This window comes from Lemur catta, chromosome 1 (assembly GCF_020740605.2).
Source record: "Lemur catta isolate mLemCat1 chromosome 1, mLemCat1.pri, whole genome shotgun sequence".
In the NCBI taxonomy this organism is placed as follows: Eukaryota; Metazoa; Chordata; class Mammalia; order Primates; family Lemuridae; genus Lemur; species Lemur catta.
The window spans coordinates 52869761-53158118 of NC_059128.1; the positions used below are offsets into that span (position 1 = coordinate 52869761).

At 37.9% G+C, this 288358-nt stretch overlaps 5 protein-coding genes and 2 non-coding genes across 22 annotated transcripts in view; 3 read left to right on the top strand and 4 right to left on the bottom strand.

Annotated features, from left to right (window-relative positions):
- The window catches only part of MIA2 (MIA SH3 domain ER export factor 2), a 100776-nt gene extending 66674 nt beyond the window's left edge, over positions 1-34102 (bottom strand). For 4 of the 12 annotated variants that reach the window (XM_045568174.1, XM_045568145.1, XM_045568164.1 and 1 more), the window contains exons 1-4: positions 10966-11334; positions 3353-3484; positions 99-120; position 1 (exon numbers count right to left, since the gene is read on the bottom strand). The exon at position 1 is cut by the window's left edge and continues 88 nt beyond it. In XM_045568174.1, coding sequence (XP_045424130.1) covers position 1; positions 99-120; positions 3353-3484; positions 10966-11028 — 218 coding nt within the window. In that variant the 5' untranslated portion in view covers positions 11029-11334. Of the gene's footprint in view, positions 2-98; positions 121-3352; positions 3485-10965; positions 11335-13116; positions 13295-16803; positions 16905-17008; positions 17228-21863; positions 23089-27294; positions 27382-30477; positions 30507-31088; positions 31223-33786 lie in introns of those variants that run through there. The other 8 variants (XM_045568117.1, XM_045568106.1, XM_045568088.1 and 5 more) reach the window with 5 other exon arrangements.
- A 22419-nt stretch (positions 34103-56521) lies between these two features.
- PNN (pinin, desmosome associated protein) lies at positions 56522-62897 on the bottom strand. The gene is made up of 9 exons (XM_045568193.1): positions 62683-62897; positions 61982-62053; positions 61523-61591; positions 60783-60855; positions 60579-60673; positions 60341-60416; positions 59109-59264; positions 58897-59035; positions 56522-58181 (listed from the first exon to the last, which is right to left on the bottom strand). Exons 1-9 carry the CDS (start codon positions 62793-62795, stop codon positions 56776-56778), a joined length of 2199 nt encoding a protein of 732 aa, XP_045424149.1. The 5' UTR covers positions 62796-62897; the 3' UTR covers positions 56522-56775.
- Positions 62898-63063: 166 nt separating this feature from the next.
- Positions 63064-78618, top strand: TRAPPC6B (trafficking protein particle complex subunit 6B). Of its 2 annotated transcripts, none has more exons than XM_045568206.1 (7): positions 63064-63155; positions 65941-66458; positions 70482-70549; positions 71311-71428; positions 73175-73258; positions 76710-76803; positions 77947-78618. In XM_045568206.1, the coding sequence occupies exons 2-7, from the start codon at positions 66378-66380 to the stop codon at positions 77976-77978; spliced, it is 477 nt and encodes a 158-aa protein (XP_045424162.1). In that variant the 5' UTR covers positions 63064-63155; positions 65941-66377; the 3' UTR covers positions 77979-78618. The 2 variants fall into 2 exon arrangements, with proteins under 2 accessions (XP_045424162.1, XP_045424168.1); XM_045568212.1 differs by having other exon boundaries at positions 63126-63160.
- Positions 77032-77135, top strand: LOC123630952. Its single transcript, XR_006732879.1, has one exon. It is a non-coding gene; the product is annotated as a small nucleolar RNA U13 (small nucleolar RNA).
- A 9385-nt stretch (positions 78619-88003) lies between the features above and the next one.
- GEMIN2 (gem nuclear organelle associated protein 2) lies at positions 88004-109748 on the bottom strand. Of its 2 annotated transcripts, XM_045568224.1 has the most exons (10): positions 109500-109748; positions 109033-109117; positions 107334-107423; positions 107017-107076; positions 104093-104206; positions 101983-102027; positions 100622-100690; positions 94193-94303; positions 92360-92418; positions 88004-88562 (listed from the first exon to the last, which is right to left on the bottom strand). In XM_045568224.1, exons 1-10 carry the CDS (start codon positions 109667-109669, stop codon positions 88523-88525), a joined length of 843 nt encoding a protein of 280 aa, XP_045424180.1. In that variant the 5' UTR covers positions 109670-109748; the 3' UTR covers positions 88004-88522. The 2 variants fall into 2 exon arrangements, with proteins under 2 accessions (XP_045424180.1, XP_045424188.1); XM_045568232.1 differs by lacking the exon at positions 107334-107423 and having other exon boundaries at positions 109500-109669.
- Positions 109749-121827: 12079 nt separating this feature from the next.
- Positions 121828-180800, top strand: SEC23A (SEC23 homolog A, COPII coat complex component). Of its 3 annotated transcripts, XM_045568242.1 has the most exons (20): positions 121828-121999; positions 128767-129008; positions 130491-130548; positions 130761-130847; positions 132099-132335; positions 135673-135752; positions 136896-137040; positions 139408-139566; positions 141023-141138; positions 146614-146737; positions 148860-148940; positions 149985-150074; positions 151491-151597; positions 156694-156847; positions 162651-162728; positions 165262-165423; positions 167877-167963; positions 169658-169813; positions 172138-172203; positions 179377-180800. In XM_045568242.1, exons 2-20 carry the CDS (start codon positions 128788-128790, stop codon positions 179464-179466), a joined length of 2298 nt encoding a protein of 765 aa, XP_045424198.1. In that variant the 5' UTR covers positions 121828-121999; positions 128767-128787; the 3' UTR covers positions 179467-180800. The 3 variants fall into 3 exon arrangements, with proteins under 3 accessions (XP_045424198.1, XP_045424215.1, XP_045424207.1); XM_045568259.1 differs by lacking the exon at positions 132099-132335; XM_045568251.1 differs by lacking the exon at positions 121828-121999 and having other exon boundaries at positions 128764-129008.
- Positions 128250-128388, bottom strand: LOC123631037. Its single transcript, XR_006732921.1, has one exon. It is a non-coding gene; the product is annotated as a U4 spliceosomal RNA (small nuclear RNA).
- Positions 180801-288358: the final 107558 nt, after the last annotated feature.

Consider the following 288358-nt stretch of genomic DNA (forward strand, 5'->3'; position numbering starts at 1 on the left):
CCTAAAAATATAAATCATTATTATCATGAGTTAATTATTTATTATATATTTTAAGATTATATACAACAATGAGATCTATAGTAGAAAAAGGAACTTACCCACATAAAGCCGGCTTCTAACCTGAAACAAATTTTTAACAAAAATTACATTAAAACAAACACACATTCAAGTAAACTAATTTATTTAACATTTACTGCCAACTTAAAAACAATGGGTTTCTCACGGCCTTAGTATAAATATAAGTTAGCCAAAAGTGTTCTATTTCCAACAAGAAAAACATTATGCATTAAAAATCTCCCTATTGAAGACTGGAATTGTGTATTAGTACATTGAAAGCTCTGAAATAAGTTTACTGTAAAGACACCTGTTTAATTTCATTTAACCCATTGTTCCCCAAACATATTTGACCCTAAAACAGTTTCAAGAAACCCATTATCATCTCCCCATAATGCTAATATCCAAAATAAAACATTCTGAGAAATGTTACCACAAGGCCATAGATCTGAATTGACTATTGAAGAAACAGTAAACCAAATCTTTTTCTTCTTTAACCTCTCTTTCTCAAATAATGAAGGTGGAAAAAAAACCATTTGTAAGAGGATCAGTTTTAGAGCTGCAATAACATAACCAAGTAGAAAATAAATGAGGACTTAAATCATCTACAGAATATGTATAGAGATAAAATTTAAAAAATTAAAACACAAAGTATAGTAGAATGGGTAGAGGTGAAGAATAAATCAATGAACTAAAACAACAGAAAACCACAAAGAAATTGAAAAATATAAGTTAAGAGATAAGAGAAGTCAAAAGTAGAAGGGTCAACATCTGAAAACTGATACTCCTAACTAGAAAAAGAAAATTAAATAGAAGAAATTTCCTAGAATAGATGGAGCCAGGTGCAGTGGCACAGGCCTGTAGTCTCAGCTACTCAGGAGGCTGAGACAGGAAAATCACTTGAGCCCAGGAGTTCAAGGTTGTAGCACGCTATGATTCAGCCTGTGAATAGCCACTACACTCCAGCCAGCACGGGCAACATAGCAAGACCTTGTTTCAAAAAAAAAAAAAAGAGAGAACGAAAGATCTCTTAGTAAAAGATTCCAAGAGAATTCTAAACGAGAAATGGAGGTTGGGAGGTAGTTTATACCTACACATATTATATTGAAATAAGAATATCAAATTAAAAGATTCTAAAAAGCTTCCACAGAGAACTGATCACTTATAAATGAATAAGAATCACACTGACATTAGACTTTACAATAAATACACTGGATACAAAAAGACAAGGGAGTAAGGTTTTCAGATTATTAAAAAGACAGAACTTTGGACTTTGAATGCTTATATCTGAACAAATTACCACTCTAGTAAGGACTTAACTCAAATATCCTCAAGAATTCAAAATAAAATCTCAGAAGGTTTGTCAATTAAGGGTGATCAAACATCTTGTTAATATTTGTTGCTGCTAACAATAATCAAAGGAATAGAATACAGTGCAGAAAAGGCTGAAAAGTATAAAGATGAAAAAAGACATCAACTATCACTATGACAGTAAAGTACAGCCCACTTTTCTTCATTCTTGACAGATGAAGGAAACAAAAGAATAAGAATATATAATACATGACCAATTAGTCAATTAGCAAGTTTGATCTAATGGATGGCTATATAATGATATACATATATTCGTTAACAATAATCAATGGACTAGAATACAGTATAGAAAAGGCCATCATGTATGCGAAACTCTACTATGTAGCATGGCAGATGAGGGGAAACAAAGGACTATTCAATAAATGGAGCAGGGGAAAAAACAGTTATTCATCAGGAAAAATATTACTGAATTGCTACCCCACACAAAACAAAAAATTCAAGATGGATCAAGGACTTCATTATTAAAAGGAAATTTTTAAATTAAGAATTTATGGCTATCAGTGGCTGAGCGAGGTGGCTCATGCCTATAATCCTAGCACTCTGGGAGGCCGAGGCGAGCAGATCGCTCGAGGTCAGGAGTTCGAGACCAGCCTGAGCAAGAGTGAGACCCTGTCTCTACTAAAAATAGAAAGAAATGATCTGGACAGCTAAAAATATATATAGAAAAAAATTAGCTGGGCATGGTGGCGCATGCCTGTAGTCCCAGCTACTCAGGAAGCTGAGGCAGAAGGATTGCTTGAACCCAGGAGTTTGAGGTTGCTGTGAGCTAGGCTGACGCCATGGTACTCTAGCCAGGGTGACAGAGTGGGACTCTGCCTCAAAAAAAAAAAAAAAAAGAATTTATGGCTATCAGTAAAAATTCCAAAGAAAATGAAAAGATATTTTATACTAGGATATCTGCAATGCACATAACTAGGATATCCATGTACAGCAGGATAATAAAGACTATAAGATATAATTTTATATACATTCAAACAACAAAAATTAAGAACTTCAACAAGACTGGAGAGCACATGGATCAAATGGATCTCTACGATCTCTTATACACAGCTAGTAGGAGTGCAAATTGGTACAGACAATTTGGAAGAGTGTGGCATTACCTTTTAAAAGCTGAACCTCCACATACCCTGTAACCTAGTAATCTCACACCTACATATATTCCCAAGAGGAACTCTTACAAATATACCACAGGAAACATGTATAAGTATGTACACAGTAGCACTGTTTGAAAGAGAAAAAGCCTGGAAACAATTCAAATCCCCAAAGCCATAAAATGTATAAGTACACTATTGTATATTCTTATAACGTAATATTCTAGAGCAGTCAAAATGGAGGAAATTATAGTCTCTTTCAAAAATATGAATTTTAACAATATAGAATGGAGTAAAAAAAGTTCCAAAGGATGATAGATGGCATGATTCCAAGTAAAATAATATACTACAGTATTGAAGGATAAATGTAGATATGACCCCAAAAAAAATTTTTTTTGAGGCACGGGAATAATCAACACAGGATCCGGACCAGGGTTACCTTTAGTCCAGAGAGGCAGAGGGATGAAATGAGGGAGGATCTACCTAAATGTAAGTGACAGTGACAGTCAATGTTTTTGATTCTAAGTTGGGTGATACATTCACAGATGTTTAATATATTGTTAAAAACACAGACCAAAAGAAAAGAAGATGAAAAAGGAATAAAGGAAGAGTTTTAGTATCAGTGTAGAATATGTCTACAAAGCAATTTTTTAAAATTTTTATTTAAAAGAATTCCTCTGAATCCATACTTAATTTCTAGTAGTCACACATGAACCTGAATAACCTACATCACTACAACCTACCTTGTTTCCTTAAAATAACAACTATGTTTCTCATATACTTCTTCAACCCAAAGACAGAATGAACATTCTCTTATTACAGAGGTGGTTACTTACCGATTGAAAACTTCTCCACACAACAAAAAGAACAGCAAAAAAACCAACAACAGCCGCACATATCACCAATTCCCATGGAAAACCAAAAGGATTAGGACCTGGTTTCATATCTTCAGGCAATGCTGCCACAACCTTCAAGGCAAAGAAACGTAAGTCCTTAAAAATGCACTATAGATAAAAAGTGTTAATTAGAGTATATTTTGGTGGCAACATTCAACCACTATCACCAACTGAAGAAGAACAGCAGTATGTTGAAATGTAATGATTTTCAAACTGCAGTTTTACACAGGTGCCTCAGAGCTTACCAGGGTGAGAATGAGAAGACAAGGCCAAAGAAAGAAGCTGAATGACCAGGGGTTGAGGTGCTCTTACCCTGATTTCAACCAGTTTAGGTTTTATCTACAGAGTATATTGGGTCCCCAATATAAAGTTTCCTTACAGAAAAAAAATCAAATCAACGTGCAGCTTTAAAAAAAAAAGTTTGAAAACCACTGACAGAGCTTTGGATTTGGAGTTTGAATCCCTCCACTCTACCTCTGGGGGGCCCTTCTCTTATCTGTAACAGGATTAATGGTGTTTGAACATTCAGGACAGGTACTCAACAAAGGGTAACTATTTATATTACTTCTCCTTCAAAGACCCTGATCCTATAACCATGGCCTTTCCACATTACTTCTCTCCACAGCAGGTCTTCAGCACAACACAGCTTAAGGCTTTTGCAGTTGCTTTTATATTTCTCTGGGTCAGCTCATTACTCATCCTGACCCAATGGGGTTATTCTGCTCTTTATTGCCAGGTCCCAGATATTACTCAATCACAAAGAAAGAAGAAAGGTGAGGGAAAAAAGAAAAGTGTCCTTTTAAAAACAACCTACACTCTGGGAGGCCAAGGCGGGTGGATCGTTTGAGCTCAGGAGTTCAAGACCAGCCTGAGCAAGAGCGAGACCCCGTCTCTACTAAAAATATAAAGAAATGATCTGGACAGCTAAAAATATATAGAAAAAATTAGCTGTGCATGGTGGCGCATGCCTGTAGTCCCAGCTACTTGGGAGGCTGAGGCAGGAGGATTGCTTGAGCCCAGAAGTTTGAGGTTGCTGTGAGCTAGGCTGACGCCACAGCACTCTAGCCTGGGCAATAAAGTGAGACTTTGTCTCAAAAAAAATAAAAATAAAAAAAAAATAAAAACAACCTAAAGTATGATCAGGTTTGATTCTTTCCAGGCTTCAACCCAAAACCTCTGTAGCAAATCTTCCTTTCTAGGCCTTTTCTGCCTAGAAAAAACAGCCTTTAATAGTTATTCTCCTCTCCAAAATCTTTTCTATAACTTTAATCCATATATGTACTCCTTCTAAGTTGCTATCTATAGTTTATTAACCTGTATCAAAAACACATGATTTTGTATCTTCTAAACAATATCCCTTAACCCTGACCTCTGCCTCTGCCTCTCCCTACCTTACCCCAATTACCGGGTCATAGAAATGTAACATCACTACAGTCAACTGATGATAAAAGTATTTATTTTTGCCACAGGGAAAAAGAGGCATTCACTAAACAATACTGGGGTGAAAAGATAGTTTAAATATTCTCTAAGCATCTTACTTGCAGCTAACTTATTCAACATGTCAGATACACACTACCTCAAAAATCTAATAATCAATGTGATTTCTTTATGATACTATAATACTTTAAACTAGAACAATTCTAAAAGCATCTCTCAAATCAAACATGTAATTATCTTTAATACAGTGATATTTCTTAGACTCAATAGCATTTTAACAACTCTATCCTTTATTCTAAAAGGATATGGTAAATTCCAGTCTAAAGCTTTGAGCTGGTTGGATCTGGTAGACTGGTAGACTGAGCAAAAGCAAAGAATCTGAGTCTAAAGGACTTATCTCAAACCTTGTCTAAATTATTCTGGCTTTTTTTTTTTATTTCAGCTTATTATGGGGGTACAAAAGTTCAGGCTACATATTTTTCTGGCTTTTTCATGGGGACTTTTCACCATTAAGTTTTAACTACAATGTAATATCCTATCTCACAAAAGCAAAGAAGGAATAACCAAATTTACCAAACATCAACAAATATAATGCAATACAGAATTACATGTGATGTGGTAAACTGGTCCTAAGTTTTAGGAATGATAGGTAACCCTCCAGGAGCAACCCTCCATAAAATATGGCAGTGATTAATCATTAGAATACTTAAAATTTATTCCATTCCCAAAACATAAGTACTACAGGATTTTGAGACCATGTAGCCTTAAAAAAATTAACTAATCCAAAAAAATTGTTTAAAATAAAAACAGATAAATTAAAAAGCCAGGCTCAGTGGTGCATGCCTATAGTCCCAGCTACACGAGAGGCTGAGGTGCGAGGATCACTTGAGGCCAGGACTTGGAGGCTGCCATAGGCTATGATAGTGCCTGTGAGTAGTCACTGCACTCTACCCTGGGCAACACAGTGAGACCTTGTAACTAAAAAATTAATTAGCTAACTAATTAATTAAAAATCAACTAACTGAGTTAACAATATACTAAGATTATATTAAAATTATTTTTCATCTAAATTCAACATGATATATATCAGCAAACAAAACGTAATAGACTGTCAAGGTACAGGTCGTGAGAATAGATGATTATAATGCAATGTTCCACAAAGGTACACCTTGCCAAGACATAAAATTAACACCAGTCATTCTCAAACTCTTCCCAAAAATAGAAGAGGAGGGAACACTTCCTAACTCATTCTATGAAGCCAGTATTTACAATGGAAACCAAACAAATACATTACAAGAAAAGAAAACCACACATCAATATATCTTATGACTACAGATGCAAAAATCCTCAACAAAATATTAGTAACATATAAAAAGGATTATATACCTGGACCAAGTGGGTTTATCCCAGGAATACAAGATTGGTTTAACATAAAAAAATAAATCAGTGTTATACATCATATTACGAAGAAGGGAAAAAACACAAGATCATCTTAATAGGTACAGAAAAACATCTGACAAAATCTAACACCCTTCCATGGTCTAAACACTCAACGAACTAGGATTGAAAGGAATTTCCTCAACCTGACAAGGCAAAACTCACAGCTAATATCATATTTAATGGTGCAAGAAAGAAAGCTTTCCCTCTAAGATCAGGAGCAAGGATGTCCACTACTATCCACACTTATTCAACATTGTACTGAAGGTTCTAGCCAGGGCGATTAGGCAAGGAGAAGAAATAAAAGGAATCCAGGCTGGAAACAAAGAAGAAAAACTCTGCTTGAAGGTAACATACTTGTATTATTAACGTATATATAGAAAATCCTAAAGAACCCACAAGAAACCTATCAAGCTAACAAACAAGTTCAGCAAAATTGCAGGATACAAAATCAATATAAAAAATCAATTGCATTTCTATACAACAGCAATGAGCAACCTGAAAATGAAATTAAGAAAATACTTCTATTTATAATAGCATCAAAAAATAAGATCTTAGGAATAAATTTAACAAAAGAAGTCTGCACTGAAAATGACAAAACACTGTAGAAAGAAATTAAAGAAAATCTAAATAAATGTAAAGATACCCTGTGTTTGCCAGGCATGGTGGCTCACACCTGTAATCCTAGCACTCTGGGAGGCTGAGGAGGGAGGACAGTTTGAGCTCAGGAGTTCGAGACCAGCCTGAGCAAGAGCAAGACCCCTGTCTCTACTAAAAATAGAAAGAAATGAGCTGGACAACTAAAAAAATATATGGAAAAAATTAGCCGCGCATGGTGGTGCATGCCTGTAGTCCCAGTTACTCGGGAGGCTGAGGCAGGAGGATTGCTTGAGCCCAGGAGTTTGAGGTTGCTGTGAGCTAGGCTGATGCCCCGGCACTCTAGCCCGGGCAACAGAGTGAGACATTGTCTCAAAAAAAAAAAAAAAAAAGGAAAAGAAAAATAAGACAATGTGTTACCTGTCAAGCTTCCCTACCAGGAAAAAAAGAAAAAAAGAAAAATAAGACAATGTGGTAACGGCATAAGGACAGACATATAGACCAACACAATAGAAATGAGAGTCCAGAAATAAACCCTTAAATTTGTGGTCAATTATTTTCAACAGCAGTACCAAGACAAAGCAATGGGGAAAGAATAGCTTTTGGCTGGGTGCAGTGGCTCACGCCTGTAATCTTAACACTCTGGGAGGCCAAGATGGGAAGGTCGCTTGAACTTAGAACTTGGAGACTAGCCTGAGCAAGAGTGAGACCCTATCTCTACTAAAAATAGAAAATAATAGCTGGGCATGGAGGCGCATGCCTGTGGTCCCAGCTACTCCGGAGGCTGAGGCAGGAGGATGGCTTGAGCTCAGGAGTTTGAGGTTGCTGTTTAGACGGCACAGCACTCTAGCTTCAGCAACAGAGCGAGACTCTGTCTCAAAAAAAAAAAAAAAAGAAGAAGAAGAAGAAAAACAGTCCTTTCAACAAGTCATACCAGGATAAATATCCACATGCCAAGTAATGTTACAACCACAAACAAAAGTGAATTAGTTCAAAATGGATCAAAGATCTTAACATAAGAGCTAAAACTATTAGAAGGAAGCATAGGTGAAAATCTGTAACTTTGTTATAAACCATGATTTCATAGATATGCTAAAAGTACAAGTAAAGCAAATAGATAAACTGGATTAATCAAAACTGAAAATCTTTGTGCTTCAAAGCACACGATGAAAAAAGTGAAAAGACAGTGCACAGAATGAGAGAAAATACTTGCAAATCATATATCTGATAAGGGTCTAGTATTCTGAATATGTTTAAAGAACTCTTGTGACTTGAAAATAAAAAACAATCCATTTTTTAATAAGCAAAAGGAATTGAATAGACATTTCTCCAAAGATATACAAATAACCAATAAGCAAAAAATAACAAGTGTTGTAAAGGATGTGAAAAATTAGAACCCTCTTAAACTGCTGGTAGGGATGTAAAATTGTGTGGTCTCTGTGGAAACTAATTTGACAGTTCCTCAAAAAGTTAAACATATAGTAAATATGACCCACCAATTCCACTCCTGGGTATATATCCAAGAGAACTTAAAACATATACTCCTATAAAAACTTATACACATAACAGCATTATTCATAATAGCCAAAAAGTCTCAACAACCCAAACGTCCATCATCTATGGCATAAATGTAGTATATCCATACAATAGAATATTTTTCAGCCATAAAAAGAAACGAATCACTCTTACATGCTACAACATGGATGAACCTTAAAAACATGCTAAGCAAAAGAAGCCATACACAAAAGGCCACATATGGTATTACCATTTATATTAAATTTCTAGAATAGATATATTCATAAACACAGAAAATAGATAAAGGAAAAAATTAGGCCACTAATAAGTACAAGGTTTCCTTTTTGGGATTGCTAATAGGTATGGGGTTTTTTATGAGGTGATAAAACTGTTCTGGAATTATGCTGATAGTTGTACAACATAACAAATACACAAAAACACCACTGAATTGGACACGATAAAAGGGTCACTTAGACTGGGCATGGTGGCTCATGCCTGTAATCCTAGCACTCTGGAGGCTGATGTGGGAGGATTGCTTGAGCTCAGAAGTTCAAAACCAGCCTAACCAAGAGCAAGATCCCGTCTCTACTACAAAAAAGAAAAATTAGCCAGGCATCATGGCACACACCTGCAGCTACTCTGGAGGCTGAGGTAGGAGGATGGTTTGAGCCCAGGAGTTTGAGGTTGCAGGGAGCTACAATGACGCCACTGAACTCTACCCTGGGCAACAGAGTAAGACTCTGTCTCCCCCCCCCCAAAAAAAGGTTAATTTTATGTTATGTGAGTATATCTCAATAAAAATAATTTTTAAAATGAAAAATAAGTAGAATAATATTGTGCCATCTTAGTCCCCAGGCCAGTATGGTAAGAGTAGCGGCATTTAGCAAAAAAATTGTCCAGGTGAAAATGTTCACCCGACTAGAGAAAATTTTGCAAAATCTGTCTGCCCCTCTCCAATTCTCTCTCCATTGGCAGTTCTATACATACTAAGTTTTGATTATTATTGTTTTCAGGGAAGAAAAAGATATGTGCAATCTGAAATTCTCTCTCATCCCACAATATGCTTCTCTTCCTATAACCCCTACTTCAGTGAATGACTAAGTTGCCATAACCAGAAACCTGGGAGTTATTCTAGATACTTTCTCTCTCCTTCTGTCTTTCTCTCTCTCTCTCTCTCTCTTCCCTTCCTTCATATCCAATCAATAAAGTCATACCAATTTTAGCTCTTAGCTCCTAAATATTTCCCCATTCAATACCCTCTTCTCTATCGCTACTGCTCTGTTTCCTCTCCCTTAAGTCCTGTTTCGAGTTTTGTTTCCCTGACATCTAACCTACATGCTACTATCAGGAAGATCTTTCTAAAGCAAAAGTCTAACCACTGAAAAGCCTTCAACAGCTCTTGGAACCTACTTATGTCTCCAGCAAGCATCATTGCACATCACCCCCTGAGCCCAAGTCACACACTAAGTAACACAGCTCCTACTACCCTGCACGTACCATGCTGTTTCATGCCTCTCTGCTTAAGCTATTTGCTCAGACTGGAAAGTCAAGAAAACATAATCTCTCCTACCCCTCAATTTCCTTAGTACTTTGTGTACATGCTTCAGTAAGCACTTCATCAGTTTCTACTTTGTACTATTTTTTTGTCTTCTTAACAGACAGCTTGATGCTACCAGCCAAAACTATGTCTTAATCCATTTAGAATCTCCATAAAGCTGTCCCTTTCATACACACACACATGTACTAGACAAACTATGGTTGAATAAATGAATGAATAGCATGGCAACAGTACTTTTTAATGCACATAACGAGAAAGCAATCATAACTGTCTCAAATTTTAAATGGTCTTTTTCAAGATTTAATGCAGATGTTAAAAACACGGCGACATAAATTCCCCTAAACATGTCAACAAAGACACTTATAAACACTTAATGAGAAAACTCTCCACAACCTTATTATAAATTCGACCTGAAAAAAGCAAATTTGAATACTGGGAGCTTAATATCGTTAAACTTTACATAAATAAGACACAGACAGAAGCAAAGAACAATCTCACTTATGTTAGAGCATCGCCAAGGGGCATTTTTTATTGTAAGAAAATTCAGAATCAGAATCCCAACTCCCCGCCCAAGCTTAGGTGTCCTTTCAAGACAACAAGAAGTTTCATCACGAAATAGAACTCATTTCAGCGAACTGGTCTTCAAGTTTCTCACGGTAAGAGAAACCACGTGTCACTGACACCTGCTCAAAATAAATAACATAGCAGAAAGACTAATTCGTCTTAGGAATGGGGAAACATTTTACCATACCTTTGCAAAGTCCAACTAAACAAATGCTTTCTTCACCTTCCTGATCTCAAGGTTTTCTTCCACCACACAAAAACCACTGAAGCACCTATGAACCTGGCTACTGCCTTGAACACAGGACAGACCCCGGCAGCAGGTGAAGACTGGCTTCAGGACCTCCGACCACTGCGGCTCAGACCCCCAAAGCCAGTCTGCTGCTTCCTTGCCCCGGCGGCTCCCGCGACCCCTGCGCCACGTAACCCTGATCGCGCCCGGACTCACCCTGCGCAGCTCTTCCAGGACCAGCCCCAAGTACTGCTGAGGGGCAGCCCTGGGCCCTTCCATGGCGACAAGGCTGCTTTAGCTGTCACAGCCACGGCCACGGCCTGGCCGGGCCACAACAAGAGGCAAAGAACACGCAGCGTTTGGTCCGGAACCCGAATCCGCACCCGGCGACCGGAGCAGACCACACCGGAGCCGGCTGCAGGGGGAGGCGGGGGTCGCGGGCGCCGACGGGCCTCAAAGGCCCACGCTGCTGACCCGGGCTCTCTGCTACGCTTTACATCTGGGGCGGCACAGGTCCGAGCCCGTACCGCGCGCGCCTGCGGAGCACCCTCTTCCCGCGGGCCCACCCCTCGGTTTGGTCTCGGCCAGGCCGCCGCGGGGAGGCGGGGAGAGCCGGAGGCGGGGAGGCGCGGGCCGCGGTAAACTTCTCCGCCCAATTCGCGCGAGGTTCGTAGACGTGTCCTGGCTGTTCGCTCTTAAAGGGGCCGGAACGCTACCTTGCGAAGCCACCCAACCCCGACAGTGGAGAGGCTTGGAGCTGGAGAATGGCCTCCGCCTCATCTTCTGCGCTGCGGTGTGGGCCGCACGGGGCCGAAGACCAGGGCCATGGCCCACGTCTCCCCCGCCTCGGGTGCCGCGGGGGCGGCGAGGCTTCTCCCCGAGGCCCCTTAGCGCAGCCCCGCGGCGTGAGCGCGCGCAGCCGCTCGGCCCGGGCTGGCGCCAGGCCCAAACCCAGCTACCCCCAAGAGCTCCCTCACAGCCCCCTGGAGCCTTTCCTCTGCACCCCACAGAAGCCCCGGCCGCGTCGTACCGGGAAACCCCACCGCCCAGGGGAGCTGGCAGCCTACATTCGTTTGAGAAATACGGCCTGTGGGGCACGCGCCAGTGCGTGCTGCCAACCGTCTCCGGACTTTGGACAAGAAAGCGTCTCGCGTCTCGGGTCAGCCGTGGTCTGGTCAAAGTTTAACCTCTTCCACACAAGAGGACATGGATCCGGCCGCCTCTGTCGAACGGAGAGTTCCAGGGGTCCACTCACCCGAGTTACCTGAGCAGTTACTAGGCAGAGCTGTCTGAAACTCCACGAGCTCCTACTTACCTAAATACTAAATCAGACCTGAGTGGACCTTGGCCCAGCGTGTGCTGTTTCCCTTTGAGAAGAGGAGCTAAAAGTAGAGACTCGCCCTCTAAATTTAGGACCCTATTTTTAGGGCCCTTGAACAAAGTGCTGAGGGCTGGATTTGTTCGTAGGAGACCAGGTTAGCTGACCTAAGTGTAAAGGATAACCCATCTCTTTATATATGTCTTCCTTACCAGCATAATCATTCTCATCTAATTCTGCCTTCTAACTCAAGTCTTAAATGAAGCAACTCAAAAAGCAGCAGGTACTTCTTCCTAAACAAATCACCCAAGAGAACTTAATAGATGAACAAATTCTTAAATCCTTAGAGTTTCCTAATGTAAGCTCTTGTAGCAACAGAACTAATACTCCATAAAAAAATCAACTACTGGCCCAAGTTCACAGCAAGTGATTTTCAGGACTAAAATGCGGCCTAGTTTTGCAGAACTCAAATTGCTCTCCCTTTCTTTTTTGCCACATCAGCTTAAGGAGTTTCAGGAACTGCCGGTATCAGGGAGTATCCGAAATCACTTCATAATTCTCCATTTTTTAGGTACAAGGTATTACACAACCTTCTTATATATACAGTGCGTATTGCAATTAGATTCAAATAGTTTATTAAAGTCAAAACTGTTTTGATTTTAATTTTGAAGCATAATCAAAATTTTATCTTTAGAATTTCAAAGACTCTTAGAACAAAATGCCTCAATTAGAACATTGTATTACTTGATAAAAATTCTTCCATATGTCTGAACATTTTCAGGGGACTCCAGAATCATTTTCAGCTGTCAGGATTTATAAAAAAAAAATCTCTTTGCCCTCTCTCCATCACTCTGTGCCCCATTCCAATTTTGAAGAATTACCATTCAAAATATTAAAAACATAGATTAGGGACAAAAGAATCAATGATATAAAAAAAGAAAAATCTAAGTTTCCCCCATTGCAAAAACACAATAATGCTTAACAAACTCAGTACAAAAGTCCAAACCTAATTTCTTTTCTATACGCTTAATAGTCATATAGAAACTTACCTCTTCCTCCAGATCTTTCAATTCCATTTCTTAAAAAGGACATATTAAGATAATATTAATTTCATATTAAAATATCCTAACATGTAAATAAAGTTCTACTAACCACCTCATATCCTTGAGAAGGATTTCAGGTTCTAATACATCCTGCACTCTTCTGTTTCCACACCACTGTGATCCTGTTTTGACACTTGTGTGGTAAAGGGGTGCTATAAGTGGAGTTGTGACTACCAACCCATAATCTGATTTCATGGACCTCACTCCTTATTAAATGTATCCACACACACATATATATATACATGTATATATGTTTTCTTAAATATCATACATATCACTACCCTCTCAAAATCTACAATTGGAAAAAAAAATCCTGAATTTGATAACTAACAAAAAACTGAATGTTTTATACTCTATTAATATAGAGTACACTATTTCTGTCATATAAAAAATATTCCAAGATTGATCTCCATAAGCAGCATGGGATTTTACAGTCTTATATAGGGCTGCTTTAAAGCAAATGGAGAACATATAATGTTGGTGTCTGTGACAGCTACTAGAAAGTATCCAAGAACACTGGACATATGCTAACCAGAACGGTTGGTCTACAACCTAGAAACTGATTTCCCCTTATTAAGGGGCCCCATTGCAAAGCTGAAAATACTAGTTACTCCCATTTAATTAAATAGGCAGTGTCATGGCCTTTAAGATCAAGTCCTTTGGAAGAAAATCAAACAATTGTTGAGCCACATCTTCAGTCCCTGTATTAGTGGTGTAAGACTTGTTCTCAGAACATATTGAATCAGGAGCTACCTGTTGAACAAGAGCTGGGTAATTTCCATTGTTTATTCCACGAATAAATGAAGCATTCTAATTAAGAGTATATAAATATTAGAAGTCAAAGAGTCTCCTCAATTGTAAAATAGATAAAAAGTAGCATTGATTCCTATTACTTGAACAGTACAAAGAAAGTACATTCTGTACAAAATCTACCTGAAATTACCAGTAAGTTGAAACAATTTCCTTAAACACTTAGGCAGAAGAAAAGAAAACTCTTTCACCTAAATATGCCTGGAAAATTGCTCAAATTTTCTATTTACTGCATCTATCCAAATCTATATTATAGGTGCTTAATAGACGCACTCAGATTGTTAAAATTCTAGATTTGGCAGGAACTCTTCAGAGAAAAAATCAAGAATCCCATTTACAATAGCTACCAAAAAATAAAATAAAATATGTAGGAGTAAATTTAATCAAGGAGGTAAAATATTTCTACAAGGAAAACTACCAAACACTTATGAAAGAAATTGTAGATGACACAAACAAATGGAAAAACATCCTATGCTTATGGGTTGAAAGAATTAATAGTAAAATGACCATACTACCCAACGCAATCCAAAGAGTCAATGTAATCCTTATCAAAATACCAGCCATTTTTCTACAGAATTAGGAAAAAATCCTAAAATTCTTATAGAACCAAAAAGGAGCCTGAATAGCCAAAGCAATCTTAAGCAAAAAGAACAAAACTAGAGGCATCACATTACCTGACTTCCAATTATATTACAAGGCTATAGTAGCAAAACTGCATGGTACTGGTCTAAAAATAGACACATAGATCAATAGAACAGAATAGAGAACTCAGAAATAAAACCATATGCCTGCAATCAACTGGTCTTTGACAAAGGAGACAAGAGCATACACTGGGAAAAAACATCCTTTTCAATAAATGGTGCTAGGAAAATTGGATAGCCATATGCAAAAGAACAAAACTGGACCTCTAACTCTCACCATGCATAAAAATCAACACAAGATGGATTAAAGACTTAAATGTACGACCTGAAATTATAAAAATCCTAGAAAAAAACATAGGGAAAACTTTTCCAGACATTGGTCTAGGCAAAGAACATATGACTAACACCTCAAAAACACAGGCAAAAAAAAGAAGAAGAAGAAGACAAATGGGACTTAATTAAACTAAAAAGCTTCTGCACAGCAAAAGAAATAGTCAACAGAGTAAATAGACCCTGTAGGTTGGGAGAAAATATTTGCAAACTATTCTTCCAGCAGGGGACTAATACCCAGAATATACAAGGAACTCAAACAACTCAACAACAACAATAAATAATCCCATTAAAAAGTGGGCAAAAGACATGAATCGATACTTTTCAAAAGAAGATGTGCAAATGGCAAACAGGCATATGAAGACAAAAAATATTGGGACTGCAAACTAGTGCAACCTCTATGGAAAATAATATGAAGATTCCTCAAAGAAACAAAAGTAGATCTACCGTTTGATCCAGCAATCCCACTAGTGGGTATTTACCCAAAGGAAAAAAAGTCATTTTATCAAAAAGACACTTGCTACTAGAATGTTTATTGCAGCACAATTCACAATCACAAAGAAGTGGAATCAACCCAAGTGCCCATCAATTCATGAGCGGATTAATAAAATGTAATATATGTACACCATGGAGTACTATTCAGCCATAAAAAATGAATTAATTAATACCTTTTGCAACAATCTGGATGGAACTGGAAGCTATCCTCCTAAGTGAAGTATCGCAAGATTGGAAAAACAAACACCACACAAATTGGAACTAACCGATCAGCACTCATGTGCACAGATGGAAGCAAAACTCAATGGAAATCATGCAGGTGAGAGGGGGAGGAGGGGATGGGTGAAATCATAGGTTACAGGTACAATGTACACTATCTGGGTGATGGGCACACATAACTTTTACTCAAGCAGTACAAAAGCAATCCATGTAACCAAAATTTTGTACCCTCATAATATCCTGAAATTTTTTTTAAAAGTGCTTCCTAAATTATTAGAATGGTAACAGTAGATGAGAAAAGGAACTAATATTTGTAAAAGGCTTCCCATGTGCCAAGTGCCATAGCTGGTTCCTTTTGCAATACCTCACTTAATAAGATTTACAAGAAATGGCTGGGCATGGTGACTCAAGCCTGTAATCCTAGCACTTTGGGAGGCCAAGGCAGGAGGATTCTTTGAGGTCAGCAGTTCAAAACCAAGAACGAAACCGCATCTGTTCTAAAAATAGAAAAACTTAGCTGGGCGTTGTGGCACGTGGTGGCATGCGCCCATAGTCCCTGCTGCTTAGGAGACTGAGACAGGAGGATCACTTGAGCCCAGGAGTTGGAGGTTGCAGTAAGCTATGATGACAACACTGCATTCTAGCTAGGGTGAGAAAGTGAGACTCTGTCTCAAAAAATGTATATATATATATTTACAAGAAATAAAAAAATGAATAGAATTTGGAATTTTAGTTACAGCTTGGTTAAATTTTTAGATATTAGTTGCTTTTGTATTCTCAAACGTTACACCTTTTTGAGGTCACAGCTTCATTCAAATAATAATAATTTGCTTAAGAGTCATTTTTAGTTCATATTATTTCTGAATTAACTTATTTAGTATAATTTTCCTTAATTTTAAAAAGGGGGGACCATTGCTCAAGATCAACAAAGGTTAAGGAAATATTTTAAAAATTCCTTAAGAACATCCATGCAACAAAACATTAACGTAAAGAGAAGTCTTACATGTAAGATTTCACGGAAAGAGAAACATGATATAAATTTTATATAGAGAGGAGTCACTCAAACATATTTTACAGTCACTCATATATTTAGTAAAATAGGTAAAATTAGTACAAAAGATTAAAAAGGCCAACTCACCCTTTCTGTAAGAACTGCAATTGGTGAAAATGCAGAATTCATGAAATCGTAAACATCCATTTGAAATAAATATTTCATAATCTGAAACTCGGAAGCATCTTCTGTTGATTTATAAATAAAAATATGTTAACATCATATTTTATAGGTTCTGAATCTAATTTCTTCCTTAATTGATGCATTAAAGAACAAATAACCAGTTTCTTACCTTTTTGAGGAATGTAATTTCGAGTAGACAGTGGGTTATCAGGTGAAACCATGTGACTGTTTAGCAGGGTATTTTCCAAATTTCTATCTATTTCCACCTGAGCAGGACCTTCAGTATCTACTGATGGTATTGATTTTTCATAATTATTTTTAGAAGATGGAGTTTTGAAATGTACTGCTTCATGAATTCTCACAGGTGACTCTATTTTAGAGACCATATCTGCAAATAAATAAAGAGAAATGTAATTTTTTAAAAAATACTTGCTTTGTTGTGGGCTTCCTGTTTGTTTTCTAGGCAGGTCAGTCTTTGAACCTTCGTGGTCATTGTGACACTTCGTTAGAGAAAGAATGCATTAAAACATAAATTGTAGCCTGTATTAGTTTCTATCGTTGGTGTAATAAATTACCACAAATTTAGCGGCTTAAACAATACAAATGTATCCTCTTAGAGTTCTGGAGGTCAGAAATCCTAAAACCAAGGTATTGGCAGGACTACATTCATTCTGGAGGCTCTAGGGGAGAATCTATTTCCTTGCTTTTTCTACTTTGTGGAGGCCTCCTGCATTCCTTGGTTCATGGCCCCATCCTCCATTTTCAAAGCCTGCAGTGCAGCATCTCTAATCTCTCAAACTCTCTCTCTCTCTCTTACTCTGATCCTCCTACCTTCCCCTTAAAAAGAACTTTGTAATTATATTGGATCCACAACAATAATGTAAAATAACATACTTACATGGTCTGGGGGTTAAGACACGGACATCTTTCAGAGGGCTTTATTCAGCCTACCACATAGTCTTTACTTTACTCTTTGTCCAAGGAAGAATTTAAACAAAAAAACTGTACACAATTCTATTCTCTACATTGCCTTTTTGTCCTAAAAATTATTAAAAATAAAAAACTAACATAACTGTCAACAGCTCTGTTGCACTATGTAAGCTTATAAGAATAAGACAATAAATAGATCCCCTTAAGATTTCATTCCTGTCAGATACATTTATTATCCAAGAAGGTATAATATCTAAAGAAGTATCAGTGTTGTCCTGAAAAGCAATATTAAGTGAATTATTCAATGTCTAATTTTGCTCTTTAAATATATGATTCTTAACATAGCACTTTAACAATGTCACTTATTTAGCATTGTTTAAAAGATGAATGTTCCAACTGAACAAACACATACAGTAATTTAATAATACTACCTGTGGAGTTAATATTTAAAAGAACAATCAAATCAGGAGTCTGAGTACAATGGGATTATTGTAAATACAGGACTCAAATAGTGATCTACAATAATGTTTAATGCTATTAGGAAAAAAGGCAATAATTATACTCAAATTTATATGTTGCTATATTGATTCTTCTAAAATATTGTTTTAAACTGCATTTGAAATAAATATAAGAAAAATGAAAATTCCTTATAGAAGTTTCCTGTTTATAGTTTTAGGTATTATTTTCACATGACTTAAACCTAAGCTTAAGATTTACATTATGTTAATCAGTGACAAGCCAAAAACAAAAAAAAAAGAAAGAAAAAAGATTTACATTACATACAAATATAACTTTCTTTGAAATTGTTTATTAGCAGAATTTTAAGTCAAATAAAATAATTATTTTTAACATTTAACTGTACTTCAGAAACTCATTAATTATATAAGCACAACTGGAGTCCTTTTGTAAAATAGTTATTAATATTGTAATATAAATAACTGTTCCCCAATTTATCTGTTTTGTAAATTCCTATATCAGCATATTAATTTTTCTGTAAATGTGGTTATCTCAAGTTCCAGCCTTTCACAAACAAGTAAGTCAAGATCAGTGATTCATCTTTCCTATGCATTCTTTCTAATTAAGGCAAGTTTTCATTTGTTATTCCCTGAAAGGGTTGTTGAAATTATCTGAAAAGATTGACTGTTTTAGCCATTTCTCTAATATCCAGAAAATAGGTCCTGTGGCTTTATATAAATCCCTCTTTTATGATTCCTTTTTTAAAACAAATTTATGCATGATTTCAGGTTGCTTTTCATTTCATTCATGAAAAGGTCTCTAACAGTCTAGGTCTCCAATGTTTTTAGTAATGGTAATGTTTTGGGATAGCCCACTTTATTTATATACGACATATCTTCTTTTCTGAAACTTAAATTATTTTATCTCTGAATATTTTCATAAAAGTTCCTCCTACCTAGATATAATTGCATGAATGCCTTATTGTCATTTAGCTATTTACCAAGTTTGGAAATTCTCCCAGTATCATTATATGATTTTTTTTTTTTTTGAAGACAGGGTCTCACTATGTCACTATCTTGCCCAGGCTGGCGGGCAGTGGCTATTCACGGGTGTGATCATAGCACACTACAACCTCAAACTCCTGGGCTCAAGAAATCCTCCCCCCTCAGCCTCCCAAGTAGGTGAGACTACTGTACTGACATGCACCACTGTGCACAGCTAAATAAAATTTACTAAAATGATTTTCAGGATGCCTACAAGTTTCTATAATTATGCTATAAAATATTTTTATATATCAAGCTTTTGAATCTTCTGTATTTTTGGACCTGATATTGTTTCATTTTGTTTTGTTGTAGTCTCTCATCTTCTTTGCAATTACTGTGATCTGCTTTGTCACAAATATTCCTTTAGGACCTAACAAGTTTAGAATAAGAGAATTTTTCTTTTAATTAGCCCTGGACAGTCTAGGTCTCTAATGTTTTTAGTTATTAAAAGCATCATACCTGCACCTTTCTTATTTGGAAAAGGATTAGAATCTGAATATCTATATGCTGGTTGAGGATGTTGATCGAGTAGAGAGCTCATAATTTGGGGAATGTTAAACTATGACATATATTTCTGGAAGTTCAGGAAAATTGGCTGGTTCTAATGGAAATGTATTTCCTCCTGAGTTGCAACCTTGTTGGCTTCTTCCTATGAAGGTTTTCTGTCATTCTAGGGTTTAATTACTTCTGTATTATTGGTCAATGTTTGCTGAGTTTCTAATCTGTTCTTCATAGAGACATCAGGATAGAGACGTGGGAAAGTCATATTACATAATTCTTTTTATTTAAAATACAATCCACATGTTTTTTAATGATGGGAGTTGCTAGATACTTGGACATCTACAAGTATCCTCTTGTACTGCTCTATTCTGTTGTCCTCTGTTGAACTCCCAGAATTGAGAGCCTTAAGGGAGAAAATTGAAAACTTTTTACCTTATTTTTGCTTGAGTTTCCTTATTACTTTGTACAGTTAAAGAAAACCCACATTACCATTGCTCTCCCTAGGAAAAACAAAACAAATCAAAACTACAGACCTAGAACAAACTGTAATTTAAGAATCAAGACTATTTTGAATTATTGAAGATTCCCTTAATTTAGGTTTCTAAGAAAACCATTCAAATATAGTTGTATTAGAAAAGTGTAAATGAGATAAAAAATGAGTGTGAATCTACCAGCATAGGAAGTCAATAGACATTATTTAAAATAGAAGAATCAAAGCAGAACAATATAAAAATTCTATTTCAAAAACTAGAGGTAAATACTAAAAAGATTTACTTTAGAAGCAAAAAAAGGAAATTATTGTTTCTGGGACAGAGGTGGGCGTAGAGGTAGACAGAAGGAACAGAAATTGCTTTTGAAAAAAAAATGCCTTAGCGCACTATTTAAATTTAACCCTATTTACAATAATAGTTTGATTAAAATTAAAATTTATTGTAAAATACCTTAATGTCTTCTTAGAACATCAATAGATTGCCAATCATTCTTTTTTTGTTGATATTTTGTTTTATAATATTAAGATCTAAGTTCCAGCGTAACAACCCAAGTGCCTGTCAATTCATGAGTGAATTACTAAAATTTGGTATATGTATACAATGGAATATTACTAAATTATAAGAAATGACAGTGATCTAGCACCTCTTATATTTTCCTGGATTGAGCTTGAGCCCATTATCCGCAGTGAGGTATCACAAGATCGGAGGAATAGTCTACACATATACTCACCATCAAATTGGTACTAACTGATCAACACTGTGGTGCTTATAGGGTAGTAATATTCTCTAGGAATTAGGGGGTTGGGGGGGACAAACTTACAACTAAGGGTCACAGACACAGTGACCATTGTAGAGGGGAAAGGCATGCCTCTAAACCTCGCTTGGGTGAGGCAAAGACATAAAATGTAACCAGAAGATATTTGCACTTCAGTGTTTATTGCAGCCTAATTCACAATGGCTAGAATATGGAATCAGCTTAAGGGTTTATCAAGGAACAAATGGATAAAAAAGATGTGGTGTATGTACACAATGGAATATTATTTAGCCATAAAAAAGAAGGAAATTTTGTCATTTGCAGAAACATGGATAGATCTGGAGGACATTATTTTAAGTGAAATAAACCAGGCACAAAAAGACAAATATTTCATTTTCACACTCATATATGGGACCTAAAAAAAATTGATCTCAAGGAAGTAGTGAACAGAATGATGGCCACTAGAGATTGGTAAGTGTGGTGGGAAGGGATAATGAAGAGGTATTGGTGAAGGGGTAATTCTGATTAATAGAAGGAAGAAGTTCTGATGTTCAGTGGTACAATGGGGCAACTATAGTTGACAATAGTTTATTGTATTTCAGAACAGCTAGAAGTTTTCAAATGCTCCCAACATAAAGCAATGATGAATGTTTCAGGTGAATCATGTCCCAGTTACCCTGATTTGATCATTATATGTTGTGTGCTTGTATCAAGATGTAATATGTACTCCATGAATATGTACACTTATTATGTATCAATAAAAATATATTAAAAAATAAAGAACACTTAAAAAATAAATAAATTGTTAAAAAATAAGATCAATTATATCATAGATATTTTCATACCAACCTGACTCACTGTATCTGCTTTCCAACATCATAACTTTCATGTTATCTATGGGATAATTTTCAGTTGAAAACTCTTCTGTTTCATCATTTTCAACTACATTATTTTGATCCAATGTCTGTTTGGGAAATGACAATTCTGTTTCCTTTGGAATGTTCTGAAAGCTCCAAGGGTTATACAAGAACTTTTTCAAATATGGCAAGGTATCAGAATCATCTGTTTTCTCTAAAACTCTTTTCTTATCTATTTGATCTTCTGTTTCCATAATCTTTATCATTTGTATTTTTTGTTCCTTATAAGGGTCAAATTCACTTGCTGTAGGATGTTCATGTTTATCTCCTCTACCATCTTCTTCATTTTTTCCATCATCTGATATAATTTTATCTTCATTGGCATAGGCAAAGCCCAGTATACCAAAACCAAAATCAAACCAACTTGGCTTGAGAATTGAGCTGTCATTTATGATTATATCTTCTTTTTCTGTTAATATTCCTATACATGGAACTGTGGCTTCTTCATCAGATAATATGGAATTGGGAACATCTTGTAGTGATGGATTGCTTTCTTTGGACAATAATTCAAGCTCTGTATCCTCATCTCCAAATCCTAAATACCTTTTAAATCCACCACCAAACCAACCAGTGGCTTGAGGTTTAAGAATGTGCTCTGACTCAGAGGCTAGTTCAGACTGTTGCTTTGGCACTGCATCAAGTTCTGATCCAGGTTCCTTCTTTTGTTCTGTTTGGTGCACACCATTATTTAATTCCTCTAGGTCATTCTTATCTTCCACTGCTATTTTTCTGCTGTGAAATGAGCTTTCTTGTACAGGTTCAATGACTGATTCAAAAGCCTTCTCTTCAGTTTGTTCACTTCCCAATCCAAACCATCCTGTTACTTCAGGCATAGCTGAAGATAGTGGGACATGATCCTCTTCTGGAATATGATCCTGTTCCACTCTTTCAGCTTCTACTTCTTCCCAGTCTTTTGATTCACTAGTACTCCTGATATCTTCAGGAGCCTCTGATGCTGGGAATTGGTCTTCAAATAAAGTACTTTCAGAAGTTGCATAAAATCCAGATTCTATCTGAAAATCATTTTCATATTTACTAAATTTTTGGTCTTTATCTTCTTCATATGTATATATATTTTCACCATTATCACTGTTTAACTCACTATCTTCATTTTCAAATGTGTAGCTTGCTCCAAGAAGACAAAGAAAATCAGATTCCTAAAAGGAAAAAAAATATGAGTGACATAAATGCACTAAAGTTCCTTGTTTCTCCCTGAGTCATTTAAAATGAATTACTATGATTTTCCCAAGACTATACAACTACCTCCACAGCAGATCAAAAACTGAAATCAAATCTTCTAATCTCAAACACTTGTATCACAGCTGACTTCTAGAGGTTAATGATCTAAACCTAAATGAAAATAAAACTCCTTTTACATTATGGTATATTTGTTATTAAATAGTTGAAAAATCTGAGAAGCAGAAACAATCAATGCTTTGAGTATATATTGCAAATAAACTCTGATGAAAAGGCATGCATATCTACAAAATCTTATACCTCCTGAGAGTATGCTGACTTGGCACATGCATGTGTGTAGTGATTTGAGGAAGAGTGCTACGGCTTGAATATGTCCTCACAAACTATGTGTTGGAAACTGAATACCCAATGCAACAGTATTGGGAAGTGAGGCCTAATGAGAGCTGATTAGGCCATAAGGGCAGAGTGAATGGATTAATTCCATTATTGCAGAAGTGGGCTCACTATCACAGGAGTGGGTTCCTTATTAAAGGATCAGTTCAGCCCCCTCCTGCTCTTTCTCTATCTTGCCCTCTCGCCTTCTACCATGGGATAAGACAGCAAGAAGACCCTCATCAGATGCTAGCACCTTGATACTGGACTTCTCAGCTTTCAGAACTGTGAGAAATAAATTCTTTTCTTTATGAGTTAGCCAGTCTCTGGTATTCTGTTATGGCAGCACAAATGGACTAAGGCAGAGGGAAATTGCACAGCATATGATTACAGTTCAAACAGACCACAGGCTCTAAACCATGAAGACCTGATTAAAGATTGCACTAAAACATTAAGACTTATTTTATTGAGATGTTGCATACAGCCAATGGAAGCAGGGATCTTCCTGCTCTTCTCACAGAACAACCAAATTATTAGGAAGAAAAATGATGAAGATACTTTTTTTTAATCTAAAGGTTAGAAATAGTGATATGTGCTGCTTTTTGGATATTACCATTATGAAATGAGAATAAAGTTCAGGGTTTTAAAAACTAAACTTCAGAATTGTAATTTTATAATATGTGTTTGGCACTGCAATCTAGTGAGTGATTAATAACAGACTCTGGAGTCAAACCCTTGGGTTCAACTCCTGACCTTGCCATCTACTAACTTTGTGACCTTCAGTAAATTATACAACCTTTCTATGCCTCAGTCTTCTCATCTGTAAAATGGGGATAATGACAGAGCCTACTTTATAGAGGTGTTCTGAGGATTAAATGAGACAAATACTTAGACTATTAACTGTCTCTAGTAAACATTAACTTAGCCCAGCCCAAAGTTACACTACTCCAGAGGCAGCCAGTATTATAGGGGTAAAAGGCTCAACCCTCTTGCCTTAGGACAACTTTGAAGGGCCATCCTAACTTCAGGGCTTCTTATAGAATCAACTGAGACTTTGTAGCAACTGAATCACAATTCAACTTCTCAGTCTGCCCAGTTGTGCTTTCTTTTGTTTCCTCACAAGTATTATTCCCAAGAGTACTTCTCAGTAAACTTCTTGGATGCAAAGATTCATCTTGGTGTCTCTTTCCCAGGGAACTTATTATGTATTTATTTTTATGACAGCTGAGGGCTAAGGGATCAGGGAACTAGACATAAGAATATGAGGCATCTGTGTGCTTACTATGTGCCTGTGCTGCACTAGGTGCTGGAATTCTACAGTAATCAACAGAAAAAACTAATTGTAGGCTGGGCGAGGAGGCTCACGCCTATAATCCCAGCACTTTGGGAGCCTGAGGTGGGAGGATCACTTAAACCGAGGAGTTTGAGGCTGCAGTGAGCTCTGATGATGTGACTACACTCTAGCCTGGGCAACAGAGCAAGACACTGTCTCAAAAAAAAAAAAAAGAAAGATTTACGGATGGTGAAACTGAGGCAAAAAAGAAAAAAAATAGAAAAAAAAGAAAAAAATAATTGTAAATTACAGTAAGTGCTACAGAGGAAATAAACAAGAAGCAGTGATTAAGAAGCAATAATTTCTTTAGAGTCATCATGTAAGGCCTTTCAGAGGCACTGATTTTTATTTTTAATTTGCAAATCAGCATACTTTTTTCTGCTTTCTTGATGTATAATTGGTATGCAAAAAAACTGCACAGGCAGAGCATGGTGGTTCATGCCTATAATCTTAGCACTTTGGGAGGCTGAGGTGGGAGGATCACCTGAGGCCAGGAGTTTGACAACAGCCTGAGCAAGAGCAAGACACTGTCTCTACAAAAATATAGAAAAATTAGTTGAGCATGGTGGCACATGTCTATAGTCTCAGCTGCTCGGGAGGCTGAGGTGGGAGGATCGCTTGAGCCCAGAAGTTTGAGGTTGCAGTGAGCTATGATGATGCCACTGCACTCTAGCCAGGGCAACAGAAGAAGATCCTGTCTCAAAAAAAAAAAAAAAAAACACAAAAAAACTGCACATAATTAATGTGTATAATTTGTTGAGTTTGGACAAATGTATACAGTGGTGTTACCATCACCACAATCCAGGTGATAAATAAATCCAGTCCTTCTGAAAGTTTTCTAGGAGGCATTGACATTTAAGCTGTGGCCTACAGCATTAAAACATAAGAATGAACTAGCCCAAGTGAAGAATTTGGGGAAAACATTCCAACCAGAAGAAATAGTCTGTTTGGATCCCTGGGCTGGGAAAGAGCTCTGCCTATTCTAAGAACGGTCCAAAGGCCAGTTTGGCCAGGAGCACGTGAATGAGGGGAGAGTGGCAGGAGACAGGGTTAGCAAGGGGGCAGAAGCAGATCATGTGGGCCTGTGAGGCCAGGGTAAGGAGTCTGGGCTTTATTCCAGGTCCAGTGAAAACCCATTAAAAGTTTTTAACCAAAGCAATGGCATGATCTAATTTTTTGTTTTTATTTAAGCTTTCATAAGATCCATTGCTATTTGGAGAAAGGATTAGAAGAGGGCAAAAGGGCCGGGCGCAGTGGCTCACGCCTGTAATCCTAGCACTCTGGGAGGCCGAGGCGGGTGGATCGCTCCAGGTCAGGAGTTCGAGACCAGCCTGAGCAAGAGCGAGACCCCGTCTCTACTAAAAATAGAAACAAATTATCTGGCCAACTAAAAATATATACAGAAAAAAATTAGCCGGGCATGGTGGCGCATGCCTGTAGTCCCAGCTACTTGGGAGGCTGAGGCAGCAGGATCACTTAAGCCCGGGAGTTTGAGGTTGCTGTGAGCTAGGCTGATGCCACGGCACTCACTCTAGCCTGGGCAACAGAGCAAGACTCTCCCTCAAAAAAAAAAAAAAAGAAGAGGGCAAAAGTAGAGCCACAGAGAACAGTTAGAAGGCTATTGTACTGTTCTATCAAGAGACAATGGTGCTTTGGTTTAGGGCTATGGTGAGAGTGGAGATGAAGAGAAGAAAATATACTCCAGCTATATCTTAGAGATAGAACTGACAGTACCAATTATTATACAGTAAATGGACAGCTAATCCCATAGTTTGTGCTGGGAAAGAGCCAGAATATAGACAGTTTGTTTAACTAGACAGACTCGCTTCACACTGACCTCATTTAAGGTAAATTGGCTTAACCTGGAATTTGAATTAAATAGACTATTCAAATTTATATATGGAAAAGTCCCCTTCTGATTCCCTTTCTTATTATCAAGCTCATTAAAAACTCCAAAAGCAAAAGAGGTTGTACAGATATGAGACCTAGGGAAACTAGGGGAAATAAACTTTGGTCCTGTAGGACAATAACATTAATTAGTAATAATATCTAACACACAGCACTTACTGAGTGCTGTTCTATCTACATCATATATTCTCATTTATTCCTCAATAAATTTGAGGTAGCACTATCTTACATTCAACACCCCCATTTTACAGATAAGGAAATTGAGTCATACCAGGCTAGTAAATGGCCGAGTCTGGCTTTGAACTCAATCTCCAGAATCCATGCTCTTAACCACTAGACTCTACTGATAGTCTGTTAATTGTTCAGAAAGCATCAGTTTTGTCTTACCTAATTTTATTCACATACTCAAACTATTCCTAGTGTAAATTCTCAGACCAACTATTTTATGAATTTACTATGCAAGGTACATAACCAATGGACATTTACAGGGAGGAAAATAGTTTTAGCCAATACATTTTAAACTCAATTAATAACTGAGAATGAATTTACTCACTTTAGTCGATATTTGAACTTCCTCAGATATGAATACCTCTTCAATCTGGACTGCATCTCTGGGAAAATATCCAAAGTCCTTCCCTTTCTATCAGAATGATGAACAAAGATTATGAAGGAAGAGTGATCAAAGCAATAATAACTCTTGAGCCTAATTTTTCCCTCTGTCCTTGGTTTTTACTTACTCTAAATCACAAGCTTTAATTGACTATCAATTGCCATCTAAAAGAAAGTGAGTGAAATCACGTTCTTTTGTTATTCAAAAGAACAGCATTAGGCAGGGCACAGTGGCTCACACCTGTAATCCTAGCACTCTGGGAGGCCGAAGTGGGTGGATCCTTTGAGCTCAGGAGTTCAAGACCAGCCTGAGCAAGAGCAAGATCCCCATCTCTACTAAAACTAGAAAGAAATTATATGGACAACTAAAAATATATACAGAAAAAATTAGCCGGGCATGGTGGCACATGCCTGTAGTCCCAGCTACTCAGGAGGCTGAGGCAGGAGGATTGCTTGAGCCCAGGAGTTAGGTTGCTGTGAGTGAGGCTGACGCCACGGCACTCTAGCCCGGGCAACAGAGTGAGACTCTGTCTCAAAAAAAAAAAAAAAAAAAACACCAACAAAAGAACAGCATTAATTTAAGGGAACAAAGAGCCAAACTGTGAAATGCTACTGTTTCAAAGTTCAGAAAGAAAATCAGTCCACCTATTCATTTTCTTCTTTTTACTGTTCTTTATGGTCTTCCTTGTCCAGGTGGACCACAGATTACACCAGTTGAACAGGAATATCAAAAGGCCAGGCAATGGCAGCAGTCGCTAAGCTAGATGGAACTGTGACATATTCAATGGCTTCAAGATGTTAAAATCAGATAAGAGATTTAAACTCTAAAAGGCCACAGATGGATTCATCAAGATAGTAAAGGTCCACGGGTACTCTAGGGAGGATTTGGTTCCATTCTACTTTTCTGGGGCTACCTTAATAACAAAAATCCTCTTTTTTTTTTTTGAAACAGAATCTCACTCTGTCACCCAGGCTAGAGTGCCATGGAGTCAGCCTAGGTCACAGCAACTTCCAACTCCTGTGTTTAAGTGATCCTCCTGTCTCAGCCTCCCGAGTAGCTGGGACTACAGGTATGAGCCACAACACACGGCTAATTTTTTGTTTCTATTTTTAGTTGCCAGGCTAATGTTTTTCTATTTTTAGTAGAGATGGGGTCCTGCTCTTACTCAGGCTGGTCTCGAACTCCTGACCTCAAGTAATCCATCCGCCTTGGCCTCCCAGAGTGCTAGGATTACAGGCATGAGCCACCGAACCTGGCCACAAATGTCCTCTTAAACCAGTTCAAACACATGCAGGATGTCTCCCGAGAGTGAAGGCTTCACATAACCACCTCAGTTTCCTATCCCTCTTAACATTTTTATCATAGCTCACTGTAACCTCAAACTATTGGGCTCAAGCAATCCTTCCGCCTCAGCCTCCCAAGTAGCTGGAACTCTAGGCACGTGCCACCACACTCAGCTAATTTTTAAAATTTTTTGTAGAGAGCAGGGTCTCTGTGCATTGTCCAGGCTGGTCTCAAACTTCTGGCCTAAAGCAATCCTCCCACCTTGGCCTCCCAAAGTGCTGGGATTACAGGCATAAGCCACCACCCCGGCCGCTTGTTAAAGTTTAAAGAACATTTTAGTCCTCTGATCCAGCACCATTACACCTCAACTGTAATTCTTCCAACTCCCCAGTTGCTACAACTATTTGGAAACTGACAGTCTGTCAAGGAAACTTAAACAGCTATCCGCATGAACTTAAACATCAAATGCACAAAGCTAAGGGTGCCTGAAACTTCACCCGGGCTCCACACATTAAACACTGCCTGCTTTTGTGTGAAACTATTATTTTACACATAGCAAACAAGAAAGAATCCTTTCTTTGTGTCTTATGATATCTACTGTGTCATTTTTCTTACAGCTGAATCGGATGCCTCCAATGCATTCAAGACAGAGACTGGCATTATTTGTAAAGCACCCTAAGCAGTAAGGAACCTCGGTAGTTGCAGAGACCAGGCAAACAATTATGACCAGTGACAATCAGAAGTTCAGTCATACAGTCCCTGACGGGAAAAGCAGGATTTCATACAGAATCTGCTCCTTCAAATAGTGACCACAGAGGCTACACAAGGGAGATCTGATGCGTAGCAATATGGGAATGATGTGTGTATCAGGTTGCTCATACTTGTTCAGCTTGGAACTAAATTACTTATCATAACATCTTTTCATTATAAACAAATAATGATATAATCCAATATATAAACCTTTTCTAACTGCAAACATTAATCATTAATTTTCCTATGTTATATATGCAGAGATGATTCAAGCTTCTAGGAATCTCAGTGCACTAGGACTTTGGGCCAAATAAAGTTTCTCCCAGTTGTTTTTTTTTTCCATGAAGAATTCATATACCTAGCTTCCCTAGGCTAGCAACCCTTCTAAGGGTCTCTTCAATAATAACTCAGCCTTTTACTTGCTCAGGAAAACATGTCTTTTAATCTGATTAACTAAAACATCCCAGTCTCTCCAAAACTTGACCATTTGCAGCACCAAAAGATGGCTGGGGCTGCCTAGCCATCCCATAATCTCCATCAGCACCCCTAAAGTCTCTCCAAATATATTTTAAAAATCTAAATTTAAAAACTATGCATGCTGGGCTGGGTGCGGTGGCTTATGTCTGTAATCCTAGCACTCTGGGAGGCGGAGACGGGAGAATCAGGAGAATCACTTGAGCTGGGGAGTTTGAGGTGGCAGTGAGCCACGATGACACCACTGCACTCCAGCCTGGGTGACAGATCAAAACCCGGTCTCAAAAAAACAGATTCAAGTAGACCTACCATTCGATCCAGCAATCCCATTATTAGGCATATACCCAGAAGAACAAAAGTCATTCTATAACAAAGACACCTGTACCCGAATGTTTATAGCAGCACAATTCACAATCGCAAAGATGTGGAAACAACCCAAGTGCCCATCAATCCACGAGTGGATTAGTAAACTGTGGTATATGTATACCATGGAGTATTACTCAGCTATAAGAAATAATGGTGATACGACATCTCTTTGGTTCTCCTGAAGAAAGTTGGAACCCATTATATTAAGTGAAGTATCCCAAGAATGGAAAAACAAGCATCACATGTACTCACCAGAAAATCGGTTTCCCTGATCATCACCTAAATGCACATGGGAAAAGGATACCAATTGGATATCAGACTGAGACGGCGGGGTGGGGGGAGGGGATGGGTGTATGCCTACATGATGAGTGCGTTGCATACCGTCTGGGGAATGGTCATGCTTGAAGGTGGAGGTGGGGGGTGGGGGGAGGGAATGGAGGTATGACTACATGGTGAGTGCCAGGCGCACTGTCTGGAGAATGGACACGCTTGAGGCTCTGACTCAGGGCGATGGGCGGGACATGGACAATGTATACAACCTGAGCTTTTGTACCCCCATGAAGAGCTGAAATAAAAAAAATAAAATAAAATAAAAAAAAACAACAACAAAAATGCACGCTATGTAAAAATAATTTCAAGGCATTCTCTTAGCCCAACCAGACTACCTTCCCAAAAGCCTCCTTTACAGAAATTTTGGAACCATCACTGAACCTAACCATTTTTTGTTTGTTTGAATATGGTAAGGGTTTTTAATATTTATACAGTGCATTGAAATTCTTAAAGTTCCTTTAAAGATGATAAGCTGGTATCCTTGTGCAAGTTGGCCATTTTTTTGCATTCGATTTTTAAAACTAGATACTTACACTTCCTGCCCACAAATCTTCCCTTTCTCCTGCAAGTTTAACATAAACAGATATCTCTTCTCCTTTAGTGAAGTTCAGGTATCGGCAGTCAGGTCCTCTGTAATCTCTCGTGGCTGAGACTCTGCTCATTAAAGCTATGTAAACATGTAAAGAAATACTTACACACTTTAAATTAAAATATTATTTCTGCTCCTTCTATCTTGCCCTTCTCCAATCCATCCTACATATTAATATTTCCAAATTCTAATTTATTTATATCATTTATGGCCTCAAAAACCTACATACACTTCCCACTGCATGCAGAATTCTAAGTCTGAGCTTTTACGCTTGGTATCCAAGGCTGTCCATAACCTGGTCCCCTTCCCCTATTTAAAAGGATCACCTTGCTGGGTTTGCACCTATAATCCTAGCACTTTGGGAGGCCAAGGCAAGAGGATAGCGTGAGGCCAGGAGTTTGAGACCAGCCCAGGCAACACAGTAAGACTCTGTATCCACAAAAAATTTAAAAATTAGCTGGGCATGATGGCTCATGCCTGTAGTCCTACTTACTTGAGAGGCTGAGGTGGAAGGATTCCTTGAGCCCAGAAGTTTAAGGTTGCAGTGAGCTATGATGATGCCACTGCACTCTAGCTGGGGCAACAGAGTGAGACTCTGTCTTTAAAATAAAATAAAATAAAATAACCTTCTTCTATTCCTATTCCTACTCCTATTCCTTTACACAGACTCAGGGATATAATCAAGCTTGTTTATCAATTGTCCCTGGAATATGTCATTATCATCCTCTAGTCTATAGAGAAGGAAAAGATAATCAGTTTTCTTCCTGCCACCTACTATATTCTAGGCATTATGATAAGCATGTTCATATTTTTATTTTATTAAATCCTCAAAACAGATCTATGAGATGAATAATTTCATCTCAGGCTAACAAATGAGCTTTCAGCTAAGGCTCACAGGGTTGGTCACACACTTCTGGTGGAGCCCAATTTACACTGAGGTTCTTTTCACTGCAACATCCCCTTCCTTATTCTGAGATTTTCTTCTGTTCTTTCCTCAGTCTAGAAATCCTTCTGTCTCTCTTCATACTTAACTCATGTCCTACTTCCTCTATGAGGCATCCTAATCATTTCAGCCTACTCTGATTGCCACTTCTCTCAACTTCAATATTATCTATTATCCTTACTACACTGTATGACTGTTTACTGCTTAATATTTACCTGTCTTATCATCATTTACTAGAACAAAAATTCCTGGAGGGCAAGAAACTTATCTCACATTTCATTTTATTCCCTTAGATGCACAGCACACACCCACCCACCAGACTCAGCCCACAGTAGGCCAATAACTAAGAATGAATCATATCCACATGTGCCAGATTCAGCTCTTCAACACACAAAGTAATATACACACCATATTAACTATTATAGTTATACTAACATGTAAAATAAAATGTTTTTATTAAGCCATGCAATTAAAGTTAAAATAACATTATAAATTACTATAAATTTGAATGTTCCTTTTCATGTTCTGCATCTGGCTCTAAGGATACTAAAATGAGGTTGAAATGTAGAGAAAAAGATTATTGTTATTATGAAATATCATCTAGTAAACTTCTCCCCATATTAAATTACATATCCAAAATATTACAGAAAGCGTTTACTCATAAAACTGTTACATATAAATTATTTATGCTTACACTAATAATATTTTGCATTTTTAATTTTCATGTTACAAATTAGAAATAATTTTCACATAATGGAATGACAGAATTTATTTAAAGCAACTCTAACATATTGGGATGCAATTTATTTTGCACCATAATGCTAATAACAGAAAATAAATTAAGTTCTTAAAGGGTAGAATGGAAGGGTGGGTATGGTAGCTCACGCCTGTAATCCTAGCACTTTGGCAGGCCAAGGTGGGAGGATCGCTTGAGTCTAGGAGTTCGAGACCAGCCTGAGCAAGAGTAAGACTCCCGTCTCTACTGAAAATAGAAAAAATTAGCCAGGCGCAGTGGCACGAGCCTGTAGTCCCAGCTACTTGGGAGGCTGAGGCAGGAGAATTGCTTGAGCCCAGGAGTCTGAGATTACAGTAAACTATGATGATACCACTGCACTCTACCCAGGGTGACAGATAGAAACTCTGTCTCGAAAAAAAAACAAACAAAAAAAACCCACAATAGAATGAAAATTAATTTTTCTTTATAGTGGATAAAGGGAGATTTACATTTGCTAAAATTTAGACAGAATAAATCATGATGGTTTGAAATAAAAACATTTTTTAGAAAACCCATGAAAATCAGAAAGTTCTGATTATGAAATGGAAACTAAAAGTAGGACTTCATAAATAAAGAACTATCAAATGGCTTGATGTCTTTTGTTACATGAATCAATTATATTTATGTTTAAAAGATAGTGAAAAGGGGTTGATTAATGTTTTTGAGGTATGGATTGATATTATTATAACTTCTGATATATTTCTTTCTATACTGGGCTGGTCTTTGCCTTTTATATTTTTATATTAAATACTATTGCAAAATGCTTTACTTCCAGCATTTCTTTTTTATACAAGCTACACTTTATAATTCTAATATTTCTCCATGATATTAATGATCATTTTTATCACACATGTCCATAACAACATTTTATGTTATTCAGAACCTCAATTTAAAAGGAGAAGAAGGGGAAAAAAGCAAACTTACTTTCACATTCCAAGTCACCACATTTTTTAAGGTCTGCCAGCAGTTTTGTACCCTCCAGACACTTTGTCAGGGAAATAACCAAAAGAAGGATTCTGTGAACTCCAAGCTCCGCCATGCTAAAACAAGTGACCGGGAATCCCAAACGAAGTTTAAACCAATTGTCCAGGTTGTAGATATGCCAGCCAAAACAGGAGATATTCTAATCTCTTCATTAAATATAAGACAAAAAGGTTTGAGGTTTTCTAAATCCCTTGATAACTACATTTTTCCATTGGCATACAGGCTTAATTTGAGGGACAAACACCCTCTGTTCTCGATCTGCAGTGTCAGGAATCCACATAATACATAAGAGTTTAATAATTAACAAGGATTTTTAGTTGGACTAATGTCCCATGAAGATAGCCCATGTAAAACTGTCTCACTTAAAGGCAGCTTGCATTTCACAGGATAGATCTGAAACAGGCCTCCACAAAAAGGTAGTTAATTTCTGTTAAAGTCTTCAGATAGATTAGTCAACAAGTACAAACCAAGTATTTGCTGCATACAAATACCAGCTTCAATGGAGAAAGTATATAGTTATATGTAGAAATAGTAATAATTTATATTAAAAGTATGGTTTTGAAATATCATGATGAAAATTTTTTGAAAAAACATTCCACTTTCATATTTAAAAACTTTTTTTTTTTGAGACAGAGTCTTGCTCTGTTGCCTGGGCTACAGTGCTGTGGCGTCAGCCTAGCTCCCAGCAACCTCAAACTCCTGGGTTCAAGCAATTCTTCTGCCTCAGCCTCCCGAGTAGCTGGGACTACAGGCATGTGCCACCATGCCCGGCTAATTGTTTTCTATATATATTTTTAGCTGTCCAGATCATTTCTTTTTTTTTTCTTTCTTTTTTTTTTTTTTTTGAGACAGAGTCTCACTTTGTTGCCCGGGCTAGAGTGAGTGCCGTGGCGTCAGCCTAGCTCACAGCAACCTCAGACTCCTGGGCTTAAGCGATCCTACTGCCTCAGCCTCCCGAGTAGCTGGGACTACAGGCATGAGCCACCATGCCCGGCTAATTTTTTTGTATATATATTTTTAGTTGGCCAGATAATTTCTTTCTATTTTTAGTAGAGACGGGGTCTCACTCTTGCTCAGGCTGGTCTCGAACTCCTGACCTCGAGCGATCCACCCGCCTCGGCCTCCCAGAGCTAGGATTACAGGCGTGAGCCACAAAAACTCTTTATTGTTACTATGAAGTTAAAACTTATTGTATTTAGTTAGGAATAATCATTAAAATGTAATGAGTACTTACTATGTTCCAGGTATTGTCTTAAGTACTTAAATATATGATCTGATTTAATCCTTACCCCAACTCTCCATGGTAGGTAACATTATTCCTTGCTTCTCAGCTGGTCTTGAACTTCTGGCTTTAAGCCCTCCTTCCTCCTTGGCCTCCTAAAGTGCTAGGATAACAGGTATGGGCCACCACACCCAGCCTGATTTTTTAAAAAAGTAAGACAGAAAATATAGAAACTACAAAGAAGAAAGTGAATACCATATACACTCCCACAGTATGGGGGAGCATTTTTATTTTTTCAGACATCTCTCTCCTCTCTCTCTCTCTCTCTCTCTCTCTCTCTCTCTCTCTCTCACACACACACACACACACACACACACACACACACACTCTTCTTTGCATATGAGGCAACTGAGGCACATAAAAGTGGTTTAAATCACTTACCCAATGTCACATGGTAAGAGAAGAAATCTAAACATAGGCACTGTGACACCCCACACTTGTAGCCACCGTGATTTACCACCAAAAATCAAGTCATCTGCCAAGGAAAGATACCTACCCTGACTGCACTAATACTACTCCAGAAACAGCAGATAGAGTATTACTCCATGTATTAAAAATTGTAGCCCAGGCTCGGTGGCTCACGCCTGTAATCCTAGCACTCTGGGAGGCCAAGGTGGGCGGATCGTTTGAGCTCAGGAGTTTGAGACCACCCTGAGCAAGAGTGAGACCCCCGTCTCTACTAAAATAATAGAAAAAAAGTTAGCTGGACAACTAGAAATATATATAGGAAAAAAAAAAATAGCTGGGCATGGTGGCACATGCCTGTAGTCCCAGCTACATGGGAGGCTGAGGCAGTAAGATTACTTGAGCCTGGGAGTTTGAGATTGCTGTGAGCTAGGCTGATTTGGCACTCTAGCCTGGGCAACAGAGTGAGACTCTGTCTCAAAAAAACATAATAAAAAATAATAAAGAAAAATTGTATGCCTATTCCTATAAATGGAGAGAGAATATGTGTGTGTGTGTGTGTGTGTGTGTGTATGAGAGAGAGAGAGAGAGGGAGAGAGATGTCTGAAAAAATAAAAATGCTCCCCCATACAGTGGGAGTATATAATGTAATTTCAGGTGGTATTCACTTTCTCCTTTGTAGTTTTCTATATTGTCTGTCTTACTTTTTAAAAAAATCAGGCTGGCTGCAGTGACCCATACCTGTTATCCTAGCACTTTGGGAGGCCGAGGAGGAAGGAAGGCTTGAAGCCAGGAGTTAGAGACCAGTCTGAGTAACTTAACAAGATCCTGTCACTACAAAAAAAAAAAAAAAGAAAAGAAAAATCAGACTCACATGGTGGTACACGGCTCTAGTCCCAGCTATTTGGAAGGCTGAGGCAGGAGGATGGCTTGAGCCCAGGAGTTTGAGGTTGCCATGAGCTATGATGACACCATTGCACTCTAGCCAGGGTGACAGAGCAAGACTGTGTCTCAAAAGATATAAAATAAAAAATAAAATTAAATAATAAATAAATAAATAGTTATGAAAATCAAGTCATTTGAACATTGCCATTGCTCAAAAAAGATCAAAGCCCCATATTGGGAATTTTTTTGTAAAACACTAGATCTCAGTAGATTTTCAGGAACTACAGTTGTCCTGTTTCAGTCTTGGAAGATATTTTTCTAAGCTCTTCTTTGCTGTGCCTTTTCACTGTATTGGGGCATGCCAGGGTTCATGCAATGTATAGGTTCAGAACCCAGCACTTGTATGACACCACACTCCCCTCTAGTGCCTGACACAATAAGACAAATACTCAGCACCTGAGCAAGCTAAAGTGAAGGACTTTTGCTCTCATGGTCCTAAATAAAGGATGTTTTATGTGCTTGTTTTCCAAAAACTGTAACAGTAGGAAGCCTGCTCTCTCATAGCTACGATTTTTATGAAAGAATGTGATAGAGCATGCACTTGAGGATCATTTGGCTTGCAACAGAGCACTGCATAGTTGTATGTATACACACACAAATAGGTGTAGCTTAGTTTCTTGAATGCCTTTACAAATCCATAAGCTATGTTTTCAAAGACATTCAAAGAAGGATCTGCTCTTCAGCTTCAAAATTTGGTGCAGGGTTATTTTTATAATTTATATCATTATATCCAATATTAAATCAAGAACATTTAGTAATTAATGGAGTTTAACAATCCATGTGTTGTATTCAATATTAATTACATTATGGATAAATTCAGAAGTGATTAATTTAATCATTTTTTAAGTTAAGTGCAACAAGAGCCTAGCAAACTTTAAATTTGTCTATTGATTGACCTGAAGGTGATTTGAATCAAGAAAAATTCTTGCCTAAGATATCAGCCTGGAGAGATTTGCTCCCACTAGAAATGCTCCCACACTCTTACTACTTAATGCACTCAGATGATCTCCTTTTATGTTCAGATCATTATTTAAATATGATTTAACAAGATATCTGAAAATGGGGCAGCACAATGTTGATTAACTGTCCCTAACAGAGCCAGGTGAAGAGATGGTACATATGAAAGGGACATGAGCATTTAGTGAAAAGAAACCGAAGTATGATTTTTCATTATAAAAAACAGTCATTAACTAAGGCAGATATTATCTAATTGCAGATGCATTTTGCAGGTTAAATATATCAATAGTCATCAAATATAATGCTAATACTGAGGAAGGTGTCATGGTAACATAAATCAGCCAGCAATACTAATTTGGAAGGCCTACGGCATTCTTTATAAACCTTACAGGAGGTAAGAGTACCTACTGTGTAAAGCTGAAGGATGAATCATCAAAGCCATACATGTTCAGTATCTTAGAGATAAAATCACAGAGCAACCCTTTCCATGAGAATATAAAGACAGAATCATGAATGCTGAATTTCTGCCTGAAGCTGTTATTTCTGATACTATATGGTATTCTCTTTTAGCACCTCAGATTTTCTAAAGTGTGAACATATTTCCTTTAACCATCTAGCTGTTACTCTGGCAACTTATAGGACAGAGAAATTTGTTGGAAGGTGACTCACACCTGCAATCCCAGCACTTTGGGAGGCTGAGGCAGGAGAACCACTTGAGGCCATGAGTTCAAGACCAGCCTGGGCAATACAGAGAGACCCCCATCTCTACCCCCACCCCCCAAAAAAAAATTAGCAGGGCATGGTGGTGCATACCTGTAATCCCAGTTACTCGGGAGATTGAAGTGGGAGGATGACTTGAGGCTAGAAGTTCAAGGTTGCAGTGTGCTACCATCGCACCACTGCACTCCAGCCTGGGTGACAGAGTGAGACCCTGTCTCAAATAAATAAATAAATAAGAAGAAAGAAAGAGAAATGTTATTCAAAGTTACTTGGGATAAGCAAAACTGATTAAGCTAGGGTAGAGCCTTTGGAAACAGTTCCCGTGGTAGACTGGCATAAAGTAAGAGAAGGCCCAGGAGAGACTGAGATTCAAACTTGTGTGGAAGACGTGGAGACGGCCCCCACTTCCCCTCTCCAAGGAAGCACTTTCTGCCCAGCTACAGGGAATGCAGCAGTGGGCAGACAGCCTCTGCTGGTAGATATGTCAGAGTCTGCCTCAGCTGCAGAAATCCACTTTACCCAAGATCACCCCAACCTGAGTGATCTAGTGAGTCTAGTGAATAAACAAGAGAGTACAAAAGAAGGATCATTTTAGCCTAATGTGCAGCAACCACATTTCTCATCCAGAGCTTCCTGTTGGGTTGACTGAGGCTTTGTAGGGAATTGCATTGTAGTTTGACTTCCCCCTCGGCCCAATCCTGCTATCGCCCCTTTCCTTTCACAGGTGTTGATCACTCATCATCTGTTTCTAGAGGACCCAACCTCAGAAGCTGGTGATCCATAGGCACAAAAAGAGGAGATGGTGGAACATGCACATTTTGATCCACCATTTGTGCTAGTCATGCCATGCTACTCTTATGTTTGTTGTTTTTGTGTTGCTGAAGGCCATGTCGTAATTCTACCCACTTCTCATTCTGTCTAAATCAGTGAGTTCTGCCAGGAAACAGATGGACATTCAATTTTGAGGGGATGGCACTTCTTAATGATTGAGGAGAATTTAATGAAAAGACTATTTACAAAAGTGTGGACAGGGTTAAGGGAAACCAACAAGGGATGTAACATCCCCAGGTGTGAAGGAATGGTGACTGCCGCTTGGAGAGAACTATAGGAGAGGGCTGCCCAACAGGAACTTGAAGCCTTCAGTAAAGGAACTCAGTCAACAGTACCTCATTCTGCTTCCACCTTCTGATCTGATGTTGCTTCCCACTGACCAAACCCAGCAAAAGGCTAGCAAATAAGGGATCGCTTTGAAGATGTTTTCAAGATCTATGTTTCTTGGACACAGAGTAGAATGGCAAAAAGTGAAGAGTGGATTAGGAGAAGCAAAAAAAGAATACCCCACAACATGTCATTATTCCTTCACTGGGTGTTTTAGGTAATAGTAATTATGCAACATTCTCTACATCCAAGATAGTATGTATGTGATATTTGCAAACTGGGGAAATTGATTAGTCTATTAGATCAATAGCTAGGAAAGGAAATTAATGTTTGTTGAGTACCAACTTTGAACCAGTGAGCTTAATATTTCACATACACATCTCACCTTCCAGGATAGGTTTTATTTTTTGAATGCCCATGATGTGTCAGGCTCTCTGCTAGGGACTGGAGATACAGGAGTAAACAAGGACAAAGTCCTTGCTTTCATGAACCTTGCATGCTAATGAAGAGACAGACAAGAACAAATAAACAAGTGAACAAGATAACTTCAAGTGGTGATAAGTTATTATGGAGAAAATTGTCTGCTTAGGTCAGGTTGTCAGGGAAGGCATCTCTGAAGGGTGACATTTGACTTAAGATGAGGGGATGGGGAGACAGAATATTCTATGTAGAGGGAAGAATTAATGAGGAGGCCATCCTTGATTGTTTGAAGCTTCATTACCCCAGATTTAATGAAAATATGGAGGTGGCATACAGGTGCATTCCAGTATGTCAGAAATATGGCCTTATGGTGGAAACTAACTTGGCCTGTGTATTCAAGACACATAAAGGCAAGTGGAGGGTAACAGAAGATGAAGTAGGAGAAGCAGACAAGAACTCAATCATACAGGTACTTTTGGCTGTGGAAGGGTGGAGCGAGAGTTTTATTCTACGTGCAGTGGGAAGCCATAGGAAGTTTTAAGGAAGCGAATGATATGATTTGTGTTTTTATCATATAATTTCACTTTTACACTTTGCTAACTCCTACTTATTCTTCAGGTTTCTTAGGGTTAAATCACGTAATAAATATTATCCATCAATAACTTCTTTTTTTGGACACAGGGTCTCACTCTATTGCTGGGGTTAGAGAGCAGTGGTGTCACCAGAGCTCACTGCAACCTCAAACTCTTGGGCTCGAGAGATCCTCTTACCTCAGTCTCTCAAAGTAGTTGGGACTGCAGGTGTGCACCACCATGCCTGGCCAATTTTGCTTCTTCTTTGTTTTTTTTTTTTTTGCTTCCCTCCATCCTAATTTTTTCTTTTTGGTAGAGATGAGATCTTACTTGTTGCTCAGGCTCATCTCTAACTCCTGGCCTCAAGCAATCCTCCTGACTTGGCCTCCCAACATGCTAGGATTACAGGTGTGAGCCACCACACCTGGCCTCACTCAATAACTTTTTACTGAATGAATGAAAAAATACATGAATAAATAAATAAATGAACTAATTTCTTTCTAAGAACAATTTATACCTCGTGACTAAATGAAATTTTATATCCAGCTCAACTGATCTCTCTTATTTCAAAAAGAAATTCAATTATTTCTTTTGAGTAAAGTTTTTTTTTCTATAAAAAAGAGTCAAATCCAGCTTTTTCCATATTTATCTTTGTCATCAGATTAATGTTAGCAGTAGGCTGGGCATGGTGACTCACGCCTGTGATCCTAGCACTCTGGGAGGCCGAGGCGGGAGAATTGCTTGAAGTCAGGATTTTGAGACCAGTCTGAGCAAGAGCAAGACCCCGTTTCTACTAAAAAAATATAGAAAGAAAATAGCTGGACAACTAAAAATATATACAAAAAAAATTAGCCGGGCATGGTGGTGCATGCCTGTAGTCCCAGCTACTCAGAAGGCTGAGGCAGAAGGATTCCTGGAGCCCAGGAGTTTGAGGTTGCTGTGAGTTAAGCTGATGTCACGGCACTCTAGCCCAGGCAACAGAATGAGATTCTGTCTCAAAAACAAAACAAAACAACAAAATGTACTCTAACCTCAAGAATAAGCATATGATACCATTTTTAAAAAATGATGTCAATAGTCTTTATCATCTTTCTTATGCTGCAATAATGCAATACTTTTCAGTTTTAATTTTTTTCCTCAAGCGTATATCATTTTATTCATTAAACTGTTAATGATTAACAACATACTACTGTTATTGTCGAAGACAACAATAAATCGTTTGAGATGGTGCTTTCCAAAGGCTTTGACCACCACCAAGAATTACTCCACTAAATCCACTATAATTACACTATTAAATACACCCATCTTTTTAGCCTCAGGAGTAACCATGACCTGACTTCACATTAGCTTCATGGAAGGCAATTGCACAGCAAATGCCTCAAGCATTTTTTTATTATTATTACCTCAGAAATTTATTTTACATTTCCTCAAGGCTCAAGATATTTTCAAACAGTGGTATAGCTTGGATGTGTAGCTCCTCCAAATCTCATGTTGAGATTTCTTCCCCAGTGTTGCAGGTGGGGCCTACTGGGAGGTGTTTGGGTCATGGGGACAGATCCCTCATGAATAGCTTGGTGCCTTCCCCTGCAGTAAGGAGTGAGTTCTGGCTCTGCTACTTCTCATGAGATCGGATTGTTAAAAAGAGCCTGGCTCCTCCTTCGCTATTGCTCCTTCTCTTGTCATGTGATACCCCTGCTCCCCCTTCATTTTCCACCTTGATTGGAAGCACCCTGAAGTCCTCACCAGCAGATGCTGGTGCCATGCTTCTAGTATAGCCTGTAGAACCATGAGAGAAATAAACCACTTTTACACAGTCTCAGGTATTCCTTTAGAGCAGCACAAACCAGACTAACACAAACACTATTTACCATTTATGATGTGTGGTATTATGATTTTATATACATATAAATGATTATAATTTTATACACACACACATACATATATTGGTTTTCATCCATGGTTCCTGGTTCATAACTTCCATATCCCTTGTTACCATCTTTTGTCATAATCTTGAGGTGTTTTAGGCCTCAGGAAACAAGAATCTCTCTCTCTAACCTTCTCCTGTCCTCCTTTCATCTGCCCAAGGCAGGACTCTAATCTGATTGTGGGTCAAACAACCTTCATTCCAGAGAGGGTCCTGCCCCATACCCTGAAGGAAGGAATGCTACATAGAGAGGCCAAAAAAAAAGTCTGAACAGGCAGGCCTTGCTGGGTTTAGATTATACTTTTTCTTCAACCACATTTCTACACAGTTGTCAATCATGCCTATCCATTAAAGTCTCCATAAAAGGCACAAAATACAGTGTATGGAGAGCTTCCAGATAGCTGAACATGGGAAGGTTCTTGGAAGGTGCAGTACCTAGAAAGGACATGGAAGCTCTGTATCCCTTTCCCTATACCTTGCCCTAAGTATCTCTTCATCTGTATTGCTTGTAATATCCTTTATAATAAACCAATAAAGTTTATTGGTTCTGTGAGCCGCTCCAGCAAATGAATTGAACCCAAAGAGGGGGTTGTGGGAACCCCAACTTGAACCCAGTCAGGCAGAAGTTCTGCACTTGTCTGAAATTGGGGGCAGTCTTGGGGACTGAGCCCTCAATCTTTGGGATCTCATACTATCTCCAGGCAGAGAGTGTTGGAATTGAATTAGAGGACACCCAGCTGGTGTCCGCTGCAAAATTGATTGCTTGCTCACTGGTTTGGAGAAATCCCCACATATCTAGGAGTCACAGAAGTGTGATGGTTGTCGTAATATGAGAACAGAGGAAAACACAGTTTGAGTTTTTCCAAACAGGTGTGTATGAGTCTACATTTTTCATTACAACAAGATTTCAAAGAACAACTTTCTTAAGTATATGTTTCCTCCATCAAGTAATATTTTACTTCATATCAAGTCATCAAGATCCAGGGCAATTTTTACTGACTTAAAAAACTTCCATGAAGCAAGATTGCTAGTTGAGATCTGTGCACTGATGTCATCCTGGCCAATCTGAGAAGTCATGTCATATGTCACAACTTGTGATTTCTTCCTGGGTCCTATGGGGTTATGCTTTGCTTATTTCTTTATCACCTACAATGTGCTGAAAGAAATATTGGGAATTCATCTTTACAAGCCACACTACTTCAGGAGCTTCTCAAATCATCTGAAGGTTGTGATTATTGTGGTTGGTTTAGGAATGAAAAATTCTCTTCCTATGCATAAAGTTTAAAAGCATGTTAATTATGTCCTTGTTGACTTCAACATTGATATTCACTTCAATATGTCTGAAAGAGACTCCAAAGGGTCTTCACTGTTATGTCAACTTTACTATTCCCAATAATTTTTTTATTCTACATGAGTTTTCCCTTTGGACTAAGCAGTCTTCTGTAACTGGAGGAATATCTAATATTAACACTCAGTTAACCTCATTAACAGTGAGAATAATTGAGTAATTGATTTGGATTTGGAACATATTATGAGATCCTGGGAAATAATTGTCATTACTTTTCTAGTAACATTTTTCTTAAACTTACATTAAAATAAATTTTTATTTCTTTGTACCTATGTGAACTGATGGCCAGCAGAACCAGCTTGAAGGTACCCTTGGGAGCAGGGGAAATAGACTGGGATTTTCAATTTCCTGCAAATAACCACAGAAGTCAAAATTCATATTACAACTATTAGGTATTATGCCTCAGCTTAACTCTATTATAGCCTCTAGTATTATTTCAAGATCTCATACTATGCCATCTCAAATATCTCATTCCCACAGGCCATACATAGTGCAGAAATTTTGTATCTTTCAGCATTAAAAGCCCTTCTGATTAGACCTCATACACTGTTAAGCATGTACATTAGTAGAAACATTACTGAAGACAATGATATTGCCACTAGTATATAGCTATGAGGTCTATGATTCTGTGACTCAACTCAGCAAGACAGAGTACAGAGGTCTCCCTCTGAAGTCTTGAGAGAGTAATTAATTACTCTACAGACATCTTCTGTTTGATTAACATTCTTCATGGCCTTTATTCCTCCTCCTATCCCCTCCCCACTTCCCTTTTCAAAAAAGTATCACTTTGGCTTTGCCTCACAAAGCACGTGAAGGTATCCTTGACATAAATCCAGGATGCTGGACCAAACGTTGTTTCTCACTTCAGTTGGGTGATAAAAATATAGAAATGGGTTTTATTTGTGAGGGAAAAGGAATTTTTAAAGACTAGCCTAATCTACTTGTCATAAGCATAAATACTACATAGACTTTAAAAGTTTCAATAATAGGGTAAGCTTTGACCTATAATTAAAATTCCTATTGGTTACAGAATATGTGAAACATGAAAACAATAAAAAAAACAAAAAAAGCAGAAGAGACTTGCTTTTATTCTTCAAAATTCCAAAATACCCAGAAATACTCTGATTTAACAATGTGAGTACCCAGAGGAGGCTGGGAGCACAGTTGAGATAATCAAAATTTAGTTGAAGCAGCACTTTCTATTTGGGAAAATGCTGATAAGACCCTGAAATTATGAATAAAAACAAGAGAACACCCAACTTGCCTATTTTTTTTTTGTTTGTAATTTGCTGAAGTATTCAGTTTCAGGTAGAGCACTAAATTACCATTTCACAGAGTCATAAATTGATCATGCTTCTTTGACATGAATTTATGAATCATCACATCAGCCCCCAAGGACACATGAGCTATTTCCAAATTTTTGCATTAGATATATTTCAAGAACTGTGTACCTGCTGGATGATGGGCATATGTACTTTGCAAATTATAGCAATAATGAGTAACTGGAAATAAGCTTACTTATGTGATTTCCAAGTTAAACAACTTCCAAAAGTCATTAATAAATAGAAATGTATTAGTTGGGGTAAGCTAAAATATGCTGTGGTAACAAATACACCACAATATCTCTGTGACTTAAAACAACAATGCTTTATTTTTCACTCACAAAGTCAGTCATGCAACTTTCCTTGCTGTCTTTCTTCCCTTCAGACTCAGGGATCCAGATTTAGTGATTTTGCTGTCTTGAACATGTGGCCTTTGAGATCATCACAGCAGTCAAAGAGGAGGTGTGGACAATCGTTCATGGACTTTTACGGTCAGGCCTAGAAGCACATTTTGTCTGCCCACTCCCGCTGGACAGAACCCAGCCACATGGCTACACCCTACCTGCAAGAAAGGCTAAAAAATGTGTGACCAGGAAGAAGAAATAACTTCTGCCACAAAATCTTTACAGTATGGTTTTGTGCAAATATCCGTTGTTAGTTCTGAAGTAGAGCTGCAGAAGGACAAGTAACATTTATCTCTGCCTCTGTAATTCCAGCAATAGTTGTGATTTATTAAACTGTGATTTTGTCCAAATTGCTAAGGACTGAGCAACTGTGAGTCTAAGGTCATGTTCCTCGACACTGTGTATGTTCTATATTGCCTGTTAAGTACTGAATCAGATGTTTTCATTCTCAGCAGAGTAGAGGTAAGACTGACATTATCTTATAAAAGATAAGGAGTTCAAGAGGTCAAATGACTAAATAGAAGGTCACCTCACAGCCCTACCCTGAAAGTAAGCCAAAGGAAGGCTTGGGGATAGCCCAAGAGTCTTCTCAAAAAGTAATTTTGAATTTTCTCCAACACACAGAATGATGAAGCCATAAAGTTCTAAATCAGCATTGTCCAATAGAAATAGAGTGAGGCCCATATGCAATTTTCTAGTAGCCACATTTTGGAAAGTAAAAAGAAACAGGTGAAATCAACTTCAATAGTATATTTTAAGTCAATATACCCAAAATAGTATTTAGTTATGTAATTGTATTCATTTCCTTCTTGCTGCCGTAACAAGTTACTGCTAACAGTTGGCTTAAAATAAAATTTTCTTGGCCAGGCACGGTGGCTCACGCCTATAATCATAGCACTCTGGGACCCCGAGGCTGGAGGATCACTCAAGGTCAGGAGTTCGAGACCAGCCTGAGCAAGAGCGAGACCCCGTCTCTACTAAAAATAGAATGAAATTATATGGACAACTAAAAATATATATAGAAAAAATTAGCCGGGCATGGTGGTGCATGTCTGTAGTCCCAGCTACTTGGGAGGCTGAGGCAGAAGGATTGCTTGAGCCCAGGAGTTAGAGGTTGCTGTGAGCTAGGCTGACGCCACGGCACTCTAGCCTGGGCAACAGAGTGAGCCTCTGTCTCAAAAATAAATAACTAAAATAAAATTTTCTTTCTTTTTTTTTTTTTTGAGACAGAGTCTCGCTCTGTTTCCTATGTTGCCCAGGCTGACTTGGAACTCCTGAGCTCAAGGGATGCTCCCACCCCAACCTGTTGGGTGTCTGGGATTACAAGCACACCTGTGTTAATGTAAATTCTTGGTAAACAACTCAGGAATTGTCTCTTCCTTTCCTTTAAAAATCCACTTGTAACTGCTACTAATTGGAGTGTATACTCAGGGTAACTTGAATCTATGCTCCTGGGTTACAATCCTCAAGCTTAGCCCAAAGAAACTCTCTACTTATATTAATTTTGCCTCAGCTTCTTCCTTTAGTTCTACAAAACTTTATTATACCTGCAACTTAATTCCCCTTTGTCATGTAACAGATATATTTACAAGTTCTCAGAATTTGGATATGGAGATCTTTGGTGGGCCAGTATTCTGCCTACCATGATCTTTTTTTTTTTTCTTTTCTTTTTTTTTGAGACAGAGTCTCACTCTGTTTCCTGGGCTAGAGTGCTGTGGCATCAGCCTACCTCACAGCAACCTCAAACTCCTGGGCTCAAGCGATTCTCCTGCCTCAACCTCCCAAGTAGCTGGGACTACAGGCATGACCCACCCGATTAATTTTTTCTATTTTTAGTAGAGACAGTGTCTCGCTCTTGCCAAGGCTGGTCTCGAACTGCTGACCTCAAGTGATCCTCTTGCCTTGCCCTCTCAGAGTGCTAGGATTATGTGTGAGCCACCGAGCCCAGCCGATTTCTTTCTTTCTTTTTTATTCTTTTCTTTTCTTTTTTTCTTTATCTTTTCTATTTTCAAACCAAAGCTGCTATTGGACCAACCGATTTCTTTTTTTTTCTTTTATTTACTTTTTGTTTTTTCTTTTTCTTGCTCTTCTGCCATCTTGCTCAGTCCAGCCGATTTCTTGATCTTTGCAGATTGCAGTGTCTATAAATAATGGTCCTAGAGACATTCTGCACATCTCTTGGTGAACAGTACTTTTCCAATAGATATACACCTAGGAATAAAATTGCGTGGACGTAGGATATGCATATATATATTTTAGCAGATATTGCTAGTTTTCTAAAGTTGTTACACCAATTTACATTCTTGCCAGCAGTATATAAGCATTTCCTTTAATCCACAACTTCACCAACACTTGGTATTGTCATTCTTTTTAGTTTTAACAAATACAGTGAGTGTCTATTTCTGGACTTTTCTGTTTCATTGGTCTATCTGACTATCCTTGCACCAATATTACACTGTCTTAGTTACTTTACCTTATAAAGAGTCTTGTTTTCTGATAGAGAAAGTCTTCACTTTGTTCTTCATCAAAGTTATTTTAGTTCTTTACCTTTTCTATTTCTATATACATTTTAGAAACAGCTTGTCAGTTTTCCCATGCCCCACCTCTCTCTTCCTACATACATTGTTAAAATCTATACTGGAATTGTATTGAACCTGTAGATCAACTTGAAGGATAGTAAGATCTTTTTTTTTTTTTAAAGAGACAGGGTCTCACTCCATCAGCCAGACTGGAAGAAGCATCAAACTCTTGGGCTCAAGTGATCCTCCCACCTCAGCCTCCAGAGTTGCTGGGATTACAGGTATGACCCACTGTGCCAGCTCAGATGTTAACATTTTTATAATAGTGAATTTTCTAATGATTGGGCCTTGTACATTCTTCTACTTATTTAATTATTTTAAAATTTCTCTTAATAATCTTTTATACCCAGGAGCGGTGGCTTGCACCTATAATTCCAGCTACTCAGGAGGCTGAGGCAAAAAGATCACTTGAGCCCAGGAATTCAAGGTTGCAGTAAGCTATGATGATGCCACTGCACTCCAGCCTGAGGGACAGAGTGAGAGTCTATCTCAATATAATAATAATATAATCTTTGATAGTTTTCTGTGTAGAGACAGTTTCCATTTTTCCCTTCCAATCTTCCTACCATGTTTTTCTTTTTCTTGCCTTATTGCACTAGGGTTGTTCATCCAGTAAAATGTTCAATAAAGGCAGAGATAGTGGACAGCTATTTTGTTCCCGGTTTCAAGGGGAAGTGTTCAATATTACATCGTTGTTTCCTTTTCATTCATTGCTGGATTTGATCTAATATTTTGTTAAAGATTTTTAAATTTGTGTGTGTAAGACTGCCCTGTGATTCTCCCTTTCTTGTGTCCTTGTGACCTATTGCTGTCAAGGTTATATAGGCCTCATTATTAAGTGAGCCCAGAAGTGTTTCCTCTTCCTCTATCTCTGTATGAGTTTATGTAAAATTGATAGAATTCACTGATGAAATCTTCTGGCCTGGATTTTTTTCCTCTGTTACTTCCTTCCCCTAAGGGAAAGGTTTGAATTACCTTCAAAATAGTCAGTGATGTGGCTTCTCAACAGAAACAATGGAATACAGCAGACAGACAATAAAACAATACTTCAAAAATGTAGGAAAAAAATATCCAACGTAGAATGACACTGAGCAAATATATCTTTCAAAAGTGAAGATGAAATAAAGAAATTTTAAGACAAAAACTTAGAGAACATCACCAGAACACCCACATCAAAGGAAATACTAAAAGATGTCCTTCAGGTTAAGAAAATGTGCTATATATACATTATGGAATACTAGTCAGCCATAAGAAAGGATAAAATCTTGTCATTTGCAACAACATGGATGAGCCTAGGGGATATTACGTTAAGTGATATAAGCCAGGCACAGAAACACAAATACCACATGACCTTACTCATCCGTAGAATCTAAACAAAACGATCTCACTAAAGTTGAGAATAGAATAGGGTTACAAGAGGCTAGTGAGAATAGGGAGGAGGGGGGAGATAAAAGGTCAGCCAATGGCTACAATGTTACAATTAGGAGGAATAAATTCTGGTATTCTGTGGTACGGTAGGCCGAGGATAGCTAACAATAATGCATTGTGTATATCAAATAGCAGGAAGAGAGGATTTTAAATGTTCTCACATTAAACGATATATGTTTAAGGTAATGGATATGCTAATTACTGAGTTAATCATTACAGAATGTATACATGTATCAAAACATCACATTGCATACCATAAATACGTACAATTATTATGTGCCAAAAAATAAAAAGGATGTTCTTCAGGCAGAATGAAAGTTTTCTCAGATAGAAGTTTGGAAATGTAGAAGGTATGAAAAGCAATGTTAAGTGTAAATGAATACTGAATGTACAAATCAATAATGTGAGGTGGATGTGGTGGTGCACGCCTATAATCCCAGCTACTTGGGAAGCTGAGACAAAAGGGGAGGATCACTTGAGCCCAGAAATTTGAGATTATAGTGAGCTATGATTGGGCCACTGTACTCCATCCTTGGTGACAGAGCAGACCCTGTATCTAAAAAAGACACATTTGAAAATTCTGAAAGGATTAATTTATAAGGAAGATGAAGCAATTTTAAATTTATATGCAGCTACTATAACAGCCTCAAAATATATAAAATATAAATTGAAAGGGGAAAGATAAATCCACAAATCATAGTGAGAAGTTTTAACATACCACCTTTGGTAACTGATAAAACAAGCCCACAGAGACTTAGTAAGGATATAAAAGATTTGAAAAATACACATAATAAATGGACATTAACAGACCATATACTAAACTGCATATAATAGCCATAGAATCAACTTTTTAAAGCCACATGCCTTAAGTTTCCAAACTTAATCATATATAGGGCCTAACAGCAACGCTCAACAAATTTTTTTTTTTTTTTTTTTTTTCGAGACAGAGTCTCACTTTGTTGCCCGGGCTAGAGTGCTGAGGCGTCAAGCTCACATCAACCACAAACTCCTGAGCTCAAGCAATCCTTCTGCCTCAGCCTCTCGAGTAGCTGGGACTACAGGCATGTGCCACCATGCCCGGCTAATTTTTTCTATATATATTTTTAGCTGTCCAGATCATTTCTTTCTATTTTTAGTAGAGACGGGGTCTCGCTATTGCTCAAGCTGGTCTCGAACTCCTGACCTCGAGTGATCCTCCCATCTTGGCCTCCCAGAGTGCTAGGATTACAGGCGTGAGCCACCGTGCCCGGCCAACAAATTTCTTCTTATTTTTTTTTGAGACAGAGTATCGCTCTGTTGCCCAAGTTAGAATGCAGTATTGTCATCATAGCTCACTGCAGCCTCAAACTTCTGGGCTCCAGCAGTCCTTCTGCCTTGGCCTCCAGAAGTGCTGCGATTACAGACATGATCCATCATGCTCAGCCTCAATAAATTTTAAATGGTTTAAATTACACAGAGTATGCTCTTTAATGATGGTGGAATTAAGCTAGAAACCAATAAAAAAAAAAGATAGCTAGAAAATTCTCCATACATTTCAGATTTCTATTTGGTTTTCAAAAGTTTTACTATGATATGCCCAAGTGTGGTTTTATAATTATCCAATTTGGGTTTCAAGACTATAGGCTTGCTGTGTTTCTTCAGTTGTGGTAAATCCTCAGCCATTATTCACTATGCTCTGAACTACTTTACTATTTTTCTCTCTTGCTTATACAATTCCAGCCACAAGGGCTCTTTGCTGTTTATTGAAATGAAGATCAGTTCTGCTTCAGGGACTTTGAACTTGTTATTCCTTTACTTGGAATCCTTTCCCTCCAGATATCCAAACGGTATACTCTTTTACCTAACGGTATACTCTTTTACCTGTCTCAGATCTGTAAATGTCACCTAGTGACCATCCAACCTAAAACTGCAAAGCCATCCTATTTCAGTATCCCCAAACTTCCTTCCCTACTTTCTCTCTATAGCATTTATCACTCATTTGCCCCTCTTCTGAATGTAAGCTCTTCAAGGGCAGAAATCTTTGTTTTTTCACTGTTGTAACTCAGTAACTAGAACAGTGCCTGGCACATAGCATATGCTCAAAAACTATTAAACAGCCTTGGCCAGGTATGGTGGCTCAGGCCTGTACTCCCAGCACTTTGGGAGGCCAAGGCAGGAGGACTGCTTGAGGCCAGGTTTGAGACCAGCCTGGGAAACATAGGAGACCCTGTCTCTAGCAAGAAAAAAAAAACAAAAACAATATTAGGGCATGGTGGCATACACCTATAGATAGTCCCAGCTACTCCAGAGGCTGAGGCTAGAGGATCACTTGAGCTAAATTCCAGTTTACAATGAGCTATCACCACACCACTGCACTCCCCCTTGGGAGACAGTCTCTAAAAAAACGAATAGCTTTCCCTCTCATCTTCCAGGTCAATTCACCTACAAAGCCTCCCTGGCAACTCAATTTATCACATCATTTGCATGAGAACAGCACTTTATATTCCTAACACAAAGGTAAACAGCCTTGAACCTACTGCTCTATGGAAATGTACCCGTAACAGAAGCATATAACAAAGGGTTATGGGAACACAGAGGCCCAACAGACACTGAATAGAAGAAGCAAACTTTAATTTGAACAGTGATTATAGGTTGTGGCCCATCCTGCCTCCCAGTTCACTCTGAAGCACCACCAGATACCGAATTCTGCAATGAGAGGTCATTCCTTTTAGTTAAGGTAGTGGTTGCTGCCAAAACACAATTTTTTGCATCAGGTTTTGTTTTGATTTTTGTTGAGACAGTGTCTCACTGTTGCCCAGGCTAGAGTGCAGTGGCATCATCCTAGCTCACTGCAGCCTCAAACTCCTGAGCTCAAGTGATCCTCCCGCCTCAGCCTCCCAAGTAACTGGGACTATTGGCATGCGCCACCACACTGGGTTAATTTTTAAAAGTTTTTTGTAGAAAAAACAGGTCTCATTATTGTCCCGTCTGGTCTCAAACTCCTGGACTTAAGTGATCCTCTGGCCTTACCCTCCCAAAGTGCTGAGATTACAGGTGTGAACCACTGCACCCAGCCAGGATATGCTGATATAGAGGCCAGAACATCAAGGTGAAAGGTCTTAATACAGAAAACTAGAGCAGAAGGATGTGGCTTGAGAGAGTGGGAGTACCTAAACAAAAAAGGGCTCTGACCGTAACAAATCAACTAAGTACACACAATTTTAAGTAAGGAATTTGAAGGGAAACAAAAGCCCTTCTTGATCTTCATTTTATAATCCTGGCTACTAGAAGACTTTTCTTCCCATCCATCACAACAGAGATGTACAACATATTTAAAGAGGTAACATAAGTTCACTAAGACAAAAGAGATTCTTCAGTGGCGGTGGGCTGTATCAGAAATCTCCCAAAAGGCCCAATATAGAGCCCCAGATGATTTTGATCCCTCCACACTCCTTTTCAGATTCACTATGTATAGGCAGCACTCTAGTCACCATTTAGTTACACGGTACACAAAATATTTACAGAGAAGTCACAGAAACTGTTGTCTCCACAATTTGGAATAAAATGCGGGTAAATTTGAGGACCTATGATTTGACTCAGCAAAGACATGATTTCAAACAAACATATTTGGATGTGCTAAAAGAGGCAAGAACTAAAGTTGGAAAGACAGAGACCAAACCAATTAAGCCATGTTATGGACTTATCATAATTCATAATACTGAATGTCCATTATGCATGAGGTCCTATTCAAGGTAGGTGAAATAGAACAATGGAAGAAAAAGAAAAATCCCTGCTCTCATGAGGCTTGCATTCTACTGGGAATCAGACAATAAACAAGTCCTATGCAACATAGCACTCAATGTTATGGAAGAACATAAAGCAGGAAAATGGCACAGTGATGTCGAGGAGCAGCAGCTGTTACAAATTTAAGGTAGTCAAGTGGCAACAGAAAGGAAAGAGTTGTAGGTATCTGAGTGTCATCACATTCCCTGAGTATCTTATTTTGTTTTTGAAAAGACCATGTCAGGTGAGACAAAGGAAAGCATAAGGAAAACATTCTCAGATAACTCAGGTTTTTTACTAATTGCAGTCTCCCCCACTGACTTACTAGAGTAGTAGTGTCCAACCACATAAACAGCTAACATATTTTTTGAGTTAAGTGCTTTAATGGCATTATCTCAAAAAGGGAAAATGGGTAAGACTTGTTCATTAGTCTGATTTCAGAATTTTTTTTAAAAAATTCATACTTGATTAGCCCTAAAAAAAAAAAAGACCAAAAAAAAAAAATAATAATCTAAGCATTAGCCATTAAAAAAAACCCAAAAAGGCCAGGCTCAAGACCTTTGTCTCTTAAAAAAAAAAAAAAAAAAAAACCAAAACAAGTTTCATGTTTAAATTCTTTAAGCCCAAAATATCTTGATGACTTACAATAGCATTGGTCCATGTAATCACAACCCACTTTGCTTTTATGTCAAGACATTGCTTTGGTGGGTTTTGCTTAGACCAAATTACCTGAGTAATCATGTGGATAGTTACCAAAAAGTTCCATGGTGTGTAGAAAGGACCTAGATTGGCATTATAGCTCATTAAAGATCAAACTATCTTCTACCTCCGGTGGTTGTCCAAACCTTCTAATCTCGGAGTAAACTAGTGATTTCCTAAACAGTCCTTTAGATGTGTTTGCTAATTAACAGAGCTCCAAAATGATGTCAGTCTTTAGTTACTAGCCCTATCCCCGCCTTTAGCTCCTAAATTTTCCATAAACACTAATTGTCATCTCTAAAAAGAAGACTCCTGAATGTCTTCTTCCCCTGGAAAACTGTCCCTACTTTTACATTCTAACTCATTCCTCGTGTCTTTGTAAGTAAACAATTCCATGGTTGTCCAAACCTAAGTTCCATAAAATTCAGGTCTAAGGATAAAACATCAATTGGAAACATAAAAAAATACAAAAACTTAATTTGAAAAATTAACCAATTAACTTAGAAACGCATACCACTTAAAAATGTTATTAAAATCAAAGTTATTAGGCTGGGCTCAGAGGCTCACTCTGAGAAGCCCAGGCATAAGGATTGCCTGAGGCCAGAAGTTCAAAATCAGCCTCAGTAACAAAATCCTGTTTCTACAAAAAAATAGAAAAATTAGCCAAGCATGGTGGTACATACCTATAGTCCTAGCTACTCAGGAGGCTGAGGCAGGAGGATCTCCTGAGCCCAAGAATTTGAGGTTGTAGTGAGCTATGGTGACACCACTGGACTTTAGCCAAGGCAATACAGTGAGACCCTGTCCTGGGGGGGAAAAAAGGTTATTAAAATTCCTTCTATATACTACAATCAGTAGAGCTTAACTGAAGTAACTGGAAATTATTCCTCTCCCCCCACCCCCGTACCTACACCTAGACCCCTGTCCCATCCCCCAAAGAGCTTTAAGCCAAAACAAGTATCTTTTCTATAAAGAAAACTGTTTAAATTATCCAGGTAAAAATGAATGAACAAAATTTGCACAAAAGATCTTAGTGCAGTGCCAGGCAAGGTGGCTCACGCCTATAATTCTAGCACTCTGGAAAGCCGACGGGGGAGGATCCCTTGAGCTCAGGAGTTTGAGGCCAAACTGAGGGAGTGAGACCCGGTCTCTACTAAAAATAGAAAAAATTCGGCGGGTGTGGTGGCCAGTGCCTGTATTCCCAGCTTCTTGGGAGGCTGAGGTAGAACTGCTTGAGCCCAGGAGTTTGAGGTTGAGGTTGCTGTGAGCTAGGCTAATGCCACAGCACTCTAGCCCAGGCAACAAAGATTCTGTCTCAAAATAAATTCATAAAAGATCTCAGTGCATACAACTGTTTTCAAATAATGTGTTTTTTAAATCAGGTTAAATTTATGATATGGGCCTTTTCCCTGTCATGGCACAAAGGGAACTAACATTTTGCTGGAGAGTACCACAAGTTGTTTGATGAAGCTACTCTTGGTGGAACAACTAGCTCAGGGATGCAGACAGCTCTGCACACTGAGGAAGTTGTGTTCATTTATTGTTTTAATAATTACTCTAAGAAAAATGTTTTCCCACTAGTCAGGTGCAGTAGTCAGAAGAGGAAAGAGTAGAAAAAGGAGTTCAATCTGTAACTGACTGTGAACAATCAATTAAAATAACTTACTACTACTGTTGGACCAGCCAGGAGTTTTGAAGAGCTATTTTAACACATTCACTTAGTTACACAAATGAGTTGTATTGATACAAAAACTAACTGGAAATGCTTGTTCACATTTTCACCGTAACCATTTACTTGTCAAGGGAAGGCATAATGAATATACAAAGTCAAGCCTAAAGCTATAATGTTAAATTATAAACTCATAAAAGGCCATTTGCAATTTAAGTGCTCTTTTGTATAAAGCATCAAAAAGTTAATACAAGTACTAGTCTTAAGCAGTCACACAAGTCTAAGCCACATTTATTTGCACAGGTAATGGGCAACAGATACTCCAAGTTCATACAAATTTATAAAACAACAGTTAATAATCACTTGGTACACTTGTGTGTTATCTTGCTTACATATTAAAGTCTAGATGAACTTCCTTCATTTTGGTAAACTTTCACACAATACTTCCTTAAACAAAATTGTTGAAAACACATATGGCATGTTTCAGTTAGAGCCAACACAAAAGTTAAGACAAGACCACAAACTCAAAAACCAAGTTTAGAAGATACTTTTCTACCTCCCTCCCCTAGATTTTCTTTAACAGATGTATATGCTGTATCACCCAAGTAACCAAGAAGACAAAAAAATGATGCTCCCATAATCAGGAAGAAAATGACAACCAGATCATACTGTTAACGTTATCTACCAAATATATGGTTTAAATATGAGAAACAGGGAAAATGCTTAGGTTAAAATAACAAAGGAGATTAGTAAATGATTTTTAAAGAGAACTGTTCCCCCTCAAAGCTGCAAAGATCTGACTCTGACAACTCAAAATAATTGCCTAAGGCAAATTAAAGTGAGGAAACCTTCAAAAACATTCTAATCATGTTCGGTATCTAGTGATAAAAGCTGAAAATATCAAGAGAATACTTATTATACAAGCGTCAACAAGGACATCCCAAAAATGAAAGAAATGCACATTTATTTCTACAAAAGCAATGTATGATACAGAATTAGAAGGGAACAGACTTAAAGATTTGCCTATTAAAATATACAGATTCTTACTGAAGAGTATAGGATATTTAAAAAAGATGACAAGGGATGTTAATCTTTTTTTATTATTATTATTTTTACATATTTTGGAACCTCACATAATTTTGATAAATAACTCTTACAAAATTATGCAAAAAGTACAAGAATGTCTGGTAAACAAACAGTCTGTATTTTCCAAAAAGATTTTTTACAACATGCAATTCTTAAGGCAGCATCCTCCTTACAAGGAAAGGTAATCCTTTTACTCATCAAGAAATCTTCTGCTGCAAAGAATAGGCTAAGAAAGCCTGGCTTCTTCCATTAACGCCTTTTGTCTTTCCTGTCTGATTTTCGGTCTCTTTCACTTCTTGAAGATCTTTTGCCTGATCGACTACTCTCTGATATAGACCTCTTTCTGTCGGACCGAGAATTCTTATCCTTTGATCCTTTTGTATCTCTACTACTACCACCACCTTTTGAAGATTTGTGACTTCTTTCTAGTCCTGAAGTATCCCTTCTCTTCCGATCCACGCTCCTTCTGTGCTTTCTGTCTCTATTATGTCCCCGGCCTCTGCTCCGACTTCTACTCTCACTACTACTACTGGTGCTGCTGCTACTGTCTCTGCTGCTGCTGCCACTTGTACTGGAACTACTACTGGAAGTACTTCGACTGCTACTACTGCCACTACTGGAACTGCTTCCACTGCTACTACTGGTAGAACTGCTACTAGAAGTACTACTGCTACTGCTTCGACTTCTGCTCTTGCTTGTTTTATTTCTAGCTCGACCTCTACTTCTGCTCCTAGTTTTGGTTTTGCTCTTGCTTTCTGCATGTACTGTCAAGACCGGCTCTACTGGCACCTCAGTGAGTTTTACAGACTCTACAGTAAACTCTTTCCTCTCAGGTAGTAAATGCCCTTGCTCCTGAATCACCTGGGGTGGTGGCTGTAAAACAGCTAATGGCAAAGCCTCAGGCTGAGAGGGAAGCTGGGACTGGAGTACTGGCTGGGACTGGGACTGAGATGGAGGATGGGACTGAGATTGAGGCTGGGGCTGAGCCTGGGGCTGAGACTGAGGTTGAGGTTGAGGCTGAGGCTGAGCCACAGGCTCAGGTTGGGGCTCAGATTCTTTTTCTTCTTTTTCCTCAGACTCCTTTTCCATGTCTAGAGCACTAACATTATCTTTCCCAGGAGACAGAGATTTACATTCTTTATCTGGCTCAATTTCAAATTCCATCTCTGGCTCCAATTCTTTGCTAGTTTCATTTTCTGAAGGTTCTATACTTTCAACTTGATTAGTTTCCATCGCCTCCTGTTCAACAATTACGTTTTGCACATTCTCAACCATCTCTAACACATCCATAACTTCTTCAGGCTGACTATCCTGTTGCTTTTCACTTTCCCTGACCTCAGTTTCCTCCTCCATCTTAACCTCCATTTCCTGCTTTTGTTCCTCCTCCTCCTGTTCTTTCTCTGCATCACTATGAACAATACCTACTTCCTTTTCCTCTTCCTCTCCTGCTTCCTCTATTTCTACATCATTGTGCTGATTACCTGTCTCCTCCAACTCTTCCTCTCGCTGAGCCACCTTACCCTCTTCTTGCTCCGCCTTCTGTTCTTCATTACGCACCACCTGATGCTCTTTTTCCTTCATTGATTGTCTTCTAGGCCTAGCCTCCATTTTATTTATTTGTTCTGCAAATTCGAGGCGTCTACCTTCAAATAAAGCTAAAGAATAAAAATTTACATGTGTAAAATGTACTATGATTAAGAAAATCCAAATCACAATTTTACACCTGGTCAAACTGTCACAAAGCTTCATCTAAAAAATATCTTTTTGTAAAGCAATGATGACAAAAGACTGATTTCGGCAAATAAGTAATCACAAACTGGCAAAATATCCACTGGAGACCTGCATACTAAAAAATTAGTGGCAGGCAAAAGTAGACATTATCTAACTGACAAAAAAACAGATCAATCTTCATGCTGGATGAAAAATAACAAAACTTATTTAAAACAGAACCAGTTTATGGCATCAAATCATAGATTAATTTTTTTGATACCAAGGACAGGAAAATATCTAATCATCATATTAACAGTGTCTATTCTTCCATGTGTCTTCCCTCTAAGAACCGTAACAACGTTCATTCACTTTATCTGGTTACTAAGAATATCAAGGAAAAAGAAATAATCTTAAACAAATGCCTAAGAAATACAGAAGCAAATAAGTTTCAGGTGAAACTCATCATGAAGTAACTATTCCTGTACTCCAAACTCCTCACCATCTAAGATTATTTAAAACAAAATACCAAAACAAAACCCCAAGGAAACCCAACAAACTAACCATTAAATCACAAGTATTTTAGGAAACAAACAAATGTGTATATATGAATATATTACCTCATGCATTAAGAAAATTTCATGCACCCCTTCATGTACTTACCATTCATTTTTCTCTGTGACTCTTCTATTAGTTTTTGGGTAGCAGGACACATCCTTCCAGGAATATAGAACAAATGGGGCTTTGTCTTAGTTCTTATATATTTAATTATCTTGGCATTATGCTCATTCCATTCTTCTTGCTAAAGAAAAGGTAAAAGGTCAGTGCTTTTGTAAACATTAAGGATTACCAATTTCAGATTTTAAAATACTCACCAGCTGCGCAAGCTCAACTTTCTGTTCCAAAAGCCGCAGTTCTGTCTGTTTAGCACGCCTCTCTTCAAACAGCTCTCTCCTCTCATTTTCAACCTGCTTTCTCTCTTCTTCTGCCTGAACTTCAAGTTTTTGCTCAATTTCCTGGCGCCTCTTTTGCTAAAAGTAAGTAACATGCTTTAATGCTTATGTGTTAAAACAGATAAAAGATCATCAAGGTATATTGGAGTTTAGTCTAATTTTAAAGTTATTACACATCTTGATTATGTGAAACATTACAATTTTATTACATACAGGTATTCGCATATATGTTTCACATTTTCAATTCAGGATATTAATTTGAAGTTAGCATTTAGCACTTGGTACTGGTTGTAATTTGTCTTTCATTAAATGGGGACTGAAGCTTTTTGACATAAATCTCAATTTCAAGGCCATTAACCATAATATCAACAACCACTCCATACCAACGTAACATTTAAGTAAGACTTTCAACAGTCAACTTAAAAAGATGGGCACTGTCTTTAAAGTGATTCTTTCCAAATCAAAGAATTTGACAAAGGTCCTAACTAAAAAAATAATCATACTTCTCTTATTTCAGAAAACTACCAATTTATTTTTCAAACATTAAAATGCTTTTAAGCCTCTTATATTCTCAAGTCGATATGTGAAAGCTAAAATTTATTAATCTCCTATAATTGAATTATCATCTCCCCCATTCCACTATAGTTCTCCCCAGAAGCAATAACCTGGGTTTGACCCCTCAGACATAATTTTGTAGATTTTATAAAAGAATAACTTCTAGAAAGATGACACAGTTAAAACTGTGGAGGGCAGGGAATGTTTATGGTTTTGCTTCTGGATGCTAAATAAGTGTACAAATAAATCCTAAAAGTTACAATTATTGGACTGTTTGCAAGATCACAGAGTTCAACTTGTTTGAGAGAAAGCATTCTGAGGCCTAAAGAAATGAAGGGACTTGCCCAAGACCACATAATGAGATTGTTATTGAGCTTAGACCAGAACCCAGGTTCTCAAGAGTTACAAACCAGAGAACTTTGTCCCAGTAACAGAGGTTCACTCAACTCACATCACTTCAAAAAAATACCAGTTCATAATAAGACAATTTGAAGTTTCTACTTTGCTTTGTTTTAGCCTTGTTTTTAAGCTCTTTTAAAAAACACTAAATCTACTATTTTAATAAACATTATGACGCAAAACAAAAATTGCATAAATACCCTTTCAGTAGCGACAGTGGATTCTTGTTTAAATTTTTGAAGGGTACCCATCAACAAGCCAAATATTCGCCGGTTCCTAAAAAACAGAAAAGGAAAATTCAATTTCAGCAGGATCCACTTCCTTTAAACCCATCATTTCCCAAGAGATACTACAGGACACATAAACTATCCTTTAGTTTTTCTTAAAATTGCATTATTTCACAGGATTTTTTCCTGCCTGGAAGGATACTAAAGATACCTTTGCTTTCCCTTTTCATCCATATTTTGATCCTGGATAAGGTCTCTCCGTGTGCGCTCTTTGGAGGTAGCTACAACTGAAGACTGCAACGCTGGCTACAAAAGAAATGAAAATCTCAGTAATTTAAGTAGTACGTGGGTGGCATACTTTTAAATGTAAAGTGAAATATTCATCCACTAAATAAAGTTCTTTTAATCTTAATACCTTTTTGACATCATCATCCTCTGGGTCGCTTTCTTGGCGTGATTCTCTTCTTGTCCGACGCTCCCCGCCCAGCCTGTCATAGGAAAAGTAATTTAAATAACTGCTGCAGAATTTGATGTAACTGCACACCAAAGACAGTACTTTTTCAAGGACTCATTTCCAGAAGCTTCTATCAGTCTTTATCTCATTTTACTCTTTCCTCCAGCAGTGAATGGATAAAATGTGTCAACTAATGCTCTAACCAAACTTTGACTGCCTAAATTATCTAAATATTTCTCAGGCTTCTCAAGTTTTTCAAGTATAAGACAGAAAGAATGGTATAAATTTACAATTTCCCCGATTTTATTCCTCCCTTGACCTTTACTTTGATAAAGTTTGAATTATCATAAGCTTGTGTGGTCGCTCACGCCTGTAATGCCAGCACTTTGGGAAGCTGAGGTGGGAGGATCACTTGAGGCCAGAAGTTCAAGACCAGCTTGGCCAACATAGTGAGACCCCATCTCTAAAAATAAAAAATAGGAAAAAAAAAAGAAGTAATAAAAAACATTAGGGTTATCATAAATGAAAAACTGATTTTGAGGAATACCGGTTGTTTCAGTTTAGTTAAATATCAAGTGAACTAGCAGGGAAGTGGTTTACTACTCAATTCTAATACAACTCAACAGTATTTATTAAATATTTCTGCACTACCTCAGAAAATAGAGATGCCTTTAGGAATCCTTTTTTTTTTTTTAACCTACCTACTGACTGCCCCTTCAAGGTCTCTCTGTTTGGCTGGGGGTCCTCCTCCACTATCTGAGAATCCACGCCTGCAATTAAAAATGTTCAACATAAAGCACTTGAAATACAAGATAAATGGTATTTCCATTTGGCAAGGGAATTAGTTCTGAAAATCCTTCTAATTAAAGTAACCTTAAATGGACATTCACTCCAAAATGCTTTTATAGTATTTTTCTAAACTACAAAAATAAATTACATTTATTAAAAACTGGTACAGTTAATATATTCAACTTCTAATTTTTTAGGGTAACTGTATTTGCAGAAAACTAGCCGATCACAGCATTAAACAAAGATAACAAACATTGTGTCACTGGGTCTATCGCTAATTTTGTTCAAAGCAATATGTTAATTTAATATAAAAAGCACTAATGGTGCTTTTTTTTTTTTTTAGCGTGAATTAAGTCCTAAAGAAATCTTACCTCAGCAATAAACTACCACGTCCTCTACCTCCACCAGGACCAGAAAGGGCCAGCAATCTGGCTTGGATGGGCCTGTAAGAGATTTACAAATCAGTAGAAAATTACATGCAGACACATCTAATGGCACCAAACACTTTCAGAGATGTGGTACATCATAAAGAGAAATACGGAAGTTCCAAAAAGACAGTTTCAAATCCACGTGTCTGAAATACGACAGGTAGTACCGTTTCATTTAACTTCCTCGTTTTTCCAAGACCACTACCACAAAAATTACATTTGCCTTGATGCCACTACACATTAAGAAGACTGGATCATATCCCGATCCTGCCATTGCGGAGGAAGCTGCACGTGGGCAGGAGCCCGGGCGAGAGGCGGCAGACAGCGTCCCGGGAGGGTGTCCGGGTGGCCGCCGGAGCGGGAAGGGGCTTTGTGCTGCAGTTCCGGGCCTGCAGGGCCAAGGGCGGGAATCCGCAGTTCGGGCCTTCTTACAGGCCGGGAAACCATCCTCTCTCTTTCCTCAAGCACAGAAGCCCAGCGGAGGCCTAGAGCCTCACCCCCTCACCAAGGTCAGGGTCCTACCGCCGCCCCGGGAACAGGCCTCGATGTTCCAGCCATCTCAGGGCCGGCCGCCCTCCCCACTCCCAATTCCCCCCGACTTGAGGGCTGCCCCTCAGAGCTCGCAGTTCCCATCAGGCCCTTACCTCACGTCATTCGGATCCCGCCCGGTGAGCTTGCGAATATTCTCATCCACGTTCTTTAGGCTCTCTTTGGCCTTTTCTAGCTGCTCCTGCAAAGTTCTCACTGCGACCGCCATCTTCTCCGTGAGGAAGGCTTCGAGACTGCTCCACAGGCCGCTCCGGACTGCGCCGCGCTGCGCCGCGCTGCGAGGCGCGAAAGGATTGACAGCCGGGCTCAGCCAATGGCGATAAGCGTTATTTTTCGGCCTCAACCACTCAGCGACCGGAAGGGGGAGAAGCTGCGGCCTTTGTGACTCTGGGCCAATGAGAAGTCGGCCAGGCAGTCACCTCCCTCCTCAGTTAGCCGCGGGTGGCCGGACTCCGCTTCTAGCGCAGAGTTGGGGCGGGTTTGCGAGTCCCTGAGTCCTGGGAGACGTGGGCTCGTGGGCCTGCAGTTCTGTCAAGGAGAGCGCGGAGTTTTCCAACCTTTTCAAACTGTAATGTAACGTGCTTTATATCGTTTTAACCGCCTTATCACATCAGGCTAGGGCGTAGGCGAGTCTACTTTTCCTTCTTCCCCTCGCCTCAGTTAATGATTTAAATAGGAGAGGGCGCGGCCATTCTTTTGGTGCGCATGCCCAGAGAGGGAGTAGAGGCATGCTTCCCTGGATTAGGTTAGAGGAGAAGGAAGCGGAAGAATGAAGAATAGGAAAAATTAATCATACCAGCTAACAAATGTTAGAGGCTGATTTTGTCCAGGACCCTGTGTGAAACACTTTATATGCCTTATTCCTCACAAACTAAAGCTTGGATAAAATGCCTCTTTTTACTGATAGGAAAATTGAGATTGCAGATGATGTAACTGTCCCTCGTCTCACCAACTGAGAATCAGCCTCTGATTCAGACCCTGTGCAAGGCTGTAGTTGAAAGAAAGCAATGATGAGACAGGGCAGGCGTGGTTGGCTTGGCCTCTTCACCTGGCATAGAGTGGTTAAGACTGAGTCTAGGGGAGCAGCCCTATTGTTAGTGGAGTGTGTGTTGTCCAGCTTCTGGCTCTGCTCTACCTGCACTGCCAACGTGGGAACTGGTCTTGTTCCAGTAATACCTATACAAATTGTAGCTCAGAAAACATTTCCCCACGGAAACAATATGAATAGTCGCAGCCAGACATCCTCTTTGGACAAATCATTAGTGGGTGTACCGTTAAACTCAAGCTACCACTTTAATTCATCCAACCACCTTTTAAAGCTTCTATGGTATTGCTGAAGATAAACCCTAGAACAAGGTAGCTGTGGTTCCTGCTTTTGTAGAGTTTGGAGGTTCCTGAAGGAGCAAAGATAATTTCTTAATTCAACAAATATTTATTGAGCACCTTCTATGTGCCAGGTGCTATTCTAGGCACTTGGGTACATCAGTGTACAGTAAAGATCTCTGAAGCTTGGAAGGAGGAAGTATGGAGACAGACCATAAACATAAATTACATAGCATGTTAGAAAATGAGACGTGCTATAAAAAAAAAGTAGCTGGGCCTGGTGGTTCTCACCTGCAGTCCCAGTCATTGAGGAGGCTGAGGCTGGAGGATCCCTTCAGCCCAGGAGTTGGAGACCAGCCTGGGAGATATAGTGAAACCCCTCCCCCCACACCCATCCCAGTCTCAAATCAATAATTTTAAAAAGAGACATTTAAAAAAAAAAAGAAAAAGTAGAGATGAGTGATAAGGCTGAGGATTGACAATTATGATTATGACCATATGTAGCCTCATTGGTCTTATTACAACACTGTACAACCTCAGGAAGTAGAGCCTGAGGCATGAAAGTATGGTGATGGTAGAGCCTGTCCACCAATTGTAACAATGTTTCCATGTGAAAATGCTTTTAGAGTTAACCAAAAAAATAGGGTCTATTCCTCCTTCCCTAGGCCTGCGCAATTTAACAGTGTGCTTTAAAAGGAGACGGATCAGTGGGATTCTGTGTTCAATATTTAGTAGGTCCTCAATATATATTACTTTCTTTTCTGTCCTCTACAAGACTAAAAAAACCCATTTTATTGTGGTTTGAGAAATCAACCTTGGTAAATTGGCCAATTGCTTACTTTTTTACCTCAGTCGTGGGCTCGGACTCCTGTTCCTTAATGGTGACAATGAGGGTGAGAATGTGATTTAGACATAAAGGGTGTGATTTCATATATAGGAAATTTTAGTGCTGGAAAAATTAAGATTATGGTGGCCAAATACTCTTCAAAATTATACTAGGTGGGGCTGGGCGCAGTGTCTCACACCTGTAATACTGGCACTCTGGGAGGCCCAGTCCAGATGATCCCTTGAGATCAGGAGCAAGAGCGAGACCCATCTCTACTAAAAATAGAAAAAATTAGCCAGACAACTAAAGATAGAAACAAAAAATTAGCTGGAGGTTGTGGCGAGCGCCTGTAGTCCCAGCTACTCAGGAGACTGAGGGAGGAGGATCCCTTGAGCCCAGGAGTTTGAGGTTGCTGTGAGGTAGGCTGACACCAAAAAAAAGGCTTAGGTGGAAATTTTATGCTTGATTTATATGAGGAATATAAATATTTATAAAGGAATAAACTGATCCAAACATGTAAAAAAAATCCCTACCATAATTACAGTTACAGAACATGATGTTAAATTACTGTCAAAGGGTATATAAGAGTTGAAAGGTTATTGTTAACAACTTGAGAAAACCCAATATATTAATTTGGGGGAAACAATGAATTTAATTGGAAAAGAAAATCTGCTTTGTAAATTAGCAAGAAAAGAACCACAGGGTAAGCAATGTGCTTAAGCCAGAGTCTAGCATATGCATTTGCACCTCTGTAGGAGTTGTCTTACAACTACCATAGACTCTTAGGAATAGCATCCCACAGTGACGTCACTTTTCTAAATTCTTTGGCATTTTTCCATTCACCTATCCTCTGATGAGTTTGTATTTTGTGGTTCACGTGAATTTTTTTGCTTACTCCACCCCCCTTGTCCCTTGCACCTCGCTCCCCGTAAAGTTCTTGGTAGCCAAAATGGCTTTACATCTTTTTGCATATCCGGGTTTAATCCAATATGGATTGGGATAACTTCTCAATATAGCAAAAACTTACGGTCTGAAAATTGATTTATTCAGTTTTTCTACAACTTTTCATAGTGAAGAACATATGCAGGAAATGGAGGCTTTAGATGAAGCCAATAGAAACTCTTGTCAATTTTTCTAACTTTTACAGCTAATTAACACGGAGATGGCAGTCGGAGATCCTTACGTCTTATTTTACCCTCCACAGCCCTGCCCCCGATGGCACGGAAGAGGAATCTTCCTCATATCTGGGCGAGGGCAGTTAGTTCACTCCCGGCCTGAGAGAGGAACTCAGCGATCATAGAGTTGGCGGAATGCCGGGGTAGAGAGGACCGGAAGTTGTTTCTTCGCCCCCCGCCCAGGGCCTGCTCGGGTCTCCACGGGCTGGGTTTGGTTCCTGCGGCTGTCAGACTCGTTCGGCCCTAGGGCTTGGTGGCCCTTGGGGTGGGCTCTCCCGGATTCCGGACTCATTCCCGTACCTGCCTCTGGGAAGCCGTGTGAATTCCTCGGTCTCCTAGCAACGAGAGACTGGGCCGCGGCTTCCGGGAGCCGCGGCGCGGGCCAAGTCGCCCGGGCGGCAGCCAGAACCGCCAGGCCTGGCCCAAACGGTTGCCGAAACACAGAGCTTGGAAGAATAAACAGGAAATGGCGGACGAGGCGTTGTTTTTGCTTCTCCATAACGAGATGGTGTCTGGAGTGTACAAGTCCGCGGAACAGGGGGAGGTGGTGAGTGCTGCCCTTGGTTCTTTTGCGATGACACTCCTTGTTTCCCTTCAGTTCTTTCCTTCAATCCCTCTCCCATCGCCGCCCAGCACCTCCCGAGGTGTAGACAAACTGGTCCACTTCCAGGTATCCTAAACCCAAGAACCTCTCGGCTGACTCCTTTGATACTTCATCTTTCATCCTTTCCTCTTCCGTATCTTCTATTTGAATCTTTTTTGTCCGTTCCCATACCTTTGTGGCCTGCACACCTCAGATTTTCTTACTTTTAGTGTTGTCCCTACCATGATTCACGGCAGAGTTAACTGCAGAGCGGATTTTGGCTCCTACTTAATTTTGCTGGCACCTCCAGCACTTCCGAGCCGTCCACTGCACAGACCTGTCCCAGCCTGAGAATCCTGTCCCTCCTTCCCCAACCAGTACAACTCCACACAACTCGAGGACCTAAGCCTAATGAGGTTTGAGGTCAAAGTAAAGGTTGCAGACGTTCGGATAATTAGGCAACACAGTTGAGAAAACATTTATTTAGTGCTTCTTATGTCAGAGCTAGTTCTAGGTGCTGGGGTTGTAGTAGTGAATGAAACAATGGCCCCATCCTCGTGGAGGTTACTTCTCATATGTGGGAGTCCTCATTCACTCGTTGATTCTTTAAGAAAACATTTATTCAGCTTGTATTGTGGGTCTGACACTGTGCTAGGTAAATGGGGACTTAATGAATAGTTAAAATTAAGTATTGGTAATTAGCTATAGAATCTTGGAGTAGAAACAGATTTTGGAAATTAGATATTCCAAAGTCATGCTCAAGTCAAGAGTCCTTTCTGTAATGCTGTTGATAAAGAGGGGTGGAGAGTGGGGGTGGGAAAGGCATAGTGGTATGAAAGCGGTGGATTTAAATATGCTTAATTATTTCATTGTAACTAGATTGAATGGGTGGAGAGTGAGAATTGAGAGCTGAAGTTAGAAAGAGCCTTGTGTGATTAACACAATAACTGCCTTATGAGTTGTATTTAACTCAGGCTAGTTTTGAGCCCTGGGCCTTGGGAAGCAAAACCTGGGCAAAATCTTGCAGTTGGTTCATGAAAATCTTCCTTGATGTTCTTGTTGTTACAATTAATATTGACAATTCAATTCTAAAAACATGAATTAAGTGAATAAAAGTTAATAACAGATTTTTCATTACATTAGAAAGGATCATTTTGTTTTCAAAGTTTTTATCCTATTTTTGTAATAAAGCGCTGTGGCCCCAAGGAAAATTTTTTTTCTAGTGTGGCAGTGAATGTGTTAAAGAATTTAAATCTTTTTTTTTTTTTTTTTTTTTTGAGACAGAGTCTCCCTTTGTTGCCCAGGCTAGAGTGAGTGCCCTGGCGTCAGCCTAGCTCACAGCAACCTCAAACTCCTGGGCTTAAGCAATCCTACTGCCTCAGCCTCCCGAGTAGCTGGGACTACAGGCATGTGCCACCATGCCCGGCTAATTTTTTCTATATATATTTTTTAGTTGGCCAGATAATTTCTTTCTATTTTTAGTAGAGACGGGGTCTCGCTCTTGCTCAGGCTGGTCTCGAACTCCTGACCTCGAGCGATCAGGCTGCCTCGGCCTCCCAGAGTGCTAGGATTACAGGCGTGAGCCACTGCACCCGGCCGAATTTAAATCTTTTGAAGGGAGGAATTTTTAGGAAGGGAATGATGTGGCCCATTTGCATTTTATAAAGACAGTCCAGTGTTTGGGCTAGAGAGGAAAGATCCTTGTAGTTAGAAGATCTATTATTGCAAGAGTCATTGTAGGAGATTATGAAGAACTGAACTAAGGGATAGTGACAAGAGGAGAGAGCATTTTGAGTGGTGGGAGGTGGAATCTATAGGCGTTGGTTAAGAATAAGAATGGCAGTTGAAAATTATCCCCAGGTTTTTAGCTTAACAGCTGGGTTGGATGGTGCTGCCATTAATCGGGAAAGGGAAGGAGAAGAAAGAGATAAGGAGATGCAGACAATGAATTATTTTGAGGCAGGTTGAACTTTTGAAGTACCTGCAGGACATCTAAGAAAAGATGCCACCAGTTTAGTTTGCAAACTACAGGAAGGATAGGCAGAATACATCTGAAGATTTCATCAGGAAGACACATCAGGAAGATTATTGGAAATGAAACAAATTCTTATTCAGATCCATCTACAACAGATTTTTTTCAAGTTACATTGACTTTGTCATCATTATCATCATTATCAACAGTGTTTTCTGTTTATGCAAAGTTGGTCTTCCCTTTCCCCCAAAGAACAATTAACAACGCACCCCTTTTACTTTTTTTTTTTTTTTTTGAGACAGAGTCTCACTCTGTTGTCCGGGCTAGAGTGCCATGGCGTCAGCCTAGCTCACAGCAACCTCAAACTCCTGGGCTCAAGCAGTCCTTTTGCCTCAGCCTCCCGAGTAGCTGGGACTACAGGCGTGCGCCACCATGCCCGGCTAATTTTTTCTATATATATTTTTAGTTGTCCAGCTAATTTCTTTGTATATTTTTTCAGTAGAGATGGGGTCTTGCTCTTGCTCAGGCTGGTCTTGAACTCCTGAGCTCAAATAATCCTCCCGCCTCGGCCTCCCAGAGTCCTAGGATTACAGGTGTGAGCCACCATGCCTGGGCCGAGAATATAGGTTTTGAAAAGCATGTAAAAGATAGGATTCACAGGACTACAGTGTGTGTGGAGAGCTTGAGGGCAAAGGGGTGAAGAAAATAGAACTTTTCTGGCTGGGGTAACTAGTTGGCTGGTGGTACCATTAATGAAGTTAGGGAATTTTGGAGGCAGAGCAGGCTGAGGACATTAAGATAATATTATTTTGAATATTCCTAGTTTGAGGGTTCTGTGGGACCTCTAGATGGCTATGTCCAATAAAGTCTGTACTAGTTTTAGTAGTGACAGAACTATAAGTGGAGTGCATGGTTCCCTGAAGAAAATTCAGCAAATAATGAGGCCTATGGTTTACTTCTTAATGGGAGACAGACAGACTTCAAAATATACAAAAATCCCAGCCTTCGTGGAGCTGTATTGTAGAAGAACTGCTGATGCAAAAACCACAAGATTGGAGCATACCTGGCATGTTTAAGGGACAAAAAAGAGATGAGTGCAGCTGGAACAGAGTGAGTCTTAAGAGAGTAGAAGGTTGAGGCTGGAGAGGTATGGGTCTGGATTGTATAGGGGAATCCATAGGTTGGTCCTCTATAGGATTTGGAAGTGGTCAACATAGAGGTAGTATTTAAAGCCTTAAGATTAGGCTGGTCTCTTCCATGACTCATGCTTGTAACCCTCGTACTTTGGGATGCTGAGGCAGGAGGATCATGTGAGGCCAAAAGTTTGAGACCAGCCTGGGCAACATAGCAAGACCCTGTCTCTACAAAGCCTAAAAAAAATTAGCCTAGCGTGGTGGCTCATGTTGTAGACCTGGCTACTTGGAAGACTGAGCCAGGAGGATCACTACGCCAGAAATTTAAGGTTGCAGTGAGCTATGATCATGCCACTGTACTCTACCCTGGGGGACTGAGGAGACCCTGTTTCAAAAAAAAAACATTAGTAGATGAGATTGTCGAAGGAAGAGCAAAGCAATCAAAAGACATAGGATGGTCACCAACTACGACACATTGAGAACTGGAAAACCTGGTGAATGACTCTTAAGATACATTTTGAAGCAAGGAACAATAGAACTTAGTGACAGCACAAAGGGAATGAATGAGGAGAAGTAAGGCAGATTTTATAACCTAGGAGAAAAGAATGATTGAAAATAGGGAAAAAGGCAAGAGGGAGAGTAACCAGGAAGATGGTATTTCCAAACAGTAATAATAAGCAATAGTTTATCTTATTGCCCTATGAAAATGATTAATGCTAAGAAAATGCAAGGATATCTTATAATTCACTTTTTCTTAAAATGTTGCAGTTAAATAAGTATAAATACTGACATTAAAATTTTTAGCTAATATTTTAAAACTAGTTTTGAATACTAGCATCTCACCATTCTAAAAGTATTCAAAACTATTATTTTTTTAAATAGGAAAATGGACGATGTATTACTAAGCTGGAAAACATGGGGTTTCGAGTGGGACAAGGATTGATAGAAAGGTGAGCAGTATGGATTTGAAAATTTTCTTCCAGGTAGGTTATGAACAAAGATGATCCATTTCAAAAGTTTTGCATAAAACTTTAGATCCAAATTTTAATTCTTCTCTTTAATTCACAGATTAAAATTCTTTTTAGGTCCAATGCAATTTTAACTCAGTTATTCAAATTTTATGTTTTAATATTTGAAGAAAATATATATTTTAGATTTTTTTCCTGAAAATGTTGGTATATTGAAACAACTATCCAAAATTGTGTTGCATTTCCTACTTAAGGCCTAGTAGGTTCTTTTACCTGAATAGAAATTTGTTTAGGTGCCTAAGGATGAAAATGCCTTAGGGTCTATGTTTGTGCATGTATCTTTCAATCTGTATTATAGATCAATTTTTTTTAGCAGAACTATAGCTTACAATAGATTAATTCTTTTTTATTTTTCCATCTTACTATCTGTGTAGTTGAATTCTGATTATATTTTATATAACAATATAATGATCATGCTCAGCGTTTTTTTTTAATGTGCTAGAATGAATTGTACCTAAAATTTTGGCTATGCTGTTAGGCTAATATACTATTAGACTAATTTTAGGCCCCATCATATAACAAAATGTGAATTCATTGACATAGGATCTACTTTGCTTGGTGCTTGCCACTTTATGACTGTCAATGAATGTTCGGTGTTTTAGCATTTGGAAATTAGTTAATAGTTTGCCCCTCTTGCTTTCTTGGGAGAAAAATGTTATATTACTTCTAGTTAATCTTTTTAGGTTTACAAAAGATACTGCAAGATTTAAGGATGAGTTAGATATCATGAAGTTCATTTGTAAAGATTTTTGGACTACAGTATTCAAGAAACAGATCGACAATCTAAGGACAAATCATCAGGTATTTAGATAAATTAAGGCCTTTCTTTTAAGTCCTTTAACTTAGTATGAATGTCCCATTTTAGTGATTTACTTATTTAAAACTTAAAATAATTTCTGGTTGAATTTGGAATGTTTCTTTTATGTTATTAATAAGTCATTAGTTTTTTTCTCTGTTAGGGTAAAGTGAATAAAGACAAAAGGACAGTTATCAGTAATGATAGCTGTTCCTTTTCTCCAATTATATAAGTTATGTTAAATTTTAAGAAGTAGTAAATGTCAGAATGATATAGGTTTCAGAATTTGGTTCCTTATTTATTATTATTTAGTTGTCTTAATATGCAGAACCACAAATCTATCATATTTATGTCTTTAATTTCTAAGGTCTAATAAATTTATAATGCATATTTTACTCTTAAATAACTTGCATTATTTATTATTGATGTTATTCTGTATTCTAATATTTTGTTACTAGAAAATTAGTAGATTGCATAGAAAACTATGTTTTTAAATAGATTGATTTTAAAAACTATGCATTTAAATAGATTGATTTTATTTTATAAACCTCGAGGAAATACTTAGAGTGGATTTGACATTTTTGGGTGGGGGTGGGCGCAGGGTCTCATTTTGTTGCCTGGGCTAGAGTGCAGTGGCGTTATCATAGGTCACTGCATCTTCAAACACTAGGGCTCAAGCAGCCTCCTGCCCCAGCTTCCCAAGTAGCTGGGATTACAGGTGTGTACCACCGCACCCTGCTGATTATTCTATTTTTTTTTGTAGAAACAGAGTCTCACTATGTTGCTCAGTTTAGTCTTGAACTACTGGTTTTAAGCAGTACCCCCTCCTTGGCCTCCCATAGTGTTAGGATTATAGGCATGAGCCACCTCACCTGGCCAGGTTTGGCATTTTGATTAAGTAAAAAATTAAAATATTTATAATGTTTCTGATACTACCAATAGAATTTATTTGTTTCATATAACAATATCAACTGTAGCTTGGAATTATTTGAAATGGTAATGATAAAAAGTGACTCTGATTATTGACTTTCTAGACATGATTTAATTATATATAACAGCTAATTTCACGTGGGCATGTATTAATGATTTTTTTGCCATAGAACGTAAGTAATTTAAGGATAGAGACTGTGTCTTATGAATCTTTGTAAAGTGTAAAGAATGTTCAGTTTTAGGTTTATTTTTCATTCCTGGGGTAAAAAAGAAAGAAGGAAAATAAAAATTTAAAAAAAAAAGAACATTCAGTAAATGGCTGGCTGCAGTGGCTCACACCCATAATCCCAGCAGTTTGAGAAGCTGAAGCAGGAGGACTGCTTGAAGCCAGGAGTTTGAGACCAGCCTGGGCAACACAGCACGTCCCTCTCTCTACAAAAAAAATGAAAAAAATTAGCTGGGGGTGGTGGCATGCACCTGTAGTCCCAGCTACTTCGGAGGCTGAAGCGGGAGGATTGCTTGAACCCTGGAGTTGGAGGGTACAGTGAGCTGTGACCGTGCCACTGGTCTCCAATCTGGGTGATAGAATGAGACCCTGTCTCTTAAAAAAAAATTCAGTAAATATTAATGTTATGAAATACTGAACTCACAACTCTAAAGTTTGAACATTGCAAACCTCTTTCATTTGAAGAAAATTTAACAAATGGAAAGGAGAATTTTAATAACTTTAAAAAACTTTTACGTTGTTTTGTAGCAATAAGGTAATTTTAAGAACTATAGACTACATTGCCTTTTGATGTTTTTTCTATTTTTTGGAATAGGGCATCTATGTACTTCAAGACAACAAATTTCGTCTGCTTACTCAAATGTCTGCAGGAAAACAATATTTAGAACATGCATCTAAGGTATTTAATGGAATAGAAGGTTGGGGTTTTCTATTAAGAGTAGAACTACAGGGAAAAGTACAATGCCAATCATAATAGACTCTTGAATTAAAAATATGTTTTAAAGTTGTTCTTTTGTATTTAAAGAGTTTTCTATGACATAGAAGACAGATGTTCATGTTATAATAACTTATACTAAACTGTAAGCTTAGTAGGCTTATAGTGACTAATTAAATACTATAACTAAATTCCAGTGAAATGTAGATTTATGGTAGATTGTTGAATATAGATAGCATAGATACATCAGTAAAGATACTCAAACTTATAAAACTGATGTTAGCTATGCAAAATTATTCACCTCAGAGTTTATAATCTCCTTTAGCAGATTAGAACATTTTAAAAAATATGTTATTAACATTTGTTTCTAAGACTACATGTTTTGTGTTAAGTGTTTCTGGGTTTCGTATAGTTTTTGTTTTTTAATCTTATGTAGGAATTAATGAATAAGTAGATGTATCAAAGAAAGCTGACTAGTTTTAATGTAAAGGTTCCTTGAAGTGATTAAAATATCTGGGCAAGTATTATATAAGCTGCCATTTGTCTGTAAAAATTTGTCCAGACCTAAATTATCTAACAGAAAGGCAGTATAGGTATAGTGGAAAATCATAGACCAATTAATTCTAGATTTTAAGCCGAGCTCTATAATTTATAGATTTGTGTGTGATATTTAGTAAGTTATATAACCCCTCTGGACCTTAGTTTCCTCATTAATTCTTTTTATTTTTTATTTATTTTTTTTTATACCTTCCACAAAGCTCTCTTAAATTCAGATCCTCATTAATAAAAAGAGTACAATCATACCTGTATTATTATAAGATTGTCTTGATACTTAAATGTATTTAAAGTACTTAACAGGGTGCTTAGCTCATAGGAGGTACTTACTAAATGATTATTATTACAGCTATAAGATGTCAATAAACTGAGCCAAAAAATGGATACGATACTTTCTTTTCATAATTTCACTGATTAAAGATTGCTTATTGTCTGTATTTTTGGGGTGACCAGGCTCTAATTACATTTTTTTATGATTGATATGTATATTTTCTCTTTTTTCCTAACTTATTTTAATATTTCTGGTTCTCATTTAACTTTTTGGGAATCTTAGTTTTTTCAATTGTGAAAAGAGTAAGTTGGGGGCAGGCACGGTGGCTCAAGCCTGTAATCCTAGCACTCTGGGAGGCCAAGGCTGGAGGATCACTTGAGGTCAAGAGTTCGAGACCAGCCTGAGCAAGAGTGAGACCCCATCTCTACTAAAAATAGAAAAATTAGCCTGGCATGGTGACGTATGCCTGTAGTCCCAGCTCCTTGGGAGGCTGAGGCAGGAGGATGGCTGGAGGCCAGGAGTTTGAGGTTGCTGTGAGCTAGGCTGATGCCATGGCACTCTGGTCCGGGCAACAGAGAGAGACTCCATCTTAACAACAACAACAGAAAAAGAGTAAGTTGGACCAGTTCAGTGATTTTTTTAATTTTTTTTTTTCTGTAGAGATGAGATCTCACTTTGTCACCCAGGCTGGAGTGCAGTGGCACTATCGTAGCTCAGTGCAGTCTCAAACTCCTGGGCTTAAGTGATCCTGCTGGCTCAGCCTCCTGAGGAGCTGGGACTACAGGTGCATAACACCATGCCCGGCTAGTTTATTTTTACTTATGTAGAGATGGGGTCTTGTTGTTGCCCAGGTTGGTCTTGAACTCCTGGCCTCAAACAGTCCTCCTGCCTTGGCTTCCCATAGTACTGGGATTCTAAGTGTACAAGCATGAACTACTCTGCCTGGTCTGACTTTTTTTTTTCTTTTTTTTTGAGACAGTATCTTGCTGTGTTGCCTGGGCTAGAGTGCAGTGGTACGATCATAGCTCACTGCATCTTCAAACTCCTGGGCTCAAGCGATCATCCTGGCTCAGCCTCTTGAGTAGCTGGTACTTAACAGGCACACACTACCATACCCGCCTAATTTTTCTTTTTTTTTCTGGTTTTTTTTTTTCTTTTTTTTTTAATACAGACGGGGTCTCATGTTGTTTAGCCTGGTTTCAAGCTCCTGGTCTCAAATTGATCTTCCCACCTAGAGTTACAGGAGTGAGCCACTGCACCCAGCCCTGATTTTTAACTATTTTGGGGTTATAGACATCTTTGAGAATTGGAACACCATTCCCCTTAAATAAGCACATATACATCGTTTTTATTTTCATGGGGGTCACAAATTACCAGATTAAGAACTCTTGAGATAATCTTTAAGATCTCTTTCTTAAAGATTTCATGCCTCAGATTTAATTACTTCATGGTACCCATTTATGTATATTAATTTTAAAATAACAATATTTTATATTATTCACAGATATGTAGTGTTATTGAACATGCAATATAGAAATTTAGATAGATAATAAAAATTCCTTGGATTATTAATTTTTTAATTCCATTCTTATCATGATTTTCCCTGCTATAGCTCAATCCTATTCTCTCTGTTTTTGTTTTTTTGTTTTTTTTTTTTTTTGAGACAGAGTCTCACTTTGTTGCCCGGGCTAGAGTGAGTGCCATAGTGTCGGCCTAGCTCACAGCAACCTCAAACTCCTGGGCTTAAGGGATCCTCCTGCCTCAGCCTCCCAAGTAGCTGGGACTACAGGCATGCGCCACCATGCCCGGCCAATTTTTTCTATATACATTTTTAGTTGTCCAGATAATTTTTTTATTTCTATTTTTAGTAGAGATGGGGTCTCGCTCAGGCTGGTCTCGAACTCCTGACCTCGAGCGATCCACCCGCCTCGGCCTCCCAGAGTGCTAGGATTACAGGCGTGAGCCACCGCGCCCGGCCTCTCTCTTTGTTTTTATATTACAAAGTTTCTCAGCATCTGTACTGTCAATATTTTGAACTGGATGATAATTATTTGTTGTGGCAGGCTGTAAGTCTTGAATAAGTCAAGCTTCTTGGTTGTAGATAGTAGAAATCAACTCTGGTTGAATGGAATGTTGCTGGTTAGTTTATAGAATTGATAGGCTCAGAAAACAGGCAAGAACCAGGGAGTGTTAAAGCAGCCAGTAAAAGAGCCAAAGCCACTCCATAGGGAGAGTCTAGTTAGAATCCTGTGAGCAGCATGAACAGTAGACACAAACTACCTTTGCTGGATCCAGAACTAATTCTGATCTGTTTCCAGCTTGTTTTTGTCATTCACTCTAGATTCATAGTCCTGGACTGGAGTACTTAAATTGTCTGAGCTTAAGACATGTGTCCATGTTTTAGTTGCCAAGGAGCTGGGAAACCTTCCAACAATTGTATTTTTCAGTAATTTGAACAGTTCTTCCACAACTCTTTTTTTAAGCAGCAATGATTTATTGATAGCATGACTTAACTAAATGCCTTATTTGTCAGTAGCTTTACTATTTTAGTAAATCCTTACTATTTTTTACATTTTTTTCCCCTTTTAGTATTTAGCATTTACATGTGGCTTAATCAGAGGTGGCTTATCAAACTTGGGGATAAAAAGTATTGTAACAGCTGAAGTGTCTTCAATGCCTGCCTGTAAGTTGAATTCACATTTCTTACTAATGTTTTTGGTAATTTTTTTTTCGGCTGTTGGTTGTTTCTTTTTTTTAACTTAGAGGAAATTACAAATACTGAAACTGTTTCATTTTAGTTTTATCAGTTTAAAATTTAAAGTAGCAATATGCGGCATACTATATTCCTATTCAGTAATTTTTGAATTAATAATGTACAATGGTTTAGAAAAATCTGCACAGTCCAAATTTGGTCCTTTTTTCTTTCATACGTGTGATTATTGGGTTTTCATGAGCATATGTGAGATGTGCCTACCTCAAGCTTTGTTACAACGTCAGCACATTACCCAACTGACATGGAAAGAAATCCAAATATATAAGACAATTTGAGGGATGATTCTTAACATTTTTTTTCTTTTGAGACAGAGTCTCACTCTGTTGCCTGGGCTAGAATGCCATGGCGTCAGCCCAGCTCACAGCAACCTCAAACTCCTGAGCTCAAGCTATTCTCTTGCCTCAGTCTCCTGAGTAGCTGGGACTACAGGCGCTCACCACCACGCCCAGCTAAGTTTTTCTGTTTTTAGTAGAGACGGGGTTTCGCTCTTGTTCTTGCTCAGACTGGTCTTGAACTCCTGAGCTCAAGCGATCCTCCCGCCTCAGTGTGAGCCACCATGTCTGGCCAATTCTTAACTTTAAAAGGAAATGTTCTGCAGTATTCTCTTAAAATAACAAATCTCCCTATAGTATTATAAATGTTATTTTTAAACAGCTGTTTAGAATATATCTATTATGTAAAGCTAAGTAAAACCAACTAATCTTTTAACACTAAACACCTCCCTAAAGATCTTTACACCAGAACTACCAGCCACGAAAAAAATTGACTTGAGCTTCAGTGTATTTCCTTTCCATTCACAGTGATATTAGTAATGAAGTACTGTATACAAAAGGTTGGAATCACTAAGAGAAACAAAGGTACCTACTCACAAACCGGATAATCATCCCATAAAAATGGAATTGACTTTATTGAAGATTGTGTAGAGTGTGAAAAGTTGTTTGACATAGCAACTGTCTTGATTAAAACTACTTCCTAATAGAATAGAAAATTGGTGTTTAGGCTTGTTTTCTGTGTACCTAAAATCAAAGAATGATTTTTATGTTTTCTCTTCAGGCAAATTTCAGGTGATGATACAGAAGCTGTAGAACATACTGAAATGGAAGGCTTCAGCAGTGTAAAGAGATAAATTATTCCTGTATAAAGTATTTTAAGTAGCAATTATTTAATTACAATGTTGGACGTTTGTATGGGAGTAAGAGTGTATTTTATCAACTCGACACAGACCAACTCAAAGCAGATAAAGGAACATTCTGCCATGACATACACTTTACTGAAACTATTTAAAATGAAAATCTGATTTCAAATAACCAGACACCAAGATGTAGCATTATTTTAAATATTTTTATTTGGTTAGAGTGATGTGTATGTAACCCCAGGTGGAGAAGCAAAGCTCAGGGTTTGTTGAATTAGCATAAAGAAAAGTATACACCAACAGAATCATTTGTGTTAAGAATGAACAAATTTTGGTAAAGTGTGAATTTGTTTTAGTTATTTAAGAAAGCAAACAATACACTAAGATTAAGCTTAATTTTTATTTTATTGCTTGTAATTTATTTTTGTTAAGAGAATTTATGCCTGTATAAGGATTTCATATATACATATGTGTATATGTGTGTAAATACATATGATTGCCTAAATTGCTTAAAAACTTAATTTCACTTTAATAGATTTCAGTCCTCAAGAACTCCATTGATATAATTTAAATAAAATATACATTAGTTTAAATGTGATTTCAGTGACTGCAGGGCCAAAGAATATTAGGTGTGTTGGGAAGGAATTTATATGCTTATTTTTGTTGTAGTCTTCATGTTCAGCTTCTCTTCACCAGGACTTACATCTTTATCTTTATTCCCTTATTTATTCTTCCACAAGGACAGATAATTGGATTAGCCACGTCTACAAGCATTGGACCATATCTTAGAGGTTTGGGGTTGTTGCTCATCTAGTGTCTTTCTCTTAACCACCTCTTCCACTTACTTTATCTTACGTACTTAAATTATGTGGCATAAGCAGGTATCTCCAGTCCAGCTTTTGTTAGAACTTTGCATATTGGAGTATCAGCACTTTGATTATTAAAACTGTACTTTGTTTCCCAATTAATTATTACCGTTTCAGATATATTTGTTGGATAGGGAACTCTGCAGAAGGGAGTGATTGGCACACCAAACAAGATGTTTCACTGGGTTCTCTGCCATAAAAATGGCTGATTAAGAAGATAGACTTCCTATAGTAAGCCAAAAATTATAATAAAAACCGAAATTAAAACTAAAAATTTACTTTAGGACATAAAAGAAGACTCAGTTAAGTTAGAGGCTTACCACTGTCCTTTCATTGAAAGGTGTGGTGTTACAAAAATAATCTGTTTAACTCAGATTAATTTATTAAACTATAGTTATATTCCACTTAATGATGTTTCAATCAACAATGGACCACATATATAACAGCGGTCCCATAGATTATAATACCAGATTTTTACTGTGCCTTTTCTATGTTTAGATACAGAAATACTTACCATTGCATTACAGTTGCCTATAGTATTCAGTACAGTAACAAGCTGTATAGGTTTGTAGCCTAGGAGCAATAGGCTATACCATCTAAGTTTGTGTAAGTATGCTTGATGATGTTTGCACAATGTCAAAATTGCCTAGTGACACATTTCTCAGAATATATCCCCTTTGTTACGTGATACGTGACAGTAATGCTAATGTTTAGATTTGAAAAAATAAATTTAGGAAAGATTATACCTAATATAAAAATTTAATATAAAGCTTAGCAATTAAAGAGTCATAATGACCCAGGAATAGCTAATGACACAGAAGTAGATCAAAGTGGAACAAAATAAGGGTCTTCAAAATAAACAAAATAGGTGCAGTATATAGAAATTGAGTGTGTGAGAAAGGTGATAGTTCAAGTAAGTGGGTCAGACACTCATTTGCCTACCCATCAGCCATTTCTCTCTTCCTTCCTTGCTAACAAAGCTCCATTTTTGTTTTGGTCTTAACTCTGTATGGCTGCCTTGTGCTGTTGAATAGGGTGATTCTTTAGTCCCAGGCGGTGAAATCTTGGTTAATGAGACAAATAGGGGAAGTGTGAAGGACTTTTGGGAAATTTTTTGTTCTTAAAAAATGGATACAAGGCCGGGTGTGGTGGCTCACGCCTGTAATCCTAGCACTCTGGGAGGCTGAGGTGGGTGGATTGCTTGAGGTCAGGAGTTCGAGACCAGCCTGAGCAAGAGCGAGACCCCTGTCTCTACTAAAAATAGAAAGAAATTATCTGGCCAACTAAAAATATATATAGAAAAAATTAGCCGGGCATGGTGGCGCATGCCTGTCCAGTTACTCGGGAGGCTGAGGCAGTAGGATTGCTTGAGCCCAGGAGTTTGAGGTTGCTGTGAGCTAGGCTGATGCCATGGCACTCTAGCCTGGGCAACAGAGCAAGACTCTGTCTCAAAAAAAAAAAAAAAAAAGGGATACAAGATAGGTATTTGCCCCCTTTCCTTTTCTGCTTCTCAGTGAAGATATGTGATGATGGATGTTCCCAGCTAATCTGTAACAGCTGTTTGCTGACTATGAAAGGACAAGCATGGAGATAAAAGCCATCACACTGAGGATAGCAGGATGCAGATAGAAAGCACCTGAACTGTGCTTCTTAGTTAACCAATCCTGGAACTGCTTTACTTTTGGATTTTTTTAATTTGATATATTAAATTCCTTATATTGTTCAGATAACTTTTGGTTGTATATTTTGTTTCTTGTAGCCAAAAAGAAATCTCTCAGTAGAAACAAGGGGAGAGTTAGGGTTTTCAACAAATCAATATGGGAGGGGAGGGGAGGGGAAAGTGGGGACAAACATAAAGATTTACATGTAAAACAATAAAATCATAAAGTACTAAAGAAAATAAGAGAATACTTTTGTGATTTTGTGGTGGTAAAGGCCTTTCCAACATACAAAGGTAGAAAATTATAAAGGAAAAGTAGAAAATCATAAAGAAAAATAGTGAAAAAACTAATAATATCTCTTTAACAAATTGTGTTGGGAAGACTGGATATCTTCATGCAAAAGAATAAAATTGGATCGTTGTCTTTACACCATACATAGAAGTCAACTTAAGGCCAGGCACAGTGGCTCACACCTGGCCGAGGCGGGTGGATCATTTGAGCTCAGGAGTTCAAGACCAGCCTGAGCAAGAGTGAGACCCTGTCTCTACTAAAAGTAGAAAGAAATTAGCTGTACAACTAAAAATATATAGAAAAAATTAGCCGGGCATGATGGCATATGCCTGTAGTTCCAGCTACTCGGGAGGCTGAGGCAGAAGGATTGCTTGAGCCCAGGGGTTTGAGGTTGCTGTGAGCTAGGCTGACGCCATGGCACCCTAGCCTGGGCAACAAAGTGAGACTGGGGGGGGGGGGGAGTCAAAATTGATTGAAGATTTCAGTAAAATCTGAAACTAAAATTCCTAGCAGAAAACATGGGGAAAAGCTTCATAACACTAGTGTTGGCAATGATCTCTTGGATACCAAAAGCACAGGCAGCCAAAGCAAAAATAGACAAATGGGACTACCAACAGCTAAAAAGTTACACAGCAAAGGAGACAACAGAGTGAAAAGGCAACTTGTGGAATGGAAGAAAATATTTTCAAACCATGTACGGTTGGCCCTTCATATGTAAGGATTCCTCATTCAAGGATTCAGCCAAGTGTGGATCAAAAATAATGGGGGAAAAACCCCAAAATTAAAATACAATAAAAAAATGCTAGTTAAGAAACTACAGTATAACAACTATTTACATAGCACTGACAGTGTATTAGGTATGGATAATCTAGAGATGATTATATGGGAAGGATGTGTGTAGGTTATATGCAAATGGTATCCCATTTTATATCTGGGACTTGAGCATTTTCAGATTTTGATATGGAGGGATGATTCTGGAACCAATCCCCCATGGATATTGAGAGACCACTGTATCTTATAAATGGTTAATCTCCAAATATAACTCCCATAACTCAATAGCAAAAAACATATAACCTGATTAAAAAATGGGAAAAGGACTTTAATAAACATTACTCCAAAGAAGGCATACAAATTCACCAACAGGTATATGAAAAGATGCTCAATATCACTAAGGGATGCAAATCAAAACCCCAATGACACACTAACAGTCTTGACTTAAGCATTATACAAGGTATCCATGTAGCAAAAACATTTGTATCCCTTTAATATTTTGAAATAAAAACACTCATGATGTGGCAAAATAAACATACCCTGTTATGCTAAAAAAGAACCCAAAAACCAATGGAGCCATCACCTCACAGCTCTTATGATGGACATTATCAAAAGGAAAAAGAAAAGTAACAAGTGTTGGTTAGGGTGTGGAGAAATTTGAACCCTAGTGCACTGGTAGTAGGAATGTAAAAGGGCAGATTTCATGTTTTTTACTACAAAAAAGTTTGCATGGCAGAAAGTATAATAAAAATGTTAAAATTAGGAAAAATATTTACAATGCATACCAGAGATAAGTGAATATTTGCATTTAAAAAGAGCACTTGTAAATTTAAAAACAAATACACCCTTTAACTCAGCAATTCTATTTCTACAAAGTTAACCTAAGAAAATAAGCATGAACCCGGGCAATACTGAGACTGCCATCTCTATAAGAAATAAAAATATTAGCTGGGCGTGGTGGCACAGTCGTATAGTCCCAGGTACTTGGCTAGCCAGAGGCAGGAGGATCACTTGAGCCCAGGAGTTTGAGGTTGCAGTGAGCTATGATGATGCCACTGCACTCTACCCAGGGCTACAGAGCAGGACGCTGTCTCAAAAAAAAAAAAAGCATGCAATTTTTTTTTTTTTTTAGTTTTTTTTTTTTTTGAGACAGTGTCGCTTTGTTGCCCTGGCTAGACTGAATGCCGTGACGTCAGCCTAGCTCTCAGCAACCTCAAACTCCTGGGCTTCAGCGATCCTACTGCCTCAGCCTCCCGAGTAGCTGGGACTACAGGCATGCGCTACCACGCCCGGCTAATTTTTTCCATATATATTTTAGTTGGCTAGATAATTTCTTTCTATTTTTAGTAGAGACGGGGTCTCGCTCTTGCTCAGGCTGGTCTCGAACTCCTGACCTCAAGCGATCCACCGGCCTCGGCCTCCCAGAGTGCTGGGATTACAGGCGTGAGCCACCTCGCCCAGCCAAAAAAGTATGCAATTTTTATGTGTAAGAATTTTTGTCAGATTTTACTATGAAACTGTCAGTTGTTGGCACGCTCATGGCGGAACAATGACCGGATATGCCAAAATTAGGCAAGCAAGAAAATGAGGTTTGTTGAGGAGAGAAAGACAGGTTATAGGGCAAGAGCAAGATATAGGTTTACAGAGCATGATACATACACCACAGATGACAACCAGACACTGTTGCAGCAAAGTGAGAGCCAAAGGAAGGACGCAAAGAGAGAAATTGGTTGTGGTCTGTGTCTTATTTTATAGTGCCTGGATAGGGCCCTCCTTCGTGGTTCAGAAGTCACCATGGAACCACTTTGATTGGACAGTTGGGAGTCACATGACCTGAGCCTTAACTACCCATGTGGGTTCTAGGTCACTTTCCGGACTTTGTGGTACCCATGCTGCTTGGCCTGTGGGCTAGAGAGTCCTCTGCATTCTTTTGCAAATGGTGTGCCAAGTTCTGATTCACAGATCTGTAGGGTATTCCCTCCTCCCCTAGATATGGAGAATTAGGGTGGGGCAGGACCAAGATGGGGGCAACAGCACCCACTTTCGTCTCTAGGAGACCCGGAATCCTTCACTGTCTACCTTTTCCACTATTTGGTTAAGTGTTCATTGATGCCACTTAATTAAATTATGATGCTGGCATACAAAGAAATTCTGTGCAGCTGTTAAAAAGGATGAAATAGATTTATATGTTTTTACTACCAGGTTGGCAGTCTGTTCTCCACCGATAGCAAGGCCAGCAGAGTGAGACAAAGTTTATTGAGGAAAAGCAAGATACATTCGCCACAGAAAATGAGTGGTTACCCTGTCAAGGAACAGACCCCCTGCTGTAACAGGAGGCCCTGATTATGGTCTGGCGTACAGTTTTATATTGTCTGGATTGGGCCCTCCTCGTGGTTCAAAGGTCACCATTGAACCACTTTGATGGACAGTTAATGACATGATAATTTGCCTTAGGTTACTCTTGGTTATTTTCCATACCCTGTTGTGCCTGGGCTGTCTGGCCCGAAGACTGGAGAACTCCCTGCATTCTTTTTTTTTTTTTTTTTTTTTGAGACAGAGTCTCACTCTATATTGCCCTGGCTAGAGTGCCGTGGTGTCAGCCTAGCTCACCGCGACCTCAGACTCCTGGGCTTAAGCGATCCTACTGCCTCAGCCTCCCAAGTAGCTGGGACTACAGGCATGTGCCACCATGCCCAGCTAATTTTATATATATATATATTTTTTTTTAGTTGGCCAGATCATTTCTTTCTATTTTTAGTAGAGCCTTGGGGGGGGGTCTCGCTCAGGCTGGTCTCGAACTCCTGACCTCGAGCAATCCACCTGCCTCGGCCTCCCAGAGTGCTAAGATTACAGGCGTGAGCCACCGCGCCTGGCCCTCCCTGCATTCTTTTGCAGATTGGCACGGTGTTCCTCCTTCCCCCAGGTGTGGCAATTGCGAGGGGCAGTATCAAGGTAGGGCAGCACCAAGACAGGGCCCCCTTTTTTGACCCTAGGAGAGCCAGGCCAGAGGTCCCTTTACCTAACATTTACAAGGAAAGATGTTAATTGGTCTAAGAGAAAAAAGTTTGTTACAGAATACTGCACACGCAATATATAAGTATACGTTATGAATAAATATGTACATATATAAATGTATCAAAGAGACTGGAAAGTTACAAGTAAATTGTACAGTTCTCTGAAATTTTTGAACTGCTTTTATATTTGTGTAAGGTTTTTTGGAGTGGCCAGTGCCAGAGAAAGAAAGACGAGCACAGTTGAAAGGGATAAGTAGAGGCTTTATTGGAGTGCTCCTGGGTGCGGGTAACGAGTCCGAAGAGAGGGACCCGGGCGATCTTCATAGTCCCAAGGAGTGGGAACAGAGAAGTCACCCCGCCCAGAAGTCTGAGTGGGCTTATATATGTTTTTAGGGCTGGGAGTGGGGGTTTCTTTGGCAGAAAGCTTTATGGCGAGGAGAGCAAAGAATTTACCGTTGCAGTTTTAGGGCAGATGTGGAGAAATAGGAGGGGCTGGTGGTATGGGTGGACTCCAGGAGCTGAGACCCTTGTCATGGTAACCACCAGGGGTGGTTATTCTTTTAACAACTCAGCTGGGCCTAGCAGGCATTGTTTTCGGCACGTCTCATGGGCTTTTTCTTTTTTCATTAGGGAGGGGAGGGGTGCCCGCCACCAGCCTTACAATTTGAGTTTTTAAAATAACCCCCAAATAAAGATATTTCTATCTGGAGTGAGAAAATACAATAAAACAGTGATTTTTAAACTGTTTTTTTGGAGTCTTAGAATTCCACCGGGTGATGTAGGTGGGGAGCTGAGTAGGGGCAGGAGTACAGCCCTCAAGCTAGAGTAAGTAAGCAAAAGCACTTGGTAGTGGCCTTTTGGTTGATGTCTGCCTTTGTGGTTTAAACTGTTTACTTCTATTTCTCTGTCTCTACACTCCTGAAAAATATCCTTATGCCAAGTTGAGCCATTATAAAACTGGATTCCTAGTTAACTTATTAGAGATCTTCCAGCTTGCTAGTAAATAGAGGTGTAACTCCATTAAAATAATTTTTACACCTGTCTATTGCACGTGCAAAATTGCCTTCTTTTTAATGTTATCTCCTTCTCAGGAATTTTACTCTTCTGTGTGAATAGCCTGCATAATATATATTCAGACACTAGTTATGGAAGAAACGTGAAACAATTGACATTTTACCTTTATTAAATCAATCCTCAAGCCACCCCCACTTCTCCACCCCAGGCATCAAATCAGCAAAAAATGAGAGGTTATAACAGCTAGCCATGGTACAGCTTGATGATCTAAACCCTTTTTAAGTAGACACTACTGGCTGCCTACCCAATATCTACTTGTAAGGCTGGTGGCGGGCACCCCTCCTCTCCCTAATGAAAAAGAGAAGAAGGCCGGGCGCGGTGGCTCACGCCTGTAATCCTAGCTCTGGGAGGCCGAGGCGGGTGGATCGCTCGAGGTCAGGAGTTCGAGACCAGCCTGAGCAAGAGTGAGACCCCGTCTCTACCAAAAATAGAAAGAAATTATCTGGCCAACTAAAAATATATATACAAAAAATTAGCCGGGCATGGTGGCTCATGCCTGTAGTCCCAGCTACTCGGGAGGCTGAGGCAGTAGGATCGCTTAAGCCCGGGAGTCTGAGGTTGCTGTGAGCTAGGCTGATGCCACGGCACTCACTCTAGCCCGGGCAACAAAGTGAGACTCTGTCTCAAAAAAAAAAAAAAAAAAAAAGAAAAAGAGAAGAAGCCCAGGAGACCTGCCAAAAACAATGCCTGCAGGGCCCAGCTAAGTTAAAGGATGACCACACCTGGATGGTTACCATGGAAAGGGTCTCGGTTCCTGGAATCCATACATACCACCAGCCCCTCCTAGTTCTCAATACTCACCCTAAAACTGTAACGGAACCAGACACCCCCATCCCCCAGCCCTAAAAACATATATAAGCCCACTCAAAACTTCTGAGCAGTGCGACTTCTCGGGCCCCATGAACCTTGCCCGGGGCCCCTCTCTTGGGACCCATTACCCTCACCCGGGAGCGCTCAAATAAAGCTTCGTTGGTTACCCCTTTCTACTCTGCTCGTCTTTCTTTCTCTGGCACCGACCATCCAAAAACCTTACAATACTCTCCCTTTCTTTTTAATAAAACTTCACTTTTGTTAAGAGTGGCAATGTGCTCAGTTATATTTTTCAACTTTCTTTATGATTATGGCCAGTCATGTGGCATAACTCTTACAACTGAGATGTAAGTTGAAGGTTTCCTATAAAGCTTTGCTCCCTTAATATAAGCAACAAGGATGGTGCCTTTGTTTTTTTCTGCCTGGAGTGTGGATGGGAGGCAAGAGATAAAGCAACCAAATTATAACCAAAAAGATAAAAACTGCATACTAAAAATGATGAAAGGGAAATCTAGATGGAACCGAGGGCATTTAAGACATTGTAGAGCTGGCTGCACCGTCCTGAACTACTCACACCAGCATTAGTATATGAGAAACAAAAATAATTTTAGAAACCTCAGTTTAGCCAAGTTTTCAAATATGCTATTAACTGATAGACTCTTATGACTTGCAAACCCTCCTTTTGGAAACTTCTGATCAAAGGAAAAATGTTTGAAAAAGGAAAAAGTTATGACCTGAAAACATCACTGTTGCATTTTTTTGTATTAGATTAGCACTGAAAAAAAATTAGATATGCAACAATGAAGGAATGTTTAAGTACTTATGGTACCTGGACTATTAGGCTGCCATTTTAAAATGAGCTTTATAAAGACATAACAGAAAAAATTCAAATATAAAATTACATCTGCTCTAATTATAACTAGTGGCAAAACTATTGGTTGCCTGATCTATGGTTATTCCCAGTCCTCTTTTCCTTTTCCATCTCCCATTACAGACTGAAAAGGCTTACAACTTCATTTTCCACCTTTCTGGGAGCTAGAGGTGATTACATTTGTGGCCAGTAGATTTGTGAATTTCTGGGAAAGGTTTGCTTTTATGAGAACAGGGTCAGATGTGGAAGGCTTTGCCTCTTTCCCTGCTTTGTGTGTCTGGAATACAGACACACTGCATCTTGTTGCTATTATGGAAAAGCTAAATGAATCTCAGAGACAGTGGCATCATTGAGTAACTGAACCACTGTCAGTGGCCAGCTCCTCTATGCTTCTTGTTATGTGAGAAAAATAAACCCCTATTTGAATAACCATTGCTAGTTGGATCTTCTGTACTTAAAGAAGAAAACATCCCTATCTGATACAGAAATAAATTATAAGTGGTATAAATAAAAGATTTAACAGAAAAATTAAAACTGTTGACCTATTAGGATATTATTGGAAAATGGTTTGTTAGAAAAAGTTTTGTTTGTGCAGTAAGGCATTGAAAAAAGTATTGAGCTTAAAGAGGAAATATCAGATTAATTTTATTGCTGACTATGAACACATTAGCTATTTAACCTACATTATATTAATTCTAATACTAAGGATATCCATCATCTTTTGTTTTGTTCAAAAGTCAGAATTTTAGTAACCAAAACACATTTTCAATAAAATTTTATACACATATGTAAATAAACAATAAAACAGCACCAAGGACCTCTGTAAAATTTCATCATACAGTTTCTATGCTGGCTGCTTCACCAATAAATGGCACTCAATTTGTTTTAAATGCATGTGATTGCAGAAAACTGTTCAAATTGTTTATCAAAAGCTGGGGGTGATTTTCCATGGATATTTCAGACATTCAAATCAATACAAATATATTCTGAATATCAACTTGAGTTGCACAGGCTAAGATGAGGACCCTTCATATAGTGCTGAAGATGTGATGCAATCTGTACTTAAATTGGCATTGCATTTCTTCAGACTTAGGCTGCCTTCATCAGAAATATCTTCTATTCCTGTGAGATCAGCTGCATCAAGATGGTTCATCAGCTAAATCACGCTGGTCAAAATACCTAGTAAAAGAATTTATGCATAAAGATATTAATTGAAGCACTACCTGCAAAAGACCACAAACAACCCAAATGTCCATCAATAAGAGGACCGGTTAAATAAACTGTAGTATATCTGTATGGTAGAAGATTATGAAGCTACAAAAAAGGAATGAAGAAAATGTCTATACAGCTACGGTATGATTTCTAGGACTTATTAAGTAGAAAAAAGGTAAAGAACAGATTGTTCAGTGAGTATGTGTAGGATTGCAAATATATTTATACATATTTGCTTATACTTCTAAAAAGAAACAATGAATGAAAGGATAAACCAAAAATTAATAATAAATGGTTAACTATAAGAGAAGGGAGAAAAGAAGCTAATAAGGATAAAGGTAAATGCCAAAAATACTCCAAATGTACCTTGAATTATAATTTTGACTTTGGAACAATATAACTATTTTATGTAATTATAAAACAAGATTAAATAAAAAGGAAAACCACTAATCAAATTCTACCAAATGAATCTTACAATGTATCAAGTTGGTGCCATAACCAAACAGAAAATAACTTCAAGTGACCTTAAACACTGCATTTTGACTGTATGTCCCGAGTGAGATATTATCACAACCAAAAAAACCTGCAAGGAATTCTTAAACTTATTTCAATAGTTATCTGTCAGTAACATTACTATTATTATTCTGTAACTATTATGTGCATATTGTAGGATATAGCCAATAATTATGTTAATATCAAAAGCCAGAATTTGCAGCACAGGAAAAAATAAATATAACATTAACAGAAAAATCATGTAATCTAAATTAGAACTAAGATATCAATTTGAACTCAGGATTTTATTTTTCTCTTTCTAAAAAATGCACTTTCTAGCTCTGTTAACGAAAGGCCCTAAAAGCTATGACCAACTTAACAACTAGCTTTCCTTGTGTCCAACTTGTGGTCTCTAAATACCATATTCTACTTTAAAAAGAGGAATGAGCACTCCTGGAAGAAAAGACTAGTTCTATATCTGAAGCCAGAAAAGTCTAAAGTACATTTGAATCATCTTGGCACACCAGAAAGTAAGAAACCTATAAAAGTCGACTAAGTGTCCAGCTGGGAATGGTGGCAAATCCCTGTAATTCCAGCTACCTGGGAGGCTGAGGCGGGAGGATCACTTGAGGCCAGGAGTTTGAGACCAATCTGGGCAACATAGGCAAGTCTCTGTCTCAAGCCCACTAAGAGTTGTGTCAAAGGACACAGAAACTAACCTCAAGTGGTCCCACTGGCCAAAAATGGAACAATTTGAGCATCAAGAATAATAGTGACTCCAATGGATTGAAATACATCAAATGTTGGCCAGTCACGGTGGCTCACACCTGTAATCCTAGCACTCTGGGAGGCCGAGGCAGGTGGATTGCTTGAGCTCAGGAGTTCGAGACCAGCCTGAGCAAGAGCGAGACCCCGTCTCTACTAAAAATAGAAAGAAATTATCTGGCCAACTAAAATATATATATAGAAAAAAATTAGCCGGGCATGGTGGCGCATGCTTGTAGTCCCAGCTACTCGGGAGGCTGAGGCAGTAGGATCGTTTAAGCCCAGGAGTTTGAGGTTGCTGTGAGCTAGGCCGACGCCACGGCACTCACTCTAGCCCGGGCAACAAAGCGAGACTCTGTCTCAAAAAAAAAAAAAAAAAGAAAGAAAGAAAGAAATACATCAAATGTAAAATTCCTAAATTCAAGGCCGGGTGTGGTGGCTCATGCCTCTAATCTTAGCACTTTGGGAGGCCAAGGCAGGAGGATTGCTTGAGGCCAGGAATTCAAGACCAGCCTGAACAAGAAGAGCAAGACCCCGCTCTACAAAAAATAGAAAAATTAGTCAGGTGTGGTGGCACGTACCAGTAGTCCCACCTACTGAGGCTGAGGCAGGAGGATCACTTAGCCGAGGAGTTTGAGGTTGCAGTGAGCTATGATGATGCCACTGTACTCTAGCCTGGGTGACAGAGTGAGAACCTGTCTCAAAAAATAAAAAAAAAAAAATTCCTAAATTGAAAATGATAATCCAATTAGAAACAACCTTATTGGTCATCTTTGAAAATTGCCACAGCACCTCTCACTATTTCAAAAATTAGTAAATACAGGGAAAGAATTGATCATGCATCCTGTTGGGTTTTTTTGTTGTTGCTTTTTTTGAGACAGGGTCTCACTCTGTCACCCCAGCTAGAGTACAGTGGCATCATCATAGCTAACTGAAACCTCAAACTCAAACACCTGGGCTCAAGCGATCCTCCTGCCTCAGCCTCCTGAGTAGCTGGGACTTTAGGCATGTGCCACAATACCCGGCTACTTTTTTCTATTTTTAGTAGAGATGGGTTCTTGCTCTTAGGCTGGTCTTGAACTTGTGAGCTCAAGCAATCTTCCCAGAGTGCTAGGATTACAGGTCTGAGCCACTGTACCTGGCCTGGTTTGTATAAATTATATATTTCAGGGTAGCCAAATTGTTGAGGGGAAGTTACTTTTTATAGAAAAAATTCTAGCTAATACATGAATAGGGAATAACAGAAAACCCAGCATTTCTGAACCTCTAGTGCAATAATGGACCTAAGCAACAGTCATCAATGGCTGCCCAAACCAACAGGTAATAGGTGTGGACTTTACCTGAACCCAGTGATCAACTTTATGACCACTAAAAATAGAACAACTAGCCATTATCTACCTCCTGACGTGACACAGCAGCACCCACAGAGTCTTGTCAAACACACAAAAAACACTCCATATAATCAGGCCTTTAGACCTCCCAGTTTATAGAAAATACGGGTGATAAATGAACACATTAAATACCACCATGAAGACACAGTCATTCCAGAACAGAGGAAATTTTACAAGTCAAATGACCCGGTTTTTTCAACAAATAAATGGCAAAGAAAAAAATCCAGGTGGTTGGTGGGGAGACTTAAAGATAACTGTCATTGACAAAATAATTAAGGTGACTACATATGTAACTATTTGACCCTGGATAAAAAGGATTCCATTCATCTGAGTAGGTTATTTCTCTCAATTAGCAGCTATTGACTTAAAGGTACCAAAACGAACAAACCAACAACAACAAAAAAAGAGGTTTATAACAATATCTCATGTTGAAGATGCTATTGCAAAGAGAGTCAAGACCTATGCTTTCTTCTTCTTCTTTTTTTTAACATTTTTCTTTTTGAGACAAAATCTTGTACTGTCACTCCGGCTAGAGTGGTACAGTGGCATCATCATAACTCACTGCAACCTCAAACTCCTGGCCTCAACGGATCCTCCTGCCTCAGCCTCCTGAGTAGCGGGAGTATGGGCACATGCCAAGACACCCGACTAATTTTTCTAGTTTTTTTTTTTTTTTTTTTTTTTGTAGAGAATGGGGGTCTCACTTTTGCTCAGGCTGGTCTTGAACTCCTGAGCTCAAGCGATTCTCCTGCCTCTGCCTCCCAGAGGGCTAGGATTACAACAGGTGTGAGCCACTGCACCCAGCCTACTATAAAGTTTTAAAAAAGTATTGGCTTTGGGATAAAAATCCTGACCAATGGAACAAAAATATGTCCAGGGAGAGATCTAAAATAAATGTGTTTTATTTAGAATTTAGAATGTGAAAAAGTTTACAAATAAATTCAGGGTAGAATTTCAATGTAAGAAATAAAATCAAACATGTACTAAATAAAAATATGCCCCAACTGAAAACAAAGGACATAGGAAATTTAAATAATATAAATGCAATAAAATTAAATATGTTCTACTCTCAGTGATAATCAAATAAGGAAGAAGTCAAGGATTACTTAACTATACCTGCTAACCAAGCAGATCAATAAATTCAAAGCAGGAACCCTCTCATCATCTTTGCTATCCTAAAAAAGAAAAGAAAGAAAAATTTTAAATAGTTTGTTCCTCCCTATTATTTTTGAAATAAATTTCCTCTTAAGATGTAAAACATGAAAATTGTATTAGATGATAGTAATCATCACATGGAATTAGGAACCCTCAAAAAAGAGAAAACTGTAGAGTTAATAATTCTTGAGAAACAACTAAGAGCATCTTTTAAAGAAAGATTCTGAATAGGGAAAAGAAAGAGTTGAGGGCTCTAAAGATGATAACATGGGAGAAATATTTTCCTGGTTCCTATCGGAGGAACAATAACAGCCTATGTCCTAATTGGAGAGCAATGAAAAAATTAGATATTTTAAGGAACTTACAATCAAGAAAGTGAAATCCTGGCTTCAGGATAAGACATACCAGATAATATTCCAGATCAGAGTTCTGAATTATGATGAAGGCAATTTCTGAATTATACATTTTAGGAAGTCCACTTTAAATATTTGTTAAAATGACAGGCCTAACAGACATGGAAGACAGTCTTATTTTATAAATACAAAACTTAGTTTTACAGATTTTGAGGAATAGTCACAATAACCTATTGAGTAATGTTACATCAAAAATGTCATATATTAATTCAAACTTGGGACACACTTCCATGATGGTCGTGTATTTAATTCTTCCTTGTGCCAAGCACTACATGGAACAAAGCTGAATAAAACCTTATCTGCTAATAGCACAGAAGATGAAATACTGACATATTAACTTCTGTGAAAGGAATAATGTATTAAGTGCCATAAAAAAGGATACAAAGTATGCTGGAAAAACAGGATGGAGAGATTCTTTCTAGTTAAGGGGAAGTATGTAGCACAGCAAGTGGTGGAATATACAAGCCATACAGTGAAAAATATTTAGATGCAGTTTGGAAGAGAGTGAAAGGCACTTCTGTAGAAGGAATAAAGTCTAAGAACTAAGGACGGGATATTTAGTAAACAGACAGTACATTTTGTTTGGCGCGCAAGCCATATAAATTAGCCTGGGCCACATCATGCAAGATGAATGAAAATATTTCAGAATCGTCAATGGAGAACAAGTATACATTTTGGGGAGGGGAAAGGAGGGAGGAAAGAAAAAAACAATCAGAACTGGGCTAATCTGGTATCAGTTTAATTTATATAGTAATGCTGCAAACATGAGTTAGAGGAAGGGTCCAAATGGAGAAATTCAAAACAATCACTGTGTCAGAGACTGCTAGTTGACTACTCTAGCTTGTCTCCCCCTACTACTATTATAATAATATTTAGCCACAAAAGCTCATTTTTAGCTAGGCACATGGCCACCCAGCCAAAAGGAAACATTTCTTGCAGTCTTTTATGGCCATGACTCAATTCTGGCCAAAGCTATTTAAGAAGATATGCTTGTGGAACCTCTGAGAAGGGTATTTAAAGAAGATGGCCTTTTTTTCTTCTTCTTTCTAGCTGCCTATAATGAAATATAAATGGCTGAAGCTCTACCAGCCATCTTGGATCACAAGGTGATCCTGAAGATAAAACCACATGTGGCAGAACTCAAAGGTCTGTGTTACTGCCACCTTAGATCTTATCTGACTACCTTCAGGCTTCCTTTATCTGAGAAAAACATTTCCATTTTATTTAAGCTACTATTATTTTGGGCTTTTCTGTTATGTGGCCAAATCTAATCCCACCTAATAAAATAATCCATGTGTTCTCCTATTTCATTGGAATCCTTTTTTACCATCATATAAATAGGTGAGTGCATTCAATTTGAAATAGTTAAGTTGCAACTTACCACTAAGAGCCTCACTTCAGAGCATCTTCTTGCAAGCTGCCGAATCAGTGAATGAGCCTCAGGTAATAAAGGTTTTTCAAGACAAGCCAACAAAGCATAAAGCCATCTTCCCTAAATAAAATGTTTAAAAGTGATAATTAGACAAAAATACTGAGCCATAAATTTAACTTACTTTGAAAAATGTCCATGGGTGTGATGGCTCATGCTTGTAATTCCAGCACTTTGGGATGCTGAGGCAGGAGGTTTGCTTGAGGCCAGGAGTTCAAGACCAGCCTGGCCAACATAGTGAGACCCCATCTCTACAAAAATTTTAAAAATTAGCTGGGTGTGGTGGCACATGACTGTGGTCTCAGCTGCTCAGGAAGCTGAGGCAGGAGGACTGCTTGAGTTCAAGGCTGCAGCGACTGTGCCACTGTACTCCAGCCTGGGAGAAAAAGTGGGACTCTGTCTCAAAAAAAAAAAAGTCCAATGTTTTGCCTGGTTATTTGCTATGAATAAATTCACAAAACATTTAACTGTATTATGTTTGGATATAGACAACAAAGTATCATTCAGAAAGCAAGGTGCTATTTCTTGCATCTGTAACCATAGACACAGAACACTGGATACCTCAAAATATTCCCTGACCCCCAAAGAGTTCATTTCCGATATTTTTATGACAGCTGAAGGTCTCATTCATAAGCAGAAAACTACATTGAAATATGTATAAATCCTTACAAAATTAATATACATTTTTTTCTTTGCCCTCTATGGACAGATTTACATATCATTTGATAATTTTGTCCCCTGAGTCCATACAAACTAATTATGCTATAGATGAAATAATGTTTTGGTACTTCTATAAATACCATGACAGGGTGAATTTATCCCCATTTCCTTTTAAAATGGGCTTTTCAATTACAAAACTAATATATACTTGATGGAGAAAAACTGTGAAGAATTCCACGAGCACAAAGGAAAGAACAAACCTACAGTCTCATCAATCAAATAAAATTTGTGCTAATTTGTAAAATATTCACCTTTTTCCTATTTATATGTACAACCATTTTTCAATTGTAATACCATCTTGTAGCCTCTTTTAAACTTGTTACATAACATTTCCCATGTTGTGAAGTGGGATTAACAAGGGAATGTTATTAAAAACTCTCAACATGGCACTTAACATTCTCTTGTTAATCCCACTTGACAACATAGGAAATGTTTATTTATTACAAGTAAAATGGTGGCATCAAAGGATATGTATATCCATTAAGGTTTCTGAGATGTAATACCAAATTGTATCCCAGAAAGGTTATACTAAATTATATTTCTACCAGTGGTGTACAAGACTTAGTTTATTCTGAGCAGCACATCACTTTGGGGAAAACTAAAGAATATCAGAATAAAGTTTAAATGGGAATTTATACAACACACTTAGTTCTTTAGGGAACCCCAAATCAATAAGATGACTTTTTCTTAAACAAAAAGGTTCATATCTAGGTTTCTTTTACAAATAGTGGAATTCTCTTCTATATTAAAAAAAATTATACATTTAAACTTGACTCAAATTTTAAGGCACACATTTACTATGTAAAACTAGTATTCAGGTGTTGAAATGTCCTCTAAACTTTCAAAACCTCTACTGATTGTCAAAAATGTATTCCTGCTGAAAGGTTCCTTCTCTCAAAGTCAGCACACTGTGATAATACTAAATAATAATAAGTAAAAAACCCCCAAAACCTTTCTTAATAGCTTCACACTCAGATGATAAAATAAGTCTATGTTGCTCAAAAACAACCAAGTAATACTAAGAAAAAATAAAAGGTCCTTTTTTCTTCTGCTATTTTATGATAAGCAAACTTCCTGTGACATAAGTTTTCATCTTAAACACTAATCTTCTTAGTACCAGAATTCTGATGGTATGGTTACCTATATAGAGAAACTGAATATCTTTAATGACACATTACTCAAAATAAGATTTAAAGGATTATCAGTGTGAAACCTCAGGCAGTCATAATAGTCAAGATTTGGAATCAACTTAAGTGTCTATCAACAGATAAATGGATACAGAAAATGTGGTACATATATACAACTGAATATTATTCAGCCATACGAATGAATGAAATCCTGCCACTTGCAATAACATGGATGGAACTGGAGAACATCATGTTAAGTAAAATAAGCCAACCACAGAAAGACAAATCTTGCATGTTCTTGCTCATATGTGAGAGCTAAATATTAAAACAATTGATCTCATGGAGACAGAGTGTAGAATGATGGATACCAGAGGCTGGGAAGGATAGTGGAGAGGGGAGGATAAAGTAGAGATGGTTAATGGGTACAAAAATATAGTTTGGGCCAGGCGTGGTGGCTCATGCCTATAATCCTAGCACTCTGGGAGGATGAGGCAGGAGGATGATGCCACTGCACCCTAGCCTGGGTGACAGAGTAAGACTGTCTCAAAAAAAAAAAAGCATAGATAGCTATATAGAATGGACAATATTTGATAGTACAACAAAGTGACTATATTCAACAATAAGTTATGGTATACTTTAAAATAACTAAAAGAGTAGAATTGGAATGTTCCTAACACAAAGAAATGATATATGTCTGAGGTGACAGAAACTCCAATTTTCCTTATTTGATTAATAAACACTGTATGCCTGTATCAAAACATTATATGTACTCTATAAATATATACAATTATTATGTACCCTAAATAATTAAAAATAAAAAACAATTTTTAAATGGGAAAAAAATTCAGTGAATCAGTTGTCAGTGGTTCAGAAACATTTTATTGGTTTCTCTGGCAAATACAGCTATGCTGTTTCATAATGTGCATTCACTAAGTAAAAGAAAAAGCCAAATTCATCACCCTCATAAGTGAGTAATCTTTAGAAGTTAAAAAGAAATCCAAAAAAAATCTTACAATAAGGAGTTAAAAAAAGATAAAAGGAAGAGAAAGAAAACAGGTCAGATAATATTAATAAAAGGTCACTCTCAGACATAAAGAACTGATATTGAATATTACATTCAACAGCTAGATTCCAATAAATAAGCAGCCTAAGAATAAGAACAAGGTTATCTATTGAAAATGTAACTAATATACCAAAATATGGGAAAAATATTCTATTTCACTATTATTAAAAGAAATGTTTAATTTGAAATACTACTACAAATTTGCTAAATTTGAAAAATAAATTATAAAATAATGTTAGATGGACTAATACAGAATTCTTGACAATCAAACTTTTAAAAACATTTTTTTGTAGAGACAGGGTCTCACTATGCTGCCTAGGCTGGTCTCGGAACTCCAGGCCTCAAGCGATCCTGCTGCCTCAGCCTTCCAAAGCACTGAGATTACAGGCTTGAGAAGCCATAACCAGCCTAATCAAACATTTTTTTTGAGACAGAGTCTCACTCTGTTGCCCGGGCTAGAGTGAGTGCCAGGGCGTTAGCATAGCTCACAGCAACCTCAAACTCCTGAGCTTAAGCAATCCTTCTGCCTCAGCCTCCCGAGTAGCTGGGACTACAGGCATGCACCACCATGCCCGGCTAATTTTTTCTATATATTTTTAGTTGTCCAGCTAATTTCTTTCTATTTTTAGTAGCGATGGGGGTCTCACTCTTGCTCAGCCTGGTCTCAAACTCCTGACCTTGAGCAATCCTCCCATCTTGGCCTCCCAGCGTGCTAGGATTACAGACGTGAGCTACCATGTCCAGCCTAATCAAACATTTTTAAGCTACAAAAATGGTAATTCCACATGGTTCAACTTAAAGTAGGGTTGCAGACAAGAGAAATAAATTTAAGTATCCATTGCTGATGACATTATAAACTGATTCATTTATTCTGGAGAGCAATCTGGCAAAATGTAACAAAGGCTTAGAAAATCTTGATCTAATAATTCCAATCTAGAAATATCTTGAGAAGTTAATAAAAAATTAGTGTAAATGTTTATAATTTACTGACAAATGCAAAACATGAAGAAGAACCCAAATGGTCAATAATGACAGAATCAAAGTAAATTAAGAGACAGTAAGACAATGGCAATTATGTAAATTAGATTATATAGAAATATATATATATGAAATGTGAGCTAAAAAATATATATATGCACATTGACTACAACTATGTAAAAGACATGTGTGACCACTGAAGGAATCAGAGGCAGTAATTTTAAACATAAATTTTTTCCGTATAAAAAAAAAGTATGTGGTTTAAAACAAAATACATGGTATGCTATATAGTAGAGATTTAAAATAATAAAAATATAAAAGTATAAAATTAAAATCTAGTGATAAAAGGATGGGTGCGGCGGCTCACTCCTGTAATCCTAGCACTCTGGGAGGCCTAGGCGGGTGGATCATTTGAGCTCAGGAGATTGAGATCAGCCTGAGCAAGAGCGAGACTCCATCTCTACTAAAAATAGAAAGAAATTAGCTGTACAACTAAAAATATATAGAAAAACAATTAGCAGGGCATGGTGGTGCATGCCTGTAGTCCCAGCTACTCAGGAGGCTGAGGCAGGAGGATTGCTTGAGCCCAGGAGTCTGAGGTTGCTGTGAGCTAGGCTGACACCACGGCATTCTAGTCCAGGCAACAGAGTGACACTCTGTCTCAAAAAAAAAAAAAAAAAAAATCTAGTGATAAAAAATATGGTCATTGTACTCATGGAAATGACTTACCTAAGACATTTTGCTGAGGTAGACTGAGAAACATACAGACTATAATGCAATACTGGTTTATTTCTCTCTCCCAGGAGACTAGAAACTTCTAGAGGGCAAAGATTATATCTTATGTTTTGACAGGGAGTTTTGTAGCCTCAAATATGTTTTTTTTTTTTGAGACAGAGTCTCGCTCTGTTGTCCGGGCTAGAGTGCCGTGGCGTCAGAATAGCTCACAGCAACCTCAAACTCCTGGGCTCAAGCAATCCTCCTGCCTGAGCCTCCCGAGTAGCTGGGACTACAGGCATGCGCCACCATGCCCGGCTAATTTTTTTCTATATATATTTTTAGCTGTCCAGATCATTTCTTTCTATTTTTTAGTAGAGACTGGGTCTCGTTCTTGCTCAGGCTGGTCTCGAACTCCTGACCTCAAGCGATCTTCCTGCCTCGGTCTCCAAGAGTGCTAGGATTACAGGCGTGAGCCACTGTGCCCGGCCCTCAAATATGCTCTTTGCAAATATTCTAAAAAATTAAATCTACTTCAAAGGAGGGTAAAATTTCTTTTTTTCTTCTTTTAGCCCTGGACCACGAAGAGTTTAGGTAAAAATTCTAAAATCAAATTAGGAGGATTAATATTATCATTTTATGTAATATTCACCAAATTTATTCAATTTTAAATGTGAAAAATGAGCTGTGAATATAAACTAATAAAATAAAGGAACAATGTAGTATAGGTGTTAAGATTATGGACTCTAGAGCTAGATTGCCTGGGTTTGAGTCTGAGTTCTGCCAGTTACAAGCTCTGTCACCTTGGGCAAGCTACTAAACCCCTTTGTATGTTTATTTCCTTATCTGTAAAATAAGGCTATAACAGGGAATAGGTTATCGGAGGGTTCAATGAGTTATTATATCCAAGTCCTTAGAAAAAGGCGTGGCATGTAGTACTTGCTATCATTGTTATTTCTGACATTCTTTTGTGCCTGTAGTCCCAGCTACTCAGGATGCTAAGGTGGAAAGATTGCTTGCGCCCAGGAGTGAGGCCAGGCTAGGCAACATAGCAAGACCCTATCTCTTTAAAAAAAAAGGCATTTCAAACTTTTCAAAGTGGGGTCTGCAGAGCTGCTGCCAGTCTGTGATCTGTTTGTTATTGGTCTACAACAAGGTAAGTGCTTGTACTAGTACATAAATCAACCCTTTCACTGACATTTTTTTCTCAAAGCAAAACCTTCTCAGTGAAGGCAGTAGTATGTTGATTTACATTCTGGTGTATTTTCCTTATTTTACTACAAATAAGTATAGTTTGGATTATACAGTTATACATATATGTATACATACATATATATAAATATAAGTACTATAGAGTCCCAACTCATATATAAGTCCAGTAATGAGTTGCTTAACAAAGGGGATATGTTCTGTTCTGAGAAATGCATCTGTAGGTGATTTCGTCCCTGTGCAAACACCACAGAGTATACTTACACAAATGTAGGTGGTACAGCCTATTGTATGGCTAGGCTATATGGTACAGCTGATTGCTCCTAGGCTACAAAACCTGTACACAACATTACTGTACTGAATACTGTAGGCAATCATAACACCATGGTAAGTATTTGTGTATCTAAACACATCTAAACATAAAAAAATACAGTAAAAATACAATATTATAATTTTATGGGACCACTGTTGTGTATGTAGGCCAACACTGACCAAAATGTCTTTATGTGGTGCATGACTATATAAAGAATTTTGCCTGCATTATGAAAATAAGAAGATGCAATATACTACCAATTCTGGAGTAAAGTCTCTTTCACCAAACCAATTGCTCAGATATTCCAAGACACTAGTTACTGTTGCCTAAAAGAAAACGGTAGGGCAGGGAAGAAGAGTTGTATTAGTAATAAAACATGAGTTTCATTAAGTTTACTTAAAAATAACTCTAATGTTTAAAATGGCTTATCCTCTAGACTTTCAAAGAAAACAGTTATTCTAATTAGTAATTTGATTAGACAGTTCACTCAGTGAGAAGAGGTTTTTAAAACAAGTATTTTTATACTTTCAAATATCAACTTACGTCTTGGTTTAAATCCTAGTATTTAGTTTATAAACACTTAAAAAACGTCACATGCAGTTAAAAAAAAAAGGATCAGTTGCATAAAAACCTTCAGTTTATTTCCCAATTCAAATTAAATCAAATTATAAATCTAAAGAGAAAATTAGGTAGAGAAAGATCTGTTTTGAAGCTATACAGACAGAATTTATCAAAGTCTTGAAAATATTCTCTGGTTTATTCACATACGGTTGGATGCTTACCAAAAAAAAAAAAAAATCACATTGATGGAATTTAGTATGACTGCTACAGTATCTTAATGCAAATGATTAAGTAAGTAAAACTATCAGCCTGTATGTTATTTCCAACAGAGTATTAGTCTCAAAAAAAAAAATTATCTTCCAAAGTACCCAATGCTACATGAAGGTAAAACAAAGTCTTTTATTTTTTTAATTTTTTAAGTCTCTTTCCAGAAGAACAAAACAAAGTTTTTATTTGCTTTTGAAATGGATGACGAGTCTCTACTTCAAAAAGACTGAAGAACCAAACTCCATAATTCTCCCCTTTTGATCCAAGAAATTATGTATTTCAATTTTAGTGAAATATATAGGTCATCTAGAACTAGAAATGGCATTCTAAGCTTAGTACAAATGTTCCTCGACCTATGATGAGGTTACATCCCCATAAACCCTTCATAAAGTTGAAAAATCCTAAGTCGAACCACCGTAAGTTGAGGACTATCTGTATTCAGTTCAAGCCCTGGAATCTAAACCTTATAACTGAAATGTATATAATTAAATACGCTAGTACCACGATTAAGAGTATGAGCTCCGGAGTTAAATCTACCACTCACTGAATCCCAGTGCTGCTATTTATTTGCAGAAAAATCACCTGCAAGATACTTAAACTCAAATTTTGTTTCCTTATCTATAAAGTGGGTATCTATAAAAAGTGGGTTATAGTGAGAGTTAAATAAGAACCATTAAAGAGCTTAGGACAAAGTCTTGCATACTGTAAGTATTCAGTAAACGTATTCAAATACTTTCACATAGATTGCAAACAAAAGAATGCATGTATCTTATTATTAGATGAATTGTACCTGATTCATTCTGCTAACAATACTGAGCAAGGGAGGAAAACCAATCTGAAAGAAAAAACAAGACTGAAATTTACTAAATGGTATTATAAGGAGGGACTTCTTTTTTATCAAACAGGTTAATTTCTGACCACACTGTTGTTTAGTAACAAAGAATAAATAAAAGAAAATTCTTTCATTGCACGTTCTAACAAGACATTTCAGGAACAATTATGTCGGTAATGCTGAAGAAAACAATGTCTTGAAATTTGAATATATAAATTTTAAAATAAAGTATGATTTTAGCAACTAAAATGTCAAAAGTATGAAATTTTAAAAAATGATACTACTTGAAAGTTAACTTATCAAACACATTCAATAAAACTATAACATATTGATAAGATGACATTAATATGTTATACACACCATTTCAAAATTTTCAGCTAAATCTAACATTTTTAAGAATTAGGGCAGTGCTGTGGCTTCAGCCTAGCTCATAGCAACCTCAAACTCCTGGGCTCAAGCAATTCACCTGCCTCAGCCTCCTGAGTAGCTGGGATTATAGGCATGTGCCACCATGCTCGGCCAGTTTTTCTATTTTTAGTAGAGATGAGTCTTGCTCTTGCTCAGGCTGGTCTCGAACTCCTGACCTCAACCGAACCTCCTGCCTTGGTCTTCCAGAGTGCTAGGATTACAGGTGTGAGTCAACTCGCCTGGCCTTCAAAACTTTCTTTGCCAATATGTTATCTGAAAAATAGGAGCTCAGCAGAGTTGTAAGTTATATTTCTATTACAGTGAGGTTTGGCATCTTGTCATCTAAGAACAATTTTATATTTCCTTTCTGTGAGATGTCTATGTATACTCTTTGCCTGTGGGGTTTTTTTTTTTTTTTCTTTCGGCAGGGCGGGGAGGGAGTAGTTCTTGGTCTTTTTAGTGATTCTTGGAGCTCTTTTCATTTTGGGGAAAAATTAGTTTTAAATGGGAAAAACACAATATGGCACCATATAGCAAATAATAAATACTTGTTGAACAGAACAGAATAACATGATATAAGGAGTAAATAGTAATGTAGATGTATACAGTGGGTTCTATGGGAACATCTGCAAACTCAGGGGCAAGTGAATCCAAAAGGACAAAGAATTGGCTACATAATTTATGATTAATGCCATGTGAAATTTAAATATATCCTCAACATTTCATCTTCAGATTATGCAATTTACTAAGCATTTTACAACACCTTTCTAATTGTATCTTGCTTTCCTGTTTTCCTCTGACTGCTACTAACTTGTTTGCCCAATGCCTTATCATTTCAAAAAACTGAATTCTATCTAATTCATAAAATTATTACACAGCTAAACATAAAAGATATGAAGACAACTTAAATAAGTCACAGTAAATTGTTCAGAAACTGAGCTGTCACTTTTTAAGTTAAAAAGCTAATAAACTAAGTCAGGGGCTGCCAAAAGTCAGTAAGTATTGTAGGCTTTGCATGCCATGTAGTCTTAGTTACATATTATTTATTTTTTTACAACCCTTAAAACACCTAAAAACTGGCCGGGCATGGCGGCTCATGCCTGTAATCCTAGCACTCTGGGAGGCCAAGGTGGATCACCTGAGCTCAGGAGTTCAGGAGTTTGAGACCAGCCTGAGCAAGCAACAGACCTGTCTCTACAAAAAATAGAAAAAATTAGCCAGGTGTTGTGGTGTGTGCCTATGGTCCCAGCTATCTGGGAGGCTGAAGCAGGAGGATCGTCTGAACCAGGAATTCAAGGTTGCAGTAAGCTATGATGATGCCACTGTATTCTAGCCAGGGCGACAGAGTGAAACTCTGTCTCCAAAACAAGAAAAAAGCTAAAAAATGCCAGGCATCGATGGCTTGATGCCAGGAGTTTAAGGCTACAGGGAACTATCATTGTGCCACTGCACTCCAGCCTGGGCAAAAGGAGACCCCCACTTCTTTTTGTTTTTTGGGGTGATCATGACACAGAAGAGACCTCTGCCTCTTAAAAAAACCTAAAGAAAACAGAACCTAAAAATCATTCTTAGCTCATGGGATATATTTGCTGATCTCCTAAGACAAGTAATGCACCAAAATTAGAACACTTTTTGTCTAGTTTATCCACATATTACCTACTTGTACATAATCGATACCAGGACTTTCATTTGTAGCTGGCCCAATTGCCCCTTCAGCACATAACCTTTCACCCAGACAAAATTTTTTCCAGCCTTCTTCATCTTCAGATTTTGGCTGAAAGAAAAAAATGAATTTACTTATTTCTATGTACTTATTTATATACTGAATAGTATAAAAGAAGTAAGGATCCCCCATAGTCCCATCACTTTCAAAGATACAGTGCCAGTTACAGGCAGAATTTTGTGTTCCCAAAATTCACACCTTAAAGCCCTAACCTCCAGTACCTCGGAATGTGACTATATTTGGAGACAAGGTTTTTAAAGAGGTGATTACATTAAAATGAGGCCATTAGAATGAGCCCTAATCCAATCTGACCGGTGTCCTTATAAAAGGAAATTTAGGGCCAGGCGCAGTGGCTCACGCCTGTAATCCTAGCACTCTGGGAGGCCTAGGCCGGTGGATCGTTTGAGCTCAGGAGTTAGAGACCAGCCTGAGCAAGAGCAAGACCTCATCTCTACTAAAAATAGAAAGAAATTATATGGACATCTAAAAATACATATAGAAAAAATTAGCTGGGCATGGTGGCACATGCCTGTAGTCCCAGCTACTCGGGAGGCTGAGGCAGTGGGATTGCTTGAGCTCAGGAGTTTGAGGTTGCTGTGAGCTAGGCTGACGCCATGGCACTCTAGCCCAGGCAACAGAGTGAGACTCTGTCTCAAAAAAAAAAAAAAAAGGAAATTTGGATGTATAGACACTAGGGACTCCCACACACTGAAGAAAGACCAGGTAGGGACATAAGGAGAAGGTGGCCATCTATAAGCTAAGAAGAAAAGACTCAGAAGAAATCAACTCTACTGACATCTTGGACTTACAGCCTTCAAGACGGTGAGAAAATAAATTTCTGTTAAGACACCTAGTCTGTTATGGCAGCCCTAGCAAACATAGTGCCGAAGTGGTTACACTGTATGTGGGGTATATTTAGTTTGGACCACACTTTAATGGACACTGACAAGCAAGGGTGTGTCCAAAAGAGGGTGATAAAGATGGAAATCAGTATGGAAAAAAATGCACTAAGAATGCTCATGAGAATGAAGAATGTTTATCCCAGAGAAGGAGAAATGATTACATACTTTGTATACTTGAAGGGCTGCCCAGTCAGAGAAGGAATAGATTTATTCTAAGTTGCCAGATAGTAAAAGCAAGACCAGTTAGGAGAAGCATTCAGTCCAATATAACCACCTTAACAAAACAACTTTTATTTGTACATACTGCCTTGCAAATTACTCTACATTTATAGGTGCATTTTTCCTCCCTGAGGATAAATAGCTTTCATTAGATTCTCATGATGAATGAGACTGCTAAAAGGTTTAAAACCTGTTGTCCTAGAACAAGGTAACTACCTTTTCCTATTATTTCATTAGGTCAAAGACTCCTTCTGTTTTGGTTATAATATAATGTGCTTAATAAATGATTAGATAAATCAATAAACAAATGTTTATAATATTTACATAGGTGCTATCAGTGTTTTTAAATTTTTTCATTTGATTACTTAATGTTTACATTTGCCATGATGAACATTTATAATTGCTACATACTATTCCACTATTTTGATGGACCATAGTTTATTGAATCAATTATGTTAGGTCATTTCCATTTGTGACAAAATTATATCAAGTCATCATGATACTGATGTGGCTTCTTTTTGAATTAGTGGGCACGTACCCAAAAGTCCTCACATTGAATAAGAAAAATATATACCTATATTCCCACCCCTCCCTTCTTACTAGGAAGGCACCACTGCATAGTAAAAGGAACACAGGCTTTAGAGTCAGACAAACTAGGTTTTGAATTCTAGCCATACCATTTATGAGTTAAATAGCCCTGGGCAAGTGATAAGTTAGTTTCCTTCACACTTCTCCCAGAACAAAGCTTTCAAGTGGTATGCAGAAGCATACAGAGATGCCATATACTGATCTCTCAGCTTTCAGCTGGTAGTCTCAGCAGGAGTATACAAGCAGCCATTTACCCCAATGTGTCACCATGTGAAAGAGGTTAGACAGCACTGCCTAAAGGAAACTTTTAAAATCTGAAATCTATGAACTACCTGAAACTATGTGCAAAATTTTGTACATAGGTGCATTTTGTTCCCCTTTTAAGATAAACAGCTTTCATTAGATACTCAGAAGGAATATGAGAGTTCCTAAAAGGTTAAAAACTGCTGCCCTGGGCTGGGTACAGTGGCTCAGGCCTATAACCCCAGCACTTTTGGAGGTTGAGGCAGGAGGACTGCTTGAGGCCAAGAGTTCGAGACCAGCCTGTGCAAGACCCTGTCTCTACATTAAATAACAAACAAAACAAAAAAACAACTTCCCTGGAACAATGTAGCCATGTCTTTCTCAACTCCCCTTTTTATTTGGGGTTTTAAGCATGAAGAGCTTAAAATTGTATCTAAATTGATAAAATGCAGGAAAATACTACTTCCCAGTATCCATGACAGGCTTCCCTAATATGTCACTGGTATTGGGAAGCAGAAGTGATATGCTGTAAAAGTGTAGGTTTACTGCGTGTACCACAACCTCATCTGGGAAATCCAATAAGCCTTTATTCAATTTTTTTATAAATACTGAAAATGTATTTATTTCCCAAAAAGTAATGTCTAGAAGAATCCTTAAAAATTTGTAGAGGCCTAACAATCACATATCCAAAGTCTCCCAAGATATTATGGATTAAGATTATCATGAAAATAACAATTTGCACTAATTCTATACTTTACAGGCCATTAATATAATAGAACTGTTACTATTAATGGTATATGGAAGAAAACGAAAATAACATGAACTAAGAAAATGAATCTTTAAAGAATGGAATATGTACTATTTCAAACAAGTATACATTGTACAACTTAAACTGAGAAACTTACATACCATAGTCACATTACTATCCAACTGTTGTGATTTCCAGTGACTTCTATGTTTGTTCACACTCTAAAAGAAGAAAAGTTAGACAGTGTTCTTCAGAGAATGGGTAAACAAAAGAAAGAAATCAGTTTCTGCACAAAATTCTAACTATCTAAAACTTGGAAAATATGTTTCAAACTATATTATGTTTAGTTATCATAATTTGGTAATTAATTCATGAAGATTCTGTATACTTCAGAATCATAAATCTTATTTTTCCAACTATTTTCTAAGAACAGAAATAAATGTGACAGGAGCTTCATTTGATTAAATCTGACACTTACTTGTCGAACAGTTGAAAACTGTGCTACTTGTTGTTGTTGCCACTGAAGTGTTGGGGAATAACCTTCAGGGGCAGGTTGGCATCCTGAAAGCTAGAGATCAGTTCATGAATATTAGGATCAATGTTAGTGTCATAACTAGAATCTCATGCCTCTACAGAGTAAGAGTAGAACCAAGAAGAGTGAATAATAAACTATATAATTGATTATTCAAGAAAAATAAACACTTTACTATTTATGTAAAATAGTACATAAAATCGCTAGGAAAAGATCGTTAGTCACTTTAATAAGAGAAATCTGGAATGTTTTATAGTTGAGAGTTTCTAAGAAATCTAAATGACAGGAGCCCTGAAAATATTAATATAAGCTAGTCTTATCTGTCTGTAATAGCAGAACAGAACAAAAGGAGAGATACACCCCAAATAAAGAACTTTGGTATGAAACATAGTTAAGATACAAGGAATAAGTTCTAGAGTTCAATTGCGCAATAGGGTTATAGTTAACAATAATTGGTTGTATATTTCAAAATAGCCAGAAGAGTAGATTTGAAATGTTCCCGACAAAAAGAAATGATAAATGTTGTAGGTGATGGATATCCTAATTACCCTGATTTGATCATTACATGTTGAAATGATGATCATACCTTTCATATGCAGGTATGAAAATATCACACTTTCCCAGTAAATATGTACAATTACTATGTATCAATAAAATTAAAAAAAAAAGAATTTTGGTATGGGCAAAATGTACTCAAGTAACTTAAAGATATTTTATTTATTTATTTTATTTATTTTTTTGAGACAGGATCTTCCTGTGTTGCCCAGGCTGCTCTCAAACTCCTGGTTTCAAGCGATCCTCTTGCTTCAGCCTCCTGAATCTGCTGGGGTTACAGGAACAAACCTGTAATCTAAAATGGCACATAATTCACAACTAATCACATATTGCCTTGAAATAGAATTTAGTGGGATCACTTTTTTTAAAATTTGGTAAACAGGGTACAGTGGCTCACATCTGTAATCCCAGTGACTCTGGATGCCAAGGTGGGAGGATTGCTTGAGGCCAGGAGTTCAAGACCAGCCTGGGCAACATAGCAAGACCTTATCTCTACTAAATAAATAAATAAATAAATAAATAAAATTTAAAAATTAGCCAGGCGTGGTAGCAGGTACCTGTAATGTAGTCCCAGCTATTTTAAGTTGATTGATGAGTAGCCCCCCCAAAAGTGCTAGATAAATAAATGAATGAGTGTTCCCAGTGTGCAAACAGCTAGAAAAGTATGACATTTGGGCTTCTATTCTTAAAAAAAAAGAAAAAAAAATAAAGGAAACTTGGTCAAATTCAAAACATGCAAAGTACACAAAATTAGACTAAACCCCTGTCTAATAATAATTATGAAGACAGAACCAGACGAGTTTCCTTAAAAAATAAAGGATAGCATTAAGTAACCTAAAGATATCTTTAGGTTTGGATTATGTCTCTAAGATGGGCACATCTCCGCAAATGCTAGGGTTATGGAAAGCCTCTTCATTGACAGTATGTGCCAAATGTCCTTCTGGAGGAAAAGTACAAACGAATGTATAACTTTTTGGGAGTAGTCAAATCTTACCTACACCATAATTGACACTATCGGATACTATAGGAAGAGCCTTAGTCTTTTAATTTTGGGGGAGGGGCAGGTCTCTGGACGGTTAATAAAACTCACAGAAATATTGACACTTTGCTTCCTTTTCAACTTCTTTGGGTCAATTTGAGCTACCACAACATCTGGACATTGAGCTGCTTCGATCCTACAAATAAGTAATAAATGCAAATTTAATTACTATTGTGCTTTGCTCAGGTGTAAAACAAGCAATCCATTTCTACAGTTGTGAAATCAGGAAAAAATTCAGACTTCCAATTGAAATCCTAAACAATATATTTCTGAAATTATCTGGGTTGAAAGCAAACAAATCTACAAGCACACATCTTGATACGTGCAATCAAGTTCAAAGCAAACTAGCCCACGTTAGGATGTAATCCAGGGATCTCGAGCAGATCGGAGTTCACGACAGGATGGAACAGGAATAGAGGCGGGGCTTTATCGCACACAGGGGTAGCGCAGGGCACCAGACGCTGTGCCCAGGGCCGGGGCGGGAGACCAGCCCACCCGCACAGGGCCAAATCACTCACTGGACCCGCCTCAGGTATTCCTGAGGTGTCCTCGGGGGTACCGAGGGATCGAAAGCTTCCGTCAAGTCGCAGGGTTCCACCGGCAGCAGCCGGGGCATCAACTCTTCCACTGCAGACTCTGCTGGTACCCACGCCATGCCTTTCAATCCCGCCAGTCCCTCCCAGCGCATGCGCCTGGTCAAGGTCACGGCGCAGGCGCACAAGTGGGCACCTTTGGCAAGGAGCGGAGCAAGCCGCCGGGTTTCGGGACCGTTACTGCGCATGCGCAAACTCTTGCCCAAGGTTAGGGCTCCGGTGGTGTAACGAAGCCTTGGCGAATTAAATTAGTGGCGCAAGTAGCTCTGTCTGAAGTGTTTCTCGATCTTTTACCCTCTTCTAAAGCTAGGGCAGAGATTAACTTTTATGCTTCCCTAGTAGTGAAGGATCCTTAAATGTTTTTTTAATTAATGAATAATTTTCCTGTAATTATTCTTGGAGCTCTAAATTCTTAAACTATTGGTAAACACGTTACATACATTTCCTCATTTAATTCTTAGAACAACTCTGTGAAGTGGGTGGTAATATTACAGTTTCGTAGGGGAGGAAATCGACGTAAAGAGGAAATAAGTACTAGGAATGAGACTTTCTCCCAAAAACGAAGAGCCAGTTTCAACCCAGGTTTATCTGATACCTAATGAACGAAAAATTAATTTTCCACAGGAATTTCTTGTGCGTGGGTACTTCAAAGATCACCGTATGTTTATTTGAAAAGAATATTACTTCTAGGGTAGCCAGAATTTCTCTCTCTCTCTCTCTCTTTTTTTTTTAAGAAAAATCTTTGCTTAAGTAAGAATACTGCAAAGAATAAAGCTAATGTCAACACCCAGAAATTGCCAGTGTTAATGTTAGTTTAATCCTGTGAGGTAGATAAAATTATTATCTCCATTTTACAAGTGAAGAAAGAGGCAAGAATGGGTTAAGTAACTAGGGCTAGGTCACCAAGTACAAGGAACAGTGGAAGTATTATATCTTTTTTTTCCTACACAAATAGAATTGAATACAATTGACCTTTACTTTCTAACGTTTATGTTTATTTTTAAAGCTTTTTTTTTTTTTAAAGCACTGCATTTAGCTTGCAAGGAACTGATTTCAAACCAGGATGTTTTCTCTTGAAGATAGTGAGGATAGACCTTTGCTTAAGAAGTAAGGAATTAGTGCTTAGAAGTTGTAACTGAACAGTTGGGAGACTTGGAAAGACCACCTGGCTGCAGTCAATCTGGAAAGTTACTTGGTTAAAATTTTTTCACTGATTTTGGGAAAAACAGAAGAAATATGGAGAAATTCTCTTGTCCCCCAACATTTTGGTGATAATCAAGAACAAATTTGAAAAAGTAAGCAGTGACTTCATTTCTGGATTTTCTTACAAATACTTTTTTTTTAAAACTAAATTATTAGCAATTACCCCCCATTTTTATGGAGAAAGGAACAGGTGATTATCTTGCCGACCAACCACCAATGGAACAGTGGTTAACACTGGACTCTGTAAGTACGCGTCAGGTCTACATATGAATGAAGGAAGAGGAATAGATGAATAGGAGGAAGGTTGTCCTAAGAAATAATAATAAATTATTTTCCAAAAAAAAGAGGTAAGTTATAAAGTATACAAATGATTCTGAAATTTTAATTACACAGCAATGAATATTCAGGAGAGAGGAAAGTAAATTAAGTAAAGGCTTATCAGGGTAGTTTTCTGCTACTTCAAATCTTTGTTTTTTTAGAGATAGGGGTCTCCCTTTTGCTAAAGCTGGTCTCTAACTCCTGAGCTCAAGGAGCTCAAGCGATCCTCCTGCCTCAGCCTCCCAGAGTGTTAGGATTATAGGCATGAGCCACCATGCTGGGCCTTCTGCTACTTCAAATCTAATCTGATTGAAAGGAATTACTAATGAGATTTGGAGATTTTTAATGATTATAAATCAGATATTGCACCAGGTATTTTTGAATGTTTCAGTGAGACATGGAACACCTGAGAATAAGCTATATTTGGTTGATGAAGTTATTCTGAAAAAATGCTTAATTTTTGGAAAGGTGAACTTCTAAAACTATAAAAACCTTTTCATCTAACTTCTTCCCAGGAAAAAGAACTATTCCTGGGGTACTGAACTATTTCTGGTGCCCTAGTTTATGATGGAAAAATTGTTTCAATATTTCTTACATTGGTTGTTGGCTGTAGGAGTTATATGAGGGTTGTGAGAACAAAACACTGCTGAGTGTTTATTGATGATGGGGCACATTGATGATGTGGCTGTTTATTGGTGATGGTGGCTTCTTTTAAGTCAGCCTTCTGCAGCTAACTGCAAAAGTTGTCTCTGTGTTTTCTATCCCTTTAAGCAGCTCAGTTATTCTCAAATATTAGTATGTATAAGAATCATCTGGAAGAAATTATTTAAAATTCAGAGTGCTAGGTCCTATACCTCTTTCCTCCAGAGCTTCTATTTCTGTTGATTGGGTGTGGTGTTCAGAAATTGACATTTTAAGAAGTATTCCAGGTGAGAAAGGTAGCTTAGCCCATTCATCTTATCCCTTTTCTCTCTATTTTTAAAGATCTACTACAATAGAATTTCTTCTATCTTATATCTTCTTAGTTCTTTTTTTCTTGGCCATGATCTAAAGCTTCATTAGCTTTAAACTTTAATGAATTCAGTCATCCAATTAATATTTATCAGTTTTCTACTATGTGCCAGGCACTGTGATAGGCATTGGGAGTTATAGTAGTGAGTGTCTTCTCTCAAAGTGCTTATAGTCTAGTGCACAGAGAGACATTTTAAACCTTAACTGTGATAAGTAATGTTAAGGAAAGGTTCAAGGGAGAGAAAGAGCCTTGCAGTGTAAAAATAAATGAAGGACTGAATGAGAGCAAGCAAAGTCTATTTATTCAGAACTTGCTATAAGAAGGGAGTAAGCCACCACCACTTATATTTTGGCAGAGATCAAAGGCAGGCAGAAGAGTGGGAAAGATTTATAGTGGAAAAAGAGAAGGCTTTAGATATGCCCTTATTGGAGGCTGTTGGCATGGGGGAAGCTGTAGGCAGACTAACCAGGAGGGGGACCTCTAGTAGTCATTGGTTAGGCGTACATATTTGGCTCTCTGGTTGGTCCTTAGTTGGAAGTGAGACAAAAATTAGGAAAACTGCCAGTTATTAAGTCCTGGACATTTTGTGCCAGTTGTTTCAGGGGTTATTGCATGGCTTCCTGAATTGCTTGCTAAAGATAGCAGTCTGGCTTCCTGTAGGTCTGACGTGTAGCAGGCTGGCTTCCCAGACTGGTTATTGTAGATAATAGGTTGGTTTCCTGGGCAGGTTGCTGCAGATTATGGGTCAGAGTTTATGTGTGTGTGTGTATACACATACATAAATAGATACACACACTTTTATATATATATGAACTGGCCCTTTGCGTATTTACTTTATCAGCAGATAGAGGAAAGTTTGTTCAATACCTTGTTGGAAGCAGCAGGTCTTGTTGGAAAATTGGAAGGCCAGTACAGCTAATGCATGCAGAGTAGGGAGTGAGTGTACTGGACAGGGTTGTGAGGAATGTGACTAATGTAGGGATAAGACAGAAAAGGAAGGTCAAGAGAGCCTTAAGGCAGCCATTTTGGCTGATACCAGACCCTAACCACCCTGAACAAGGAAGTCGTTAGCATGTCGCCAGCGTGGGACCACCTGAGGATGGATGAATTGCTAAGCCACATGCCTTACAAACTGTTTGCACTTACCTTTCTATGACAGCAGTTTATGATTAACCTTTATGGCTGGACTACAACACAATGCTGGTCACATACAGTTCCTAATGGAGTTTTTGAACATTTAAAAATGTTACCATTGCCCCATAAAGGGTCCCCTTCCTGCTCAGGAAAGGACCCCTAGTCTGTCTGTGGAGTAGGATCTTTTGTCTGTCTCTCTCTCAAACTTCCTGTTGATAGTTGGCTTGCTCTTGAATTCTGTCCAGCACAAAGCCAAGAACTCACTTTGCAAGTTCAGGGGGCCATCCTCCCTTCATTGGGACACTGCCTGCATTATCCCTGCATATATTCATATAGTTAATATTTATGGAGCATCCTATTACTATGTGTCAGGGGGCTATTGATGCCCTCCAACCAAAAACCACTGGAACTCTCCTGTAGTTGCATGATGGGGAACTGGGGAATGTTTTAGTAAGACAGTGTTAGAACTAACTTATTTGTTATAGGATTTAGGATTTGTTAGGTGATTTGGAGAAAGTGGAACTTTGCTTTCTGGAAATGGGGATAATTCTGAGGAGTCTAGCTCCTGGTTAAATTTTTCAGGCCTGACTATAGGCAATTATGAAGGCTTTACCTGGCAGGCCTCACCTCAGACTGGGGTCACAGCCAGTAATTGCAGTCTCTGAAGGGATTGCAGTCAGGGACTTGGTATGTCCCTCCACCCCCATGCACTTTTGCATAGCTGCATTTCTAGTCCAGGTGCCTTCATTTGGAGGTCTCCTTATCAGGAACCTTTCCCACTCTGACTTAGTACCTCACCACCATTCCGTAGAGGTAAGCGGAAGGGGGATTTGTGTATGTGTCAGTGCTATCTCCAGGTTTAGACTCCTGCTTTTACAGTCACAGTAAGTGATTGAAGTCTTCACTGTTATTCTTATTTTGGCTTCTTGTTGTTTTAGTTGGCACTTCCAGCTCAGCTCTAAATCTATCTCATCTTAGCATTTGACTAATTCTATGATTAGGTGTCTTAATTGTTATCTAGAAGGAAGAAAGGAGACTAATGCTATAATTGGTAAAGAAGCATCAGTCACTTATATTAGGAAGGATGGGGGTATTTGGCCATTTTTGGTTTGGTCAATCTTCTTGTTCTTGTCTGAATCAGACATGATCGCAGAGTGGTATTGTTTTTGTCTTGATCCTTCAGGGTCATTGAGTAGCCTTCTCTGATGTTGATATTCTGTGAAATGGTTTATGTTCAATACAAGAAAAACATGGCCTGGCTATAAATGCTAGGGCAGTGCCTAACAACAGCTAGGCCCAGGTGATAGAGGCAGGCGATGAGAAGCTTCCTTTCTTGCTTACTCCCTTAGCTCGCAGCTGGGGGTGAGGTGTGGGGACAAGGTTGGGAAGTGTGATAGCTGTTTGTGACTCTAAGGGGACCATCTGGAGATACTGGGGTCTAGGGATAGAGCCTCAAGACAATAGCAGTAGAAACAGGGTCCTTAGTGACATCATTTGAGTTGCTGAGTCAGACTTTCCCTAAAGCCAGGAGCAACCCTAAACTTACCTTTTTTTCATTCCTAAGGCATTTGTTATAGCATAACCCTAAACTTTTGTGTTTCATGAACCCATAATTCTGACCTATAAAATTCTGTGTTTAAGCTGCCCCAGTGCAAGCAGAGAATGGGATGTTGCTTAGCAGCAGCCAGTGTAAAACCCTGCTGGGTGGAACTTCTTGTTTTAATGTGAGACTATGTGACTAGAGGTTAGGTCATATTAGTTGAGGTCTAACTGGGGAGGTGACAGTCCCTATCTACCCCAAAGACTCTAGACCACAGCCTGGAGAAGAGAAGACACAGGGGTACAAGGTCATTGTCTCTAAGACTGAAGGGTGGAGGCAAGTAGCCTGTTACATTGCCCTCCAGCGTGGTTGACCAGGGTGAGACAGAAAGCAAAGATGAGAGTCAATGGTGAGCAGTTTTAGCTCACTGGGAAGAAAAAGTTTCTCACAGTGACTGCTAACCAAGAATGAAATGGGCTGCCTTGGGAGGCAATGAGCTTCTTGGCAGAGGAGGTATGTAAATAGTTAAGGGACTTCAGTCAGTGCAATTATCAATAGAGTTGGAGGTTGAACTAGATAATATCTAAATCTTTCCACTATGAGATTTTTCTTCTTTTTTCCCATAAATTATTTAAGGGCGTCAACAAGCAAAATGAGATAGAGGGACAGCTCTCACCAAGGAGCCTACTTAAAAAGTTTCCTAGCACAGGCTAGCTGGGGGAGACTGGATCCCCACACTCCACACTCCATGCCCCCCACCACAAAAAAAGAGCCAGGCTAATTTCTGCCTCTTAAGGCTTTCTCTTTCTCAGGGCTAAATCTTTTAGATTATCTCATTTAATTCTCACAATAATTATCTGAAGTGGTAGGTACTATTGTTAGCTTCATTTGCAGGTGAAGAAACTGTGGTTCAGAAATGGTTATGTGACATACCCAGATCACCCAAGTAGGAAGTAATGGAGTTGAGACTGTATCTTGGGTGCCAAACCATTACTCTAAATCACTATGCTGCACAAGATGGAATTCATAAAAATAAGCACAAAAAACCCCCAAAACCAAAACCAACAAGCCCCAGGGAAGGTTCTTAGGAGCCTCTATGACCCACTGGTCATAAATTACAGAGAGACAATGAAGATTGATTCAGAGAGATCTGGTTTGGTTCCTAGTCCTGTGGGCTTGAGTAATCTCCTTTTCTTTGTCTGAGAATGCAGTCCTCAAGCTCTGGGGTACAGATCCACAAAGAGGCTAGAAAGCTGACTTTTTGTCAGAAAATCAAAGTAAGGTCTACTTTAATAATTGAACATAAAACAAAAACTTTACTCCTCTTTTTAAAGTAAAACTACAAATTTGGTTTCTTTCTTTTAGAGTAGGATTTCCCTCCTTTGATATATGATTTTAAAATGATTATGTTCTTTACAAATTAAATAAACAATAGATAAAAGGAAAAAAAAACAACCCTGCCAGTAGATAACTGTGTTTTGTTTCTTTGGGCCACTGTAAATGGTTTAAGAGCAAATCAAAGAATTTTATTTGTTTAGTTTGATTAAATGAACTCTTACTAATCTGGGATTGGTTAGAGTGGCAGAATGAAGAGGTATTGGATTTTACTACTGTTGGGGTACTCTGGAATAGAAATGATTGCTATTTGGACAAGAGTTAGAAATTTTAATGTCTAGTCTTGTCAGTATTTAAAGAGAAAAGACAGGCATGAAATGAAAACTCAACGTTGTAGGTTTTATTTATTTTTATTTATTTATTTTTAACGTTATAGGTTTTAAATGGGTGTCTTGGGTATGACCTTGGGTATGCTGCTTAACCTTTCTTCTCCTTGTTCATTTGTCATACATAAAGATTAGACTAAATGATCACTAAGGTCTATTTGAGTTTAGAAGTCTATAATTTTCTTTCTTTATTATTATTTTTTAATAATAGAGACAGGGTCTTGCTTTGTCACCTAGGCTGAGTGCAGAGGCAGTCATAGCTCACTGCAGCTTTGATATCCTGGGCTCGGGAGATCCTCCTGCCTCAGCCTTCGGAGTTGAAGGGATTACAGATGTGAGCCACCACAACCAGCTAGAATTCTATAATTTTCTTTCCTTTTTTTTAAAATTTGTTTTTTATTTGTATATACTCATAGGGTACATGTACAATTTTGCTACATTGATATGTTGCATTGTAGTGAAGTCAGGGCCTTATTGCATCCATCACTGGAGCAATGCACATTTTCATGTGTGATTTATTTACTACCCTTATTTATTATTATATTTAATACAGTCATAGTTGACAACTCAAAATAAGTGACTGAGACAAAGCTCTCGATCAATAGATGTTTATTAAGCCAAAGTTTGTGGGTGTGCCCATGAAAATCACAAGCCACAGATGTATCTGTGATTGTTTTTTCTGACCAGGGATTTGGGAACTTCAGTAAATAAGAGGAAAAGGGCATACAGAAAGAAAAAGGAGGAGGGGCTGGGCAGTGAGGCCCAGGAAATCTACATTTTACATAAGATGAGGTGAATGTTTGAAGAGAAAAAGAGAGTAAAGGAAGAATCAACTATGCACATGTACCTGGGTAAGTGGAAGAATGATTGATATTATCCTGTCTCTGCTCTGCATCTGGGAAGATAAATTTGTAATCAACATTATTTGTGTAGAATCAAACACACTTTAGTTTTTGGAGCTAGACTTAGCGTGTAGACCTAAAGTTATAATTTGCTTGTCCTTGTTTATGGGAGGCCTGCAAGGAATTTCCTTATGAATGTGTGGGACCAGTCCTTATAGATGCCTGAGGTCTTTTACCTTTTGTAGAGATCTGGCTAATGCATAATATTAGTAACTGCTATTCATTTGGAAGAGGGTGTTGCATGACTCAGCCTCCAGGCTTGAACTTTCCTTTTGCAAAAGGAGTTGCGGAGGGATCCTGAGATTTTGAGTTTCCTTTGCATACTTGTGAGTTCAGACTAGAACACCACAGAGATGTTATCCCATATATATTAACTTGACACTGAAAATTTAAAATTAGAAGACTCTGAGTATTGCTTTTTCTAGTTACTACTCCAAAAACAGTTGGCCACTGCCTTATTCTGTCACCGTCTGAACAAATGGAAGAGAAGCCATGTTACAAAAAACTGCACGTGTTTCATTAATACTGAAAAACAGAGTAAACCTTAAAAGAAAAAGTAGAGGCTAAAGCTCCATCTTGTGGTTAACATATAAAATTACAAGTTGACATCATACTTCACCTGACTGTGTAGTACCAGAATCTCTAGTTTAGAAACATCTGTGGGTTCTGAAGTAAGAAGGAAATTACTGGCTGTTATGTATTAACTAATATTTAAGGTAATTAATGGTGGAAGACAAAGTCTTTCACAGGGTGTTTAGAATACTTGCCCCAAGATAGTCCCAGGAGAAGAAGTTCCAAGGTCTAATATCTTTGAGAAATGGTCTTAAATTCCATCTTGTCTAGAGACCTATTTTTCATAATTTAACTTGGTGTTTTCTGACTTTATTTGATCATAGAACTTTTCCCTCTCTCTCTTTTTAATGTATGGTGTTTTGAGAAATACCAGTTTGAGGAAGTAATGATATTAGGGGCATTAGCTTTACAAAAAGACTTTTGGTAGCTCATGCCTGTAATCCCAATACTTTAGAAAGCTGAGGCCAGAGGATTGCTTGAGGTTAGGAGTTGGAGACCAGCCTGGGCAACATACCAAGACCCCATCTGTACAAAAATTAAAAAAAAAAATAGCTGGGTGTGGTGGTGTGCGCCTGTAGTTCCAGATACTTGGAAGGCTGAGGCAGGAGGATCCCTTGAGCCTAGGAGTTTGAGGCTGCAGTGAGCTATTATCATGTCACTGCACTCTAGCCTGGGTGACAGAGCAAGGCCCTGGAGGCTCTGGGGCGAGGGGAAACTGAGAAAAAAGTAAAAAAGAGTTTTTTTTGAAGGGGGCTTGTGTCAGAATTTATATTTTTACAATCAATCTTTTAATACACTAACAATGATGATGGTTATATAATAAAATAATACTTAACACTTCTTAGGTTTTTTTCCTTTTTTCTTTTTTTTTTGAGACAAAAAAGCCTCTTTTGCCCAGGCTAGAGTGCAGTGGCGTCATCATAGCTCACTGCAACCTCAAACTCCTGAGCTCAAGCAAACCTCCTGCCTTGGCCTCCCAGAGTGCTGGGATTACAGGTGTCAGCCACTATGCCCACCCCACTCTTTAGGTTCTTATGCTCATTCATGAATATTTAGGGAATAATCATTTTGTGATAGGACTTTCATAAAGTGTTGTAACTGAAAGCAAACAATTATGATCACTTGTATGCTGGTAAATGTTTAACAACAAATATCCTTTACATTCACAGATTGGTCTCAAATGTATTGGTCCAGGGATGTCTATAGATTAAATTAGAAAGCAGAGAAGGTTGTTTTTGGAGATTCTCCCCTTTCTGTGATTCCTGGTATGACTTTCCTTTCACAGGCGCTCAAAAAATTTCCCATTCTCTCTATATTTTTACTCAGGTCAAAACCTTGTAACTCTCAGTATACCAGAAAAAATAGTCTTTGTCATCTTGGTCCAATGGACCCTTTTAAATTTTTATAGCTTTAAGTCATTTCATGAATAATTTACACAAATTAAAGGAATATTTAATATAACTATTTTTAGAAAAAAATAAAGGGATAGTAGGAAATAACTTTTTTTTGAAACAGAGTCCCACTCTGTCACCCTGGCTAGAGTGCCGTGGTGTCAGCCTAGCTCACAGCAACCTCAAACTCCTGGGCTCAAGCAATCCTCCTGCCTCAGCCTCCCGAGTAGCTGGGACTACAGGCATGTGCCACCATGCCTGGCTAATTTTTTCTATATATATTTTTAGTTGTCCATATAATTTCTTTCGATTTTTAGTAGAGACGGGGGTCTCGCTCTTGCTCAGGCTGGTCTCGAACTCCTGAGCTCAAATGATCCACCTGCCTCGGCCTCCCAGAGAGCTAGGAAATAACTTTATTAGAAATTTTAATAAGAATGGAAACATAGCAAACCCCAATTTTTATTCCATATTTTTTTGGTTTGGAAGATGTAATACGCAAATAGGTAATGTCCTCTGAGCACAACTAACTGCTCATTGCCTGTCATGTATAAATCTAGAGCATACTCATCTTGTAAATAGTGATTGCTGATTTCAAATACATTTCTACTAGTTCCTAACTTATTCTTATTTCTGATTTTTCCTGTACTTACATAATCAAAATATAAGACTTGGAGGTTTTTTTGTGTGTTTTTTTGAGACAGGGTCTTCCTTTGCCACCCAGGCTGGAGTGCAGAGGCACGATCATAGCTCATTGCTGCCTGGAACTCCTGGGGTCAAGCAATCCTCCCACCTCAGCGTCTCACGTAGCTGGGCCTATAGGCACAAGCCACTGTGCCTGGCTTCTCCCAAAATTCATATTCTAACCTGCAAGGTGATGGTGTTAGTAGGTAGGGACTTTGTGAGGTGATTAGGTCATGAGGGCAGAGTCCTCATGAATGGGATTAGTGCTTTTATAAAAGAGACCCCAGAGAGCTATCTAGCCACTTCCACCATGTGAGAACAAAGCTATAAATCAGCATCTGTGAACTAGAAAGTGGGTTCTCATCAGACACCAAATCTGCTGGTATCTTGATCTTTGACTTTTCATCCTCTGGAACACTAAGAAATACATTTCTGTTGTGTGTAAGCCGTCCTGTTGATGGTATTTTGTTGTAGCAGCCTCAAAGTACTAAGACATGTATCTTCTTACCCTACCCATTTGTGGTTTTTGCTTCTTTCTGTGTATTCTTATTCCACCTTTATAAGATTGCCCCTGCTGTTTACATGCTGCACTCAGTTAGGAATCCTTATCCCCCTTCCACTCCGCAGCCTGAAATTCTTGTTAAGGTAACACCCTGAACCCACTTTATTTGGAGGCCTTTACTGAATGTTGGCTTTTGATTCCTGTTCCCTTTTCAGGATTGTATTAATATTTGACAGGCAAACTCATCCTCTTCCACCTTCCAAAACAACCTTAGCATATATTAACACGTTATATTATTAATAGAAAGGAAAGTGATGTTTGGTGCTATCTTATTTTTCATGAACTTATATAAGCTTTGAAGAACACATATTTGATCTTTTTTTCTATTCCATAAATTGCTGATAGGGCAAAGTTTTGCAGGATTTTTGAGGTGTTGTCATAACGAATTAATTCCATGAGCAGCCCTCACTGAAGGATGAATTTTCCTGAGACCACCACCTCGAATGTCTTTTCAGCTGTTGCTGTTTCATTTTCTTTAGTTCTTTTCTTGGAAAGAGAAGCAAGCACATCAAGATTAACCAGCCAAAAACTGTGTGTAGTAGGTGGGGGTTGGTGGAGTTGGAGTGGCAGAAGCAATGTAGGAGGAAAACAGGTAGACTAGGAATACATAAATAGTATTTAAATTCTTTCAGGCCAGAGATTTTGGCCTGTTTTGCTTACATCATATCACCAGCATCTCAACTGTGTCTGGCACATAGTAGGTGTTCAGTAAATATTTGTTGCACCAAATGAAAGAACAAACTTCTTACTTTGTTTTTCAGAGATGTGGTTTGTGATTCTCAGAATCAACTAGGGCCCTAGAGAAGATGTCCTAGAGGACGCCTCCATTTCTCTTGGGGAGCTGAGATGTCTGAATGGCAACAATAGTTCTTCATGTTTTCTGCGGCCTGCAGGGAGTGGGACCCGCAGTGGCTCCCGGGAGACGGCCCCACCCGGCCCCACTCTCCCAGTCCAGCTCGGCCAGGAACCCGCCCCTTCCTCCCCTCCCGCCCCTTTGGCTTCGTCCCCGCCCCGTCTCCTTTATCCCCCTCGCGTCCGCCCACCGCCCCAACCAGCTCTCGGATCCTCCCTTCCTCGCCCGGGTCCGTCGCCCCGCCCCCTCTCTGTTCCCGCCCTTCTTGCCCTCACGCCCCGCCCCATCTCCCCTTCCGCTCCCCTCTCTACTATCCCCCGCCCCTTCCTCTCCTCACGCCCCGCCCCTCCCCCGCCCCTTGACGTGGCAGAGGCGGACCAGCCATGTTGGCCGCGCTGAGGGCTTTGCAGAGGCCGGGGGCGGGGCGGGGCCGGCCCTGATTTGGCTGCCACGGGCTGCTCCTGCTCGGCGGAGAAGACTGGTTTTGTACGGCGGAGGCTGCGACAGGCTCAGGTCTTGCAGGGGAGGCACTGAGGTAAGGATCGACTTCAGGGCCGCCTCCTCTCGCTCCCGGAGGGCCTGCGGGCGCTCAGCGGGCAGCCGGGGCGGGCTGGCGGGCCGGGGTCTCGGGGTGGTCCCGGCTCTGCCCCCTCGGTTCCCCGCGGCAGGCGAGGCGGTCCGGAGACTGCGGCCGGGTGCGGTCCGGCGGGGGAAGCGTTGAGCACTGAACATGTCGCCCCTTCACCGCCCTCTGCTTCGCTCTCCCGGAGCCCTGGGGACCCGGCCCCCCTCGTCCAGCTCTCCTGGATTATATGGAAAGATGGGAGTTGGGTGAAAAACAGGCAGTTCGAGCATCTCGCCCTGCACCCACCCCCGCCTCCAGGGCGACCAGTCTTCTTTACCCCAGCCCATCATCGCTTCTGGGGACTGGGGCTTCTTGATTCATTCCTTGCATAATCTGCCGTGCCCTAGACTTTGAACCGAGGTGATTTGTCACCCGTAATTCGGCCTTGGGACTTAAAGGGGTTAAAGATAAAAGTGCTAGGTAAAGCTGATTGCTTGGGCCTTGATTACAAATAGAAAGTTTTCAGACAGGACCAATCCTATCCAAGAGTTTTCCCGTTTTGGTGGGAAAGGTACTTAACTTAAGTGTTACCCGGGCTAGAGTGAGTGCCGTGGCATCAGCCCAGCTCACAGCAACCTCAAACTCCTGGGCTTAAGCGATCCTACTGCCTCAGCCTCCCGAGTAGCTGGGACTACAGGCATGAGCCACCATGCCCGGCTAATTTTTTTGTATATATATTTTTAGTTGGCCAGATAATTTCTTTCTATTTTTAGTAGAGACAAGGTCTCACTCTTGCTCAGGCTGGTCTCGAACTCCTGACCTCGAGCGATCCACTCGCCTCGGCCTCCCAGAGCTAGGATTACAGGCGTGAGCCACCGCGCCCGGCCAAACTTAAGTCTTAATATACAGGTAATCACTCGAGTGGGGGCGTTGAATTCACTTTTTCACGTGAAAATTCCTCGGCCTCTACCCTCCACCATGAATAACTAGCCACATTAATGTGGCAGAAAAAGTTTTAGATTTGAATATAAAATGCACATTGTCTTCCTTCTCTCTCTTCTCCAGTAGCGTAATTATCATCATTTCGGAAGTCCAACCATTTTTAAATTGACAAGTACAGAATTTTACAGTTAAATAGAACCTTGTAGTTTTCTGGTTCAAATCTCTGAGCTTACTGGTGAGATCGGAAAGGTAAACTGTCCAGGATCATAAAGCTAGTCGTCAGAAGTAACTGAAGAGGGTTCATCGAGGAGGATTTTACAGCTGAAAAGTAGGAGAGGCACATTTGTTGAGTAACAAATAGACCTGATTGGAAGGAACTCAAGTTTTACTTGAAATTTTGTATGCTTTTCAATTAGATAATGTATAAAAGGGCTAAAATGGGAATATTGAAAAACAGTTATACTATTGGCACGCATTTGATATACTAGGTTAAAGTGATAGAATGCTTTGCTTCTTTGCTTTTAGTTTTATCGTGAGAAATTATTTAACTAAAGTAGTTCCTTGAAAACTCCGAGGGGCCAAAAAAAAAGAGTAGTTCTCACAGATTACAAATTGTAGTGAAAAATGGGACTTTTGTTTTTTTTTTTTTTTGAGACAGAGTCTCACAGCAACCTCAAACTCCTGGGCTCAGGCAATCCTTCTGCCTTACCCTCCCGAGTAGCTGGGACTACAGGCATACGCCATCATGCCTGGCTAATTTTTTCTATATATTTTTAGTTGTCCAGATAATTTCTTTCTATTTTTTTAGTAGAGACGGGGTCTCGCTCTTGCTTAGGCTGGTCTCGAACTCCTGAGCTCAAACGATCCTCCTGCCTCGGCCTCCCAGAGTGCTAGGATTACAGGCGTGAGCCACCATGCCAGGCTGGGACATTTCTTTAGAATGGTCTTTTGTATCACTTTAAAAAAAATAAAGACTGGTATGTAAAGTCTGCATTCTAATATAGTGTGTGAATAATGTTTTTTGGTTTGATGCTTTTATGCAAACGTATGTTAAAATTAGGGGGGGAGTGCTTGTCAAATAATACCATTTTATGAAAAGCTAGTTTGTAAAAGGACTTTTTCAGATATGCAATTATTAGACATGGGACCACGCCTGGCTAATTTTGTACTCAAATTAGTGATTTTAAGATTGCACAATTCAGGCCGGGCGTGGTGGCTCACGCCTGTAATCCTAGCACTCTGGGAGGCCGAGGCGGGTGGATCGCTCGAGGTCAGGAGTTCAAGACCAGCCTGAGCAAGAGTGAGACCCCGTCTCTACTAAAAATAGAAATAAATTATCTGGCCAACTAAAATATATATAGAAAAAAAAATTAGCCGGGCATGGTGGCGCATGCCTGTAGTCCCAGCTACTCGGGAGGCTGAGGCAGTAGGATTACTTAAGCCCAGGAGTTTGAGGTTGCTGTGAGCTAGGCTAACGCCACGGCACTCACTCTAGCCAGGGCAACAAAGTGACACTCTGTCTCAAAAAAAAAAAAAAAAAAAGATTGCACAATTCCAACTTTGGAAAGGGGAAGTCAGAGAGATGTTGTCCATGGCCATGTAATTGGACCAATTTAGAAGAAACTTTCTGCTGGAAAGTGAGAATGTAAGAAATACAATGGATATGATTTAGCAAGCAAATAGGATCTTAGAGCAGAGAGATTGAGAGAAAAAAGTGTGAAGAAGAGGAGGGGAATTTTGCTGACATGTCACTCAGATGATATTTAGTATGTCTTAATAAAAAATAAAGATGTAGAGTTACAATACAGCATGTTACCTGTTGTAGAAACGTAAACCTGGCTGTTGCCTGTGTGTGAATGTTTTCCTACTAAGATTCCTTGAACCTTCTAAGTGAGGTTCCCTGATGGTCCTAAGGCAGTGGTTCTTAGAACATCTTTATAGTCTTAAACAGTGAGGATCCAAAGAAAAAAACTGGCTTAATAGAAGACAGGTAACTTTTCACATCTCCTTCTGCAGTCTATTGTTACATAATATATTGTTTTGGTTGAATTGTATGGAGGAAATCTGGCCTCATATAGATAATGTAGTTGGAAATAGAAGAACTATTTTAATAGCTTTTTCGGATACTTTTGCATATTCTTCTTTGATACTATACCAAAGTTGATAGAGTTTTAATTAAGAAATTAAAAGTTAATTGCAGTGTGGAATTGGAAGCCTTGGAAGTGGACTTTTTGTACTCTTGTAACATTAAAACCCATGGGTCCATCCTGTACTTGTTTTTTTTTGAGACAATAGTCTCGTTCTGTCGCTTGGGCTAGAGTGGCGTCAGCCTAACTCATAGCGACCTCAACCTCATGGGCTCAAGTGGTCCTTCTGCCTCAGCCTCCCAAGTAGCTGGAACTACAGGTATGCACCACCATGCCTGGCCAATTTTTTCTGTTTTTAGTAGAGACGGAATCTGGCTCTTGCTGAGGCTGGTCTCGAACTTCTGATCTCAAGCGGTCCTCCTGCCTCTGCCTCTCAGAGTGCTAGGATTATCCTGTACTTTGAATGGATCATCTACCCATGCATGATATTTTAACATTATGAATTGACCATTTGGAAAACATTGCTTCACTGAGTAATGTATTAGTATATCTTCCAAATGTTAACATGTTTCATTATACAATGCCAAAAAAAAAAATCACATTATTACAGTGATCTCATCAGAAAAATCTTTACATGTTAGGAATCTGTCAAGCTCAAAGTAGTGGATGCAAGTTTTCAAAAATTTTAATATTTGCTTGAAAGCCCCAGTTTTATCATACTGTCAATTGTTTTCCATAAAGTAAAGTGACAGGCTCATTTCATCCATTTTGAGAAAATGTCTTTGAAATGCCTACTACTAGTTATATACTATCTTGGGAGAATTGAGAAAATAATCATTCAAAACATTTTTTGTTTTATGTTTCAGATAAAGCCATGATTGGTCTAGGATGTTTGGGTATTTAATGCTTTTTGCAGTTGCATTTTAGATGCATTTTAGATCATAGGAGCAATTAAAGAATAAACAGAAAATTTTGTTTGCTTTATTTTTTGTAGAAATGAAGGGGGGGATTGCCTCCTAGAATTTGTATTCACATCTGTAGCATGGAAGCCATTGCTAAAAACTGGATCTCCCCCTTCCCTCACCTCAGGTTATTTTTTCTTTATGACTGCTTGTGTTATAACAATTTGGCATCTTCTAATTTCCTCTGACTAACCTTTGTTGGATCATTATCTTTCAAAGGGCTACCTTTCCTTGGAAGCTTATACCATCCTTCTCAAAGCTGTCTTCTATATTTATCTTCAAAATAGTCTTTTCTAAATAAGTGTAGTCTTAGGATTCCTCTTTACCCTTTATACACCTTTGAAAATCCACGATCTCTTTCTTTTGTATTTTTTTTTTTCCTCTTTTTGAGACAGAGTCTCAGTCTGTTGCCCGGGTTAGAGTGCCATGGCATCAGCCTAGCTCACAGCAACCTCAAATTCCTGGGCTCAAGCAATCCTCCTGCCTCAGCCTCCCAAGTAGCTGGTGCCACCATGCCCGGCTAACTTTATATATATATATGTATATATATATATTTTTTTTTAGTTGTCCATATAATTTCTTTCTATTTTTAGTAGAGACGGGGTCTCGCTCTTGCTCAGGCTGGTCTCGAACTCCTGAGCTCAAATGATCCTCCCGCCTGGGCCTCCCAGAGTGGTAGTATTACAGGTGTGAGCCACCGTGTCTGGCCTTTTTTTCTTTTTTCTTTTTTTTTTTTTGAGACAGAGTCTCTGTTACCTGGGCTAGAGTGTGGTGACATCATCATAGCTCATTGCAACCTCAAACTCCTGAGCTCAAGCTTTTCACCCTTCGGAGTAGCTGGGACTACAGACACCAGCCACCATGCCATGGCTAATCTTTTCTGTTTTTTGTAGATACAGGGTCGGGGGAGTAGAGGTGTGGAGGTTGGGGGTGTGCATGGCTCACTGGCTTCAAGAGATCCTCTCACCTTGGCCTCCCAAAGTGCTAGAATTATAGGCATGAGCCACCATGCCTGGCTACAGTCTCTTTTGATTAGCATAAAATTCTCTAGTTGTCACCAAGATGCTGGCATGATAGGAGAAATAGTGTTTTCTTTCATTTTTATTTTCTTACTCATTTTAAGTTCTTAGCTGCTTGGAATACGTATATTTGTTAAGCTTCACTTTCTGTAATTTGTATTATCAAAATCTGTTTGAAAACTTTTCTAAAATTAAAATTGTTATATCTAACATTTTTTTTCGAATAATACCTCTCCTTCCCTCACTTATATTTTAGAATCAATTTCTTGTCCTACTATTATCAATCTTTATATCCGTGTTGTGTTTTCTTTTTCTGCCACTGTAGGTTCATAATTCTTAAGTTCTTTTTTTTTTATTAAGAGACAAGGTCTCACTCTGTTGCCCAGGCTGGAGTGCAGTGCCATGATCATAGCTTACTAGCTCACTGCACCCTTGAACTCTGGGACTCACGCAGTTCTTCCACCTCGGCCTCCCAAGGTGCTGGGATTACAGGTGCAAGCCACCACACCTGGCCTCTTTAGTTGTTTTAACTTGATATCCTTCGTGTCTGCCACATACCACTTGAAACTCTTTATCCTTACATACCTTCGACTTCCTTCCATGACTAACCACTGTTGCAGTTTGAGACCATGAGGGAGAACTGTTGCCTAGGTAGGAATCTGGCATCTTAGGTAGACAGTAAAAATGGAGAAATGTCTAGATAGTGGACCCTCAACAGAGTGGCATCCTCTTCCCCTGGTAGTAAACTTTAAATTATTATATTGAAATTATATATCTCAAATTAGAGCGTAAAAAACTCTCATAAGCTGAAATTTTAAAAAATATTCTGAATTAAGCTTCTGCAAAAGAAGTTAAGCAGTGTATATAAATCATGAGGAAACAGCATTTATCAGGCATTTTATTAATTGTGACACAAATAACCTGTATTTGCAAAGTTAAAAAATTACCTGTCTAAAGTAGAAGTACCATGTTTTAGGAAAATCTTTTTGTTATGCATCATTAAGCATTCTCTTCTATAAAGTTTAGTGGAAACTTGTTATATTCTGGATAGAAAACCATATGTGTTTTAGAATTTTGTGATTTCGATATGTTTGTTAGACTGATGTAACTTAAAAAGCCGATGTAGAAAACTTAGGATCTAGATTTTCCCACTATTTTTGCCTTTCTTTTCTATCACCTTTATTTTTATTTTTATTTTTTTATTATTCAGTCTCCGTAGAGACTGTCAAAAATTGCCAATGCCGACTATTTCAAGTCGTCATGGCGGGGTATTGGGAAAAGTTTTCAGTTAGCAATAATCATGCCTTGGCTAAACCTCATTGGCTACAATGCTGCCACTGCGCAAAGCTCCTATCACCTTTAAATGATCAGGACACTTACTATTTGTTGCCATGGTTTTTCTAAAGAGTTAATAAAAAAGTATAAAATACCTCTTAATGGACCTAATGGGCATTGGGTTTTGTATAGCCACTAATTATTTTGTTATATAAGTGGGATTATTTTTGCTAGCTAATTTTTTTCTGAAATAAATATTTTCATTTGGTCATGATTTCTAATTAATATTGTTAATATTAATTATTATTATTATTAATAGTGTTAATATTGCTGAATGTGGGAAAAACATACTTCTTTTTTTTTTTTTTACCTCTCAGATCCGCTTAAAAACATACTTATTTTCAATCTTAAGTGAATCCTAGATTTTTAAATCTCTTTTAATTTTGGTACAGAAATAAGAATCAAGCTCCACAATGACAACCTATTTGGAATTCATTCAACAAAATGAGGAACGAGATGGAGTCCGATTTAGTTGGAATGTTTGGCCATCAAGTCGACTGGAAGCTACAAGAATGGTTGTTCCCGTGGCAGCGCTATTTACACCACTGAAGGAGAGACCTGATTTACCGCCTATTCAATATGAACCTGTTCTTTGTAGTAGGACCACTTGTCGTGCAGTTTTGAATCCTTTATGGTAATTAAAATACATGGAAAAAACTAATGTGACAAAACGATTCAAAAATGTAGTGTTTTTCTGGCTCATTTAGATAAAAATACCTTTGCTTTTGTTCATAGTTACTTTTTTCAAATTATGATGGTCAAAGAAATTAAAAAAGCTATAAAATCTTAGGATCATTCTAGCTGTAGTAAGTTGATAATATAAAGACACCAAATGTAAAAGTGTCACTGTAAAAACCATTAGATCCTATCAGTATTTTCTAGATGGTTATGCTGGCTATGATCAAGCCATCTTGTGCATTAGAAAAGTATAATTGAGTGGCATGGTATTGGAAAAATTTTATGATTTCTTGTTGCTGAAGCCAAAATCTCAGAAATCATCCATCTTTTTTTCCTCTTTCTACTCCCTCTCCCCCTATCCAATGCACTAGCAACTCTGATTGATCTCCTTTCAGCACATTATGGACTCTGTCTCTTATACTCAATCTCTGCTAGTACATCCTGCTTCAGATACCACCATCTTTTTCCTGGGCAATTTCAATATCCTTCTAACTGGTCTCCCTGTTTTCATTCTCATCTTTCAACAGTCTGTTTGCCACCCAGGAGCTAGGGTTTTATGAATGGAAATCAGATTGTTAAAATCCTCCAATAGCTGCTGATAATACTTGGAATGAAAAATCCAAACCCCTTATCACGACCTGTAAAGCCCTACATGATCTAGTCTCTGTATATATTTCTGCCTTCATTTTGTATCATCCATTTTTCTTATTCTCATCTACATAATACCTTAACTCTATTGCCCTCTTTCTGATCCTCAAACATACCAAACTTATTCCTTCCTTGGAACTTGTACAGTAGCTGTGTATTTTGCATGGATTGCTCTGTCTCCAGATTTTCCTGTTACTGGTTGCTTTTCATTGAGGTCATATTTGTCTATTTAAGAAGGCTTTCCTTTAGCCCTTCCAAATGCATTTTCACATCCTGTTTTGTCTTCTTTAATCTTTGTTATCACTATCTAAAAGTATTTTGTTATTTCTGCATCTAGTTGTCTTTTTTATGTCTTTCTCTTCTAGAATGTAAACTCCATGAGAGAGGGAACTTTTCTCTCATGCTTACTGCTGTTATCACCAGCACCTAAAATAATGGTTGGTACATACTAGGCATTCAGTAAATATATTTTTGACTTGAATAAATGTTTTCTAGGTCTGACTGTAGATGTTACTAAAGTCATTTGAAGAAAATAGGATTATCTTAATTTTTTTGATGTTTGCTATATATTAAAAGTTACTGTACATTCACCGTTTAGGTGAACTCGTATATGTTCAAAGTATGAATTAGGTATTGGCAACGTCTAAAAATACATGGCTTTTAAAGATCACTTTGAATATCAATGTGAATGCATTCATGTTTTAGAAAGATACTAATTTTATTGACACTAGAATTCTTGTAAAATTGAACTGAAACATGAGCTAATGTATGTTTTCTTTTCTTAAAACAGTCAAGTGGATTATAGAGCAAAACTCTGGGCTTGCAACTTTTGTTATCAAAGAAATCAGGTAAGAAGATCCCCATTGTAGCTGTTAATGCTATAATACTAGTCTTGTAGAAAATGCATATTTAAAAAGAAAGATAAAATAATTATTTTTCATATAATGAAAATACCTATTTTTAAAATAAATGATTAGAAAATAATTATTTTCAGTTTAAAATTTTATTACTCTTTATGGCCAATGATTTCTTAAAAGTATTTTTTTTTTTCTACCTGTAGTTTCCACCTACTTATGCCGGTATATCTGAACTGAATCAACCTGCTGAACTTTTACCTCAGTTTTCTAGCATTGAATATGTAGTTCTGGTAAGAACATAAGAACAATATTTAAGAAAGTTTTAAATATCCAGTAATTTGCTTTATACTAAAATAATTGTTAAATTGAGATGACTTAAATGGGATCATTCTTAATTCTCACATTGATTCCATGGAGCATTTCAAAGGTAAGAACTATGAAGATCAGTTTGAGCAAGGTAATTTCTCTGTTGTAGTAACTTGATTGGTGGCCAGGATACTGGGTAGGGTGGTGTGATTTGCTATATTAAGCAGATAAATAAACAATAAAATATCAGTCTTGCTTTATAGTTGGAAGTTCAGTTCATAAATACTTAGTATCATGATGTAGTCTGCTAGTGTATCCCCAAGTCTAATTATCTAATTAATGAAAATATTCTTGTATTGGTCTTTGTTAGGAAAATCATGTTTCTTCTCTTTGAACAGCTTTATATAGTTGTTTGTATATTTAAGTGTGGAAGTAATAATATCTCTTATGAATGTTTTAGAGGAAACAGAATTATGGTTCACTTGAGCTATTCAGTCATTTGTCCAGTCTGGCTAGTTTCTAGTTTTCTGAAAATCCAGTTCAATTTTAGATAATTATTTTATAAAAATCACCTCACTTTGTTTTTAAATTTTGTAGTTGTTATTTTCTTTTATACTTTTTCTTTTCTTTTCTTTTTCATTTTTTTAGAGACAGGGTCTTATCTGTCACCCAGGCTGGAGTATACTGATGTGATCATAGCTCACTGTAAATTTGAACTTCTGGGCTCAAGTGATCCTCTTGCTTTAGCCTCTCAAGTAGCTGGGACTACAGGCATACACCACCACGCCTGTGTAATTTTTCTATTTTTTGTAGAGATGAAGTCTTACTGTGTTGCTCAGGCTGGTCTTGAATTCCTGGCCTCAAGAGATCTTCCTGCCTTGGCCTCTCAAAAGTGCATGAACCACCATGCCTGGCCTATTTTCTTATTTTAAAATTAATAAATACTCATTATAAGAAATGAAGCCTTATGCAGTTAAATAAAATGGAAAGTGAAAATCCCCTCTGTGTAACTGTGCACAATGTTTTTAAACTTAATTTTTCACTCAATGATGATATGTCTTAGAAGCTCTCCATCACAGCGCATATAATCTGTTTCATTTCTGAAATGCCTTTATTAGGATTACATTGTATATATTATTTAATTAGTTCTATAGTAGCTCTTATGTATGTGTTTAAATGTTAATAACTTAAAAAATAATCTTGTTTTTTCTTATTATGGCAAATTTTTTTAAAAGCGTGGTCCTCAGATGCCTTTGATATTCCTCTACGTGGTTGATACTTGCATGGAAGATGAAGATTTACAAGCCTTAAAAGAATCTATGCAGATGTCATTAAGTCTTTTACCACCTACAGCTTTGGTTGGACTTATTACTTTTGGGAGAATGGTGCAGGTTCATGAACTTGGTTGTGAAGGCATTTCAAAAAGCTATGTCTTCAGAGGAACAAAAGATCTGTCTGCCAAACAACTGCAGGTAAACAAGAATGGTAGTTTCAACCTATCTGTTAACATCACTCTATATATGTTGATAAATGTCTCCTGGATTTATGTTTCTAGATAATATTTTTATTATGAATGACTAATGTAATTGCATTATAACAAAGGCTTTCATTTTAGTGTTGACATCAGTTTTCTTTTGTGTACCTTAAATTGTTATCATACAGATTGAAGACCCTTCACTTTTAACTATATCTTTAAAATTTAAAGTGAAACTGAAGCTATATTACTAGAGATTTAAAGGGCTTATAGAATAGTCATGGTGAAGGCTAAGAGAGAGCAACCATAGAATATTAACCTTTGTTTCTTGACATCTCACTTAGGAACTAAATACTTTTAGTATGTTTGGCAAGGGGAGATATTTTGAGACTTGAGAGTTACTAGTATATGAACTGTGGGTATAGATGTTTTTCAATGATGTTTATCACTGGGGCAAATTGAACCTTTATCTTCCAAGGCAAGTGATTATGTGTAGCATATGAGGATCATCCGGGGATATTTTTCAAAATCTTTATTCTGCCCAGAGATTTTGATAGTCTTTGAGAGAGTGAGTGAATGTGTGTTTATATTAGTGGTGGTTGGGAGGATAGGATTATTCATGTAAATATTTTGAAAAAAACTTTCTAAGTAATTCTAATACAACCCCCAGTTGAGAATAGTTACCCTAGAAGATGATAGATAAGCCTGAGATAAAATTGACAAACATAAAATCAGACTTCAGAGGCATTCAGGTAGACTAAAATGAAAAAGAAAGGAAAAGATTTTTGAGGATGACTCTAATTTGAAGCTTGGCAGACTGGGATAGTGGTGCTACAGTGAACTTAAAGAATGTACTGGAGGAATTGCAGGTTTGGATGAGGAGGATAATGAGTAGAGGATGAGTAGTGAATAAAATTTGAGGAGGTGGAGAAAATGGAAGTTTGTTCTTTGAAGAGGTTTGTTGTTGAAGGTAAGGAAGAAGTTAGTGTGGGAGTTTGAGAGAGAACTGAGCTAAAGAGAGATACTTTAGGAGGAAGGACACTTGAGTGTGTTTATACAAGGAAGGGAAAGAGACCAAAGAGGGTGAGTGAAAGCGAGAGTGGAATGAGGAGTGTGAGGTTTCAGAAGACATAGTAGAAATTCCTTCAGGAGCACAGAAAGCAGAGTACCTTGGAGAGGAGAATCATCTGTTTCCACAAGAAAGGAGAGAAAGTGGGCCAGTTTTAATCTCTGTGCCTTAGGTTTTTTCATCTGTAAAATGGACATAATAATACTATCTACCTTACAGGGTGTTCATGAGAATTAAATGAATTGTATCTTTAAGTGTTTGCTATTGTTAATGTTATTAAATTATGAATTTATTTAGAATGGTTTAATGTTATGATTGTAGAGTACGTTTTACTTAAATTATATAATATATGTAGTCTATAAAGCATCTTTTTTGCAGTAGGCAAGTGAATGCCTGCATACTAAAATTTTTTTCTTCATTAAAACGTTTTATCTGCTTTCTCTATCCATCTGGTTGAAAAAAGCCTGATATTTGCTGCCTAAATAGTCCTGGATTCACATCTTTTTGTTTTCATTTTATTTGTGACAGGGTCTCACTCTGTTGACTGGGCTAGAATGCAGTGGTGTCATCACAGCTTACTGCAACCTCAAACTCCCCAGCTCAAGTGATCCTACTGCTTTAGCCTCCCGAGTAGCTGGGACTACAGGCTCTTGTCACCACAGCCAGCTAATTTTTCTGTTTTTTTGTAGAAACATGTTCTCACTATGTTGCCCAAGCTGGTCTCGAACTCCTGGCTTCAAGCAATCCTTCCATCTAGACCTCCCAAAGTACTGGGTTACAGGCGTGAGCCACTGTGTCCAGCTTCTTAAATCCTTCTAGTTATATGATCTTGGGTTGATCTCTTTGCTAATTTTCTCATCCTTCATGGAAAGGGATGAATAATACCTATTATGCCAGATTGTTAGTACTCAAGGGAATAATGTAAGTGAGAATTCTCAATATAGAGTAAATGCTTATAGGGCTTTATAGAAAAACATGGATTAAAATCTTGCTTTGTTACTTACTAGTTGTATAACCTTAGGCAAATTGCTTCACTTTTCTGACTGTTAATTTTCATTTGTAAAGTAGAAATTAAGAAATCTACTTTATTATGGTTTTGTGAGGAAATAGTATATATAAAGAATTTAGCCCAGAATCTTGCACATAGTAAATCCTTAGTAAAAAGTTGCTATTCGTGGAAGGAACTAGGAAATACTGCAGGAATAGTTTAATAATTTTATCTTTGCAGATCTTTAGGCTGTGTGATTTTTCTATTACATATTTATACTTTATGACTTCATGATTAAGCATTTACAGATTCAAGAAAACTTTGGTACAGTAACATTATTTTTATATATCTGGAGATGAATTGTGCACATGTCTGAAATTCAACACAAAGTTGACAGTTTGGTTCAACATTAAGTTAAAAAATTAAGAAGTATACACATGTTAGGTACCTTATAACCCTATTTATGCGATTCCATGTACCTCTCCTTTATCATACTTATTAAAATTGCAGTTCTACATTTATTTAATGATTTAATTCCTTTCTGTTTCCAGATTTTAATTTCCATGAGGGCAGGGATTATTTATTTTTTCACCATTATATTCTTGACGTATAGTAGGTGCTTAAGATATACTTTGCTGAAAGGGATGAATGAATATAAATTAAGAAATATGGGGCCAGGTGCAGTGGCTTACACCTATAATCCTAGCGCTCTGGGAGGCCTAGATGGGAGGATCAATTAAGATGGGGAGTTCAAGACCAGCCTGAGCAAGAACAAGACCCCATCTCTACCAAAAATAAAAAAATTTAGACAGTCATACTGGCATACTCCTGTAGTCCCACTTACTGCGGGTTGGGAGGTGCTGAGGCAGGAGGGTCACTTGAGCCCCGGGGGTTTGAGGTTGCAGTGAGCTATGATGATGCCACTGTACTCTGCCCAGAGCAACAAGACTCTGGGGGAAAAAAAAATGTATGGGCATTTAAATTATACAATAACTTATTTTGACTATTACTGAGAGATAAAATATTTCTGAGCTAGTATTCTTCCTCTTTGCTTACATAACACCTTGTACTTTGCTCTCTCATGATGCTTATTTTACTGTATTGTTATTATTTTCCTGATAATCTTTCCACTGGACTATTTTCTTTCTGAGGAAAGAAACCTTCTGTTCTCTATTTTTGTGTTCTTAATGTCTTGTATAGCACCTTGTACATGGTAAATAGTTGATAAATCTTTGTAGAAATAATTAAATGGGTATCACCCAAATAATCTCTTTACAGGAAATGCTGGGACTCTCTAAAGTACCGGTTACTCAGGCAACACGTGGTCCTCAGGTACAGCAGCCACCTCCTTCCAATAGGTAATAATTAAATATGAGAAAGAATTTGATAATTCATGCAGATATTTTAAGCATCCCATACCCTTAACTTGAATATAGACATTCAGTGATACCATATTGTGAAATATTTTTAGGAATATAAATAAATTACATTAGTATGCTTTTTAAAGAATTGAGGAAAAATTACGACACTGCAATGGTTTGTTTTTCATCATTACAATGTAAGGAGTTACTTAATTTTGATATATTCCTGATTTTCTATTTTTAAATTCAGAAAAACTTAATTTTTTGTGGTTTGAGAGCAATCAAGCCAAATAGGGCCTTAAAAGCTTTTTGTCTTCTTACCCTTAGAGGTAGCTTTTTCCCCTAAACTCCTCCCCACAGACTTTCTAATGAGAGGAAGTGTTAAGAAAATGGAGTTAGGCCGGGCGCGGTGGCTCACGCCTGTAATCCTAGCACTCTGGGAGGCCGAGGCGGGTGGATTGCTTGAGGTCAGGAGTTCGAAACCAGCCTGAGCAAGAGCGAGATCCCGTCTCTACTAAAAATAGAAAGAAATGATCTGGTCAACTAAAAATATATAGAAAAAATTAGCCGGGCATGGCGGCACACGTCTGTTGTCCCAGCTACTTGGGAGGCTGAGGCAGTAGGATCACTTAAGCCCGGGAGTTTGAGGTTGCTGTGAGCTGGGCCGATGCCACGGCACTCACTCTAGCCTGGGCAACAGAGTGAGACTCTGTCTCAAAAAAAAAAAAAAAAAAAAGAAAATGGAGTTAATGTATCTTCTTGTAATGTTTCTGTAACCTCAAAATTTACTAGGTTAGTAAATGAATATAAAGTCCTAAAGTAATACTTAGTTTGAGTGTTTCGTTTATAGCAGTGGTAAAGTGTGTTTCCTGAACCAGCAGGATTAGTATAACCTGGGACCACGTTTGAAATGCAAATTCTTGGGGCCCAATCCCAGACCTACTGAACTAAACTCTAGAACTGGGACCCAGTGTGTTAAGCCCTCCAGCTGATTTTGATGTATGTGAATGTTTGGGAATCACTGGTTTATTGTGTATTCAAAATATTTTCCTCTATTTTTAGGAAAGTGGACAATTTGTTTCTTAAACCCTCACCTACAAACATTTATAAATGGCTTTTTTATTTAATTTTGTTTTTCAGATTCTTACAGCCAGTACAAAAAATAGACATGAATCTCACAGATCTTCTTGGAGAACTTCAGCGAGACCCTTGGCCTGTACCACAGGGAAAGAGACCTTTGCGTTCCTCTGGAGTGGCACTCTCTATAGCTGTAGGACTGCTGGAGGTAGTGATCGGACACTAGCTTCATGTCCTAGAGATAGTGACAGATCTCACAGATTGAGGGCTTAGTCCCACAAGACTGCCCTTTACTTCAGGTGCCAGTTGCAAGTAATAGGTTGTTACCAATATTCCTGACTGACTGGCTATACATCGGGGGTACCCATGACTCCCATCTTGGGTTTGATTAATGTGCTAGCATGGCTCACAGGACTCAGGGAAACACTTTACTTAAATGTATGGGTTTATTATAAAGATATTATAGAGAATACAGATGAACAACCAGATGTTCTATGGGAAGGCTTGCAGTGAGAACAGGGGAGATAAGATAGTTCACTGGGATTTAATGTTTATTTTTTTTACTTATAGGTTATTTGAAGTTTGGATGTTCTTTGTGTTCTAGTTTTGTGAAAGTGTGTGTGTAGACTTTTATTTGTTCTTGTTCTTCATTATTGTTTCAATTTTACATGACTCCTATTACCTCACATACCCAAAATGAAAAGAGTATTTGTTTGTTTGTTTTTTTTTGAGACAGAGTCTCGCTCTGTTGCCCGGCTAGAGTGAGTGCCCTGGTGTCAGCCTAGCTCACAGCAACCTCAAACTCCTGGGCTTAAGCGATCCTACTACCACAGCCTCCCGAATAGCTGGGACTACAGGCATGCACCACCATGCCCGACTAATTTTTTCTATATATGTTTTTAGTTGGCCAGATAATTTCTTTCTATTTTTAGTAGAGACGGGGTCTTGCTCTTTCTCAGACTGGTCTCGAACTCCTGACCTCGAGCGATCCACCCGCTTCGGCCTCCCAGAGTGCTAAGATTACAGGCATGAGCCACCGTGCCCAGCCAGAAAGAGTATTTATTAAACTAGTTAAGAAAGTTATAGAAGTAATAGCATATCTTGTGAAAACATTCAAACAGTATGCAAGGGTACATACAATATAAATGAAAAGTAAAAGGCAGGTTTCCTTGTTCTCCTCCAGATTTGTTAATCATATGATTTTAAAAATTATCATCAAAATTTATATCATTTATGTTCTGTTCAAAAGCTATAATGTAGCTTTGTATTTTGTCCAATAACTGCTCAATAGAAATTGGAAATAAAATAGCATTTCTAATATTACTATACAAATATTATTAATTATAGAATAAAGTAGGGTGATTATACACATGGAGAAGGATACTTTCGTGTATCAAAGTCCTTTTAAATTGTTTTTTAGATTCCCTCATTTCTTTTGGATTGTACTGTTGCCTTTTTGCTTCTTATAAATTTTCTGAGTTGTTGCGTATCTAAAAATGTTTTCTAAATTTTGCTAACTTCATTAGTAGTTTGGATGGCTACAGAATTCTAGGTTCAAAGTAATATTCACTTGGAAATTTCAGACATTTCTCTTTAGCATTCTTTTTTTTTTTTATTATTTATTTATTTTTTTGAGACAGAGTCTCACTCTGTTGCCCAGGGTAGAGTGCCATGGCGTCAGCCTAACTCATAGCAACCTCAAACTCCTGGGCTCAAGCAGTCCTCCTGCCTCAGCCTCCCGAGTAGCTAGGACTATAGGCATGCGCCACCATGCCCGGCTAACTTTTTCTATATATGTATTTTTAGTTGTCCAGATCATTTCTTTCTATTTTTAATAGAGATAGGGTCTCACTCTTCCTCAGGCTGGTCTCGAACTCCTGAGCTGAAACAATCCTCCCGCCTCGGCCTCCCAGAGTGCTAGGATTACAGGCGTGAGCCACCATGCCTGGCCTACTTATTTTTTAAACAATACATTTTGTCTTATTTCACTGGTATCTTATGAGGAAGGGGAAATAGATTGGAGTAGTTAATACATCAACTTAAACTATAAGTCATACTTATGTTTTAAACATAGAAAACAAAAGCAAAACATCAACACAAAAGAGAAGAAGAGCCAGGTGCAGTGGCATATGTCTGTGGTCCCAGCTGCTCGGGAGGCTGAGGCAGGAGGATCACTTGAGCCTGGGAGTTTGAGTACAGCCTGGACAGCACAGCAAGACCCTATCTCTAAAAAGATACTAAAAAAGAAAAAATTAACAAAGCAGAAGTAGTTGCCCTTTCTTCTTCTTTTTCTACTTCTTCCAGTTTAAGACAAGTTAAGCAGAAAAAATGTCCTTGTTTATAAGGATTAGGTTTATAGATTCTTTAAAAATTCTATTACAAATAGTAGTATATTCCTAAAAGTTGTTCAAACACCTTGCTTTTGAATTTCATTTTAAACATTTGATTATTTTATCTATTAGAAAAATTTGCTTTTCTCTTATCTAGAAAGAATGTCAAAATTTATCAGAAATGTATATCCATATGTTTTCTGTTTTTCTTTAAACTCTTGACAAGTTATTTTTTTTTTTAATAGTGTACTTTTCCCAATACTGGGGCTCGTATCATGATGTTCATTGGCGGTCCTGCTACGCAGGGGCCTGGAATGGTGGTTGGAGATGAACTGAAGACACCTATAAGATCATGGCATGACATTGAAAAAGACAATGCCAAATACGTTAAAAAGGGAACTAAGGTAATTTTGGCTTTTTAAATCTTTTTGTGTTATTAGAAATCAGATATTCATTTGATGTAAGAGGAAGAATACAAATATTTTTTGATAGAAATTTGATATTATGAAATTTGATACTATAACTGCTATTCAGAATTAGAGAAATATTCTTTTTTTCTTGATAACTTGTTACAGTTTTTCTGGTTTGAAATATTTAACAACTTCAGGGTAGGTACCAATAGGTATCTGCTTAAAGATTACTCCTGAGAGAAACCCTCTATGTGTTTTTAAATATTCATGTTAAATAATTTCTTTCTCTTCAGAAAAAGTTTCTTACATTTTACAGTTTTTCATTTTTAAGAGACAGTCCCTAATGTTTCCTCTAGATATCAGTATTCTTCATAGCGTGAATGGTTTCCATCATTTTCTTGTGAGTTGTTTTATGTTCATGTAACTTCACATTTTTTTGGGTTTATGTTAGTACATTTCACTAATGTTGATTCTTTTTTTTTTTTTTTTTTTGAGACAGAGTCTTGCTCTGTTGCCCGGGCTAGAGTGAGTGCCATGGCATCAGCCTAGCTCACAGCAACCTCAAACTCCTGGGCTTAAGTGATCCTACTGCCTCAGCCTCCTGAGTAGCTGGGACTACAGGCATGCGCCACCATGCCCGGCTAATTTTTTTTCTATGTATATTTTCAGTTGGCCAGATAATTTCTTTCTATTTTTAGTAGAGATGGGGGTCTTGCTCTTGCTCAGGCTGGTCTCGAACTCCTGAGCTCGAGCGATCCACCCGCCTCGGCCTCCCAGAGTGCTAGGATTACAGGTGTGAGCCACCGTGCCTGGCCTAATGTTGATTCTTGACTCTCTTATATTGGTTCTACCTGTTAATGTGTTTGTTAATTTTTAAAAAAATTCTCTAGAGTTCAGTTTTAGTTTAGTTTTACTGTATTATCTCATATTGTTTGGTAGTCATTATTATATTTTTAAAAGTAATTAATGACAGGTAATTTTTATCTCTGTTAATGGATGCTTTTTTTCCTGCCAACTAATTCGTTTTTAAGTGTGGAATTTTTCTAGGTTACAGTTTTAAAAAATGTTTTAGATTATGTTACTGCTTTTGTATTGTTTCACTATTTTTGGATGTTTTTGTTACTTGGGTGTGCATTTAGCCAGGAAGAAGAGTTCTCTGTTATTCTTCTACCATGTTTATATATGAGGAACAAGATGTTCAATATGCCTTTCTTTACATTTAGCTTCATTTAGGGGATTTAAGGAAAAAAATGTGAAATTGTCAGACTTACAGAAGTTATGGTATCATTTTATGAACACTATAGAGAATTAAATAAGAATAAATCATATTTAAATTATGATAGGTTATTCTTTTAGTTTTTCTTAGATCATTTTGATCTGTTAATGAAAAAAAGGTTTATAGGATGATTTTGTATATTACCTTGATTTAACTTTTAAAAATCTTTTGTAGCATTTTGAAGCATTGGCTAATCGAGCTGCTACAACTGGCCATGTTATTGATATCTATGCATGTGCATTAGATCAGACAGGTCTCCTGGAGATGAAGTGCTGTCCCAACCTTACTGGGTATGTTTTTAAATTTTTAGAGTTTTGTAATTGTGAACTAATGATGACAGTTTACAAATAGGAACCAATAATCACAGTTCAGGAAAAAAAAAAGAGTTATTATCCTACCACTTCAAGATCTGTTTACACATCTGTTAACACTTTTTGATATTTCTTTTAGTAAAGCACACTTTAAAATATTTTCTAAAATAATAGAGTTATAAAGGTGCAAGATCTGTTTAAAAGCTCACTTTGATAATCTGCATTCATTGTTTTGTTTTATTATTTTAGCAGCACTTTTGAGGTATAATTTACATACCATAAATTTACCCATTTAAAGTGTATACTTTGATGGTTTTTAATTCATTTTCTATTTTTTTAAATATTATATATTTATTTTTTGAGACAGAATTCTTGCTCTGTTTCCTGGGCTAGAGTGCTGTGGCGTCAGTCTAGCTCACAGCAACCTCAAACTCCTGGGCTCAAGCATCCTCCTGCCTCAGTTTTCTGAGTAGCTGGGACTACAGGCATGTGCCATCATACCCAGCTAATTTTTTTTTTTCTATTTTGGTTGCCTGGCTAATTTCTTTCTATTTTTAGTAGAGACGGGGTCTTGCTCTTGCTAAGGCTGGTCTCGAACTCCTGACCTCAAGCCATCCTCCCACCTTGGCCTCCCTGAATGCTAGGCTTACTGGTGTGAGCCACCACATACAGCCAATTTGATAGTTTTTAATGTATTCACAGGTTGCACAATCATCACCATAATTTGATTTTAGAACATTTGCATTACCCCAGAAAGAAACTCTGTACCCATCAGCAGTCAATCCTCATTTCTTCCTCTACCCCCTTTCCCCAACCCTCTCAGCCCTAGGCAACCACTAATTGCTATTCTGGACAATAATATAAATGGAATCATGTGGTCTTTTGTGACCAGCTTCTTTTACTCAGCGTGTTTTCAAAGTTCATCCATATTGTATGAAGTGCCAATATTTCATTTCTTTTTATTGCTGAATAAAAAGTGAAGAACGGGCCTAACTTCATTTAATAATATTCCATTGGATGGATATAACACATTTTGTTTATTAATCCATCAATTAATGAACATTTTGTTTCCACTTTTTGGCTATTATGAATAATGCCACTTTGAACATTGTGTGCAAGTTTTTGTATGGACGTGATGTTTTTGTTTCTTTAAGTATGTAACTAGGAGTGGAATTGTTGTGTCATATAGTAATCTGTGCTTTACATTTTGAAGAACCATCAAACTGTTTTCCAAAGTAACTGTACCAGTTTACATTCCTATTACCAAAGTATGAGGAGTCCAGTTTCTCCACATCCTTACCAACACTTGTTATTGTCTGTCTTTTTGATAATACCTGTCCTAGTGGGTGTGAAGTGATATCTTATTGTGGTTTTGATTTGTGTTTCCCTGAAGACTAATGATGTTGAGCATCTTTTTATGTGCTTACTGGCCATTTGTATATCTTCTTTGGAGAAATGTATATTTAGATCCTGTGCCCGTTTTTAAATTGGGCTGTTTATTTTCTTTTTACTGAGTTACGAATTGTTTGTATCTAGGTACAAGTCCCTTATCAGATATATAACTTAGAATTATTTTCTTCTATGGGTTTTAGTTTCACTTTCTTGATGGTATTGTTTGCAGCACAAAAGTTTTAATTTTTTTTGAAGACAGGGTCTCGCTCTGTTGCCGGGGCTGGAGTGCAGTGGCATCATCATAGCTCACTGCAACCTTAAACTCCTGGGCTTAAGCAATCTTTCTGCCTCAACCTCTGGAGTAGCTGGGAATACAGGAGCGTGCCACCATGCCTGGCTAATTTTTTCTATTTTTAGTAGAGATGGGGTCTAGCTGTTGCTCAGGGTGGTCTTGAACTCCTGACCTCAAGCAATCCCCCTGCCTTGGCCTCCCAAAGTGCTAGGATTACAGGTGTGAGCCACTATGCCCAGCTAAGTTTTAAATTTTAATGACGTTTGGGTCATGCTTTTTCTTCTGTCACCTGTGCTTTTGGTTTCTTATTTAAGAAACCATTGCCTAAACCAAGATCATGATTTGCTCTTGTGTTTTCTTCTAAGAATTTTCTACTTTTAGCTTTTACAGTTAGATCCTATGGTCCATTTTGCATTAATTTTTATATATGGAGTGAGAAAGAGTTTCAACTTTGTTCTTTTGAATTTGGATATCCACTTGTCTCAGCATCATTTGTTGAAAGACTCCTTTTCCCATTGAGTTGCCTTGGCACCCTTATTGAAAATCAGTCAACTCTATTTTTTTTTTCCTTTTTGCAACGGTCTGTTCCAAATGAGTCAACTTTAAATTTAAGGATTTGTTTCTGGACTCTTAATTCAATTCCACTGATCTATATGTCTATCCTTATGTCAGTGTAACAATACCTTGTTTCCTGTAGCTTTGTAGTCAGTTTTGAAATCGGAAAGTATGAGTCCTCCCTCTTTTTCTTGTTTTTCAAATTTTTTCACTATTCTGGATTGGTTTTATTTGCATATACACTTTAGAGTTGGCCTCCCAGAGTGCTAGGATTACAGGTGTGAGTCACCATGCCCGTCCTTTGTGTTTTTTCTTGATCTTAAGGGGAAATGATTTAGTCTTTTACCATTAAGTGATGTTAGCTGTGGGTTTTAGTAGATGCCTTTTATCAGGTGGAAGAAGTTCCCTTCCATTCCTGGTTTGTTGTGTTTTTTAATTTAATTTTATTTTATTTTCATGAAAGGGTGTTAGATATTGTTAAATGCTTTTTCTGCATCTATTGAGATGATATGTGATTTTTGTCCTTTAATTAATATGGTGTGTTCCATTGATTTTTGTATTTTAAACCTACCTTGTTTTCCTGGGATGAATCTCATTTGGTCTTGCTATATTATCCTTTTTATTATTGCTGGATTCAATTTGCTAGTATACTGGTGAGGATTTTTGCATGTGTCCTCACAGGGGATTGTGATCTCTAGTTTTCTTGTGATATCTTTTTTTGGTGTCGGTATGAGAATGATAACTCACTTCATAGAATGACTTGGGAAGTGTTCTTCTTCTGTTAGCAGCCATTATTTCTGAGATAATTTAATTAGTTAAAAAACTCAGTTAGGTATGTCAACTGGTTTCTCAGGTTTATTTATTTAATTCATTCATCCAGGTTCATTAATGAGAACCTACTGTGTGGCAAACTGTTTAAGGCACTGGAGATATAGCAATGAACCCAAAATAAAAATCTCTGCCCTCATGGAGCTTATCTTCTAGTGTAGGGCTTTTTAGTATAATTTTCTAATGAATATATTCTCTGTGCTGTCCCGTTGAAATGTGGCAAATGTGACTGGGGAACTGAAGTTTTAATTTTATTTAATTTTAATCAATTTACACTTACATTTAACTAGCCACATTAGACAGTACAGTTCTAAATGAGAGGAGAAGAGATAGGTACAGCAGATAGGATATCAGATGGTGATAGTGTTGGGAAGAAGAATAAGTCAGGAATGGAGGACAGGGGTTTGCAGTTTTAAATATGATGAGAAGGGAGGGATAGCCTCATTGAAGGTGATGTTTTAGCAAAGACTTAAGGAAGTGAGAGTGAGCCATGTGCATATATGAAGGAAAAGTGTTCCAAGCAGAGGGAATATCAAGTGCAAAGTTGAGGACATACCTGGGATGTGGAGAAATAGCAAGGAGGCCAATGTAGCAGGAGTGTAGTGAGTGAGGAGGGTAGATTTTAAGGGCCTTTTGACTATCTTAAGGGCTTTGGATTTTGAGTGAGATGGGAAGTCATTGGAGAGTTTTCAGTAGAGGACTGATATGATCTGATTTAATGTTTTAAAAGGATCACTGATTACACTTGTCTTCAGTAGAGTATAGGAGTGCAAGAATACCAAGGAGTGATAGCTCAGGTGGTGGGAACTGGTTGGATTTTGGATGTATTTAGAAGGTAGAGGTAGGAGTGTGGACAACTCTTTCATGGAGGTTTATGGTAAAAAGTAGCAATGAAGTGGTATGATATAAGTTGTCCTTAATCTAGATGCATTATCAGTGATAACATGGATCATCATAGATGACATGTTTGTAAATGTAGAAAATCTGAAAGAATCTACAGATAACCTATTAGAATTAATATGAAATTGGCAAAACTTCTGGTTCAGTCATTGTACAAAGTTCAGGTATATTTTTATATGTCACTAACATAAACAGAAAACAAAATTTAAAAAATACAGTTGCTAATAATTATCAGAGATAACATAAGTGGGAACTTTTAACATTATCAAAAGTGAAATTACTATTAGTTATACTACATCAGTTTTATTCTTTTGCCTGTTTTAATTTTTGATTGTATCTTTTATTGTTTTAAGAATACTTAAAATATTTAAAAAAATATGAGCAAATCTATCTAAATATTTATATGTATGTGTATATGTATACATGTGTGTGATCCTCCTTTTTATAGAAACAGCAGAATATTCTACACACCTTCTCTTACTTTGTGTTTTTCACTTATATCCTAGAAATCAGTCTGTAGCAGTGTATCACTCCATTGTATGGATGTACTGTATTTTATTCAACTAGTCTCTAATCGATGTTCATTTGGATTGTTTTCAATCTTTTGTTATTATGAATAGTGCTTCAGTGAATAACCGTGTGCATATATTTTGCATTTTGTTTTTGTTTTGCCAGAGTATATTTGGAATAGATAGTCCTAATAGTGGGGTAGCTGGATTAGGGATAAAATCTGTAGGTAATTTTTGTCAGTTACTATCAAGTTCCTCTGCGTTGGAGTTGCATCATTTTGCATTCCCACCAGCAATATGTGAGAGTGCCTTTTTTTGCCACAGCTTCACCAATAGCCTATATTGTCAAACTGTGATTTTTTGCTAATCTAGTAGAGAAGAAATGCTCGGAATAGTTTTTATTCATAAGTTTTTAAAAAACGTTTTTTAAAATAAAAAAGTAGGTACATGGTTACTAAAAAAAATTTAAAGAAACATAAGTACATAAAGTGACAATGGTCCCTTAATGTCCCTCTGTTCTTGTTCACTGGGTATAATACTCATAAGTTTCATGTGACACATTACAATGTATGCATATATTTATGTATGTCTGAATGAGAATGCTTGCTGTAAACTGTCACGTGTCTTCACCAATATGGAGAACTGGGTGAAAGGGATAGGAGAGACACATTTGTTAATATATACCCTTTGTACCTTTTGAATTTTGTAATGTGTGGATGTATTTCCTATTAAAAGAAGAATTTAAAAAGATTACTGAGGACAAATGCAGATGTTAGGGGCACTCAGATACCCTTAGAATTGAGATTATTTGTAGGGTGAGGATATTCTTATTTGAATTCTAAAAATTAATGGTAATACAGCACATTTTGGGAAATATCTTTAAGATTTGTTCATAGTCTTGAGAGTTAATTTTCTGGTTTTAATATGTTGACCTGGTAACTGTGTCATGTACATTGTTTTTTGTTCTTTTCTATGCAGAGGATACATGGTAATGGGTGATTCTTTCAACACTTCCTTATTCAAGCAAACTTTTCAAAGAGTCTTTACCAAAGATATGCATGGACAGTTTAAAATGGGCTTTGGTGGTACATTAGAAATAAAGGTAAGAACCAAAACTTGACATGTGTGATACATTATCAAGAGAGAATTGTGTAGGCTTCACCACCATAATTTAAAATATATGCTTTAAAAATAGTGCTTATTTTATATTGAAACCTGAGTTAGAAATTTTGTTCAGCAGAAAAATGTCATTATTAAGTGTGCAAGACTTCACTTGAGCATTTCTGAACAATTGTTAGAAAAGTAGAACAATATAGGTAAAATTTCCTTTAACTCTTTATTATTTTTTATATAGGGTTCTGCTTTTTAAAGTATGTTTTATCTTTTGTAATGCTAAATTTATTTATGTTAGTGCTAGTTTTTTTTTATTTTTTGGTTTTTTTTTTGAGACAGACTCGCTCTGTTGCCTAGGCTACAGTGCAGTGGCATCATCATAGCTCACTACAACCTCAAACTTCTGGGCTCAAGTGATTCTCCTGTCTCAGCCTCCTGAGTAGCTGGGACTACAGGCATGTGCCACCACATGCAGCTAATTTTTTCTATTTTTAGTAGAGATCAGGTCTCACACTTGTTCAGGCTGATCTCAAATTCTTGTCCTCAGCCTCCCAGAGTGCTAGGATTATAGGCATGAGCCTCCATGCTGGGCCCAGTGCAAGGTTTTTTTTAATGGCAGGAGTTGTTATGTAACTTAAGAGGGAACTGTTCTTTGTCCTTTGGATAATCAGTAATTGTTTTATGATTAGTTATTATTATGTAATTCTATCACTCATTTCAAATTTTGATTTAAAAAAACCTGAAGTCTTTTTTTTTTTTTTTTTTTTTTGAGACAGAGTCTTACTCTGTTGCCTGGGCTAGAGTGCTGTGGCATCAGCCTAGCTCACAGCAACCTCAAACTCATGGGCTCAAGTGATCCTCCTGCCTCAGGCTCCCAAGTAGTTGGGACTACAGGCATGCGCCACCATGCCTGGCTAATTTTTTCTATATATTTTTAGTTGTCCAGCTAATTTCTTTCTATTTTTTTAGTAGAGATGGGGTCTTGCTCTTGCTCAGGCTGGTCTCGACCTTCTGAGCTCAAATGATTCTCCCACCTTAGCCTCCAAGAGAGCTAGGATTACAGGCGTGAGCCACCATGCCCGGCCAAAATCTGAAGTTTTACTATTAGTTACAGGTGTATTTCAAGCACACTGATTTTGAATTTTCATTAAATATTTTTTATTAATCTTGTTATTTTATTGAATGCTTGCTATGTGCCCAGCATTATGCTAGGAAATTGTAGACATGTAAGAGATATCTAAGGTACACGTCTTGTTATAGAGAAACTTATTTTTGATAGAAAGGCAAGACTAACACACATGATAGAATGAAATAATAGTAGATTATAAAAGTGAGATAAAAGTTTGAAGAGGAAAATGAATGTATGTTGGACACAATTCTAGGAGAGTGTGACTTACAGTGGTGTTTGAAAGATGCCAGAAAAAAATACATTTTACTTAGGAGGCCAGTGTGAGGAGAGGCCTAGAGGTGAGAACCAGCGTGGTATGTTTGAGAAAATTACTCAGTGAGAGTGGATGGTTTGTATTGGAGTGTAAGGGAAATAGGCATAATTATGTGGGTTGGTTGTAGTTTGGAGACGCTTATGTAGGAGAAGTCATGGTAGATTAACAACGAATGTGTTTTGCTTAAGATTCATCTGACAGTGGTATTCAGGATATGTCAGGAAAAGAATCTCAAGTAAGAAAACTGAAGTAGGCTTTCTAATTTTTTTTTAGATAGAAGGTATTGTGATAGCTTAAATTTTGGTGGCAGTGGAGACAAGGCAGAGACCAATCTTGGTGACAGATTTTTTTATGGGAGGAAAAATAGAAGGTGCTGGCTAAGGTTTTAGATTAGGATGTGTGAATTTTGGGTAGATACGAGTTTGAATTCAGGATGAGGTTCCCAAATGTAGACTTCCTATGTGCTGATAGAAGATTAAAATTAAGTTAGGACTAGATTTTGAATTTGGCAGTGAGCATAGGTGTGTGCTCATTGATTATTTTTAATGTTCATATATTTTCGTTGGCATTTGAGTTATAAATATGGATATCTTATATTCTTAAGACTTATAGTTGAACATTTGAGCTTATCTTTAAGGAAACCAAACATATTATGTTCTTATTTTATAGACTTCAAGGGAAATTAAGATTTCAGGAGCTATTGGACCCTGTGTATCTCTCAATTCTAAAGGACCCTGTGTGTCTGAAAATGTAAGTCACATTCATTTTTTTTTTTTAACCCCTGTACCCTAAGGACAATAGTAAGTCACTCTTACTCTAACAAGAAAATACAGTTAATCCTCAGAGCAGCACCACCAAAGACCTAGGGTGGCAGCCTATAGCATTCTTTTCAAATTATTTGTATAGGCTGTTTTATGTGGTTCAGTTTCTACTGGTCAGCCTCTGTTTGTGTTTACTTTCTGCATACCCTTTTCCCATGCACCCCTAATTAAAACTTTTGTGCTGTCACCAGTCTTCCTTTTTATGCCTAAGTATGCTTTTTTTGCCCCAGTGTGCTTAAAAAATAATTCTCATGATTTGGAAATTTGGAGATGTCTAAAGTTAAAATTAATTCTAAATTGATTTTTATTACTAGAATTTCAAACAAAGTAACCAAATTAGCCAGATTTAAGTTTCAATTTCCTTCTTTCTCTTTATCTCATGTAACGGAGCTATCATGTACTCTACAATGGTAGAATCATATAGCTATAGAAAGGATGATGGGACAAATAACACGAAGTGTTATAGATAATCAGCTTTAAAAATGACAAAATTAAAAAATGAATATTTAAGCAATTTGCATGGTAAAGATCTATCTATATCTAAGAAGTTTTTTTGGGAGTCAAACTGCTTACAATTCTGATCCAGAAAACCTGTATTCATGTCTGCATGTATTATGTGTTAAATTACTATCTCCATATACAGATCAAATGGTTGGATAGAAGGATAATGTTGTAATTTCTTCATTATGTAGTGTGTGCTTTTAAAGACAATATGAAGAACTTGTATCAATAGTTTTGTAATTTTCTTAGCAAGAATTTGAATTGTTTTATAAGTTTATTTTGTAAAATTGTTTAATTTTATTTCATGTTATGGTTTTAAAAATCTTAAGCTCTTAACAGTCAATAGAATTAGTTTGAAACATGAAAAAATTTTTTCTTACTGCAGGTTTTTTTTTCCTTTTTCACTTTAATATATATGATACTAACAAGTGGTGTGTATAGCTTTCAGACATGCTACATTTAATTTTTACAGGAGATTGGAACAGGTGGCACTTGTCAGTGGAAGATATGTGGACTTAATCCCACTACAACCTTAGCCATATATTTTGAGGTTGTCAATCAGGTATGACTTTCTGTATTTGAATATCAAAAAGTATATTTGAACAAGTACTTACTTTAGGCCATGAATATTTCATATTTTTTTCCAATAATAAATATGACCCAGAGTTTATCATTCTGATTGGAGTATTTGTTATTTTCTGTTTTTCAAGGTTAAACTTTTTGGTGAGAGAACATATTGTAATAGAAATGCAGGGAAACCTGCAAATGCCAAATTTTGGGTAGTCCAACTTTGTTTTCTTTTTTAATATTAAATTAAAGCATAAATGAAATTATTTAATATTTCCATCTAGCTGTGCATTTTTGCATTTAGGTATATAGCTCCTTCTAGATGTCCCAAGGTATATAAGTCCTCTTACTAGAAAGTCTAATATATCAAAATTCATAGAAAAAGATTGGAAGGTAATCATATTTGGAAATTTTTTTCTGCTACAGGAGGTAATCAATTCCATTAGTAAATGATATAAATTACTGACTTATTTACTAATAGTTATTAGGCATAAAGTGAACCACAAAGTATTAATAGTCAGCCTTCCTAAGACAGTAATAAGAATTTTTTTTAAACCATTAAAATTTGTGAGAAAGATAATGCCTCTTACTGACAAAAACAAAACAACACAAAAAACAAAGCAAGAATGTTTAAGTCAAAGGGCTTGAATAAAGTTTCCCTATTGACTACTTGTTACTCCTTTCTGATGATGATTGTTATATGTTACTATTAGTCTCTTTTTATTAATAGTCTTTCATTTGTTATCTGTTCATGATGTGATTATCTTCCTAAAAGTTCTTTCATCTTCTATACCTAGGGAAGGAGGACTTAGACTTGATTTCTCTTTATCCAATTACAGGTTGAACATCCCAGATCTGAAAATCTGAATCTGAGATGCTCCAAAATCTGAAACTTTCTTAGCACCAACGTGACACTCAAAGGAAATGCTTACTGGAACATTTTGGATTTTGGATGTTTGCATTTGGAATGCTCAGTTGGTATAATGCAAATAGTCCAAAATCCCCCCCAAAATCCAAAATCCGAAATACTCTGGTCCCAATTATTTTGGATAAGGGATACTCAACCTGTACAATTAGGCTTAAATTGCTTCACTTAGGCTTTTCCTTATCTGTTAATTTCTTTATGTTTTCCTTTCACTTTGTTCTTTCATGTCCTTTTGATATATATTACTTGAAAAGTGATTCCCTAGCAGGACTCAATCCTCTCATCCTTCATTATTTTCCCCCTCCCCACAAATCCATTTCTCTTCTTCTGTATGGCACATAATGACTGTTTTGTATGCACTGGAAACAAGCATCCTTCTAATCAATTTTAGAATTAATTTTATTAGTGCTAGGATATATAATCTATGATTATAAGACAACACCACAGCAGATTTTGTTTAGTTTTTACTCCATTATTTTTACACAGCATAACGCTCCAATTCCCCAAGGAGGGCGTGGTGCAATCCAGTTTGTGACTCAGTATCAGCATTCAAGTGGGCAGAGACGCATTCGAGTGACCACGATTGCTAGGAAGTAAGTTGTATATGGTAGAGATTTAATTCTGATATTAAAACTATTCTGGGTCATGCTCCAAACTGGGTTCTTATTTTGGTGACATTTATAACGATAGCAACTGAAGATTTATGATTAATTATTTTATTTCTTTCTAATCTAGCTTATTTGCTAGAGTACTCATTGTTAAGAACTGTAAGAGCAATTTAAAAAAGGTACTCCTAAGATACACCCTTCAAAACATTCTTTTATTTACCTTATTCCCATGAAGGGAGGAGAAAAATCAAACATTTTCCTATAATAGACTGTAATAATATATATGTAAAATCCATTATATATATGTATATAATAATATGGCACAATAATCAGTAGTATTAGTTTTCAATTAATGATTCTTAGCTTTTTTTTTTTTTTTTTTTTGAGACAGAGTGTCACTTTGTTGCCCGGGCTAGAGTGAGTGCTGTGGCGTCAGCCTTGCTCACAGCAACCTCAAACTCCTGGGCTTAAGCGATCCTACTGCCTCAGCCTCCCGAGTAGCTGGGACTACAGGCATGCGCCACCATGCCCGGCTAATTTTTTCTATATATATATTTTAGTTGGCCAGATAATTTTTCTATTTCTATTTTTTAGTAGAGACGGGGTCTCGCTCAGGCTGGTCTCGAACTCCCGACCTCGAGTGATCCACCTGCCTCGGCCTCCCGGAGGGCTAGGATTACAGGCGTGAGCCACCGTGCCCGGCCGATTCTTAGCTTTTTTTTCAAGTTTTATGAGTCATTTAGTTCATTTATTAAGTCTTCATTCAGCTTCCGCTTTATGAACTAGGTACTGTTATAGGAGGGTGTGAATGCAAAAGATGTGAACATACTTAATCTGTTATGTGAGGGTGTGGTTTAGACCAGTCCTCAAACTGTCTATGGTAAAGGACCAGTTGTGCTTTTTTCCCTAATCCTTTGGGGACAGATGTTTATTAAATATAATAAAAATAAAACACTAAGAAAAAGAAATTTCAAAAAGCCATTCAAACCACAAATGCCTTTTTTTTATTATGAACTTCATTAGACATAAAATTATTTTTTCCTATTGCTCAGAAGGTTTCTAAATGTTTATTCTCAGTTTCTGCTCTTTCATCATGGCAAACTGGCACTGGTTCGCATACTACTTTGACTAGGATTTGTTGAAATCACGAAAGATAAAGTTTCTAACAGTTAAGATTATATAGGATAGTATTTTGTTTAACATAGTCATGTCCTAATTTGTTGATATAAGCAGAGTCTCCAAAAGGGAATAATTAGGCACAACAGATACTTTTTCTTATTCCTATCCGACGTATGATAGATTCTCTGAATCGGGTGTGTATTTGGTCATGTGTTCTTTGCACAGCATTTGCAGAGACAAGTTGAACTGAATTTAGTACCTCTATTTTTGTTAAGAATAAATTATTTCTCAGCCACTTTGATATCCTTCTGTATGTATTTGTGAAGTATCCTTCTGTATGTTTTTGTGAAGTATAAAACAAAGGAAAAATGGTTATGGAATGAAGTTAGGAAGAGATTCTTAGATGAGGTGAGTCTAGATGTGAACGGGCTTTTGGTCTTTATTTCTGTTTGTGTTGAACTTGATTATCTAGGTAGGGAGAGTGTTGATCAGTAAACTTACCTAATTTAGGCATGGACTAGAAAATGGACACTGAAGGCCTCTGTAGCTCTCATTTTATTTAACCGTATTTAAACTCTAGCTTCATTCCTGAAAACCAAGACTGTTTAGGTGAGTGATGGACATGAGCCCAACATTTGGACTGAATGTTTTTTGTGTTAGAGGATCTATTACTTAGCACAGGGTTGTGCATAGATTTAGCATCCTGCTCTGCTGCCTTGCTTTGACTTACCATCCTGGAACAATGTTAAGGGACTATATTACTCATTTGAAGAAAAATGTCAACTGGACATTCCCTTAGATTTGTTCTGATTTCAAATAAGGAACTTGGAAGTACTGATTCTTGACAGACTTGTCGATTTATTTATGCCCCTCAATACACACACACACACACACATACACACGTACACAATGTGTAAGTTATGTTGATTATCCAAAAAACATGTGCTTAAAGAAACAACCGGACATATTAAATGAGGGACATTTTTCATAAAGCCACTGGCTTACACTCTTCAAAAATGTCTTGGAAGGCAAAGAAAGTCTGAATAACTGGTTCAGATTAAAAGGTACTAAAGAAACATTACTACTAAAGCCAATGCGTGATCTTGGATAAAATCTTATGTCATGAAAAAATTTGCGGAAGAGGATGTTATTGAGATAATTGGGGAAATTTGAATATGGTCTATATATAGGAAAATAGCATTTTATCAGTGTTAGATTTCATGAATTTGATAATTGATTGGGGCTATATCAGAATTTTGTGTTCTTAGGAGATACACACTGAAGTATTTAGGGCAGAGGGTCATGCTGTCTCCAACTTAGTCTCGAAAAGTTCAGCAAAAGAAAAAATGTGTTTGTATAAAGGGAGAGAGAGATAAGGCAAATGTGTTAAAATGCTATTATAACAGTTGATGAATCTAGGTGATGGATATATAGGAGTTCATTCTTCTCTTACAGTGTTTAAAATATGTTTTAAATGAAAAGTTTAAAAAAGTTAGATTAATCTTTCAAGAAAAAGTGAGCTTTCTTATGAGAAATTTCATGGGTTTCTGTATTTTCAGCTTGCACAGAATTTGTGAGGCCATTTGTACAGAGATATTATTTGTGTTGAGGTACCATTTATAGCATTGTGTCTCACCAAAGCGCCCATCTTTTCAAGTGAACTTACCCTGACCATTTTCAATAATCAGGGCTTCATGTTTGTTTTATTTACTAGGAATATGACTTTCGAGGTCCAGGCAAGTGGCTTTGTTAGGTGAAAAGGCCATGTGAAAATAAGGAAGGACTCAGGCTCCTGAGAAAACAAAGTAACCTTATTTTTCATATAGAAAATAATTTTGATCTCGAAAGTTTGGTTTGAAACTAGATACAAGAGTCATAGTGAAGGGCTATTATAAATGCAGAGGGCAAATTTTACGATGTCGAGAAGCCCTTTGAATTTGGCTTTAAGGTCATACATTTTAATTTATGGCTAACCAAATTATAATTAGTAAATTTTCATGTGTTTACTTGCTCTAATGTATTGTACCATTATATTTTCAGAAGAAAAAAAATGTCACCTTTGTGGTTCAGTTTAAAGCAACTATCATGGTCATCCAAGTTGAGAAAGTACAGATTCAAACAATTTTGGTTTTAATTCTTTGATTTTTAAAAATTAAATAATTAACAGTTAAACTATTCATATAATCACTGTTTAAATTGCATTAGAAATAACTTTCAAAATTTAGTGTCCTCTTTTACTCATTCTCACTCCTTTCTGCCTCCTTACTATTTCACTAGACTGAGATAATTCACACTTGTCAGCCATCTAGAAAATATTTAAAAATTACTTGTCTGTTGAAAGAAAATTAAAAATAGAGGAAGAAGGAAGAAGAATTTTAAATATGTTACTGCTTGAATTCCCTTGGGATGATTCTTATATGTAAAAGTGGTTCAGCATTTATTTTCAGGAAGTATATAAATATTGCCAGTTATTATGTCTATGAAATATTAAACAAACAAACAAATAAAAACTGTTGCTGGGTCTACCCAGGATCAGTTTGACTGGATTGGATTTACAGAACATATGAATCTAATGAATTACTGCTGTTTTTTACATAATATCAAATTAATCTCTTAGACTGAAAATTTTACGTATTAACTTTTATTTTTATTTATTTATTTATTTATTTATTTATTTATTTATTTATTTATTTATTTATTTATTTATTTATTTATTTATTTATTTTTTGGAGACAGTGTCTCACTTTTTTGCCTGGGCTAGAGTGAGTGCCGTGGCATCAGCCTAGCTCACAGCAACCTCAAACTCCTGGGCTTAAGCGATCCTACTGCCTCAGCCTCCTGAGTAGCTGGGACTACAGGCATGCGCCACCATGCCCGGCTAATTTTTGCTATATATATTTTAGTTGGCCAGATAATTTCTTTCTATTTTTTTAGTAGAGACGGGGTCTCGCTCTTGCTCAGGCTGGTCTCGAACTCCTGACCTTGAGCGATCCACCCGCCTCGGCCTCCCAGAGTGCTAGGATTACAGGCGTGAGCCACTGCGCCCGGCCTATTTATTTATTTTTGAGACAGTCTCACTCTGTTGCCTGGGCTAGAGTGCCGTGGCGTCAGCTTAGCTCACAGCAACCTCAAACTCCTGGGCTGAAGCAATCCTCCTGTCTCAGCCTGCTGAGTAGCTGGGACTACAGGCATGTGCCACCCATGCCCAGCTAATTTTTTCTATATATTTTTAGTTCTCCAGTTAATTGCTTTCTATTTTTTTAGTAGAGATGGGGTCTTGCTCTTGCTCAGATTGGTTTCGAACTCCTGAGCTCAAACGATCCACCTGCCTCGGCCTCCCAGAGTGCTAGGATTACAGGCGTGAGCCACTGCGCTCGGCCTGTATTAACTTTTAATTGGTTTTAGTCAATGTGTTAACATGGAGAGAACTGAATACAAAGTAATTTTAATTATGTGATTTGTATCACTAATGATTGAGTTAAAGACCAACGAGGAAAAAATTCTAGCACTTTATTCATTTTCCAGTTTAACGAGAATTACTTAGTCTGAGAGAAAACCTTTATTTTTGTATTTTCATATTTCTGCTTTTACAAAATTGAAGAAATAAAATTTTAAAGTCTGACGTAGAGACTTGTGTATTTATGTGTGCACACACATATATCCTATTATTTTTACTTGTAAAAATCTTAATGTTTTAAGAAATGTGGTTAGAGATCCGCCTTTACAGTTACTTTAGAAGATTTTTTAGGTTTGGTTATATTTTTCTGAAAAACAGTGAATGCTAGACTGAAACTGATATTAATGATTGTTTTTAAAAAGCATGCTAATTTGTCTACTATTGGAAATTTGAATTATTGAAGTAGTTTTCTATATCTTTTAAATTTCAATTTGTGTGGTAGCCAATTATGATATTGTGAATATAATAATTTAGCAGCATTTCTGCACTTTCTTATTGTCTTTAGCTGGGCAGATGCTCAAACACAAATCCAAAACATTGCTGCATCTTTTGACCAGGAGGCAGCTGCTATTCTTATGGCCCGTCTGGCAATATATAGAGCAGAAACAGAGGAGGGGCCAGATGTGCTTAGGTGGCTGGACAGACAGCTCATTCGACTGGTAAGATGTAAACAATGTGCTTTGCTAAATCCGTGTTTTCATTTGTGTTAAAGGTTTGTTGTAGATCATCTCCTTCAAAGTACTTAACAGTGTACCTGAAATACTGTATGAGGGACCCCTATTCACAATTACTGAGACAGTAGCACAGTAATGAATAGTATAATAGAATTCAGTGATCTCTTCCAGTAAACTAGATTGCCTTTTTTCCTTAAAATGAAAGAGTGACAATTATGTAACCTACTATTTTTCTATTCTTATTGGCTGGTTGAGATTAGTTCCAAATTTAATTCTGAATTACTGTAACAGTTTTTATTGCTTTTTTCCTTAATTCTTTCTTCATTGTTATGGTTTTAGTTTTCTGCTTTCATTTTAATGGAAGTATTATAATGTGCAGCTTTTAAAAGAAAGAAATTGGGGTATTAAAATTACCCATATTAACATGGAAAAATATAAACAAGTCTTGATTATTTGGTTCTAGATTATTAAAGTATGTGCTAGTAAAGTTATTGGTAATGTCAATTTACTTGGGTTTTCACATGCCAGGACCTCATTACTTTACTTATATTATGATCTAGAGCACTTTAGTAAAAGTTAGCCATTTTTGTAGCATCATCCAGAACTTTCATTTAATCTCTAAGTTTTTTTTACATCAGCACTTCTGTGAAGAAAGCATCATTATGACATTAACATATCTTTTTTTGTTTTTTGTTTTTTTGAGACAGAGTCTCTGTTGCCTAGGCTAGAGTGCCGTGGCATCAGCCAGCTCACAGCAACCTCAAACTCCTGGGCTTAAGTGATCCTCCTGCCTCAGCCTCCCCAGTAGCTGGGACCACAGGTGCTCGCCACCACACGCAGCTAATTTTTTCCTTTTTTTACTAGAGATGAGGTCTTGCTCTTGCTCAGGATGGGCTTGAACTCCTGACCTCAAGCGATCCTCCTGCCTTGGCCTCCCAGAGTGCTAGGATTACATGCGTGGGCCATTGCACCCAGCCTTAGCATGTCTTTTTTAATGAGAGATTAACCCTCTCATGGGATTCACCATTGATGGGACACCATCAGTATAAATGCCAACCCAGTTCTTTCAAGATGCATCTTTTATTTCCAGATAGGAAGATAAAGCATAAATATATTTTGACCTTGGCTTGTTTAGGGCAGCAGAAAAATTTCTCTTTGGAGCAGAAAAGTTTTCCTGAATTTCATTATTATTTAGAAATAAATAATGACATTGATGAAACCTATTAACTGATCAACATGTAGAGACTCTGTTATTTTTCAGCTCATTACACAAACAAACTCTTCAATATCATGTGACATGTCATCAATGCTTTGACATATTGTACTGTTTTAAAATGGAACCTTTTCAGTTTCTCAGACTGCATCTTATCCTAGCATTTTACTTACTGTAATTTTACATGTTGGCATTATTAGGTTCTCACCAACTGTGTGACTTTTCTTTTTTTTCTGGGTAATAAGTTGTACTCTGCAAAAGCTTACTTTCTGAGCCTTTTCACTGAATGTGACTTTGTCTTAACAAATGCTTAGCTATTTGAAGTAATCAGCACCTTAATATGTCAGATGACTGTGATTTGTATTAAAGTGCTTTTTCCATTTTGCTGGAGCTATTGGTACATTTGTAGATTGTCACATATGACACAAAATTGAATAGTACAACTTGGATTACTAGCCCAAGTAAAACCCACTGATAAGTACCTTTCATTGTAAAGATGGACTTTTTCTGTGTCCCTTGTTACACAAGTGCAGTGAAATTACTTAGATGATAGTAATTCTTCAGAATTCTCTACAGGCTTAGATCTAGAATCATTCTCTTAGCTCACACCTCAACTTCAAAATTGCTGTATTGTTTGATATGTTTGTAAAATACAAACACTAACAAAATATAAAACAGAAGGGACTAGTAATTAATTGAGACAATTGCAAAAAGTACCAAATTTGAAAAACCTTATAATTTACTTATAATCTATACAGTCTGTATTTTGCAACATTTACAACAGCAGCAAGGCAGTTGAGCTAGAGGACAGATGAGCCTTATAATATTATCTTATAATAATGACTAAAGGGAGTGGGGGCTTATCTGTCATTGGTACCAGTACCAGTTTGGCCCTATAATGTTCACTATCTACAAAAAAGTACCCCCAAAATGATGTTTCCTTTTAATTATAATTACTCTAATGAGTCATTAAGAAAAAGAAAATAACTATATTACTATACCAAATTGAGGCAAGGAAATTTGTTAGTATAATTTCATAGAATTTTCATTTGGAAAAAACTTAAAAAGGTTTTAGAATCTGAATGATATTAACCCTTTCTCTATTTGTGTTGCTGTTATTGTAATAGCTGAAAATTTAGCAAGGAAGAATCCATACAAAAAATGATGTACTAGAATAGCTACTGTAACTAAGGTGTGTTATCACATGTCATCACATAAGGTACAGGTATCAACACATGATTTGCTGTCTCCATTCTCAAGTCTCTTGTTCTGGTACATCTTGCATCCAACTTCATGGATCTGTTCCCTATCTTTTTTTTTTTTTTTTTTGAGACAGGTTTTACTGTATTGCCCAAGGGTGAACACAAACTCCTGGGCCCAAGCGATCTTCTTTCTTCAGTCCCTTGAGTAGCTGGAACTACAGGTGTATGCTACTGTACTGAGCTTATTTTGACTCCTGACCTTTTCTATTGAATGGCATTTTCTCACAACTTAAAATTGAGGACTGATTTTTTTTTCATCTTTGACTTTTGGTTTACCTACCAACCACTAATTGTATTCTCTCTTTAGCTGTGTTGCCAGCCACAATCGGTAAACACTTACTTGATTTGACTTGGCCCAGGAAATACTCTGTCTTGTTGAAGAACTCTGGGAGCTTTCCTTGCAAATTTTACTCCAGCCAGGGTTTCTCTTGCTGTACCAATGGTACCAAACACTGTAGTTTTGCTGTTGTTATAGACACCACTTTTGTCATTACCATTATCTTATAAAGGTCAGGCATTGACCTTAGGGTTCTTTTATGTGGCTGCCTCTATGCATAAATAATTATTGAATTAAAGAAAGAAATAGCCTTTGTGCAAATGATGCTATTTTCCTCAAGAAAAACATATTGCTGTTGCTTTGTCTGCCCAGTCATAATTACTTTTGAATAACTCAAATAGTGTATATTGGAGATACCTCCTTTATACTTCAATTTTCTTCTTTATTTGTATTAGTGTTTTGGTTGAGTAGTAAATAAGGACTGTTACTCCTGATTCCAGTAATCGATACTAGAGCATTTTATAGGTGTTCAAACAATTTTTAAAGAAGTAACCCAAAGATCAGAAATTTATGTTAGTTATACAAATTTTATATAGTTATCTGTGGTAAAATATAGACTATATTTGTCAAGAAACAGGCTAATCTGTATTTAACTTCTGGATGTAGAAGGATTTTTAACATGAAACCAAAGGCAGGTGCCATTAATGAAAAATGTTAAAAGATTTTTATTATATTAAAATGAAATAAAATCTGGTAAAATGCTATTAGCAGAGTTTAATGTCAACATTTGTCATATGTGGTAGAATATGAAAATTTTCACATATAAGAGCTCTTACACATCAGTAAGATTTGGACAAAAAAAATGGGCAAAGATCATGAACAAAGAATTAATGAAAGAAGGAATGCAAGTGACCAGTAAACATAAGAAAAAGTTTCCAATGTTGCTTACATAATCAGAGTTGCAAGATAGAACAAGATAACAATTTTTACCTGTTAAACTGGTAAGAATTAGAAAAACAGGATAATGCCTACAGTTGGTTAACATTCAGGGAAATAGACAGCTTCATAGTTTGTTGGTTTGGTGAATGAATCTGTATAACCTTTATCTGTAACTTTATATATAGAAGGCAGTTGGTAACTACATTAAAAACTTAAAACTACCTTTTGCTTAGAAATTCTTCCTTTAAGAATTTATCCTGAAGATATAACAGGACAAATGTAAAAGCCAATAATTGAGGGATTGATTAAGATGGTTATGGTATATAGCAATAAAGTAGAATGCTAATTAGCCATTAAAAATGAAGTACTACAGTAATGATGTGGAAAATGGTAATAATAAAAGCAAAAATTTTGGATATAATGTCAGATATGTCTTGCTCTGGGAATTAGCCTTTTGAACATCTTCAGTTACCCAACTATAAAAGTCAACAATCTTTTTGTTACCTCATTAATCATAACATCAGATTTACCTAATGCTTTATTTTAGCAGAATTTTGGACACAATTTAAAATATGTATGTTTAATATGGCATAATGCGATTGATAGTTCTGAATAATGCCTGACATATACTACCTTTTTTACAGAACCTTTTCACTATATTTGATATTCCAGATCTTTTAAAGTATACTTGATATTCAAGATTAGCATTGTCCAGAGGAACTTTCTGCAACAATGGAAATGTTTTATAATTTGTGCTGTCCGTTAGAGAACTACTATCCACATGTGTCTATTCAGCAATTGAAATAACGCTAGTGTAATTGAGGAACGAGATTTTTATTTTTATTCAGTTTTAATTAATTTAAAATCTGACATGTAGCTAGTTGCTATCATATACAGTGATTATTGTCTTAATTTGTAAATTTCATTAGTGAAGTATTATCAGGGGTCATTGAAGACAGCAACACTCTTATTCTGAGATCCAAGGTCTAGTTTCTGAGGATTGGCTACACAACTATAGCTTTTTTGACTTTTTTGACCTCGGATAATTGTGATTCTGCAATGGTTTTTTCCTAGAAGCTAAAAATGCTATCAAACCAGTTGTATGTTTTTATGAGCTGTATAGTGCACAGATAAATACATAAATGATACAATTGAACGTTCTAGGCAAAGTCCTGTACTACATGTAGCAGCAAACCTTTTGTTACTTTTTGCTTATTATTTTGCTTATTTTTGCCCATGATTCATATGCAACTACTATGATAAACATTGCCTCACCAAAAGCCCTGACTTAAGCATTATATTAATACAAGGTATCCATGTAACAAAAATACTTGTAACCCCCTTAATGTTTTGAAAAAGAAAAATTGCCAGAAAATAGACCAGTTGCATAAATACTATAAAAACTTTTAAGAGCAGAGACTTTGCTCAAGTACAAGGAGAGGAAGCTATTAATTTATTGAGTGCTTAGTAAGTACTAGTCATTGGGCTAGGTGGTTTCTCATGTAGATAATCTCACTTAATTCTCCACTTTTTTGTCACATTATCACGGAAGGCTTATTTCTCTGTTGTCAGTGTAGGTGTCTCCTTTACTTTATTTCCTAATTTCTGTCTTTTTGTTTCTTCGTTTACCAGATTGCCTCTTGGTCTCTCTGATCCTTCTTTTTGGTATTGTTTCTGGCGTACCAAATTTTATACCAGCAACTTGTTTTTGTAGCCTCTGTGGTATTTTGATAGCACATCTTTCTGTCAGTTGGCTTCTTTTTTAGGTAGAGTCTTAAGGGGCACATGTTGAGCTTTTTTGGTCATTGTCTAAGAGCTTTTATTTTTTTGCCATCAGAGACACTTAGTTAAAAAAAAATTCTAAACATTTTACAGCGAGTTGTTATTGCACTGGGTCAGTGTATTGTTTGTGAAATTCAGATATTTTTCTTTGGTTTTAATCAGTCTCTTGGTAAGTCTGTAAGTAATATAATTTTATCCTATATCAAGTATCTGCCTCCTAAACAGTAGTAACTTTCTGTAAACAGAATATATACAGGCAACAGTGTTAACTCTTATTCCAGGAAATATATTACTAACATATTTTATTTTGTTTAGTGTCAGAAATTTGGAGAGTATCACAAAGATGATCCAAGTTCCTTCAGATTTTCAGAAACTTTCTCCCTTTATCCACAGGTAAGTAGATAAAAGGTCCATATTGTTTTCTTCTGTTGTTAACAGCATTGGGTCAAATTTTTCCTGTTGTCTTTTATTGCTTACCTTATAAAACCTATATTATTGGGTTATTCTTTTGGTTAGGTAAGTTTTGGGATATCTAAGAAATTAATATTGTGCTGTGGGTAGTTGGTGAGAAGTATACAGTATTTTTGGTCTTGCAAATAGTCATTTATTTGTGGTGAAAAGAGATTTACATTAGAACCCTGTGGTGGGTAGAATTAGGTGTAAGGCTGATTAGCTTTCTTCTGATATAAGGGAATCTGATTACAGAGGCATCAAAAGGATTTCTTCTGAGGTAATTTTACCAATTACCTAGTCTTGCAGCATGGTATCATCACCTGAGAACAATTTTATGAGGCCATACCAGGTAAATAGAAAAGAAACTAATTTGATTTATCTTACAGAATATTTTTCACTTGGAGGAGTGGAATCTATCCCTCCTTCTCTTGATTTGGTAGATATTTTTAAAAGTCTATATGTTTAGAGTGCTATGTGCAAGGAAGATAAAGATGACTGACATGGATCCCACTTACAAGGAGCTTTCTCAGTCTGAAGCGTGAGACCTGAAATACACATGAACAGCACAGAACAGAAAGTGAGAAATGCTATGAGAGATATATAAAATTTAAAGGAAAATTAAAGGAATCTTTCCAAATGGATGCTTTGATGCCTTTTAGAAGAGGTGGCATTTTAGCTCAGCTTGGAAGGATGATTAATATTGAGATAAGGAAATTCAAATTTTTGCCCATGAAAAGTTTGTCTAAAGCTTCATCTTTCTTTTCAGAGCTACTCTGTTTCTGTCGAGATCCTTTATTGATTTGTGATCTAGAAGCTTCATACTTATAGAGGGAGACTGCCCTAAACCTCTTGGTGAGGTTTTGGAGAACCCAGAAAAGGCAGGGTCTGCTTGTCTTAAGGCAGCCAAAATCCTTTCTGTTTTGGGAATTCTCAGGCCTCATTTTCATAGCAGAAACTACTAGGTAAAGAAATGAGGCCGGGCGCGGTGGCTCACGCCTGTAATCCTGGCCCTCTGGGAGGCCCAGGCGGGTGGATCGCTCGAGGTCAGGAGTTCGAGACCAGCCTGAGCAAGACCCCGTCTCTACTAAAAATAGAAATAAAAATTATCTGGACAACTAAAAATATATATAGAAAAAATTATCCGGGCATGGTGGCGCATGCCTGTAGTCCCAGCTACTCGGGAGGCTGAGGCAGTAGGATCGCTTAAGCCCAGGAGTTTGAGGTTGCTGTGAGCTAGGCTGATGCCACGGCACTCCCTCTAGCCCGGGCAACAAAGTGAGACTCTGTCTTAAAAAAAAAAAAAAAAAAAGAAATGAGGGCATAAGCCTAAGTATCTGACTAAATTCTTCACACTTACCTTCCTTTTTTTTTCTTTTCCTCCTCCAACTCTTCTCATTAGGCTTACAGATCTTCAGAGAGATCTGAGCATTTCATCTTTTCCCCTTTGCTGGAAATAGGAAGCAGAGGACCTGGAAATACCTTTTTTCTTGGGTTTTCAAAGCCCAATGATCTTCTAAAAGGGGACATAGACTAAATTTAAGGGAAGTCTTCATCCCCTAAATATTTACCTAAAACTTTATCAATTAGACATTCCTGTAAGTAAACAGGAATGACTGAAGTGGTAAGGGATAAGAGAGTCTGTCAGTGAATTAGGGATCCCTGAAAAAAGAAAAGGATAGAGAATTTCAGTGAGTGGCCTGTGTTGGGAGAGAACTGTTGAGTGAGTCCCAGGCAAGAGCAATATGTAGGCATATTGGGACTTGAGGGCTGAAGGAATTTAAGATAAGTGACTAAAGATAAATGGAAGTACTTTGAGGTAATCCTATTTATTGATTGTGTCAAAGACCCAATGTAGCTATGGTCTAACTGTCCCCCCCCTTTGATCTCTTTAATGTGAGAAGTAGATGAAGGGGTAAAAAGTGAAAAGAGAAAGAAGTAGTGAAACAAGGTCTGGAGAAGGTTTCTTAGGGATAGATAAAACTTTAAATATTAAGAAATTATGTGGGTGTACTTTTTTTTAAACCATTGTAGACCCTTCTCAGTGCAATTTTTTGAAAGCTATACAAAAACTGTTAATCTGTCTTTTTGTTCTTTTAGAATCTTTTGGTGGTGGTAATGAGTAATAATAAAAAAGCCCAGAGATGTGGTCAGAGGAATGAGGAATAAAAACAAAGAATGGTGATAATGCACTGGCTGGCATTAGCCTCTGAATAATTTAGATTTGAGCAAGGGGTTTTTGTCCCTGTTTTTTTCCTTTTGAGTCACTTCTCTTACTTTAATTGTTTTTATTATTATAGAATTATATTTTTTAGCAGCTGATAAATATTATGAATAAGATTGCTTTCTGCGAAATACAATTTAGAATGTTCTTACTATAACTTGTTTTATTGCGTTAATAGTTATGTGCTTTTAACATTAAACTCCTGTCACAATATTAAAATCAGTAAAAACTATCTCACGTTTTATCTTGTAGTTTATGTTTCATTTAAGAAGATCTTCTTTCTTGCAAGTTTTTAACAATAGTCCTGATGAGAGTTCATATTATCGTCACCATTTTATGCGTCAAGATCTGACCCAGTCTCTGATCATGATTCAGCCTATTCTGTATGCATATTCTTTTAGTGGACCTCCAGAGGTAAGATAGCCAGAAAAAAAAAAAATTGTCTGTTACTGCGATCTGTGGCGTTAAAAAAGTGAAAGCAGCTAAGGGCCGGGAACAGTGGGTCATACCTATAATCCTACCACTTTGGGAGGCTGAGGTGGGAGGATCACTTGAGACCAGGAGTTCAAGACCAGCCTGAGCAACATAAGGAAACCCCATCTCTACAAAAGATAAAATAGCGTTGGTGATATAATGGTGAGCATAGCTGCCTTCCAAAAAATAAAATAATTAGCTGGGTGTGGTGGTGCACGCCTTTAGTCCCAGCTACTTGGGAGGCTGAGGCAGGAGAATTACTTCAAGCCCAGGAATTTGAGGTTGCAGTTAGCTGTGATGATGCTTCTGCATTCTAGCCCAGGCAACATAACCTGTCTAAGAAAAAAAAAAGAAAACAATTAAGTTTTTTTTGCAATATAATTATTAAATATAAGAATTTAATTAAAAGGTATTCATGTGTTCACTTAAAATCTTTATGGGTGTTTACTATGTGCTATATATCATGCTAGGCTATATTAGGAAATTGTTTAAAAAATATATAAAAATGTGACTTGTAGATTATTTTGTCTAGGCATTTGGTTGATCAAATCCTCTAGGACTTATGATTATTCTTTATGTCTTTAACAATGTCCAGAAGTGATTATGATTCTGTAGCCTGTAGCTTATTCCAGAGTTTAGTGTCTGACAGTTATGACATTCTGTCTAAACAAAGTCTCTTATTTTAATATAACCTGATTTTCCTTTGGTCTTTTGAGAACACAAAATATAGTTGATTATAAAGACATATACTTAGAAGACTGATAAAGACATCCATTAACCTTAGAAGGTTGTCCCAATTATTTTAACCTATTATCAAATGAACAGTTTTTATATTCTGTAGGTAAAATTGTCTGTTTTACATACTTAAAGTATGTAGTGACTGTATTTGAATATCATACTTTAGGAAGGGTCAGTATAAAGAGAATATTTATCATGTCTATTGACTAATGATCCTTCCTGTTGCCATTATTCACTGTTTTGTAAAAATAGTGGGTAAAATATTTTATTTTGTTACTACAATTTTTTTAGTAATTGGCCAAATATTTCTAGAGGAAAAAATACATGTAGTTTTTGAGACAGGGTCTTGGTATATTATTGCTCAGGCTGATCTCGAACTTCCTGGGCTCAAGTGATTCTCTTGCCTCAGCCTTTCAAGTAGCTGGGACTACAGGCTCAAGCCACCGTGCCTGGCTGAAAAAAATATTTTTAATATGTTGGTCTAGCTATATATTTTGGCTTTGTAGTTCTTTGAATCAGGAAAGTATGTTTTAGAAAAAAGTTGTTCTTATTTTGGTGTAATATATGTAAATTGTAGACTTCTGGAAAGTGTAGAATAGTGTTTAGAAGAAAATTGGAATCCCACTATCCCTGGTGGCTGCTCGTATTAAATTTCAACCTTTCTGTTTAATCCATGAATCCCATTAGTTTCATTTTCTTAAGGCTTTGGTTTTGGAGTTGTCTTCTTTTTCCTGCATCATCGCTTTCTGTCCATATGGATCATTCTCATTAACACAGAAACAGCACTCATATTAAAAGAGAAAATCGACAAACAAAAAAACCCACTGTGGCTCCACATTTTCTCTAACTGTCAACCCATTTATTTCTCTGCTCCTGGTTATAGTTAAACTCAAAAAAGTTATTTGTTGTTTATACTTTTTCATCTGACATTCTCTTCTCAACTTGTATTAGTCAGGCATTTGTTCCTAATATTATACTGAAACCACTTTTATCAAGATCACCAGTGTACTGCATCTTGCCAGAGCTCTTAACAGCATTTATGTAGTGAAGACTAGGTAAAACCTTTCGAAAACCTTTTACTCTAGGCTTCTGTGACAGTTGCTACACCTGACTGGTTCCGCTCCCTCACTGTTCCTTCTCAGTCTTCTTTTGCTTCTTTCTCCTTCTCAGACCTCTAAGTGTCGGCATGCTTAAGGGCTCAATCTTCTGGCCTTCCCTAACTTCCTTCTCTTTAAGAGATGTAGTCTAATCCCATATTTTAATTATCATCTTTGTGTATATGACACCAAATTTATTTATGTCATCAGTCCAGGCTACTCCCTTTCATTTCATATACAGAACTATGTTCTTGTTGCTCTGAATTTGCCCTGTCCCAAAGAGAGCATTTCACTCAGTGGTGCCATTTCCCCATTTCACTCAGGTGCCATTCTTGATTTCCTCTTCACTTTACTCTGTTTTTTAATTGTTTGTTACCTCAGGTTAAAGAGATTCCTTGGAAAATTAAAATACACTGTAAGATTTCATAATAGCCAGAGATTTTAAGTAATAAAATATAAATTTAAAATTTAGAAAATAATCCTAGAAAGATCTATTTTGTATTTTTAAGTAATTTGTTTTTCCTTTCCCCTTATCTCTCTTTGTTTTCTTCATGTTAGCCGGTTCTTCTTGATAGCAGTAGCATTCTTGCAGATCGTATTCTTCTCATGGACACATTCTTCCAGATTTTGATTTATCATGGTGAGGTAAGATTCCATAGCATTTAAAGCTATGCATGTAAACTCTTTTTACCTAGGGAAGTTTTTTTCCCTCTATTATGTGGCTAGAGATTTATATTTGATAAACTTTGATTTCCATTTTTATAAAGAATGTATAAAATGTGATTCTTCCTACTATAGGTTTTTAGGCTTCAATTGTAATTGACCCATCTGTGGTTATTTTGTTCATTTGTCCACACACAACTGGACAAATGGATTTTGCATAAAGGCAAAGTGTTGTTAAAGTAAACCCATTGACATAATACATAGACATATGACACTTGGATTTTACCTGAAAACATTAAGAGGGGAAAATCCAGCCTTTGTCAGTGGCTGGCTTTTTATTATTTTATGTAATCATTATAAGAAGTTATTTATCAAAGTGTTCCACATGATCTTTTTATTTTATTTTATTTTATTTTTATTTAAAAAATTTTTTTTCTTACATATTTTTTTATCTTTTTTTTTTTTTTTACCCCAGTTGATCAGGATGACACATGATCTTAAAAACTCATTTAAAGCATAAGTGAGTTAAAATCTATAACTTAATTAGAATGATGATTAAAAAGAACAGAATATTTGAGTGGACATTAAGCTTTAATCCAGGTATTTAGCAGAACTATATTCATTTCTGCATTTATTCACTCAACCAATATTTAAGTGCTTCTTCTGTAAAAAGCATTGTACTCTGGATGCTCTGGAAGATACAGAGATTATTTTTTTCATAGACCTGCTCTCAAGTTTATAGTCTGATATTTTAGTAACTTATGCAGATTTATTTTTCCAGTTGCTTTGCTTGTAAATGATTTTACATTTGCACGGTAAAAGTAAAGGCATTACTCAGAGTATCTTTTTAAGTAATAACTATCCAGAACTTTAGAGATTTGATTATTATTTTTTGATTATTTTTAATTCATACCAGTTTCTAATGCCCTTTATTTGTTAAGAATAATACCTGTAATACTGACAGAGCTTGATTTTTTTGTTTTTTATTTTTATGATAATTTTTGCTTTTTCAAACAGCTCGTTAATGTGCTTAAAGGAGAAATCAGAAGTGCAGTGTATACATAGCTATATAGAGAGGTATATAGGTATAAAGAATATACATCGACTGATTCAGCTAACTTAGAAACCAAACCAGGTTTAGATTTTTGAATGATTTAATTACACGGTTTTTAGAGCCATTTACCTTAATAAAAGAATTGATTCACTAGGTCTTCTACAGGTATATTATCTTTCTAATGTTATTGCTGTTATTATTAAAGTTTTTATGTTTATATGTCTTTCCAGAATACAAGTCCATTGGTACAGACTTCATTATAATAGATCATTAATTTTGAAGTCTCTGGGAAATCTTCTGTAACAAAATTCCTCCTCACATACCATAAGCTTAGGTAGATAGCTTTTAGCTAACATTAATTTGATAAGCATACTGTTTAAAAAATTTTCTGGCTTATTTAAGTATTATTTCATTTTACTTTTAAAGGAGAAATATCCTAATTTTGCATCTATTTACTTATGAATATTTTCTCTACTGAAATTAGTATTTGTAACTTAGAAAGTTGAGATAATGGAATGATCTATGATTTTTTTTTCTGAAGATTACTTTAAAAAAATTTTCCCTTAAGATTTTTTGATGGGCAAGAAATTTAAAATAATTTCTTTTGTTGTTTCAAAATTAGACCATAGCGCAGTGGCGGAAGTCAGGATATCAGGATATGCCAGAATATGAAAATTTCCGCCACCTTCTGCAAGCCCCAGTGGATGATGCACAGGAGATTCTTCACTCCAGATTTCCAATGCCGAGATATATTGACACTGAACACGGGGGCAGCCAGGTAAGTAGTGTTAGTTTGTGTGTTTGTTTGTTGATAGGTTTTACAGTGAGATGTTCTTACTTGCCTTCTGACTTTAATTTGAATAGATTGCCTCACAATCAAACAGAAAGGGAAAAAGGCGGGTTGCTTGCTTTTTTTTTTTTTTTTTTTGAGACAGAGTCTCTCGCTCTGTTGCCTAGCTAGAGTGCTGTGGTGTCAGCCTAGCTCACAGCAACCTCAAACTCCTGGGCTCAAGTGATCCTCCTGCCTCAGCCTCTGAGTAGCTGGGACTACCAGTGCACGCACCACGCCTGGCTGTTTTTTTTCTGTTTTTAGTAGAGACAAGGTCTCACTCTTGCTCAGACTGATCTCGAACTCTTGACCTTAAGTAATCTTCCTTCCTCTGCCTCCCAGAGTGCTAGGATTACAGGCATGAGTCACTGCACCTGGCCTTGCTTGCTTTATGCATTAGCTTTGAGAGCAAAGCAATAAGATTATTGACTAGTTGCTTAAAGCTGGCAGTTTCCTTCATCTTCTGCCTCTAACTCAGCTCTCTTAACAGGACCAGGGTGGCATTGTGGTGGTATGCAAGCTGTGAACAGCACGGAAAGTAAAGTTTCTTAAAGCTATTTACTGATAAAGTCTATGAATATGAAGTTGGTGATAAGTCTTTTACATTTTCCTCATGTCATTCCAGTTTTCTAGAAAATATTTTATTATTATTCCTTTGTTTATTTATTTGTAAGAGAGTTTCACTCTGTCACCCAGGCTGGGCTGCAACGGCACTATCATAGCTCACTATAACCTTGAACTCCTGGGCTCAAGTGATCCTTCTGGCTCAGCTCCCTGCATAGCTAAGACTACAGGTGCTTGCCACCATGCCCAGCTAATTTTTAAATTTTTTGTAGAGATAAGGTTTTACTGTGTTGCCCCGGCTGGTCTTGAACTCCTGGCTCAAGCGATCCTCCCGCCTCAGTCTCCCAAAATGCTGAGATTACAGGCGTGAGTGAGCCACTGCACTCAGCCCCAGTTTCCTAGAAAATAAATTGTCATGTATTAAGAAAGCATTGTGGTATTATGAAAATTTTTAGGGTTATGAGGTTAAAATGTGATATACATACATACATATATATATATATATATATATACACACACACACATACATGCAGCTACTTTGAGCCCTTCAAAAGGCTAAGTTAGGTCCCCTTAATATACACTCATAAGATACTTATTTCTCCCTTGTAATTCTTGTCAGTTATAGTACATTAATTATAAGTTGTTGTAAGTTTGTTTCACTTGCTCCTTGAGGGCAGGGACCATGCTTTGTATTCCCTAGTTCCTAGCACAGTATTATAAAATAGGTAGCAAATATCAGTAACTATTATTCAGAAATGATAACAGTTATTAAGGTTTTAAAGTATTTATGTAGGAGCTGTCATGTATTGAGAAGTTGCAGAGTACTTTATATGCCTTATCTCATTTGATCTTCATAAGAATTCTATTGTCATCTCCATTTTACAGATAATAAAACTGAGACTTGGGTTACTTGTGGCCAGGGAAACACAGTAAATGGAGGAGCTGGGATTTGAATCCTGGTGTTCTGAATCCAGGGCCAGTGCTCTTGACTGTTGTGTTAAACTAATTAGAGAGTAGAAAAAGATTTGTATAATATTAAATTTTAAAAGATACAACTGCTTGTGTCCTTCCAGTATGAATCAAAAATTTGACTAGTTCTCTCATTGATGTTTCACCTTATGTATTGCCATTTTCCTCTCTTATTCTTATATATCTTATTATACTCTTATATATCTAATATATTATATCATATATCTAATATCTAATATATATCTTATTATATTATTTTCTTGATGATAAGCCATAGTGGGTGAATGGGTAAAATGTTGGGTAAGTTTTCTCAACATTTTAGACCTGTGGTCTAAAAAAGTTTGAGAGTCATTGTTTAAATAAAAGGATATATAGATTTTCATGGTTTTTATTTTTATTTATTTTTCATGGTTTTTATTTTTATCATTATTTGGGATTTCGAACTTTGATGGTTTCTGATGAACCTTGTTATAATTGTTGCACATCTAATTTTTATATGCTGAGCTTTGGACTCAACAGTTTCTTTGTTATTATGAATATATGATTTGGAGAGAAGAGGGTGCATTTATTATTTATTTATAAAACTTTAAAATTTAGTTAATCATTTAAAAAGTTGATTTAATAAAATTAATTTTACCAACACAAATAAAATTTATTTTAGATGATATAATATATTTATTGAGCTTATATTGACTAAATCTAGTTTTGATGGATAATGTTATTTCTTCTTTGCTTTTAAGGCCCGTTTCCTGCTTTCAAAAGTCAACCCTTCACAGACTCATAATAATATGTATGCCTGGGGGCAGGTAAGTGTAAATAGCAGGTCTTGGAAATTATTTCTTTGTGTATTTATAGTTTGTTATTTTAGTGAAAGCTATGTTTTTTCCTATGCATTTAGTAATGATTCTGTTGGAAAAGTAATGAAAAAATAAGAGTAGAAAACAGAATTAATATTTGGTGGCACCACAGAAAATAAAAAGGTGATCCTGTCAAATAGACAGAACCCCTTCATATTCCAAGTGTAGCATCATATGCTTGAAACAAAAAGCAATAAAGTATATAAGACAGGAAGTGATGATTCCAGCTTAATGCTAGGCCATGAACCACAAAAGGCCAGAAGAAGCCAAGAGAGGCCAGGGATTGTAGTTGAGTGGGAGAGGTGGAAAGCCTGCAAATCATTATTGATATAGTTTAATTTGGTAGAAGTCCTACCTCTTGATATACCATATCAATATTTGTTGAGTGTTCAATATGTGCAGGAATCTGTGTTGGCACTTCAGCCTACATAGTTATCATCCCTGCCTTTGAAGAGCTTGTAGTCAAGTATTGGAGAGAGGATACATACCTAAGTAAAATACAAGGCAGATGTGACTTTAGAAAGATATAAAGTATTACAGGGATTAGAAGAGGAAGAGGGAAGAGGTTGCACGGTGGCAGCAGGTAGAGGGTATGTGATCAGAAAAGAGATCAGAAAAAAAGGGACATTTAAATGTTTTTTTGTTTGTTTGTTTATTTGTTTTTTTTTTTTTTGAGACAGAGTCTCTCCCTGTTGCTCAGGCTAGAGTGAATGCCGTGGCGTCAGCCTAGCTCACAGCAACCTCAAACTCCTGGGCTTAAGCAATCCTACTGCTTCAGCCTCCCAAGTAGCTGGGATTATAGGCATGCGCCACCATGCCCAGCTAATTTTTTCTATATATATTTTTAGTTGTCCAGATCATTTCTTTGTATTTTTAGTAGAGACGAGGTCTTGCTCTTGCTCAGGCTAGTCTCGAACTACTGACCTCGAGGGATCCACCAGCCTCGGCCTCCCAGAGTGCTAGGATTACAGGCATGAGCCACCGCTCCTGACCCTAAATGTTTTAAGAATGGTTATTATTTCAGTAAGTGGAAATTGCGTGAGGAAGGGAATTCTAGGTAGAAGATAATGTGGGGTAAGGTAAGAGACTACGTGTAGAGCTGAATAATAAAACACAAAACTGGAAATATGTTGTGTGACCAGATTGTAGAGGATCTTGAATGTCAGGTTGAAGACTGAGAAGTTGAGTCTTTATTTAGTAAGTAACTGAGAGTCATTGAAGGTTTTTGGGCATAGGGGTAAATTTAAGCCTTAGATAGTACAGCCAAATCTTAAGATTAATTTGGAGCAGTTTGTAGGTTGAAACTATATTAATTGAAGTAATCCAAGTGAGAGGAAATGAAGGCATGATGGTAAAAGGAATAGATTTGGGAGATATTTCAAAAATAGACTCAATGGGACTTGATTAGAAGTTATAAGAAAGTATATTATTCCAGGACATGACAGCTATACACAAATCTGAGTTCTGATTGGATCTTGGATTAGAGGGAGAAAGTAGCTGTTAAGAACATAATTGGGATGATTGTGAAATTTGAATATAGAATATATATCAGATAAGTAGTATAATATTATGCAATTTCTTGAGTGTAATGATGGTGTTGTGGTTATATAGGAGATTATCCTTAATCTTAGAAGATATATCCTGAAGTATTTAGGGGTGAAATGTCATAATGTCTTCAACTTGCAGAAATGATTTAACAAAAAGAAGAAAAAAAGGAAAAATACGCAAAAACATAAATGTCAGTGAATTTAGGTATATGGGTGTTTATCGTACTTTTCTCTCACCTTTTCTGTAGGGTTGAATTTTTAAAAAATAAATATTTTAAGTTGAGGGGAAGTAAGGTAATTTGGGATTTTAAGCCTGGGTGACTAGGTAAACACATACCAGTGAGTGGGAAGGTAGAGAGAAACTGTTTCATTTTAGGCATTATCAGTTTGAGATACTATCTACATGGTCTTATTGAGCCACAATAGGATGGCCATATTGAGTAGGCTATTGGAAATTTGGGTTTGGTGGTCAGGGTAAGGAAATGAAAGTTGATTTTAGAAAGGTGATACTTAAAGTTATCACAGTGAATGCATGTCTGAGGAGAGAGTAGAAAGATAAAGGAGGGATGAGACAAAACCTTCAGGGATTACAAGTGGCAGGAATATTTAATAAATAACCAGAGCGGTAGAAGAAGAATGAAAAGAATACTGTGTTATAAAAGGTGACTTTATAGAAGGAATAAGAAGGGGGATACAAACACCAAAATGGTGTAGACAGTTGAAGGATACAGACTGAGAAAATGTGCTCAGATTTGATGACTGAGCCAAATGACTAGGTCATTTGTGGCCTTTTGTAAGCAGTTTTAATATAGTGGTTGAGTAAGATAGATTATAAGGAATTGGTGGCAAAGCAGTGGAGTTTGTTAAGTGTAAATGATTCAACTGCAAATTTAGCCTGAGGATAAATAGTAGGATAGGTATGATTGTTGCTAGGATAAGAGCACAGAACTTAATTGTAGACCAAGTGTAAGGAGTCAATATGGGGAAGACACAAAAGAATAGATGTTTAAGATGCACAGAAGGAGACGATATGATCACAAGCACTATATGGGGGTTAAACACTGGTAAGAAGGCAGGACATTTCTTTCTGCAAAGGCAAAAGGTAAGAAGAGGGGAAGACAAAGATTTTGAGGTGGAGTGGAAGCTGTCATTGGATAATTGCCTGTTTCTTTACAGTAATAGGAGATTATTTTAAGGGTGAGAAAGGCTGGGGTTAAGGACTGAAAAATGGAAAAAATTAAAAACAGGTTTAAGGAATATAAGAAATCAACAGAGGATGAGTAAAAGGCTCTTACAGCAGTGGTGAGGACCCATTTTATTTACTAAAAATTTCTAGGGCATGCTTCCATAATATTCTTTAACCATGTTTTGTAGGTCAGACAGTGGATCAAAGCTGAAAGACTTTGGGGATAATTTAGGACTGGAAATGGGAAAGATGGGCACATTAATAAGAGGGTAGAATAATTTATGGCAATAAACTGTGGGGTCCAGGTTGGGTAGAAAATAAATGAAATGAAGCAATAACTGCAATTAAGGCCTCTTCCCTTTGAATATAGAGGTGTCTCAAGATTTTGTCCTGATTTCTCTGTATTCACTGTTTCTTTGGGTGATTGCATTCACTCTTAGGACTTCAGCTCTCATCTGAAGGCTAACTTGCAAATCTCTGTCTTTTGTTTGGCTTCACATTGAGCGATGGACTTGAATTTCCTTAATTGTCTGTTGCACATCATTTGAATTTCCTGTAGACATTTCATAAAGCCGAATGTCCCAACTTGACCTCTTTTTTAATACTATCTTGTTCTTCCTAATTTCTTGTTTTTACAGAAGTTCTCACTATTCTCTCAATTCCTAATGCTCAGAACTTAAGTCATTTACAGTTTCTCCTTTCTGCCCATAATTAATCACAAATGCTTTGCCCTATTTTCCCTATCCTTGTCCCTAACCGAGGTCAGGTTCTTGTTACTTTTCACATGGACTGTTGGAATTACCTGCTAAATGGTCTTAGTGCTTCAGCCTTTTTTCTCTTATTTTGGCAGTGGCCAGAATAGTCTCCCTAATGTAGTAGTCCTGAATGTCAGCTCTGAAATCTTCCATAACCTTTTATTGAATTACATATAAACCCTTTATATTGCTATTGAGAGTCCTTTCTGGTATGACCCAATTATCTTTTTCTACCTTTAGCTATTACGTAGTTCTTTTAGCCAAACTAGACTTCTCACTCCGCTTTGAATACATTGAGCATATTCCCATCTCTGTGACGTTATGTATCACCACTTGGACATGTTCTGCCCATCCCTCAAGGTTCACTTCAAAGGTCACTGACTCCATGAAACTCTTCTTAGACTGTTTTCTGTTGATTATAACAGAAATACCTGAAACTGAGTAACTTACAAAGAAAAGAAATTTCTTTGTTATGGAGTTATGGAGGCCGAAAAGTCCAAGGTTGAGGGGCTGCATCTGGTGAAGGCCTTCTTGCTTGTGGGGACTCTCTGCAGAGGCCTGAGGTAGTGCAGGGCATCACGTGGTGAGGGGGCCGAGCATGGTGTAGCTCAGGTGTCTCTTCCTCTTCTTACAAAGCCTCCAGTCCCGCTGCTGTGATAATTCATTAATGCATGAATGGATCCGTTCATGAGAGCAAGTCCTTATGACCCAGTCACCTCATAGAGGCACCCTCTTCTCAGTACTGCCACATTGGGGATTAAATTTCAACATGAGTTTTGGAGGGGACAGACATTCAAACCATAACGTCTTCCTATGATTGTATGACTGGATCTGTGTAATATCACTGCCCTGTCATCCCGTTTTTCCCATCTATTTCCTATGGCACTTATTTCTCCTGTTAGATTATAAATTACTTGAGGGCAATAATGGTTACTCTCATTTTTGACTTCCCACAGTACCTTAAACATAGCATATATCAAATAGAATAGATCTGGACAGGAGAGAGCACAGATAAGAGTATGGGAGTTTTGTGGAGGTGGTGAGGAATTAAGGAGGTTTTATGATATAGATAAATAAATTGAATCCAAAGTCTAAAAGTCCTGAAGTCTAACTATCAGGCATAGTTACAGGAGGTTTTATATCAAGGAAGGAGCTTAATCTTGGAAGTGTAGAAGGCTGGTAGTTGAGAGTGCAAGTTACTTAACTTCTCTTTGCCTTCACTTCCTTGTCTACAGAGTTTAATAATATATGTGCTTGATATGGACAGTAATACTCACTCAGTAAATATTAGCTGTTAGGTTTCACTGTTATCAATGGAAAAAAATTTTCCTAAAGATATATAGCACAGGAAAGAAAACTTATTTTAAACTTTGAAGTTTAATTATTACTGCGTGCAAGTAAGGGCATTAGAGGCATAAACAAAAACCTAAGGTCTTTCTTGATGCATGATTATTATGAGAAATTATGTTAATATTTTCATAATCATAATAATAAATTGAATCTATACTGTTTTAATCACTATGCTAAGATTTTTATGTATTCTCATTTAATTGTTTAAAAATGTCTGTAAGTTGAGTACTATTAATCCTATTTTTCAGAAGAGGAAATTGAAGCTCATATAAATTTAGTGTCTTACCAAGATCCCATAATTAAACTGTGGCAGGGTCCAGATTTTAACTCAGACTTGTCAGACTCCAGATGTGAATTTTTAGTAATTAAGCTAATTTGATGATTACAATTTAAGGAATTAACTTTAGCAGCCAAGCATTTTACTAAAAGTTAATGAAATCTAACATCTAAGGAGTTGGTCAGAAATCCAAGTACCTAGTGATAAGTATTATCCATGAATGGCCTGAAGAGGGCACCACTGCAACACAGCTTTTGTGACAGGGTCCTGGAGGCCTCTGTTGGTGTAGTGCTTCATATACTAAATAATGTAAAGCTTGAACCGTTCTGCCTAATCCTGGATATATTTTAAATAGACAGGGGGCCCATTTGAAAAATTGAGATCAATAAACTGCTAATTTTTGATAAAATTGAGTTGAGCATTAGTATTTATAATTTCAGATAAGAATTCTGCAGTATATAAATTAGAAAATCCATGACTAGGAGAAATAGATCAGAGGTTAGGTGACTTGAAGTGGAAAACAGTTGTAAAATGAAAAAAAAATTTGGTCTAGTTACAGGAAGTAAAAAAGAGCCACCAGTTTATTATTGGTTTAGGTTACATTTTTGAGACCTGTGCTTCTCTATGTTAACTAGGAATGTAGAATAAAGAGAAGTATTTCAGTGTTATAATAGGTTTTTCAAAAGAAGAAATAATAAAAATGGCTAAAACATATCCTGTGCCTGGTATTGTTCTACTTGCTTTATACAATTTAGCTCATTTAATCATTGCAACAACTGTGTTAGATAGATCTTGTTATTACTATTATTTTACAGATGAGGAAACTAAGACACAGGTTAAGTGACTTCCTTCTTCAAAGTCATATGGGGGCTAGGCTCAGTGGCTCACATCTGTAATCCCAGTGCTTTGAGAGGCCAAGGCGGGAGGATTACTTGAGGCCAGGAGTTTGTGACCAGCTTTGGCAACATATAGAGACCCTGTTTCTACCAAGAAAAATTTTTTTAAAAAATTTGCTGGGTGTAGCAGTGTACCTGTAATCCTAGCTACATGGGAAGCTGAAGTAGCAAGATTGCTTAAGCCCAGGAGTTTGAGGCTGCTGTGAGCTATGATCATGCCATTGCATTCCATCCCTGTCTTTAAAAAAAAAAAAAAAAAGTCTTATGGATAATTAGTGCTTTTGCCTCCCTTCATTATCAAGTTTTTCAAGTTCTTAATAATTAACATGATAAAATTGATTTTCCTGTATTCAGGAGAGGTTATAACATGTCTGTGGCTATGCTAGACTAGAACCATAGGAGCTATATATTTGCCACTAACTTGCTGATCTCTTCTGAAAATTACTTAATTTCCTGTTTTAGACTTTTTATATGTTTATTAATAAATAAGAAATTGAGTATCAGAAGAAAATTTAAAATTCAGATATAAATTCTGGAAATATTTTCTCTTGCTTTAGTAAAATTTCATTGTTAATGGATTAGGTTACCAACGTCATTCTGTCAATATAATTTTTATTAAAATTGATGTTAGAAGTTTCCCCTAACCCTTGTTAATTATCTAGAATCACAGAAATCAATTAAAATGACTTGAAAACCTGATAAGCATAGTTTATTTTAAAAACGATATATTATGAGTTTGCTTCCTTCCAGCTGGCCTTTCTGTTAAAATGCCAGGGACAAAGGGTCTGGAGGTCAGGCCGTCTTAAAGCCCCAACTCTATAATCACATCATTGGTCTTTCTGGTGACCAGCCCCCATCCTGAGCCATCTCATCTCATAGCATAAACTCAGGTGTAGTCCCATTAGTCCATGAATGACAAAGACACTTCTATTGCTTAGGGAATTCTAGGATGTAGAGTCTCACTCCCAGAAACTAGGGACTAAGGCCAGTTAGATTATTTTTCATTCAACAGGAGCATAAGCATTATTTTACTTAAAATGATTTCCTTGTCTATTTTAAACATTTGCAAGGCTATGATTTAATCATAGCTAATATCTTTCTTTTCCTCTAGGAGTCTGGAGCACCTATTCTAACAGATGATGTTAGTTTACAAGTGTTTATGGATCACTTGAAGAAACTTGCTGTGTCAAGTGCTGCCTGAAGTGCTAAACATTTTAAGGACATTTAAGAAGATAAATAATATTCCAATTTCATTTTTTTCCTTTTTCAATTTATCTGTGGAAACCAACAGAGATCTCTCTTTAGACTTTTTTTTGTTTTAATATAGTTTGAGATAACATAAGGAAAAATGTTCACGTTTGTAGATTAAGCTGAAATATAATGAGAGCAATAAGAACAAATTTGTTTTGCCTGCCACAGTATTATAACTGGTTCTAGAAATTTCAGGTCTTTATAACTGAATTATGTTTAAGGGTAAAAATAAAGTCTGCCTTGTACTGCAGATATTTCACTCATTTGTACATTGCAGACAAATCCAAAGCAGCACTGAATGTCCTTGCTGACATTTTAGAAAATTCTCTTAATTTTAGTCAGAAAGTAAAAAAAAAAAAAAAAAATAGTAATGATAAATGTGAACATTTTTGCTTATTCCATTTTTTGTGATTTTCAGCACTTATGTATATACTTTTTCTCTACTTAGTCTGTTAAGGCAGATTTATTTTTATGATGATTTGTTTAGGAATTATTTGACTTTATAGTGGTAATTTTCATGAAGATAATTTAATGGTTTTGGGTATTTGGAAAAGTAGAGATGAAAAGTTTTGGGGGATAATGATCCCACACTGACAATAAATGTGAAATTTCTACAAAGTACCCAACTTATGTGACAAAACATGATGATAATTTTTTAAAAGGGAGAGATAGAAAATAAATCATTTTGTCAGAGTGCATTTTAGTAAGCCTTTGCAGTAAAATGACTCTTGTAACTACTAAACCAATTTGGTTTTCACTGCATGGTTTTGTTGTTTCCCCAAGTTTTTTGAGGTAAATTTTACATTATATCCTTCAGTATTTTAACACTACTTTGGGAGTTTACACATTACTCTTTGTTTCTGCTTCCTTTTTGTGAAATTTATTAAGTTGTTCTTTTTGAGACAGTATTATATAATGTTTGTTTAATTATGTCATGTGGTGATGCTCAGTTCTATTTTGATTTATTCATTAGTATCATTCAGTTTTATCATTTAAAGTTTACTTGTAGCAAATGTGTTTACATTGATAAAGCCAGATGTGTTTTGACAATGAAATTTATGTATCAAGTACTGCAAATAAAAGGTGGTGCTATGATATATTATTAGAAGGACAGTTTTGATGATTGTATTTGCATGAACACAATCGTATGATGGTAAAACAGAAACTTAAGAAAAAATTGTTTATATGATATATTCAATTAGTTTAAATAGATTACTTTGTTCTGTTTTATTTGAATTGAACTGTGCTAGGCCTAAATGCCAATAAAATATACTTTTCTCTGTTTTTTCTGGTTATTTTGAAATCTAGTAAAGCCTAAGAAGCCTAATGTAAAATTAGAGCATTTAAAATCTAATAGTGGATTAAAAGTTACTCATTTTAAAATAACAGCTTTATTGAGGTATAATTTACATTACCAGACATATTTTCATTGAGTTATATAACCACTACCACAATCAGTTTTAGAGCATTTCCATCACCTTGAAAATAGTTATTCATTTTTGCCATAAGGTTAGTTTGTTTTGGAGTTCACATGTTTTGAATTGAGGAAAGACCATGTGATGATGTTACCTGTTTAATTTACCTGGCCCCTTAAATTATGTTCATTAAGAATGCTGTCTTGAGGCTTGAGTAATAAGATGTTACTTACCCCTAAACTGTCCTCTACTTCTTTTTTTTTTTTTTTTGAGACAGAGTCTCCCTCTGTTGCCCAGGCTAGAGTGCCATGGCGTCAGCCTAGCTCACAGCAACCTCAAACTCCTGGGCTCAAGCAATCCTCCTGCCTCAGCCTCCCGAGTAGCTGGGACTACAGGCATGCGCCACCATGCCTGGCTAATTTTTTCTATATATATTTTTAGTTGTCCAGATCATTTCTTTCTATTTTTAGTAGAGACAAGGTCTCGCTTTTGCTCAGGCTGGTCTCGAACTCCTGACCTCGAGCGATCCACCCGCCTCAGCCTCCCAGAGTGCTAGGATTACAGGCGTGAGCCACTGTGCCCAGCCATACTGTTGCTGTTTTAAAATTTAATCACAAAACTCTTAGGTGATCAAATAGACAGAATTGTTTCATCTTTATAATTACTGTATTATTGTTTATTTTGAATTTACTGTTTAAACACCATGATATATAATACCACAGGTATTAAAAACACAAACTGCAGCTCCAAGGGAGTAGAAATGATTCAAAAAAAATCTTACTATATTCTAAATGTAAGAGTGTCCCTGTATGTTGGGGCCAGATTCAGAAAACTGGGAGTTTTCTAAATTAAGTTCCATGTAGAACACAATGTTTATTGAAGGATAGGTTATAAAAATGTTGCACACACATTATTAAAATTTAACAGTAACCATAGAAATACAGATCTTAGGCCAATAAAATTTTTTTCAGGTTGGGGTGTTTTATCACTGACAATGGTTTAGAATTGCTGGCACAGGGTAATAAACTCAAACCTGCTGTCTATTGTTGTTACACCACTGTTTGGAAAGCAATCAGGTTTGATTTACTCATGAATTAAGAAATTTTAATGAAAATCATAGTATATCTAGAATTGAACAATAAAAAGTACTATATGACAAAACTTACAGGAAAAAGGATTATTACACAGAATTATGCTATTTTAAATGTAACTGGGGAAAGAATTTAAAAGAAATGGATGTTGCATTCAACCCCCCAAAACAGCAAAGGACAACAAATAAACCTAAAGAAAGAAAGGGAAAGGAAATAATGATCAAATCTAGAATTTTAATGAGATGGAAAGCAAAACTAATCAATGGAGATGTTCCATGAAACCTAAAAGGTGGTGATAGTTTGAAAATCTTAATAAAGCAAACCCCTTTCTAAAGCTTAGAAGGAAATTGAGTGTCAGCTCTTCTAAGAGTTAAGTGTTTAAAAAATGAAAGTCTTAAATGAATACCTATTCAAAAGTTTTAGTCTAGGCCAATTAAGCATAATTCTTTAATTGTTTAATGACCACGCCATCTTTTCCTCTAATGAACTTAAGGTAAGACTTGATGTTACAATCATATATTTACCACTCATGAATGTATAAGTAGTTACAAAATTGAGAAACTGGAATTTTGGAGTTAAAGGGTCCATGGAGGTCATCAAGTCCTATCTCCTTACCCAATTCATTCAAGGATCCTCCCACAATATCCTACTGGTCATCTGACCCTTGTAAAGTGCTTTCAGGGACAAGTCAAACAATATAGCTGTAAGTTGCTGAATGCCCTGAGTGACTTACACTTTTAGAGAAAAGATAATACTGAGTTGAAAAGGATTCATATGTGACATACCAAAGTAAGATTTGACCAGAATTCTATGGAGAAATTACTTAAATTCATTTTACACGATAACCATTGACCTACAAAGCCATCTGGCACGTTCTGATACTGTCATTAAAGCGGGGCAGGCAGGAGGTGATTACCAAATAGAAGAATGCTCCCAAGCAGGACATTGTGGACACATTGTCTACGGAACTGTATTGGGTTGTTTCCCAACCACAAGAACCTTAGTATTTAGGTGGAGAAAAGTATATTGTAGAGCCTGGTGTTATGAATCTGTTTCCTATGGGAAATGTGGCTTGCTCTGCTGGGGAAGCTGCTGTTTTCTGAACTGCGTCAAGACGTTGCTCAGCTGCCTTAACAGGGCAAAGCATCTACAGAAAGATCCTATGTATACATTTAACCTGTCCTGGGGACTGCACTATTTGCTTTTGCAAAATAAGGAAATCCACAAAATCAACAATTTTTATAGGGATTAGATCTTTTTCTAAGAATAACAAATCTGGAGATTACTTATGAGTAGCAGTAAAGATGTCACTTTGAAGTAGTAAGTATACTGATTAAAGAACCTCCAATAAAGAAGGATCACATTTCACTTTATTTAGTGGCTTAGAAGCCTTTCTTCAAGGCAATTTAAAAATAACTTAATCTGCAGAGGTTTAAAAATTAATCTTCATGAAATCCTTGTGATGTGCTGATAGGTTAAGTATTCTACATGTTTGAAAACATTTGTGAAGAAATAAAATTCAACAGAGATGAGAGAATCAGAGCAGTGCTTCTCAAACTTGAACATGCGTAGGAATCACTGAGAGAGATTGATAAAATGCAGATTTTGATCTAGTAGGTCTGAGATTTTGCATATGAAAAAGCTCCAGGTGATATCAGTCCTCCTGCTGCTACAGACTACAATTTAAATGGCGACATCAGCTAAGAGTGACATTGTCATGTTTTGGGGCTTCCATAGGAAGACGTCCAGCAATCAGTCGCATTCTGGAATCAGGAAACTCAGGTTTGGGAACCCATAAGCGTAGAATTGAAAGCTGAAGTTACAAGACTAGATGAGATTGCTCTTTAATTATTTACTAAATACTAATAAGGTAGGTAGGGAGCACAGAATCAGACAGTATTTCTCTGTTGAGCACAGATTATGCCATAATGTATGATCTCTTGCAATGTTTAATTCTAAAATTCTATTTTTAATGAGAGCATTAAGCCTACTGATTTATCAAGTATATCTTTTCAGCAAGGAAGTATTTCTATTAAAAAGGCTATCAAATTGTTGAAATATTAATGGTAGTACAATATCATGTGACTGAAGAGAATGGTTTCATTGAATTCTGGGTTTTGATAATGCCCAGAATTAGGTTCTGTATTTTAATAGGGATGTTGAGAAAATAAGGTCCTGAGTAATAAATTTTGAAATGGCTTAATTAATAATTGTCTTCAATTATCTTAAGGCAGATGTCTCCCATTTTTTTAGGATTATGAAATAGATTGCTAAGGCATGTTATGAAATGTTCTTAAGTGTATTTATTAACTGGTTAGATATTTATTATAGGGTAGATAGACAAGGGTCTCCTTGGAGTTAGAAAAATAAATTTGACAGTCTCTGAGCAGATTTAGGACAAACAGTTCTGTGTTGTGTGTTCATTGTGTGGTGGCTCTCTTAATCTTCCAATGTATTTACAACGGGCCTTTTGAATTATATTTACTTACTGGGTGCCATACGCACTTCTGACATGGCTTGTTATAAATGACTGTAATGATTAGTTTCCATTTGGAGTCTAAAGTCCAGGATGGTTTCAGGGAGCTAATGTTTTATTATTTCAGGTTCTTTGGCAAGAACATTCAGTGTGCCTGCTGTGCTTACTCAGCCTACGTATACGGTGACAGCTACATCTGCTTCTCCATCTGTACCTTTGGGTTTTAAGTTGATATCATTAGTTGTAACATTTAAGAATCTGCCTATATCTGCTGAAGAAAACTAACTGGATTGAAAAATCTCCACCTTTCTGTAAGACCTTCCACAAAATATTAAATAATAGCTCTGTGGACTGATGTGGGGATTTCTTATAATAAATAGATTATTAAAGCTGTGATTTTCAAATACAGGTATGTTTAAACATGTCCAGAGCTTACTTTTATTTATTAAGAAGAATGCACAAGCCTGAGCAAGAGTGAGACCCTGTCTCTACTAAAAATAGAAAAAATTAGCTGGGGGCGGGGTAGGGTGGCACGCACCTGTAGTCCCAGTTACTTGGGAGGCTGAGGCAGGAGGATCATTTGAGCCCAGAAGTTTGAGGTTGCTGTGAACTAGGATGACACCACGGCACTCTAGCCTGGGTGACACAGTGAAACTCCGCCTTAAAAAAAAAAAGAATAATGCAGTCATAAAATAATAATGATGTAGATTTGCTGTATGTTATATATGGCTCTGTTTCTATAATAGATAAAATCTGTTAATTAACAAAATCTAAAGTTTTCTGTACAGAGTAAAAAACATGAATCCTTAACGTTAGTATACCAGACGTATCATTCATCATGCCCATCTCCTCCCATTTGCAGCTCTGTGCTGAACTAAGCAGCCAGCCTCACTCTCTTCCTTAAGCAAAGGGGTAGAATAAAGTTTCCTAAGAGCATCCGATCCGTGGACTGGCTGCTGACCTATGAAATGACTTGGCATGAAAAAGTTTCCCTAGTAAGGATAATGGTAATTAACTAGACTACACTCTCCTCCTTGAAAAGTTAATAGGAAGATTCAGGAAGCATCAGACATTGTGTAATGAGAGGAAAAATGATAAAGCAGCAACAAGGAGTGGAAGAGGTATATTGATGGTGGAACATCAGGGTGAAGGTCCACAAATGCCTTCTGTGCCTTCCTAGGGGATAGTTCCTAGATGGCCCTGAGTCTTGAAGCATGGCTATTTCTGGGATCCTTTCACCCTTACTCCCAAGTGTGCTTATTTGGTACGATGAATCCCCATTGTTTGAGATGGGTTAAACTTACTCATGAAACAAAGATCACAGTGACCATGAAGATTTACCTTTTGATCTGCCTGTATTGCAAAGTATAGGGATTCAACATGTAGAAAATGAATCAGAAGTGAAATGTGTGGCACATTGGGACACAGTTCCAGAAGATGCACTATTTTACCTTATTTGTCCACTCAGAACAGATAAGGTTCATGTGGTCTAGGTGTCTTCCTAATAATATCCAGCCGGATTACTAATGTGCAGCTTTCTGAAGACAACAGAAAATTCACCCCACGTTTTTTTTAACTAGTGCATTGAACGAGCAGGGAATATGGATTATAATTGTGAAAGCTATTGCATTTTTGTCTCCGGTTGTCCCTTTAAACTTGCTCAATGTGTGTAGTCTCTCACCTCCCCAACCACTTAATAAAGACTCTAGCCAACTGATGATCTTTGGGTCACTTTTATCTAATAGACTGAAAGATAACTCTAAGTCATAGACATAGATAGCCTCATTTCACAATGGCCAGGTGCTAATGAAGTGGGAAACATGCACCATCTCATCTACATTTCCACATGATGCTCTGTCTCATAGCTCACTTGGAATCTGCTATCTATAATATGTTATTTTGACATCTTAGTCCAACCCACTTTTATCCACAAGAAGAGTATAAATGATACTCAGGGAATTCTGTTATCATTCTCTTGTTCTTCTCTCTGGGATACTTGTTAATCAGTATGTCTTGAGAATAGTTCTGTTCTCCCATGTATCCTTCCTCCAGGACATGGAGTCCTGAGTCCCCCCACCTCAACTCTTGCCTCATGGTGTTTGCTCCGGGGTATACGGTTCCTTACGTCAGTGCCTTTATTCCTAGTGACAAGATTTGCTTATAAGCTGCCTAAAATCAACCTTAAGAGCCACATCTTTATCAACTTTTTAATAATTTTTTTTAGAGGCAGGATCTCACTCTGAAGCCCAGAGCAGTGACTCGATCATAGCTCACTGCAACCTCAAATGCCTAGGCTCAGGCAATCCTCCCACCTCAGCCTCCCAAGTAGCTGGAGCTATAAGGCATGCACCACCATGCCTGGCTAATTTTTTTTTTTTTTAAATATTTTGTAGAGATGCGGTTTCGCTATGTTGCCAGGTTGGTCTTGAACTTCTAGCTTCAAGTGATCTTCCTGCCTTGGCCTCCCAAAGTGCTGGGATTACAGGCATGAGCCATCACAACCTACGTTTGTCAACTAATTCTAATGAAAGGCTAGGTGTGCCTCCAAAATTCTGGACAAGGCCATCTGTCTGCTCTGCTTGTTAATAAAAATGGTGACATAATGCTGCAGCTTTCTGCAGAATGTTGTTTATGTTCTTTCTGTCTGCTGGGTCTGCCCTGAAGTGTGGGGATTCTTTGTGGGCTGAAGCCACAGGAAGGGTGTTTTAGTGAAGAGAGTCCCTCCTTGCTTGGAGTCTGAACCAAAAACGGACACTCCTTTGCACAACTCTGTGACACCTTGTGTAACATCACTAAATGTTTTTTTGCAATTGCAGCTAAAAAATAGCTCAGGGATATTATCATTTAATAATTTTATATGCAATAGTATGTAGGTTACGTAAGTGCTGATAGACTAGAGATAGAAATGATTTATAAAGCAGTGCCTTGTGCTAAAAATATCAGTTGCTGATGATTCTAGAAAGTTAGAAGCAGAACCAACCTACCACTCAGATAATCTGCAGGGAGAGAGGCATAAAGTATTTAATCAATTATCCTCCCAAAAAACTCCCTGGAAGGAAAATTGTAATTTCATTTCAAATAATCAATGAAAGATTTTTCCATGTGTTAGATGACTCAGAGTATATTGTTCTTTATTTCTGAAGCTTGTGATTTAATAAAATTAATATAACAATTTTATTTCTAGTCAAGTGTTCTTTACTATTAAATTTTGGAAGGGTTATGAAAAAAACTTGTCAAGAGATTCAAATTATTCTGTGCTCTTTTGTTCTGTTGGGAGATGTGTCATTACATTTCTCTGTGTTATTTTCATTTTCTACTTATTTGTAGAATTGCTGAAATAGCTCTTGAGCTGAGTGAACACTTTAATTCACTTGGTTTTTTACATTATTAAGCCTTCAGTGAACAAAGAGAGAATGACTAAAGAAATAAAATAAAGAATGATATACTAAAAATAAAGAGGAAAGTATTTCAGAGTAACATGTCAGAAAATGCTGTTTAAATTAAAAGAGGCAAATATAATTTGAAGGCACTGGTACTTTATCACCGCAGGGGGGCAGTAGCTACTACATAATAGGAAACTCAAGTCTAATTTTGATACCTTTCGCCTCCACTTTAAATTCTGAACTTTTCTAATTCTTTATGTCATCTTTTTCCTATCAATAGCCATGCTTTAGTCCTTGAATTTTGAAAGCAAATCCTTAATCCTGTTGAAATAATTGGACCCCAATAGTAAAAAATAGTTTGTTGAAAGGATACAAAATTGGAAAATACCTTAGCTTCACATCATGCATGAAAGGCTTTCAAAATCTGAGTTCCCATAAGAAAATTATAAATACATGAAATTCCTTATTTGCCCTGTAAGTCAATTCTTTTGAAAGCAGCCACTGTGGACACTACAACACAACAGGAGAGGCTGGGTGGGATTTTTGAGGTCCCCTCATCCTATCATCTCCTGATGTGACCACATTTTTTGACCTATAATTTCTCATAGAATGTTTAATATTTGGCCACATTTTCATTTTGGTCACAACCTAAATATAGATTTAAAGTATGATGATGTTCCGTATTCAGCAAAAGTACAAGTACTGTACCCAGGGAAATTTATACCAGAAAGTTATATTTAGATTCTAAAATGTTAAAAATTCTGTCACTCTTACCTTGAGTAAATTATCATATGGGGATAAACAACTTTGGTAAATGTTAGAATAGTGGGTGTTTCAGCTATTTCTGAGTATCAAGTTCTGACTATTTGCTATTCCCAGTAGGGGTAACCCAACAGAGTTTTTAGATTCAGAGATTTTCTTTTTAGTATAATCAAATATGTTTCTATCTATCAAGGAGAGGAAAACAGATATAGTCCATATCTTTTAAGGGGAAAAAACCCACCGATGTTGACTTAAAACACAAATACAAAGAGCAGAGGAGTGGCAAAGTGAAGCATTCAGGAGCAGGGACCTGGAACAAGGTCTGATTGAAGGCCCAGCTTTGCCATTCCCCAGCTGAGTCACTTTGGGCACATTTCCTCACCTCTCAGGGCCTGCTTCTTCAGCTGCAAGATGCAGAAAATTGTAGTACCAACTCACAGGGTTGTGTGAGGATTAAATGACTGAGTGTGTGTAATATGCTTAGAACACTGCCTGGCACTTCATAAATGTCCTGTAAGTGTTGGCTGTCATCATTTCTGTGGTAGGCATTATTGTCTGATTCTGCAATGTCTGTTGGGCACCCCATTTTTTTTTTTTGAGACAGAGTCTTGCTCTGTTGCCCGGGCTAGAGTGCCATGGTGTCAAGCTCACAGCAACCTCAAACTCCTGGGCATAAGCAATCCTTCTGCCTCAGCCTCCTGAGTAGCTGGGACTACAGGCACGTGCCACCATGCCCAGCTAATTTTTTTTCCTATATATATTTTTAGCTGTCCAGATCATTTCTTTCTATTTTTTTTAGTGGAGACGGGGTGGGGGGGGGGCCTGCTCTTGCTCAGGCTGGTCTTGAACTCCTGACCTCGAGCAATCCTCCCGCCTCGGCCTCCCAGAGTGCTAGGATTACAGGCGTGAGCCACGCGCCTGGCCCACCCCATATTATTATCTATCTTTTACAGACAAGGAAACTGAGGCTTAAAGACCTTATGAAAAGTTGTAGAACCAGTAAGTATTAATGGTAATGTCCACAGATTGCACTGTACAGATTGTGTCAGATGCATCACCATGTGCAAACTAATAATGTCTTTAGTAGTAACTGACAACATGAATTCAGCACCAACTCTATTCTAGACGTGGTTCTATGTGCAAGGATAACCTCTGAGACAGGCACCATTATTATTCCCATTTTGCCAGTGAGGAAATTAAGCACAGAATGGTTAAATAACTTGCTCGAGATCACATAGGCACTTAGTGGCAGACTTGAGATGTAAGTCCAGGTGGTTTGCTGCAGAATTCATGCCCTTTTTCTGCACTTTTCCCTGAAGGGTAATCAGGCTCCTATGGAGCTTTCCTGTGGTCCTGAGATCAAGGAATGGACATTTGTCATCAGTGGCTTCTGGCTGGAAGACTATTCTGTTTGGTCTTTGGCCATCAGCCTTTCCCTCATTGTCTGTCACCCCCATACTTTGTGGGCTATTTCTCTTAGAGGTGCTCCAGGGCAGCCCAGCCATGATCCCTTGCTGATGAGGTCCCACACGTGCTTAAGCTCCCAGGTGATGAATCCCTCCTGTGTGTGTGACTCTGCTGCCCTCCAATAGTTTGAGATGGAAGGCACTGTGTTGAGCTATGGGTTACCCTCTCTGTTGTTGCTTGTAGTTTGCGTGGAGCAGTTGATTATCAAGGTATTCCAATACCTTTGTGTTGGGCTCTAACCCCCCGAATGGGATATACAAGTGTCCCGATCTTTGGGAAATGTCTTCTCACTCCCAAGGGTTACTTGAGCCCTGTTGCCACTTTAGGTGGGGTAAGGGAAATAGGTACCCATAAGCCTGAGAGCGTATACTTCTGTGGTTGCTTGATCTGCTGCTGGGGAGAGATGCTAATGTGTTATTCAAGGCTCTTTGGCCACACTTGCAAGGAGGCTCCAGATGGGGGGTGTCAGGTGGTGCAATCACTGAGGCCTCTGGCCAGGGTTTTCCTTCCCAGACCACAAGCCCCAAAGGTCGCAGTGGCCTGGGCGCCAAGGGCGAGCCCTAGTGTTATCCTCTTATCAGATGATCAGGCCGGGCATGGTGGCTCACGCCTATAATCCTAGCTCTCTGAGAGGCCGAGGCGGACGGATGGTTTGAGCTCAGGAGTTCGAGATCAGCCTGAGCAACAGCGAGATCCCGTCTCTACTAAAAATAGAAAGAAATTAGCCAAACAACTAAAATATATATACAAAAAAATTAGCCGAGCATGGTGGCACATGCCTGTAGTCCCAGCTAATCGGGAGGCTGAGGCAGAAGGATCACCTGAGCCCAGGAGTTTGAGGTTGCTGTGAGCTAGGCTGACACCACGGCACTCTAGCCCGGGCAACAGAGAGAGACTCTGTCTCAAAAAAAAAAAGATGATCGAAACCAACCCTCTGGACCGAATCAATCATCTGCCCCTTTTGCTTAGTTCCAAGGTCCCACAGATTCACGCCAATTGCACTGAGAAAGTGACTTCTCTCCCTTCTCCCTGCTAGGGGGAGGGCATTTTCTGAGACCACCACAGGTCCCCGCTCAGAAAACGCCTTCTCAGTTTCTCCCCTCCTCCGAGGCCAGGGTCTGCCCTGCCTGAGGGAAAGTGAAGCCCCCGGGCTGGGGGAGGGGTGCTGCCTGAGGCCCCGGAAGGCTTTTCCCGTTACTCCACCCCTCCAAGGGCGGGCTTTGTCTCGTTGGCGGGAAATGCAAGCTGCGGGCGGGGCAGGGCGCCGCCTGAGGCTGCCGGGAGTCTCCCTGCTCCGCACCTGCAAGGGCGGGGTTTGTCCTGCCCCTGCGAAAAGGCAAGTGGCTGTTTTGGGGAGGAATGTTCAGAAAGTGGCTTCTCTCGTTACTGCCCTACTCCAAGGGTGGGGCCTGCTCTGCGGGGCAGGAGAAGGGGCGGTGCCCAGAACCGGAAGGGGCCGCAGCATTTCTAGGCTATGGACCCCCGAAATGGCGGCTGCCCACCCACAGAGAGCCAGCACTGGAGGCGACGGCTGGGGGGCCGCAGGTGCTGGGTTTGGCAGGCTGTCGCCTGCTTCCCTGACCCACTGTCTCATGTCGGTCCAGTAGGGGCTCTTGCACTCTGTCCCACCCTGTGCTCGCCAAATCTTTGGCGGTTTCTGGGGGCAGCGCCTCCCTTTCGGCATTGACCTCCTCCGTTCTGGCCCCAGTGAGTGCCGGAGGCAGGTGCCTGTCTCCACACTCCTCCAGCGGCCCCAGGAAGTGTCCTCTCAGACCGGCCCGCCCCCCGCCCAGTGCGGACCTAGCACAGAGCCCCGGAAAGTTCAAAATGTTTCCTGCAGTTGTCCCTTCTGCACGCAGCCTGCCGTCCCGTGCCACAACTTCGCACTGACTTCAGGCGCTTCCCCGCCTGAGTGGAGGTGGAGGTCGGCGGAGGCAGCCTCGTCCTCCTGTGGGTCAGATCACGCTGCCCTGGAGGCCAACCGGTGCGGCGGCCCCGCTCTCTATTCCCTATCGTCTATCTCGCGCTCTCCCGGCTTTGCAGTCGATTTTCCAATTCACCTTTTGTTTTTTCCAGCGTTGCTTGTCGCGCACTGCTTCTCTGCAGATTCACAGTGCTGTTCTTGTGGGAGAGCCATCCATTCGTGTGTGGCTGTCCGTGTTCCTCACCTCCTACTCTGGGAGCAGACAGCCCGGAGGTCACCACTAATCCACCACTTTCCTCCACAAGCCTAATTTTTTTTTTTTTTTTTTTTTTTAGACAAGGTTTCACTCTGTTGCCTGGGCTAGAGTACAGTGGTGTCATCATAGCTCACTACAACCTCAAATTCCTGGGCTCAAGTGATCCTCCTGCCTCAGCCTCCCAAGTAGCTGGGACTACAGGTGTGTGCCACCATGTCTGGCTGTTTTTTTAATTTTTTGTAGAGATGAGGTCTGACTATGTTACTCAGGCTGGTCTTGAACTCCTGGGCTCAAGTGATCCTCCCACCTCGGCCTCCCAAAGTGCTGGGATTACAGGCCTGAACCACTGTGCCTGACCAGATTTTTCTATTTTTTTCTAGACTAATTGGTGTGAAACAATATTTCATTGTTTGATCCAGATTTTCAAAAGTTTTGATCTTTTATTAGAAAAATGTTCTCACATCTGGATTTCTGATCTTCTATGAGTACTTTCTGTCTGCTTCCTGATTAGATTAAACAGAAATTTTTCTATTTTTCTTTCAAAGAGCCATCTTTTGGAGTTATTTATCGATTCTAATATTTTTCTGTTTTCTTATTCATTAGTTTCTTCTTTTTTGAATTCCTTCCTTGTGCTTACTCTTGACTTGCTTTGTTGCTTTCTTATAAGTGCTCAGTTCATTTATTTTGATACTCTCTTGCTTAATGTTTAAAGTGTTCATGAACTTTTTTCTCTGAGTGCCTCACTGGTGATATTATATCCTTTTATATGTAGTATAGTGTTTCCATTTTGGTTTTTTCTAAGTTGATCCTAATGGTAGTTTTGGTTTTTTTCTTTTACTTAGAAGGTTTTTAGAAGGTGGCTCTTGCTTCTGATATATATAATTTTAACTCTTGCTTTTGATATATATGATTTTATATATATTCATTAAATTGATTATATTATGTATTTCTTAAAACATTGTTCTTGCTTATTTTTTGCCTACTCAATTTGTCATGATGGAGACGGTCAAAGTCTTTAACTACTACAGAGTTACTGAAAATGTAACCTTGTATTTCTAAGAAAATATTTCCTGTATGTGCTTTAATACAATTCTAGTCAGCAAAGATTTGACTGTTATTGTGGTGCTAAGGACCATAGCACTTATTAATATAAATTGATACTATCTGCCCTATGTAGTGCTTTAAATTTCTCTTAATTTGATATTAGTATTTTCATTGCTTTTTTTTTGTTTGTTTGTCCTTGCCCTTCATATATTTTCCTTTTCCTTTACTTTTATCCGATTTATGTCACTTTATATTAAATGGGTCTCTCCAAAATAGCAGTCTTGGATTCAATTTGCAGACTTTTGATTTTAATACATTTGGTCTTATTTGCATCTTGCTTCATGTTTTGTTTTGATATTTCTTTGCATTTCCATTGTTTTGAAATAAGGATCTCATTTTCTTTACTTTTGTGTTCCTTTGGAGGTACACACACATACACACACACACTCTTAAATTCTGCTAGTAGCACTTAGTTTTCAAAGGTTTTCAAAAGCACTTTTTAACTTACATTTCTCTGTTACGGCCACGTCTTCAGTTATTATGCTTGAGCAGGCAGGCCGGCTTTCTACCTGCTTATTGCTCGTTGCTCCTCACCCACCCAGTTTATGTTAATGTATTCTAGGTTTTAAAATCTAGATTATTGTAAAAAATATTTAAAAAATTGTATCTATCAAGAACGTTTTGACGTTCCTTTAGTTTTTCTTTTTTAAAACTATTCCTACAACATTTAAATCTGTCTTTGTTTCATTTTCAGAACTCTGAAATGTCATGACTCTTTCATTTTTACCTCCTTTTAGGGCTGCTTCTCCTGGTCAGCTGAAATTTGTCTTCAAAGATTTTTTTTTTAAAGTTTATACGTGAGTAAGTATATTTTCTAAAATATCTGAGTTTGTTTTACTGCTTTTACAAGTACGAACGACTTCGCTGCTGCTATGGTCTGAATGTTTATATCCCCCCAAATTTATATGTTAAAATCCTCACCCACAAGGTACTGGTATTAGGAAGTGGGGTCTTTTGGTGATAATTAGGTCATGGGAGTGGAGTCTACATGAATGGGTTTAGTGGCCCAAGAAAGACCTCCTCACGCCTTTTGCCATGTGTGGTTAAAGTGAGAAGGTTGTCTCTGAGAAAGTGGGCCCTCACCAGACACTGAATCTGATGGTGCCTTGATCTTGGACTTATCGGCTTCCAGAGCTGCGAGAAATAAATTTCTGTTGTTTATAAACCATCAAGTTTATGATATTTTGTAATAGCAGCCAGACTATTAAAACTGTGTATAAAATTTTTGGATCAAAATACGAGTTTCCCCTGAAATCTTTTAAAAGATTTTTTCTACTATGCTTTAGCTTGGAATGTTGTAGTACATTGTATTTTAATCCAGAGCAGGAAAAAGTAGGGCACAGTGTGGTGTGGTGGCTCAGAGAGCTGACCTTGGGAACTCACAGAAGAGAGGGTAAGGCTTCTATCTACCACTCACGTGCTTACCACTTACGAGTCATAAAGCCTTAGGAAAATTAGACCTTGGTTTTCCCACTAGCGTAAGGAAACTAATGATGGTATTTAATATCATAGGGTTATTGTAAGGCCTCAGTGAGTTAATTTATATGAAGTACTTAGCCTAGTACCTATTATATCTTTCTGTTTCATTTTGAACTTTTTTCTGAGAACATCAGTTGTCTAAATTTCAATCTCTCCATTCTCTTTCTTTTCTTTTCTTTTTTTTTTTTTTTGAGGCAGAGTCCTGCTCTGTCACCCTGGCTAGAGTGCCGTGGTGTCAGCCTAGCTCACAGCAACCTCAAACTCCTGGGCTCAAGCAATCCTCCTGCCTCAGCCTCCCCAGTAGCTGGGACTACAGGCATGTGCCACCATGCCCAGCTAATTTTTTCTGTATGTTTTTAGTTGTCCAACTAATTTCTTTCTATTTTTTTTAGTAGAGACAGGGTCTCGCTCTTGCTCAGGCTGGTCTTGAACTCTTGAGCTCAAATGATCCGCCCACCTCGGCCTCCCAGAGTGCTAGGATTACAGGCGTGAGCCACTGTTCCTGGCCTCTCCATTCTCTTTCCTTCATAGTCATTATATTATCTCATTTTTAAAAAAATCTTTAGTCTTTTCCTTTATATTCTATAAGAGTATGCAAATTTATCCTCATTTTTTTCTTTTATCAAACCTGTCTTTTCCTCAACCTAGATTTTAATTCTGCTAATATGTTTATAAAACCTTAAAAAGTCATAAAATATACAATGCAGAAAAGCATAATATATAAATCCTAAATGTGCAGCTTGAGGAATTATGAAAATAAATGGTGTGTGTCACCTCAGGTTAAGACACAGAACACAGCGGCATCCCGCAGGCCCCCACATGCCTCATCCCCAGCACAAACCCTTTGCTCCTCTTAACAGCAGCACTCTTCTGACTTTGATGGCAATCACTGCCTGACTTTGCCTTTTTTAGTAGTTTGACAACCTAAGTATGCATCTCTAAATACTGTTGTTTAGTTTTTAAACTTTTGAGATATGAAATCAACCAATATGAATTTTTTGGCTACTTTCACAAGTCATTGTATTTGTGAGAGTTGTCTGTGTCGTTGTGACTAGCTATAGATTGCTCATTTTCATTTCTGTATGGTCTTTTATCATTTGTGTATACCACCACATTATCCTGTCTTCTGTTGGACAATTAGGTTTTCTGTGGTTTTTGGCCACTACAAGCAATGCTGCTGTAAACATTGTTGAAATTTGTATCCTGGTGCCTCCATGAAGTTTCTTAGGGTAAATATTATACCTACTGAGGGTTTGTGGGTAATAGAGTATACATATAATCAGCTTTAGTAGATATTGCCCAACCATTTACCAGAATTGTGCTGTGTGCTATAGTGTTTATGATTTCCTTAAAATCATTTATTATTTTACCTTCTCATTTCCTTGTCCTGCTTGTCTTTGTTAGAAACTGTGTCTTTTTATTTTTTATTTTATTTTTATTTTTTTTGAGACAAAGTCTCTCTTTGTTGCCCAAGCTAGAATGAGTGCTATGGCATCAGCCTAGCTCACAGCAACCTCAAACTCCTGGGCTTAAGCGATCCTACTGCCTCAGCCTCCCGAGTAGCTGGGACTACAGGCATGCGCCACCATGCCCAGCTAATTTTTTCTATATATGTTTTTAGTTGGCCAGATAATTTCCTTCTATTTTTAGTAGAGACGAGGTCTCACTCTTGTTCAGGCTGGTCTCGAACTCCTGACCTTGAGCGATCCACCCGCCTCAGCCTCCCAGAGTGCTAGGATTACAGGCGTGAGCCACCGCACCCGGCCGAAACTGTGTCTTTTAATACTGGACTTGGAATGTTAATCAGAATTTGGAAATTTTCTTCTTGAATATAAAAAGAATTTATTTTCAGAGGTTAGCTCTTTTTCTTGCTCTCTTTAGATATTGTTTTCTGTCTTGTAATTTTCCTCATAGACTTGTATTCATCATTTTTTCCTTGAACAAGATGAGATGAATCCAGACCCTGTGTTTGTCATCAGACAGTGTAAGTAGAGTTTTTCTTATTTCTCCCTTACCCACAGTTTTCACAAAGATGTATTGATATGTTGCTATGTTCCACAGATGTATTGATATGGTATTGTTTTTGGAGTTGTGAAGGGAGGTCAATGCACTGAGCTTTCAACCCAATTTGCCCATTCTATGTTGGCATTTGTTTAACTGACATGACTTCGATCTCTCTAATGCTTGATTCTGTGATCTGCGAACCACCATAATAAACAGAACGACAATCCCCAGAACTTATTCTTCCCATGGTAGAAGCCACCAGGTGCCACTAGTGCTTCCTTGCACCTCCTACCTCTGAACACACTTATTGTTCTAACATTTTCTTGAATTTGCAGTCTCTGCCTGGAGCAGAGATTTGGAGGAGTGAGGTGGAGAAGGAGAGTATTGTGTTTGACACATGGAGAAGCATCCAAGGGAGAACAGAGGGCAGCTGCCTTTTTCTCTGGTTGCTGCATTCTTTTGGACTCTGAGCCAGGGGACTTGAGGTGCGAAAATAGAAATATATTTTTTGTTTGCACATTTCTTTCCCAAATGGCTTCTTTTTCATAATCCAAACCAGGGTATGTGATGTGCTGAAAAACAAATAGGTTTTTCTCAGTGCAACTCTGAATGCCTTGAGCTTTCTGTTGATTCCGCTAAGATTCTGTTTGGCATGAGGTTATTGATCACTTGGCTATATGTGTGGTGGGTTTTGTCTTACATTTTCATGGATACTTTTAGTGCAAACATAGGAGTAAGCTTTTTTTTTTTTTGACTGAAGATAAAGACACAACCATAGGAGTAACTTTATGAGAGGATGTTAGCCAGATTCTGCTTTGATCTGGAAGTCATAACACATTACATTTAATTGTCAAAGTAGAGAAACATGAAGGTAGGATATACATTCTTAAATCTACTGAATTATCTCAGCTGGAAACATTATAGTGAAGATACATTAGTGTCTGTTCAAAGAGGCAAACCTAAATATATCTTGTCATTTTATGGGGTAATGACACCAGTTTTAGGATGACTACTGAGATTTTAAAAACTCAGTTTTTAAGATATTAAACTATTTTTATGCAAGTCAGCATGAAAGAAGATGGTTGATGACAGCTAGTGAATTGAAGATGCCAAGATAGACAATCCACATAATTAAAAATGTATTATCTTTCACATGTCATCAGTATGACATACTCTGAGAAGTAAAGACTAAGTTTTTCCTGAATTAGTTGTATTTTTAAAATTTTTTAAATTAGTTATATTTTTAAATGAACTAGAATAGTGGTTTTCAAACCTGGCTGTGCTTCAAAATCCATTGGGGAACTTGTCAAAATGCATAATTATTTGCTGCCACACCCAGACTTACCCAGCATAACCATGGGTGTGCTAGGATTCAGGAGTGCATTTAAAGAGGTGCCTTTGGACTGAGGCACATCCCTTTTCCTCTTGCTTTTCTAAGCTTCTGGGCTATTACTGGCACAGGTGCTTCTGGTCCAGAGGGATCAGTGAGTCTGGTCTCACGGTCCCAAGGGCTTCTTGCACCCTGACTGTCCTGAAAGGATAAGCACCTATCATTCAAGAAAATTTGCTGGAATTTTATAACCTTTCCAGGAATTGAGATGAATATTAGGGAACAGGTGGCAGGATCAGCCTAGCAGTGTCATGAATAGGGAGCTGAAACCTGTGTGTATAGGATCATAGAATAAGCTCAAAATCTCATGGAAAGCCAACGGTGAAGCTGGGGCTGATAGTTATTGCCCACTGACTACAATGTCTATTAGGGCAGTACAACGAAGTGGGAAAAATATGGGCATTATAGGCACAAAAATTTGAATTTGAATCCAAGTTGTTATACTTTATAGCTGCATGACCTTGACCAAGTTAATTTACTTGTCAGAACTTTAGTTTTCTCATCAATAAAAATGTAGGGGAAAAAAATCTACCTCATTGGGTGGTTGTTGAGAAAATGAAATGTGAATGTGAAAATTCCTTGGTATAGTGCCTGGGCCTTAGAGTTTCTAAATAAATGTTATTTTCTCTTTTTTCATACATTCTCCTTTTTTTATGATCACTCTTTATGAATTTTTAATGTCACATTTGTTGCTATGGTATTTTTAAGCAAAAGCAATAAATCAATCAAGAACTCCATTCATCCATTTATTGAGTCAACAAATATTTTCTGAGTACCTGTTTTAGTTATTCATTGTTACATAACAAATCCAAAATTTAATCACTTAAAAATATAAAACTTTATTTTCTTATGATTCTGTAATATGAGGTCAGCTGGATAGTTGTGCCGGGTCTTACTGATGGTCACTCCTTATGGGTCCGCTGGGGGCTGGACTGAATTGGGACACTGGGACGGAGGAAACTCTCTCTCACCAGCAGGGTAGCCCAACTTCTTACATAGTAGCTCAGAACTCCCATAAGCTCAAAAACAGAAGTTGCAGGTTTTCTCAAGGCATAGGCTGGGAACTGGCACAGTGTCACTTTCACTGCAGTCTATGATTAGCTAGTCACACAGTAAACCCCAATTAAATGGGAAGGGAGCACACAAGCGTGTGAATACTGGGCATTGGGCCACTGATGTAATAGACTCTCACAGTGACTGCTGTTGGGGTAGATATTAACAACGGGGCGGGGATACAAGGAAGTGAAACTGATGTCAGAAGGTTGCATTCTAGTTGGAGATATGATAAATACACAGGTACTGTTAAATAACACTGAACTAAGGCTATCAGGCCTTACCCAAGTGCTGAATTTGTGCTAAGAGAAGAGTTCTGCATGGGAATAGAATGCTTAGGCAAGATCAGGGATGCTTGGTGAATGAGGTTGATTCTTGAGAGAGATGGTAGGAATTTCCCCAAGAGGAAGGTGGTTAACTGTGTGCCTACAGGGTCATTAAGGTCTGCAATAGTTCATGCCCCACACCTGGGATGATTGATGTCCCTTATGGACAGCTGCTTTGTTTTAGAGTCCTTCTAGGCCACCACCATTCATCAGAAGGCTTCTGATTTGTTGGACAGACTTTAGCTCAGGAGGGAAAGAAAAGTGGGCCTGTGTGTGACAAGAGCAAAGAGGATAAACTTGGCAAAGGGGGGTCAAGGATGATACCACCTGTTATTTCCCATCTACTTTCATGGGGAAGTATGTTTGTATCATCTGCAGGAATTATGCCTGTGTTTCCATTGCTCAGGTTTTCCAAAGGCACAGAAAATAGGGGCATCTTCTGTTCCGGAAATTTTGTTTGCCTCACAAGACAGGATTTTCTGTTTAAACTTCTGTTTTTGCAAACAGACTGATAGCCTCACTGTTCCATATCTGTCTTCATGTGTGGATTTTAAAATCTCGGGTATACCATAGATATTTGATGTTCACAAAGGGCCTGCCTTTACACACAAAGTCTCTTGTTGTTGAGCAAGTATCATGGAAAGAAAAAGCACTTAGAGCCAAAGAACCTAGGTTTGAGTTCTGATTCTTCAAGTTGCCTAATGTCACTGGCTCTCTGTTTTCTTGTAGGAAAGCGGGTTAACATAATGATAATATAAACATTCCCAAATGATTCACTAAGTTAGGATGAGAATTAAATGACACAATGACACATAAATGATGCAGTGACACACACATGTCAATGACATAAATTGACAACAGTTTGACAATTTTAGAACACTGTGTAGTTGTTATTTAGCTACCTCAATTCCTTTGTGGAATAAAGTAAAATATTCATTGCTACCACTATCCAATGTCTGGAGCATAGTAAGCATTCAATAAATGTTGATTGAATCTATACATGAATTTAGAAAAGCTACCCTCTCCATTAATTAGGTGTTTTGATCAATTTAGGGCTGAATAAATGGTAATGTAAATGTTAGCTAAATTATCCATATGTTCACTGGTAACCCGATACTTTAAAATCTATGGGTTTTTTCCTGGTATTAAGCCTCTGTGGCTTCAATTCTATAAAACCCCAGTGAACATGGCTAAATTATTTTTGTAGGCCCTCAGACTAAGAAGATATCTGAAAGACTTCAGTATACTGAAGTACTATGTACATTGATACTGCAACTGGTTATGTTCTCTCAAAAAGTTAACCTAAAAATGAAAGTGTTAAACTTGCCAAATTTGGTTTTTGCTTCCATCTTATTCCAGTAAAGTTGTAAGAAGTCTTTCTAGAAAAAACAAAAATACTCTAGGACGGGAATTGGCAAACTATGGTCCAGGAACCAATTCTAGTGCCTTGCTTATTTTTCTATGGCCTAAAAGCTAAGAATGCATTTCTTAGTTTGAAATAGTTGAAAGAAAATTAAAGAAGGTAATATTTTATGACATGTGAAAATGATGTGAAATTCAAATTTCAGTGTCTGAGTTTTACTGGAACTCAGCCATACTCATTTATTTATATATTGTCTAGAGCTACTTTTGAACTACAGCAGCAGAGCTGAATAGCTGCAACAAAAACCATATGGCTCACAAAGCTTAAATGTGTATTGTGTTGTCTGTGTCAGAAAAAGTTCACTGATTCCTGCTCTAGGCTCTTCAAAACGGAATCAGAGCATCTGGAATTTTCCACACAGCATAAGGAGTGGCCAACATTTTGGTATTTCCAGTTAGGGAATCAGGAACCATGGGGGCCCATCACCATTGAAAATGCCATCTATTGGCCCCAAAGATGGGATTTCCTCTGCTCTGTGTGCGGAGGTGTCCAGCCCTGTAGCAAATGAGGTTTACACTGAGCTTCTCATTTGTTTGGCAAAAGGAATTTTCTGATTCAATGAAAAAAAAAGTGTGTGTATATATATTAATATTTATATACATCATTAGTGAATATTCTATATACACATACATTCACTAAAGATGTGTTTCATACAGGGCCAGATGCTGGAGGGTAGTGAAAGTTTCTGATCTTCAGGAACTTACTCTCTAGGCAGGTGAAACAAGGTATATACACGTAAATCTGGGGCAGTAATGGTGCTAAGTGAGGAGGACAACTTTTTTGGGGGGGGCAGTGTGTGTCTGCCCAGCATTGTTCCTTCTGGTATCAGAATCTCTCTTTTCTTTTGGGATCCACCTCTTTCCCCTTCACAGAGTGTGGATTTTGGGTGAAACTGATCTCTACCCTAGGTTCAGAGGTGAGCATGTAACTCAGGGCTGGGCCTCTGCCATCAGTCCTAGGACTTCTGCTATAACTTGGGAAGGAGGGTCTTCTTTTCCTAGGATCTCCAACTGCTAGGATCATATAAGCACCTTGTGGGGAGAGCTTGCCTGAGAAAGAAACTGCACAGGGGGAAAACAGAGCTGAGAGCTAGAGAAGGAGGGAGAGAGTCCGACGACACTGATTGAATCTGGGCACAGCTGTGCCTTAATTCCTTTTATTTCCTGCCACGTGAACTGATGCAGTCCATTTATTTGATTTCTTGCCAAAGAATGATGAGACAATGTGGGCTCAAGTGCCAGCATGAATAGCATAAACAGAAATATGCGAAATTCAGAACAGGACAAAACAAGGGAGTTGATGCAACCGGGGAAATCACTATTGAAGAGGTTGACTTAGCGGGACTCAGAAGGATGTGGGTATGGGCTGGGATGGGAGTGAGGGTGCGGAATAAAGGGCAGAGGGAAGGAAAACCTCTTCCATCATTGAAATGTACACTTAATAAAATATGAGAAAGAGAAAAGTAGGTTAAAGCAACCTCAAGGCAAAGTGAGGTTGCAAAAGTTGAAGTTAACTAGACTTCTGTTTATCCCAAATCTTCATGCTTTGAAACAATTTTTCTCCTTAGTAAAGGCAGACTAACTTTCCCTTAGAATGGCATTTGGAGAGAAAAATGAGATGCAAAAGGAGAAAGATAGTTGTTGTTAATTAATTATTCCAAACAGTACTTTGGATGATAACAAAAAGGAAAAAAAAATGCTTTCCATCCATCCAGTTGAACAGGGCGCCTCTTCTGGTTTCAGTCCAGCCAGTCGTCACAGATACAATAATATCAGATCTGGTCCTCAGCATTTGCAAGGAGGATTTGACCTTTACATTTTAAAGGAAATGAGGAACAAAGGCATTACATAATTAAAAATCTGTTTCTGCCTCTTAAAAGCAATTCAACATAGGTCAGGAGCCAACAGTCTCCCTTCCCCTCTAATTGTTTTACCCTGGCTCCGGGTACCCTGTTCTTGTTTCTCCTGTGAATAGCTCATTAGTGTTGGGCAATGTTCCCATTGGGTGCACAGTGTTAATGGGGAAACAAAAGAGGCAGCATTGTCATCCAAGAGAAGTTAATATTGAATCCAAAATAGAATCATGAACGAGAACATGTGCCTCCTACATGCCTGTTAGCAACAAACCCTCAATTGTGATTTATTTTCTATTTGACTTTCTTTGTTAACCTCCTATAAAAAAGGATGGGGTAAAAATATTCCCTTCTACCCTTCCCTTCCCCTGTTCCCTTCTACCCAGGTCATCTTACCTTTAACATTTAAAAAGAGACCAAGTAGAAATGTTAAAAAAATCCTGCATATGGACATTTGAATGTAATTAATATCAAATCAATACTAACTCACTAAGCCAATCACATAGGTACAATCCTGGTGAAACATGATAGAAAACATAAGTTAGTGAGCAGTACAAAAGACTCATTAAAAATTTTGTTGCATTAAAAATTAAAAATTTCTTGCAAAATACTGGTTGCATACCCTATACATTTCCTGGATTTTCATCTTGCTTTTCAGTTAATGATACATGTTGGAATGCAAAGTCTGATGATTTCAAAAGAGCACTAGCTGTAGACTCCAGAGCTTTGTGTACACATCCTATCACAGTATCTATGGCACAAGATTGCCTGCTTTTAAAAGATGACATAGAATAGTAAATGCTGATAACTACGTGGATGATAATCTTTAGCCACATCCACTCAGTTTTCTTTCTGGCAGCCTTCTTTACCTTTTATACAAGCAAGTCATGTTCCTTGTAGAAAAAGTAGAAAACAGAAATAAGCAAAAAGAAAGAAATCACCCATAATTTTTGTCTCTCAAAAATATCCATTTATATCTTGGTGTTTCATTAGAATCTTTCCTTTCATTTTTGTTTCTTTCTCCTGGTCTCCTTCTCCCTTTTTCTCTGTGTACACACATACACATAGTCACTCACACATACATATTAACACATCTTTTAAAAATGAGATTGCATTATACATAAAGTTCTCCAACCTGCTTTTGTCACTTAACAATTTTGCATGTCAATGAAGATAGGTCTATACCATAACTTTAAATCACAGCAAACTATGCGATTGTACGGATAGTCCAAAAATTATTTAACCAATCCACTTTGGTTGAACACTTCAGCAGGTTAGTGTATTTACAAGTATAAACAACTCACTACAGCATTCTTAAGTGCTTAACAATGTCTTATTAACACCAGATTTTCAGGTGCTTTGCCAAAAGACATTTATTTCCCCTTGATACGGTCTTCTGGAAACATGTCCATCAGTAAGGTATTTCATTCTGTCCTGGTTGGATAATGGGACTGAATCAGGGTGGGCAGCTGGCAAGGAGGCTTTACCAGCTGGTGGTAAAGAAGCACAGAGGATTCTGCCTACCTGTAAATTCTCTGTGCTGTTAAGGTGGAAAACACAGCCCTGTCTCTACGTGTGGCTCTCAAGCTGATGTAAGTCACCCTTCTCTGACGACTATTACCTGTCAGCGTTTGTCTTGATATAGTACTTTAATGAGAGTTCACTGGTATAAAAGTGCAGCCATGTGGACTAAATATTTAGCTTCCCAAGGTGATCATTTAGAAAGGCAAGACTTATTTGCATGCCGAAGTTCTAATATGTTTGTTTAAAACAAGAAATCTCACTATTATGGTAATGTTAGACATTTCATCAGGGTACAATCCCTAGGCTGCAAGAGGTGGGAGATAGAGTAGAATGCTGGAAATTAAACAAAATAAGGGCCACTTACCTGAGCCTGTTGGAGAGGAAAAATACATTTGAATAGGGTGAGAGCAGCCATAATTATATTATGTCTTAATTTGCATCTCATCTTCCAGGCAGGTCGTGCAGGATAGCAAAAACAATTAGCATTTCCCATAATGTAGTGATCCTGTATTCTAGAAAAATAGCCCATATGTGAAAGCCAAATTAATTGACAGAGTGATGGCACTGATCTCTCAGGCACCAACCTTCGTTCAGTTAGTGCATGGTCTGTACGTTCTTACACAGGGGACACAGACAAGAATTTGGAGATTGGGCTTCCCTCCTGTATTAGGGGTTTAATCCAGTCGCTTTATGAAACTCTCCTCAAGTTACCCAATTTGAATGTCCCATCTCTTTCTCGTGGGACTCCTGTCCTCCTCCTTATGGGATTCTGATTCTGAAGTTTTGGGGTAGGGCCCAGAAAGCTGTATGTTAACAAGCACCTCAGGTGACTCTTAAGATGAGGGTGGTCTGGGGAGTCTGCTGGAGGGGTTAGGAGTAATAGGCTTTGAGTCAAACTGACATGGGTTCTGGAACTGACTTTCAGCCCAGCTGGGTAAGCTTGAGCATGTTACAAAACCTCTCTGAGCTTCAGTTTCCTCACCTGTAAAATGCCTACCATTCAACATATTTTGTGCTTTGTCCCCTTTGTTTGTTCTGAACTGGCCACCTGGCCTCTTATCCCTGGTTGTCAAGGGTGGAAAGCCCTTTTCTTCCTCAAGACTTTTGCACAGGCCATTCTGTCTGCAAATCTCTCTTCCCTGGTTTCCTCCAACTTGTTCTTCAGCTCAGAGGCCACTTAGTCAGCAGGCCTTCCTTGATTTTTTTTAAATATTTTTTTTCTATTTTTTTTATTTCATCATATTAAGTGGGTACAAATGTTTAGGTTACATATATTTTTTCTATCTTTTTTATTTCATCATATTAAGGGGGTACAAATGTTTAGGTTACATATATTGCCTTTGCCCCACCTGAGTCAGAGCTTCAAGCATGTCCATCCCCCAGAGGGTGCACACCACTTTATAATCTAAATTATGTCCCCCACCCCATGTGAAATCTCTTACATAATTTCTTTTCCTTCATTGCCTTCTCTTTTTCCTCCTCTTGAAAAAAATGTTCTTTTTTCTATACTAGACTGTAAGCTCCATGAGGGCAGAGGGCCTCTTTTGTTCAGGGCCAAGGGGTGATTTGGGGAGGGGGCTTTATACCTACTGTTACCAAAAAGCTTTCAGTCTAAATAAAAACGGTGCCCTTTTTGTGCAAATGTGGCTTCAAGAGAAATCCCTTGGGCTCCGATTATTTCTTACACTTTCTTAATAACATTCTGGAACCTCTGTTGTTGCTCCTATACACCCTAAGCCAAGTACAGAGGCTGGCCTAGACACTTAAAAATATTTGTGCTGCTCAAGAGGAAGCCAATACACTGAGACAGCAGGGGTTACAGCAGAGAAAGAGTTTAATATGGCAGGTGTCATGCCAGGAAGATGGGAGGAAGTTCTCAAATCCACCTCCCCAGTAATTTGGGAGAAAGGGTTTTTAATGATAATTTGGCAGGCAAAAGGCTAGGCAATTGGGTTTGCTAATTGGCTGGGTTCGTGGAGGTGGAGGGGTGGGGAACCACAGGGGTGTAGAAATTGTCTTTTTTGCTGAGTCAGTTCTTGAGTTGGGGTCACAAGACCGGTTGAGTCAGTTCCTTGTATGGGCCACTGGTCTGGGTGGATCAGCCATTCCACCAGAATGCAGGGCCTGGAAGACATCTCAAAAACTAGCCTTAGGTTTCATGAGGGTGATTTTATCTATGGGAGCAATGAAGAAAGCTAAGAATCTTTACGACCACCAGCTATATGACTCCTGAGTAGTAAGCAATTATAGGAAAGCAAGCTAGGGAACGATGGTTGGTAATATATATATATATATTTCCCCTACCACAGTTCCCACCTTGTGACCCTTTATTAATTTCATATTAATTTTTCAGTGACACCTACATTTATAGTGCTAAACCTATCTCTCTTCTGAGCTCCAGCTCTGAATTTCCAATTATTTTCTAATTAAGTCATTGATATCTGGTAATGGCTATTCCTCTACTTATTTTAGTGGGTTTTTGTATTTCTGTCATTAAAAAAAAATAGTACCTTGTGTCGCTTTGAATTTAATCAAGCTAATTTAATCTTTTAAAAGAAGGCATATTATAAATTCCAAATAAATAACAAACTTCTGATTGAACAGTTTCATTTAGATCCTCAGTGTCACCTCAAACTTAATATGTTTAAAGCCAAATTCATCAACCTTCCTCCAATCCGACTCCCTTCCTGATTTCCTTGAGATCCCATTTTGTCAGTGGCATTACTCTTCTTTCAGTCAAGCAAGTGGGAGTCTTGAAGTCATTTTTAGTTGCCTCTCCTCCCCCATATTCCTTCTTCCCATTAGTTATCATGACTCCATTACCATCATACCTCTTGCCATCATCCCTTCCTACTTTCTCTTTTAATCACATCCTGATAATTTCCCTAAATTCTGTCTCTCTTTCCGAGGTCCCTGTAGCTTCCTTCCAGCAGGAAGAGAAGTGCATCTGGAATTCCCTGTAATGACTTTTCATTTTCCCGCTCCCTGACCTGGTTGTCCAGGCCCTCCTCAGGCTGGCCCCCAGCCACCATTCCAGTCTCATCTCTGCCACTTTCTCACATGCATCTGTTTCTCAGTCAGATTTAGCTCTCTACTGTTTCAAAAGGCTGCATTTACTTTCAGGGAAAATAACTCACTGACTCCTTTAATATCTTCTGTTCCCTCAAGGGCACCTGGATGGGCTCCCTTTGTGAATGGCCCTGTCCTAGGCCTAATGAAGATTTACAGAATGAAGTAGATGTGTGTTCTCTGACCTTGAGGAGCTTTTGGGAAAATGAGAAGAAATGGACAGAATTGATCCCTTTGCTCTAGCTGTCTTCATGATCAATACCCGTCTCTGCTGAATCGATTTTATGGAGCCTGGAACCAGTGGTTAAAAGACCAGATTGAGTGCTGCAAACATGCTATGTATATCCATTCATATTTTCCATGTTTGCTGGGCGAAGGGCCACACATTTTGTGTGGTACCATCACTGGGGTTAAATATATGTACAGGCCATCCTTGAAATGAATCATTATTCTTCATAATTTTTTTTTAATATAAAGTAAATACTATGGCTTGAGAAAAAATGAAAGTCATTTTTGCCTTCCTCTGTCTGGACCACCCATCCCCTTCTTTGTCTAGTTCTGTCCTGCTGTTCTATATTGCCTGACATCTAGCAGCACCCAAATATTTGTTCATAGAATGAGCACATTCAATAATTAGTAAGAGAGGAGGCTTCTAAGTTAGCCTTAGGGTACTAACAACATCAAAAAATGTTGGTGTGAGTGTGTCCAATTAATATTATACACCAACTTTATTCAGATAGGATAAAGTTGTCTGGAGGCCAAAGGGCACTGACTTTGATTATTTACTTTGTCCAGGCTGAGGGGGATGGCATCCAGTAACTGCTAGGGACATGGTTGGAAAGGAATCTAGCAAAGAGTCAGAGAGACATGAAGGTGTCAAAAAGATGTCTCTTTTACCTCCCCTCCTGTTCCTGCTCATTGGTGCTGACCACAGATACTGGTAAGGGCCCTTTATGGGATCTTGGTTGCAGTGTCTGGATGTTATAGCCTCATGGGGTTTGTATTGATTTTTATAAATTTGCTTAATTAAATATTATTTATTCTGTAGTATATTTGCATAGGTAGTTATTTAGAAATAATAAATAATTTATATTTTGTTTAAAAATGATCAGGATCCAGTATTTTATTTGTGGTATATATGAATTTGGATTATACATTGTAGAGGTCACCAGGTTTGTTACTGCAACTAACAATAGTAATCTGAGGGCTGGGGGTGGTGGCTCACGCCTGTAATCCTAGCACTTCGGGAGGCCGAGGCGGGCGGATCATTTGAGCTCAGGAGTTCGAGACCAGCCTGAGCAAGACCGAGACACCATCTCTACTAAAAATAGAAAGAAATTATCTGGACAACTAAAAATATATATAGAAAAAATTAGCCGGGCATGGTGGCACATGCCTATAGTCTCAGCTGCTCGGGAGGCTGAGGCAGGAGGATCCCTTAATCCCAGGAGTTTGAGGTTGCTGGGAGCTAGGCTGACGCCATGGCAGTCTAGCCAGGGCAAAAGAGGAGACTCTGTCTCTAAAAAAAAAAAAAAAAATAGTAATCTGAGGACTGGGGGAAATTTTATTCTTAGTAAGGATTCTAATATTAAGCCCCAAAAATTAAAAAAGAAAATAAAAAGAAGAAAAAAGTAAAAAGATAAATGATCCTTAGGATATTAGAAGAGGCCTGAAAGTACCCAGTGAGTTAGATGTAGTATGGTTTCTGCTCTGTGGCTGCACACATAGTAGTTGCTCAAAAGATGTCTGCTGTTTTTGTTATTTCCAAGTGCTAAATTTTAAATTATCTTTGGATTATGCAATTCAAAAACAGCATGGTGAATATTTATAGATTTTAAAAGAATATTGACATTTCTATTTTTTGTTTAAGGGAAGGAAATAAAAACAAGCCCTTAATATTTATTTTTCTTTAGAGGTAGGTTGCTCTTTGATTACACTGGGCACTGTGAGGCTATCTGTTAAATTACTATTTGAGTAAATAGGCTCTTACTGGTTGGCAGGATGGCAGAGGGATACGGTGTATCATTTAAAAAAAAAACTGTAGCAACTCTCAATGGCGTACTGTCTCTCCACATGGCCACTTTTGTCATTAGAAGCACATAATATCTCTTGAGTAAAATGACAATTATATTCATCTTGATGTATATTGATTTGTCCAGAAGATGTTAACTTTTGTTATAACCCAAATATTCAGAGGAGACGATAAACCCATGGAAATAGAAGCACAGTTTAAAATAAAATTTCTTAAATTCACTGATACTCAGCTTGTCATTCTTATTTGAGGTGATAAAAAGATACCTTAGGGAAGATTGCAGATTCTGACTAATGATTAAATTTGCAGGCAGTATGGGACAGGGGAGTTTGAAATTCGTATTATTTTATTATTGTCAATAGCAGTCGCATGGATAGACAGGCACACCTAATAGACACCTCCTTCACTAAATTTATGAGCTAATCTGAATTAATCTTTGTAAAATCCTGTGAGCCATCAATACCTGGACACTATGCCAAGCAATCCATGAGAGGCCATATGGTTTTATCATAATTAGAAATGAGAGTTGGAGCCTAGTGAGTTCTACACAATCACAAAAAAACCTCAATTCACTCTGCTGTGATTGAAACTGCAAGATATACAGAGAAAGAACAAAAAGTTATATATTAGAATTCTCCATCATGTTTAAGCATGACTTGAGTGGCTCAGACTTACAGCCATCATATACAAAATTGATTTGTCAAAAAACAAATGTAAACAGGCCCCAGGCTGTTGTTAAAAAGAACATGACAGCATCAACACTGTGCTGAGAGGAGTAGGTATCTTGACTAATGTATTAGGTTATTAAGTATGAAGTGTCCGATTTCCTTAAGTACTAAGTTTTACAGTTAACATCTGTGACATTTCACTTTGATACTTCTTGTTTTATTTTTATTGTGAAGGTGAATCCTTAGTCTTTCAAACATGTTTTGACTTGTGATTATCTTTGAAATTTTTTTTAGAGAAATTTTTGCAAAACCATGGATAACTCAAAAATTCATGTTATTTTTGAATATGAGTTCTGTCATGGAACAAATACAGCGCAGACAGCTTGAAATATCAATGAAGTGTTTGGGAAGGATGTGGCTAATGAATGCACAGTACCTCGATGGTTTGAGAAGTTCCATTCTGGTGATTTCAATCTTGAAAATGAGCCACGTGGGTGACCTGAGACCAAGGCGGATAATGATGAACTTAAAACTGTAGTGGAAATGAATCCATCTCAACCTATGCATGAATTAGCAGCAAGGTTTGATGTTATTATTCCAACAATATTGGACCATTTGAAACAAATGGTCAAGGTAAAAAGGCTTGATAGATAGGTTCCGCATGAGTTAAGCGAGTGTCAGAAAAGAAATCGTCTTGAAGCTTGCCTTTATTTGCTGTCATGACATAAGGGCAAACCATTTCCACACTGTATTGTTACGTGTGATGAAAAATGCATTATTTTTGACAATCGCAAGTGTTTGGCATAATGGTTGGATAAAGATGAAGTGCTGAAACACAGTCCAAAACTGAATATTCATCAAAAAAAGCTAATGGTGTCTGTTTGGTGGTCTAGTGCTGGTATTATCCACTATAGTTTCTTGAAACCTGGTCAGTTTATTTCAGCAGAAGTCTACTGCAACCAATTGGATGAAATGATGAGGATGCTTGTGATTAAGCAGCTGAGATTGGTCTCTGGACATAGGCCAATCCTCTTGCGAGACAACACTCAACCACATGTCACACAAACAATGTTATTCAAACTGCAGAGGCTGGACTTGCAAACTCTCTGTCATCCACTGTATTCACCAGACCTCACACCAGCTGACTACCACTTCTTCCAGGCTTTGGACCACTTGTTGCAAGGAAAAATATTCAATTCTCAACAAGCTGTGGAAAAGGTCTTTTGAGATTTCATCACCCCTCGCTCTCCAAGTTTCTTTGCTGCTGGCATAAACGAGCTACTGTTAAGATGGCAAAACTGTGTCGATAGTTTAGGCGTATCCTGTGATTAATTGTACTGCTTCTTGTTTCAGATATAATAAACTAAACTTTTGATTAAAAATTAGACATTTTATATTTAATGAACTAAATATAAGTTAGGCAAAGTGTGGGACTCAGTTTCCTTGTCTCTAAAACAAAGCTTTGGGATTTAGGTCATCCATTAAGTATCTCTTAGGTTTAAAAGGCTGCGAAGCAATGATTCTAAAATTTGGAGATTGTCCATTTTCTCAGGCTCTATGGTGTCTTTGGAGCACTTCATTCACCTACTAGATGTCTCCGCTTTCCCCCCATCTCCCACCTCACTCACAGGCTTCACCCAGATCTGCCTCTCACCTAACTCTCGGTGTTTTTTATCTCCTCTGCACTCTGCCTTCTCTTGGATCCTTCTCCTAAGGGCCTGTTTGCCCAGTAACCTCATTTGTTCAAATGATTGTTTTAATGTTGTACCTCTTCCATATATATTTGTATTTGAAGAAGGATATTTTGAAATATTTATACATGCATTTTCCCTTTCGTATTTCCTTTAGTCCTCTCAGTGTTAAAATTAGACAGTGAGGTTGAATCTTATGGTCCCAGGGAAGGAAATTTGCAAAGGAGCACAGAGAAAGGGAAAGATTTGATTGAGTTTCTAACTGCATTAATACAAACAAACACTAGAGGCAATAGAGAGAAAGTTCCTGGATTTTAATGGCAAGTTCTGGTTTCTGCTTCTGGTAATGATATAATAGCTCTGTTAGAATAACCCTCCCTCAAATAACTATAAACTCCACATAAAATAGAAAACACAACCACCTGAAGGCATTCGAGAGCAGACCAAAGCAGGCATATAAGTATGGATTTTGTATGGACAGTTGGAGGAAGCGAGCTGCACTGCGTAGTTTCCATTTTCTTATAGATTTTAGTCTGAAGGGAATTCTCAGTTGGTATACTAAGAACCTAAAATATGGATAGAAAACCCACGGCCTTACTGATGGTGGAGTGTGAGGCAACCATATTAGCTGAAAGTAAGGAAGGAATCTCTGGAAAAGAGAGTAAGAGTTAGGGAATTTTAAGATAGGTCAGTAGAAATCACTCAATCTGAAGGGCAGAGGAAAAAAAAGATTGGAGCCCCAAATTCTGTGTTATCAACTGCCCGAATATCTGGCTGACCCTTGAACTACATATATTCAGGAAGACTTCAAGCTGCCCAGCTCAGGCTAAAAGAACTGAACTGAAATTTCAGAGTTTAGAGTTTGAGTCCAGCTTAGTTAACTTCTTGCCAAAATAAACAAAACAAAACTTTCTGTAGAAACATAACAGAATCCAGAGTTCTTATATCATTCACAATGTCTAGGTACAATCCAAAATGACTGAACATGAAGATATAAGAAAATATGACCCATACTGAAGATAAAAGACTGACCCAAAGATAACAAGATGTTGGATTTAGCAAACAAGAATTAGAATGTAGCAATTGCATCTTTCATGTTCAAGGCCATAAAAGAAAATATTTCTGTAATGAATAAGTAGCTAAGATATCTCAGCAAATAAATTGAAAGTATAAAAAAGAACAAAATGAAAATTTTAGAAGTGACAAATGTAATACCTGAAATAAAAATCTACTGAATGAGTTTAATAGTAGATTGAGGGTGACAGAAGTGAGAGTTAGGGAACTTTAAGATAGATCAGTAGAAATCACACAATCTGAAGAGCAGAGAAAAAAAAAGATTGGAAAAAAAATGAATAGAGCCTCAGCAACCTATAGGGCAATATCAAAATAGATCGAAAATAAATGGATGGAAAAAGGTATGCCATGTAAAGCCATGAGCATGATAAAATTGAGTACATTGTGTCAATATCAGATAAAGTAGGCTTCCAGACAAAGGACAAGAGAGGACAAGAGATAAAGGAGATTTCATAGTGTTAAAAAGGTTAGTACATAAGAAAGACATGACAATTATAAATAAGTATGTGCCTAATAAGAGAGCTTTGCTGTACATGAAGCAAAACTGGACAGAATTAAAGGTAATGTGAACACTAGGTGCTTGAGAACTTTTTAGATCCCCAAATTTTTTTGTTAAATATTAAAAGGCAGACAGAGCCTGATGTACTCAGAGGACAAAATATATCAAATAAACCTGAAAATAGAAGGGATGCAGAATGTGGATATTTGTGGGAAATGGATTTGAAGGAGATGAAACCAGGGAAACATGCCAGATCTGGGAGAAGACCAGAGGATGCAGATGTGTGCCTTGCTTGCCATGGCATGGTGCAAGAAGATGGAGCGCAGGGCAGGAATAAGCCTGGGGCAGCCTTACAGGTCCTTGTGCTCAGCAAGGCAGAGAAAGTGACTGAAACGTCCTGAGCCTGCAGGGCCACACAAAAGTGCTGAGAGGGCTGGTCAGCTGAAAGGGGCCCAGGTCTCAGTGAGCAGGATTCAGAGTGTGCTGTCTTTGAGAATGGCATGGAGCTGAGGTGGGAACTGAGCACATACATGCATATCAGACACCAGTGCATGGTGTCCTGTGACCGGGTGGGGTGAGCTACACCTTTGTAGATGCTGGTCAGTACAGACAATTACATGTGGACCAGATGCCTTTCTCCAGCTATCAGGATTTCATATAACCCCTTTGGGAAATTTTCTCGTCTTCAGAGGAGAAGGAAGTGTCAGGGAGTGGGAGAATCTTTAACTGACGAAATGCTTATTCAATGAAACAGTTGTAAATAAAAAATGACTGGGTTAACTTTAAGTGGCAAGACTAGGGGCTTAAACTTTTTTTTATGTTGAAATTGAACATTTAAAAATGTTTAAATAGGCCAGGTGCGGTGGCTCATGCCTGTATACCTGGCACTCTGGGAGGCTGAGGCAGGAGGATTGCTTGAGCTGAGGAGTTCGAGACCAGCCTGAGCAAGAGTGAGACCCTGTCTCTAAAAAAAAGAAAAAAAATATTTAAATAGAGCTGAGCAAAGTGGCACTTGCCTGTAGTCCCAGCTAATTGGAAGGCTGAGAAGGCAGTATTGCTTGAGCCCAGGAATTTGAATCTAGCCTGCAACACAGTGAGACCCCTGTCTCTATAAAAACAAAACAGAACAAAAAATAAAAGTATATAAAACATATATGTACAGTTTAGCAAATCATCCAGGTTAAGAAAAAGGACATGACATTACTTTAGAATCTTCTAGTATGGTCATTTATGATCACAGCCTCTTCCCTCCCTCTTAGTGGTAACCACTATCTTGGCAACTGGTTACCATATATTTTAAAAAAATTTGTTTTGATCACATACTATAAGAGCAATCATGCCATAATCATTCTTATATAGGACCATGATCATGCACACACAATTCCACAATTCTATAGGATAAATGCTTTGGAATGGCATTGCTGGGTCATAGGATATGCGCATCTTTGACTTTACTAAATAACGTCACTATTTTTTTAAGTGGACCTCGTGATTTTCATGCCCACCAGTAGTGAATGAGAATTTCTGTTGTTCCAAAACCTTGATAACTCCTTTTTTTTTGTGCTCGTGTTAGACTTTAATTTTTTGGCAATAACGCTTACAGTGTTTTGCAGTCCTTACTCTCAGGTGATGATTTACCTTCCCACTCTTCTGAGAAAATAGATCAGGATAGACATGCCAGAATTTCTATCACTACTTCCACCTGGCTACCTGCGTCAGTGCCCTGTACTCTGCCTTTTCTCCTGTTGTTATTGGGGAACTGTCTGTGCTCTTAGCTGTTGCCAATCCTCCCACTGTCCCCTAGATCCTGTCCTTTATTATCCACTCAAGGACATTACTCCACTAATTTGCTCTTATTTCTTTTGCATCACATTTTCCCTTCTCTCTACTGGATCATCTCTGTTAGTATACAGATATGCAGTTATTTCTTTCAACTTACAACATAACAGGCCACAGTTAGTACCACTGTCAGCAACTGTTCCATTTTTCTGTTTTCCTTTATAGCAAAAGAGTTGTCTCTTCTCAGTCCCTAATTCCTCACTTCCCATTCTCTCTTTAACCCAATTCAATTAAGCTTTCTTCCTTACTCTTCCCCTACAACTGCCCTTGTCAAAGTCACCCAGTGACTGCCATATTGCTGACTCCCGGGGTCATGTCTCAGTCCTTACTTGATCTGTCAGCAGCATTTGACATTGTTCTGTCTCCTTCCATTTTCCAGGACACCTCCTGAGCTTCCTCCTTCTTCACTGGTTATTCTTTCTTGGTCTCCTTTGCTGGTTTCTCTTCATCATTCTGATCTCTTAACATTGGCGACTCCAGACCTCAGTCTTTGGATCTCTCCTTTATTTGTTCCTACTGTTGATAAACTCATCTAGTCTCATGATTTAAAATTGTATAATTAACCTGGCAACTCCCCAAATATATATCTTTTCTGGACTTGTTCAGGGATCCTCAAATTTGTTTCTTCAACTGCTTACTTGACAAATTACGTAGATATCCAAAAAATTCCTTAACATGCCTGAAACCAAAATATTGATTTTTCTTAGAGTTGCCATTCCCTTTGCTTTTATGCAAATTAGAAAAAGATTTATGTCCTCTAAGCAGATGCTGCCTGTGCAGGTTGCACGGCTTGGCTAGATGCTTATCAATATTTGTTAGTTTGGTTTTGCCTTAGTTTTCTCATCTGTATGTTGATGATAGTAATACTACCAAATTTATAGAGTTTTTAGGGGATTAAATTGAGCTAATGATTGAAAATACTCAGAATAGTGCCTTGCACATGGTAAATACTAAAAAAAAGTTAGTCCTTTTGATAATGCTGATGATGTTACTGTCTTCCCAGCAAACTGTGTGCTTTTGGTAGGGGGGTGGTCAATGAGGTTATCTGATTCATCTTTGAATATCCTGAATCTAATACAATGCTAAGCACATAGTAGATTCTCAATAAGTGTTTACTGAAGAAGTGGGTTCATAGGATGTAGATGTAATTGGGTAGACATAGATATATGAAGGTAGCAGGGTACGTTAGAAAGAATGCTGGATTCAGAAGATTTAATGGTGAAGCTCTGGCTCAGGCTTAACTGTCGCATGACCTTGGGCAAGTCATTTAACCTTTTTGCATCTTAGTTTCTTCAGCTAAAATTAGAGACAATACCTCTGGGTGATGTTATAAGGATCACTTGAGATAATCTGTATGAAAGTACTTGGTAATCTATGATTTCCTCATCAGCTCATGGAGCTCATGATGAAAATTAAGGTTATTTGGTATTAATTTTAAGGTTTGTAATTCAAGGTATACCTATTACAATTACAAAGCAATGAGACTTACTGTAAGTTGTATAAAAAAGTAGTCCTATCATTTTATACTTATGTTATATATGTATATAGAATTTTTTTTACCCTTTGTACGGGAAGGTGATGTGTGGCTTATGATTACTTTTAGCACATATAATGGAGGCTGTGAGAACATTTCCATGCTCTGCTCCCAGAAGGCTTATTTTTAGCTTGCCAGAGTCATCACAATTGCAGCTTGTTGATCTATGCAACCCAGCCTCTTAGTCTTCTTCTGCCTTACAAAATCAGTGTGTGAAAGGTAATGTACATTAAATGTAATCAAACTTCATTTTGATGGTAATTTGTAGAATTTAATTACACAAACCCAATTATTAGTTAGTAAATAGCTGTTTTCATGGGGCAAAATTGTGGACTATAAGCAGCCCACATGCCACTCTCAAGGAGAGCATGGAAAGTCACAGGCCTATCTATGGATGGCTCTTCTTGGAAAGAACATTATAAAACTCTGGAGAAGTGATGGAGGACATTCAGAGTGAAGGAGAAGGTGATGGGGCAACTCATTAGGCAAGATTGAAGGGATCTGTGGGGAGGCATCCACACGTGGGGAAGATCAGGAGGAGAGAGCCCTGGGCCTCCATGTTCACCGTGCAGGCACTGTGGGCTGAGTTGTGAGAGGGCTCCCTCCACCACCACAGACCTCTGGACTGGTCTGGGAGCTGCTGAGTCTGTGCAGAGTCATTGCACTGGAGAGCAGAGGCAGCAGGGATTGGGTGGCTGCTGATCTGGGGTTTCTGCAGCTTACACCATCCTGAGCTCTCAGGTGCACAGTGCCAGGTCTGCACGGGACTCTGCTTTGTAGCAGCAGCCTGTGCATTGCCCACAATGGGCAGGGGAGAGAGTGGGCAGAGTGGATGCTCCCTGTGCTGTTTCAGGCCCTGTGACTGGGAGCCAAGTACCCCTCCCCTGCAGCATGGGCTCTGAGCAGAAGAGGTGCCCCATGCACCATAGGTACCACCTGGGAAGCCTTGGGCAACTCCTTCTGCAGGACCTAGGTCGGGGGAGAACTCTGGCCCACTGCCACAGTTCTTGGGCTGCTGCAACCAACGTCTGGCTGTATGGCTCAGCATCTGCAATCTCTGTGCCACTGGAACAGCTCTCCGCCTTTGGGGCTCTCCCTCCATGGTCCCCAGTTCTGGCTCTGAGGTGGTCACTGCACCTGGGCCTAGGGCTTCACTCCTGTGGCTCCAGAGCTACGGCCCACAATGTCACCCCCAAGATTCTAGCATTATGGCTGGATCCCAAGAATTCAACCTGATTCTCCCTCCACCACTGCCTCTGGGCCTGTGGAACAGCCCTGATGTCCAATGCTCCATCAGGGATACCCACCCAGCCTCGAGCTGCCATTACATCTGGATCTGGTTTGAGCAAACACCCACAGCTGGGTCACCCATGACCACTACCTAGATAGTTTCACCCAGCTGCCACTGTTGCCTCTGTGGGGAGACTCTAGACAGAGAGACCTCCCACAGAACCAATCTCTGTGCAGAGGGTCTCATCCAGTCCCCAACTCAATGTTCCAACAACAATTTGGAGAACAACCCACCACCCCACATGAAGCACTAGATTGAACTGTGACAATCACAGGGCAATGGGAACAAACAGAAGAGCTGCATTATAGGCTCTCAGTGAATCCTCCCCTCCCCTGCTGGGCAACATTCCAGAGTAGGACGAAAAAGTGTCATCTAGGAACCTCCCCTTCTTCTTACTAAGTAGGAGACTTCCCAGCAAAGGAGAATAGGTGCCCTGCAAAGCTACAAGCCCTGAGCCAAGAGAAGAGGATTCAGATGAGAAGAAACCAGCAAAAGAACTCTAGCAACATGAAAAAACAAAACAGTTTGACACCCACTAAGGAATCACAATGGAGTTATAGTAGGGGACTCCAACCAAAATGAAATTGTCAAAATGACAGAAATGGAATTCAGAATATGGATTGGCAAACAACATGAATGGAATTGAAGAGAAAGTTCAAAACCAACAAAAAGAAGCCAAAAGAATGTTTTAGGAAATCAGTGAAAAAAATGAAAAAGTTGCTAAAGAGCTAGACAACATGAAAAGAATATACCAGAATTTAAAGAAATAAAAGTGTCATTTAGGAAATTTCAAAACATGGTTGGTTCTTTGAAAAGGTAAACAAAATTGATACACTGTTTACTAGATTAACCAGGAATTGAAGAGAAAGGTCCCAAATAAATTCAATCAAAAATGAAAAAGGAGATATTATAACTGATACCACATACATACAAAATATCATCCATGAATACTACAAAAACCTCTACGTCCATAAATTAAAAAAGGTAGAGAAAATGGACAAATTCCTGGAAACATACAACCTCCCAAAACTCAATCAGGAAGAAATAGAACTCTTGAATAGACCAATAATGAGCAGTGAAATGAAAGCAGTAATAAAAAATCTCACAACAAAGAAAAGCCCTGGACCAGATGAATTCACAGCTGAGTTCTACCAGACCTACAAAGAAGAGCTGGTACCTATCCTACAGAAATTATTCCATAACAGTGAGAAGGAAGGAATCCGCCCTAACTTATTCTATAAAGCCAGTATCACCTGGGTATTACCTTGATACCAAAGTCAGGAAAGGATACAACAAAAACCAGATCAATATCTCTTATGAATATACATGCAAAAATCCTCAACAAAATACTAGCAAACCAAATTCAGCAGCACATCAAAAAAATAATCTATGATGACCAAGTAGGCTTCATCCAGGGATGCAAGCATGGTTCAACACATGTAAATCAATAAATGTGTTTCACCACATGAACAGAAGCAAGAACAAAGATCATATGATCATCTCAATAGATGCAGAAAAAGCATTCGACAAAATCCAGCACCCTTTCATGGTAAAAACCCTCTACAAACTAGGCATAGAAGGAATATACTTCAAAATTATAAAAGCCACATATGAAAAAAACATAGCCAACATCATATTGAATGGGTAAAAATTGAAAGCATTCCCCCTAATGACTGAAACAAGGCAGTGGTGCCCACTCTCTCCACTTCTATCCAACATAGTACTGGAAGTCTAGCCAGAGCAATCAGCAAGAGAAAGAAATAAAAAGTATCCAAATTAGATATAGGGCATTGCTTTTTGCTGATAATATGATCATATATCTAGAAAATCCCAAAGACTCCACCAAAAGACTCCTAGAATTGATAAATAAATTCAGCAAAGTCTCAGGTTACAAAATCAATAGCATTTCTATATACTAGTAACATTCAAGCCAAAAGTCAAAACAAAGACTCGATACCATTCACAATAGCTACAAAGAAAATAAAATATTTAGGAATATACTTAACCAAGGAGGTGAAAAATCTCTATAAGGAGAACTATGAAACACTAAGGAAAGAAACTGCAGATGACACAAATGTAAAAACATCTCATGCTCATGAATTGGCAGAATCAACATTGTTAAAATGTCAGTTCTGCCCAAAATATTTGCAGATTCAATACAATCCCCATCAAAATACCAGCATCATATTTCATAGATCTAGAAAAAATAACTCTATGCTTTGCTTGGATCCAGAAAAGAGCCCAAATAGCCAAAGCAATCTTAAGTAAAAAGAATAAATCTGGAGGCATCATATTACCAGACTTCAAACTATACTACAGGTTATAGTAACCAAAAAAGAATGGTATTGGCAAAAAACAAAACAAAACAAAACAAACAAACAAAAAACAAATAAACAAAAAAACCAAAAAGAGACATAGCCCAATCGAGCAGAACAGAGAACCCAGATATAAAACCATCTACCTATAACCAACTGATCTTTGACAAAGCAGGCAACAACATGCACTGGGAAAAGGAAGCACTATTCAATAAATGGTGGTGGGAAAACTGGATAGCCACATGCAGAAGAATGAAACAGGACCGCTATCTCTTGCCATTTACAAAAATTAATTCAAGGTGAATAAAAGTCTTAAATTTAAGGCATGAAATCATAAAAATTTTAGATGAAAATGTAGGAAAATACCTTCTAGACATTGGCCTAGACAAAGAATTTATGACTAAGATCCGAAAGGAAATTACAGTAACACCAAAAATAAATAAATGGAACTTGATTAAATTAAAAAGCTTCTGCACAGCAAAGGAAATAATCAACAAGTAAACAGACAGCCTACAGAATGGGAGAAAATATTTGCAAACTATACATCCGATAAAGGGCTAATATCCAGAATCTATATAGAACTCAAATAAATCAGCAAACAAACAAACAAACAAACAACCCCATTAAAAAGTGGGCAAAAGACATGAACAGAAGTTTTTCAAAAGAGGATAGACAAATGGCCAACAAACATGTGAAAAAATGCTCAACATCACTAATCATCAAGGAAATGCAAATTAAAACCATAATGAGGCCGGGCGCGGTGGCTCACGCCTGTAATCCCAGCACTCTGGGAGGCTGAGGTGGGTGGATCGCTCGAGGTCAGGAGTTCGAGACCAGCCTGAGCAAGAGTGAGACCCTGTCTCTACTAAAAATAGAAAGAAATTATCTGGCCAACTAAAAACATATATAGAAAAAATTAGCTGGGCACGGTGGCACATGCCTGTAATCCCAGCTACTCGGGAGGCTGAGGCAGTAGGATTGCTTGAGCCCAGGAGTTTGAGGTTGCTGTGAGCTAGGCTGACGCCATGGCACTCACTCTAGCCCAGGCAACAGAGCGAGACTCTGTCTCAAAAAAAAACAAAAAAACAAAACAAACAAACAAAAAAACCCCATGAGATATCACCTTACCCCTGTCAGAATAGCCATTATTAAAAAGTCAAAAAGTCAATAGATGCTGGTGTGGATGCAGAGAGAAAGGATTATACACTGTTAGTGGGACTGCAAATTAGTGCAACCTCTACAGAACCGTGTGAAGATTCCTCAAAGAAATAGATGTAGACTTACCATTCAACCCAGCAATCCTACTACTGGATGTCTACCCAAAGGAAAAGAAGTCTATCAAAAAGATACCTGCACTCAAATGTTTATTGCAGCACAATTCACAATACCAAAGATGTGAAATCAACCTAAGTGCCCATCAATTCATGAATGGATTAACAAATGTGGTATATCATGGAGTACTACTCAGTCATGAAAAGGAATGAATTAATGTCTTTCACAGTAATTTGGATGGAACTGGAGACCATTATCCTAAGTGAAGTATCCCAGGAAAGGAAAAACAAACACTATATGTACTCTGTAATAATTTGGAACTAATCGTGGGCACATATGGGCATAGAGAGAGACAAGTAAAAGTCACTGGAAATCAAGAAGGGGGGAGAGGGCAGGTGGGGAGAGGTAAAAACCTACCTAACAGGTACAGTGAACACCATTCAGGGTAATGGGCACACTAATAGCCCTGAGTTAAGCACTGTAAAAGCTAGCCATGTAACAAAAACATTTGTACCTCCTTATTATTTTGAAATAAAAAAATAGTTGTTTTCAAAGTAAATTAGGAGGTAATTACTTCTATACTAAAAACCTTGACAATTGAATAGATTTTTTTAAGGAGCATTTTTATCAAGGAGTTTGTGTGCATTGATGAGTGGTTATCTTGAAAACTTAGTCAACTGGAACCCATAATTCCCACATTCCTCACTACCATGTGCTGGTCTGCTTGTGCTATTTTTCAGCAAATCTCGGCTCTTAAGTCTAGCGCAGTCCTTGAGCCAAGAGAAGCTGCTCAGTCAAAATTTGTTCTTGCTTGTGAAGCTGCATTTTTATCCCATTTGTTAAGGGTTTCTTCTATGTTCTCTCATAAAAGCACATAAAGCACTGATTTTATATTCTGCTGCTATCCATTTAAACCCAGCCACTTTGAAATGTAATAAACCTAGTTTCTATGTTGTAGTATTGATTACGTTTCAGGCCCTGGATATTGGCAATCTATCTGTCTCATCATTTAGTGTTTAGCAACATTGATGAAACTATTCAAGAAGCCCCATGCATCATCAGTGGCAGTTGCAGATCTCACAATCATACTGTAGTTTGTATGTAATTGCTTTGGTCTAAAGGATGTAACCTAAATCTGACTACCTTGCAACGCTATTAGATATTTTATTGCATTTAAAGTTCCTTTGAGACTAACTGTAGCTATGGCAGTCTCAAGAACATCTCAGTGCTGTAGAATAACTTAGTTGAGATTCATTCATTTCTTCATTTTACCCAGAAAGAGTTATATAGTATGGTGTCTGCTCATACTACATAAGTAAGAAAATGATATCTAATATGACTGCATATATAGTTTTATATTTTAAAAATTGATCGTAAGTTCTTAAGGTACGCTTGCTGTGCCATTGGAGCACAAAGGATATGCTGGAAGTCTTCCTATAGGAGGTGGTGGCTTAACTTAAGTTTTTAAGGATGAGTGAGAACAAACAATGTGATACTGCTGGCTGAGAGAACAATGTATAGAAAGAAACAATACAGGAAATATCACATGAAATTGGGGAGATTTAATTTATTTAGTATGGTAGATCAAAAAGAGAATTTAGAAGAGTGGTGGGAATGAGCCTAGATCTACCATTGGGCAAAATTATTAAGTTGCTGCTATTGTTGTTGTCATTACCATCATCACATCATGATCATCCCTCATCCTTGACCCTACCTCACACCCACCATCACTGTTATCATCATCCTGGCAAGTGGCAGCCTAGCTCAGTAATGGAAATGACAGAAAGGGAAACGTTGAGGCAGTCTAATCTATAAGATTTGGAGATTGATTTGATGTGGGGTGAGACATATTTAGATGGGTTGTTGTGTTTGGGCTGCCTGTGGGACAGCCAATAGAGACATCAAGGAAGCATCTGGGCATGCAGGACTGAAGCTCAGCAGGGAGGTCTGGGCTACAGACAGAGTTTGAGATTGTTGGAATATAGGTATAACTTCATACTTGAAGCTTTCAGTGTTTTTTTGGAAAGAATACAGGAGAGGGAGTAAGAGAAGAGAGCAAACTATACTTTTAGGGAAGCTTGAAAAAATGTCATTTGAAGTTGTGGGAAAGAAAAAAGGGAAAGGGAGAGAGTTCAAGAAGAGGAAAAAAGGAATTCAAGGAAACTGAGAAAATGTCAGTATCAGAAAGAAAATTCATTTATTCTTATTTATTGGATGTTTACTGTGTATAGCACCGTGCTAGGCACTGCAGATACAGAATGAGTGATGGCTATGACACACAAGACTGTCTAGGTGCTGTGGGCCATGAAAGATGAGTCTGAGAGAGTCCTTATTTCTAAGGAACTCACAATATATTAGTGGAAAGAGATGAATAAACAGCTAACAAGAATCAATGTCGGGGAGGATGACATAAGTGCTACAATGGGAATAGGATTATCCCTGACTAGGATTGGGGAAGGCTTCTTGGAGAAAAACTCTTGGACAGAAACTGGAAGCCTGAGTGACATTCTCTCTCTTCTCTCAGGGAAGAAGAGAGAGAAGTGCTTTTCAGGCTGGTGATGGTGCATGAGTGTTATGGACTGAATTGTGTCTCCCCACAAGTTCATATGTTGACGCTCTAACCCCCCAGTGTGACTGTATTTGGAAATAGGGCCTTTAAGGAGGTGATTAGAGTTAAATTAAGTCCTACAGATGAGCCCTAATCCAATAAGATTGCTGTCTTTGTAAGAAGAGGAAGAGACACTGAACTCTCTCGCTCTCCCTTCATGCATGCATAGAAAGAAGGTCATGTGAAGACACAGCAAGAAGATGGCCATCTGCCAGCCAGAAAGAGGACCCTTACCTGGAACCAGATTTTCCAGCAAATTGACCTTGGAATTCTTGCGTCAGTAACTGTGAGAAAATAAATTTTTGTTGTTTAAGCCACCTAGTCTGTGATATTTTATTATGGCAGCCCTAGCAAATGAATACAATGAGTGATGGCTATGACACACAAGACTGTCTAGATGTTATGGGCCATGCAAGACGAGTCTGACAGAGTCCTTGTTTCTAAGGAACTCACAGTATATTAGTGGAAAGACATGCATAAACAACTAACAAGAAATAATGTAGGGCAGAATGAAATAAGTGCCACAATGAGTAATACAATGAGCAAAGGCACAGAGTTGCATGGTGTGTTTAGGGATGGATGAACTTCTCCACGAGGCTGGGGACAACGGCATATGAGGGCATGTGGTGGCAGATGAGAAAGAGAAGCTCATTCTTTTAGTAACTGTGGATGACCATGATGGGAATAGCCACTTGGTGTAATACCTCTTGAGTTATAAATACTGTGGAGTTCTGTCAGCAAAAAGAGCAGAAATGGAAAAAATATTTGGGCTCCTTAGGAGGGTTAGAGCTAATGATCTAAACAGATTTGTATCATAAAGTCAGTTGGAGTAGTCACCCCCTTTAAACAAAGACCTGAGAAATTAAGATTCAAGTAAAACATGAAGCATTTCTCACATTCAGTGATGGACAAGGTCTGTTGCTACATAGACATTAGATATGATATGTTTCATTATGTGATTTTTGGCTTCTTTGTTAGCAGTATTAGAAAATCAGCTTGAGGGTAATGTTCAAAGTGCCACCCAGGTAGCTAGATTCATTAATCTTGTTACTGTCAGCTAATGCAATGCTTACACAGGCAGCTTTGATGAACCATTGTGAAAATGTTCCTTTTCCATCTTGTTGAACCTGTGGGCTTCACTGTTGATTAATGGGGGCTGATTAATGTTTGTCTGGGCCAACCCAAAGTCATGTACAATGCAGCCGGCTCTCCTTTGAATAATCAACTCTCATTTAGAAGGAAATGGAAAGTTGTTTCAAATAAAACAATAAAGGAAAAGTGACAGATGTTTAATTGGTTGCTTTCTTGTTCCTTCTTAATGTGTGAGATGTCCTCACGAAAGAGGTTAGAGTAGACTGAATGGAGAAAGCCACTGAATTCTCTGTTTACACCCTCTGATAATACTCATTCCTCATTTAAAAAAAATATATTTCCAGTTCATTCTAATTTTTCAGTACCTTATTATGGACGAGGAATTAATACCCCAATATATTTGTTATTGTTTGGAAAGATGGTGTTCAGTGAATTTGATACCCATTTATCACACAGGAAGCGTGGAAAGCAAAGTTTGGCCCAGACTTCAGAGGTTCAAACACCTTTGTCTTTCAATTACCTCTGACCCACTCAGACCAAGGGCTATCATGAGTGTGTAGGCACTCAACCAGAAAGCTCATTTTCTGTAGTGTTCATTGAGACTGTCACAGTTCCCTTCCTGTTTTTACCTTCCATTTCTGACCTACCTTACCCTCTGAAACCCACCTTTCTGGCTATGACCTTTGAGCATGATTTGGTATTTGCCCTCTGACTTGTGCAACAATAGCTGCTAGTAAGGGGACACTCTGATCTCCTGCCCTGGCTCTGGAGAGACCTGAATGGAGGACTGAACATTTTAAAGGTTTCTCAAAGCAGCCGCTGAACGGGATCACATATACAAAGTATTGAGCATAGAACCTGACACTAAGTAGGTGTTCAGTAAATGTTAATTCCTTGTCACTTTTCCACCTTTGGCATTTTCACGTCAGGAGAAGGAGATGATGGTGGAGGAAAGTTGAGAGTTTTAGGCTGTTTGTTAGACAAAATCAGAATTGAACAAAAGGGGAGATTTTGGAGTGTGGAGCAAGCATTTTTCTCTGTTTTGATCCATCATAAAATCTGGTGTCATGTTAGCTTTTCCTCCCAGGTTGGAAACCATGAGTTCAAATCCAGACTCCCTCGCTGTGTGACCTTAAGAATGCATCTGTACCTCATCTGTAAAATGGAGATAATAAAAGTATCTTGTTGAGAATTTTTTTCATTGATTATTCACTTATTCAACAAATAATAAGCACTTTTAATATGTAAGGCATTCTTGCAAACTCTGGTGATATAACAAGTCTCTGACCTTAAAGAGATCACAGGGCCCAACTTCTCCCAAAATGCAGTTCCCTAGAATACCAGATCTTGAGTATAATAATTTTTTTTTTAACTAGGTTGATTGTGGTTTCTCTTTAATGCTTAGCTCTTTTGTGCCACAGCAATTTTATAATGGAAGAGATGAAGCCCAGAGATCTGTTTGCTGGAGAACAGTTGCTTAACAGGTCTTACTGGGGATAGAAAGGCTGCCCAGGCCAGTGAAGCTAGGAAATGCTCCCTGTGTGACAGCCCCAGGCAGTATGGCTAGACAATGGTTTAGGCTCTTGATCTTGCTGAGAATTGTGGAGGGCAATAAAAGACATTACATGGAGCACCTAGAAACAGAGGCAGTGGTTAACAAGTGCTCAATAAAATTAGCCATTAGTATTATTATTGTTATTTTCATGTCATACATAAAAGGTGCCTGGCGCAGATCAACGTTAGTTCTTATTATTATCACTATCATCATTATTGTTACCCATATTGGTCATTTTCTTCAGAGATGAGTGAAATAGATTCAGAGGTACAGATTTGTGCATTATTAGGCTTATATTTCAAAGGTACATGCATTTATTCTTTTTATATTTATGATATACTTAACAAGATTAATTAAAAATGCAAACCTGCCCTTATTTGAGCTTATATTTTTGGCTAGTTTTGCAGAACCACCAGAGGCTGTTTCTGAGACAGGTGAAGCCACTTATCTCTTTGCAGCTGTGTACTGAGACTTGGCAGCCAGTATCTAATAGGCCCTTCGATGAGACAAATCTTGTATCGGAGTGAGATTTACAACACGATGCCTCGACTACTGATGCCTATAACTGACTCACTTGTCTCCCCAGGCTTTGGATCTTTTATTTGCTGGGACTTTACTTGCTTTCTCCTACCTATGGATTGTCTACATAAATTATTGTTTTCTTGCCTCCTTTTTGCTGTGGTTAATTGTTTGATTCCTGGCACTTGCCTGTTGGAATCTCATTTTCTTTCCTGTTCCTGGGTTGGAATAATTACACACTACTTACTTTGCCACCTGGAAGCTAGCCCATCTTTCCTGACTTCTGATTCCCTTCTGGCTTCCTCAGTCTAAACATCTTCCTGGTCATACTGACCCATCACAACTAATCCTGCTCATGTGACCAATTTTTCATTTTCCTCAAAAATTGCTGTGGTTGACATACACCACATCAGGGGTAAGTTGCCATTTGGTAGTCTGTTCCAGAAGATTCCGAGAGAGAATTCTGTGCCTTGCCTCTTATGGCTCGTGTGCAGTGAGTCAGTGGAAATTGTTCAACAACAAGTGAGAAATGGATTTGAATTTCTATCCTCATATCCTTACACTGTGGGGGTAGGACAAAGAATAGCCCAGAATGACCTGACAAATCCATACACATTCTTCCTCCCAAATAGTGGGCATTACTTATTTTGTTTTCTTCAACCACTAATCTGTGTAGCACTGCATGATTTTCACCTTCCTGAAAGAGTAAGTTTTGTTTGTGTCATAAACTCAGAGTCCTTGATGACATGTTGACAGGTATTGGAAATGATGGGATTGGAGAGCTGACAGGTGACTCATGCATATGGATGTCTTCTGTGATTATACATAGCAATCTATCTGGGGTTATTTATGGTAGCATTGTCATGGCGATCAATGAGCAGTAAACAAGGCTCTCCAAGCCATGGGGAGAGTTTTTATAGCCTCCATGACCAACTGTGGTACTTCCATTTTAAAAAGCAAGTTTCATGATAAACTTATTGAACTGAAGAATTTATATGTATACTTCGAAATCATGGTAAAGTGCAAAATGCAAAAGTCTGATGAAACAAAAAGAACTGGGTTTGTGGTTGAATAGGAGCCAGAGTTCCAGGCCTCATTTACTGGCTGTGTAACCTTAGACAAGTCAGCCATTTTGAGCCTCAGTTTCTTCATTTTTAATGGAGGCTTTATAATATCTGTCTCAGCATAATTCTTAAGACTTAAGGAAGAAGTGAAATAATGAATATGAAAGAGCAGTTGTAGCATGCCCAGGAGAAATAAGCCTATAAGACAGTATTCTGTAAGACAGGTTATACATCTGGTTTTATTCCTTTTGGGTGTTAGATCATGACTTCACTGTCAGGGATTTATGTAAAATAACACTAGGGCAGGGAGATCCTTAGCCTGAATTTTAGGAAGATGACAAAAGGATTAGATGAGAATGATTGAATCCTTTTTTTTGGAGACAGGGTCTTGCTCTGTCACCAGGCTGGGTGCAGTGGTGTCATTTTAGCTCACTGCAACCTCAAATTCCTGGGCTCAAGTGATCCTCCTGCCTCAGCCTCCCAAGTAGCTGGGACTATAGGCATGCGCCACCACACCCAGCTAATTTTTTTTTTTTAATTTTGATAGAGACAGAGGTCTCGCTATGTTGGCCAGGCTGTTTTTTAACTCTTGGGCTCAAGGGATCCTCCCACCTTAGCCTCCCAAAGTGCTGGGATTATAGGCATGCACCACCACACACAGCTAATTTTTTTATTTTTCATAGAGACAGGTGTCTCACTAGGTTGCCGAGGCTGGTCTTGAACTCCTGGCCTTAACCAATCCTTCTACTTCAGCCTCCCAAAGTGCTGAGATTACAGGTGTGAGCCATCAAGTCTGGTCTGAATCTATATTTTCATATGAGACTATATACACTTGAGTCTACATTAGCTAAATAATGATAAATACAATCCTATACAGGCAATACAGTGATCTTCTGGCAAACTTCTAGTTTCTTCACTCTAAGCAGCTGATTCCTAAGAACTCAGAACAATTCCTTAGTGTGTTTAAGATGATACTCCAGATCTGTTCTGGTATGGATGCCTCTGTTCAGCTACCTATTCAGCTGATATCTTCAGTGTTTTATTCATGGTAGGAATGACTGAGAATTTTCAATTTCTTTTTTTTTCCAGGAAATCTTTCTTAGTTGCATATTGTATTCAGTCTTGATGATGGGATTGGTCAAATGTCACCTTGCTTATAATCTTGTTGATTTAGAGATTCTGCTTTCCTCTCTGTAAAATGCCAGTTTTCCAGGCTGTAGAAACCCAATATTTCTGTAAGGTTAGGGGGTCTATGGAAATGCAGCTCTCAACTGGAGAGGACAAAGGTTATCTTGGTGAAATAGTTGGCTGCTCTGTGGCTTCCCTGTCCCATGAGAAGGTGCACCCTGGGTCTGCTGGTTCATATGACCCTCAAGGGTGAGGGTCTGCCAGGTGGAGGAGCCATGAGTCTCCTCATGCTCATATTTTTATCCCCTTCCAACCTAGGAAGCCACATCATTATATCCTACCCTGAAACAGTGTCTCCCAACAATGCTCTTGTCTTGTGGTTGCCCCATAACTGAGGCTTAATTTCTGGGTTGTGGGAATGGGGTTTCTAGTTGAGTCATAGAGCTTAGGGCTCTTAAATTTATTATGGAGTCCAGCCTCCAGCCCTTCCAAGCAGCAGTCCTGGCCCTAACCTTTCACAATTGCTCATACTGGGATGGATTTAAAACAGAAATCTTTGCTTGACCCTGCCTGCAGTTCTTTTTCTAACTTAAGTTTGTTGTCTTTCCTGCTCTGGACTGTGTCTTCCATGAGGTTAGAACTTGTGTCTGTTTTCACTCAACATCATTTCCACGGAGTTTCTCACGATGTAAAATAAGTAAAATGCATGAATGAACTGACTGTCTTAAACTTACAAGTAGCCAGTAAACATATGACAATATATTAATATCACAGATTTCTTTTAAACACTAATATCAGGCAGTTATCAATTGACTAAATTGTATATAGTGTTGAGATTTAATAGAAAGAGGTTATGAAACCAGATGAGTTGAATTCAATTCTTAGCTCTGACTTAATAGCTGAGGGAACTTTGGCAATTTATTTAGTTCTCTAAAACCTTAGATTTCTTAATTTTCAAAGAAATGATACATGCAAGCATGTAGCATATTGTTTGCCAAGTAGTAATTTCTCAATAAATATTAGCTTCAATTTCTGTATTATTTTAAAAATAGCAAAGAAATATTTTGTTTTTTAAAAAAGAAAAGAAAATATTGAGTGGCGAGTTAGTGGGTGTGAAATTGATATATCTTTCTGGAAAAAAATTGGCAATAGAAATCAGAAGCATTAAAATGTACATATCCTTTGATCAAGCATTTTCACATTTAGGAATTAGTATAACAAAATAATTAGGAATTTCTATAAATGCATATGTAAAAAAACTTATGCTGAAGTTATTTACAATTATTAAAAAAGTAAACAAATATTCAGCAATAGGTAATCAGTTAAGTAAGTTTTGGTAGATTTCTAGGTAGGTTTTTAATAACACCATATAGAAATATGTATTTTCAGATGGGAAAATGCCCATAAAAGACCAAGTGGAGAAGCAGACAGACCACAAACCATTAGGAACAATATGGTGCCATCACTACCAGATGACCTAATAGCCCTTGTCAACTGAACATGTCTAAAACCAGACTCTAGATTTCCTCCAGTATTTTCTTTTCCTACTATTCCCCATTTCTGTAAATAACACTATTTAACTGAAGTCCTTTTTCATCAGAGTACTTACACTCCTATATTATATATTTGTTTATCGGCCATCTTCATTACTGGTATGTTAGTTCTTCAGGGGCCAGGCATCTTTGTTCTGTTCATTATGATATTGCCAGTACCTAGAATAATGGCTAGCACATAGTGGAAAATCAATAAATATTTGTTGACTAATTACATAAATGACTGCTTAAAATACATTAAATAGAAAAGGACACATGAAAATATTATTAGTGATTAACTTTTGAAGGCAGAATTATGGTGTTATTTTGGTGCTTTTCTACATTTTCTAATTTTCTTTCTAGTTAGAAGAAAGTTATTTAAATTGGTATAGAAAGCCTAATGTGTAAACCTATTGAATTAAAAAAAATCACGTATTCTGTGTTATTTTTAATGGTCAGGAAGAAAAGTAAAGAATGAATCTGGATAGTTTACTGTAATAGAAGGTCTGTATTATTAACACATCAGCAGAAGATTAATTGATCATAAGAATTGATAGCGAAGAGAATTATCAAGGTCATTTATAATCCCAGATAAACAACTCCTGAGATGTCAATGTACTATTTTTGGAAGAATCTTAACCTTGTAAAATCTGGACCAGTACTCTTAGAACAAAATCACAGATGTACTTTTAGGAAACTTTAGTTCCAATTTCCTTTACTCAAGTTGCATTTATTTTCATCTTAAAATAAGTTCAATTTTTGAGAAAAATATTTGATATTTTGATTTGTGAAAAATATTTGATAGAATCATTCATGAGAATAAAATTTCCATTGTATTGAATGAGGCCATATTTATATACACTTTGCAAATCTTATTTATGCTCCACAAGGTGTATCATATGCTTTTAAATTCTACCCAGAAGAGGTCTTTGCAACTCTCTTGATATCACAGTAAAATCCTCTCATACTGTTTTATGTGTTTGCACTGTTTTTATACTGTATTGCTGTTCCTAGTGTGCTAAAATATGATTTTGTTACGATGGTCAAGTGCCATGCACATCTCTGTCTTAAAAAATTACTTTAAAAAATCACACAGAAAATGAAAAAGAAAGAATAATTTATAAGGAAGGGTCTAAAACAATTTTTCTTTCATAATACATTATTACTACACATGATATACCCTGGGGTACTAAATATGAAACAGCCTTGATGTTTTATGTTTGTTAAATCCAACAGATAACGGCTTATGTCTCGCTGTAATAAAAAAGTGCAATTTATTTTGCTAGTGTCACTGTAATATTACTTCCAACATTAAAAACATGATGTTTCTCTGAGCATATGCAATTATTTTATAGGAATCAAACTACCTTACATGGATGTTAATAAGATAGTTTCTGTCATGTACCTAGCCTTTTTAATATCCATGTAAAAGGCTTATTAAAATGACTTGAAAACATGCATATTTAGTTATTAATTACCATTTGGAAATACAGATAGTAGGTATTAATGATAATGCTTTACGGCTAATTCAGGTGCAATTAAGAAATTTTTATTACTATTCATTATTTTTCAAAACAGTATATTTAGCCAAATAGATAATTATAAAACAAGTCTAACAGGCAAGTACTAGCATAGACTTTCCTGTCTTTATTCCAAGAAGGGTCATAGTGTTATTATATACTTCTAAAGAGAACTAAGAATTATCATAATAATGGTAAGGATAACAACATGTCCTTACAAAACTCATGCAACAGATTTGGTATTTGTTTAGTCAATCCTTCTTTTCTTTTTTCAATAACTATTTGTGGCACACCCACTCACCTTAGGTGCTGTGCTGGCTTCTAGGAATGCAGTGGGGCAATAAAACAAACTGGTCTCGGCCGGGCGTGGTGGCTCACGCCTGTAATCCTAGCACTCTGGGAGGCCGAGGCGGGTGGATCGCTCAAGGTCAGGAGTTCGAGACCAGCCTGAGCAAGAGTGAGACCCCATCTCTACTAAAAATAGAAATAAATTATCTGGACAGCTAAAAATATATATAGAAAAAATTAGCCGGGCGTGGTGGCGCATGCCTGTAGTCCCAGCTACTCGGGAGGCTGAGGCAGTAGGATCGCTTAAGCCCAGGAGTTTGAGGTTGCTGTGAGCTAGGCTGATGCCACGGCACTCACTCTAGCCAGGGCAACAAAGCAACACTCTGTCTCAAGAAAAAACAAAACAAAACAAAAAAAAAACTGGTCTCTATCCTTGTGGGGCTTACAAACCAGAAAAAGAAACAATTATTCATTGAGTCAACATATATTTATTAGGCAGCTACTATGTGCTAGACACTCTAGAGCAATAAAAACAGCAGACAAGGGTAGTGAGCTGGAGAGGGCTTGATATGTTCCAGGAACCGAAGGTAGGCCAACACAATCAAGGGGTGGAGAGGCCAAAGTGGAAGCAGAAAGGAGGCTGTTGCAGGCATTTAGGCCAAGGATAATGGTGGTTGGAACTAGGGCAGTGGCAGAGGAGATGGAGAGAAGGGAGCAAATGTAAAACTCACTTAGGTGATAGATTGACAGGGCATTCAGGGAGCACCCTCAAAATATTAAAGCTTTAACTTTGCTGATCTCTTAAAGTCCAGTTCAAATCTGATGTTTTACAAAACTATCCCTGATAATTTACAGCCAAGAAAGACCCCTGTCTTTTTTATTCATCACATATGTGCCCAGCTTTCTGGGTATTGTAACAACTATATACTGGCTTTAATGTTGTGTGATATTCATTTTGACATTATCCTTTTCTAGCAGCTTGTTAGCTTTTGAAATTCTGTTATTTGCTTTTTTGATTTTTTTTTAATACTTAACCCTAATAACCATAGGTTATAACCCTAATAACCATTTTTTTTAATACTTAACCCTAATAACCATAGGTTAGAAACAATTAATGGGTTAGGTACTGGTGCTCTTTACTTGGGAATTTTTTTTTTTTAATAGGAAGTCAGTTCAGTCAGTTCCACTACATCCTGGAAGAGATCATTTGTCAGGACACAAATCATATAAGAGGAACAGAACCAGGGCTTCCAGAGTAAATCATTCTATTTCCTCTGCAGCTTTTATCCTGCAAGTCTTTTATTAGGAACTCGATAAGCCATCAGATATCCCTAATATTGTACAGAGTCATAGCGCTAAGCAGATTTAAGAAAAAGAGGCTTTATTAACTTCACCTTGCTTTTTAACTTCATTTATAGACCTTTATCATAATTCCTTTGTCCTTGAAATCTCCTTTGGACATTATTCTTTACTTTATAGAAAGTAACTAAAGAATTGTTCTTGGGAATAATCTCATGAGCTTTCAGCAAGACAATTTTAAAGTGTGTAATACTAAATTTTCTTTCAGCAACATTTTATTTTCTGTTGAATCTTCATGTCTGCAATTTGCAATGGTAGTCTTTAAATAATATGATGGAAAAAGGGACATAGCTATAGATGAGGCCAAAGAGGGATGGATCTTGACAGATTGGAACTAACTTCAAAAGGAGGAGAAAATTGATTTTGGATTGTGTCAAGTGTACTTGGAAATAGAAGGTGCAGTCTTTATCCCATGAGTATATTAGTCTTCATATATCACTAAGTCATTTGGGAAAAGTGGCTACTACCACAGAAATGCTTGTCACGGCAGATTTATGTAACATGTTGTTTACTGTAGAATTTTATTCTTTTAGGTCAGTGTGACATGTGAATCTATCTTGTGTGTGTGTGCATGTGTTTTAAGGCTTTATCTTTGTCAAAAAATATGTATTAAGGTCACAAAGTCTCTAGAGCAAACCTTGGAGAAAGGTGCATATTGTTCCAGGTTGACTGCTACTAGAATGTAGATGTAGGACTTCTTATTGTGAGATTAATGAAAAAAAAAATCACCTGCTATTACCCACATTACTTGGCAATTTATTCTTTCTATAATGGAGAAAAGTAGGATTCAAAGAACAGCAAAGAATACTTCAAGGGACTTATTGGAAATGATGAAATGGTGGGACTTATGAATAGAATCATAAAAGTTAGATCTGCAAAACTTATATGGCAGTTAGTTTTCTTCCTTCATTTTCCCTAGAATCACAAATCTGGACAAAATCTCATTTAGCACGAATCACTGCCCAGAATCACCTTTTTAGGGGATTTAGATGATGAGCTCAGGGGTGGGAGGGTCATGACACCCTTTCTTACATTTTTTGTTTCACACTCACCTATCTTGAAGCTTGAGCTATTACTTATTGAAATTAACTGTAAGATGCCTCTTGTCTAGCCTATTTCCTGTCATTCCTCACTGCATCTTCTCTGCATTCCTGGAGTCTAGTCATCTCAGAGGATCACAAATGCTCCAGCTCATGTTGCCTTTTACCTTTGTCATATTCTTGCTCAGACCCAGAGGACCTGTGCCTTTCCTCTGCCCATGAGTCTATAGTCTACTACAGTTGACAGTCAACTCTGCTTAGTCAAATCCCACTTCTGCCACAGAACTTTCCTTGACTTCTCAGCCCTGACAGATTTTGATGGTTTCTGAATTTCTAAAAAGCTTGCAGTTTATAACAGTGGCTCCTAAGCCTAGCTAATCTTCAAAAATCAACTTTATTTAAAAAATGCAGATTCTCAAAGGACACCACCTCTAAGATTCTCTTTTGGGCTAGGTCTGGAGTCAAGCATAGGAAGCTACATTAAAACAAACAAACCCACAAAACCTCCTACGTGATTCTGATGAGCAAATAGATTTGGGAACTAAATTCTTTTGGCTCTCAAACTTTTGTATGTTTCAGAATCTTCTGGAGGACTGGGTGGAACACAGCTTTCAGATTCTGTAGATCTGGGGTGGGGTCTGAGAATTTGCATTTCTTTCTTTTTTTTTTGTGGACACACAGAGTCTCTTTTGTAGAGATACAGAGACCAGTTGTATTGTCTGGCTGGTCTCAAACTTCTGGCCTAAAGAGATCCTCCTGCCTCGGCCTCCCAAAGTGCTGTGATTACAGGCATGAGCCACCAAGCCTGGCTGAGAATTTGCATTTCTAACAAGTCCCAGTTGATGTCAATGCTGGTGATTCACTGTTGTATACTTTAGTTAGCTTCCAGGATATTACATTCTCCTGCCTCACTGGCCAGTCCTTCTAAATTTTCTCTGCAAGACACTCCTCTTTCTTCTTAATTATAAATGGCAGCATGATATTGGGAACACTCAGTTCTTCGACCTCTTCTCTGTGTACACTCACTCCCTAGGTATTTCTTCCCATTCTTATGACATATATTTATAACCTCAAATATATGTCTTCAGCCCTTCATCTCCTTTGAGTTCCAAAATCATATATTTAATTGTCTATGAGATATTTCCACTTAGGTGCCAAATAGGCATCTCACAATTTGCTTGACAAAAACTTAGCTCCTGCTTCCACTGCTCAACCTTCTCCTCTTCCAGTCTTCTCATTTCAGAAATCGACACAATTGTTCAACCACTTGCTTAGGCCAGAAACCCAGGAGTCATCCATCTTCACTTATCCCTTACTTTTTGTGATGGTTAATTTTATGTATCAATTTGATTGGGGCATAGGGTGCCCAGATATTTACTTAAATATTATTTCTGGGTGTGTCTATAAGGCCATTTCCAGATGTTGGCATTTGAACTGATAGACTGAGTAAAGTAGATTGCTCTCCCCAGTATGAATGGTTATCATCCAATCCACTGAGGGCCTGAATAGAACAAAAAGACAGAAGGAGGGGGAATTCACTTTCCCTTTCTCTTTCTTTTTTTTTTTTTTCTCTCTCTCTGCCTGACTGCTGGAGCTGGGACATTGGTCTTCTCCTGCCCTTGCACTGAGACTTACACCATTAGCTCCCCTGGTTCTCCTCCCTTCAGATTCAGACAGGACTATATCACTGGCTTTCCTGGGTTTCCAGCTTGCTGATTGCAGATCTTAGGACTTCTCAGCCTCCATAATTGTGTGAGCCAGTTCCTTACTATATATATCTCCTATTGGTTTTCCTGAAAACTCTGACTAATATACTTTCTAACCTCACATCATCAAATCCTGTAAACACTACTTTCAGCATACATCTCAGATATGATCACTTCTCACCTTCTGTTCCAAGGTGTAGGTCACACTTGGAGCCTTACTACTAAGGAGTTGAATATGTTCGTCTCTCATCTGGATCACTGTAGTAGCTTCCTAGCTGGCTTCTTCACCTAACCTTGTTCCCTCAGAGTCTTTTCTAAACACAGCAGCCATAATAATTTTTTAAAAGTATCAAGTCAGGCCAGGTGTGGTGGCTCACACCTGTAACCCTAGCACTCTGGGAGGCTGAGGTGGGAGGATCACTTGAAGCCAGGAGTTCGAGACCAGCCTGAGCAAGAATGAGATCCCATCTCTACAAAAAATAGAAAAAATTAGCTGGGTGTTGTGGCACACACCTGTAGTCCCAGCTACTTGGGAAGTTGAGGCAGGAGGATCACTTGAGCCCAAGAGTTTGAGGTTTCAGTGAGCTGTGATGACACCACTGCACTGTAGCCCAGGAGACAGAGCAAGACCCTGTCTCAAAAAAAAAAAAAGTATCAAGTCAGATCATGTTGCTCCCCTACTCAAAATCTCCAACAGTTCTCATCACACTTGGAGAAGATCTCACGTCCTTACTGTGGCCTACAAGGCCCTGTGAGAACTGGCCTTTGGTCACCCCTTTGACCTAGTTTCCTACATCTCTCCTTCATGCTCTGTGCTCCTTCTTGTTATTCTGCAGGTGTATCAAGCAAATTTCTGTCTTGATGCCTTTGCGCTTGTTCTTCTCGCAGGTGTTTGTGTGACTCATGCCTTCTCTTTATTCACATCTCTGCTCAAAGTGTCATCTCCTCCAAGAGACCTTCTTGATATCCTCAAGATAGTGCTACAACTCTACCACCCATAGCATTAATATGCATTTGTTTATATCTGTTTCTTCTCCTAGAATGTTCACCCTGGGAGGGCAGGATATTTTGTTTGCCTATTTTGTTTGCTATCAGCTGCACCCAGACCATACTGGGAAGGATGAAATAAATATTTATTGAAAGAATACAGTTGGCAATGTGCATTTATGATAGTGACACTGGGTTGGAAGATTGAAGGCATGACAATAAGAAAATTTTCAAAAGTAAGAAATGGCTTTAAAGATGAAGGGCAATTAAGTCTTACGTTGGAAATAGAGGATATAATCTGTATAGATCAAGGGTAAAAACTCAAAGGCATTCGGCATTAGCAGGCCATCTGAAGGGTGAAGTTGCCAGTGTGAGACCCTAGGCAGTGATAAGAATTCTGGTGGACTGAGCAGTGTATCCTGGCAGAAAGGTATCCAAATCCATTAACAAAAAATGAAAAACACTGTGCTGGCCAAAAAAACAATACTTCTAAATGTAGAGCAGAATTCTGCGCCAGCTGTCAGTTTGCAACTGCTGATAGCATACAAATTCTATGAAAATGCAATTATGGTCCTTCTAATTACTTGTTATAAATATAAAAATGTCTGTTATAGGTTACAGAAACTACACTGAATGAGGATGGAGTTTTAGTGGGTTCTGGAAGATTCCCTGTAAATTTGGACCAACTAGTTAGCTGTTATGGGCTTCAAGTCATTAACTCTTTGGTTGTAGATAAAAAAAAAGTCACTCTCTGGGCTACAGACAGATAAATGTTTTTAATTCCCTAGAGTAAAGATGCCCCATAAATTTAAACAATCAGTATAATATTATAAAGCATTTAAACTTCTTAGAAAAAAGTGTGTGTATACATATATTTTATTTCTCCTCCTTTATTCTACCTAAAGGAAAGCAGATATACCTTCAACCAAATCTCTTATTTTAATCCATGTCCTAGCCATAAGAAATGCATAATGAATGTATTGATGAATTACTATGCAAGCTGAGAAAATGCATGCTGGCTTGCTTGAGGATTCAATTAAAATTGAGCAACATTATTTTGAATAATCAAATGCTGTTTTGAATAAGTAATTCAAGTAAACAATGCAATTAGTAAAAACTGATGGTGATGAAGTTGAGTGGGGGCAATATAGCTTAAATATAATTTTAGAGTTGATAAAATAATAGCTTGCTGGAATGGAAAAGTTTATACTGGAATTAATAAATTTCTGCATGACAGCTAAGTCCTTTTAGTTTGCAATATCTGCCTTTTTGATAACACAAGTGTAATAAAATTTTAATGTTTTTACAGTGCTACACTTTGTGTTAATGTAAAACACTGTCCCTGTGCAGTAGGCAGGTCTAGAGCTAATATAAAAGTTTGGACTGTATCTATATCATATTAAACAACTGAGTTAAAAACAATCCAGGAAAGCATTCATATGACACATCAAAGAAATTCAAACATCCATTTGTTTTGGATGGTCTGAGTGTTTCTAATATCTGGATGACAGTTCCCATTTTCATTATTTGCTATCATGTTATAAGCTACTACTAGGATAATATTTAGTTCAACTTCAAGGGAAAATGCAATTTTCATTATTGTTTGGGGGACAGAATTATGAGAGCTAATGTTTTCATAAACTAAAGAGAAATCCAAAGAAGAAAAGTTATCTCCAAATGGATCAAGGATAAGATTCTGGAGTTTGGATGGCTTCCAAATTTCATAACTGCCCCGACAAGTTCCTCTCAATGTCTAAGCTAAGTTCCTATTGCTTTGGTTTCAATGTTTTCTTGTTTGTCTTGTTAATGGAGAGATAAACTTTACAGTCAGTTATTAATTTTTTTCACACTTTAGAAATATTTGAAAATCCTACAAACTACTAAGGAAGATCTAGGTTGCACTGGTTGTCATTGTTTCCGTCCTTCTGTTGCACTGAGGCAGTGTGATGGTGGAAACATGTCTAATAGTTGAACTTCAGTGGAAATCTTGACTTTATCAATCTTATTCATGAAGTCTGCAATAAATTTTTGCCCTCCAAAAAATGTAAATAGCTAATTCAACTGGTTATTAAAAATTTTGATAACTGGTTGGTTATTCTTTCAACTAATATTTATGAGGTATCTACTATGGGTTGGGTACCCACTATATACATGTTACAAGCACACAAAAGTGTTTCTGAGGCACTTGTGTATCTTTACATGATGACATGATTCGCCAGATCTCATGAACCTTCTTTATAGGTCTTATGGGGGAAATTCTCCGTTGTGTGTGTCTTGAGAAAAGACAGATACAACTGACTTGAACAACACAAATTTGAACTGCATGGGTCCACTTCTACATGGATTTTCTTCTGCCTCTGCCATCCCTAAGACAGCAAGACCAACCTCTCCTCTTCCTCCTCAGCCTACTCAATGTGAAGACAAGGATGAAGACCTTTATGATCATCCACTTCCATTTAATGAATAGTAAATATATTTTCTCTTTCTTATGATTTTCTTGATAACTTTTTCTTTTCTCTAGTTCACTTTATTGTAAGAATACAGTGTATAAATACATATAACATACAAAATATGTGTTAGTTGACTATTTATGCTATTGGCAAGGCTTCTGGTCAATAGTAGGCTATTAGTAGTTAAATTTTTGGGAAGCCAAAACTTATATGTGGATTTTTGACTATGTAGGGGTCACTCCCCTAATCCCCATGTTGTTCAAGAGTCAACCGTGTTTTTATTTTATGGGCACTCTGAAGTTGTGCATATGATTGGGTTTACTTCTTTGAGCTGGTTGCTAGGAAACTCAGAGTCAACATTGTGACCCATATCTAATCAGTTGTGCAAGATCTATGGCATGCATCTTGATGATAACTTTATCCCTGCTTTATCTTTTCCCCTGTCCTCATTTTATAATTTTATCATAAATTTTTTTGGATACTTATATGAGAAGAGTTCTTTAAAGAAATAGAACCAATAGGATGTCTTCGTCTGTCTATGTATATCTATCTATCTAATCTATCACCTATTTATTCTAAGGACTTGGCTCATACAAGTCCAAAATCTGCTTACAAGTCCAAAATCTGCAGGGTAGGCTGGCAGACTAGAGATCCAGGGAAGAGCTGATGTTGCAGTTCGAGTCTGGCGGAATTTCATATTCTTTGGGAGTGGTCAGTCTTTTTCCATTAAAACCTTTAACTGGTTAGATGAGGCCTGCAGGTATTATGAAGAACAATCTGCTTTATTCAAAGTTTACTGATTTAAATATTAATCTCATCTGAAAAACATCGTCACAGAAACATCTAGAATAATGTTTGACCGAATAGCTAGATATTGTGGTTCAGCCCAGTTGACACATAAAAGGAATCATCACAATACTCCATATATCTTTATAACCTTCCTTCAAGTCCTTGTGAAATGAAGTAGCATACAAAATGTACCCAAAGTAAAACATTGTTTTCATTCCTAGTAATTTATAAAAGTTGTGGTATTACCTTTGATTTCCTCTGGCACCAGCATTGCATCATTTGTGACAGCGATTTCTTTGTCACTCTGGTCTTCAAGAGCTACATGTGGCCTAAGACCTGCAAGCCAACTGTTCTACACATGGCAAACAGATGCTTCTACCTAGGCCTTCCAGTGGATATGCTTCTCTCTGGAGGCTTAAAAAAATCTGAATATATCCTATGTAAGTAAATAACAAGTAAACACTTAAACTTCATTTCTTTTGTTGTCTTGGTTAAGACTCTTGATTATAATGATCAGAAACACACTTCTAATTCCTTAGGTAAGGAAGTAATTTCTTAGAGGGATTCAAACAAAGTTAGGGTGGCATGTGTTATTAGAAACTAAAGAGAAATACATAATATCTCAAAAGCTTGGAAGTGAATAATTACATACTGTGATTATGAAGTTATCATTATTTGCTGTCTCCTAGCAATTATATAGGAATTTCTTCTTTATGTTTAACCTAGATTCCTGCTGCTAAGATTTAAACAGTTCTCTTTCCATCTGATTATTAGTAGAAAGAGAAACTTTTCAGTCAAGGGCAGGAAGCATATTTTGGTCTGGTGTCTATCACCAGGCTAAGTGGTTATGGCCAGGAGAGCAGGGTCTATAGGAGAAATGTAGCTTTGGGGGCCCATCTGTGTGTGTATGTGTGTGTAAGAGAGAGAGGAGGAGAGGGGGAAGAAGAGGGAGGGTGGGGAAAGAGAGTTATTAAAGTAGGATATTTCACAGTGAACAGATGCTTGGATTAGGCAGATACTATAAACCTCTATGATGGCTTTTTCTTGTATAATTGGTGGTTTCAAGCCATTTAGAACAATAATAAAGAACAAAGTCATAAGGCCGGGCACGGTGGCTCACGCCTGTAATCCTAGCACTCTGGGAGGCCGAGGCGGGTGGATTGCTCGAGGTCAGGAGTTCGAGACCAGCCTCAGCAAGAGCGAGACCCCGTCTCTACTAAAAATAGAAAGAAATTATCTGGCCAACTAAAATATATATATAGAAAAAATTAGCCGGGCATGGTGGCCCATGCCTGTAGTCCCAGCTACTCAGGAGGCTGAGGCAGTAGGATCGCTTAAGCCCAGGAGTTTGAGGTTGCTGTGAGCTAGGCTGACGCCATGGCACTCACTCTAGCCTGGGCAACACAGTGAGACTCTGTCTCAAAAAAAAAAAAAAAAAAAAAAGAACAAAATCATAGTATTAGGGTGTGTAAATACTCTTGAAAGATCCATTAGTCAATCCTCTTACCCTACCTACCTTAGAAACATTTTTATAAAAACTTGTATATACTCATTGTGAGAATAAAAGAGTAGCAATATATAATGTCAAACATAAAACTCCTCCTTTGTCAGTATCAGCCCCCACACCACTAACCCCAATGTCATTTACTAGACATCAAATGTTCAGTTTTGTAGGCAGCCTTCAGATATCTAAATAAAAATTACTGTCTTAATTTGCAAAACATCTGTAGCATACACATAATGCCAATCAGGATGCTTTTAGCTACAAGGGAGAGAAAACTGGATTCAAGCTACCTGAATCTGTGAGGATATTTAATCCGTGAGGAGCAGAAAGTCTAAAGGTAGGGTGTCTCCTGGTGCAGTATGAGCAAGGCTCTGGCTCAGCTTCTCTGTGATTTCTTTCCTTTTTTTTTTTTCTAGCTCTGCCCTCCTATACATGTTGGCTGGGCTTCAGGTGGCTTCCCTCCTGGTGGCCAGATGGATCTTAACAGCATGTGGGCCACATGCTTCCTTGTTCACATCCAGTCACAGAGGGAGAAAACTCTCTCAATTATAGAATAATATGGACCAACTTAGTCTTGTGCTCACTTCTGGATCAATAGCAATTGTGGAGCATTGCCACGTGCTTACTTTTTAAAGCCTGGATTCCTGAACCGGGAATGATGAGGGGGATTGGATTACCATGATCAATTTAGCTAATCAGAATTCATCCCTGGAGCTAGAAGAGTCAATTTCATTGAGTCACATGATCTACGTGGGAAGACATGAGTATATATTGGGATTGTGAGCAAAGGAAAGAGGGATGGCTATTGTACATGCAATCAACAGTGTCATATAAATGTCTGTCTGTGAGTATATAACATGAATCTTATTCTCCACCTCCACCAGAAGATCATATCATATATGGGATTTGATTTTTTTTGAATAAGGAATTACTTTAAAATTTTTGAGCTAAGAACTGAAGATCATTTGCAGATTTATAAGGAATGTGATCACTAGAATGTTTATGAAAAGCAGAAATAGACATTTTCATAGAACATGACTGTAACATTGGCCTTCAGCCAGTCATTCTCTTGTAATCTCTGCTCAGCCACCTCCCTGGGTCTTGAATGGTAACATATCAGATGGTGGGTCATAATTTGAATTTGGGTATATCTTTATCATGCCAAAGTTACTGATAATATTGAAAAAACACATCTAGCTTTTCCAAATATTGTTGGATATTAGAAACTTGAATTTCTGTAATTTCTGTTAATGATATATAATTAAATCCAGACACTTTAGGACTGTACAGCTCGGTCATTAGCAAATTGGTGCATGTGCCAAAGCTGATAGCATTCTAAGTTGCAGGAGAGGTGGTTCTCTGTGGTATCCAAGGTAATAATTGAATTACGGCCACAAGCAAATGGCAAACTAGAAGCTACTTTTGGTTCACACCTATTTTCTTTTCTGCATCATTCATCTAGCAGTTGGAGTGGAATACAATAATCCTCATACCAATGGCTTCTTTGATGGGTCAGACTTGGAGGTAGATAGATGGCAGAGTCATGGGAAGCAAGGGGTAGTGTACCAAGTGACATGAGCCTCAGAGGAGCAGTGACTTCTACGTAAGGTGGAGGAGTAATAGTCTAGAAGAGGCATTATAGAGTAAGGAGTTTCCTGCCCCGTTCTTGACTCTGGGGGATGTGGAGCAATAAGCTGCCTTTACGCAGAGGGTTGCTGAAGAAGTGGCATCCTCAAGTGGGGAGCCAGGAGGAGGCTGATTTCAGAGAGGCTGCTTCTGCTTGAGCCTCACATGGACTGCTGGGGTGAAGGAAGAGGGTGCTCAAGGCAGTTGCTGGCACTCTGTGTCCTTAGCCTCCTGCTCTCTGGACGTCAGTTTGTCATCTCTACAGTGGAAGTGAAAATACTTATCCTGCAAGGCTGCTGTGAGGATCAACTACAATCACCCTCCTTAAACATACTGTTTCAAAATTGTTGTTTTCTAACCTTGCATCATAATGTAAAAGTTTATTCCCTAAATGAAGCTGATCTCATCTATGGGAAAAAAAAAAATTGTCGGCTTTTCCCTTTGTTGCCATTCTCCTTCTCTTATACCCCTGTTTGCTTAAAGAAAAGGTCAGCGATTTGGCCACCCCATTCCTGAACTGTTGCCAACCCTTGGTAGGCAAAGCATCGCTGAGAACTCCCAAGGCCACAGTTGCTTTTTAAAACCTTAAAATCACTTAGTGGTGCTTATCAACAGTTAATATTAATGGATAATGATGACAACCACAGATGTCTCCCCAGAACTAATAGCATGAAATCAATGTAGTCTGGGCCATTTTCTTGCTAAGGAATGTTAAAAAATCGTGGAAGTAAAGCAGCATGTTTTCCAACTTCTATCTTGTAATGAAAGTTTCTATGTTTTTAAGTACTAAATTACCATTCCTTCTTGTTTTACAATAAATAATATCTAATGCAAGTGGGTGAACTGTTTCTGAGGACAAGAAAACATATTAGAAAAATTTCAACAACTTTAATAAGTTTTCAAACTTAAAATTTCACTTATAAATGTTTTTTATAAGGTGGTCATAATGTTACTAAATAGGCCACATAGAATGCAATAGATTTATTTGGATTGTGTAGGCACCAACCATTAAACTGTCATCTTTGATTGTGAAGATCAACTCTATAACTTCATCAAATCAGTGGGCTTCAGAACATCACACTGGAGGGAGCAGAGAGAAAGAATTGTGCTATATATTCACCATGAGCACAACAAATACTCATGGCCACTTTGGTTTTGGTTTTAGTTTTGAGTTGGAATAAGGAAGTTTTGGAGAAACAGCTTTTGGTTGTTAAGAATCAAACTCCATGTTTAGATACTTAGCAGTTAAATTCAACAAATATTTACTGAGCACTTATTACATGCAAAGCTCTGCATTATGGGCTGAAAATATGAATAGGATACAAATCTAACCTTTGAGGAAACTTAACATTTAGTGGTATGTGTGTGCATGTGTGTACATATATATGTTTGTGTGTATGTGTATGTAAAATAGTGAAAAATATTGTCTTTTTAAACAGCTAGTTTTAGATAGTTAGTACTATTATTTTTAAGGGGCTGCTTACTTTCCCTGAAGAGGAATTCACTGATTTCCTTTTTGAGGGACAGAAGCCTGGTTTCTCAGAGATGAATGAGAGGAAGGGGCTGGGGGCCTCATTTGCTTAGTATGCAGACTTCTACTTTATTCATCTGCTTTAATTTTACCTTGATGCTGCCCTTAGCTATACCTGGAGCACAGAGGACCAGTTCAGCCTCTCCAGAAGTAAACCTGTCTTCTGCTTATCCTGTGTTTGCTAAGAGGAGGGGACCGGGGACTCTAATACTATTGAAGAATTCCAATAAAGGCTTCCGTTCTTAGCTCTGTGCCACCCCCAACCCATGAGGTAGCCTTTGTCTCTTATTACTGAAAATTTCTTGTGCATCCACTTACCAGTTTCCAAATTTATTAACATTATTTACTGTCATTTTTTATGGAGCTTCTTATGATTTGGGGTTTATTAGTATTTGTTCCTTTACTTTCATAGTCCAGGCTTTTGTAAATAAGCAGAGGTAATTCCTTTTGCACAAAAATGTGTACAATACGTATGTTTAACTCTGTGAGATCTTTGGACACAGCACCGAGACCTGATATCTTTGCAGCATTGTGTGACCAGACCACTGTGTGTGTTGGTCAGAATGGTTCTTGGCATATCTCATCCATGCTACTTATTAACCCAATTAGTAGTTTACTGTTCCATAGGACCTACCATATTCCAGGTCTGAAGCACATTACATCACTCTGTGGCATACCTTTGTGGTATTATATATGATAGTAGTCTTGGCACATGTGCTAAATACTCCAATGGGCAAAGAACTAGCCTAAGTTAGATATAAGATTTGAATAAGGCATGCAATTGGCCTTAAGGAGTCTGGATTCCAGATACTCTACTGAGGGAGTTAAGGCACAAACATAAGTAACTATAATACAACAAAAGAAGCTCTCTTTTTTGTACCTTATGTATATATGTCATCAATTATGCTACAAGTACAAGAATCTTTACTTGGGTAGAGTGTCTGTGTGGCCTGGGTTTACGAGCAGCTCTGGAGCCAAGTGGCCTATGCCAAATCCTGGCTCTAAGAGCTGTGTGACTTCCAACAAGTTATTTAACCACCCTCTGTCTAAGTTTCATTTTCTGTGAAGTGGGGATGATAACAGTAGTAGCTTTCTTGCATTATTGTTATGAAAATTGAGTGTATTTATACATTCAATTTATTTAATTAATTTAACACACACTCTTTTTCTCCATATATATAGTATGTGTATACACATAGAAGAGTACCAGGAACAGAGTATTATTTAAGTATTTGTGATTATTTTCTGATATCCTTCCAAGTGTTTTCTTATGCTCCTAGCCAGCACACCATAAATGTCTGTTGAATGATTTAGTGTCTTTTAGGCATGTTCTTTTTCATTCCCTTCACATGGACTTATACCGGGTATGACAGTATGACCTGTATGTACATGGAGATTGCAACAAAGGAAGGTTTTCTATCATAATCACTCTTTGCCATACACTTTGGGAAGAATTGAGCCATAAGGTAGCAGCTTTTATTTTGATAGTTTTCTGTAACAGAATATTATGGATAACAATTTAGCTCACAGTTGTTTTGGGGGATGGTTTCACATTTGTCAAGCTAAGTAGTTCCAGGAATATCACTTAAAAGCTCATGGAGTGGCCTTGTCATAATCTGCCAAACAAAATAATGGATAACTGGCACAGACTTGGAAGGGCAGAGTATCTGTGTTTTTATAACCCTAGTGGCCTTCCCACCTTTCTCTACTGTGAAATGAATAAGTAAGTATTTACATTCAGAGGCTATGGCACTCTGTGTATTTTGTGGGTAAAAAAACTGAAAAAAAAAATAAAAAAGGAGGAGAAAGCATTTCATTGGAAATGCTGAGTCTAAATTGTACTATTTTCCTGATTTAGTAAGTTGCTGTCCATTTTATTTAGTGATTATATAATAAAGACTTTAAAATATTTAAAACATATGGGTAAACTTATTAAAATATACATTTCATAAGTAGTTTACTGAAACAAAAAGCAGATTAGGAGTTGCCAGGGCCTGGAGGGGGGAGATGGGGAGTAACTGCTGAATAGGTATAGTCTTTTATTTTGGGCTGATAAAAATGTTTTGAAACTAGACAGCAATGGCGGTTGCACACACTATGAACATATTAAGTATCACTGAATTGTTTGCTTTAAAATGGTTTATGTTATATGAATTTCACCTCAATTTTTAAAAAAGCAGGAGTAAAACAGAAACACAACCAAAACCAAACCCCTAAAACACAAAAGGATAATCTTGTTATTCTTTAACCTTTCAAATTATTGGGCATGTTTATTCCTTTCCAGAAAGAGCATTACTTATATTGCCACCTGTGAGACTTCATGACTGCAAGTTTTTGCTGACTTAAGAGAATGTCGACAATCCTGTTCTTTCATGTTACCGGTAGAGTTTTTGTGTGTAAATATGTTGTTTGAACTTATTAAAGGATATTTTTATCTTTATGAGGATAGATATGGTTGCATTACTGTGTTCCCTTCAACTTAGTTTATGGTGACACGGGGCCTAATAACTTTCATTATTCATATTCTTTGGCTTACTATTACTTCTCTCCTCTGTCACATTATGAGTATGTATTTGCTTAATATGAAAAATACAATTTAGCATTAATGGAATTTATGCTCTTGGTGCAGTGACCAAACAGGGCCCTTACCTATAGCAATGGATAAATTGTGAGGTGAGTACCATGTTTTAAGCTAAGTTGATGACCATGATTTATATTTACTCACATTTAATCTATGGGAAGATGTAATAGTTCACACAAAAGCTTTTAGCAACTAACATTTAAAAAAAATCCTTCAAAGCCCTATGGCTCAGGATTCCTGGACCTAGAAACTAGTTTTTGTAACTTGCTTGTGCTTGTGCTTGTCCAGGATCACCTTGTGGGCATTTGCCTGTGGTTCGGCAGCCTTTTGCTGATGGAGCGGACTTAGGGGTGTGCCCTTGCAGCTGTGCAGTCCCTTTTGGAATGCAGGTCATCTCAAGTGACATCTCCATTGGTGGAATGTCGTTGATCTATGGTGCTCAAAAACTTGGTTTGCAGCTATGAAATAGCTTCTGAGACTAGAAAAATGCCTTTGGTGAATATTTTAAGCACACCTAGCACCCTTCTTCCTTCCTTCTCTTGCTTTCTTGGCCTCTTTTGGAAACTTTGTGGCCCTTGGCAGGTCTTGGTCATCTTTCTGGTTAAGGAAAGTCTTATCTTGGGGAAGTTTCTCCCCTTTTCATGGAGAATAGGAGGCCTGTCTGGAAGAATACTCTTGAGAACTTCTGGTGTATTTGTTTGTTTAGTTTTTTGAGACAGAATCTTGCTCAGTTGCCTGGGCTAGAGTTCAGTGGTGTCATCATAGCTCATTGCAACCTCAAACTCCTGGGCTCAAGCAATCTTCCTGCCTCAGCATCCTAAGTAGCAGGTACTACAGGTGCATGCCACGACGCCTGACTAATTTTTCTGTTTCTTGTAGAGATGGGGTCTCACTCTTAATCAGGCTGGTCTTGACCTCCTAACCTCAAGTGATCCTCCCAGAGTGCTAGGACTGCAGGTGTGAGCTACGGTGCCTGCTTGAGAACTTTTGGTTTAGAACTTTGTTTTGAAGGGCTATTTTTCTGTTTGATTTGTTCCATGTGTTTATGCCTGGGTCTGTTTGTGTGTGCTGTAATCATTTTCTTTGATTGTGGTACCCTCTTATGTTCCTGCGCCTCCCCTCCGCTTTAGTCCCTAACATGTCCCCTGGAGAATGAGGACAGGATAGGGGATCACCACAACCTGTGGGGATCATCTGGAGATTTTTTCAGGTATCCTCCCATTTGCCCCTACCAGAGCTGAGAGGGTGTGCTTGAAAAACCAGTGCAGGAATTCTGTGGTTCCTGTCGGCCATCTTTTGGAGTGTGCCCTTAAAATCCTTCCCCCTCGGCAACGTAGAGCAAAGCCGATTTTTGTTCCCTGTCCCAGCAAAGCCCCTCCCTTGGTTACTTTGGTTTTTCTCAAGAGCTGTTATATAGGGAAGGGGTTTCTATTTCGGGAGCAGTGGAAACATGTCTTACACTATCCCACTGAGATTCGTTTTGAGAAGGTTATCATGAGGCATTTCCACGGTAGGGGGGAGGAGGGACCTCGATTCATTTTTGTGGGACGATGCTAGCGCTTATTGTGTCTCCGACCTGTGGGGAAGCCACCAAGTACCCCTTCTGGCATTTTGGGCTTCTTATCAGGCAGAGAGAATTAAATATTTGATTTGGGTCTGGTCTAGTAGATTAGACGATCCTACAAATCACTGGGGACTCCCTCTTAAGAGATAGACAAATTTGTAACAATCAATAGTATGGGAAACCAGGCATCTGCCATGCTGAGGAGAGCCTGCTGGGATGCTTCCTGGAGAATTAGAAATTTTTTGGATACCCCAACCTGACTAAAAAAATAGCTTTTCTTTATAACATAGCTTGGCCACAATACTCATTGGGGTCAGGAGGACAGTGGCCAGTGAATGGGTCCCTTAACTATAATATAATTCTGCAGTTAGATTTATTCTCCAAAAAAATAAAAAAAATAAAAAAATAAATGGAATGAGATCCTCTATGTGCAGTGTGTTATGCTACTTTGGCAAAATAAACCAATGCAAAAGAGATGTAAGGTTATGATCCAAAAGGGTAGTGGTGAATAAAAACCTGTGTTGCCTGAACCCCAAGCAAAAGATGATGATATTCTGTTTAACTGGTTAAATGAGCCACTAGTTCTTCCTTCCCCTCCTTATGGAGGGGCTGGAGCTGTGCCCCCTGCCCCTGAACCAGAGTCCCAACCTCTGCAGTGCCAGGGACAACAGGAATGATCTCCCCTTCCCATGCCAGACAGGGAACCCAATTCAGTCAAGGTGCCATTGTAGCACCAAGAGAGCAATTTCCTCTTCAGCAGATACCTATAGGGGGCATTGATGCTGCCACAGGTCAGCTGCGGGACTTGTCTGGGTCCACTCTCTGTTCTCCACCTCTGATTTATTTAATTGGAAAAACAATATGCCTACATATAGGGACAATGTGAGGAAAATAGAAAGCTTGTTTTCCTCCGTATTTACAATCCACAACCCCAGTTGTGTATATGTTCAGAATCTGCTTAACACTTTACTGACCTCACAGGAAGAGAGAATGGTTCTAGGTAAGTCCAGGGAAGAAGCAGACTGCATGCATGCTGACTCTCTTGTTAACCTGGTGATGGCAGCTGTTCAGGTCACAGTGCCCACCTTGGACCCGGGATGGAATATAACTAATGGAGACAGACCTAATCTTGAGCATCACAGAGACTGCATCTTCACTGGCCTCCACAAGGGGGTGCCAAAACTGTGAAGTTTTAATAAAGTACAGGAAATTAGGCAAAAGCCTAACAAGGATCCCTCAGAATTCTTAGGATTTTCGATGCAAACAGACAGTACATGGACGTTGATTTGGAAGCACTGGCAAATTCTGAAATGGTAAATATGGCTTTTATCAGCCAAAACACTCGTGATATTCAGAGAAAATTACAAAAAACAAATGGGGTTTTGGGTATGCCTGTATCTTAATTAGAAGAGATTGCTTTTAAGGTGTTCCCTGATTGAGATGAGGTGACAGAAGAGAGAGAACAATAGAAAATGAAACAACAGGCCAGCCTTCTGGCTGCTGATTTGACTCAAGGAATTGCAGGACCATGATGGGGACCTCCTTCAGGCACTCTGCCCCAAAGTAGAACCCCTTCAGCTCCAGATCCCCAACAAAAATAGACACCCCACTGTAGGTCCCAATCAATGTGCCTACTGCAAATAGGGAGGGCACTGGGAGAGAGATTGCCCATGTCTTTGGAAGGCTTATGTTGGGAAGGATCTTCTCCCTATTCACCAGATGCCTGAGTCAGCTAGGAGGCTTACAGCTGAAGTTGTTGAGGATGGGGAGCAGGAATGATGAGGCCCAAGTGTTCCTCTCAACCCAAGCAACACTCTCCATATTTGACACATGGCATCCCAGGTCATGAAGACAGTGGGAAATCAACTTTTGGACTTTCTGGTAGGTACTGGCACCACTTACTTGGAAATAAACAGCCAGCTGTCTCAGCTGTCCTCAGAGACTATAAAAGTGACTGGAGTCTCAAGAGAAATCTTGATTGTTAAGCCATTCCTCGAACCCTGAGGTGATGGATACCTGATTACCCTGATTTTATTAATTCACATTGTATGCCTGTATCAAAACATCACATGTGCCCTATAAAGATATACAACTATTATGTACCCATAAAACTTAAAAATAAAAAAATTCATCCTTAACCCTGCTACACAAAGATAATGCTGAATTTATTGTATATTTTTATAATGTAATATAGTACAATATTAATATAAACTGTACAGAATTTTACAAAGATGGGATCACATTATCCTGTTTTGGATTTTTCTTATTTAAGAGCTAGTGTCTATCTTACTGGTAATTATTTTTATTTTTATTTTTTTGAGACAGAGTCTCGCTTTGTTGCCCGGGCTAGAGTGAGTGCTGTGGCGTCAGCCTAGCTCACAGCAACCTCAAACTCCTGGGCTTAGCGATCCTACTGCCTCAGCCTCCCGAGTAGCTGGGACTACAGGCAGGCGCCACCATGCCCGGCTAATTTTTTCTATATATATTTTTAGTTGTGCAGATAATTTATTTCTATTTTTAGTAGAGACGGGGTCTCGCTCTTGCTCAGGCTGGTCTCTAACTCCTGAGCTCAAACGATCCACCCGCCTTGGCCTCCCAGAGTGCTAGGATTACAGGCGTGAGCCACCGCGCCCGGACTTAAACTTTTTTTTTAGTAAAAGATAATACATGTTTAGCATAGAAAAGTGAAAAAATGTAGGTAATTGTAATGGAAAAACAGCTGTTAATATAACCATACAGAGACATGATTTTGATATCTGTTTAATCTGTATACTTCTGAGCTTTTAAAAATGAGTGCGTATATACACATAAATGTATGTGGACATTTTTATAAACAATATCGTATTTTAGATTATGTTTTACGCTTACATTTTGATTAAACTGTGTCTATATCTTTTGTCTTTATACATCTAAATAATAATTAATGACTGCACAATAACATTGTTGTATAATGTAGCACAATTTATTTACCAAATCTATGTTGAACAGTAGGTAATTTTTAATTATTTGCTATTGTTTATGTTGCCTCAATTGACCTTGCTGAAGACACATATTTTTACACTTGTTCAATATCTGCACAATTATTTCTAAGGCTTTTGATACAGAATGCCACGTTTCTGTTGGAAGCGTTGTACCAACTGACAGTCCTGCCAGCAGCAGTACATGTAGCCTGTTTCCACACACTCCACATCCTCCCTGTCAATGGATTTTTCAGTCAGAGTGCCTTTGACTGCAAGTAATGGGAACCAGGAGGTGGTACGGCTTTAACATAGACAGCCTGGTTTCAAATCTTGATTCTGTCACTAACCAGCTGTTTGACACAGGACACATTTTGAAGTTTTCTGGGCTTCCATTTCCTGGTCCATATCAATAGTCATCTTGTAGGGCTATTTTAAGGATTAAATGGGATGATAGCTATAAGTGCATTTAGAATTATCCCTGGCACATAAACAGTAAACATAGGTTATTTTACTATTTATATAATTAAAATGGTATGATACATTGATGTGATGTTGTCATCTTGCTGGTTCCTATATTGTTGCTACTTAATTCAGTAACAGGCAGTGATTTTTCTGTTTGATTCTTATCTTTTAAAAAATAATACTATGTCTACTTTATATTCTAAATCTTGCGACAGCTCCCCAAAATAAAATTCTGACCTAAGATATGAAATTTAACAGCACTATAGGGATTAATCTTACATAGCTTGTAGAATGAACTCCTGAGACTGAACATCTTAAAGCTCACTAATTTGGGAAAAGAACAGCAGGCGAAAAGCATTTCCTTTTTAAAAATTTTAACAGCCATAATACTACTTTATTTACAGAGTATAACTAGAAACTCTAGGACTCCATCACTCTAAATACACTGCTGCATATTTCCAAATAACAGGACATAGCCGAAAATTGCTGAGACATGGCAACTGGCAGACTAATCAAGTACAGAAATTCATGCAGGTGGGGTGATTGTTTTTATAGCAAATGCAAAACTGCATCTCCAGCCCCACGTGGCTGCGTGTGCTCGAGGGCCGGTGAGGGTGGGGGTGAGAAAACAAATAAAAGAGAAAAAAACCCCACAATAACAACAACAAAAACCCTCCAGCTGAAAATTCCAAACAAACAAACAAAACGCATAATAGTGCCCTCTGTGAAGGCACTACTGGAAATACAAGAGTGCCAATGCATTTTTCTTGAGCACTCTGGTATCATAATGCTGTCTTAGACGTGGAGAAAGTAGAATGCTTCAGAGAAAAGCAGCCAAAACAACTACAGTCTATTCAGTCAAGAAGGAGTAGAAGGAACCTGGAGTGTTCAGCCTGGAAAAGATTTAGGCAAGTCATGATAACAATTTTAGAATAGTTGAGGCATGAGACTTGCTCTATCTCCTTGGTTGGAAACAGGACAAATGGACAGAAGCTATGAAGAAGTACGTTCTGGTTATTAAGGTCCAATGTAAAGGAAAACTAAATTAGCACTATAATGTAAATATTATAGTTTTATCCCTTCAACAGAGCCACATCAACTGTGTTATGTGTGTGTGTATTAAAAATATTTATTCTTCTAAAAAGGCAGTATATTTAGGAGTTCTGAGGGATTTATAGATATGGTAAATTGTGGGCTTTTTTATGCATAATTTATGAACTAATCATTTTCCACATTTGAATGTGATCTCTGATGTCCATGGATGCATATTTTCTTTCTTCCTTCCTTCCTCCCTCCCTTCCTCCCTTCCTTCTTTCTCTATTTCAAATAACAGCTTTGAGGGTATTGGGAAAACTCAATAATGATGCAGTGACCTCTGAGACTAATGTATCTGGGAGAAATGTGTCCTGACCCAGTAGAACCTACTGAGTTAGCCCTGGGGTAGGGTGGGATGAATCTACTGCCAGTGCTTCCTAAGCACACAAGACTTAAAAAGAGAGACTATTTACCAACATTCTTGTGATGGTTGATTTTGGGTATCAACTTGACTGGATTAAGGGATACTCAGATAGCTGGTAAAGCATTAATTCTTTAGGAGGCACTGAGCTCATCCCTCTTCTGCTGAAAGGAAACCCAGGTGATTTGGCATTTGATTAGAATGATTGGGCTGCCCCAGGTGTGTCTGTGAGGGTATTTCTGGGAGAGACTGGCATTTAAATCAATGAACTGAGTGGGGAAGATCCAGCCTCAGTGTGGGTGGCCACCATCCAATCAGCTGGGGGCCCAGATGGAACAAAGAGGTGGAAGAAGGGTGAATTCTTGCTGTCTCTTCTGGAGTGTGGACACTCTTATTCTCCTGTCCTTGGACGTCAGAACTCCAGGTTCCCTGGCCTTTGGACTCTGGGACTCACACCGCTGGCCCCCTGGGCTCTTAGGTCTTTGGCCTTGAACTGAGAGTTATGCCATGGGCTTCCTTGGTTCTCAGGCCTTTGGACTTGGACTAAGCCATGCTACCAGTTTCCCTGGTTCTGCAGCTTGCAGATGGCCTATCATGGGTCTTCTCAGTCTTCGTAATAGAGCCAATTCCCCTAATAAATGCCTCGTCATCTCTCTCTATTCATAGCATATAGGATCTGTCTCTCTGGAGAATCCTGCCTAAAACAATTCCTCATTACCATTATGTCCTGGGGAGCTGAAGAAAGGGCTGCATCTCAGACTGCATCTATGTGCTTAGGCGAGCCGGCTGCCTAGCGCAACGTCCTACAGAGGGTAAGCACTCAAATATTTAATGATGAGGGGGAGAAAGAGGATGGTAATGATGATGATCATGGGAACAATGAGTGGAGGTGGTGGATTACATCATGATGATGATAACAGCACTTTTTATTTTTAAAAACTTAATCAATTTTTATACATTATGGTAGACTTAGGAAACTTTGCTGAAAGGCATACATTCTGGAACAGGTTTTCAGTTTCCTTTCATGCAGTAAAGTTATTTCTGGTAAAGCTCAATCCCAGGTTTTATCTGCTAGAAGTCAGTTTCAACCTCCCATTCACTCATTAAAAGGTCTTGGGCATCAAAACTTGGACAGGGCTCAGAAGTGCTGTAGTAATCTTGACCTCAGAATTTCAAAACCAAAGGACTCAGAGAGGGAATGAAACTGGAATTCTGATAAACTCTATTTTAGCCAGCAAACCAAACAACAACTAGAGCCCACCCACTTTCTACACTCAAGGCTTTCTCTTGTTTCCAGACTGTAACAGGAATAGGCCAGTTAATTGCATTTCTAACAACTTGGCCCTGATCCAGAATGTACGTGGGCTCCTACTGTCTCTGCTTTTCTCTCAGGTTTGCTCTTCCTTCTCCCCTCCTATTCATCTCTCCCCATAGCTTCCCTCTTTTCCAACACTTTCGACTATGCTGAGAACATTTAATACTAGCAGCAGTATTAAATATCCTGACTGTAATAGAATTTGGCACCCCAAAGTGGAGTGCTGCCATAAAAACATCTAAAATACATGGCACTGGCTTGAGATTGGCAGTGAGAAAACTGAGAATGGAGGCTGGAAAATGAACATCCGTCCAATATTGTGATAAAACATTTGGTAAAATAGGTGCCTGCTGTAATTTAAAAGGCAGATGTGACTTGTTAATTCTAATGAACTTGTTACCCTAGGAGGAGTAACAAAGAGAGCTTGTTACTTCTAATGAGCTTGTTACTCCAGGAGGAGAGGCTAGAAAAGAAGACATTAACAGTGTGTGTTGATAACTACTGGGTGTATCTTGTATTACAAGAAAGAAATGCACTCAGGTTTGCAAGCAGAAATGAAAGGGAAGAGGGAGAAGACGGGTGTGCCAAAACTGTTGTAAGTTTCTTTAAATAGGTTTCTTTAATTCTTGCAAAAACCTATGAAATTTTATTAATACTTTATAGATATGGAAAAATAGGCTTAGGAAGTAAATAATTTGCCCAAGATCAACTAGTAAGTAGAAAGACTTGGCTCTGAAGTTCTATTCGAGTTGCTATTTAAATTCCAAAATTCATCTTCTTAACAACATATTCTGGTTAATCCCCAGAATTTGTTAAGAACTCTGGCACCTGGTTTACAATATTCCTCTCTACCACTAAATAACTCCTGTCAATCTGTGCTTTTTGTTTTTTTGAGACAGGGTTGCCCAGACTGGAGTGCAGTGGTGTGATCATTGCTCACTCCTGAGCTAAAGCAATCCTCTCACCTCGGCCTCCTGAGTAGTAGGGTTACAGGTGCGCTTCCTCATGCTCAGCTAACTTTTAAAATTTTTTTGTAGAGATAGGGTCTCATTATATTGCCCAGGCTGATCTCCAACTCCTGAGCTCCAGAAATCTTCCTGGCTTGGCCTCTCAAAGTGTTGGGTTTAGAGGTGTGAGCCACCCTGCCCAGCCTGGGTATTTTAAATATCCATCTGGACAATCCCTCCAACTCCCTAATTTATAATTTTCTTGCCATGCTTTGGATGATGACTTTACCTCCACACCACCTGAGCATCTTACAAGGCACACCTTGGACTCTTGTCAACATTTCTTTCCCCTCAAAAACTATTTGACAACCAGAATTTCACTTTGCAAACACAACCACCAAATTCTCCCCCTTTGTAAATACCTTGTTCCCAATATTTCTGTTCTGATCCTACCATTTCTTTCTCTCTGGTTTATCCTCCCCTACCTGGCTTCTCTCCATTTTTTTCTTTTTTCCTTTTTTTTTTTTTTTTTTTTTGAGACAGAGTCTCGCTGTGTTCCCCGGGCTAGAGTGATTGCCGTGGCGTCAGGCTACTTCACAGCAACCTCAAACTCCTGGGCTCAAGTGATTCTCCTGCCTCAGCCTCCCCAGTAGCTGTGACTACAGGCATGCGCCACCATGCCCGGCTCATTTTTTCTATGTATTTTTAGTTGTCTGGTTAATTTCTTTCTATTTTTTTTAGAAACAGGGTCTCGCTCGTGGTCAGGCTGGTCTCGAACTCCTGACCTCGAGTGATCCACCCGCCTCGGCCTCCCAGACTGCTAGGATTACAGGCGTGAGCCACTGTGCCAGGCCCTACTATTTACTTTAAATTGATAAACGAGAGTATGATTTTTTAACAAATTAAAAATGACATTATTTTGTGTTTGAGGGTTAACAGAAAAACAATGGCTTCAGATAAAAGTAGAAAATACCAAGGAAAACCTCAAAGCCCTGAGGGCACCTGTAAGCACTTATACTCCTTGTAAACTGGTTGAGACTGTTTGTAACTGCTTTTGCTGTCCTACAGTATGCTTTAGCTCATTTTACTACTAAAATCCCCACCTAGAGGAAAATTATATCATTAACATAACATGGGTTACGTAAAGACACATGGTGGATATAATATGCATGCTTAGTATGTTTAACCAAGTGCAGGTATCTTTTTGATATTATGATTCCTTTCCCTCTGGGTAGATTTCCCTTGGTGGTATTGCAGGATTGAATGGTAGATCTAATTTTAGTTCTTTGAGAAATCTCCATACTGATCTCCACAGAGGTTGTACTACTTTAATGTTCCCACCAGCAGTATATGAGCATTCCCTTTTCACCCCATCTGTACCAACATCTATTGTTTTTTGACTTTTTAATAATGGCCATTCTAATTGGAGTAAGTTGGTATCTCATTGTGGTTTTAATTTGTATTTCCCTGATGATTAGTGATGTTGAGCATGAGTCCCTTTCTTAAACTGTCCATTTTTGTGGTTTGTAACTAAGGTTAAAAATTCATTGGCTGGGCGTGGTGGCTCATGCGTATAGTTGTAGCACTCTGGGAGGCTGAGGCAGGAGGATTGCTTGAGCTCAGGAGTTGGAGACCAGCTTGAGCAAGAGCAAGACCCTGTCTCCACTAAAAATAGAAAAATTAGCTAGGTGTGGTGCGCACCCGTAGTCCCAGTTACTCAGGAAGCTGAGGCAAGAGGATCGCTTGAGCCCATGAGTTTGAGGTTGCAGTGAGCTATGATGATGCTACTGCACGTTACTCAGGGTGACAGAGTGAGATTCTGTCTCAAAAAAAAAAAAATTGGTACAAAGTGATTTGTTCCTAATAGGTAAGAGATTGGCCATTCACTTTCATTTTTACTTTTCCCTTGGAGAAGAGAACAGATTAATATCTGAAAATATAGCTTAATTTTGATTACTTCAAGACTGAAAATAATTTGATTAAAATGTTGTTTCAACAAATACTATTTAAAAAAATTTATTTCAAATTAGGCTTCAATTTTCTTGTTATACAGCAAGCTATCTAAGTCAGAAAAGGCCAAAATTTTGTGCTTTGGGAGCGGCCAGGTTCTGAATGTATGGAGAGCATGCATATTGGAGCACTTGGGATTTATGGTGTTGAGCATCCTGGCTTTTAATATTAATAGTAGTAGGGTGATTTGATGGTTATCTCATTTCAAATGAAAGAGACTTTTGAATTCTACCTGGTGAGCTGATCAATTTTAGATGTGCTCAGCAATACGGAGGAAAGGCAGATTTCAGACTGTTCAGAGTGACTGTTGGGCCTTGTGTTGAGAAGCTGAGTCAAAACTCACAGTGTTAGTCCAGTTGGAAAAATAAGAGAAAAGACTGATGTTAGCTTAAAAATCTGCTAGCAAAGTCAATTATTATTGAGTTCAAAGACAGATTAAAAAAATAGCTAGGCCGGGCGCGGTGGCTCACACCTGTAATCCTAGCACTCTGGGAGGCCGAGGCAGGTGGATCGCTCGAGATCAGGAGTTCGAGACCAGCCTGAGCAAGAGCGAGACCCTGTCTCTATTAAAAATAGAAACAAATTAGCTGGCCAACTAAAATATATATAGAAAAAATTAGCCAGGCATGGTGGCGCCTGCCTGTAGTCCCAGCTACTCGGGAGGCTGAGGCAGGAGGATTGCTTGAGCCCAGGAGTTTGAGGTTGCTGTGAGCTAGGCTGACGCCATGGCACTCACTCTAGCCAGGGCAACAAAGCAACACTCTGTCTCAAAAAAAAAAAAAAAAAAAGCTAATTATAAAAATGAGTGTTATGACTTAATTATAAACAATAAAATGAACTCTCATTAAAAAGGCATAAAATTCATCATTTTGTAGCTCAATAACTATCAAAAATGGAAAATTAACCTATTCTTTTTTTTTTTTTTTTTTTTCATTGTCCAAGTTTATTTAGGCTCTCTAACTTGAGGGCACTTTCAAGAATGTCAAACAGTTAATAACTTTTGAGTCTTTGTTAGCAAAACACAATGAAATAAACCACAATTTCCTGCCCCTGACACTTCACCATATGGTACTGTGCAGTGCCTAGCCACAAAATGCCAGATGGCCGCAAAACATCGATTATCTAAGAATAACATCACACACATTCTGAATATATGTATATCTTAACAATATCTCTGCTGCTGTCATGGGGAACAAGAAGTCCTATAGCTGCCTTTACGCTTGTGCTTTTACAATTGGAACAGATCAGAAGCCTCATCCTGAAGGGTAGTATTACTCTAAATTATGAATTCCTCTATGTAGTACTAAAGGTCCAAAGCCTAAAATCAAAATTTTTTTTTTTTTTTTTATATATATATTTTTTTTATTTCAGCTCATCATGGGGGTACATAAGTTTAGGTTATATACATTTTCCATGTCCCACCCATCCCCCCGAGTCAGAGTCCCAAGCGCGTCCGTTCTCATTCTCCAGACAGTGCACCTGGCACTCATCATGTAGTCATACCTCCATCCCCTCCCCCCCCCCACCTCCCCGGGTCTGCACCTTCAAGCATGACCATTCCCCAGAGGGTGTGCAACGCACTCATCATGTAGACATACACCCATCCCCTCCCCCCACCCCCCATCCCAGTCTGATATCCAATTGGTATCCTTCCCTGATGTACATTTAGGTGATGATCAGGGAAACCAGTTTTCTGGTGAGTACATGTGATGCTTGTTTTTCCATTCTTTGGATACTTCACTTAGTATAATGGGTTCCAGCTCTCTCCAGGAGAACCAAAGAGATGTCGTATCATTGTTATTTCTTATAGCTGAGTAGTACTCCATGGTATACATATACCACAGTTTACTAATCCATTCGTGGATTGATGGGCACTTGGGTTGTTTCCACATCCTTGCGATTGTAAATTGTGCTGCTTAACCTATTCTTTTAATGATAATCAGTAATGGTATTAGTATATTATATATCTGTTACATGCTAAATATTCTAGGTCTTCTGCATGTACTTAATTTTTAAGATATCTTTTCAAGAAAGCATTCACTTTATTGTTTTATAGGTGAAGAAATTGAGCCTAGAGAAGTTAAAGCCACAAGGCTAAGAGGCAATGCAGCAGAAGCTGGAACCCAGGACGTGCTGGTATGAATTTAAATCCAAGTGATTTCCAATCCCCATGCTCCCTCCCTTTAAGATTTGAATGATAAACTCTTGACACTTGTATTAGTATCAGTCATATTAGTAACTCACAAATTAGTTACTCACAAACCTTAGTGGCTTAACACAATAGAACTTTCTTCTCATTTGCCGTTGGTTGCTGTCATCAGACCCATGTTGATGGTGACCCTACCACCTTCAGCATGTGGCTGCTTCTAAGGTGACTGGAGACATTGACATTTGAGGTACCAGATTTAGCAAATAAAAATACTATATACCCTGATAAGTATAAATGTCCCAAACATTGCATGGGATGTACTTACACTAAATGTTAACTTGTTATTTTTCTGAAATTCAAATTTAAATGCATGTTTTGCATTTTTATCTGGCAACTCTAGTTGACATCAAATAGATGATGGGATGGCTGGTAAGCATGGAAAACCTTCTGGGAGGTTTTTATGGGACATGCCTAAAAGTGGCAAATGTTAGGCTATTACCAAGGAAATGTGGACAAACCTATCTGTATTATAGCCTCACCTAGACATAAGTAAGGGGTATTGGAAAATGGGTAGACATTTATCAGCATCAACATTATGCTATGGAAGGGTGGCACAAATCATGGACATCTTACTATCTCTGCCATAGCACATGAGCAGGTATTACATGCCAATTTGTGGGTGGGCCTGTGTCTACACATAGAGGGAACATACGATAGGAATGAAACACTTTGTCCTGACAAATCTGGATTCATACCATAGGAAAGTCTCTAGCTATGTAGCTTCGGTAAGTTACTTTACCTCTCTGAGCCTGTTTCCTCACTGATCAAATGGAGACACAGAATATCCTTAGAGAATTTTTAAGAGGATTAAATCAGGTAATATGTGTACTTTGCACTGTATATGGGAGCATATGATGGTAGCTACTTCTGTGAGTCATAGAATAGAAATATTTGCCAATCTATTTACTTTGTGTCTTTTTCTTTTCCTAATGTTTTCTGGTAGCTAACAGAAAATAAAAATTACTTTTTAAACTGACACCCGGACTAGTAAGGCTTGGTATTTAAGTGCTCATTTTATGAATTGTGGCTGAAAACTAATAATACTTAAAAAATACATAATGGTAATAAAAGTTAATATGTTCTGTGTTTGTAATACTTAAAAATTATAGGGAAACTGAATATATGATTGGGTAAAGAAATATTTTTAAGACAGCAAACTTATTAAATATGAATGATAAATAATGAGTATGCTTTACTTATCAGATGTAAATATTTACCTAGGTAGTCTATTCACACACACAAATTATTATTCTGACTTCTCATTGCACTGCCTTATAACTTTTTCTGAGCACGCTTGGTGCTTAGAACTAAAATTATGTCATTCTTCAGAATGATGGGTTTTATGAAGACTTATCTGTCAAGTAGCCAGCTGTGTTATGGCAGGTCATTCAGATTCTTTCTCCTCTCACTTTAATTTACTTTCAGAGAGAGACGGCTGACAAGGTTTAAGCAAGCATGATAAAGACTAATTAAAGAGTTGTTCCCCAAATCTCCTTGAAATTAGAGGTTGAGTCGCTGAAATAATTCACATTTCATAACTCAAAATAAGCAAAACTTTGAATCTTTGCAAGAAAATTGGGGAGCTATACGGATTATCCAATTCTTTGCTGTGGAATTGTGCAATTGAATTTAGAATATAATAGAATTTGTGTTTCCAATAAAACCAACTCAGAATAGCTTCACATCATGGAACTAAATTAGGCCATAACTCCCTCTAATTAGTTTGAATAGTAATAGTTTTAGTCCTTAATCACACCTTTTAGTGAAGAATTCTGAAGTTCTTAGAATAAAGTCTATTGTTCTACATCTTTGGGAGTAGTTCTTGAGGGGGGAAGCTAACACATGCAGTGACAAAATAGGTGATCTAAAGAGTATTTTTTAATCATTTAGTTTATGAGTTTTTTAAAAATTGAAAACTTGAAAGTGTGATATTATGTAACTGCTTACCTGTATTCTGAAGCATGTTTAATGGTAGAACATTCCATTAATATTTCATTTTCTGGTAACTTCATTAAGGTTATGCATATCAGTTGAGAAGTTGTATAGGTATCTTGGTTGAGGGGGAGAAAACCCTTCTTTCAGATGATTTTTTTTCTGCATCTACTCTTCCCTTCCCAAGAACCAGTTAACAGTTGCAGATCAGCTCTGTATTTTTATCTCATGACTTCTTATAGTCTTCAAATCTGTCTGCCCTTGACACCTGCTATCTTCTAGATTGAGAAAGAGGCATTATGAGAATGTCATTGAGGTTTGGTTGCCTTACTTTAGAAAGCAGTGAGTGCGGAGATGGCGAGGAGGCTGCAGCATCTTTGGGGAGATGTTTAGATGGGATCTCTGAGACTAGGATTCAAACCAAGGAAAAGAAAAATGGGACAAAAATAATTTTTTGGTTTCTGTTCAGTTTAAATTTGAGGACAAGCTTATGGAAAGCAGGTTGTTTACTTTGTTTTTTTATTTTATTTTTATTTTTAGGTTGTTTACTTTGAAGTTAAAGTCCTGCATAGAAAAATGGGGCTTAAATCTTTTCACCAGTGACATTTTCATTGATGCCATTAATAATTTATAGAAACCTGAAGGGCACATGAGAACAAACTAGGGACAAGGGGAAGGAGATATATCTCTGGTATATGGTGAAGTGTGTTTTGAAGATGAGAGCCAGTGTGGAGAGGTGGGTTAGGAGTTTTCGGAAGAATGACAATGATCTATATATTAATAGATCTATGTGGAAAAAAATTGTAAAAATTGATGAAGTAAAGTTATTTTTCTTATTGCCCTAAATGAGTTTTACCTGTCAAATATATTTAAACAATAGGTAGCCATGTTAATAAGGGAGGAGCCCTAGCCGATACATGTATTTAGTTTTTTCTAGTTTGTCATTGAAAAGTTGAATTAAACCACAGATTCTGGGCAAACTACTTTAGTATGATTAAAAACATTCATTACATTTTTCTCCTAAAAGCAGCTTCCGTAAAGCATGGAAAAATATTAAAAATGCATTCACATTAAAGTCTGATTCTTTTTCTAAATTGGAAAACATGAAAGTGCATTAAAATTTTTTTCCTGTGAACAGTCATTAGAGTAATAAGGAATTTGCTGGTGATGAATTTCTAGAGGAAACATGACTGTATCTCATCTTCTGGTTTTCTTCTGATAAAAACAACATTTGGAGATAACCCAATCACGATTGCAATAGAATGTTAATAGAAAGTAAAATCCATGGGCATTGAGGTTGACTTGACCTTGGAGTAATAATTCCACAGCCCCACATTTCATGAAATAGAGAAAAAATGAACTTTAAGTATATGATTACTTAGACCTTATTCCATGAGTTATTGGTCTCAGCTGTATCTTCTTATGTCCTTGCTTCTTTTTGTACCTTTTCATTTCTTGGTAGCACCTTTACCTTAAATCATTCAGGCAAAGAAAGGTAAGATATAAATGAGCCAATTTTTCCTTAGGTTTTAAAAGTTCTGATTAACGTTTTAATATGGAAACAGTTTCAAGCTATTTGATTGTGGGGAGTTAGCTACGCTCCCCGCAAAGGGGTTTTGTCTGTTTCTTTGGATCAGGTCTCTAAGTTGACCACGCCAGTTTGCAGGGAGTTAGCTACGCTCCCAGCAAAGAGGTTTTTTCTTCCGATCGGGTCTCTCAGGCAGGGGTCATCGCAAAGGATGAAAAAATAGTAGGAAACAGAAATAATAATAATACACAGAGCCAAAGATATAGTTTATAAAGTAAAGGTTTATGAAAATAGATAAAAGCAGGGTATCCGGATGGGGATATTTCCTCCCACTAGAAATATCTCCAAAACTGAATATCCACACAGGTATTATATAGGGTAGGTACAGGCTCCCGTTGCCCAGGGCAACGGAATTCACATACTAACAGGCAGTTTGCTTTAGGGTCAAAGTCTTCTAAAAAGCAACTACAGATCCTTTAACTAACTCTAACTAGGGGAACAATGAGTTGTAAAATCTTGGGGCAAACTTCTAAGTTTTCTGATAAGGCTATTACTTCAAAAACCAGAGACATCTTGGCTCCAGTGATTGTGTTCTTGGAGACAGAGATGATTTCATAAGTCAACATGAGCTGTGCTTTGTGTTAACTACTTTAACCGCATGGCTCCTTCTGGGCCCGGCTTGGGCTTTAGCATATCTCTCTGATCAGCTCTCATCTCCGGGGGTCCTTGCTAGCTCCGGCAACCCATGGCTCTAGGAAGAGGCCTGCCTTGTCTTTCAAAACAGGTGAGAACCATAGGCCCAGTTTACAGCTGTCTCTTTGAAGTGCAGCTTTTACTGACCAAGGAGACGCCCTCCTGAGACGAGGCAGCTTTTGAACCAACACATTTCTTTTTTCTTTAAGGCAAAGCCTTATGTGACTTCTGAAATCAAATCTTGTCTCCAGAAATACAGGGGGCATTTCTATGACTCAGTATTCTTAGGCCCAACATTTGATAAAATAAAATTTTGAGCTACTCCTAGGCTATTTCTAGCTATCGTTAACATGATGCCTTTATCATTATCAGTAAACACTTTTAGTGTCATTACATTTTGTTATGTGGAGGGCAATTTGTTAGTAACAAAAAGGAGTCAGGTGTGGTTGCTGTCCTAACTATAATACATTCCAGCTAGAGACAGACGTTTACTGTTGTATTTATAGATACTATTACTTAAAGTAGTATCAGTTGGTAAGAGACAAGCCTCCTGAAATTAGTGGACTAACACAATTAGAAGTTTTACTCTACCAAAATACCTTCTGTGATAGACAGAATAATGAACCTCCCCCTGAAGATGTCTGTGTCCTAATTCCTAGAACCTGTGAATGGCAAAAGACTTTGAAGATGTTATTAAGTTAAGGATGTTGAGATGGGAAGATTTTCCTGGATTATCTAGGTAGGCCCAATCTAATCATAAGGGCACATAGAAGGGGGAGGGAGGCAGGACAGACAGAGGCATGTGCTGACAGAGGAGAAGGATGGAGAGAGAGGATGGAAGATGCTGTGTTGCTGGCTTTGAAGGAGGATGGGCTCATGAGCCAAGGAATGCAGGTGGCCTCTAGAAGCTAGAAAAGACAAGGAAATATTAATAGATCCTCCCCTTAAGCCTTCAGAAGAAACACAGCCCTGCCAACCTATTTTAGGACTTCTGACTCCCAGAACCGTAAAAGAATAAATGATGTTTTAAACCATTGAGTTTGTGGTCATTTGTTACAGCAGCGATAGGAAACTGAAGCACCTTCCATGTGGCCATTCAGGAATCCAGTCTCCTTTCATTTTATGATGGCATCTGATACTAGGGCCTTGGAATCTAATCTGCTGCATTTATCCAGTGGATAGGGAAAGAGCATAAAGGATGATGGCACATGAGAGATTTTTATGGACCAGGGTAGTAAGTCGCAATGCAATTTCTATTCATACCTCATTGTTTTCACCCATACCAAGATGTCATATTGACCAAAATTTCCCTTGCGGTGTTATTGTTACCAGCTGCATCCTGAATCCCTCAGTTCTTCTTTGAAGAATAAAAGTGAACGACAAAGAATGCATTGTAAGCAGAGAGGGAGTTTACTGAAGCGAAAGTGTGCTCTTGAAGGTTAAGAGTGGTCACACGTCTGACCCGACTGTGGCCCCAGGGTTTCTGTGTCATCCATTTTCTCCTGTCTGGCCTCTCCTCTCCTCCTTCGTGATGTTGTCTCTTCCTTTTTTTTTTTTCTTTCTTTCCTTTCTTTTGAGACAGAGTCTTGCTCTGTCAACTGGGCTAGAGTGCAGTGGCATCATCACAGCTCACAGCAAACTCAAACTCTTGGGCTTAAGCCATCCTCCTGCCTCAGCCTCCTGAGTAGCTGGTACTACAGGCATGCACCACCACACCCACCTAGTTTTTCTATTTTTAGTAAAGATGGGGTCTGGCTCTTGCTCAGGCTGATCTATAACTCCTGACCTCAAGGGCTCCTCTGCCTCGGACTCCCAGAGTGCTAGGATTACAGGTGTGAGCCACCGCATGGGGACCCCCTTTTTTTCTTGATCAATGGGGATGTCATCTCTTTCCTGCTGTGGGGTGGGGGAGTTTTTCTCCTTATATGGTTAGGCTCCCAAAGCCTACTGGGGCAGGGGTAGACTGTAATGTCAGATAATGTGCCTTGTGTTGTTTGTTTCTTTATCTTGTTATTGTTATAGTATGTTCTCTTACGCAGCATCCTGTTTGTTCACACTGCCCGTTCTGTACTTCCTCTGCTCATGTATTACTTTCCTACCTACGTTAACGTTATGATTCCCTTATCTGTCTAATACTTTTCTCTATGTCATTATAAGACACTCTTGGCCATGCAGCTGCTCATGCTAGGCATCTGGTAGTCAATTTTTGATGCTTCCCTCTTGCTTCAATGCTCATACGCAGTCTGTCACTGAGTCCCAGTGATTCTACCTGAGCTCAAGTCCATCACTTTTCTCCATCTCCACTGCCGCCACCCTCATGCAAATAGCCATGTAATTGCATCCAGTATAGTTCTGCACCCAGGAAGCACATGAAGCCTGTCTGGAGCAGGTAGCCTGTTGTTTGCCATGGATGCCAAACTGAGTCATCAGCTGATGGTTATTATCTCTTCCTCATCTCTATTATCTGATATTGAATTTTTTAATAACATTACTTAGTTTTCAAATGCTGAATATTATGAGGTCAGGATAAGGTGTTTTCCTCATTTTAAAAGGGGAGCTAAAAGTCTATAGTCATCCCAAGCTCCTGAGGTGAAGGTAAACAATAATAAAAAAGACTCCACACATAGCTCTGATGGTAAAATAACTTGACTAATATGAGTCAGAAAGCCTGGGGCAGAAGTGAGACTCAAATTTGAATAATTAAGCTCATGATCTTTATGAGAAATAACTTCACCTTTATTTCTCGGCAGTATTGATGAGCTCTGTTAGGCCATTAGCATCAGTCTTGCTTACTGCTTTCTCCAATGTGGAGAAAGTTAGCACCATAGGGAACATATGAGTAGATGTTGTGAGCCTTGAAATATTCCTTTGCCACACTTCACCAAATGAGTTCAATCTGAATACCAGATGGTGCTACCTCATTTGTATTTTTACAAATATGCAATTCTTTTTTTTGTTTTTCTTGAGACAGTCTCGCTCCGTTGCCCAGGCTAGAGTGCCATGGCATCAGCCTAGCTCACAGCAACCTCAAACTCCTGGGCGCAAGCAATCCTTCTGCCTCAGCCTCCCGAGTAGCTGAAACTACAGGCATGCGCCACCATGCCCGGCTAATTTTTTCTATATATTTTTAGTTGTCCAGCTCATTTCTTTCTATTTTTAGTAAAGATGGGGTCTCGCTCTTGCTCAGGCTGGTCTCAAACTCCTGACCTTGAGTGATCCTCCTGCCTCGGCCTCCCAGAGTGCTAGGATTATAGGCGTGAGCCACCACGCCCGGCCCAAATATGCAATTCTTTTTAAAGAAGAAATAGGGATCATATAGGTCCCAGAAAAATGTAAAAATTGTTATATTTTGCTGCAGTCTTGCCTCACCCTTTCATTTATTGTAGCATATGGATATACATGTTTAAAATTCTTTATAATACTTATTTTAAAATATCCCTATGTTTTTCATGTTATAAAGTAATGTGTTCATACCAAAACATTTAGAAAATATAGATAAGTAAAAATAGCACCATACTAAATTAGCAACTGTTAACTATTTGGTGCATAGCCTTTCTAGAAATATATTGTTCCATCCTTCTCAAGAGCTCAACTTTGAAAATGTTCTATCTGTACCCAAGAAGCCATATTGAACACAAGTTTTCTTTAGACTTTATGATCTTATCAAAGACTTTTCTTCACTTCATTATAAGATACTCATGTCTATGAGATTGCTCCTGCTAGATATCTGGTAGTCATTTTTCTTATCTCCTGCTTCCCTCACCTCCCACATCTCATCTGTTACCAAGTCCTGTTGATTCTACCCATCTTCATCTGCTTCATCTCCACTGTTACCATGCACCTGCTTACTGGCCCATAGACATATTTCTTCTTGCTCGTTATCACCTTTCTAATGACTGCCTGACCTTTAGATCTTATTTTTTGATGTCATTTCTTCCAAGAAAACTTTTCTGATAAAGCCATCCAGAGAGGGTTTAGTTTGTCTCTGTTTGCTTTCTTAGCACTGTATACTTACCTCTATTATACCATGTTGTGCCACAATATTATATCCTACTTTCTTACTACTATCCACATTCCTCACTAGGATACTAGGGCTTAGCACAATGCCTGCTCCTAGAAGATGATTAATATACATTATTGAGTGGATGAATGAACAGTAGTGGGAAAGAAGGTCGAATGGGTAAATGGGTTCAGTTTTGACTTCTGAGAGCCATATTGATTTTTGAATAAAGGAGGGATATAGAAACACATGACTTTTGAACTGGTAGTATTATGGGGGACAAATTGAAAAGAAATGAGATAAACTAAAGAGTGCTGCTAGGAGACTTTTGCTGTGATCTAAGGGTGAAGGCATGAGAAGACTGACCTTGACTCTTGTGCTATGAAGAATAGGAAGGTATGAACATGAGGACCTTAAATGAAGGAGCAAAGGAACTGCTACTGGTCACTTTGAGGTTAAATGGTACACATTTGGTTATCAGGGGTCCATCCCAAATGGCCCACAGAGGCCATTCTGAGAGGAGGGATGACGGTTACAGCTGGAAAGACATGTTAAGAGAGATGGAAGTCCACTAAAGCTAGCCCTTTCCTTTCCCACCATATGCTCTTCAGTAATAGTGTCACGTAGTTGAAATTTCTGGTCTGGTTACATGAACTACTTTTCCAGGGGGAGAGGCTCTTACCACCCCTCTGAGGAAACTCGTTTAACCATGTATCTATTTTTCAAAGTGCTACTCTTCAGTTTCCTTAGTTTGCTCAACTTTGGTCTAGTTGCAGGAGTAATAAAAGGAACAGCACATAACACAATCTGTCATCTAAAAGTTGGAAAACAGAGCCAGGAGGTTAATTCCTGGTGTTTGTAAATACTGAGAAAACATTCCAGAAACAACATATGTGCTTGTATGTAGGTTATGCAATGGATCATAGTTATATACTTCCATGATAATGCAATTAACAACATTTCTGAATAAAAAGTAAAAAAAGATGTCAACATAGAGCCACAATGAATGAGCAAATATTTAAAGTATGCTTACTATATTCAAGGTATTGCATGTTGGGGATGTGAGTGCAAAGAGGTACAACAAATAGTCTTTGCTCTCAGGGTTTATACTTTGGATGAGGAAATAAACTGTAACCGTGGAAGTGATAAACATACAAGAGTGACTAACGTATAAGTGTATGATTACTGAAAGCTCTGGGTTTTAGGTAACAAGTCAACTCAAGGACAAGTAAGCAACATGGAGGAATTTATTGTAAGAAGACAGGAACATATCACAAGAGCAGAAATGCAGCAGGGCCTCAAACAAAGGAGCTGGAAAAACTGCAAAGCCACTACCTTCCTTTTTTACTTTTCTACTCCTCTATCCTCTGACACATTTTCTGAGATGCTCCAGAGGCCCCAGGTTTGCATGTTTCTGACTGGTTACTTAATTTCAATCCAAATTTTCAGTGCAAGAAATATGATTAAGCTAATTGGATTAAGCATCCACCCTTAGTCCAGCTAACCATGATTTGCGTGATTGTATAATACAGATAAAGCTGTCAGGGCTCAGAGAGGCCATTTTCAGAGAAGGCTCTCATTCTAGTGTAAATATTTTGTTCTGGGGTATTTATCCTTGTTTTACCACCAGTAGGCATGGCTGAATGAGCCACTGAGATTTCAACTGGATAAAGTACTCCTGGGTTGTAAAAATAATGAGGACCTGTCATAACAACCTCTGATTTGGTCAGAATTTCTATTTGGTACTGAAGATTTTTCTACTGAATGGCTGTTTGCACATACATTAATCACGGCTATGCTTGGTTAGAATGTCACTCTGCCATTTGTCATATTAACTAAAGTTATACTTTTCTTTCCTGTATTTCAAAGTTTCCTCTGGAGAAAAAAGTCTTTGTGGGATAGTGTAAGATTATATCTTTGTTAATAAATTAACTTTTATTTAATAGAGAGAAACTCAGCATTGAGGACAGGTCTGCAAATGTTTAGTAGAGCTCTTAAATACTATTGCTTATGTGCAATATAATTTAACAGCTCTCCCCCAATTTCAAATTATTTACATTCTCTCTTGTATTCAGTCTATTTCAATGTGCTGAGGAAATATCTGAAAATATTGGTAGGAAATATCTGAAAACTGTGGTTCTTCCAAAACATCTTCTTTTGTGAGTTTCATGAAACAAAGTGTACATTATGGCAGTGCACTACAGAGGATGTGGAATTGTGCACTACAGTTCAGATGGCTTGAACTGGACTCGGTGAAAAGATCTTGAACAGTTTTTAAAACTATCCTTGGCATAATTTTGATAAGGAGGTAATGTGTGTAGTAAAGTGGCATTTCTTCAGATTTGCTTTTGTGAAGAATTCATTTACTGATATTATGTTAGTTCCTTCACCTCTTTGCTAGTTTATTACTTAAATAGAGGCAGCCAAACTTTTATCAGGAGAGCTTGTGAGAAATACTGAGTATAGTTTCATGTAAGGCACTTAGGCTACATTGATTCTTTAGTATTAGGTTAAAAAAAATGAAAAGTCAGGATAAATTAAAAATAGAAACAATCACAATCCAAGGTGTCACTGAGAAAAATCTCAAAGAACTTTTTTAGAAAATTCCAATAGAGCATTCTTAAAGTAGAGATGACTTTTATGTCTGTGTGTTCGGAAATAAAGTCAAGCTATCTATCTTATCTCTAAATGAAATTTCAAATTAGTGAAAAGCTGTTAACAATAGGGTGTATATTTATTAATACAATGAGATTTCTAGTGTAAGGGGGTGTTTTTTCCTCCACAATAGCTGTCTGGTGAGTGAAGCTGATGGGACTTCACTATAAAAGTAAGACCTCAATTTATTGTCTCAATGATAGCAAGTTAGCTCTTTTCAGTGCGCTGATGTGGATGTAAGGTTTGGCATGTGACTTGGCTGCTTTTCAGATCAGTGGGGAAACTCAAAAGAGCTAGAGGAGCAATTGATCATCTGCCTTAGTATCAATGCCTGAAGCCTGAGCCGTAGCTGAGCATCCTTCTGGTGTCACAGGGATACTTGCTGATGGCATCCTTCATTCATTCACAGATAAAATTTTTGTTAAGAATCTAGCGGTGGCTCAATACATATATGTCAAGTAAGCTCGATGTACATTGATTTAGGACTTTGACATGGTAGATTTAATCACAACAAAAGCTATCTAAAATGGCCTGTGAAAAGGCTTCTAAGTCTCAAAAATTCATTGTTGTCTAGATTTTGGAGTTTAGCTCTGACTCTGCCACTAGCTTACTATATCTTGGGAAATTCACACAAGGGCTTTGTCTCAGTTGACATTTTGTGAAAACAGTTAAACTTGTTTTATTCTTAAATATTTGTGGTGTAGTTATGCCTGAATTTACCCCATGGATTGTATACATATTAATACCATGTGCCAGGCATTTTGTGAAATTCTCTGAGTACAAAAAATATGTTTAATGTAAGATATTGTCCATTCTCTCAAAGAGTTTGTGGTCTAATAGTGAAACTGAGATGTATAAAAATACAGTAATGCCTGGCAGAATGTGATAAATGTATATATAATAAAATTACATTTATCTATGTGAGTTTATAGTTTTATATAATAAAGACTCTCCCAATGCCATTTTTTACATGATTTTAAATTTTCTTGGCTGTTTTAGCTGTAAGCCATAAGGAGAACCTGTGTGTGCCCGCATGAACATGTATGTTTATACTCGTGAGCTATGGTCACTGCCTTGCAGGATGCTATGTGTGATGTGGGAGAAATCAGAAGACCTGGATATTATTCTCTCTCTCTGACTTTTTGCGTGATCTTGGGCTTATCAATAATGTCTCTGGGCATTGTAAATTGAGGATACAGAAACCTTTCCTGGACAAAGGATTGTTTTCTAGGTCAAATGATTGATCAGAAAAGGTATTTTGTGGCCGGGCGTGGTGGCTCACGCCTGTAATCCTAGCACTCTGGGAGGCTGAGGTGGGTGGATTGCTCAAGGTCAGGAGTTCAAGACCAGCCTCAGCAAGAGCGAGACCCCGTCTCTACTAAAAACAGAAAGAAATTATCTGGCCAACTAAAATATATATATAGAAAAAAATTAGCCGGGCATGGTCACGCATGCCTGTAGTCCCAGCTACTCGGGAGGCTGAGGCAGTAGGATCACTTAAGCCCAGGAGTTTGAGGTTGCTGTGAGCTAGGCTGATGCCACGGCACTCACTCTAGCCCGGGCAACACAGCGAGACTCTGTCTCAAAAAAAAAAAAAAAAAGAAAAGAAAAGGTATTTTGTAAATGATAAAGCCACACACAGTAACCCTAAGGAATTATTTTTCCTTTGATATAAGGTATTTTCTCTAATTATTATGTGAGCATTTAAATATTATGAAGACGAGTTGCCTTATGATGATAAAATAGTTTGCTTTGAACAGATTAAAAAGCCATAAGTGTTTTTAATTGCCTTTAATTCTTCATGGCATGTGCATTCTCATTCTTAATAGCTAAAAATTAATTTGCATCCTTACCCAATGTCATATTGTGGCTCTTTGATACACTTGCAGAAATTGTTTGACAAAGCTTAAGATGCATAAAGGTTTTTTATGTGCAGATTAATAACCAATTATAAGTATGATACAAATTTCAAAATCTTTACACCCTGCCTTATTCCCAAAAGATAATCATATATAACTTTCACATAATGACTAAAATACTAGACCCGGTTGAAATAAAATTAATTTTTATAAATGAAAAAGTTTATAAGTTTTAGGTCAAGGACAATTACTCCTTAGCAATTCTTTATTTTATGCATGGATTTGACTTAGCACAAAGTTCTTCAGAGTGAAAGAAGACACACTTTCCCTTGTGCTTGGGCCCCTTTGCACTGCAGTCTGACTTTCCCGACCTGCTGGGAGAAAAGACTGAATAGGATGTCCATGGACTTATTTGTGAGGTTTTCTTTTACAATTGCTATGTAAGTATTATTATTTTAGACTCTATATAGAAAAAAATAGTTTCCTTTAATAAGCTACAGAGATTAAGCAGGAGGCTGGGCCAGGCGTGGTAGCTCATGCCTGTAATCCTAGCACTCTGGGAGGCCAAGGTAGGAGGATCGTTTGAGCTCAGGAGTTTGAGACCAGCCTGAGCAAGAGTAAGACCCCGTCTCTACTAAAGTAAAGTAGAAAGAAATTCTTTCCACTAAAAAAGTAGAAAGAAATTAGCTGGACAACTAAAAATATATATATAAAAAATTAGCCGGGCATGGTGGCACATGCCTGTAGTCCCAGCTACTTGGGAGGCTGAGGCAGAAGGATTGCTTGAGCCCAGGAGTTTGAGGTTGCTGTGAGCTAGGCTGACACCATGGCACTCTAGCCTGGGCAACAGAGCGAGACTCTGTCTCAAAAAATAAAACAAAAACGGGGCTGGGTTATAAACTGGAGAAGTCAAAAACCAACTGGGAGAGGTAATGAACAGGTGTATTTGGAGCTGGCTGAGAGACAAGGTGCCTTCTGGCCTTCAGTGTTGAGGTGGAGAGATACAGTGCTGAGGGCCAAGAGTACTGTGAAGTCTGTCTTGCTCTGGGGTAAATGAAACTCGTCTTTCCTTAGTAGGAGCCATCAATTTAGGAAAGGAAGTAGTTAAATGGTACCAGTAAGACATTTAAGAAAGCAATTTATACCTTTAATCTGAGAGGCAAGCTAGAATGGGTGAGAAAAGATGGTTAACTAAGCAGTCAGGAGTTGTTCGGGAGCAACCTTATGGGATACAACAAAGGTATTAATCGGCTTTTAAAGGAGAAGCTTTCAAACCTTTTCAGCATCAGACATTTCTTCCAATTGAAATTGAAATCTTACATGGCTCCCCACCTTCCCTCTGCACCCTGTTCATTTATGAAATAAATAAATATAGAGCTGCTATAGTTTGAAGCAGGCTTGGGGGTCCAAGGTTCATCTGATTGTCATTCCTACCATGGCCCCTTAAGTAACCTCTCAGAGCATGAGGGTTCCACAGACCACGGATTAAAAACCACTACTTCAAGTTACAAAGGAAAACAAATGCTTAGACTGACGGAGCCAAATTATCTTAGTGTGTATTGGTGTTGGCTTTTCTTTTAAATATTCTCTAATACGGGAATTCTGCATTTGAGCAGAAATTAGATGTTCATCAAAGTATCTGATTATTAGAGTAGGAAATAATATAGAATATCTAAACAAGTTCATCCTATATTTTCTATACCTAAGAAAATCCTGAGCATTTTCTAAAAACAGGCACATATGAATCATTGGTGGCAGCCATACAAAATTTAGAAACAGCATTTTGGAGCGCTTGGTATTTTACAGCCCAGCCTTGAAACACTTAATACATCTTTCTGTCCACCCAACCTTTAGCACAAGAACTTGCACGTGCTATAAATGATTTTTTTTTTAAAAATTTATTTTATTGTGGTTAGAATACAATATGAAATCTACTGTCAATAAATTTCTGTGTATGATACAATATTGTTGATTATAGGTACTATGTTCTACAATTCAGCAGATCTCTAGAGCTTATTTGTCTTGCTTGATGGAAACTTTATATCCCTTGATTAGTAATTCCTCATTGTCTCCTCTCCCTGCCCCTGGCAACCACCATTCTACTTTTTGATTCTATGAATTTGTCCACTTTAGATACCTCATATAAGTGGAATTATACAATATTGATCTTTCTGTGACTGGCTTATTTTACTTAGCATAATGTCCTCAAAATTCATTCCTGTCATCACATATTACAGTTTCCTGCTTTTTAAAGGCTGAATGGCATTCTACTTATGTATATATTGCATTTTCTTTATTCATCTGTCAATGAACATTTAGGTTGTTTCTATCTTTTGGCTATTATGAATAGTGCTGCAATGAACATGGGAGTGCTCATATTTCTTTGGGATTATGATTTCAATGATTTTGGGTAAATACCCAGAAGGGTAAATCTATTTTTAATTTTTTGAGGAACGAACATACTGTTTTCCATAGTGATTGTACCATTTTGCAACTCCATCAACAATATGCAAAGGTTCCAATTTCTCCACATCCTTGTCAATATTTGTTGTCTTTTGGTTTTTTTTTTTTTGATAGTAGTCATCCTAACAGGTGTGAGATGATCTATCATTGTGGTTTTTTATTGATATATAATGTTTTACATGTTTATGGCATACATGTGAGTATTTATTACATGCATAGAATGTGTAATGATCAAGTCAGGGTATTCCATCACCTTGAATATTTGTCATTTCTATATGTTGGGAACATTTCAAGTCCTCCTCCTGGCTACTTTGAAATATACAATACATTGTTGCTAACTATAGTCATCCTACTCTGCTATTGAATATTAGAACTTGTTTCTTCTATTTAACTGTATGTTTGTACCCATTAACCAACCTCTCTTCATTCTCCCCTCCCACCCACAAACTCTTTTCAGCCTCTGGAATCTGTTATTCTATTCTCTACCTCCATGAGGTCAAGTATTTTAGGTCTCATGTATGAGTAAGAACATGTGGTGTTTGTCTCTCTGTGCCTGGCTTATTTCACTTAACATAATGACCTCCAGTTCCATGCATGTTGCTGCAAATGACATGATTTAATTCTTTTTTATGGCTGAATAATATTCCATTGTGTTCATATATCACATTTTATTTATCCATTCATTCATTGATGTACACTTAGGTTGATTCCACATCTTTGCTATTGTGAATAGTGCTTCAATAAACATGCAAGCACAGGTATTCTTTTGATATACGGATTTATTTTTCTTCGGATAAATACCCAGTAGTGGGATTGCTGGATGGTATAATAGTTCTATTTTTAGTTTTTTGAAAAATATCCATACCATGCTATTTTCCATAGTAGATGTCCTAACTCACATTCCTCCTAACAATGTGTGGGAGTTCCCTTTTCTCTGTATCCTTGCCAGCATCTGTTATCTTTTTGTGTTCATAATAGCCATTATAATTGGTGTGAGATATTATATCTCATTGTGGTTTTTGCATTTCCCTGATAAATAGTGCAATGTTAAGCATTTTTCATATACCTGTTGGCCATTTGTATGTCTTCTTTTGAGAAATGTCTATTTATGTCTGTTGCCCACTTTTTAGTGAGATTATTATTTTTTTTTTATTGTTGAGTTGTTTGAGTCCTTGTATATTCTGGATATTAGTTCCTTGTTGATTGAATAGTTTGCAAATATTTCCTTCAATTCAATAGGTCGTCTCTTTAGCCCATTGATTATTTCCTTTGCTGTGCAAAAAGCTTTTTAGTTTAATATATGAGGGCTGTCCAGAAAGTATCCAGCCATGTAATATGAAAAATTGTATTAATGACTGGATACTTTCCGGACAGCCCTCTTAGTCCCATTTGTCTATTTTTGTTTTTACTGTGTCTGTGCTTTTGAGGTTTTAGCCATAAACTCTTTCCCTGACCAATGTCCTGAAGTGTTTTACCTACATTTTCTTCTAATAGTTTTATAGTTTGACACTGGGCTGTGCCCAACCCTCAGGCTGAATTTGGGCTGTCCATGTTGGTGTTACTGGTAGCTGCAATGGGTTGGGCAGGCTAATCCCTGTCACAGGGTGGTGGGTATTGTCCTAAGTGTGCTTACAAGAGCTCAGTTTCCCCTGTCCCTTCTTGGCTGGGTGGCAGCTGCATGCTGTATCACCTTGAACTCAGCCTGAGGGTGAGGCATTAGCTAGCCATTAAACTCCCAAAATGGTGCCATGGGCCTGTGACCAGAAAGAATGGGGCACCTTCCAGGTAAACAGCTGGGCAAGATGCTGGGGGGAGTGTGGTCCACTTGCATCTTGTTCTCACTGCAGGCCATAGCAGGGTGGTGGGAATTGTCCTAGGAGTATATAGAAAAGCTTGGGCTCCTCTGTTCCTCCTCAGATGGGCAGGGCTATAGCTGTGTCAACCCAAACTCAGCCTGAGGGAAGGGTGCTGCCCAGCATTAAACTCCTAGAGTGACATCTTGGACCTGTGACCAGAGATGGTGGGGCCCCTTCTGGCAAACAGCACAGGCAAGATGGGGGGAGTGCCATCTGCTCATGTCTCAGTGTCACAGCAGCAATAGCAGAACAGTGGGACTTGTCCTAGGAGTACATAGGAAAGCTTGAGCTCCCCCATCCCTCCTCAGCTGGGTGGGGCTGCAACTGCATCAGCCCAAACTCAGCCTGTGGCAGGGAGCTTCCCAGCTTTAAACTCCCCAAATGGCACCTTGAGCCTGTGACCAGAGAGGGTGGGGCCCTTCTCAGCCATGTTACATTGGCAGGAACCTATGGGGAGTGCAGTTCATTTGAGACTCAGTCTCACAGCAGCTGGCTGCAGGATGGTGGACACTGCCCCAGATGCATGCTGGAAAGCTTGGTTTCCCTGTCCCTCTGCAGCCAGGTGGGGACTGCAGCCATGTCAGCCCAAATTCACCCTGAGGGTTGGGCACAGCCCAGTGTCAGACTCTCAAAATGACAACTTGGATCTGCAGCTGGAAAGGCTGGGGCCCCACCCAGCCAAGTAGTGTGGGTGAGAAACTGTGGAAAATGCTGTCTGCTCATGTCTCAGTCTCAACAGCAGCCACAGCAAGGTAGTGGGGACCTTCCCAGGGATGTGTGGGAGTGCCCAGGCTCCTTCATCCCTCCTTGGAACTGTGCAGTGACTGCATGTGCTGTACTGACTTGTTTAGGTCTGAGTTATATAACCATCGCTGAGTCAATAACTGTGACAGGGCATGTAATTTTGCTGATATGCTTAAACCAATCAGTATTTAAGCCTCACTTCTGCCTCCTCATTCCTAAAACAAGGAATGGGATAACTACTCCCTAACGACATGATTGGGAATTAGGGATTTTTTGAGTAAGAAAATGGGATTGAATATTGCAATAGTAATCAATATTGTCTTTTTGAATGGTTATTATTAATTGAAAAAGATTGCTCATATTTTTACTAATAAGTATAATCTTCTCTAGCCATTTATAAGTAATAAGGGCCAAGAATTATAAAAAAGGTAAGGTTTTCTGGTACAGTTGGAGTTGCCTGGTTTATTACAAATACCCTTATATTATAAAATACATAAAAAATAAATATATAGTGATTTGGTCCACTTAGAGTATGTTTGGAATATCTATCAAAATAATAGATGAGACTTTATAAAATAAGGAATAATTCTAAATTTATTTAAAAGTGAAATTCAAGTAATATGATGAGAATACTATATTTCTGGTTGCTGTTTGTGGCTTTCTATTTTTTCTCTCAATTAGTTGAAATGTTTGTACTGGTTGTGTTTGATAGATTTGGAACATTCTCTTCTTATCTTCCCGTTTTTTTGCCTGCTGAAAGTCCATGTTTTATTACTTTCAATGTTAAAAGAGATTTCCTAATGTTTATCGTCTTGGTTTTGTGCATTTTGTAAAAGAGGCAGATGAAGATATTATTCACTATACGTGAAGATCTTGATCTCCAGCCTATACTTCCTTTCTGAACACCAGTGATCTATACTATATTGCTGATTGCATATCTTAACCTGTATTTTCCATCTTAACATGTCTAAAACTAAACTTCATATCTCCCTTCTCTCAACATATTATTTCTGATCTTTTTCTGACTTGATTGAAAGCATCATTGTCTACCCAGTCTCCCAGTCAGAAACCCAAGAGTTGTCCTGTGTCGCTTCCTCTCCCTTGTCCCTTACACCCCTTACAGCGCATCATCAGTTCATATGTTCTACCTCAGCATCTCTCCTGTTGGTCCACTTTTCTCCTTCCCTACAACTACTGCTTTTATTCATGCTGTTCTCATATGTTCTCTGGATTCTGGGAAAAGTCTCCTAACTAGTCTCCCTGTTTCTATGCTGACATCTGTTCAATACATCTTCCACATGGTTGCAAGAACACTGTTTTGAAAATACAAAATTTATCATGCTATTCTGCTTCAATGGCTCCCCACTGCTCTCAGGATAACATCAATCCATTAAAACATGGATCCATTAAAACATGCTCTACAAAGTCTTCTTTCCCCTGGCTTCTGATTTACTATCCAAAAAACCACTCTGTATTCCTTTTATGTTAGATTTAAACTGTGGAATTTCTTATGGTTTTCTACACCTGCCAGGCTATTTCATACTTCTATGCATTTGATTGTGCTTCTTTCTCTGCTTGGAATGTCCTTTCTCCAATTTTCTATTTATTAAACACCTACTGATTTTTCAAGAAAGTGTATGTTGTAATGTTTGAGAGCATATATTCTGAGGTATATGGACCTGGGGTTGAGTCCTGGGTCTCCAATTACTAACTGTACAGCTTTGGTCAGCTTACTTAACCTTCTTGAACCTCAATTTTCTTATCTGTAAGCTGGGAATAATAATATTTACTCCAAATGATTGTTGTAAGGATTAAATTAAATGAGCTAATAGAGTTAAAGTGCTTAATATCATGCTTCACACATTGTAATTATTCAATAAATAGTAACATCTATGACTCAATTCAACATTACCTACCAAAACATTTTTGAACCCATTCCCCTCTATTGGAATAAGCCATTCTGTGTCCATTATTGAGCTGTTATCTCTTTCAGCTCCAAGCTCATCATCCTTCTATCATGGATTCATATAGGCTTCCTAGTTTTGTCAGGGCCACCCTTGCTTTACTTTACCCTCATGGTGGTAATTGTTTCCAGTAGCAGCAATTGAATCCAGTTTTCAGTTTCTCTAATGTGGCATGATCAGCCTTGCCCAACTCCCTCAGAGAGACATTAGGTGAGCAGCGCCCCTCCTTAAATGTCTGGGTCCCAGCAGTACCCTTCCTTCAACCTTCTAAATTTTAATAATCTCAAGCTCTTCCTTTTATTTTCCCAACTCTAAGTGTGGTAGTGGCTTCCTGCAGTTGATATCTTTGTAATAATTTATAGTTACCTTTGTAGCGTTTCAGTTTGCAATTATTTATATTAAATGCTTTGTGTTAAAAATAACTAGTGTGGTCTCTATGCCCTAACTGGACCTTAACAGATACTGACACCTATTCCTTCCTTTGTTTCTCTACTGGGGTTTGTTTTTGTGTCCCAAGTAACCTCATAATTAACTGATGCATGATGAGACCATATATGTAGCTGTCTATTGAATATCTCTATCTAAATATCTCTCTCCAGGTCCCACACTCAATATTTCGCAGTCTGTGCTCATCATTTTTGTTCATCATTACACCTGTAGTTTTTCCTTTCTTATATTGGTCAGCTGCATCAATGTGTGCTTTTTGAATTAATTGAACTCACAGTGCTTTAAACTTGATATTTATAGCAATTAAACCAATGCTAACAAATGAAAATTACTAAGATCTTGGTAGTTCAAGTTACTATAATAGCTGAGAAAAATTTTGATTTTGAAGATGTATTAACATAATTCATTTTAGAATCTGAATCTTTAAAAGTTAATAACCAGAAGAGATACACTTGATTAGGAATTGGAAAACCCAGATCCTATTTCTTTTATTTCATACTAATTTTTATAACTCATTAGTCTTTTCCATTCTCTATCAATAAAATGGAGTAATAATCATTTGTCTTATATATGTCAGAGATACTTACTATATACATGAACATAAACATTAGATAATATATCTGTAAAGTTATTAGGATTTAAAAAAATTTAAAACTAATCATTGTGCTAAGGTTAACATATTTTAAAGACTGCCTCCTGCCTCCCAATCTAATTATAACAGATGGGTTCAAAATGTCATCTATAAAAGAAGCATAAGCTAGGTTGAAAATTTTAGACTGTTTAACATAATATAAAAAAATTCATTGTGTTTCACCAAATAAATAATATTGACTAAAAGTTGGGAGAGTTTTTAATTATACAGTTATTAAATCATTATGTAACATATTTTTTTTTTTTTTGAGAAGCTATTCCTGACTTGCATAACTTTTTAAAAAAGAGTCTTTGGTGTAAAAGAATGATGAAGCAACTCAATTTTACTAATGTAGAATTTGGGGAGGGTATAAAGAATTATTTTATTTCTAATATTGAATGGATGAGGGAACAGATCAAATAATAAATTTTAAATTATTTCAGTTTTCATGCTGGATCAATGTTTGCTATTGCTGAAATTTTTCTTGAATAATTTTGGTTTGGAGAAAATTAGAATTGATTTATTTGTAATGTAGAATTCAGAATAGAAACAAGTAGAAGCCATGCTGAATAATAAACTAAAATATAGATTTCTTGTCCCAATATTTAAAAGACATCACTTTTAAAGAAAAAAGTGAACTGTGGTTAACCCAACATCTTATCTGGGTGGATATGAATGATATCTATAGTGTAGCAAGAAAAACTTGATACCTGTATGTGCCTAGATAGAATCAAAGAATTCAATAACACTCTAATAAAATGCCAGATCATTCTACCTTTTAGATATACTTAGGATTGAAATACCATCAAAAGAATTCAATTCTCCCTGCAGTGAACCAGTTATTCCTATTGGAGAAACAAATAACTATATAAATATCTTCTTTGATCAGTGGGCAATTAAATTTCAATGATTTAAAACAGCTTTCTCATCAATTTAAGAATGTTATGCAGTAAAGTTATAAGGAAACCCTACAAAAATAATAAAAATACATTTGCAACAGACTTAAGCAGTTACTTTCAGATAATGAGATGTTTCATTTTCTCTACTGAGGTTTTTCAGTGTAGATCTCATCTGAATTGTCACTTCTTGGCCTGTTGAAATTTTCAAATATATGAGAATTTATAAGAATATGTGTTTTTCCTCCTATAACATATTTAGCTGTAAAGAAATTCCGGTCATCTGACAAACATTTGAGATTTACTATGTTCTGGAAACTATAATGGGGTTGTAAACTGTAATGAGATGGGGTTGGGGTGAGAAGACAGGGGAGGAGATACAAAGAAGAATAAGATACTCTGATCCAACTGCATTTGCCGTAAAGTGTGAGAACTCTGGAATTTCATAGCTCACTATGGTTTCCAGAGGAAGAGTGAAAACATTGAGACAATTAGAAGAGAAGTTTATTATTTTCTATGTTGGTCATATTCTGGCCATAGTCCTATTGATTTTGTAGTGGGCCATTAGAGTATGCCCAGAATCCATACCTTGCCACTTACTCATAGGCTATAACGCACCCCTGGCAAAGAGAAGATCCCCATTTCCATTCCCCATTCTGCCTAAATATTATGGAAACAGTTGAATTTCATTCATGGGATCTGGAACCTGGTGGATGCTGAGCAGGTTTTATCACCTGGAGAAATGCATAACAACCCTAAGGTCACTCCAGGAAAGCATTGCTAATTGGGTCAAAAGGGATTCTATCCTGCTCATTTCTGCTGTAAAGAGTGGAGTTGCTCTTTATTTTACTTGCACCATATAGCTATGCTTAAAAATAAAATAAGAAAATCAGAAGCTAGTATTTGACTTCAGTATAAATCCCTCAGGGAACTTTTTACTCATTCAGTCATTCAATATAATTGAATTCTGAAGCATCTCATGCAGGGAAAAACAAACTGGTACCAAACACTGGGGACATAATGATAAGACTTGGTTCCTGTCTTAGTTCAAGCTGCTATAACAATATATCACAGACTGGGGTGGCTTACAAACAACAGAAATTTATTTCTCACAGTTCTAAAGGCTGGAAGTCTGAGATTGGGATGCCAGTATGCTGTGGTTCTGTGAGAGTTCTCTTCCAGGTTGCAGAGGGGATGTCTTTTTGTCATATCCTCAGATGGCAGAAAGAGAGCAAGAGAGCTCTCTAGGGTTCTTTTCAAAAGGGCACTAATCCTACTCATGAGGGCTCCACCCTCATGATCTACTTATCTCTTAAAGATCCCACCTCCTAATGTTATTACTCTATGGGTTAGAATTTTGGGGAGGACACAAAGATTCAGTCCATAACAGCCCCTACCCTCTGAGAGCATGGATTCTAGTAAGGAGGAACATATTTGCAATGTGGCAAGTGCTTATTGCAGAATGTCTTCTGGCCAAGTTTTTTCTAAGTGGTTACTGAATTTATTTATGTATTTTGACCAAATTGTTGCTCAATTTCCACCAGATGTTTGACAAAGCAACAAAACAACTACTTGACTTGGCAGTGTGGACAGATCCACCTCCCATTTTTCCATTGTGATCAGGACCATAAGCATTTGGGATCAGCCAGAGCATTTCCCCCACAGGATGAAAGCAGCTAAGAGGAGGCTGACTCAGCTGTGTAATCCTTGTCCCTCATGCCGAAAACTCCAGTCTAGGGGATGTTAGAGGAGAAAAGATTAGAAATAATCCGAATGGGAAAAGGTTAATGTTTCTGTGATTGGGACTCAGACTTCTTCAGGTCCTGCTCATCCATACACACACTCATAAACTCCTCACTGGTCCTTCTAGCCTCAAGGCTGTTGTTATACCTGAGCTGTGGGGTAGAATGGGGTGGGCATATCTCCTATTGATTCACTTCTCTCTAAGGCATGGAGAAGGGAGGCTAATTGCTTGAGGAGATAGAGTTTGGTTACTAAAACTTTACTTTTGTCAACTCTTGCTCGTCATCATTTCAATGTTATCTCATCAGATTCAGAGAACAGCATTCTTTTATTTCTCCTTCAAAACAAGTAATATTATTTGGTGTATGGTGAGAAAATTTCCAATACATAGACTAAAACCCTGCTCTCCTTTCCCCACCTTCAAGGTGAGATCATTACCAATAGAGTTTTTAAGAAATGTTATATGCCATGTTAAAAGAGACTATAACACATCTCTGTTATAACAGCAATGAGAGACTACCATGGGATGTATAGCTCTATTAGAGTCCTTATCTCTCAGTATTTCAGGAATCTACTTACCTTTTTTCTATGGAATCTTAAATATCATGAGGTCAGAGACTGTGTTCTGTTTATCTATGTCCTCCGAGTACCTGGCATAGTGCCTAGCACAGGTAGTAGGGCTCAATAAATATTTGGTGAGCCAAAATATGTAGGGTGAAAGAATGGATATTTAAAACAATTACTTAGTTATAATAGAATTTCATTGTGTAGTTTTTGTTTGATGTCCAATTTCAAATAAGTCATTTTTCTTGTCTGAAAGAGCTGCTAATGTCATTTTATGATCTTTTGATTAAATCAAATGTACCAGCATTTTCTTTCAAATATATCAGCTTATTATTCTGTAGTTCAGTTATCTCTTTCTAAGTAATGAGGAGCTCTGAACTCTAAGGGACAAAAGCTCTATATAATTTGAATGTCTTATCCTTAAGGAAAAGTTTCTTTTCAGGTAAAAATTATACTGCATTTTCTTTTTATCAAGTGGAAATTAACATTAACATTCACAGGAGAGTTTTTATGGCCAATACAAGTATTTGACTTTCATTTATTGGTGACCTATTTTTTTTTAAATTAAGTAGTAATCCAAAAAAGGAAGTAATGAAGCATACATGAAACCAGTTAATACAGATAAGAAAGAGATATAATTATGACATTGATATTATCACCATGATTCCTCTCAACATAATGATCCGAGGTGATTTATTAGTATTGGTGGTGTTTACTCAACTATAACCTAGCTATATACATAGAGTCATCACTACCCATGATGAGCTTACTTAGGGAATTTTAAATGGCCAGAGACATTTACTATATTTTGAGATGGTTGCTCATAAGAGTTGGAAGAATCTGTTCAATATGAAATATAAAAGGACAAACTTTTTCAGATGATTACAATGGAATAATCAAGTTAATTGAATTATATACTTGGTGTTTAATGTCATAGATGAATTTTTTTTATTTTTTTTTTGAGACAGAGTCTCACTCTGTTGCCCAGGCTAGAGTGCCGTGGTGTCAGCCTAGCTCACAGCAACCTCAAACTCCTGGGCTCAAGCAATCCTCCTGCCTCAGCCTCCCAAATAGCTGGGACTACAGGCATGTGCCACCATGCCTGGCTAATTTTTCTATATATATATTTTTTAGCTGTCCATATAATTTCTTTCTATTTTTAGTAGAGACGGAGTCTCGCTCTTGCTCAGGCTGGTCTCAAACTCCTGAGCTCAAACAATCCACCCACCTCGGCCTCCCAGAGTGCTAGGGTTACAGGCGTGAGCCACCACGCCCGGCCCATAGATGATTTTTTTATGTAAGCAATTATTAGATATAAAAGTTAGTCCTTAGTAATAAAATTATACTCACTTCAAAATTTTTTCTTGATTTTAAAATATGCTTTTCTTTTCAGATCAGATAGTCAAAGGATGTTTTTCATAAACATTAATGTATTTCCCTAAAGTAATTGCCATTTTTTTTCCTTAAAGCTCAGTAGAAAGTTAGGAAATTCATAACTCATCCAATAATTGAGGATAAAAAGTTGCATCCCTTTTATATTTATTGTTTGGTTATTGTGTTTGCGTCTCTTATCTAATGGCTGGACATCCCAGAAATGAGTTGCCTCCACTCTGGCTTGGAGAATTATCCTTGAATGGAGGAGAGGGGAAGGAGAGGGGACGCTGGCCCTATTCTATTTCCCCTTATGAACTATAGGGGATTCTGTTAAAATCTGCAGTTATTGAGCTAGCATGTAAAGTCTTGCCTACCATTTTTTTTTCAGAGTATGGTAGACACTACCGAGATACAAGTAATTCTCTTGGAAGCTAAACATTTTAATAAAAATGTAAATTACTTTAGCATTACTACTAAACTTCAGATTAAAAACATGGCAATGATTGATGAAAATGTTGAGTACTAGCAAAAATGTTAAAAATGGAAAAAATTTTTCAGCCTATCTGAGAGACAATGCATTATTACCTGGGAATCATTTCATTAAAGGTAAACATTTGTTTTATTTTCTATATTCATATTTCATGTAAAGCCAACATTGAAAATAAGATAATTAGTCTTAGTGGAATTTGTGTCTCTGCTCCCATTAAAGGTCAACTACATTTTCCCAGATGTTATGATTAATTTTCATTATTGCTTTTAGCTTATCTTTATTTCTAGTTCCCCATTTTCTTTTTTCTTATCTTTTCCTATTCTATCAGAACAAATTCTATTTCTCATGTAAGGACCAAAGAAGGATTAGAATTACTTATAATGGAAAAGTTTTATTTAAGCTTCATTCTCTCTTCCTCTTTTTGGCTGGGTGCCTCCATTTTATGCTTGTTCAAAACCTTACTCAGGTTATTTTTACTATTTTCTTTTATACTGAACTGTTTGGAAAAATGAAATGAAATCTCAGCCCCAAGTCTTTCAAATATTATCTTTGTGGCCCTCAAACTCTCTGTACGTTTTAGTCTTTGAGTCCCTCATTTCTAAGCTTAATTTGAAGGTGCTTTATTTTTGTTTATTATACTTTATTTACACCTTAAAATCAGAATCCTGGAAAACAGAGATAATTTGAAGGGAGCTTAATAAGAGACTGCTTACTGTTAAAGGAAACCTGGATTGTTTCAGTAACCCTAGGGCTAGTAACAGCTGGTTATTGCTCCAGGCCTGCAGGGGTGTGATAAACTGTTTTTAAGGTGGTCCCCACCAATTCCTGCTCCACATTGAGTGTGGTGTTTCTATTCTATGTATTTGCTTCCTCTTGACTGTCGATTAAACCTGTTCATTTGCTTCTAATGAACAGAACGTGCCAAAAAGAATGGGATGTCACTTCTGAGATTAAGTTATAAAATGACCATGGCTTTTGCTGCCTTGTC

Bases quoted from the DNA above. Each gene is read 5' to 3' on its own strand.
- GEMIN2 (XM_045568224.1), bottom strand. From the start codon at position 109,669: ATGCGCTGGGAGGGACTGGCGGGATTGAAAGGCATGGCGTGGGTACCA. The intron at 104,207-107,016 runs GTATGTAAGTTT...TTTTTCTTTCAG, and splicing joins TGGATAGTAATGTGACTATG to CCAAAATCTGAAGATGAAGA. The intron at 100,691-101,982 runs GTACAATTCATC...GTTTTCTTTTAG, and splicing joins TTGTTAGCAGAATGAATCAG to GCAACAGTAACTAGTGTCTT.
- PNN (XM_045568193.1), bottom strand. From the start codon at position 62,795: ATGGCGGTCGCAGTGAGAACTTTGCAGGAGCAGCTAGAAAAGGCCAAA. The intron at 60,674-60,782 runs GTATTAAGATTA...TTTCTTTTGTAG, and splicing joins AGGATGATGATGTCAAAAAG to CCAGCGTTGCAGTCTTCAGT. The intron at 59,265-60,340 runs GTATTTATGCAA...ACTTACTTTTAG, and splicing joins CCACTGTCGCTACTGAAAGG to CAAAAGAGGCGCCAGGAAAT.
- SEC23A (XM_045568242.1), top strand. From the start codon at position 128,788: ATGACAACCTATTTGGAATTCATTCAACAAAATGAGGAACGAGATGGA. The intron at 132,336-135,672 runs GTAAACAAGAAT...ATCTCTTTACAG, and splicing joins TGTCTGCCAAACAACTGCAG to GAAATGCTGGGACTCTCTAA. The intron at 135,753-136,895 runs GTAATAATTAAA...TTTGTTTTTCAG, and splicing joins CAGCCACCTCCTTCCAATAG to ATTCTTACAGCCAGTACAAA.
- TRAPPC6B (XM_045568206.1), top strand. From the start codon at position 66,378: ATGGCGGACGAGGCGTTGTTTTTGCTTCTCCATAACGAGATGGTGTCT. The intron at 70,550-71,310 runs GTGAGCAGTATG...TAATCTTTTTAG, and splicing joins GGACAAGGATTGATAGAAAG to GTTTACAAAAGATACTGCAA. The intron at 71,429-73,174 runs GTATTTAGATAA...TTTTTGGAATAG, and splicing joins ATCTAAGGACAAATCATCAG to GGCATCTATGTACTTCAAGA.